This window comes from Pelobates fuscus, chromosome 6 (genome assembly GCF_036172605.1).
Source record: "Pelobates fuscus isolate aPelFus1 chromosome 6, aPelFus1.pri, whole genome shotgun sequence".
NCBI classification, from domain to species: domain Eukaryota; kingdom Metazoa; phylum Chordata; class Amphibia; order Anura; family Pelobatidae; genus Pelobates; species Pelobates fuscus.
Genome location: NC_086322.1, coordinates 187,154,014 through 187,395,234, shown reverse-complemented (window position 1 = coordinate 187,395,234; position 241,221 = coordinate 187,154,014). Strand labels below are relative to the sequence as shown.

The 241,221-nt window shown below is 41.1% G+C and overlaps 2 protein-coding genes and 1 long non-coding RNA gene across 9 annotated transcripts; 1 reads left to right on the top strand and 2 right to left on the bottom strand.

Moving 5' to 3' along the window:
* Positions 1-16,479: 16,479 nt before the first annotated feature.
* Positions 16,480-175,007, bottom strand: TRMT10A (tRNA methyltransferase 10A). 7 transcript variants are annotated; one of them, XM_063458593.1, is made up of 8 exons: positions 174,992-175,007; positions 32,010-32,281; positions 23,252-23,414; positions 23,072-23,143; positions 21,993-22,067; positions 21,249-21,398; positions 19,100-19,205; positions 16,480-17,149 (listed from the first exon to the last, which is right to left on the bottom strand). In XM_063458593.1, the coding sequence occupies exons 2-8, from the start codon at positions 32,201-32,203 to the stop codon at positions 16,923-16,925; spliced, it is 987 nt and encodes a 328-aa protein (XP_063314663.1). In that variant the 5' UTR covers positions 32,204-32,281; positions 174,992-175,007; the 3' UTR covers positions 16,480-16,922. The 7 variants fall into 7 exon arrangements, with proteins under 7 accessions (XP_063314663.1, XP_063314665.1, XP_063314668.1 ...); XM_063458595.1 differs by lacking the exon at positions 174,992-175,007 and adding an exon at positions 34,136-34,155; XM_063458598.1 differs by lacking the exon at positions 174,992-175,007 and adding an exon at positions 34,136-34,152 and having other exon boundaries at positions 32,010-32,252.
* MTTP (microsomal triglyceride transfer protein) lies at positions 74,070-188,020 on the top strand. The gene is made up of 18 exons (XM_063458586.1): positions 74,070-74,187; positions 102,828-103,012; positions 108,296-108,439; positions 146,716-146,823; positions 151,049-151,165; positions 152,399-152,538; positions 154,747-154,897; positions 158,214-158,371; positions 161,092-161,260; positions 164,042-164,149; positions 164,553-164,765; positions 166,620-166,831; positions 167,184-167,281; positions 172,053-172,174; positions 173,903-174,130; positions 182,862-182,986; positions 184,750-184,920; positions 187,508-188,020. Exons 1-18 carry the CDS (start codon positions 74,127-74,129, stop codon positions 187,674-187,676), a joined length of 2,679 nt encoding a protein of 892 aa, XP_063314656.1. The 5' UTR covers positions 74,070-74,126; the 3' UTR covers positions 187,677-188,020.
* Positions 188,021-238,086: 50,066 nt separating this feature from the next.
* Positions 238,087-239,202, bottom strand: LOC134614603 (uncharacterized). Its single transcript, XR_010091259.1, has 2 exons — positions 238,668-239,202; positions 238,087-238,528 (listed from the first exon to the last, which is right to left on the bottom strand). It is a non-coding gene; the product is annotated as an uncharacterized LOC134614603 (long non-coding RNA).
* Between the last annotated feature and the right edge of the window lie 2,019 nt (positions 239,203-241,221).

Sequence of the window (241,221 nt, the reverse complement as noted above, 5' to 3'; positions counted from 1 at the left end):
TCCTGAACACGCTCAGCTATTTGACTGTCTATACTGCCGCGGGGTTAGGGAGCCCTCTAGGGTAAATGGCAGTGAAACACGTCCTGTGAAACACGTCCTGGGACTCCCCCTGACGAGCCGCTAAACACGGCGAAACGCGCGTCGGGTTCATACCGACACTAACTATAGACGGCTACCCACTTGCCGTCACCTCCTAAGCAAAAGACCTTGTTTCCTCAGACATCTGACGATTGACTCACAGGACGTGTTTCACTGCCATTTACCCTAGAGGGCTCCCTAACCCCGCGGCAGTATAGACAGTCAAATAGCTGAGCGTGTTCAGGAAAAACATGGTATATATGCAACCTTAGGATTTCTCACTCCGTTATAATCAAATCGGAAAACTAGTTCTATACCGATCTGGGTACTCTAGTTTTAGGATACCGATCTGGGTATTCATTTAAACTAACCATTTCACAGTGTACATAATTATCTCAACTCACCAACCACTATGCCGTCTTTCTGGCACTCTCTTTACTATTACTAGTGCCCACGAAGGTACTATTCCTTTTCTGTGCTTCTCTAAGTATTGACCATTTGGTATTTGTGCCAGACCCGTTAAAGTAACCACTGTTAGGTTCCCGACAATCCGTGAGCGGTATCAAAGGCTACACAGGACTAACAGTGGACTTAATTTGTCTGTGGTACAATTGGGTACATTTTGAGCCAGACCGGCTACTCCAACCACAGCAAGGTTCCTGATAACTCGTGAGCGCAATCAGACGCTACACAGGATCAACGCTGTACCCAAGCATCTAATACCCAGAAGGGTACAGCTATAACCAAATACGGAATCACTCTGTGTTTCCGGAACACTGGTGTCCGACCCTCAAACCAAAATATCTCTCCAAGAAACGTTCATATTATGTATTGACTTAATTTTCTATATTGGGTGTCATAACAGTATCAGGCTTAGGTACTGAGACAGACTTGACACACTGTACCCCAGTCTGTCCGATACCAGGCCATACCGTGAATTGTGTACACACCCACACTGGATACAATTGTATCAATGAAGTTAACTTACAGGATTTAGAGCACTGACTTCATTGTATCGATGTCGGGTATTAAGACACGATTAGACTTAGGATCCTAGCGACAGACTTGGTAGACTCCAATCCAGTCTGTTGGATACCAGGTCATATCTCTATTAGTCTAGATACCCACATCAGATACTATCTTAGTAATGAAGTAAGCTCACAAATTCAAAAGCCAACTCTCGAGCGACCCCTAGCGGTCCACTATTATAGAACGTCATTAGTACACTTAGAGAAAACCATGAGTTCATATCGCATGTACTTCATTCTCTATGTTGGCTGTTAAGACAGTATTAGGCTCTAAACTATAGTGGCAGACGTGCCATTATCCACTCTAGTCCATTGAAACTACTTAAAGCCTCCACTTGTATATACACCCAAGTTGACACTATTGTGTGAATGAAGCAATCTCATAAGTAACTCTCAAGCGACCTCTAGTGGCCACTACCATAATACGCCAACTAGTACACTGGAAAACTGAAATGAGTTTTTATCTCTTCTAGGCACGGCATACTCTGCTTACCTAGTCTCGTTTACCCATTTCCTCTCCCCTCCCCCCCTCCCTTTACCCGCCCTTCCCTTCCTATTGCCATTGTCCACAAACTTGGACTGGCCCAGGAACATAGGACAGGGTGGGTTTACGTGTTATTTTCGATTTTGTTTTGTATTGTCAATTTTGCAATTGTTTGGTACTATGTGATTTTAATTATATTAACATAGTGCCACCCCCTTACCTACACGCCCTATTCTGTTGTAAGCAATTAAATCTGGTTGCCAACCACAAGCCAACCAGCACTCATCGCTACTCAGAACCGGCGTATATTTACCCTATTAAAGATTGATATATACATATAAACCTATATATATATCACCATACACTCGTTATCTATCTCTACAGGACACTATACCTACCAAATATTTCTCTTTTTGGATACTAACATCCTTATATTAGGTTTTTTCTTTAAGGACAGTTTTTCTCTCCTTTTAGCAAATTAAAGTTGTTTTTGTTTTTTATTTAAACACTGGTCATATACAACTTACAATTTTTGGATAGTCTCATATTTTCTTTTAACTTTTTTTTTTTTTTTTTAAGTAAAAAAGTTTAAACTTATAGGGCATCCACAATTGAGGATTATGCTAGCCTTGGTGAAGAAAAAAAAATAATTGTATTGGCAAACAAGGTAAATGTTTTTTTTTACCTTCTTTACGAATACCTACTGCAGCAAAGAAACAGTTAACATAGTCAGTAAAAAACAAACAAAAAAAAAACAACCAAACAGAATGAGGTTGAACGTATATATCCATTGTACAGCACTATGGAATGTGATGGCGCTATATAAATAATAAATAAATAAATAATAATAGCCCCTAACTAGACCCGAGGTCAAACAGGAATGTAAAACAACGGGAGAACAGCAACAAAAGGAACAAAACACAGCAAAGAGGAAACATCAGAAACAGGTGAACCACTCCATACTAAAAAGGATACAGAAAAAACTTGTGAAAGTAAAACAGTAATAGACAAGTTGTCCCTACAACATAAAAACAGCTCATTATTTCAAACATGCAAAATTAAAGCAAAGGAGGGGCGTGTCCGGCAGCCGACCAAGATGGACGTGTGAGCCCGGAGCTCCTCGTGGCGCCCGCCTGCATATCGCTGCTAATCTGCTCTTCCCGCTCACCGCACTCACCTAATGGGTCGCACAAGGAAGCCCACTGACACGGGAGGCACCCCGAGGCCCGCGGGTCCGGGGGGGGGGGGACAACACGATCCGGTCCTAACTGCACTCCGCGGCCCGCGCACGATCGCCGCGACCGGAAATGGAGGCCGCAAGTCAAGCACCGGACTCCACTCCATCCACCCCGGCCAGGCACTCACCAGCCCCCTCCTTTGCATCAGAGCCTCAGATGCCGCTGGAGGATGGATGGATGGAGGGAGATACTACCTAACCTCCTCACAAAGGCAGACTTCAAGGCCCTCTCTGACCGCCTGGGCCGCGTGGCAACTCCGTGCAGACATGGCAAATATGGAGGCACGCATGTCTGTGACGGAGGCAGAGTCCAAAGCCCTCCGGACCGACCTGGAGCACACCAACACAGCGGTCACCAGCCAAGAAGCAAATATGGCATACCTCACCACGTGGGTAGATGACCTGGACAACCGCGGCCGCAGGCTGAACCTACGCGTCCGCGGGGTGAGAGAGGGAGGCCCGTCTGAGAACATCCCCGACACGTTAAGGAAAATATTTACACAGGTACTGGGGGGTCAGCAAATACCCAGAATAGGCCTAGTTAGGGCGCACAGAGCTCTGAGACCCCTGCCAGCCCCAGAAGACCAACCCAGGAACATCATATGCTGCCTAGATAATTACCAGCTAAAGGAGGAGATATTGCGCACGGCCCGCCGCATGGGCACCATACGCCTAGAGGGGCAAAGTATATCCATCTATCAAGACTTGTCCCGCTATACACTACAAGCAAGAAGAGCCTTACGCCCGGTGACCTCTGCCCTACAACAAGCAGGGATCCCATACCGCTGGGGCTACCCATTCTCCCTGACGGCAAGACAGGGCCTGGATCAGCTAACATTGAGGAAACCGGAAGAAGTCCCAAGCTTTCTGTGCACCCTAGGCCTCCCGCCAATACAAGTACCCGACTGGCTCACAAGATCGTTCCTCCAGCAACCAGCAGGACCGCAGCAACCATGCAGACTGGACCAAAACCCTCAAGGGCCCCAGCACCAACGCCGACGTGACTGGAACCAAGGCCAAGCAAGGCGTGAGCGGTAAACAGCCCATCAAACAGCCTGGGGGGACCCAAGGGCTACAGCGAGAACGCACCGAACTGTGAGTAAACAATAATGGGGACACACATAGAAAAAAGCAAGAAGGTTTGGGGTGGGAGAGGGGCTAACGGGGGGTCCGAGGGGACTAACGCACTACTCCACACGCAACCAAGTACCAGAAGGGGGGAACTGGACGCTTGGGGTGGGGGACGAGTGAACGGGCCAGACCACGGGGCCAGAACGGTTGACGGCAAACTCGCACATGGTACCCAAGCTCTACGACACCACACGGCACTGTCTGGTTACAAGAATTCACACACGAGCTAAGCCACACTACAGGAGGGGGAGGAAGGGGACGGGAGCAGGGTGGGAAGGGCATGAGCTGAGCAAGCACTAAGTGAGAAAACTGACAGCAGAACACACACTGAATTTAAAATTTAAAGTATAGATATAGATTGGGACGACAGGGACGTAGGCGACAAAGGGGAGGGAAAGAGTGGAGGGGGAAGGAGGGGGGAGAGAGGGGAACGCAACAATTTAAATGTCCATCCCAGGACACCCATGAACAAGCTTGAACAGGATGGGCGAGGAGGGGATGGAGAACCTCAGGCAGCACTTGCAGCTGAAGGGAAGCGAGTACTAACAAAATGTAATGCCGACTGGAAGATGTAACTTGAACCTGTTGTATACACTATGTCAAAAGTATAGGATGCTGAACACGCACTACACCAGACACGTGCACAATGTGCCGCAACACACCCAGCCACGGCACCAGCTCAATCCATAGACTAGCACGCACACCCGCTCGATACACAAACCTACCATACGATATGACAACGGAGGTACAAACTGCCCCGCCACGACCCTGGATCTCAAACCACCAGCATTAGAGACGCTAACCAGAAAATGCAATGGTACCCCAGATACGGCCCCCTGTGACTAACCACCCCGAGTCCCCATCGAACCAAAGAGACCTACCAAACCACCGAGGCACACGACCGACTCCCCCAAACTATCACAAGGCCCATAAAATCTAGGTCCCCCCAGTAGAGCCGCGCACACAATGAGACAGACGGAACGACCAACACGCCAGAGTGCCATGGGGCATTTAAACAAAAACACCACCACGCACGGAACACGCCAAACGACCCACCCACACACTGCAGAGAGAGAACGAGCGGATGCACCGACCACACAGCCACCGATGAGACGGGAAACCACACACCAAACCCAACACCGAAACTCTAACACCTATACGGACCCAGCTGGGCGAACTCCGACACGTAGCCCGACACCCCCATAGGATTAGGACACACGGCCCTCCCTAGTGGAAGGAGACGCACAAACCCCAGAGTCGACTCGGTCCCTCCAATAGGCCTGACACACAGTCGAACCGACGGGATAATTGGCCATTACCCTATACAGACACTGACCCCCATAGGCAGTGCATACACACACAGGCTAGGTACATAACACACACACGAACACAACTAAACAACGCACCCCACACGAACGCGTGCAAGCCCAACACTCCCCATCACCTCCCTCCCTCCCCAACCCCCTGCCATACCCAATAGTCCCCCGTGGCCGCCCACGGGATGCTGGGACCGGGCGGATTCGCGCGGGAGGACCTGAACATCGTCTCGTACAACGTACACGGACTGAACATCAGGGAGAAACGGACGAGACTACTACGAGACTTGAAACACTACAAGGCGTCGGTAGCCTTCCTGCAGGAGACCCACTTTCAAGAGGGCAGAGCACCGGCCCTGAAAGGCCGCAACTTCCAAGTGGGATACTTCAGCAACAACCCCGACAAGCGCACGCAGGGAGTAGGCATTCTCTTCTCCAGACTTGTCCCCTACACAGAGAAAGCCACCATCAGCTGCAACCAAGGTAGATACATATTCACCAAAGGCACACCCAGACCAAGACTCCTCATCCCCACAAAGCGTAACCCCACACAACAGGTACGCGAACACACTGCGCCTCCTCCACCACCACCAATTAGCGGACTGCTGGCGGCTATGCACCCAACAACCCGCGATTACACCTACTCAAGGACCCACACAACATACACCAGGCTCGACTACTTCCTCACGCCACACCGAAACTTGACCTTACTCACCAGCGCAGAGATCCTACCGATGACATGGTCAGACCATTGCCCGATCCGCATACGGCCTAAGTCACCGCTGTTCAGACCCAGACAAATGTCGTGGCGGCTGAATGAATCGCTTCTATCCGACAAGACGGTGGTAGATAAAATCGGTGACTCCATACGGACATACTTTGAGGTAAACGAGACAGACGACGTGACGCCGCTGACATGTTGGGAGGCACACATAACAGTGATACGCGGCCAGATCATCGCACTCAGTGCATCCCGCAAGAAGGCAGCGATCCAAGAGATCCTCGACCTCAGCCAAGACATAGCAACCCTAGAGGCTAGACACAAACGCACTCTGGACGCGACAACGTATAGGGACCTGGTGGCCAAACGAGACCAACTCACCACACACCTCAACCGCTCGATACAACTCTCATACCAACACTACAAACACATGATACACGAACACGGAGACAAGTGCGGGAGGCTACTAGCGAACCTCCTCAAACACCGCAAAACCCAACTCTACATTCCGAAAATCAAGGACGCAAGACAGCAACTCAGACACCGATCAGACCACATATCCACAGCGTTCCGAGCATACTACCAGAACCTGTATAACCTCCGCCAAACTGCCCCAGGAACTTCGCGGGCAAACATAACTGAACACAGAGATTACTTGAACTCCGCAAACGTGCCTGACATAGGCGACACAGCACGAGAAGCACTGGAAGCACCCATAACACCAGAGGATATAGCGTATGCCATCAAGAGATCGAAAACCGGCAGAGCACCAGGACCAAAATGGCCTCCCCTCCAGTATTACAAAACATTTACACAAGAAACGACACCGAAGCTCTTGAAGGCACTAAATTCCATCCAAGATGGGGCCTCACCGACGGCCCAATTCACTTCGGCCAACATTACCCTGCTCCCGGAGGGGAAAGACCCAACACTGTGCCCCAGCTATCGCCCGATATCAGTGCTTAACACGGACCTTAAGCTTCTCGCAAGTATCCTCGCAACCCGGCTGGCGCCACTGCTCCCCGAATCAATCCACCCAGACCCAACGGGTTTCATCCCAGGTAGGGAAGTACGGGACAACACCATCAGAGCCCTGAACATCATAGCTCACGTTAAAACACAACAGATGCCAGTGCTACTCCTGTCAACCGACGCGGAAAAAGCGTTCGACAGGGTAGACTGGGACATGATGTTCGCAACCCTACGACAATTCGGCATAGGGGCAAGATACCTCACCTGGGTGACGGCGCTCTACACACACCCGACAGCAAGGATCAGGATCAATGGCGCACTATCGGACCCGTTCCACATCCTCAACGGGACCAGGCAAGGCTGCCCACTCTCGCCCTTATTGTTTGCAATGACACTAGAGCCCTTCCTCAATAAGATCCGACAGAACGCAGATATACAAGGAATGGAGATTGGACACTCGCACCATAAAATCCTGGCCTACGCGGACGACCTCCTGTTCATGGTCACGAACCCGGAAACCTCCCTCCGGGCCATACAGGCGGAATTCTAACTATCGAACCTCCAAATCAATCACTCAAAGTCGGAGATCCTGAACCTAAACGTCAACCACACACTGAGTACTACAATCCGGAGACAGCACGCATATCGCTGGTGCGACCACCGAATAAGATACCTGGGGGTCTGGCTCACGCCCAACCCAGCAGACCTATACACGCACAATTACCTCCCAATGCTAAAAAAAAGGCAACGGAGGAACTGCACAAATGGAACTCTTACTACATATCATGGCTAGGAAGGGTAAACGCGGTCAAAATGACGCTGCTTCCCAAACTACTATTCATATTTCAAACAGTCCCGATAACAGCCCCACCAACCTTCTTCAAGGCACTGAAAACGGAAGTCCGTAAATTTATATGGAAGGGCAAATCTCCCCGGTTAGCGCACGCCCAACTAATCCTTCCCAAACTCCGCGGGGGACTGGCACTGCCGGACTTTGAAAAATACTATCACGAGGCACACCTCACGAGAATCATCAGTTGGACGGTGGCCAGTGGCACGAAACCATGGACCCAACTAGAGTCGGACACGACCAACTGCGACCTCAGAACACTGCCTTGGATCCCGAAAGCAACATACAAACAAACACAACAACCCATTCGTGGCGGCCACCATGCGAGTCTGGCATGGACAAGGCATGAGGCAATACCTAACGACGGACCCAGGCCCACTCCTCCCCTTGAAAGGCAACCCAGATTTCCCGGCAGGAGACATGGGCCCAACCCCACACCCAACAGGGCACAAGCCTATCATCCGCATGAAAGATATCCTTCGGAACCCCTTCGACATCCGACCGCTGAACGAACTATTCCCGGATAGACCGCTTACATTTGCACACACACTCCAGAGGGCACAAATGACACGATACGCCCGATCCATCCCTCAAAAACCATCTCTCCTGAGAGACCTAACTACGTTTGAACACATCTGTACGCAAGACAAAGAGCCGCCGCGCGCCATATCACAAATCTACATGCTCCTAATGATGAGCAGATACCTACTAGCACCCCCATGTATCAGACAGTGGGAGGAGGACCTAGAAGAACCCATGACAGAGGCGGAATGGGACACCCTCATCACCTTAATACAGAAAACGCCGGGCTCAGCACGCCTACAGGAGAACTCCTACAAACTCTTCACCAGGTGGTACTTGACACCATCAACGCTCCATGCAAGAAACCCGGAGATACCAGACACCTGCTGGAGGTGCGAGGAGGCAGTGGGGACGTTCGCACACATCTGGTGGACATGCCACAAGATCCGCCCATACTGGGAGACGGTCAGGAAAACTATACATGAAGTAACGGATGAATTACTGCCTGAGACCTTCCTTCTACACAAAACCACCATGCGACACAAGCATACATCAGATCCATTATTCCCAGAGTACTCAATGCAGCCAAGGCGACCATCCCCATCTACTGGAAGCAAACTACTACACCCCCACTGAGACGCTGGATAGAAGAGGTGGAAGCAACGCGAAAATTTGAGGACCTGAAAGCCAACACCACGCGACAAAGAGATCGCTACACTGAACGCTGGTTTTACTGGCTATGCCACACCGCGTCGGACCCCTTCCAAAGCCGCCTCGCAGCAAACAACCCCGAGGGGAACGAGCGAGAGAGAGATGGGCTTGAGCGGGAAGCCGAGGGGCCCGGGGGCTGAACGGAACGGGGCGGCGATGGGGGACTAGAAAACAGGCCACCCACCCATTCATGACACATCCACACACACTAACACACTCAAAAATCGACTTCGGACACAAGAGAAAGCTACACTACCAAACGAAGAGAAGGAGACGCACACCGCGATCACAACCAACCACAGGCCAAAACGATACACACATGACAAACCTAACCCACACAACACAAACACCGGAGAACATTCTGAGAGCATACGACGAACAAGCACGGACTGAACAAGACATGACAAAGTAATCTGAACGCTCCCACACCACAGACTCGAACACAGGAGACACGGGCCGCAACAACGACCCCCCTCCCACACAACAAACAACAAACTAAAACCTGACCCGCACATTGGCTGAACAACCAGATATGTAAAAACGACAGCATGACCAAAGAATGAGACACACCCAGACCCGAGGAACTACATAGCGACAACCCAAGGGCATGAACCCACCCGGAACACTGGATACAGTACTACCCATAGGACCGCAACAAACCCCGCTCACACCACGCACCCATTCAATACACAACCACACACTGCCTTAAAAACGCTCCAACCGCACATAAGGCGGGCGGTCACCTCTGTAGATACGACACAAAGCGCTGCAACACGCGACAAAACCCAAAACAAACACAGGAACACGCCCACACTCATCGAACAACACACACACACGAACCAAACTATAGGCAACACACGCACTATGACAGATGATAACGATGCAAAAACAGCCTCCGAGCGGGCAACCAAACGCTACATCTGACGTAATGAGAACCATGCCTCAGTGCAGGTAACAAAGCGTTATGAAAAATGCAAAGAAAACAAAGCCTCTGCGCAGGCAACTAAAAGTTGTGTTTGATGTAATGAGTAAAAAGCCTCTGCGCAGGCAACTAAAAGTTGTGTTTGATGTAATGAGTAAAAAGCCTCTGCGCAGGCAACTGAATATTCAGATCGACGCAAAGAGAAACACACCTATGCGCAGGCAACCGAGCGTACTGATTGAGTGCAATTGTAACCCACGCCTATGACATGATACCAATAAAAATATTTAAAACAAAATTAAAGCAAAGAATTAAACCATAAATAAAAATCCCCTAGGAAAAAGAAACAAATAAAAAATGGGTGGTTAAAAAAAACAAAACAAAGGGGGTGGGGGATTTTGATCATTTCTTCAGTAAGGCTGGCTGGAATAATTACATGATTTTGCTATAACATGATGAAAAGTCATGATTTTATTAAAGACACAGAGATGAGTATTGCTTATCCCTTTCTTTACTATCCACCAATAGCAGCAAAGAATACAAACAATAAGAAAAAATGGTATACATAATGATAAGCCACTCCCATACCAAGTCCCAGTATAATAGTCAGCACCTCCCCTCATATTTCCTCTTTCTTTGGCGATACAATAACAAAAATCAATTAGGAACCGATGAATAAGTCCAACCACATAAGAACAACTGTCTTGAAATCTAGTCTGAATCCAACCAGGAACAATTCAACGAACTGGGACCAATCCATCACAGAATCTGAAATCGCCAACGTAGAGGATCCCACTATACAACAATCCGTAGGAATCCAACAAACGAGTTGAGTTTACGTTGTGAAAACACGAATAAACAGGAGCCACATGGTTATTTCGGTCCTTGAAACTTAGTGTGCATGAAAGGTATAGACAGACCCTTATTAGACATTCATGAACACAAAAACAGTTCATCATTCCAAATGTATAAATCATAACATAGTGCAATAAAACCTCACCATAATACCAACCTTATCCAATAAGTATACCAAGGTGGAAAGATATAACCCAATTCAGCAGTGTATGCAGGGTGGGACAATACTCGCCTCTGTGTCTTTAATAAAATCATGACTTTTCGTCATGTAATAGCAAAATCATGTAATTTTATAACAAGATACGGAAGCTCATATTGCAAGTTTAAAGCTGACTGATAACCGTAGAAAAAACATGAGTCACCGGCTGAAAATAAAATTCACGGAAGGTAGATTCACAAGAGTAGTCCAAGGTCCTCCAACTGTGCCCCCAAGGTCATCATCGACGAGGCGGCAGCACCCTGTAACGAATGGGCTCTGAACACCGAAGTGTCCACATCCGCCTGTTGCAATACGCATTTCACCCAAAGTGCCATGGTAGTACTCGTCACCAGGGTAAAAGGAGGACAAAACGATAGAAACAGATGAGGAGTAGATGGTGACCTATGAGGTTCCGTGCGAACCTCATATACTCGTAGACAGGTACTGGGCACAACGCTGGAGCCAAAGGGAGAGCCGGGTAAGAAACTGACCTAATCGAAGTCTGGATATATTAAAAGTCACTCCGTCGCGGGTGAAGGAGCAAGCTTTGAAATCCAAGGCACGAACATCCGAAACCCTCTTACAGGATACCAGGCAAAACAGTGTGACCAATTTTGCCAACAACTGGCGTAAGGAAAGGTCCGCATTAGATGGTCATGAGTCAAACAACTATAGCACTATGCAGATGTCCCACGTAGAAGAATAATGTGGGTGAGAAAGGCGCGAGCCCTGTAGAAGTCGGCATACCTGCAGGAGAACTCTTGAAACCCTGATGGGCTGAAGCGATGGCAGACCTATACACATTTATCGTCCTGTAGGCTTGGCCAGCTTCAAACAGAGACGTGAGGAATTGCAGAATAGCCATTACAGGGGCTGAAACGGGATCCACATCTCTAGCAAGGCACCAGCTAGCCCAAGATCTCCAGGCTGACCCATATGATCTTTGAGTTCCGGGAGTCCATGCGTCTGTGTGATGATGATAATATCGAGTAAATGGGCTTTTCCCCTGCTGATAACCTGAATGGCATTCGTAAATGTGTGAGGTTTTGCTTACTGAGTGATCAAGGGATGGAATGTGATTAATTCAAGCCTCATGTTCAATCTATCGCCAAATCCTGTCATTTCCATCTCAAAAACATTGCGCACATCCGCCCCTACTACGCCAGATGCAACTAAGGTGTTGGTCCATTCCACTGTCCTTTCTCGCCTTGACTGCTGTAATCCGCTTCTTACGTGCTCCCAACTTGCGCCGTTACAGTCCATAATGAATGCGGCAGCGAAGCTCATCTTCCTGTCCGCCCGCAACTCCCATGCCTCACCCTTCTGTCAGTCCCTACATTGGCTTCCTATAAAATATAGAGCTCAATTTAAAATTCTGGTTCTTGCTTTCAAATCGCTACATAATGCTGCTCCCACCTATCTATCCTCCCTTATACACAAGTATGTCCTGTCTAGGCCCTTACGATCAGCTGAAGACTTACGTCTATCTTCTGTCCGTACTCCCACCTCTGTTGCTCGCCTTCAAGATTTCTCGAGGGCTGCACTGTTCCTGTGGAACTCTCTTCCCTCCTCCGTTAGATGCTCACCCAGTCTCCACTCCTTCAAAAAAATCATTAAAAACGCACTTCTTCATAAAAGCGTATCAATGAAACAGTTAATAGCTCCCGACTAATTCCTCTTCTGCAACTGCCACTAGTCTAATACTATCCTTACCTTTTTGTGTAATTTTACCCCACTCCCTCTAGCATGTAAGCTCATTGAGCAGGGCCCTCAACCCCTCTGTTCCTGTGTGTCCAACTTGTCTGGTTACAACTACATGTCTGTTCGTCCACCCATTGTAAAGCGCTGCGGAATTTGATGGCGCTACATAAATGACATAATAATTAATATTCCATATTAATTAAGAATGATTTATCACTATTGAGCAAATTAAACTATTATAGATAGTTAAGATGGCACCGGTACACAGCACTGAAAATGGTAACCACAAAACAAGCACCAGAATGACTCATGCATAGCTTCACAAGATAGTTATGAGAACGTAGCTAGCTTTTAGATAAGAGATAATTAACCACACAGATCTGGCATGGTATTATTGGTGCGGGTCCCATCCAACGCTTTTGCAAGGATTTTGCTGGGCTGCACTGAAAAGGATATTTGATGGAAAAGTACAGACTATTAATCCCATTGATTATTAAGAATGTTATAAAAGATGAGAAAACTTGGCACTCGCTTGGAGTACTACCCACCTATAATACGGACGCGTATTGCTGGTTCTCCTGATTCCCAGTAAAAGAGGGTCCTCTTCAAGCCTGACTGCCAAAAGGTCTGTCAGTCGAGTGCAGCAAGCTTCTCTTATGGTGATGTATACTTAAGCTGTTATTACTTATTGATTAAGTCTCTGTTAATCAATAAAGTTTGTATTGATTATTTACAAGTACTTGGTGTCAGTGTCTTTCCCTTTCTCAAATACTCAATTGACTCATCCCGAATAGGGATTGCTGCCCACCAATTTCTTTCAAAAACTTAAGGTAATTGATTATTGCTTTTTGATATTGGCTCTTCATGAATTTAATGATTAGGCACAACAGTCTGCCAAGAGGTGTCGAGTTGTGTCCGAAACGCCCGAGATTTGCCAGGGTCCCATGAAATCCTCTAAGCTATAAGTAGCAGGGAGCCTTCCCTGAGGAGCGGGTGATGATTGCCGGATCCCGAAGTAAGTCAGGGCGGTCTGGTAACCTGGGAATGTCTACTGCCAGTTACAGAAGTTGAGGAAACCACGACAGAGACCCACAGAATCGGGTGATGAGGACAAGTTCTGCAACTTAGCGGCGAACCTGCAGTAATACCCAGGGGAGCATGGCAAATGGAGGGAAGGCGTAGAGAAGAGCCATGCCAGTCCTGTTGGAAAGTGTCTATTGCCTCCGTGGCTGGGTCTGGTCGCCAGCTGAAGAAAAGGGGGAGCTGGGTGTTGTCACGATGCGAACAGGTCGATGGCACAGGACACCACAGGGATGAGACAGTGTAGAATACCTCCATGTCTAATCTCCAATCGCTGCTGTCCGAAAGATAGCGTGAACTCCAGTCCGCCTGAATATTGTGCAGGCCCAGTAGGTATTCCGCATGGACCACCAAGTTCCATGTCAGACAAAACTCCCAGAATTCATCGCCAAATGCACCAGTACTGCCGATTGGGTGCCACCCATGTGGTTGACATATCGAACCGCCGATATGTTGTCCATCCGGAGGCGTATGCAGGCGTTGGCAGTCCCTTTTGCAAAACTCTGAATCGCAAAGGATCCCACTAAGAGTTCCAAGGCATTGATGTGCATCCTGGATTTGCTCTCCAACCAGCGTCCCCCTGTCAACACACCCTCACAGTGGGTGCCCCAACCATGGAGACTCGCATCCGAGTCTACAGTGAATTCCGGTTGAGATCCAAATATGGCCTTGCCGTTCCAGGCACAAAGCTTGTGAATTTACCAACGTAACTCGTCTTTGGTTTTCTTGTCCAAGGCCACCAGATCTGCATATGAGGTTCCCTCGCGAACGTGTACAATCTTCAATCGTTGGAGGGCATGGTAGTGAAGAGGAACCAGGAACACCACCCATATGGACGACGCCAACAGCCCTATGATTCTCACCAAGTGTCGTAGCGTGAGTAGCGGCCGGGTTAAAGCCCATTGGAGTTCTTTGCGGATTGTGTGGATTTTGGATGTCGGTAGACTCAAGGAGTCCTCTTCCAAGTTCACAAGGAAACCCAAGAATTCCATGCAGTTGGCTGGGGTCAGACAGAATTTTTCCCAGTTGATTAGGAAACCCAGGCGGATGCGGACTGTCCTCCAAGGCACCGCGGGTGCCCTGGTACAGGGGAGTACCATAGGCGAATGTGACAGGGAGGAACCTGCATCCAGCAAGCATAGGGAGGCCTGAGTCAGAGAGGTAGATCTTGCGGCATTAGCCAGCGCTTTAGGAAGGCTTTGGCCAAAGCCACTCATTCAACGCAGCGGGAACAGTGAAGCTTGCTTCATTAACCATTATGTAGCACAAAGTAAAAGCAAAACAAATAGGATTAGTGCTAGAAGAAACAAAGCAAGGGGTCACCCGGAGTGCACAGGTGGGTGTCACCCACAATGCAGTGACGCATTTGACGAAGGTCAAAGATCCCAATCAGTTTGGGGGTCACTTAGCACTTAGGTTGGCAAACACCAACCTGAAATATATAGTGCCATGCTTTTTAAAGGCTGGCCACAGAAGGCCACAAGTCAAGTGTGTATGTGTGGATGTAACCCAGGTAACAAGCAGGGGTGACTCATGCCAGGAAACTACCTCCAGGCACAATTTTTATTTTTACTCCAAATGTAGGGTTGAGGAAGTGGAGGGGGAAGATAACTATTCATGCACTTGAACACTAGAGCATTAAGAATACAGATTTGTATTCCTAACACTCTAGGGTTCCTTCAATGGTTATAAAAAACAATTACTGGGTAGACACTTTTTATATATATATATATATATATAAAAATATTTAATTATAAATTGTCCAATATATTGCACAAACATATCTTGGTCTATAATCTTAATCCTAAACCCTAACCTTTAACACTACAAAGCCGAGGTTATTCTGACTTTTTGCAAATTAAATCAGAATGGAAACTGGTGCAAAAATTGTCAAGTTACGACTGACTAATTTGGAAAAATTTGGATTTCAAGATCAGTTATATGTGGATTTTACTGAATCAAGCTGTAAATCTAACCACCTAATCTTAGTATTAAATGCTATAACCCTAAGCATTGATACGTTTGTCATTGATTCTAAAAACTAATCTTATTCCTTAGATACTCTCTAAACAACTAGTTACTTTAGCCATAAAACTCAATCTTAAATCCAATTAACCACCCAGATCATAACTATACCATAACCATGCCTCCTAAATGCACAAACCGCCTATATTACTAAACATAATTTTATATATTATATGCTTTAGACTTTGGACATTTCTCTCTGTGTTATGACGGCATCAAACTATTGAATGGACATGTCCAAGTGTGAAAATCCTGTAACAGGAAGATTGCAATTTCCAAAGATCTAACGTAATGATAGCTCCACCCTAGCCTGAATTAGGGTCTGATTTCTACTTGAAATAAGATCTTCTACAAACAATTATTTTTACCGCTGTGTGTAGTCAAGGGATTGGTTACATAACCACTGGGGGCATATTTTAGGCCAAATGTATTATCCCATTGTTTGAGAAAAGGGATAGCTTTAGCGCATTAAAGATATTGTACTTCTAGTGGCAACTTTTGTCCTCTCCTCTTCTGCAATATCTTGTTATAATGTATATAATAATTATAAAGTTGAACTTTTTGTAAACTTTCATTCAAGTATAAACACAAATATTTAAAATTCCTTGACAAACTACCCAAATTATATTGAGACAAATGCCCAAGGATTGTTTTCATTGATATAACTTATATTTTATTTTTTTACATGAAACAAGTTTCTTTTTGCTGAATGGATAAAATAAAAAACACGAATGCAAAATATTGCTTCATGATTTATATCTTCTGGTTTCTTTCATCACTTGTGATATGTAATGTTTCCCTATAGTGATCCCAGATATATCCATAAAAATAAAACGTATAAAATGGGTTAGGTATATATATATAAAAAAAAATAATCCAAGGAAATCAACCAATGACTGTTCAACTTTAAAGTCTTTGAGCAGATAGACATTTGACTTACAAGTGAATAGCAGTTCTTCCATTAATATCTACAGGGAATTGGAAATGTGTTCACTACTGATACACTCATCACTGGTTATAGAACACAGCTCTTAGAATTATACACTAAAATTGCTCTTCCCATTAAAAAAAATCCTATAGTTTAAAGATGTCAGCTAATCTCATTTTCATCATCTTGTTTGGATTCTCTCTGTGCTTCCGTTTCATCCAAACTTGTGTCGCTATCGGATTCCTCTCCATCTTCTTCACAAGGTAATGTGTCAGCAGGACCATCACAACTGCCATTTAGTGGCACTGCTCCCTTCCTTTGAGGTAGAACAGAGAAAAAGGCTTCTTTCCAATCTTTCTTCTCCAGAAAGGCAAGCACAATTTCAAAAACTGCAACACAAAATAGAATCATTTTTATTGAAAATTTAACTTGACAAGATTTTGTTTTAGATTTATTCTAATCCGACATCACTGTGAAAGATGAAAAAAAAACCGAAAAAAAAACGAAAAAAAATTTCCATACCACTTATGGAGAAGAAAATAAATAAAAAATCTCCAATAAATAGAACACTGGATGAAGCCAGTGAAAATTAACTGAATCGACTGATATCCATTTATACTTGATAAGCAATATTAGACTAGTAATACAATCCACAAAACTATAGAGAACCTAAAGCCTTCAAAACTACTACGTGTAAAATAGAGCAGAATAAAGTCTGGACAAAATGTACGAAATTAGGTGATCACAGACTCCAATCAACATATATTTTAGAAAGATGAATTATGTTTGTTTCAAAAAAATTTGTGCTGCAAAATTCTAAAATCTATGCTTGATAAGAATTTTCAGCAACCAATGTAGTTTAATTCACATGCTTCATATTACAAGCAAGAGTGATATAGGAATCCTGAATCGGTTGATGAATAACGGGTGGCTAGTGACTGACACTTACACATTTGTGCAAAATGCCTAGTTAAGGTACACCTAATAAAAATAAATACATTACTTATTATAATTGTCTACATATTTATGCTGCGATCTAACAAGCCGTCAAATTTTTTTTGTTTAGGAATAAGAATTATAACAAATTCTAAGCAATATGCCCATATAGACAAAATTAACTTCAAAGAGTATCAATTTAGTATCTGTTTCAGTATTCGTTTTTACAATATAATTTTTTTTTATGCACGATCTATAAAATGGGTTTAAAAAATGTCTGTCTAGCACAATGATGGTAAAACCTATGACATGCATGCCACAACGGACACAGAGGCTTATTGCTGGCAAAGGTCCACCATATTGCAGGTATTGTAGTGTACCTACTCACTGCTGCTGAAGTATCTGCAGTTGTACTCCTTGTGCAACCTTTCTCATCATGTCCTTTAAAGATGAAAGCTGACCTTGTGTCCTGCTTCATCTCTTGGGTAAGGACAAACAAGCCAATGCAGTGCCCATGTGGTGTTACATATTTGGGCCATATCAGATTTAGTTCTTGGGTACTTTTTCTTCTTGTACAAAGCCTCATTTAGAAAGTCTTTACAGTTTAAAGCATGCGTATTGGCAAATATACCTTCAGGTTTCCTGAATAATACGATCATGTTTATTGACAAACCAAATTATGTTTTCAATAACATATTTTAAGAGATTTGCAAAAGACATGGATTGACAAGGGGCCCATCACAATTTCTTTTACATCATAACACTACACACCTCTGGAAACTTGTGTCTTTGATTTTTCCTATTTTTTATTATACATATATTCACACACACTACTTATTTTAGTAAAATACTTTATCTGGACTTACAATTCTATACGTTCAGAATGTGGTCCATAAGAAAGAAAAAAAAAAGTTTATTTGTTCAAACAAAGACACCAACAAAATGTGTTAATCGTCATAAGTACCATAACTCATTAGTATTAGCAGCATTAAAGGAATAATAGTCCTTCCTATATTAAAGAGGCACGGTCATCCCACCTAAAAAAAACAGCTGCAGGGATTGACTCTGTAGCTAAGCCTAAGCATTCATATTGACGGTGTTGAAATTTCACTGAAATTCCAACCCAAATCAGGAGACTACTTTGACGTTTGACACCAGACTTCACTACTGAGTCAATCCCTGCAACTGTGCCCAGTTTTTATGTTCTTTGTTTTGTATCTGTCTGATTAATAACACTGATATTTTAATATGGTCATTACAATAAGCAATTTGTTTGTGTTTATGGTCCACCGTTTGAAATCATTTTGTCAAGAACCCCTAATGCACAGTTTAGTAATGAAGTAGGAGTAGATATCACTTGTGTGACTTAAAAAGTTTAAACTATTTTTACTTTGATTCCTCACCATGATTCACTGCCAATACTTTCCGACTATTCATTTTAACAAAGTTTGATAGCGGCAGCTGTGCATGACTTATTCCAAGATCCAAGGCTTGCATGTATGTAATCCCCTGCAAAAAAATAAGCTTTTCATTAGTTATGAATAAAATTATTAAAGGTATAGCATGCTCAGAAAAAAAACATACATCCTGGTAATAGTCCAGGAATACTATAGGCATTTATTATTTGGTTCCAATAAATACAAACCTTGTTGGAGTACAGGCAGACATAATTTGAACTAGATTTTGTATTTCTGGAGTTCCTTATCTGTATAGCATACTACTACTATATCATTCACACAAAAAACAAGCAGTTTGTAAGTTACGGTTAATATTTAGAGACATTAAAGTGGCCCTGTCCATTTTTTTTAACTTTTGGTACACTTTTCAATATGCTTCCTGTATCCAAATGATTATGGTTCGTCCCTTGCAACTTTCCTTTCTTGTGCTGGATCTCAGTACTTTGGCACATCCATTTTGTTCGCCTATGACCATGATGCCAGTTGTTTGTTAAATAAAACATTTGAGCTCTGTCCATTGTCAACTTAACTGCTATGCATATGTATTCCCTAATTTTACTTAAAGGACCACTATAGGCACCCAGACCACTTCAGCTTAATGAAGTGGTCTGGGTGCCAGGTCCATCTAGGTTTAACCCTTTTTGCTGTAAACATAGCAGTTTCAGAGAAACTGCTATGTTTACCTATGGGTTAATCCAGCCTCTAGTTGCTGTCTCATTGACAGCCGCTAGAGGCGCTTTCGCGCTTCTCACTGTGATTTTGAAAATGCTTGCGCATTCAGCCGATGATGGAAGAAGATGGAGCAGAGTCCCGGCGCTGGAAAAGAGGTAAGGGATTAACCCCTTCCTCCCCCTTCAGCGCCACGGGAGTGGGACCCTGAGGGTGGGGGCACCCTCAGGCACTATATTGCCAGGGGGTGCCATATTCCTGGCACTATAGTGGTCCTTTAAGTGTTTTATGACAACTGTATGTTCTCAGGAAAGAAATACAAAGATTAAAGCACAGGGAGATAAAGTTTATTTTTTGTTGCAGAGTTGCTTTAAAAAAAAATATATATATATATATATATAGATATCTTCTTTATTCATTATTACAAAATAAAATAAAATATGGAATGTAGTAAAGTGTAGTGCCACTATTACTAACCATGGGGGAAGGGGAAGGAGGGGGGACAGGACTTAATATATTTCCGTCTTGGTTGAATGTTTTTGACGTCTGGACAATGCTTTCTCAACAGCCCTTGAATCAAAAACATAACCCAGGAATTAAAAGATGAAGATTAAAAAGGTCACACACATAAATAGTCAAACCGTTTGCTAACAATTTGACTTCTTACCTTGGGTCCACTGAGTGCCGGACTTCCTGTATGATGCTACAGTTAGCTCTCCTGAGCTAAACTCTGCAGCGCATTAGATGAGAGCATCAGCTGATCAATCTCAGACAATTAATTAAACTATCGCTTAGCTCCATGCAGAGAGCTTCTGGTTCTCATATAAGAGATGACCAAAACCCAGCGGAACCCAGGTCCCTGACTGAACTATTAGAAAAATGAATGCAAGTGTTCCTTCAAGTATATGCAAATTATTTTATTTTATTTAAATGAATTACAATTTATTTTGTCCTGGTTTTCCTACTTGAACAACCTACAGAATATTGTACATACAGCTTAATTAGGCAATAGTTAAATTATTGAAAACACATCTTCACCATGACGCTGCTTAATTTGCTTCTGCTATTTAATTTCCCATTAAATTATTTTCCTTAAGATGAGCAAGGTTTAAGGATTTCTATGTTTTCACATCATGTAAGCGTCTGTGGAACAGTCCATGGAGTGATTACACACTTGACATTCATAATGCTGAAGCCGGTTTTATATAAAAGTACTGTTATTGATGGCTTCTGGAGACATCAAACATCACATTAACCAATGCTGAGTGATGAATCGAGACCACCAATAGGCTATTGTTTTTCCCTAATATTTTTCACCATTAATTAACTTTTAGATCACTTTTTTAATATTATTTACTAGAGCTTTGTTTGTCAGCAGCTGAAGTGACAGAAAATAGCACCTGAGCTGGTATGTCTTGATATATACCTTGTGATGATTGTGATCAACCAAACCACCAATAACATATGCTTTGGTCTCGTCAAGCTCATTAAGGACTTCTGGGGAATCAGATGTAAGGTAAACTAAGTCTTGGGGCTTCATAAGGTCTTTGAAATGTTCAGATTTTATGTGGATATCCTGAAAAAGAAATGCAACATTGAATATAATGCCAAGATATAGTACTGGGGAGTCCAAGTAGCCGTCACCTAAAATATTCATTACCTAAAATAGTTCAAAATATTCTCACCAGATCATCACTATTTCCACCTAAGCAAGGTATAGCAAGTTCAAATGGGGCCATCTTGAAATAGTATTCATATATAGTCAATTAAATATTAATAATTAGAAAAAAGGCTCTTGAAATGATATGATGTTATCTGCATCAGAGCCTAGGATTTGCTAATTAGAGCAGAAAGAAAATATCCTTGTCTTAACTAACAAAGCTAAATGCTCTAATTTAACCACTGCAACTTTGTACAGATTAGCTCTATCTATATATATCTATATATAAATATAAACAAATTCATTCCAATTTAACAGTAAAAAGGGAAAAAACTGCCTCACAGGCTTCACTATAATACATGTAGTTTTCTATACAGAATATCATATCATAAATACAATAAATAAGATGGCTCACAGAAAATGTGTGATGACAGTATAATAGAATAAAATGAAGGTTATATATGCTTTATTGGGAACATTGGTTTTACGTTCTTGTACATTCAGTTTTACCTTCCAATTAATCCATCCCTTGTCAAACTCGTCCATGTTGCCTTTCAACTGTCCACCATGACTGGTTAAATAAAACTTGGAAAGAATGAAAAGTTAGGTAAATATAAAAAAAAATCACTTAACAGAATTTTAAAACAACAACATGTATCCACTTTTCTAAATTTACTGACCTAAAACCAAAAATTATTTAAAAAAAAAAAAAAAAAAACACACACTGAAAACCTATAACTGGTTCACGGTTTAATTAAGGGATCAGGTAGTTTAAACTCACACTTTTCAATTTAACCAAATCCTAACAATCCACCAGTGGTGTTATACATATGTTTGTATTCTGCCTTAATTTTCCATTCTTTTTAGCATAAATTCTAATAGAGTCCAGCCCTAAAATATTTTTAATGACCATACAATGTAAAAAAAAAAAAAAAAAAAGTTGGAAATATAAAAAGTTGGAAAAAAACAAAGCAGGAGAGTAATTGATGAAAATTGCTAATTATGGACTAGACTAGGATATTATTTTTTAAATGGACACTACAGTCACCAGAACAACTACAGCTTAATGTAGTTGGCCTGGTGTCTACTGCCTATTCCTGCAGGCTTTTTAATGTAAACATTGTCTTTTCGGAGATGGGGTGGTGTGCAGACCTAAGTGGATCTACACTGGTGTGTAGAGCTAGAGTGACCAGTGAAAATAGTGACTGTTAAAAGACTATTAAAAAACATCAGGGAATAAAAAGAATGTGCCAGAATGTGGTTACTTCTAATAGTTTGAAGAATTAATATTTGATCAACACACAATAGATTATGGAGCATTTCCAGCTGAGAAGAAATCAAACTCACGAAGGCTTTTAAGGTATGACACCATGGTATAGCACATTTTGCTAGCTTCTCCATAGCACTATTAAGAACTGTGCACTTAGCTTCTTCTTGAACTCCATTCAGCACATGTCTCCCCAATCATCAACTTCATATTGCCAACCCTTATAGTGGTCATAGTTAATATATTTGGCTTTATATGCACTTCCACCAAGGCAAATGTAGAACTAATGCAGCATTTGAGTGGCCAATTGCGCTCCAATTACCTGAACCGGATGCAGTGCCCGACGATTCTCTGCATAGCACCTCCGAATTTGTTTGTTCAGCTTTTTCACATCCTAGAAAGCCAAAAGAAAAAAAAGAACATGTTTATGGTAACAGAAGAATATATTTCAAGCATCATATGCAGGAATATAGGAGTTAAAAGAGAATAAAAATAGTCTCACTCTTAAGGCCATCAAATTATCGAAGCTGCAGTCTATAATAAGGCGAAGTGAACTGGGATTACTCTCTCTGCGGATTCGCTTCTTAATATTCTCATCCAGGTTTTGTTCCAGCTTGGCCTGTCGTTCCTGTTTCCTCTTCAATCTTTTTTCTTTTCGTTTTTGCCTAGAAGTTGAGTGCATGTAAATATTAAAATCTATAACAAAAAGAAGAAAACGTTCCATCATCCCAGTAAATGCTATTTCAAATGTTTATTGGTGTGAACAAGGCAGCAGAACTAAGAAAATAAATTAGGGATTATTCTAGCTTTAGTGAACGAATAATCTAAATGTTATTAATGACAGGAGGCAAATATTTGCTTAATCTTTCTTTACTGAAGCTCCCAGCAGCAAAGAAACAGTTAACAATGATGTAAAAAAATTTAACCAGAGTGTACAACAATATCATATATTGTCATCAAGCTCCTCCCAACTCCTCTTTCTTGCTGTAGCCGAAACTAGCAGAGATCAACCATGTAAACAATATAACTTCATGAACAATGGACGGAACTGAAGGTCCTGTGCTTGGTCAACCTTGTAAACTGAGAACTGATGAGCAGCAGGCTCTACGTTATAACGACCGTTGAAAGGTCTTCACACCAAAAGGAAACTGAGAATTTTGTATAGGTTCTCTTACCAGAGAAAATTAAGTCTATTAAACACATATAGTGAACAGCAATCATTGGCATACTTCATAGTAAGCAGTGGTGAGAGAATGAGATATATATATATATATATATATATATAATGTAATACTGGGGTGTGTTACCTTTGGCAGATGGTGCATAAGTTTAACAATGACATGGATATGTACCCAACTATCTAATAACTTACCTTAAAGGGTGGGAATAAGATATAAAAAGGGGAAAAATATTCGCCTCCTGTCGTTAATAAAATTTAGATTATTCGTTCACTAAAGCTAGCATAATCCCTAATTTTATGGCAAGACAGGAGGCTTCATATTTGCTGTTTTAACGCTCCTGTATGATAGAAGATGCAGCATGTGGCATAGCTTTGAAATAGAAAGTAGGAAACGTAGGCTTTCTGGACCAATCTGCAGAGGATAAGATGTCTGAGAGGGAACTGCCTGCTCGAAAGGCAGAGGATGAGGCTGCTCCTCTGATTGATTGTGCCCCAAAGGATGGGTCAATCCCAGCCTGGGTAAGAAGCCATCTGATCCACCGTGCAATCGTGGAAGAGGAGACTGGCTTGTGCAGTCTGACATAAGAGCAGAAGAGGCCCCACAGCGTGGCATCTATATATCGAACACAGCTCTCCACACAGAGGGATGGTCTGTTCAAAAAATAAGAATAAAAGACTGAAGAATTAGTCGTCTTGTTCATAAAAATGTAAGTTTTATTCATGTACTATGTAAAATGAGAAAGTTATTAAAATGCATAAAAAGTATGATTTTTCAGATTGGAGATAATTGAGTAGATACAGTAAGAAACTAAATTATCTCCCAAGCAGAGGGGAGGGAATTTGTGGGATGTAACCGATATCTGATTGGTTAATGCCTTATTGCCTGTGGGCGTCTCCCTTGCAGGGGAGCACTGCATAAAAGCAGAGTCCCTGTCATTAAACATCAGAGTTCTTCTTGACCCTCAATACGTAGCCTTGTCTCGTTATTGGAGGGAACTGCTATATCACACTGGGGATTGCTTTGCTCTGCATACTCCCTTGAGCTTTAATCACTTAGCTCTTTTGAGAGCTTGAGCTTGATCCGGTTACGCTCTCCTTGGAGGAGAGGTCTTTCCCACACGGTCCTGAATGCTGGAGGTTCATACAGGGTGGAAGGGAGACGGCGCGGCTCCAGTTAAGCTACAGGGGTTGTGGAGTCTGCGGTGCTTGTGGTCCTCGGCGCAAGCTAGGAAGCGTCAATTAACGGAAGGTGTCCGTTACATACAGCATGGTAGTTAAACGAAGTATACTAAACATAGAAGTAATGCCAACTTGGCAGAAAGTTGGCGTAACGACAAAGCGTCGTTGGAAGGCCAAGATTCCAAAAAGGAAAAAACCTTAGGAGGTCTGGTCAAGCGAATGCCCGTAAAAGTCTACAAACAGAGGGGTGTTTCCCTATCGAGGAATTATCAGCAGGGTTGTGAGCTGCAGAAATAGACCGAAACACATTAAATCGATCTATAGGATTTGCCCTGGTCAAAGAGGGTAGATAGAAAATTTAGAATGGCTGTAAGAGGTGCTGAAAAGGTATCGATATCCCTTTCCAGACACCAGCTGACCCATGTCTTCCATGCAGAGAGGCAAGTGAGTCTAGTGCCTGGGGTCCAGGATTTCCATAGGAGAGCTGTTTCTGGAAGTCCTGAGACATTCCAAGATCCCCTGAAACGGTACAAGCTACAAGCTGGAGCCGTTCTTGAAGAGCAAGCGGATGAAAGTCCCCTGCTGGGTTCCTGAGGATGTCGGGAAATCGGGGTAATAGAAATGGGTAATTCCCAGATCGTTCCAGAAGAGTAGGGAACCAAGTCTGGGCCCTCTACCCCTCTACAATGGAGTTACAATGACTATCGTAACTACTAGAGCTTTGACCCGATAAAGGGTGCTTTGTATTATGGAAAAAGACAGGAACGCATAAGCTCCTGTCTCTAGCCAAGGGTGTAGAAATGCATCGACTGCCCAGGATTGGGGGTCTGGGAGCCAGCTGTAAAAGGCCTCCGGTGGACCTCTCTGAGAATGTTGCGCCCCACCCCAGGAGGCTGGCATCTGATTCCGGAACAAAGTCCAGCTGCGATTTGAATATGGCTTTGCCATTCCATGTTGTGAAGCCACCAGTGAGCTCTATAAGTACTTTGTCCGTTATGCAAATCAATTGGTCGTAGGAGGTGGACCAGTTTAGATATGTTTTGAGCCGCGGCATAGCTCTGTAGTGTAAAGGTCCCAGGTATATAGCCTGGATAGAGGCAGAGAGGAGACCTAGAATATCTGCTAAATCGCGCAGACGAATCCGTGGCGCTGACAGCAATTTCAGAATGTCTCTATTTGATCTTTGCGGAAGGCATTTGTAAAATTGCCTGTATCTAATCTATTAGAAATCAGAGGAACTGAACCGTCTGAGGGGGTTCCAGATCCGATTTCTGAAAATGTATGACAAAACCCAGGTTTCGTAACAAGGCAGTTGTCATGTTCGTATGTCGATGGAGAAGCCATTCTGAGCCATGATCAGGATGTGGTCCAAATATACAATGGAACAAATCTCCTGCGACCGGAGTAATGCCATGACTGGTTTCTCAATTTTGTGAAACACCACGGTGCTGAGCAAAGACTAAAAGGAAGGCATGTGAACTGCCAAATTTCTCCTTGCCATAGAAACTCAAGGAAAGCCCGATGGTTGCGGGCAACAGGAACTGTTAGGTATGCGTCCTTGAGATCGAATCTGGAGAATTAGTCTCCCACACAAAAAAGGTCCCTGAGAAGATGGATGCCCTCCATCTTGAAATGGCGATATCTGACATGCAGATTCAGATCTTTCAGACTGATAATTGGGCAAAGATCTCCTGTCTTTTTGCAGACCACGAATATGTTGCCGAGAAAAGTATGTGGGAAAGGCGATCTTTCGATCACTCCTTTTTCCAGAAGTTTGTTCAACTCCATCTGTAATGCAAGATTGTCTGTTATAGACATCCATAACGGTGTGGGTGGTGTGTCCTGGAAGAGAGTGGAAAGGGAATCTATTCTGAAACCCTTGACTGTGTAGGATCCACTGATCCTGTGAAAGCAATGCCCACTGTTGGAAAAAATGGGTTAGTCAACCTGCTCTAGGTACATTGAACAAAGGAAGGTTTATTACCCGGAGCAGTGTGCCTGCGTAGGGAAGCAGATCCACGTCCCTGGATGGAACCTCTGTTGGTGAACAACTGTCGGTGGTATGGTCGGGGCCTGTAGCCTGTGAAGGCAGCTCTGCTTGTCTCTCGGCCCCTATAGCGACCAGCTCTCACAGGAAAATGCTGTAATTGGGAGCAAAACCCTGCGTAAGGAGGATTGGACTTTGTTTAAGGTAGTAAATGCTGATACATGTTTAGAGAGATCTCAAAATTATCTCCAAATAATAAGCCATTGGCTTCCGGTCTGGTCAAATCCGCTAATTTAGCATCAATTTTGTATAGTGCCGCCTTACGTCTCTCAGTACAAATAGCCACATGGCCATTGCCTAAGAAGCATAAAGCCCTCTGGGCCCATTCCCGCACTGTATGCGGATCGAATTCTCCACTAGTAATATCTTCATCAGCTAAATTAAAATATCTGTATGATAGGACCAGCAATATCTAAGAGCTTTTCTTGAGCTGCCTTGAGACCCTGCTCAATACCCTTGCGAGGATCTTTACCAGATTTAGTGAGGAACGTCACCAACATTAGGTCAAACTGGCGTTAGCGCCACCTTATTCGGGATAGTTGGCTGAGGGCATTCGGCTCTAAGTTTAGCCCTTATTTCCTTTTCTAGAGGCTTGCGCAGGTACATCTTGCAAAAGTTAGTAATGTGGTCAGGCGGGCCCATTCGGCTGAGCGTGGCTGTTTAATGACCCTAGGGTTGAAAAAAAAGGGATGCCAAAGCATCCTGAAGGATGACTGAATTGGGCTCCTTGGTCTTAGTACTAACAGAATCTGGGTCTCTCTTGGTAATAAATGTGTCTTTGACAAATTCTGACGAGGAGTCTCGTAGCACATTCGCCGGGAGCTCCTCGTCGGAACAGTTGAGGTAGTAATCATCCATCATATTTCCCGTATTATATGTAGAACCCTCTAGAGGGTCTAAAGTATTGTGGATAGGGCGAGTTAAAGACAACGTAAGGGACTTGGCCGGGAGCCTTGCCTTTGCCTGCAGATACACTATCCCCTTTCCAAGGGCGTTTGCGCAGGACTTCCTCCTGATCCAAAGGTTGAGAAGCCTGAGTCAGAGAGCAAGTGCACAGTGGGGTTAACTTCAGTAGAAGTTTGATCATGAAAGGCTGTTAGTGCCTTGGGGATAGATTCAGCAATAGTAGAAACGAGCCATGCTCAAAGTTCTTGTGAAATGGTAGGCTCAGTGTTATCAGACATATTTAGTCTTATATGTAAAACTGACAGTAGTAAGATAGAGGAAACTGTGCAATGAATGGGGGTCACCCAAATTAAATAAACGATAATTGTAAGGGCGGCAACACAAATAGTCAGTGGGATTAGCCACTAAAATTACAGTAAGAGGGGTAATCCACTATAATAAAAGCAAGTGGGGTCAACCACATGCAATAAAACAAAATTGATATGTCTGCAATTTTAAATATAAAGAGTTGGGTTACCACTGTTAAATCTGAAGGTGGAATTCACCTGTAATTATTATTATTAAGGAGTTAAGTGGGGGTCACTCACTGTAATATGGTTGTTGGTACACCTAAGCGGAGTAAAGTTAAAGAACAGGTGGGGGTCAACCACAATAAAATTCAGGTTAAATACAAAATAAGTGGGGGTCACCCACAAAAGCCCTCCTTTATTATACAAATAATTTTACAGCAGGTCTGTGTAATATCGAAATCTGTTGATATAAAAACAAAGGGAAAATAAATACCTATAGTAAAATACTAGCACAGTAAATAGTGCTAAAATAAAATAGAAATCGGATCTTACCAAAGCCGATGAGCGAAAGTGCAGCTGAGTACAATTCCGGCCGTTACGCTGAGTACGTGTCCGAAAAGAGCGGGAAAAACCATATCGAGAAAATAGCCACTGTCAATTGAAGAGGTGGGAAAGGAAGCGCGTCGGAAAAACAGACACGAATGGGCGGGAAAGCAGAAAGGGAATGAGTCCACGGTAAAAAAAAAGGGAGTTGAATGAATAAGGTGGGCCGCAGTCTCTTACTCTGAAGAGAGAGTCCACGGTTTAAAATATAAAAAAAAAATAAAAAAAAAAATAAAAAAAAAAAATCGCAGGAATCCCACGCGAAAAACCTGCTGGTTGTCTACAGACGTTCCGGTGGAGATTTTAAAGAGACATTGTGGAAAAAAAAAATAAAAAAATATGCACAAATAAAGGTGAAAGGCAGAAAAAAAAAATTTGACAGAAAGATTGCAGAAGAGCAAAGAAGGGCTGAATTAAACAATGATAGAGACAGACTGACACAAATCTAACTGGAAATGTAATATAGAATGGGTCTAAATAAATATACCAAAATAATCAAATGGTTACATAGTTACATAGTTACATAGCTGAAAAGAGACTTGCGTCCATCAAGTTCAGCCTTCCTCACATATGCTTTTGCTGTTGATCCAAAAGAAGGCAAAAAACCCAGTCTGAAGCGCTTCCAATTTTGCAACAAACTAGGAAAAAATTCCTTCTTGACCCCAAAATAGCAGTCAGATGTCTCCATGGATCAAGCAGCTATTAGCCCACTAATTAGAAATTGTATCCCTGTATGTTATGTTTTTGCAAGTATTTATCCAATTGCAATTTAAACATCTGTATAGACTGACAAAACCACCTCTTCCGGCAACGAATTCCATATCCTTATTGCTCTTACTGTAAAAAAACCTTTTCTTTGCCTTAGAGGAAATCTCCTTTCTTCAAGCCTAAATGTGTGACCTCGTGTCCTATGTATAGCCTTGTTTATGAATAGATTTCCAGATAATGGTTTGTACTGGCCCCGGATATATTTGTATAATGTTATCATATCCCCTCTAAGGCGCCTTTTTTCCCAAACTGAAGAGATTTAATTTTTTTAACCTTTCTTCATAACTAAAATGCTCCATTCCTTTTATCAATTTTGTAGCTCGTCTCTGCACTTTTTTTATTGCCATGATATCCTTCTTTAGAACAGGTGCCCAAAACTGCACAGCATATTCAAGGTGTGGTCTTACCAGCGATTTATAAAGAGGCAAAATTATATTTTCATCTCGAGAATTTATGCCCCTATTTATACATGACAAAACCTTACTGGCCTTAGCAACGGCAGATTGACATTGCATATTGCTACCTAATTTGTTGTCTATAACAATTCCCAAATCCTTCTCGTGTGTGGTTATCCCTAGTTCACTACCATTTAGGGTGTAAATTGCTTGTGCATTCTTAACCCAGAAGTGCATAACTTTGCATTTTTCTACGTTAAATTTAATCTGCTATTTTAGTGCCCAGTCCCCCAATCTATCCAAATCCCTCTGCAGCAAGGCAATATCCTGCTCACATTTTATTACTTTACAAAATGGTGATAGGTAAACTGTTATAATATATGGCAACAAGTATTACTGTATAGCAATATAATTGGAATAGACTCACCTGGGAGGCAAGCAGCAAAAATAGAGGAGTTGGGAGGAGCTTGATGACACTATATGATATTGTTGTACACTCTGATTGGTGAATAATTTTTTACATCATTGTTAACTGATTCTTTGCTGCTGGGAGGTTCAGTAAAGAAAGCAAATATGAAGCCTGTTTCGCCATAAGATTACCTAACTCTGCTGCACTTGAGAGTTGCAGTATCACCACCTTTAAGATGACTGCATGCTAAGAATTGTGTCTAGCAGAGCTGCACATGCGAGCATTAACTAGTTTACATACTTTTAGTTAAAAAAAAAAAGGGAAGGTACTAGCGCTTATATTAAACTTAAAATTATAGATCGTATCTCTGAATATATATAACAGTAGCAGCTAAACACGAAAAAATGCAACTTTTCCAAAAAACACCAATAGATAAAAGATAGGTGTAGCGCTATATAATTTTAAAAAGTTTTTTGAGAATTACCTTAAAACAATAACCATGGTGCTTTTTAATATTACTTCCAAAACCTAAAAAGACAAATAGTACCACATAGTGCAACTCAAATTATTATTATTATTTTTTTTTTTAAATAGTATAGGGTAGTACAGTAAGGAGCAAAGTTCAAAGAGACTAATGCCAACTCAATACTTACAAACACAGAGCCCCTGTGGCTCAATAGTAGCGTATTGTGTAGATTTAAGGCTACACTCCCCCTTTAAATAGATGTCTCATAGAAGCCGGGAACCAAAATAAGTTTGCATACATTTATTGAAGCATATAGTAAAACACACAAATAAAACAAAGAGCAATGTCCATAAAAATACCGGTACGCGTTTCACCACTTGATGTGGCTTCCTAAGCCAGATAAATTTTGTGTAGATCCTTAGTTCCCCGCCTAACTGGACCCAGAGGCCATCCACACCGGCACTAGGTTTTATAGCTCCCTGTTTGTGAGCGTTTCATTTATAAACCTTGCTTCTATACTATTTGTATTTTTAGGTTCTGGAAGTAATATTTAAAAGCACCAAGGTTATTGTTTTAAGGGAATTCTCAAAAAAATTAAAAATAAAAATTAATTATAGCGCTACACCTCTGTATCTTTTATTAGTTTACATACGTTGCCCAGCCTTGAATGGCAAACTATGTAAGTTAGAATAAAAAAAGCTGTGTCTACATAACATATGAATTCAAAGCAACTCTAAAAAGAAACGTATTATAGTCATACTCCCCACATGGTGAAGCTTAATTTACCAGCACACCTTTGTCAATCCAGCAGCTTGAAGTACAATTGTCTGTATATTACCCGACAAGGGGTGCATAAATAAGATGTCATGGAGGAGAATGTTAAGAAACAACACACATTATAAGGAAAAATGGATGTTAGTTTGTACAAGTAGTAAAGAACATGTTGCTAAATGTAAAGCTTTCAAAATCTTCAGAATGCTTATGAAATAGCCATGTTTTTTTCTTAATTCTACTTACTTTCTCAGATCTCTTTGGTCTTCCCATTGTTTCTGTTTTAACAGTTTCTTCATTTGACGCTTTGACATGTTGTCTTGTCTCTTACATGTTTCGCTTTCTTGTACCTCTGCATGACCAGTATCACTTTTTTCTGATTCTTTTTCATTTATGAATTCTACAGTGTTTGGTTGATCAACTGTAACATTGGATGCCATAATGCCCAGTTTGACTCAACTGTGACTTCCATGCAACAGTAGGTAAGAACTAAAATCCAGAAAGAAAAATCAGTATATCTAAGAGAGATAAAGAGAACAAGCATTATTTATTTTAGAAGATAATATGTTATGTCGGACAAGTCCATTATTTCCAACTATGTGAGAATCTACACAGCACCCATTGTCTAAATTTGTATCACAACTATTTGCTCTGTCAAAAGCACTTTCAAATTTGCTGAAACACCATCAAATACAAACGCTGAGAATATGAGAACTCTTAGAATGGGTAAAAGCTTAGAGAAACTCTGCAAACTTGCCCTTCAGTTAGTCCCTGCTCAGGTGTCCAAAATGTTTTTGCTCACGTATGCCATAACATATACCATTTGCACATGAGACTGAACTGCTCATAAAGGCAGTCCAGATCCGAAATGCCAGCAAGCTTACCCTGCAAAAGAGATTAAGTAACCCCGGACGATTGTTTTGGCCTAAATTGGGCCTTGTCAGGGAAGTGTAGCGGATACCCTCCTAGGCACAGTGAGCATTGAGGCAATGTCTGGATTACCCCTTTTCTACAAATAGTGCCAAAGTAAATGCAATGCAAAAACAGACAAAAGCTTAGAGAAATATAATACTACACAAAAAAACACATGTATAACAGGTATCAGAATAGATATTAAAGAATTGGAAATGTTAAAACATCTCTATCCAATATGCAAACTATAATTGCAGATAAAGTCAAAATAGGAAAAAAAAAAAAAAAAAAAAAAAAAAGCAGTATTGATCAAAAAATGATATAACCACTAATTCAGAGCAACAGATACCTGTATATACTGATAAAAAGATACATACCAAGAACAACAGGAAATATGAGACGAGGGTACAGACATCAAATACAAAAAATAGCCCCAACGTTTCGGCAAATCCGCCTTTATCAAGGGAGATGCATGGAGAAGTTGAATGTAGGTGCTGTACACAGAGCAGCACTGGACTAGGATTTACCTCTAGCAGCAGTCTGAGTGACTGTCACTAGAGGAGATAGTAGTGTTATGTAGGGATTAATGGGAAAACTTCAGCAATTCAACATGAAATGTATAATGACAGGCCAATTCACTTTTGAATCTGGGCAGATCTCAGATATGTGTATTGAGAGAATAAATATTTCAATATTTACAATTAAAAATATTGCAAACAGTTTTACAAGCTCAAGTTGTATGCATTTACTCAATGTAATATTTGGCTTGATGTTCATATGAATTATACTGCCATGAAGTGCACTCTTGTTCAATCTGGTTTGATTCCATCTATATTGTCCCAATATTCCAATCAATAAACGTGCCATTGTTTTAAAATGTATTTATAACGGGCACTTTACAAGTCAAAGGCTTGCAACACAAGAATACTGCAGTCAATCATTTCACAACATTAACTCCTATCAGTATACTGCAGTGGCTACACATATTTACATAGCTTAAAATCTAAATAAACTTATTTTTATGTTCTTGCGGACAAGCCAATCAAGCATCATCACCTTGTCATATAATCCATGTTAGTATGGCTTATAGTCATACTGTTATCTGAATATTTAGGAAAATTGAATTAACATTCGCTAATGTGTACACGTGCTGGCCCAAATTTCTTTATATTAATATCTATAGAAACTGTCAGAGTAAAAAAAAAAATAAAGCTCATTTATATAGACCACAGAAGTCTGTAATTGTTAGAATGTCACATTATTAAGAGAACGCACTTAACAAGATTAAACCAGATCTGCAAGTAACAAAGTCACACACAAAATACATCAGGAAGTCAGAAAATATTATTCAAACTCATCGAAACATTGAAATAGCATTTACACAAACTTCTTAAAATGTTGCTGTTTTCATGCATCATGTACAAAGCACGGACATATTAGCTTGCTTACTTCCTACCTACATGGACTTCAGCCCACGTGTTTCAGGGACTCACGGCTCGTCCGGCGCAATGAATGACGTATTTCTGATAGCATGACTCCGGCCGCCATCATTGAGACGGGCAAAGTGCTATATGAATTATATGAGTCGATGTTGTTCAGTGCTTGTCAAAGTTGTGTAAAGGAGTTTCACAATAAAGTATCAACATACATCGTCTCTAGTTCAATGGGACTCACATAAAAATCACAATTGTAGTTTAAACTAGCTATAAGGAGCATTTAAACGGAGAGTATACAGCTCTGTCTTATATGGAAACACTAACTCCGTGCCCAGTCTGTAGCATGCCAACAGCCGCTTGTTAAACTGAACAGAGACTTTATAACAGAAAACTTGTGAGTCAAAACTTGTACATAGTTTCCACTTTACACTCATATTGGCACTGATATATATTTGTATTTATATATTCAAACACATGCACCTCAGGGATTCCATCACTAATCTCACTAATTTCCAAAGTGAAGCAAATTTAAATTTTAAAAGGACCAATCTAAGCATTTCCCCCATTGTAAATTATCCTCTTATTATTTAAGACTGATTACCTGGGGTCCGCCAGCCAACGGGTGTAGCTCTACGCCTCCACTACTTCTTACAGAAGCTTCCGTTATCTCTCCTGTGCTAAGGTGTGGCAGGGAGCTGTGAACAGTAGACCCCAGGTAAATACCTCTTCATAGTCCCAAGTTTGGTGGGATCATCCTGAGTTTAAGGTCCTGTACCGCCGTTCCAGGTTGACACACATCTGTCCCGCCAAATATTATTTTATCTAAACAAAAAAAACCATAAAACAAATTTTTTGGTTTTCTACTTTCTTGAATACATCTTTCCCCTAGCTCCACCACTTGAACCCACAGTTCACAAAGCCAGCCATATCAAATTACGAACTATATTTTATTATACATAATAAAACCTTTATAATTTATTTAATGAAATTAAATTACTCTTAAATCGGTGCAGTCTGTGCAGTGCACACTGGACCTTAAAAGAGCCCCTACCCCCCCCCTTTTTTTTTCTTACTTCTCCCATTCTATCTCTCTTTCTTGCAGCCCTCTCTTGCCTATTGTCTTCTTAGTGGAATGGTTACAACTAGAACCAATTTCACTCTATGCTTTATCAATGCTAGGGTCTCAAATCCCAGATAAAAGAGCGAGAGCTCTGGTCGTTGGGGGTATCCATAGCTTTTTTCCAGGAATCCAACTTTATTTCAGACAGACCTTCTCGGTTCTCTAACAAATACTTCCCTACAAGTTTTTTTGCGCATAACCCGGTAGCCAAAATGAAGGTGGTTGCGATAGTGTTCGTAGTGGACATCCCATTCTAGAGGTGCCAGAGATGGTGGACACAGATGGCAGGTACCTTTTTCTGAAGAGGACAATCAATGACATTCAATATACCTTTGCCAACCTATACCTCCTGAATAAGGGCAAGAAGCTGTTCCTGGCTGACGCTTAGGACTCGTGGGGGGAGATTTCAATGTCCCTCTGAACCCGTTGGACCTTGCACCTCCCCGCACATGTCATTCGTAATATACGCTCTTTGCTACACGAATACAAGCTCCCTGACTGCTGGCGCACACTTAATCATGCAAGAAAAGATTACACATTCTACTAGTCACCTTATAAGGCGTACTCGCGCATAGACTACTTCTTACAACACATCTGGATGACTTACAAGCTGCATTGATCGCGCCGAAGCAGACCTTCGGAATCACCTCACTCAATTCTACTCTGTGAACTACACCCCTGAAAGCACCCAGGATAAGGTGTGGTTGTAGCGCACAAATGCGCAATCAGAGGGGTACTTATCAAACATGGCACCCAAAGGAAAAAACTGTATGCACAGGAGATCAAGGACCTCCTAGCTCAGCTGAATGCTAAAACATCTGCACAACTCAAGGAGACAATTTCCTTGGAAGAACTTTCCCTGGCTCTGAACTGATCTAAAACAGGTAAAAGCCACAGATGGTCTGTCAAATACTACAAAACCTTTTTCAACATCTTGTCTCCTGTCATGGGTTTGGGGTGAATGGGCTCAGTATGCAGAGATTTGGACAGATATAGTCTTAAAATCTAAGGTCTTTATTGTAAAGCTAATAAGTATAATGAAAAAGTCCCAATGTAAAATAGAAGCGGAAAATAAGACAATATCTTCATAGGAAATAAAAGGAAATAACCTCAGTTCGCACTAACCCAGAGATGACTGGTGTCATGCAGATGATCTACTATTTTCCATCTCAAAATCTAAAATCTCGCTGAGGGTTATCATTCAGGAATTCGAACAATACAAAGCAATATCCAATCTAAAGATCTACTTCACCAAATCTGAGATTCTCAATGTAGGGTGTCAGTCCATAGTTACAAAGCTAAAGAACACATTCCCTGTCCAGTGGTGCTGAGATCCCTCTGACCTCACACGAAAAATCCTTCATACAAACATCCGACCATTTCGGCTACGATGTCGGGTTTAGAGAAAAACGGCAAACATATGGAGTATCTCACTCGCTGTCTCTCGGATGTACCCTATATTGAACAACCAGTCCTTCCCACAAATAATGTCCTCCTTGGGTTTTCCATTCCCATGTTGATTGAAAGACATTTAAAAGAACGGAACCATTCTACCCTTGTTAGAAGTGACACCACCGCAGCCTCCTAATCTGCTACACCAACTTTTACACCATCAGATAGTTCACTTTGTTACTCACATTCCAAACCTGGTTACTGCAAATAGGCAACTGACGTCAATTGAAGCGCTATACACGCCATCGTCCCCTCCACCACACTCTCAATCTTACACAGGATGCAAATAGCACCACAGGAAGACCATTCCCTCCCATACTTCACCAGATGCTGGGAAAGAGATCTGTGACATACCATGACTAAAGAACAATGGACGGAGACATTCTCACACACAAGTCCTCCAACACCAAATAGCAGGAATCAGGATATAAGCGGATATCCCACTGGTACAAAACAGCAGGGAGACTTACTACCCCCTTGTCCCAGAGTGTTTTTGGAGATGCTTGAAGGAACTGGGTTCATTATTTCACATTTGGTGGTCGTGTCCACTCATATGGCCTTTTGGAGAGATGTACACCAAATCACTGACACTCCACTAAACTGTTCGCTGGCCTATATCTAGTTCATCTTATTCCCCCCCCCCAAAAAAAAAAGGATTTTGTAATCCTAACCCTGATAAATGCTGTCCGCAGTCTGATTCCATGCTTCTGGAGGCAAAGGCAGTACAACAATTAGAGATTGGATTGAGATCAGAGTAATAGAGGAGATGATACACTTGGGAATGGATAGGGCACCGAAGTGCACACAGATCTGGTTTTGTTGGAACCAATGGGTATTCAGTGGGATGGGTTATCATTAAAACCTCCTGGGTACCATAGTGAATGGATCCTCGGGAGGGTCTTGCCATAACCGTTTCTGCCATCTGGGAGCACTTAGCGTGAAATGGCCTGAACATGGTAGACCACCTCCTTCCCCCTTCTGAAACCTCAGGGGGAGGGGAGGAGAGGCGGGGTGCAGTTCCCGGTCCCTCACTTTCTAACTGCCCAATACCCCCATTTAGTTTTTTCCTTACCCCTTTTCCCTCCTATCCCCAGCAACTTGCAGCATGGTTGCAAAGCACAGCATTAACACAGGGATTGTCAGGGTTAGGCATATCCAAAGCCCCTTACACCTACCCTTCTGTTACCTGAGACTCAGTTCTGCCACCAAGTCCTACATAAGGTTTCAATTGTTTTCTTGGTTCTTGAATGTATACACTTGCTTGGAATTCATGTCTCATGCTCGATTTCTACTTGCCTAAAGTTTATTGTTGCATGTCCATACTCCGTTTGCGATTATATGAGTTGTATTATCACTAATTCAAAAGTCCCTATTCAGTCATTGATTTGAGGGAAATTTCTTTGAGCGAATTATACTTTGTAGCATTTCAGTATTTTAGTTAGCTTCTATTTACAGCAACGGGGCATATGGCATTTATTACGATGTAACCCTGCATTTAGATACCACTTGGTTTATATATATATATTTTTGCGTGGTTGTATTTTGGCATGATCAGGTTCTACACTATATATATTCTGGAGTGCATTCATACATTGCATCTATTCAGCACTGCAGTTAATTTATATTCAGAGTAAGATATCTGGTATTTATCTGGTCATCATTATAGATTCGTTAGTGGAGGGATCGGGAGCCGTGAACCCACAGTCCCATTTAAGTGGCATTGTTCACACAGATATAATCATCTTGATAAAATTGGGGAAATAAAACACGTAGATAGTAACTGACAGATTTGATGTTTAAAATAATGAAGGCACTTTTTTCTGAATTATGGTCGCCCTTTTCCTCTGTTTACTGGAATTTTAATAGACTTGAGGAATATATAAACAACATGCATTTTAACATTTTAGATATCCCTGTCCAATGTCAACCTCTCATTGGAACTTAAATGAACCTAAATGAAAGCCTCTTAATCTTTAAAGACTCTGGTTCATGTTCACGCTACATCCTCTAACCCTTTGTTTATTTTAAAGGAACACTATAGTCACTAGAACAACTTTAGCTTAATTAAGTAGTTTTAATGTATATAGATCATGCCTCTCGGGTTTCACCAGGGCCGTCTTTAATATTGATTGGACCCTGGGCAAAGCATTTGCTTGGGCCCCCTGGTACCCTCTCGCCAGGTGTGCAATCCCGTCCTCCACCCCAACGCAGTGGCAGTCCTAATGTAGAGAGGTGCAAGAATTTTTTTGAGCCTCCCTATCGCACGGGTGATTAAAAGGTAGTTCCCCATCTGTCGTGCAACTCCAGCAATGCATTGACAGCTGGGGCTCTACCATTTACCCATGTTTGAAGGTTTGTATTTAGCACTAAGCGGTTTTTATGTGTTTGAATGTAAACAGGTTTTTGTATGGAATGTATGTGGTGTTGGCGTACTTGCATGCATGTATTTATGTGTAGTGTTGGTTTTTGAATGCAGGGGTGTGTTTACATATAATTTTGGTGTGTGTTTGTACGTAGTGTTGGAGTTTGAATGCCGGGGTGCATTTGTATGTAGTGTTTGTATATGTGCATACATCTCCGCATTCACACACTCACACACATAGATATTTATACACACACACACACACACTGAAAAACATGCAGACACACCGATATACACACTGGCACACATGTAGATATACAGACACATATACACACATGCAGATACACAGACACACACACAGATACACCGAAACACACAAAGACAGCATACAGATACACACTGATACACATACAGACACACAGATATACAGACACATATAGACAGACAAACTGACACATACATACTGACATATGGATACCGACACATACACTGACAGACATGCTGACACACACACAGACACATACTGAGACATACTGACATACATTCACAGACACACACACAGACAGACATAGTGGCACACACACACAGACATACTAATACCCAGGCAGACATACTGGCACACTGACACACACACACAGACAGACCTACTGACAGACACACACACACAGACCTACTGACAGGCACACAGACAAACTGACACACATACACATACCTACTGACACACACACAGACCTATTGACAGACACAAACACATACCTAGTGACAGACACACACACATACCTAGTGACAGACAGAAACACAGACCTAGTGACAGACAGAAACACAGACCTAGTGACAGACAAGACACACACACACACACACACCTATTGACAGACACAAACACAGACCTAGTGACAGACAGACTGACACACACAGTCCTACTGACAGACATAAACACACACATACTGATGGGCAAACTGTAAATACACATGGGCAAACTGTAAAGCCCCCCTCCAGTTTCCTACCTTCCCTGGGGTTCAGTGTGCTGCCTTGGGTGGTTGGGAGTTGGGGACTGGCTCTCTTTGCTCAGTCCCCCTCCTCGCTGCCTCCTGGCTCAGCCTCCCTCCCGCGCGGGTCATCATCTCTGAGGGAGGAAGTGACTCCCGGACGTCACTTCCTCCCAGGCTGCCGTAAAGCAGGAGGCCCGGTCGTGCTGTTAAACGGCCACAGCATCCGACCGGGCCCGTGCTGAAAAGTGCTCACCGGGTGGCCCTAAGTGTATTGGCCACCCGGTGAGCACCCTTAGAGTATGGGCCCCGGTGCAGCCGCAATACAAGCACCGCGGGCCCATGGGTAGGGAGGGAATTTTTCTTATGCAGGCTATGGGCGGCGGGGCCACGGGGCAGCTGCTTTGGGCCCCCCAGGACTAACTGGGCCCGGGGCAGCTGCCCCGTTTGCCCCGCGTTAAAGACGGCCCTGGGTTTCACTGCTCAATTCACTGCCATTTAGGAGTTAAATCACTTTGTTTCTGTTTATGCAGCCCTTGTCACACCTCCCCTGGCTCTAATTGACAGCCTGCATGAAAAAAAAATAGTTTCCCTTTCATTCAGATGTAATTTACCTTAAACAATTGTATCTCTTTCTCTATAAATGGAACTGTAATCACATACACGAGACACTTGCAGGGTCTAGCAAGCTATTAATATAGCAGGGGATAAGAAAATCTAAATTAAACAGAACTTGCAATAAAGGAAGGATAAACTTTAGATGACCCTTTACAGGACGTGGTTAGGAAGGCTGTGCAATTCACATGCAGGGAGGTGTGACTAGGGTTCTTTAACAGAGTGATTTAACTCCTAAATGGCAGATAATTGAGCATTGAGACTGCAGGGACATTATCTTTACACCAAAACTGCTTAATTAAGCTAAAGTTGTTTTGGTGAGTTTTATATTTACTCCAGTTTGCATAATTTGTATGAAGAGTTTTATATTAAAAAGTCTCTACATAACTGGGAAGTGCATTGCTATACATATTAAGAATGACTGCACAACCTAATAATATTCACTAGGGCCAGGGATAGGAAACCTTCAGCACTCCAGATGTTGTGGACTACATCCCCCATAATGCTCTTACATTCTTAATGCTGGCAAAGCATTATGGGAGGTGTAGTTCAAAATATCTGGAGTGCCAAAGGTTGCCTATGACTGCACTAGGCAATAACAACTGAAAACATAGCATTTCTTTCTTTCTGTCCAAGACCTGAATGCAGAAACTACAGATACAGTCATTCCTGAACGCAGCCAGTAGATGGACACACAATGCAAAGAATGTTGTATAAGTGGTCAAAATCGAATTTATTGTAGGCAAAAAAACAAGTTCGACAACAATAGGAAGGGAATATAATCTCGTAGATATGCTCTTCTTTTAGCCCATAGAGTATCCTAAACTCTTTGAATAACTAGGTTACAGTGTTATTATTTTATTTATTTATTTTTACTAAAGTGAGAATTCAAAGTGAATTTCGAATTTAGGCTTCAGTAGCTCAACTGATTAGTTTTCCCAGTTCATCTATTTCGACCTTAACCCTGTAAGGACAGAGTCAATTGTCCAACTTCTGAAGCAATGTGTGCTATATGTTTGTTCCACTGTAACTTACGGGTTTCTTTTTATGTGTATCCACACAAATTGTATATTGTTTTTTAAAGCACCAGAAAGGGTTTTCTTTTAATATCCTGTATGTATACCTAACAAAACATTATGTATAAATAACTTGTTAAAAATAGGGAAAATTTGCTTATAATACTTTTTAGGCATCAAGTGCAGCTGAAGAAAAATAACTCAAAATAGCTTCACATATAATATTAATCGTTAAATATCTCATATGTCTAGGATTTAAATAATTGATTGTCGTTAACGCTAAGCCTATACCAAACCCCCAATCTAACCTTGTAACAACCTTACCCATAACACTATGTGTACACCAACTCTAACCGTATACCTTCTCTAAACTGACACCTAACCTGAACTCTACACTGTCGTTACCGCTAACCCATTAACAGCATTAACCCTAACCCATATAATTTCCTTGCTAAAACAGTAGAGAGGGGTCTCTGGACCACATCTACTTGATGATTGTAGCAGAAGATAGGGATCTTCTTCTCATGGTACAGCTCCGGCATGTTGTACCTGCTGATTACACTGTAATTGGTGATGGGTAACTAGTAAAAGACAGGACCAGTCAAAGTTGGCACAGAGCAGGCAGGGATATCATGGGTGTCTCCTTCATACGTGGGGAAAGGATCCCATCACCGTGGCTGAATTCCTCATTCATGAAAACTTAAGTACTATTTAAATGGCTGTATGCAGCACTCACTATAAGTCCTGCGTATTGCTTATCTGCCAGTCTGGGGCCACTAAGTGGGCAGCAGAGCCACAGTTATTAACCCCTTAACGCCGTTACGGCGTTCTATGCCGTCCCGCAGTAAAAGGGCTTTAAAGCCGTTGCGGCGGCATAGAACGCCGTAACGGCTTTCTATCCCTAGAGGTAAGATTTACTTACCTCCGCCGCGATCCTCTTCTGGAGGGCTGCCTGACAGCCCAGGCAGCCCTCCCCTGGCAAATGAGGCCCCCGGGGCCATGTGATCATTCTCAAAGAGAGCCCCCTATAGCTGGTTGTGGATCTGCCAGCAGGGGGACTGTCTGAAATGTCAGACAGTCCCCCTGCTGGTGGGAAGTATAAAAAAAAATCATTAGACATGTTTTAAAATAAAATAGAAATGTATTTATATAAATATATATATATATATATATATACATATTATATATATATACATAACGTCATACAAAGTGTATTTTAATATTAATATAAGTACATATATTAGTATTAAAATACACTTAGAATGACGTTACATATATATAATATGTGTATATATTATATATATATATATATATAATAGATATATACACATATTATATATATATATATATATATATATATATATATATACATATAATTACAATAATAAATAAAATAAAATAAATAAATAAAATATTGAAACAAAATTTTATATAAATTATATATTCATATGTAATTTCATTCTAACTGTATTTTGTTATTTATATATATATATAAAGCGAATTGAAGGAATTACAGGTGGACTTTATCCTAGATGGAATTAGACTTATCCTCTGTAACAATTATTTTTGGTTTGATCACAAGTTTTTTTTGCAGCTTAAGGGGACGGCGATGGGGACCAGGTTCGCGCCCAGCTACGCCAATTTATTTATGGCGCATTGGGAGAACCCGTTCCTAACGGAGGAAGGTAGCTGGGCGCGTAACCTGGTCCTTTATCGTCGTTTTATAGATGACATCTTTTTTATTTGGCGCGGTGATGCAGAATCACTGCAGCCATTCCTAGAATTCTTAAACCTTCAACATCCAGACATTAAATTGACAAGTGAGTACAGTACATCCAATATCAACTTCCTGGACTTAAATATCTATGTGGACAATGAAGCCATTAAAACCAAGACTTTCTTTAAGAAGGTCGACGTAAATGGGTACATAGAAATGTCCAGCTGTCACTATGAATCCTGGCTACGAAGTATCCCTAAGGGCCAGTTTCTTAGGCTGTTCAGGAATTGTAGTGACACTGAAGTGTTTGAGGAACAGGCAGTCTGCCTGAGAGACAGGTTTGTAGAGAAGAAATATGACGCCAAGGAATTGGATAGTTGTATTAATTCTATTAAAAAGATGGACCGAAATGAGACTCTGAAGAAAAAGATGTCTAGGGAGGGGAGGAAGGGTACAGACCAAGTACCAATTATTTTAAATTATAGTGAAGATGCCAAGCAAATTAAGCATATTATCAACAAACATTGGCGGATCCTAAAATCAGATCCGAATCTGAAGGAAATTGTTGGTGACAAGCCACGTATTATCTATAGAGGGGCTAAAAACCTAAAGCAACATCTAACTACAAGCTTCATTAGGGACAAAGGGGAAGGAAAAAACCTCTTTGGACTGGAAAAAGGTTTCTATCCATGCAAGTCCTGCTCAGCTTGTAAGAAAACAATATTTAGCAAACAAAAACAGACAGAATTTACTTCCCACTCTACTAATCGAATATTCAAAATCCATCAGGTTTTAACATGCAACTCCACTAATGTCATATACCTCCTCTGGTGCCCATGTGGTCTGCAATACATTGGGATGACCACCAGAGCATTTAAAACCAGGGTTGCGGAACATGTGGGCAATATCCAGAGGGGGTATATGAAACATAGTGTATCAGCACACTTCACTGAGAAACATGGCGGTGATTCTTCATTACTGTCATATACTGTCATCTTCAAGAAATTTAAAAATTGGAGGGGTGATAACAATGTCAAAGAGCTAGCAAAGATAGAGGGCAAGTGGATTTTTGATGTTAATACCCTATCCCCAAAGGGGTTAAATTTAGATTTTGAGTTTATACATTTTTTATAAAATTCATACATACATATTTTTTATATATATTTTTTTAGAATTTATTTAATCTTTTTTATTTGAATTATTAGGTTTAGAAGGCTATACTGGCTTTCTGTTTAATTGCTATCTAAATGTAAAGTCTCTGAGGTCATACATAGCATTGTTCAATATATGTAATTAAATAGCTCTTCTAAGAATACATTGCTCTACTGTTAAAACACAAAGAGATTGATGTCAGCTAATATAATATCTGCAATGTGAAAGCCATTTATAGATCATCGTTTTAATTTTTATTTTTCTCATTTTGTTATGATATCCTGCAAATATGGAGGTCAAGGTTGCTATGGGGACTCAAGTATAACAATTACGAGCAACCAATATCTTGAACGCCGCGTTTCAGCGTGCGTTCCAGCCGGCCGAAAAACCGGAAGTGACGTCACCCGCGAAACCGGAAGTGACGCGACGCCGGTACGAAATTGAATCCAGGTGAATGGGACAGATAGGACTTATAAAAGAAGACCCAACAGAACATGAAGACAAGCACTGGAGGAAGGCTGTTAGCCGAAACGCGTCTGCTTCAATCTACTGCATATTTACATTTGTTATTTTATGTGTATTTTTGACACTCTGGGCTGCTAAAAGATAGGGGTAAGTGGAACTCCAATTTTGTTATATATACTATTGTCTGTTTTGGGTTCCACCCCCATAGTGCCCATTAGTGCCTATACCTTTTTAAAAAATTTTATACAATAAATATATTTTGCATCCAAATTCTGGAGTCGCATCTATCTGGATCACCTGGATCGTTAGCCAGTACTGGCACCCCTGAGCCTGTTTTACAGAGCCTGGTACGGCTCTGGAGAATGTGAGTGAGAGTCACACACTTACCTACTACACATTTTTTATTATACAGTTTACACTATGTTGTTGTTTTTTATTGTTTTTCTATTTTAGTTTATACCCAAGTCCAGCTCCACGCTGTTTGCAATACAGTCCAGTCCCATATTGGTCCTATATTGGTAATATTACAAATTTTTGCTGTGATCACATTGGGGAGGTGTATATACTGGTAAATGTTTCTTTTTGTATTTTGTTATTATTATATATATATTGGTAACAAAATACATTTAGAATGACATTCTATATATATATATATCTATATATAAAATGCAAATAACCGCATATATACATATATATATATATATATATATATAAATACATATAATTACCGTACATAAAAGATTACATTAGTATACACGTAGAATTTAAATACCTATAAATGCATATATATTAAAATTCTACGTGTATATTTAAGTAATCTTTTAACATAATTATGTGATTTGATTAATTAAAATTTGATTGACATGCCTGACAACACAGGGAGAAAGTGCAGAGAATTTAATTCGCAAGCACTATATTTGACCCTGTAACTCTCCAAGACACCATAAAACCTGTACATAGGGGGTACTGTTTTACTCGGGAGACTTCGCTGTTTCAAACTGGTAAATTGTATTACAACGATGATATTTTAAGTAAAAGTGACGTTTTTTGCATTTTTTACAAAACGAACGGCACTTTTATGGACGATATTATTGTTGTAATATGTTTTACTGTTTTAAACCACTAATATTTGTGTTTAGTGAAGTCTCCTGAGAATAACAGTACCCCCCATGTGCAGGTTTTATGGTGTTTTGGAAAGTTAGAGAGTCACATATAAGGCTTGCATTTCAATTTTTGACATTGAAATTTGTCAGATTGGTTATGTTGCCTTTGAGAGCGTATGGAAGCCCAAGAATGAGAATTACCCCCATGATGGCATACCATTTGCAAAAGTAGACAACCCAAGGTCTTGCAAGTGGGGTATGTCCAGTCTTTTTTAGTAGCCACTTAGTCACAAACACTGGCCAAATATGAACGCTAACTTTGGCCAGTGTTTGTGACTAAGTGGCTACTAAAAAAGACTAAACATACCCCACTTTCAATACCTTGGGTTGTCTACTTTTTCAAATGGTATGCCATCATAGGGGTAATTCTCATTCCTGGGCTACCACACCGTCTCAAAGGTAACATTACTAATCTGGCAAATTTCAATTTGAAAATGGAACGTTCTATATTTGACCCTGTAACTTTCCAAAACACCATAAATGGGGGCTACTATTGTACTCGCTGATTACAAATATGTACATTATTTTGTAGTAAAACCTAACAGTATTATGACATTCACAGCTAAAATGTCAGACAGAAATACAATTTTTTTTAAAAAAATCTTATTTTCTCACATTTTTTTAAATTTCATTCATAATAAATTATGTTCCATATATGAAGAGTTAACCCCTTAAGACCGCAGGACGTACCATGCCGTCCTCATTTGGGCGGCTCTAAACGCCGCAGGACGGCATGGTACGTCCTGGGCGGTCTTACCCCCCACGTGGCCGGCGGAACATGGCCGCTGCAGATCGCGGTCGGGGGGCATGCCTGGCCCCCCAGGCAGCCCCCCTGTGCCTGGGGACCGCGGTCTGCAGCTTCCGATCGCAGTGACAGGCTGTCACTGCGATCGGTATTTACCATGTGTCAGCCGATTTTAAATCGGCTGACACATGGAGCCGGCCGCATTTTCACTCTGCAGATCGCGGTCGGGGGACATGCCTGGCCCCCCAGGCAGTCCCCCTGCGGTCAGTGACCGCGATCTGCAGAGTATGATCGCAGGGAGAGGCTGTCTCTGCGATCTGAATGCAGAGACAGCCTCTCCCTGCGATCTGATCGCAGTGACAGCCTGTCACTGCGATCAGAGTTACTATGTGTCAGCCTATTGGCTGACCCATAGTAACTGCAGGCAGGATCCCCCTGCAGATCGTGGTGGGGGGCATGCCTGGCCACCCAGGCACTCCCCCTGTGGCCAATTACCGCGATCTGCAGGAGGTGATCACAGTGACAGCCAGTCACTGTGATCACTGATCCTGTGTGTCAGCCAGTGATGTAAAATCACTGGCTGACACTGTCTCTGCCCCTCTCCTCCCCTCTTAACCCCTTAAAGTAAAAAAAAAAAAAAAAATAAAAGTTAAAAATAAAATATACTTACATCATTTATATATATATTATATATATGATCTATATATATATATATATATATATATATACGCACACATTTACACATACACTAAGTGTATTTTAATATTTATATATATAATTATATATATATATTAATATCAAAATACACGTAGAAGGATATTGATTAAATATATACATAATTATAATTATATATATATATATATATATATATATTATAATAAAAAATATGTAAATACGTAAAAAAAAAATAAAAAAAAAAAAATTAAAAATATATATATGTGTGTAATTTCGTTCTAACTGTATTTTGATATTAATATATATATATATATATATATATATATATCAAAATACACGTAGAACGAAATAATATATATATGTATATACCCAAGTACCGTATTTATCGGCGTATAACACGCACTTTTTTCCCCTGAAAATAGGGGAAAAATCGTGGGTGCGTGTTATACGCCGATATCCCATAATTACTTACCTGTCCTGAAGCGTGGGCCGGCTTTACAGCGCGCACCGCGGTACAGGAACTTTAATTTAAGGTTCCGGTTTCCGGCGGGACTGAAAGGAAGTGTGCACAATAGTGTGCACACTTCCTTTCAGTCCCGCCGGAAACCGGAACCTTAAATTAAAGTTCCTGTACCGCGGTGCGCGCTGTAAAGCCGGCCCACGCTTCAGGACAGGTAAGTAATTATGGGAGGGGGAGGAAAGTACACTATGGGAGGGGAGGGGAGGGGGAGGAAAGTACACTATGGGAGGGGAGGGGAGGGGGAGGAAAGTACACTATGGGAGGGGAGGGGGAGGAAAGTACACTATGGGAGGGGAGGGGGAGGAAAGTACACTATGGGAGGGGAGGGGGAGGAAAGTACACTATGGGAGGGGAGGGGGAGGAAAGTACACTATGGGAGGGGAGGGGGAGGAAAGTACACTATGGGAGGGGAGGGGGGGGAGTACACTATGGGAGGGGAGGGGGGGGAAAGTACACTATGGGAGGGGAGGGAGGGGGAGAATACTATGGGAGGGGAGGGGGGGAGAATACTATGGGAGGGGAGGGGGGGAGAATACTATGGGAGGGGAGGGGGGGAGAATACTATGGGAGGGGAGGGGGGGAGAATACTATGGGAGGGGAGGGGGGAGAATACTATGGAAGGGGAGGGGGGAGAATACTATGGGAGGGGAGGGGGGGAGAATACTATGGGAGGAGAGGGGGGAGAATACTATGGGAGGGGAGGGGGGAGAATACTATGGGAGGGGAGGGGGGGAGAATACTATGGGAGGAGGGGGGGAATACTATGGGGGGAGGGGGGGAGAATACTATGGGAGGGGGGGGAGAATACTATGGAAAGGGGGGGGACACTATGGGATGAGGGGGGAATACTATGGGATGAGGGGGGGAATACTATGGCATGAGGGGGGAAATTTCCTGGAATTTCTTTCTAAAAATGAGGTGCGTGTTATACGCCTGTGCGTGTTATACGCCGATAAATAAGGTATATACGTATACATCACTATATGTATAACTATATATAAATAAAAAATAATAGTAAAAAAATTATATACATATATATACATATATATATACACACACACGTGTATATATAATAATTTTACATATATATTTATGTAATAATTTTACATAATTAGGTCCTTTTATTAATTACAATTTGCAGGACCTGCCTAACAACCCAGGCCGAAAGTATAGGGAATTTAATTTGCTAGCACTATATTTAACCCTATAACTTTCCAAGACACTATAAAACCTGTACATGGGTGTACTGTTTTACTCGGGAGACATCGCTGAATACAAATATTTGTGTTTCAAAACCGTAAAATTTATTACAACAATGATATCGTCAGGGAAAGTGAAATTTATTGCATTTTTCGCACACAAACGGCACTTACACTGACGATAATTTTGCTGTCATACTTTTTACTGTTTTGAAACACAAATATTTGTGTTCAGCAAAGTCTCCTGAGTATAACAGTACCCCTCATGTACAGGTTTTATGGTGTTTTCAAAAGTTACAGAGTCAAATATAAGGCTTGCGTTTCAGTTTTTTCACAATGAAATTCGCCAGATTGGTTACGTTGGCTTTGAGACCGTATAGTAGCCCAGAAATAAGAATTACCTCCATAATGGCATACCATTTGCAAAAGTAGACAACCCAAGGTATTGCAAATGGGGTATGTTCAGTCTTTTTTAGTAGCCACTTAGTCACAAACACTGGCCAAAATTGGCTTTCAAATTAGTTTTTTGCATTTTTCACACACAAACAAATATTAACGTTAACTTTGGCTAGTGTTTGTGACCAAGTGGCTACTAAAAAAGACTGGACATACCCCATTTGCAATACCTTGGGTTGTCTACTTTTGCAAATGGTATGCCATCATGGGGGTAATTTTCATTCCTGGGCTACCATACAGTCTCAAAGGCAACGTAACCAAACTGGCAAATTTCAATGTGAAAAAACTGAAAAGTGTAACATGCTATATTTGACCCTGTAACTTCCCAAAACACCATAAAACCTGTACATAGGGGGTACTGTTTTACACGTGAGACATCGCTGAATACAAATATGTGTATTTTATTGCAGTAAAAGCAAACAGTATTATGACATTCACAGTTAGAATGTCACATAGAACTAAGAAAATTAAAAAAAATCATATTTTCTCTCATTTTTTTTATATTTTATTCATATTACGTTATGTTCCATACCTAAATATTTGATGTTAAATGAAAGCCCGGTTTCCCCTGAACAAAATGATATATAATAAGTGTGGGTGCATTTAATATGAAAGAGGTAAATTATTGTTGAACAGACATATAGTCAAAATCTGTGGTTTGTTTACATTTTTTTTGGTTCACAACTTGTACATTTGGCTGCGGTCTTAAGGGGTTAATGATAAATTAAAGCCCTGTTTCTCCTGAACAAAATTATATATAATAAGCGTGGGTGCACTTAATGTGACAGCGGTGAATTATGGTTGAACAGACATATAGCTCAAATTCCAGTTTTTGTTTAACCCCTTAACGACCGCTGACGGTTCAGGACCGTCAGCGGTAAAACGTGCGTTTGGACCGCTGACGGTCCTGAACCGTCATAACGGTTTTGGGCTACTTACCTGATCGCCGTCGGTCCCACGGCGGCGATCAGTGCTCCACCCGGTCCAGGGGGGTTGCCTGTCTGCCCAGGCAGTCCCCCTTCGGCAGATCAGGACCCCACGGCCATGTGATCACTCGATCACATGACCGCAATAGGTGTCCATGTGTCTGCCTGCAGGGGGACTGTCTGTGCTGACAGGCAGTCTCCCTGCAAGTGAAAAATCCAAAATAAAGTGTAAAAAAAAAATCTGTGTAAAAAAAAATAAAATAATATGTGTATATATATGCTATATATACATGTATTATATCTATATATACCTATATATAATATATGTATATATATCATATATATAATGTCACACTAAGTGTATTTTTATATTTATATATACGTATATAATTATAAAAATACACTTATATTTAAATTACACACGAATATATACAATATATATAATAACTATATATATGGTATATATATATTATTATAAAATACAAATAATATGTTAATAAAAATAAATAACAAAAAATAAAAATAATTTTTAATAATTAAAAAAAAATTATATATATATATTCAGTTTTATTCTAACAGTATTTTGATATTGATATATATATATTTATATCAAAATATACTTAGAATGTAATGATATATATATCTATGTATAAATAAATAAATAAAAATAATACGAAATATACATATGTCCACATACATAATTACATAAATAATTTCATAAATATACACGTAGACGTCAAATATATAAATATGTATATATATATTAAAATTCTACGTGCATATTTATGTAATATTTTTACCTAATTAAGTAATTTTAATGATTGCAATTTGAGGGACCTGCCTGCCAACCCAGGCCAAAAGTCCAGATAATTTAATTTGCTAGCACTGTGTTTAACCCTGTAACTTTCTATGACACCCTAAATCCTGTACATGGGGGTACTGTTTTACTCGGGAGACTTCGCTGAACACAAATATTAGTGTTTCAAAACAGTAAAACATATCACAGCGATGATATTGTCAGTGAAAGTGAAGTTTTTTGCATTTTTCACACACAAACAGCTCTTTCACTGAGGATATTATTGCTGTGATATATTTTACTGTTCTGATACACTAATATTTGTGTTCAGCGAAGTCTCCTGAGTATAACAGTACCCCACATGTAGAGGTTTTATAGTGTTTGTGAAAGTTACAGGGTCAAATATAAGGCTTGATTTTACTTTTTTTTTTTTTATTGAAATTTGTCAGATTGGTTAGGTTGCCTTTGAGAGCGTATGGTAGCCAAGGAATGAGAATTAGCCCCATGATGGCATACCATTTGCGAAAGAAGACAACCCAAGGTATTGCAAATGGGGTATGTTCAGCTTTTTTTAGTAGCCACTTAGTCACAAACACCGGCCAAAGTTAGCGTTTTTTGCATTTTTAACACACAAACAAATATAAATGCTAACTTTGGCCAGTGTTTGTGACTAGGTGGCTACTAAAAAAAACTGGACATACCCCATTTTGAATACCCTGGGTTGTCTACTTTAAAAAATATGTACATGTTAGGTGTGTTTCGGGGATTTATGACAGATAACGGTGTAACAATGTCACTATTGATACATTTAAAATATATATATATTGAAACAGCAATTTCCTACTTGTATTTATATGCCTATAACTTGCAAAAAAAAGCAATAAAGCATGTAAACACTGGGTGTTTTTAAACTCGGGACAAAATTTTGAATCTATTTAGCAGTTTTTTTCATTAGCTTTTGTAGATAAGTAAAAGATTTTTCAAGTAAAAGTCCAAAAACATGTTTTTTTTTTTATTTTTCACCATATTTTATTATTTTTTTTAAATACAATATATGACATAATATATATACTGGTATGTAAAGAAAGCCCTTCTTGTCGTGAAAAAAACAGTATATAACTTGTATGGGAACCGTAAATGAGAGAGCGGAAAATTACAGCTAAACACAAACACCACAAAAGTGTTAAAACTGCTCTGGTCCTTAACGTACAAACATCGCAAAAACAGGCCGGTCCTGAAGGGGTTAAGTTTTGTTTTGATCAGAACGTGCACTATTGACTCTGTCCTGAAGGGGTTAACAGGGATTTAACCGCTTAAGGACAGAGCTTCAGAAGCCTTTCTTTCACTTAATGACAACAGCATTTTTTTGCATTTTTTTGCTGTTTGCGTTCAACTGCAATTTGCATTTTACTAATTTATTGCACCGACGCATACTATATACCGTTTTTTAAAGGACAGAAAGGGCTTTAATTTGATGTAACACATATATATATATATATATATATATATATATATATATATATATATAAATGCTTATTTATTATAAAAAAAATACAGAAAAATGCAAAAAAAAAAAAAAGAAACTGTTTTTTTTACAGTTTTTGCAATAATAATGTGTGCACAATTAGTGCAGGTTAAGGAAAGTAATTAAAAATAAATTAATTTAGTTGTTCTGATTTACAGAATATATACTGTGTCTGGGATTTTAAGTTTTTTTTGGTAGTTACAGGTCACAAAGCACAAGGAGTAAAATAAACTTTTAATGTGGAGCGATTTTAGAATTTGGTATGTTTGTCTTGTAAGCTTAAAGGAACACTATAGTCACCTAAATTACTTTAGCTAAATAAAGCAGTTTTAGTGTATAGATCATTCCCCTGCAATTTCACTGCTCAATTCACTGTAATTTAGTAGTTAAATCACTTTGTTTCTGTTTATGCAGCCCTAGCCACACCTCCCCTGGCTATGATTGACAGAGCCTGCATGAAAAAAAAAAACTGGTTGCACTTTCAAACAGATGTAATTTACCTTAAATAATTGTATCTTAATCTCTAAATTGAACTTTATCCACATACAGGAGGCTCTTGCAGGGTCTAGCAAGCTATTAACATAGCAGGGGATAAGAAAATCTTAATTAAACAGAACTTGCAATAAAGAAAACCTAAATAGGGCTCTCTTTACAGGAAGTGTTTATGGAAGGCTGTGCAAGTCACATGCAGGGAGGTGTGACTAGGGTTCATAAACAAAGGGATTTAACTCCTAAATGGCAGAGGATTGAGCAGTGAGGCTGCATGGGCATGTTCTATACACCAAAACTGCTTCATTAAGCTAAAGTTGTTCAGGTGACTGTAGTGTCCCTTTAATAGCCATAAATTAAAACAAAATTGCCACACAAAAGTATATATTTATATAAAGTAGAGACCACAGGCTATTTACCTAAGGTTGTTTTTACACTTTCTACGTAGCCATTTCACCGCCAATCTCTGCTAAATATTGGAGTAAAATTGTGTTTTGGGGGGGTTTTGGCACACAAACTTATAACAAAGAACTTCACATGTGTATTTTGTAAAGTTGGTGTGTGCTATTCCTGTACAAAGTTTTATTTTGTGTTCAGTTACATCTGCCGAGTAAAATGTCATCCCCATTGTATGTCTTTGGCACTATTTTGTGAAGCTACAGTGCCATACAGGAGACCTGTCCTTTTCAGTATTCACAGTAGAATTTTGAGAGACGGATTTAATGAGCCTATGCTTCCATTTGGGGTATTATAACAGTTTGACTGTTCAAAAAAACCCCACAAAGGCCTACCATTTGTAAAAGTAGACACTCCAATGTATCTCATAAGGTGCATATTTATATGCCAAATGATGTGGTAAAAAATCATTTTGGGCATTTTTGTTACATATGGATTGCATTTTTGCTGGGCATTATGTGTATTTCATATGTGCAACTAAGTTCAAAACCCCCAAATTATGCTCAGCTAAGTCTTCTGAGTAAAAAGACATCCCCAATGAATGTCTTTGGCACTATTTCGTGAAGCTACAGTGCCATATAGGAGACCAAGCCATATCAGTTTTTACCGAACTTTGAATTTTGACGCTGGGCCTATGTGCAATTTCCAAGCATCTTCGCAGGTTTTAAATTCAAACTACCCCACAAAGGCATACCATTTCTTAAAGGAGACATCTCAGGGTATTTCAAAAGGCATATTTTGAACCTTAGCATGGGATCATTTCTCCGCTAGCTTGTACCAGGAGTAGTGGTAATAAGCGTTGTTTCTGCCTTTTTGACACACAAAGTGAGTTTGCACAGTATATTTTGCAAACCTTATGTGTACTACCACTCTATAATACTTCATATGTTGCTCAGCTATGTCGGCTGAGTACAAAAATACCCCCGTATGTACCTTTGCCAGGTATATGTGGACATCGGAGGGGCACATTTTGGACACAGCCATTCAAGTTTTTTTCAAACTTTAAATTTTTACGCTGTGCCCATGTCCCATTTTAGAGTATTTTACCAGGCTATATGATCCAAATACCCCATAAAGCCATACCATTTTTTTAAAGAAGACATCCCAGGGTATTTCAAAAGGCATATTTAGAACCTTAGTGTGGGATCATTTTTCCGCTAGCTTGTACCAGGTGTAGTGGTACTAAGCGTTTTTTCTGCCTTTTTGACACACAGAGTGAGTTTGCACAGTATATTTTGCAAATCTTATGTGTGCTACGACTGTATAATACTTCATATGTTGCTCAGCTATGTGGTCTGAGTACAGCAATACCCCCGTATGTACCTTTGCCAGGTATATGTGGATGTTGAAGGGGCACATTTGAGATGCAGCCATTCAGTTTTTTTCTAACTTTGAAGTTTTACGCTGTGTCCATGTTCCAATTTGGAGTAGTTTAGGTGGTTGGTTATTCAAACTTCCCCACAAACACATACTATTTATTAAAGAATACACCCTGGGGTAATTCAAAAGGCATATTTTGAACCTTAGCGTGGGAACATTTTTTCTCTAGTTTGTTCTAGGTGTAGTGGTAATGAGCGTTTTTAAATTATTTTTTTTACTTGTTTTTTTACTTTTTTTACTTTTTAAAACTATTTTTTAAACTTTTGTTTTGCTTATTAATTTTTTTAAACTTTCCTAAACTTTCTTAAAACTTTTTTTTACAGATATAACATTTTTCTAAGCTTTTTTTTTTTTTACCGTTAACCCCTAACTAGCAGTAAGCAGCACTAACATTAAATTCCCCATTTTCCCATAACTCCCACCCACCCCAGCTAGAAAAAAAATATTTAATTATACAATATTTAAATTAGTTAATTAAATAAATGGAACACCTGAGGGTTAAAAAATAAATAAAAGTTAATCGTCAGGGGTTAAAAAAAAATGAGATCACAGTATAATACTGTAATCTGTATTTTGATCACTGTAGGCAGTGATCGACTGGCAGGGAAGGGGTTAATTTTTATTTGGACTGGGTAAAGGGGTTTTTTTTTTGTTTTTGTTTTTTACTTAAACGTTTTTAAAACTTTTTTAAACTTAATTTTTTACTTTTTAAAGCTTATTTTAAAACTTTTTTTAATGTTAACCCCTAGTTAGCCTAACACCAAATCCCCCAAATCCCCACTAACTTCCACCCTCCCCAGCTAGCTAAATATATAATTTTAAAATACTTAAATTAATGAATAAAATAAATTTAACCCCTGGGGGTTAAAAAAAAAAGAATTAACCCTCAGGGGTTAAAAAAAAAATCAGATCATAGTAAAATGCAATCCCTGCCAATTGATCACTGTGGTCAGTGATCAATTGGCAGGGAAGGGGTTAATTTTTTATTAAAATGGTAAAGGGGGGTGGGATTTTAAATAAACTTAATTTTTTTCCCACAGGGAAGCAGATTAGCACTGATCCGTCTCCCTGCACTTCACAGAGAACCCAGAAGTGCAGGGAGGCGGAAGGTGAGTATGCACAGCACATGTGCTAGCTCTAACATGCTGTCAGAGTGGGCACATGTGCTGGGACAGCCGGATCCGGTGCTCCCGGTCTGCCTCTAATACAGAGGCAGACCAGAGCACCATTAACCCTGCGATTGCGATTATTTTGCCCCTATCCCCTTCTGTGCACTCTGTAGCCCCCTCCTCTCTTGTGCCCTTTGGTAGCCCTTCTTCCCTCCTGTGCCCTCTTTAGCACTTTACCCTCCTGTGCTCTCTTTAGCCCCACTCCAATCCTGTGTAGCCCACCCCCTTCCCTCCTGTACCCTCTTTTACCCCCTCCCCTCCTGTGCCCGTATTAGTCCCCCTCCTGTGCACTTCTTTTTCCCTTTCCCTCCTGTGTCTCCTTTTGTCCTTTTTCCTTGCCCTTATTTTGACCCTACCCCCTGTGTACTTTTGTCCCCTAAACTTCTGTGCCATTCTTTTGCCCACTTCTCCCACCCCAGCTCAGCTTCACCTTCCAGCCCAGCCAGCCTTCCAGTAACTCTGAGCACTTCTCCAGCCTGGGACTTGAAAAAGGGAGGGGCAGAGCTTAAAGGGACACTCCAGGCACCCTGACCACTTCCTCCCACTACTTCCTCCCACTACTCCTAACCCTCCTAACCCTGCAAGTGTAATTATTGCAGTTTTATATAAACTGCAATAATTACCTTGCAGGGTTAACTCCACCTCTAGTGGCTGTCTATTAGACAGCCACTAGAGGGAACTTCCTGCTCTATAGCACAGGAAACCTGTGCTAGAGCGTCGCTGGACGTCCTCACGCTGTGTGAGGACCTCCAGCGTCGCTCAAATCCCCATAGGAAAGCATTGAAATTCGTTTTCAATGCTTTCCTATGGGGAAACGTAATGCGCATGCGCGGCATTGCCGCGCATTCGCGCTTGGTCTCATCGGCCGGTGGGCGGGATCAGTCTCGCCCACCGGCCGACGGAAGAACAGGGAGGAGCGTCGCGGAGGAGGAGACAGCGGCGAGGGACATCGCCGCTGCCTCAGGTAAGTGACTGAAGGGGTTTTCACCCCTTCAGTAACCGGGGATTGGTGGGTGGGAGGGAGAGGGACCCTCCAGTGCCAGGAAAACGGATCGTTTTCCTGGCACTGGAGTTTCCCTTTAAAACAAAGGGGAGGGGTTTAGCAAGAGGGGGTAAAGTATAGCGCTCCGATGCGCCTCTCTCTCTATAGAGCACCTGGGTGCTGTGCACCCCGTGCACCCGCCCAGGATTGGCTCTGATCACACTCACTGTGTCCCAAACATATCACTCACACAACCATACATACCTCTCACAGCTACCTACACACAGCCAAACACATCACTCACAGCTATACATACAGTACAAACAGCCATCCTCCTATATCACACACACACACACGTAGCCACAACAGACAACTGTGGCTGCTTGTGTGTGAGATATGATACAACACTTACAACCATCCTAAACCAAGACACACGACCACACCACACATTCACTTAACATTTTAATAAATATTCACGTTACAGAACATTAAAAAGTAACATTGGTGGAAGAATTTATTTCCTAATAAAATGGGTTATGCACTCCTATAGTCAATGCTTGCCCTATCCAACATCACTTTTAACACTATAAAGCCCAAATGCTATTTTGTGCCATGTTCAGGAAGACTGAACTTGATGGACACTTGTCTCTTTTCAGCCTATGTAACTATGTAATATCTAAATATCTGTCTAGTAGGCCTGAAAATGTTCTACCATCTAGTAGACCTGAAACAAAAAATCAGTTTGGCGGAACCACTTTGTCTGAAGCAAAAAAAAATTATAATTATTCATGTAGTCCAATACTTTTATTCTAAGAACTCTTCCGATGAGCCAAAAAATGCAGAAAAAAAAGCACCTATCAGTTTGCTGCACTTTTCTTCCATTTTTTGAAAAAATTGCTTATAATCATCAGTCTCCCACTAGGAGAAATTAATCAGTTAAACATACTGTCTATCTCCCACTCAAAGTTGGTATAAGTAGCCGTGGCTATTCACTGGACACAAAAGTTGTATCTAACCAGTCTCACGGTAGAATCAATGACCCAGGCAATCTATCTCCCACTCAAAGTTGGTGTAAGGGGCACTGGCAATAGCTAGGCATGCACAGCATTACTAGAAACCTAACCAGTGTCACACTAGAATCAATGACAAGCTACATCCCACTCCCACATAGGCATAGCAAGAGTAAAAACAGGCAATCCCTTTCTTCTGGTCTTTCTCCATCAATAGCAAAAGTCAAAATGTCTACAAGAATCCTACTAGTAAATATATGTGATTTTCCCATCTCTTGAATGGATTGTTGCAGGTTACGTACACCTCTTCATGCCAATGGTGTTCCCTCATGGCAGTGGCCTCTTTCAGCAAGATAATGCTCCCTGCCACACTGCAAAAATTGTTCAGGAATGGTTTGAGGAACATGAAAAAGTGTACAAGGTGTTGCTTTTTGACCTCCAACTTCCCCACATCTCAATCCAACTGTGCATCTGTGGAATGTGCTGGAACAACAAATCTGATCCATGGAGGCCACACTTCACAACTTGCAGGACTTAAATGATCTGCTGCTAATGGTTCCAGATACCACATGATATGTTCATAGTTCTTGTGGAGTCCATATCTCAAAACATCAAAACTGTTTTGGTAGCACGAGGGGGGCTTACACAATGTTAGGCAAATGCTTTTAATGTTGTGGCTGATCAGCAACAATTTGGACAAATTGCATGGCATTTGAGAACAAAGTCCCAAGTCTACAATATAGCCCCAGTGAATCCATGCAATTAGGCCATCTGCTGTTTATTTATCCTTGGTAGCTCCATACATCACTGCTGTCATCTATACAGTGGCATTGTCCTTTTTGGAATAGCATCCATGTAGAACCAATTGTTAAAATGATATAGGTTGTGTTCGGGACCAAGAGCAACATTAAAATAATTTTGGAAACATGCATTAAATCTATTTGTCTCTGCTTAATAAAAAAATTAAAAAATTGTAATTCACTTCACGAAAACATACACAAAGTCCCGATCAACGTTTCAACCACTGTGGGTCTTCTTTCTCAAGATCAAATTTACAGTGTGCAAAAAAATAATATGTAGAGGTGAGTGCCAAGCTTTCTGCAGATTATATATATATATATATATATATATATATATATATATATATATATATATCTGTATCTGAAAGTGTTATTTTCATGAAGTATTTCTGAAGTGTTATTTGTCATGAAGTATTTAAATCAGTTTTACACATCATATTGCTGTACCCCCAAGATATCCATCTGCCCACAATGCAATATTTATTATTATTATTATTATTATGATATTTATAGAGCGCCGTCAAATACTGCAGCGCTTTACAATGGGTGGATGAACAAACATGTAGTTGTAACCAGACAAGTTGGACACACAGAAACAGAGGGGTTGAGGGCCCTGCTCAATGAGCTTACATGCTAGAGGGAGTGGGGTAAAATGACACAAAAGGTAAGGATAGTATTAGACTAGTGACAGTTGCAGAAGAGGAACCAGTTGGGTGCTATTAACAGTTTAATTAATACGCTTTTATGAAAAAGTGGGGTTTTAACGATTTTTTTAAGGAGTGGAGACTGGGTGAGCATCTAACGGAGGAGGGAAGAGTTCCACAGGAATGGTGCAGCCCTCGAGAAATCTTGAAGGCGAGCATCAGAGGTGGGAGTACGGGCAGAAGATAGACGTAAGTCTTCAGCAGATCGTAAGGGCCTAGACGGGACATACTTGTGTATAAGGGAGGATAGATAGGTGGGAGCAGCATTATGTAGAGAACCAGAATTTTAAATTGAGCTCTATATTTTATAGGAAGCCAATGGAGGGACTGACAGAAGGGTGAGGCATGGGAGGAACGGGCGGACAGGAAGATGAGCCTCTCCGCCGCATTCATTATGGACTGTAACAACGCAAGTTGGGAGCACGTAAGACCACTGAGAAACGGATTACAGTAGTCAAGGCGAGAAAGGACAGTGGAATGGACCAACACCTTAGTCACATCTGGCGTTAAGTAGGGGCGGATGCGCGCAATGTTTTTGAGATGGAAATGACAGGATTTGGCGATAGATTGAACATGAGGTTTGAAGGAGAGGTCGGGGTCAAAGAGAACACCTAGGCAGCGAGCCTGCGTGGTGGAGCTGATGGTAGCACCGTTGACTTGGAGGGAGACAGACACAGGAGTAACAACACTTGAGGGAGGAAAGACCAGAATTTCAGTTTTGGTCAAGTTTAGTTTAAGGAAGTGGGCAGCCATCCAGTTAGAAACAGCAGAGAGGCAGTCAGAGACACTAGTCAAGAGAGACGGGGAGAGGACAGGTAGATTTGCGTGTCATCTGCATAGAAATGATTTACTGGGATGGGATATTATTATTTGTTGTTTATCCATTTCTGCCCAATTTTGAGAGATCACATTTGTAAGGGAGTGGGGATTATACATACATAGACTGGATGCACATACAAAGCCTAATACGTGCATGAAAGTAATTCTTACCATAATGACATTATAGGCAAAATATCCCTTTTTTCATGCTATAAAATTTTTAAAGAGGCTTTTAAAGCTGGAGTTGACTACTAGTAAACTCTGAAGGAGTAAAAAGTATTTTAATGTAGGTGGGGACTCATAGCATGCAGGGAATCTGCAGGGGAGCTACACATGCAGCCAGCACCTCCCAGACTGCAGAGACAGCCTACAGATCAGAGAAGTGAGGCATGGGGGGGAGGTGGGGGCAGCCTATAGATCAGGGAAGTGAGGCATGGGGAGGGCAGCCTATAGATTAGGGAAGTGAGGCATGGGGAGGGCAGCCTATAGATCAGGGAAGTGAAGCATGGGGGGCAGCCTATAGATCAGGTAAGTGAGGGATGGGGGGGAGAGTCAGCCTATAGATCAGATAAGTGAGGGATGGGGGAGACAGCCTACAGGAAGGGTCAGCAAGGTGCAGGAAGGTAAAGTAAGAGAAATATCAGACATGAGCAGGAAGGGACACCAAGGAGCACAAAAGGGTAAAGTAGGAGAAGGAGCACAAAGGAACAGAAATGAACACAAACGTAAAGTAGGAGAAGGAGCAGAAAAGGGTAGCAAGGAGCAGAAAGGGACATCAAGGAGCACAAAGGTAAAGTAGTAGAAGGAGCAGAGAGGGCCTGCAAGGAGCATAAAGGGATCAGAAAGAAAGGAGTAGAAGGGCGCAAAATGAGCAGAAAGGTAAAGGAGCAGAAGGAGCCAAGGAGGACAGAAGACAGTGTCAGAAGGAAAATAAGACTGTGGAGCAGGAAGGACAAGTAAACCCTCCACTTTATTCTGGACACCACATCATAAGGCTTTTGTACCTGGGCCTGGCAGGGAAACTTTGGACCTTCTCATCTCGCCAGGTTAAAAAATATATATATATATATATATATCAGTGTTAATGTGTTTACTTTTATTTACTGAGTGTCAGGAAGCACAGAGTGCTGCTGGGTAGGGGTGTTGCTGATTGGCTAGAGCGGTCAGCGGGCACTCTAAGCCAATCAGTAGCTCCCCATTCATAAAAAAGTAAAACATTTTTATGAACCGGGAACTAGCGATTGGCTTAGAGCGTCAACTGACCACTCTAGCCAATCTGCAGCACCCATGCCTGACATCAATCTGCACTTCGTTTCAGAAGCCGAATACCACTGAGCGACCCCGAAAAATTCCTGCGGATGCCAATGAGAAATATATATATATATATATATATACAAGGATATTCTTGGCACTCACCCCTCAGTGGAAGTTGATGGGCATCCTACTATTGTAGGATCGATTTTAATTTCAGCAGGCACTTAATTCACACTCTTTTGATCCCCCCAGAGCTGTCTTTAAGCTCACGGCAATACATATATCCACGGAGGATTTGTTTACTCGTTGCTTAGCAACGACGCACAGTACACGCGTCATCGCGCCCAATCACGTGGTTGCACGGGCGCACTTCCGGGTTTCGGATGGTCGGGCGGGAGTTTGTTGCTACACACCTGTTAGGTAAGTTTATCCTATTTACCTTCCTATATATGCATGTTTATTTTACTGTTAGTTTGATCTTGAAAAATACCCTTTAGGGGTCGAAACGTTGATTGAGGATTTGACCACAAATGTAAGACACAACCAAGAATAAAAATACCTTTTGGATGAAGTCCTGTGAGTGCACCTTTCTTCTATTTTATATTCATATTGACGCTGAGGTTGCACCCAGGCAGGATTACAACAGATATTTTCCACTGAGGGGTGAGTGCCAAGAATATCCTTGTATTTATCTATGGTATTGCGTTATACCATCTTGAGCACCCCCACCATATACATTTCAAAATTTGGGATACATCTACTAAACGGTGTGTTTAGTTTACCATATTGTTTCAAGAATTTCACATTATGGAGGACTTTTTATCCAGAGCAGGAGCTCTGGCAGACATTGCTGAAACATTATCCATCACAGACATACAAGCACAAGCAGTATTATGGCCTGGGTCGGCTAGTGAATTAACTCACACCAACACTGCTAAAGATTTATACAATGATCTTATGAAATTAAAAAGATGAGAGATTGATCTCGATTTGAATGGGATCTTCATCTCCGATTACTATCGATCCAAAAGGATACCGAGAGGCTTTAGGATCAGAAATGCACCAACAATAGGGAGACAGAATCCAGATTTCTGTAAAAAATGGATGAACATTGCTAATAAATGCTCCCTCGACTGGATGGTCATAGTAGTCGAGGAAGTAGGAAAATAATTGATTCTGGTGAAGCATTCCATCCAAGAGTTCGAGATTTCCAATGTACTATCTCTGCAATCTTCAGCAGTAACCACCCAAATGTTAAAGTTACAAGATGATATTAACAAATACAAAAATGAACTTATCAGGTTCAAAAAGCAAAAACTAGCCAAAGTTAACCATGACTACCAATACCATCAGGTGTACAGATGGCTTAGTGGCACATCATCGGCTAATAGAGAACAACCACCAAGATACAGACATCGAATCAGAAAACCCACATTTCAAACAGTGGACATGAGTTCAGGGGAGTCAGCGTCGGATGCTGATAATAGAGATGACAGACCACAAGGCGGATCAGAACATTTTTTAGAAAGAGACCCAGCACCTCAAGAGTCCCCAGGTACCTCTCGAATGGACACCAGAGTCATAAGAAGAATAGAGTCCCACGTAGAGGACAGAAGGGAACACAAAAACATAAATTCCAAGGGCAAACCACCTTTGCGGAAGAGGTAACGAGTGTCTTTAACCTTTCACATAAAATACTGACAACCGACCATTACTCTGTACTCACTAAAGGACTTACATTCGTGCCTGTGTCTAAACCAGATCCTTTCAAGGTGGAAGTAGACTTGTACCAATTGCAACGCACGCTAATCAATAATGAACATCGGAAAGAAGTTCCACCACTTACACCTAAGACTCCTTTTAAAGTGAAGTACACATCCGAGATAAAGACATCAAGTAACTCCATTAAGACCTTCATGCAAGTTCTAAAGAAAGACAGCGACTGTATTACTAAGAAACCACGGGACCATAGACAAAACTTAACAAAAAGTGAATGAGCAGCACTTAAAGATCTCAAACAAGATCCAGAGATCATTATCCGGGCTGCTGACAAAGGGGGAGCCATTGTTATAATGACATACCGTCAATATCAAACAGAAATCATGAGGCAATTGTCCGACACCACCACGTACCGAAGACTAACTTTCAATCCTACTACTAAATTCCAAAAGAGAATTAACCCCTTAAGACCGCAGCCAAATGTACAAGTTGTGAACCAAAAAAAATGTAAACAAACCACAGATTTTGACTATATGTCTGTTCAACAATAATTTACCTCTTTCATATTAAATGCACCCACACTTATTATATATCATTTTGTTCAGGGGAAACAGGGCTTTCATTTAACATCAAATATTTAGGTATGGAACATAACGTAATATGAATAAAATATAAAAAAATGAGAGAAAATATGATTTTTTTTTAATTTTCTTAGTTCTATGTGACATTCTAACTGTGAATGTCATAATACTGTTTGCTTTTACTGCAATAAAATACACATATTTGTATTCAGCGATGTCTCACGTGTAAAACAGTACCCCCTATGTACAGGTTTTATGGTGTTTTGGGAAGTTACAGGGTCAAATATAGCATGTTACACTTTTCAGTTTTTTCACATTGAAATTTGCCAGTTTGGTTATGTTGCCTTTGAGACTGTATGGTAGCCCAGGAATGAAAATTACCCCCATGATGGCATACCATTTGCAAAAGTAGACAACCCAAGGTATTGCAAATGGGGTATGTCCAGCCTTTTTTAGTAGCCACTTGGTCACAAACACTAGCCAAAGTTAACGTTAATATTTGTTTGTGTGTGAAAAATGCAAAAAACTAATTTGAAAGCCAATTTTGGCCAGTGTTTGTGACTAAGTGGCTACTAAAAAAGACTGAACATACCCCATTTGCAATACCTTGGGTTGTCTACTTTTGCAAATGGTATGCCATTATGGAGGTAATTCTTATTTCTGGGCTACTATACGGTCTCAAAGCCAACGTAACCAATCTGGCGAATTTCATTGTGAAAAAACTGAAACGCAAGCCTTATATTTGACTCTGTAACTTTTGAAAACACCATAAAACCTGTACATGAGGGGTACTGTTATACTCAGGAGACTTTGCTGAACACAAATATTTGTGTTTCAAAACAGTAAAAAGTATGACAGCAAAAATATCGTCAGTGTAAGTGCCGTTTGTGTGCAAAAAAGGCAATAAATTTCACTTTCCCTGACGATATCATTGTTGTAATAAATTTTACGGTTTTGAAACACAAATATTTGTATTCAGCGATGTCTCCCGAGTAAAACAGTACACCCATGTACAGGTTTTATAGTGTCTTGGAAAGTTATAGGGTTAAATATAGTGCTAGCAAATTAAATTCCCTATACTTTCGGCCTGGGTTGTTAGGCAGGTCCCGCTAATTGTAATTAATTAGGATACCTAATTATGTAAAATTATTACATAAATATATATGTAAAATTATTATATATACACGTGTGTGTATATATATATATATGTATATATATGTATATAATTTTTTTACTATTATTTTTATTTATATATAGGTATACATATAGTGATGTATACGTATATACTTGGGTATATACATATATATATTATTTCGTTCTACGTGTATTTTGATATCTATATATATATATATATATATATTATCAAAATACAGTTAGAATGAAATCACACACATATATATTTTTAATTATTTATTTTTTTATTTTAATTTTTTTTACGTATTTACATATTTTTTTATTATATATATATATATATATATATAATTATAATTATGTATATATTTAATCAATATCCTTCTACGTGTATTTTGATATTAATATATATATATAATTATATATATAAATATTAAAATACACTTAGTGTATGTGTAAATGTGTGCGTATATATATATATATATATTATATATAGATCATATATATAATATATATATAAATGATGTAAGTGTATTTTATTTTTAACTTTAATTTTTTTTTTTTTTTTTTACATTAAGGGGTTAATAGGGGAGGAGAGGGGCAGAGACAGTGTCAGCCAGTGATTTTACATCACTGGCTGACACACAGGATCAGTGATCACAGTGACAGGCTGTCACTGTGATCACCTCCTGCAGATCGCGGTAATTGGCCACAGGGGGAGTGCCTGGGTGGCCAGGCATGCCCCCCACCGCGATCTGCAGGGGGATCCTGCCTGCAGTTACTATGGGTCAGCCAGTAGGCTGACACATAGTAACTCTGATCGCAGTGACAGGCTGTCACTGCGATCAGATCGCAGGGAGAGGCTGTCTCTGCATTCAGATCGCAGAGACAGCCTCTCCCTGCGATCATACTCTGCAGATCGCGGTCACTGACCGCAGGGGGACTGCCTGGGGGGCCAGGCATGTCCCCCGACCGCGATCTGCTGCAGAGAATTCCGCCGGCTCCATGTGTCAGCCGATTTTAAAATCGGCTGACACATGGTAAATACCGATCGCAGTGACAGCCTGTCACTGCGATCGGAAGCTGCAGACCGCGGTCCCCAGGCACAGGGGGGCTGCCTGGGGGGCCAGGCATGCCCCCCAGACCGCGATCTGCAGCGGCCATGTTCCGCTGGCCACGTGGGGGGTAAGACCGCCCAGGACGTACCATGCCGTCCTGCGGCGTTTAGAGCCGCCCAAATAAGGACGGCATGGTACGTCCTGCGGTCTTAAGGGGTTAAAGAACATATCACAATAGGATTACAAATGGGATATGTGGATATGCCCACATCTAAATATCTTTTCGTTGAACATCCGATATACCCAGTATTGTACACCATCCCGAAAATTCACTAAGATACCAAGAATCCCCTTGGCAGACCTATTGTGTCGGCCAGAGGAAGTTTGCTAGAACCCATAGCAAAATATGTGGATTTCTACATCAAGGACAGTGTCCAGCAATTGCCCACATGCATTCGCGATACTAAAGATCTACTGAATAGATTACAAGACATCTCCTTTGAAGAACAAGACAGTATAATACTAGCCACTTTAGACGTACAAAGCCTGTACACCATCATACCCCATTCGGGGGGCATAGAAGCCCTCAGAGAAATACTCACGACATCGGACAAATATCAAGGACCACCGATAGAATATCTTCTTGAATTTCTAAACATCGCATTAACTTGTAATTATTTTAAATTCGAAGAATTATTCTATTTACAACTGGAGGGGACAGCGATGGGTGCGGCTATGGCACCTTCATATGCCAATGCCTATATGTCCCAATTTGAACACCGGTATATTTTGAATTCAACACAGGATAAGATCTTGGCTTACTATCGTTTTGTGGATGACGTGCTCATGATATGGAAAGGTTCATCTAAAGAACTGGAAGACATGATAGTCCACATTAACAATCTGAAATCACCAGTTAAATTCACCCTGGCTCACAGTGAGAAAGAAATACCTTTCTTGGATGTTACCAAATATAAAGATGGGAATAAATTTGGACATACACTTCATCGCAAGAGCACGGACAGAAACACTCTCCTTTCAAGCACCAGTTATCATCCACAACACTTTAAGGATGCGTTGCCTATATCCCAATTTATGCGGGTACTTCGTTACAATAGTGGTGAGAAAAAACGTGATGTACAACTACAAGAAATGACCCTCAGGTTTCAAGAGAGACGGTACCGGATCCAAACACTTGAGAAAGCAAAAACTCGGGCAATTGAAAAATGGACACAGGAAACAATGAAGACACAAGTCAAATCTAACATAGATCCACCTAAAATCTATGTACCACTCACCTATCATACAGGGACCACACAAATCCGAAATTCAATTGAAAAACATTGGGACATACTTCATTCTGATAAACAATTACCTTCGATTTTTAACAGAAAACCTACTATCAGTTATAGAAGAAACCGTAATCTAAGGGACATCCTTATCCACAATGATCCCACACAAAGTTACCTGAAAAAAGCAACATATAAGAAACCTGGATGTTACAAATGTAGTGGCTGCGTTACTTGCAGCCACATGATCCCGGGGAATTCGTTTTCCCATCCCCACAGTGGGAAAAGAATTAAAATTGCACATCATATCACATGTACCACGGATCACGTTATCTATCTCATCACTTGCCCATGTGGGTTATCCTATGTAGGGAAAACGGACCTTACCCTTCGTGATCGCATCCGAGGACATAGGTCTGGCATCATGACAGCCTTCAGAGATTCTAAAACGGATAAACCAGTAGCCAAACACTATCTTGCGGCCTCACACAGACTTCCCACATTGAAATTTATGGCCATTGATCATGTCCCCCCGTTACCCCGTGGGGGTGACAGATCTAGAACATTGCTTCAAAGGGAAGCTTATTGGATTTTTACCCTGGACACAGTCACTCCTAGAGGTTTAAATGAATATAATACCTATTCGATGTTTTTGTGACACGGCCATGTACAAAGTTTATTATTATTTTCTATGCCCCATGGTTGTAAAGTAGATAGAGTGATGTATCTTAACATATTCTAACCATAGAATTTCGTAGATCAGTAGACATTTTCTTTCTTGTTTAAATTTGGTGAATAATACTTACAGAATATAACTTAAATTTTGGCAATAGATTTGTCTTTTTTGGATGCTCAGTCGGCAGCATTATAGATTCACAGCCAATTCTCAACTCTTAAATATAATATCTCATTTTTTTAGCGATGTAGATGCACACTATTACTCTACAACCATGTAACAGCGATTGAGGTCATGTTCTGCGATCTGGTAAATAATAGTATAATGTTTAAGGCAATGTATGTAGCATACCCAAAAAAATTTTTTTTTATAGATTCTGCACAATAATCTAATCAATATATATGTATGGATTTATACATTTTTCAGACCAGTTAATATTGTATTATAGATTTGGTCTGTGAGTCTTAGGCAGTGGTGGAGTTACTAGGGTTATGGGACTGGTTCTTTGTTTTCACCATCACTATGTGTATAGTAATGTCACTTGGTTCCACAGTGTGTTTATTCTCTAGCTGCCCTAGTCTCACAGATAGGATTAAGATCCTCAGACTGTATACATTTACATAATCCTCCTTTTGTTATGTTTTTAAAGTTGATGGGCATCCTACTATTGTAGAATCGATTTTAATTTCAGCAGGCACTTAATTCACACTCTTTTGATCCCCCCCAGAGCTGTCTTTAAGCTCGCGGCAATACATATATCCACGGAGGATTTGTTTACTCGTTGCTTAGCAACGACGCACAGTACACGCGTCATCACGCCCAATCACGTGGTTGCACGGGCGCACTTCCGGGTTTCGGATGGTCGGGCGGGAGTTTGTTGCTACACACCTGTTAGGTAAGTTTATCCTATTTACCTTCCTATATATGCATGTTTATTTTACTGTTAGTTTGATCTTGAAAAAGACTCTTTAGGGGTCGAAACGTTGATTGAGGATTTGACCACAAATGTAAGAATAAAAATACCTTTTGGATGAAGTCCTGTGAGTGCACCTTTCTTCTATTATATATATATATATATATATATATATAAAAAAATAACAAAACATGACTGTCTATACGACCCCATTTCAAATAATAAACTGCAGGGGTGTACCGAGATACCCCTACACCACCGGGTTCGTAGCCACCAAAGAGCTCAAATCTACCAGCTAGGTAAACTCCTCCCTAAATCACCTTAAACCTATCCATGCCCCTCTTCCTACTCGAGGTAGCTCTCGAATTACCTTGTCATTCCCCATCAGGACCTAACCCCCTAATGCTCCTGAGTGCCCCTACCACACAAGAACAGGGCCCTGGCAATACCCTCCTGGAAGCCCAGGCTAAGAAGGTTCATACCTCACATCTGAGAGATTGACCCCATCCCACCCAAAGTACCCAGGAAGCATACCTTTACAAATCCCAATGCCTTACCTCTATACCCCCTATCCACCTGACAAATTGCCATTGTCTTGTTTACTTTCTCCCAACACCACCTTACTGCTGCAGGGTTCCTAGCATACCTCCAGTGAAAACGTGGAACCATTTTGGACCACACTATCACCATAGCTGGAACCAGCTCCTGTAGCCGGTCCAAATCCCTCTTCATCCCTTGTACCAAAACTCTGAGGGACCAGCCCTAGTAAATTACCCCCAGCATGTATTAATATATCTGGGGCCAGTCCCCTCATTACCCTTTGAAAGATTTTACCACTGGCACCTTGCCAACCGAAGGCCTGAAAACCAAACCACATTAGTAAAACTTGCTACAGAGGAAATCCCAGCTGCATTCCACACGTCCGAACTGCCGCTCTCTTTTGAGCCCAGTAAACGCAAGAATGGCCCACCAACCAGGCCACCTAACCTAAAACGAAAACAAAATTAACATAACAGATTCCCCTACTCCAACACCATACCCCATCTTAACCCAGCCAATTAGGCTGCGCACATGATTTAAACCGAATGGATTCCCACCTACCAATTTGTTTGACCAAACCATCCCCAAGCCCTAAACGAGAGGCCTCCGTGGCTTCCCTGATCCTGAATGAGTGGGTCCCAAACCTAACTTTTGTAGCCCCGGCCGAAAAACCTTAAAAAACTGAAAACGGAACAGGGCAGACCCATCCTCGTGTAAGAGGAAACAACTATCAACCTTTGAGTGAAAGTCCATATATGTACTAGTAGATGACATCAGGCATGTACCTGAGCCCGGCAGGGAATAGAGAGTCACTAAGCAGCCTTTCCCGAACACATCGGTCTTGGAGCGCCGAAGCGACACCATGTCTTACCCCACAATGGGCGTCTGCAGGAATTTTTCCAGGGGGGGCAGAATTGTAATGACATCCATGCTTGGCTACTTTTTTACAGTGTCATGAAGGGGAGGAGCATAGTCATTATCACATAAGGCCAGGGTGAATAGCGTTTTCACAACTATGGTGTCAGGAATACATGTTTGTTTTCCTGACACTATAGTGTTCCTTTAATCAATTAAAGGAACATTCTGGTCACAACAACTTTATCTAAATAAAAAATGCTACAATCCAAGGAGGCCCCTGGGCGCTCTCTTTCCTCTAAGGGGTGAAACCGCTCTCAAATGGTTTCTCCACGTCGCTCAGTGGTATTCGGCTTCTGAAATGGAGTGTCAGGAAGTGCAGATTGACGATAGGCATGGGTGCCACTGATTCGCTAGAGTGGTCAGCTGATGCTCTAAGCCAATCGCTAGTTCCCGATTCATAAAAATGTTTTAAGTTTTTATGAATGGGGAGCTACTGATTGGCTTAGAGTGCCAACTAGACCCCACAAGTAGCTCGGGACGAGAATCTACTGAAGGCCCTCACCATTGGAATCACCCTACAGGAAAAATTAAGACTGCCCATCAGTGACTGCAGTACCCACAGCGTCAACTTCCGAGTGCCCCCAACCGATGCTAGGAGCGAGCAGTGTGCTGTCAGCTTGCCCTCGGTCAAGCAGCATTCCCCCAACACTGAATCAATCACCAAACTAAGGCAAGTCGAGGGCCCCACCGTCTTGTCTGCCGCCAACGGTTTTCCGAAGGACTTAGCGACCCATTCTGAGGACCTCAACATCCGCCTACAACGATCAGACCCATTAGACGATCAAAATAAAATAATAATAATAAGTTAGATGAGATAGTGTACCACGAGAGCCCCCCATCTCTTCCTTCACTACCCACTCTAAAAAGGTACTGAACTTCTCAAAGTAAGCACATGAGATCGAGTAGCCCATGGGCCGACAAAGATCTACAAAATAAGCCCAGTCAAAGAAACACCCCAATAGATGGTGACAATTGGGATGGATAGTAAATAAATGGAAAGCCACTTCCATCTTAGCCATCAGCGCCCCGTGCCTCGCTCTCCTAACCAACTCAACCGCTTGGTCGAATGATGCATAGGAAATGGATCACAGGGTGGCATCGTTATCATCAGTCACTGAAGATCTCTTTGGATACAATAAATGGAGTATCAAACAAAATGTATCCACTTCCTTTTTGGGGACAACCCCTAGCGGCGAGACCTGCAGCTCCTACAGCGGGGGTTCAGCAAACGGCCCAGCCATCCTCCCCAATTGTACTTCTTCACCCAATTGAGGACCACCTCAGGCGGCTCCGCAACAGACTTTAAATTCCAACACAGGCGCCCAGCCACCTTAACCCGATGCAGAATAAAGAACCCTTTGAACAACCACTCAGCGTCATCCCGGTTAACATAATGGCTTAGCCAAGGTAACATCGTGCCGACCTTCACTGGGGTTATTCCCAGTGGCAGCGAGCGTAACTGCTAGTTGAAGACTTACCCCGCTTAAAGCATCTGGCGAGCCCATGAGCTTCCCCGCAACAGGAGCATTCATGCTTGAATCTGCATGAGCCCCCTCTCCCCTCCCATCCTTTTGTAATCATATGACAGTGTGGCATGTCCTTTTTCTGCAACACTCACCACATCCACCTCTTTCTCAATCCTAGGATCAACATTCTGCCTGCTGGTAAGAAGGGAAGGAGTGGACAAATTAGTCACCATCTCCACCAGGTACAAAACATTGGGGAGAGGTGGGGCTGTTAGAGCACATTCTTTCATAAAGATTATATAATTAGGCCCATTATAATCAGCAGCACCAGGCCCAAGGCTCTTTATCCAACCTACTGTGGGGTCACCTCAGGATAACATATTGGCATATAATGCACCGTATCCCAAGCTTTTTGGACAGCTGTTTTTCTTCATCATTGTCTCTTATGTTACTATATTTTATCCATGACTCCCAACTGTCCGACTTTTGTTGGGACATTCCTGATTTTTAAGTGCTGTCTTGCTGTCCCACATCTGGGGACACCAGCATACTGTCCCCATGCAACACAGCATGAGTGCATCATTAACGCCACCGCGATATGCAACTGGCACTAGAACCATTCAGGTTCAGCATCACTCCCTGTATGGTCTTGGTAGCTGGAGGCTAACTAGACTGCTTGTGAGGTGGCAGGCCCTCCTATTTTTTTGATTGACCCACCTCCTTTTGGATGAGACTTACTCTTTATTGGTGGCCCCACCCGTTGTTTGGTGTCACTAGCAAAGTGGTTCACTTCACTATCAATGTCCTAGGACTATGCCCAACGTTCCCGATTTGAAGGGGAGCAATGTTGGAAGGTATGCTAATCAGGGATGCAACCTGAGCACTAAACCACTTAATCATTAGAACAAGATAATAATAAGATCATTCTAAACAGTCCCTGGCAGCTTGGTGCATATGTTTTCAAAAACTAGTCAGACGTACATTTGTAATTCAGTGGACAGTACACCAGGGCTCACTGTTTAGCCAATAACTTTCCTGGCTCTTTAGGACCTTAAAGGACCACTTTACCCATCCGCACGAGGTAAATATTGGTGTTTTGCATCTCAATGAAATAGCCTGGGAGCAGTGGTCCTGTAAATTGAACCATTCAAGGTAAGACATTATGCAGAAAACACCAATGTTTACCTTGTGAGGTTAAACACACCTCCAGTGGCTATTACACTGACAGTCACTGGTGACGTGTCCAGTGAACGAGTAAAACTTGGTCAAGTGACACAGAAGCCCCCATTGGAAATGCTTAGATGCGTGCATGCGTGCCACTCTGCATCTGGTCCCCAAGGCCATGTGTCCTCCAAGATATGGAAAAAATGAAGGTAAAAACATTTATTTTATGGGAAACATTGAGACAACCTATATAACCAGGGGCAAGGACACTAAGGCATTAGAAATACAACTATGTCTTCTTAACACTTCAGTATTCCTTTCAAATGAATCTAAATGTAGTGAAACCAAACATGATCTAGTGAAACAATAGTCGAAATAGCAACCGTTTCAATAATTAGAGAATATCTCAAATGTACACTTGGTTAATCATTACCTAATAGACCTTTAGTCAATGTAAGTTATGCATGGAGTTTGGAGTCTGACCTTTACTACATCTAGATAAACATTATCTTGTGAAGTGAAGCTCTCTTCACATTGTTCTTCGGTGGGGTAGGCTGCTTATGCCTCTGCAGTTGACCAGCTTGCTGCCTTGTTAGATGTTTAGAAAATGATATCTTTAACATTATTTTTCCTTTTTGTTTTTTCCACCTTCTCTGCCTCAATTAAAGGTAAGCGTGCATGTTTATATGTGGAAATGTATCATATTCCTGTTCAGGAGTTATTCAGTACACAGTGAATTGAGTTAGAGTCAGAACTTGATGTAAAAATTTTCGACCAAAACAGGCAAACTTTGAAAAACTGTTGAATTGGAGAAATTAATGATTAAATCAATAGTACACAGAGTGGTAGAAGTAAATATATATTAAATCAAATATCAATGGATTGTGAATAATCAAGGAACTCTGGTCTCGTAATATATAGTATAACAAATGATTATGGGTTTTACCGAACAACCTGCACCTTGGTGTGACGTTATGCAACATTCCATTGCTGGCCGGCTTCACATATCACTTTTGTTTTCACAAAGTAGCACATGACTATATTAAAGCTCTAATATAGAATGTTAGAAATTCTTATAAAAAGGTGTCCTGTGCAGTACAGCAGTAATTATTTTGAAATTCTGTATTTTTGGTTCAAATCACATATTTAGCACAACGGTGCAAGTAAGACATGAAGAGTTGGTAGCCACTGAATTAAACATGCACATGACAAGGCACAATAATGACGTTGCATGACAAACAGTGAATTGAAATGTATATGTGAAAGCCAGGTTACAGCAATGATTATGATGCAGTGATGCAGAATACATTTTCCGTAAGCATCTTTACTATAATGTGAGATTTGGTCATTAATTATTCAATTAAAGCCCAGTGCTGTATTTTGTCATAACAAACGAGCTCCTGGACATCATACTATGGCATGGAAAGTTCAACTAATCATGTATTAACGTTAGCAGAACGCTATGGATTTGGCATCTGGTCACACTAACATTACTATGATGATGTTGCTGAAGAAGTTAAGGATATAGTGGAAATATTTTAAGGGGGGAAAAAATACATTTATTATGACAATAGAACAAGTTATTAATAGTGTTTTATATGTTACTAAATTGTAATTTTTTTTGAGTGTTTTTTGTTATATAACCATTTATAATAATGTTGTTTAGGGACTATATCACCCTAGCTATATTGCAGGGTAAATAACTTCTAAACTGCAGGGTTTAATCACTGAATTTGGAATTGCAGCAAGTTAAAGGGACACTCCATGGCCCAAAAACAACATAAATATCACTGCTTAGTAGATATGCCCCCAATAAAAACTTGCATGTATTTAATTATGTAAAGGGGGTGGGGGGTGGGAGGGGGTAGTATATCCACAAATAGCTTGAAAAACTGCACCTCTCATGTCTGCTGCCTTTGCAAAAATTGAGTAATGCTTTCCTATGGGCGGTTTGAATGCGCGCGTGGCTCTTGCCACGCATGTGCATTCGGAGCTGAGAGGCGGATGGGGACGGAGAGATCCCCAGCGTTAAGGGAGTCCGGCGCTGGAGAAAGGTAAGTGCTTAAGACACACACACACTCTCATGAACAGACGCACACATTTACTGACAGACACACACTCAGTGACAGACGCACACAAACATACTCAGTAACAGACACACACACTAACACACACACTCTAACACACACACTAACACACACACACACTCTAACACTAACACACACACTCACTAACACTAACACACTCACTAACACACACACTCTAACACTAACACACTCACTAACACACTCACTAACACACACACTCTAACACTAACACACACTCACTAACACACTAACACTAACACACTCACTAACAAACACACTCACTAACACACACACTCACTAACACACACACTCACTAACACTAACACACACACTCACTAACACACTCACTAACACTAACACTAACACACTCACTAACACACACACTCACTAACACTAAAACACACACTCACTAACACACACACTCACTAACACTAACACATACACTCACTAACACTAACACACTCACTAACACACACACTCTAACACTAACACACACACTCACTAACACTAACACACTCACTAACACTAACACACACTCACTAACACTAACACACACTAACACACTCACTAACACACACACTCACTAACACTAACACACTCACTAACACTCACTAACACTAACACACTCGCTAACACACTCACTAACACTAAAACACACACTCACTAACACACACACTCACTAACACTAACACACACACTCACTAACACACACACACTCACTAACACACTCACTAACACACACACTCACTAACACTAACACACTCACTAACACTAACACACTCACTAACACACACACTCACTAACACTAAAACACACACTCACTAACACACACACTCACTAACACTAACACACGCACTCACTAACACTAACACACACACTCTAACACTAACACACACACTCACTAACACTAACACACACACTCACTAACACTAACACACTCACTAACACACACACTCACTTACACTAACACACTCAAACTTTTTTTTTTTTTTTTTTTTAATCCCCCCAGCCTCCTTACCTGTGGGAGAGCTGGGGGATTCCCTGGGGTCCAGTGGTGTTGCTGGCCAGGCTGTCACCCGGCTGGCTGGCGGGAGCGCGAGGGAGCACTGTCCCCTGGGTGCTCCCTCTTCAGCTCCCTCGCGCGCCGCGTACTGATGCCGGAGCCGGAAGATGACGTCATCTTCCGGCTCCGGTTTCAGTGCGGTGCGCGAGGGAGCTGAAGAGGGAGCACCCAGGGGTCAGTGCTCCCTCTCGAGCCCGCCAGCCGGGTGACAGCAGGGCCAGCCTCGGGGGGCCCGGAGGTGGCCGGCTCCTGGGCCCCCCAGCAGAAGAGGCTGGCCTTGTGGGTACATACCTGGGTCGCAGGGCGGCCGGGCCCCCTGGTGGGCCGGGCCCGGTCGCAGCCGCGACCCCTGCGACCCTGGTATGTACGCCACTGCACACAATGCTTTTCAAGTGCTGAGTGTAGCTTTAAAGTATTAATAGCACAATTCAGGCTAAAATAGCCAAGCTGTGACCATAGATGACATGGTGCATTTTTCTAGATCTGCTGATTTTGCCTAAATTTGCTATTAAGATTTTAGCTCAGCATTGTTCAAATACATGTGAATAAAATCCTCACTGTTTTAAAGCCTTGTAAATATTTGTTAAGATTCTAGCAACTCTGCATAATCTACAAGGCCAGAGAAAAAGCCATAAGCAAATATATTAGAACAATGGTATGAGAAATGCATTGCATTTACTTAATCCGAGTCAGGGGTCAGTTATGTCTATAGCAGAGATTGCCCAGAGTGCTGTTCATTGCACTGCATACGTTTTGACAGCCATTGTCTGTTCTTTATTAACCTTGCTCCTCTGAGTTCTCAAAAAATCTAAACAAATCTATAAAATCACATAAAAACTTAACTTTTAGTTAGGAGCTGGAATGTGTCTTCCTCTCTGAAGAGACAGTACCCCTTTAAGTGGTACAATCCACTGCAGGATATACCTATTGAGCATGGAAGGGACAAATCAAACTTTCATATGGTATTTTAGATGGCCTTGCGACACCTTTGGCACTTTTCCTCTGCTCTGTCTCAATCTGTATCATAAACTGCTGAATGCAACATTCCATATTGAGTACTACACAGATGAGAATTAGTAAGCACGATGTGTCAAAGGTTGATATTTTCTACTTTGGGTCAACGTGGCGATTGTAATTCAGTAAAGATAACTTAGGTTTTATGTACGTGGCTTCATTATCAATAATTTTGCAGTGTGGTGTTATCACTATCATTTATTGATTTGATAAATGTATTTTCAAGGTCATATTTCCTGCTGTTATAATGAGTTGTACTATGGTTCCATCCATGGTTGGAAATGTTGCAAAAGAAAATGGTCTTCTATCCATTTTCAGATAATTATATGATACCGGTTTTTAATTGGAGGTACATTGCCAGCTCCAGTAGGCACAGAATTCTCAAGTATCTCCCAATCACCCCACCTTCTAAAACAATAACCAAACAAATATTTGATTTAAAAAAAAAAAAAAAAAGGATATATAGAGATCCTGTATTGCAAATAGCACGGTCTTTTGGAATTAACATAAATCCAGGCACTTTGTTGTTTAAATTCACCACGGAGACAGCAGCAAATGAAAGAAACAATAATGTAACAGAAATCCCTGTAAACAAAATCCTAGCTAGTCTGAGAGCTTACTAACATTAACCCCATTAAGGACTGAGCCAAATGTACACGTTGTGAACAAAACAAAACGTAAACAAAACCTGGCATTTGCGCTATATGTCTGTCCAACCGTAATTCACCTCTTTCATATTAACCCCTTAAGGACACAGCTTCAGAAGCTTGTCTTACGCTTAAAGGACCACTATAGGCACCCAGACCACTTCAGCTTAATTAAGTGGTCTGGGTGCCAGGTCCAGCTAGGGTTAACCCATTTTTTTTATAAACATAGCAGTTTCAGAGAAACTGCTATGTTTATAAATGGGTTAATCCAGCCCTCAAATCCTCTAGTGGCTGTCTCACTGAAAATCACAGTGAGAGCACGCAAGCGTCCATAGGAAAGCATTGATAATGCTTTCCTATGAGACCGGATGAATGCGCGCGCAGCTCTTGCCGCGCGTGCGCATTCAGCCGAATGGGAGGAGAGGAGGAGGAGAGGAGGAGAAGAGCTCCCCGCCCGGCACTGGAGAAAGGTAAGTTTTAACCCCTTTCCTCTCCCCAGAGCCCGGCGGGAGGGGGTCCCTGAGGGTGGGGGCACCCTCAGGGCACTATAGTGCCAGGAAAACTAGTATGTTTTCCTGGCACTATAGTGGTCCTTTAATGACACAAGCAATTTTTGCATTTTCTTGCTGTTTGCGTTCAACTGCAATTTGCATCTCTCTCGTTTATTGCACCGACACATATTATATACTGTTTTTTAAAGGACAGAAAGGGCTTTAATTTGATGTAACATATATATATAAATGCTTATTTATTATAAAAAAAATACAGAAAAATTTTGTTTTGTTTTTTTACAGTTTTTGCAATAATAATGTGTGCATAATTAGTGCAGGTTAAAGAAAGCAATTAAAAATAAATTCATTTAGTTGTTCTGATTTACAGAATATATAATGTGTCTGTGATTTTAAGTTTTTTTTTGGAAGTTACAGGTCACAAAGCACAAGGAGTAAAATAAACTTTTAATGTGGAGCTATTTTAGAATTTGGTATGTTTGTCTTGTAAGCTTAATAGCCATAAAAGAAAACAAAATTGCCACAAAAAAGTATATATTTATATAAAGTAGACATCACAGGCTATTTACCTGAGGTTGTTTTGACACTTTCTACGTAGTCATTTCACTGCCAAACTCTGCTAAATATTGGAGAAAAATTTTGTATTTTTTGTTTTTTGGCACACAAACTTATAACAAATAACTTCTCATGTGTATTTTGTAAAGTTGGTGTGTGCTATTCCTGTGCAAAGTTTTATTTTGTGTTCAGCTACACCTGCTGAGTAAAATGACACCCCCTTTGTATGTCTTTGGCACTATTTCGTGAAGTTACAGTGCCATACAGGAGACCTGTCCTTTTCAGTATTCACCGTAGAATTTAGAGAGACGGATTTCATGAGCCAATACTTCCATTTGGGTTATTATAACAGTTTGACTGTTCAAAAAAACCCACAAAGGCCTACCATTTGTAAAAGTAGACACTCCAGGGTATCTCATATGGTGCATATTGTGCCTTAACATGCCCCCATTTTTTCACCAATATATGCCAAAGTATGTGGTAAAAAATTATTTTGTGCATTTTTTACATACGGATTACATTTATGCTGGGCATTTTGTATATTTCATATGTGCCACTAAGTTCACCCCCCCCCCCCCAAATTATGCTCAGCTAAGTCTTCTGAGTAAAATGACACCCCCATTGTATGTCTTTGGCAATATTTTGTGAAGTTACAGTGCTGTAAAAGAGACGAGACAAGTTTACGTTTTTAAGTGTGAATTTTCATGGAGGGTTTTGATGTGTCCGTGTTCCACTTTGGAGCACTTGAACAGGCTACATATTACAACTACACCATAAAGGCATACCATTTCTTAAAGAACACATCCCAGGGTATTTTAAAAGGCACATTTTGAACCTTAGTGTGGGATCATTTTTCTGCTAGCTTGTACCAAGTGTAGTGGTAATAAGCATTTTTTCTGCCTTTTTGACAAACAATGTGAGTTTGCACAGTATATTTTGCAAACCTTATGTGTGCTAAGACTGTATAATACTTCATATGTTGCTCAGCTATGTCGGCTGAGTACAGCAATACCCCCGTATATACCTTTGCCAGGTATATGTGGACATTGGAGGGGCATATTTGGGACATAGCCATTTCATTTTTTTTCAAACTTTAAATTTTTACGCTGTGCCCATGTCCCATTTTAGAGTATTTTACCAGGCTATATAATCCAAATACACCATAAAGCCATACCATTTCTTAAAGAAGACATCCCAGAGTATTTCAAAAGGCATATTTTGAACCTTAGCATGGGATCATTTTTCCGCTAGCTTGTACCAAGTGTAGTGATAATAAGCATTTTTTCTGCCTCTTTGACACACAAAGTGAGTTTGCACAGTATATTTTGCAATCCTTATGTGTGATACGACTGTAAAATACTTTGTATGTTGCTTAGCTATGTCTGCTGAGTACAGCAATACCCCCGTATGTACCTTTGCCAGGTATATGTGGATGTTGAAGGGGCACATTTGAGATGCAGCCATTCAGTTTTTTTCTAACTTTGAAGTTTTACGCTGTGTCCATGTTCCATTTTGGAGTAGTTTAGATGGTTGGTTATTGAAACTTCCCCCCAAACACATACTATTTATTAAAGAATACACCCTGGGGTAATTCAAAAGGCATATTTTGAACCTTAGCGTGGGATCATTTTTTCTCTAGTTTGTTCCAGGTGTAGTGGTAACGAGTATTTTTTTATGTATTTTTTTACTTTTTTAAACTTTAACTTTTTAAAACTAGTTTTTAAACTTTTGTTTTGCTTATTATTTTTTTAAACTTTCCTAAACTTTCTTAAAACTTTTTTTTACCGATTTAACATTTTTCTAAGCTTTTTTTTACCGTTAACCCCTAACTAGCAGTAAGCAGCACTAACCGTAAATTCCCAATTTTCCCATAACTCCCACCCACCCCAGCTAGCAAAATATATAATTATAAAATATTTAAATTCATTAATTATATAAATTAAACCCCTAAGAGTTAATAAATAAATAAAAGTTAATCCTCAGGGGTTAAAACAAATTAGATCACAGTATAATACTGTGATCTGTATTTTGATCACTGTAGGCAGTGATTGACTGGCAGGTAAGGGGTTAATTTTTATTTGGACTGGGTAAATGGGGGTGTCTTTTTATTTTTAACTTTTTAAAACTTTTTTTAAGGTTAACCGCTAGTTAGCCTAACTCCAAATCCCCAAATTCCCCACTAACTTCCACCCTCCCCAGTTAGCTAAATATATAATTTTATGATATTTAAATTAATTAATAAAATAAATTTAACCCCTGAGGGTTAAAAAAAAAAGAATTAACCCTCAGGGGTTAAAAAAAATAAAATCAGATGACTGTAAAATGTAATCCCTGCCAATTGATCACTGTTGTCAGTGATCAATTGACAGGGAAGGGGTTATTTTTTATTAAAATGGGTAAAGGGGGGTGGGATTTTATTAAAGCTTTATTTTTTTTTACACAGGGGGCAGGATCACTGATGATCCGTCTCCCTGCACTTCACAGTGAACCCGGAAGTGCAGGGAGGCGGAAGGTGAGTATACACAGCACATGTGCTCGCTCTGACATGCTGTCAGAGCGAGCACATGTGCTGGGACAGCCCGATCCGGTGCTCCCGGTCTGCCTCTAATACAGAGGCAGACCGGAACACCATTAACCCCGCGATCGCCGCGATCGCCGCGATCTGGGATTAATTTTACCGCGTGACGGGCGACCTCGTCTGTCACCTGTCCTGAAGGGGTTAAATGCACCCCCCTTATTATATATCATTTTATTCAGGGGAAACAGGGCTTTCATTTAATATCAAATATTTAGCTATGAAACATAATTTAATATTAATTTTTTTTTTATTTTTTTAGTTCTACATGACATTTTAACTGTCAATGTCATAATACTGTTTGCTTTTACTGCAATAAAATACACATATTTGTATTCAGCAAAGTCTCACGTGTAAAACAGTACCCCTTATGTACAGGTTTTATGGTGTTTTGGGAAGTTACAGGGTCAAATATAGCACGTTACATTTGAAATTGTAATTTGCCAGATTGGTTACGTTGCCTTTGGGCTGTATAGTAGTCCAGGAATAAAATTTACACCCATAATGGCATACCATTTGCAATAGTAGACAACCCAAGGTATTGCAAATGGGATATGTCCAGTCTTTTTGGTCACAAACACTAGCCAAAGTTAGCGTTAGTATTTGTTTGTGTGTGAAAAATGCAAAAAACGCCAATTTTGGCCAGTGTTTGTGACTAAGTGGCTACTAAAAAAGACTGGATATACCCCATTTGCAATACCTTGGGTTGTCTACTATTGCAAATGGTATGCCATCATAGGGGTAATTTTCATTCTTGGGCTACCATAGGGTTTCAAAGGCAACGTAACCAATCTGGCAAATTTTAATGTGAAAAAAATGAAACACAAGCCTTATATTTGATGCTGTAACTTTTGAAAACACCATGAAAACTTTGCTGAACACAAATATTTGTTTTTCAAAACAGTAAAAAGTATCGCAGCAATAATATCGTCCGTGTAAGTGCTGTTTGTGAGTGAAAAATGCAAAAAACATCACTTTTACTGGCGATATCATCGTTGTAATATATTTTACCGTTTTAAAACACTAATATTTGTGTTCAGCGAAGTCTCCCGAGTAGAACAGTACCCCCCATGTACAGGTTTTATGGTGTCTTGGAAAGTTAGGGTTAAATATAGTGCTAGCAAATTAAATTCCCTTTACTTTCGGCATGGGTTGTCAGGCAGGTCCCGCTAATTGTAATTAATTAAGATACCTAATTATGTAAAAATATTACATAAATATATGTGTAGAATTAATATATATACATATATATATATATATATATATATATATAAATGTTTTAAATATTTTTATTTATATATAGTTATACATATAGTGATATATACATATATTTATGTACATAGATATATATATTATTTAGTTCTACGTGTATTTTGATATATATATATATATATATATTAATATCACAATACAGTTAGAACGAAAAAACACACACATATATATATTTTTAAATTATTTATTTTTAATTATTTTTTTTATTTTATTTTTTTACGTATTTACATATTTTTTTATATTATATATAAATATATATATAACAATAATTATATATATATATTTAATCAGTATCAGTCTACGTGTAATTTGATATTAATATATATATATAATTATATATATATTAATAGTAAAATACACCTAGACAGTGTATGTGTGTGTATGTATATGTGTATATATATATATACTTAGATCATATATATATAATATATATATATATATATATGATTTAAGTATATTATTATTATTTTTTTTACACTGATTAATTTAATTTTATTTGATTTCCAGACAGCAGGGGGACTAACTGTCATTACAGGCAGTCCCCCCGCTGGCAATGCCTGAGCCAGCTAATCCGGCCATGTGATTGTGAGGTCCTCGCAAGGACCTCTCTCTCACATGGCCGGGGGGGCCCCAAGAGGACGGACGTGCCGCAGGGGGCTCCCTGGGAGTTCCCCCAACCGCAATCGCCGGCGTGGGATCGCCGGCGTGGGATCGCCCGCGACCGGGTAAGTTAAAAAAAAACGGAGGGCGTACTATTACGACCTGTGGCGTTTAGAGCCGCTTAAAATAGGGCGTAATAGTACGCCCTCCGGTCTTAAAGGATTAAATTCCCTATCTCTCAAGGGTTACACTATAACAATACAGGTTTTTACAAACCTAGTGTCTTGTCAACTATCTGTGCTCAGTCAGCCTGCTGCTTCCAGCCCTCAACGGAGAAATAAAAAAGTCTCCTCTACCTGTCTAAAAATGGAGGATTTTATTTCCCCTTCTGCAGCTAAGCAATGTGTTGTAGACAATCCAAAACCCTGGGCTGGACCTTATTTCTCCCAGTTACTTGTAAAGTGAGTGGAACACCGTCCCACCCTACTCTCCGAATGCTCCACCCCAGGGGCCCGCATCTAAACACTCATTTATGTTATATATGACACATACTCCCCCTAGGGTTAACACACACACTCCCCCTGGGGTTAACACACACCCATCAGTAAATAGTAGTAGTGTGGACTGTGTGTGGGCAGTACAAGGAGTGGCAGTATGTGTGTGGACAGTGTAATATGTGTAGTAGTGTGTATGTGTAGAAATATTTTCCATAAGTGTGTATTTGTGTGTCGGTACCTGTCAGTTATGAGTTGCCCATTCTGGCCACGGTTCACTTACCCAATGAGTTGGAGGACCATGCTCCCTTAGACCAAATACAGTGATCTCAGAGTCGTGGAGTATCTGTTTCAGAGAGTAAACAGCAGACACCAGGCAGAAGGTAGAGAGGGGGCCTTTGACAGTAGGCTCCCCTGTCAGGTATTCACCTGTAGGCAGGTGCCTACTTTGCCTAATGCATACATCCTAAGATGCAAAAAAAAAAGGTGACTTCACCAACTACTGCGTCCCTCCATGTTCGCCGACCACGTGTGCTCCTCCCCAACACACATACACAGCAGCCACCAAACATGTATGTACAAGGACATGGCATTGTAGTAGAATGGGCTTCTCCACAGTACCTTCCTTTTGCTCAGGGCTGTCCACTCACCTTGTTTTGTTACTTTAGTTCGTATATTGTCCCTGTTAGTTACTTGTGGAAACAAGTAACAAAATAATATTGGCCATCGTTCGTCTGGTTGTTCGGTAAGAACCCTGTTCAGCTATTTTTCACCATATGGTTCAACAAACGAACCAACTACCGAACAACCAAGCCACCCAGGAGGGGAGCATTGCATCAATTGACCTCCCTAACTTGGTTCACACTCTCTCAATTGCCAAACGCACAAACTAACTGGGTGTTCCCCTGGGTGGCCGCCGAACACGTGGCGGCAGCCATCTTTGCATACGAATTGCACAAGCGGTGTTTGGTCATCGAGTGTCTGGAACCCAAATCAGACACTCGACGGCACGAACACTGCAGAGACTTCCATCTTCGTACTAGTTCATGTGAACTCCAGGGAACAGAGCGGCATTCGGTAAAAAGAATCACACGAATGAGAGGAATTGAACGAACGAAGACACAAACCATATTTTTATGCACTCAAAGAATGACCGTACAGCCTAAACCCATGGAACTATTCTCGGCTTACATCTCGTGAGCGGTCGGTAAAACTAAGACCTCCATAAAACTGTCGACCCCTTGAACCGATCTGGGTGATTTTTCAGTATGCTGCTCCCCCAGATCGGGGCTATCAGCGCATGTTGGACTTATGAGTGTATGATATGTTTTTGGCATGTTTCTAGAAAAGTATAAACATTTTGATTTTTCTGTTTGGAGATAATTGAGTTGATACAGTAATTAACTCAATTATCTCCTGAGCAGAGGGGAGGGATTGTGTGTACTGTATGGGAGTGATTTATTACCTGACTGTGTTTATTGGTTGCTGTATATTTTTACCGGAAAAACCTGCATAAAAGGCCAGCCTGGCCATTAAAGATTCAGTTCTGCTCCTAATACTGAGTGTCGTCCAGTTATTGGGAAGGGTGATGGGATATTCGTGGATTATCTTGTACTTATGCCTGGTGTTTTGAAGTTTCCTGTTTGTTCCTGAGTATCTGTTGGAGTAACCAGCGGAGAAGAAGCCCTGCTACCACTGCTCTCCGCTACAGGCATATTATTATGGCTACTAAAAAGACTGGACATACCCCATTTGCAATACCTTGGATTGTCAACTATTGCAAATGGTATGCCATCATGGGAGTAATTCTCATTTATGGGCTACCATACGGTCTCAAAGGCAACGTAACCAATATGGCGAATTTCAATGGGGAAAAAAATTGAAAAATGTAACATGCTATATTTGACCCTGTAACTTCCCAAAACACCATGAAACCTGTACATAGGGGGAACTATTTTACACGTGAGACATTGCTGAATACAAATATGTGTATTTTATTGCAGTAAAAGCAAACAGTATTATGACAATCACAGTTAAAATGTCATGTAGAACTAAAAAAATAACAACATTTCTTATTTCCTCCCATTGTTTTATATTTTATTCATATTAAATAATGTTTCATAGCTAAATATTTGATGTTAAATGAAGGCCCTATTTCCCCTGAATAAAATGACATATGATAAGTGTGGGTGCACTTAATATGAAAGAGGTGAATTACGCCTGAACAGACATATAGTTTATGTTTTGTTTTGATCACAATGTGTTCATTTGGCTCAGTCCTTAAGGGGTTAAACACCTTCACCTGAAAAAAAACAGAATATATACAACTTGTATAAAACTGTGTACATGTGTGGGATATAGTAACTCTTCCAGATAGATCTTAGAATTGGAAGTCACTGAAAATGATCAAAAAAACTGTACATAATAGTGTTACTGTATAATACTATATAATAGGATTGTTTTAATATGCACTCACAAAGGAAAAAACATTTTCAAGGTTGTCTCCCCTCAGGGATTTATCTGCTAAACTGCTTTCTTCATAAATCAATATGCCTGTTTATATAGGAATATACAGGGAGTGCAGAATTATTAGGCAAATTAGTATTTTGACCACATCATCCTCTTTATGCATGTTGTCTTACTCCAAGCTGTATAGGCTCGAAAGCCTACTACCAATTAAGCATATTAGGTGATGTGCATCTCTGTAACGAGAAGGGGTGTGGTCTAATGACATCAACACCCTATATCAGGTGTGCATAATTATTAGGCAACTTCCTTTCCTTTGGCAAAATGGGTCAAAAGAAGGACTTGACAGGCTCAGAAAAGTCAAAAATAGTGAGATATCTTGTAGAGGGATGCAGCACTCTTAAAATTGCAAAGCTTCTGAAGCGTGATCATCGAACAATCGAGCGTTTCATTCAAAATAGTCAACAGGGTCGCAAGAAGCGTGTGGAGAAAACAAGGCACAAAATAACTGCCCATGAACTGAGAAAAGTCAAGCGTGCAGCTGCCAAGATGCCACTTGCCACCAGTTTGGCCATATTTCAGAGCTGCAACATCACTGGAGTGCCCAAAAGCACAAGGTGTGCAATACTCAGAGACATGGCCAAGGTAAGAAAGGCTGAAAGACGACCACCACTGAACAAGACACACAAGCTGAAACGTCAAGACTGGGCCAAGAAATATCTCAAGACTGATTTTTCTAAGGTTTTATGGACTGATGAAATGAGAGTGAGTCTTGATGGGCCAGATGGATGGGCCCGTGGCTGGATTGGTAAAGGGCAGAGAGCTCCAGTCCGACTCAGACGCCAGCAAGGTGGAGGTGGAGTACTGGTTTGGGCTGGTATCATCAAAGATGAGCTTGTGGGGCCTTTTCGGGTTGAGGATGGAGTCAAGCTCAACTCCCAGTCCTACTGCCACCTTCTTCAAGCAGTGGTACAGGAAGAAGTCTGCATCCTTCAAGAAAAACATGATTTTCATGCAGGACAATGCTCCATCACACGCGTCCAAGTACTCCACAGCGTGGCTGGCAAGAAAGGGTATAAAAGAAGAAAATCTAATGACATGGCCTCCTTGTTCACCTGATCTGAACCCCATTGAGAACCTGTGGTCCATCATCAAATGTGAGATTTACAAGGAGGGAAAACAGTACACCTCTCTGAACAGTGTCTGGGAGGCTGTGGTTGCTGCTGCACGCAATGTTGATGGTGAACAGATCAAAACACTGACAGAATCCATGGATGGCAGGCTTTTGAGTGTCCTTGCAAATAAAGGTGGCTATATTGGTCACTGATTTGTTTTTGTTATGTTTTTGAATGTCAGAAATATATATTTGTGAATGTTGAGATGTTATATTGGTTTCACTGGTAAAAATAAATAATTGAAATGGGTGTATATTTGTTTTTTGTTAAGTTGCCTAATAATTATGCACAGTAATAGTCACCTGCACACACAGATATCCCCCTAAAATAGCTATAACTAAAAACTACTTCCAAAAATATTCAGCTTTGATATTAATGAGTTTTTTGGGTTCATTGAGAACATGGTTGTTGTTCAATAATAAAATTAATCCTCAAAAATACAACTTGCCTAATAATTCTGCACTCCCTGTATATCACAGCAAAATACTGCGTTATTGTATAAAACGTACCAAATTGTACTACTCAGATGCACTTACAAAATGAAATCAAGCACATAGTTACATAGCTGAAAAGAGACTTGCATCCATCAAGTTCAGCCTTCCTCACCACTTCCAGTGGTTCACATAAAGAATATATATTAATGCTTTTATACGTTATTTAACAAAACAGATGTAAAGCAGTACTGCCAGTAGGAACAATCTTACACTGTGAAAGATAGATGTATGCATAATGAAACAAGAAATAAAACTATAAAAAGAAAAGATCTAAAGAAATAACATGGGGTACAAAGAAAGAGTTATTTGGACGGATATCTCATGTAGCGCTCCTATTTATGCCATAATGCATGGCGAATTACATGGTGTGTCATGTGCACCTAGTATATTGTGGAAACAGCATTAGAAGCATACAAAGAGGTATATGAGTCAATTTAACCCCTATAACTGATGAACTTATATGAAGAAAGTAGTTTCTGACAAGACCACCAGATATAATACACTGACCTAAGATCACCTCTAACAAATTGGGGATATAGTTCCTTTTTTTTTTTTGTCAATCTTTCTTTTATTGAGGCATATATTTATATGGGAACAGAAGAGAGAGAGGGAGACATTACAGGTACATTTCAAAAGGGTTATAACAATGCTGTAGGCAGGGCTGGATTAAGAGCCCAGTGGGCCTGGTGCTGATAATTATGATGGGCCTAATTACAAAATCTCTTTGACCAAAAACACTAAAACAGTCCTACCTCCTAAGTGTCATGTATCTGATGGAGATGATGCTGTAGGGAAACTCATAGGATGCAACTATGAGAAAACACATACCCTTTGCTAATCTCATGCTTTCATCTTTCAAGTAAACCCATACCCCCTAACAGCAGTGTCCAGTAAAGCAGGAAGTCTATGGATGCGGTAGAAGGGTGGGCTACTGACACAAATCACATAACCAGAACGGCCGAAAGGGCGAACATACACAAGAAGGGGGAATGTCTGTGTCCCTATGTCTCCCAGTCCCTAAGTGTTTGTGTCCTCATGTTTCCCAGTGTCCCCATGTCCCTAGGGGACATTGAGAGACATTGGGACACTGGGAGACATGGGGACACAGATACTAGGGAACACTAGGAGACCTGGGAAATCTGAGACTCTTGGGGACACTGGGTGACAGACACGAGGGGACACGGGGAGACATGGGGCACTGAGACACTGTGATATATAGGGGACACTGGAGGGTTAATAAAAACCTGGGTACAGGTCAAAATGTTGCGGTATCCAATAAACCTGCTTAAAGCTATCACAGTGAGTGCCTGAGATTTTTTTCTTTTATACTAGGGGACACTGAGACACTACGGGCACAGACACACTACGGGCACAGAGACACTATGGGCACTGAGAGACATGGGGCACTGAGAGACATGGGGCACTGAAACACTGATACATAGGGGACACTGATACATAGGGGACACTGATACATAGGGGACATTGGAGACTTGATAAAGACCTGGGTACAGGTTGAAACGTTGCGGTGTCCAATAAACCTGCCTAAATCTATCACAGTGAGTGCCTGAGATTTTTTCTTTTATACTAGGGGACACTGAGACACTAGGAGACATGGGGACACAGAGACATTGGGAGACTAGGGGACTTTGGGAGTCTAGGGAACACTGAGACACTAGGGACACTGGCACACTACAGACACTGAGAGACACCAGGGACACATGGGGATACTGAGATACTAGGGACACTGGCTGGGAGACATGGGGACACTGCCATGTCTCCTATGTCTCAAAGTCGCCCAGTCTCCCCATGTCTTCCTGTGTCTCCATGCCTCTCAGTGTCCCCATGTCGCCCAGTGTCCCCTAGTGTTTGTATCCCCATGTCTCCCAGTGTCCCTTAGAGTCTGTGTCCTCATGTCTCCCAGTGTCCTGATGTCACTAGGACACTAGGGGATACTTAGAGACATGGGGACACTGGGAGACATGGGGCCACTGAGACACTAGGGACAGTGGCTGGGAGACATGGGGACACAGACTAGGGGCCACTGGGAGACATGGGACCACTGTGTCCCTAGTGTCTCAGGGTCATGGGCGTCCAAATGGGGGGGTAAAGGGGGGTACTTGGCCTCCCCCCTCCCCCCGGATATTTCAGCTTGTGCTGCTATTTTTCATTTTAGTGTGAGAATACAGTGCGATACCAGCGCTGGCCAGTAGGTGGCGCTGTGAATGGAGAAAGGCAGGAAGCTACAGCTTATCCCTGCCTCTCTCTCATGACTGAAACCACAGGGGAGCAGCACAGAGGCAGCCTACAGAGCAGGTAAGTGAGGGATGGGGGGTGGGGGAGACCGCATAGAGGAAGGTAAAGTAGGAGCAGAAAGGTTCTGCAAGGGGCAGGAGGGGTCAGCAAGGAATAGAAAGGGACAGCAAGAAGCAGGAAGGGGTCGAAAGGTTTTCAAGGAGCAGGAGGGTAAAGTAGAAGGAGCAGCAAGGAGCAGGAGGGGTCAGCAAGGAGCAGGAGGGGTCAGCAAGGAGTAGAAAGGGTCTGCAAGAGGCAGGAGGGGTCAGCAAGGGGCAGCATGGAGTAGGAAGGGGCAGCATGGAGTAGGAAGAGGCAGCAAGGAGCAGGAGGGGTCAGCAAGGAGTAGAAAGGGTCTGCAAGGGGCAGGAGGGGTCTGCTAGGAGTAGTAAGGGTCTGCTAGGAGTAGGAAGGGGCAGCAAGGAGAAAGAAGGGGCAGAAAGGAGTAGGAAGGGTCTGCAAAAAGCAGGAAGGGTCTGCAAAAAGCAGGAAGGGTCTGCAAGGAGCAGGAAGGGGCAGCAAGGAGCAGGAAGGGGCAGCAAGGAGCAGGAAGGGGCAGCAAGGAGCAGGAAGGGACAGGAAGAATCAGAAGGAACAGAAAGGATCAGCAAGGGGCTGCAAGAAGCTGGAAGGGGCAGAAAGAAGCAGGAAGGGCAGTAAGAAGCAGGAAGGGTCTGCAAGAAGCAGGAAGGGCCATCAAGGAGCAGGAAGAGCCATCAAGGAGCAGAAAGGGATCAGAAAGAGAAAGGAGCAGAAGGGCGCAAAATAAGCAGAAAGTAGCAGAAAGGTAAAGGAGCAGAAGGAGTCTCAGAAGACAAAGAAGACTGTGTCAAATAAAGGAGAAGAAAATTAGATTGGAGCACTTCATTCTGGACACCACATCATAAGGCGTTGGTACCTGGGCCTGGCAGGGAAACTTTGGACCTTCTCATCTCCCCAGGTAAAAACAAAGAATATCAGTGTTAATGTGTTCACTTTTATTTACTGAGTGTCAGGAAACACAGAGGGCCGCTGGGTAGGGGTGCCGCTGATTGGCTAGATGGGTCAGCTAGCACTCTAAGCCAATCAGTAGCTCCCCATTCATAAAAACGTAAAACATTTTTATGAATTGGGAACTAGCGATTGGCTTAGAGTGTCAGCTGACCACTCTAGCCAATCAGAGGCACCCCTACCCAGCGGCCCTCTGTGTTTCCTGACACTCAGTAAATAATAAACACTCAGCACGTCAATCTGCACTTTCTGACACTCTGTTTCAGAAGTCGAATACCACTGAGGGACCTGGAGATCTGCAGCTAAAGGAAGCCTTTGGGGGTAAACCATTTGAGAGCGGTTTCACCCCTTCAAAAGAAAGAGCACCCAGGGGCCTCCTTGCATCACAGCATTTTCATTTAGATAAAGTTGTTATGGTGACCAGAATGTTCCTGTAATTTGATGAAAGGAACACTATAGTGTCAGGAATACAAACATATATTCCTGACACCATAGTTGTGAAAACGCTATTCATCCTTGCTTTATGTGAAAATGACTATGCTCCTTCCCTTTCATGACACTGTCAAAAAGGGGCCAAGCATGGATGTCATTACAATTATGCCCCCCCGGAAAAATTCCTGCGGACGTCCATGCTCAGGGTCCCCATGTTGCCCAGTGTCCCAATGTCTCAGCGTCCCCATGTCTCGGAGCTGCTGTCTGGACTCTCTGTGCAGAGCTGCTCCCCCGTGGATCAGTGAGTAGACAGGCAGGGAGGGAGATGCCGTAACTTCTTATCACTGCCTCTCTCCACACAAACAGCGACCCCTACTGGCCGGCGCTGGTATTGCAGAATAATCTATGTTTATATTGAGACAGACATTTGTATTGCCGGTATTACTGCAATACCGGCACCGGCTAGGCAGCCTCAAATACCTGAGAAATACTTCTAAGAAATACCTGGCAACCCTAAGAAATACATGAGAAATACCTGGCAACCCTAAGAGTAGTGTGTAAAAAAAAAAAAAAAAATGTCAAAAAAAAAAATTTTTTTTTTTTTTTTTTTTTTAAACCAATGGGCCTATTCCATGGGCCTGGGCCTGGAGCTGCAGCTCCATCAGCCCCTATGTTAATCCGGCCCTGGCTGTAGGTAACATCTCCAAGAAGCGACTGCCTCATTTTTTTTTATATAACAAGTAGTTTTCTGATATATCCATAACTGCATGGGACAATCATTACTGCAACATTTGGGCTGCGCAAGTAACAGTGTAGGCGGTGGGGGCATAACATGTTAGGAGCTGATACAGGCTAGAATGGTTGCATAAGCTCGTAGTAGTGGGCCTATGGTGTATGTAGACTGCTTAACCAAAATGTGCCGTAGTCTCATGTTAGAACCAATGGTTGTATACTTAAAACTTTTCGTGAGAATATACAGGTTATTGGTAGCAGCCCGACAATTGTTAAACAACTAGGCATTTGGTAAGACATGGGTAGACAGTAGGCTGTTCTCAGGTTAAGAAAACACTTTGCTCTGTGAATAAAATGAATAGGATAATAGCTAGCAGCGCAGGTCAGTCAGTTTCCTGACTGGATATCTGTAATGAGAGTTGCGTCTAGGTGTTGTATGTGAGGTGAAAACAAGTTAGCAATGAACGCAAGCCAGTGTGAGTAGACCTATCAATACGTCTGGTATGTGAAGACCTGTGAGGCTACTGTGTCTTAGCTGTCTGAAGACTTATGGAACATAGGCAGGGCAAAAGTGAACGGGCACAAACATAAACAAGTAAGGCTCAGTGAGGGTAATTTAGCTGCGTTAGTACAGTTAAGTCCATACAGTAGGTTGCTTGCTCAGCAGAACGGTTTGATCTCTGCTGGTCTAACCGTGTAGTGCCTTTGGGCCGAGAGTCCATGATCAGCCGATGCCCTTGCTAGGTAAGGTGACACTCTCCTCCAGATGGGTCCACGGGGTGGCAGCGGGGTGCAGGTGTTTGATGGCCATCCGCCAGCCCCAGGTCGTTGTGAAGGCCCGCACCAGCTTTCCACTGACTCGGTGTCTCAATGAGGCCGGTTCTTCCCTTCTTTGGGCGCCGACTGGAACTTGGATGTTCTGCCGCCGCCTGCAGCGGCCAAGCCTGTGGCGTTGTGGTCGGTGTCTCGGAGTTTTGCTCCGTGTGGTCTTCGGCCTAGGAAGGCGTATGGGACAGCCATTGGTTGTGGCCTCCGGGGAGTCCGTGAGGCTCTTGGCGGTCAGTCGGTTTGTGTAAGGCCCGCTCCACCGCTTCTGCCGGGGGTGTCTGGGACTTTGTGCTCTCACGGTGCTCTCAGACGCTGATTGGCGTGCCTCCAGCGCGGCCCAGAAGCGGCTAAAAATTTCATCCAGCCTCCTGTGCGTGATCTGTGTTGGGCTCAGTGGTTCAGGCTCGGGATGCTTGGAGTGGTTATCTTGCAGGGTATGCCGGGCCGCCATCTTATGTGTGGCTGCTGGGGCAGTATCTCGATTAGGTAAGGCTGTGAGATGGCCTTCACGGGGTGCCCGTTACAAGCTGGGGTGGACCGGGATCTCCCCCACCGGTCCAGAGGGGGGGGGGACAGGGCTGTGTAACTCACTTGGGAGGGCACTAGGTCGCGCGGGTCGGGGGATCGGCCGCCTCACCCGCCCGGCGATACTGCTAGGCCTCACTCCCGATGGTCATTTCTTGCACCCACGGGCAACAGGCTCGGGGCACTTCTGCTGGCTTCTGGGGTTTGTCTGCTTTGAGTTCCGGCGTTTGTTGTAGGTTTATGGCTGGCTAGGATAAGTTTTGCTGGCTCGGAAAGTGTGTTGAGCACGGAGCTCACACGAGGCACATCCAGCCGCCATGAAGCTCAGGCCCCGCCCCCATATATAGTTCCTTTTTATACAAAAAAAAAAGTAGAAAAGACCTAAGGGGCAAGACAAGCTTGACCCTAAAGTCAAAAGTAGGACTGAGTGGGTAAAAACGGATGTGAACCCAGATAAATCAAAAGGAGAAAAAGGATATTTCAGGGGGCTAAAGAGAGGACGGAGACAACAAAGGCCGGCAGCACACGAATATCCGTTCCCTAGAAGTCCATCAAGGATTTACCTACATCAAGAGTGGCAACTCAAAGGGCTAGAGAAAATATAAGCATTACAATCTATTTATTCAGAACTATATTGTACTGCACAAAACATGTGAACTCAACAAACAATAACATAAAAAGTGAACATAAAAGTGAAATGTGGAAAAAACAAAAAAACAAAACACAAGCATGCTGGTGACTTAAAAAGGAAGGAATCTATGTAGCCTGTATGTTATGTTTACAAATGGCTGTTAATATACTGTTCAAATACAGAGTAGTCCATATAGCCATTTAAATAAATCTAATAAAGTATCTTTAGAAACTGAGATTGGAGAGTAGATACTAATAAGCATATGTAGCAACAAAGTAACAGGTGGTTGTAACCACACAATTTTAAATCTCCAGTATAGCAGTTGAAGCAGGTGTGGTGGTGGAATTACATGGGGATAGATCGGTGGGGTATTTAAAGTAAATTTATTTAAAGTAAATTGAGATGTATAATAACTTAAAGATAGAGGAAATACAGTTGCAAGAAAAAGTATGTGAACCCTTTGGAATGATATGGATTTCTGCACAAATTGGTCATAAAAAGTGAACTGATCATCATCTAAGTCACAACAATAGACAATCACAGTCTGCTTAAACTAATAAAACACAAAGAATGAAATGTTGCCATGTTTTTATTGAACACACCATGTAAACATTCACAGTACAGGTGGAAAAAGTATGTTAAGTTCACATGTTTTGTGCAGTACAATATTGTACTGAATAAAGAGATTTTTATGCTTATATTTTATTTAGCCCTTTGAGTTGCCACTCTTGATGTGGGTAAATCCTTGAGGGACTTCTACGGAACGGATATTTCGGTGCTGTCGGCACTCGTTGTCTCCATCCTCTCTTTAGCCCCCCAAGGTATCCTTTTTCTCCTTTTCCTTTTATACTAGTTAATTTAGTTGGGACCATATACCATTTGTATGTTATTTTCCTATACAGTTCTACGTGGGAAGCACAGTGAGATATCTTTGTGAACCAGAAAAACTATTTTTTTATTGATCAATAGAATCATTGTTCTAACGGTTGTTCCACATGAGTATTGTATAGCATGAAGACAAGTGGCATTTAAGGGGTGTTTGCCCATACAAATCTTTTCAATATTAGTGAGTTTAGGATTGGCCATGGGAAAACATTGGACATAAAAAGTGGGAGATTTATAAAAAGTTATACTGTAAGATACAGAGTAGATTAAGGGAAACACTATAGGCACCCAGACTACTTCATCTCGTTAAAGTAGTCTGGGTGCAGTGTCAGTGTCCCACTGAGTCCTGCAATGTAAATCATGCAGGACTAAGACTGTCTCAAGTGGCTGTTAAATCATGCAGGACTGAGACTGTCTCAAGTGTCTGTCTATCGGACAGCCACTAGAGGCAATTTCAGGATTCTAGAGGACTCTAAATCTTTTAAACGATGCTGGATGTCATCATGCTCTGCCGTGAAAACGCGTTAGGAAAGCATTGAGACCTAATCAGCTTGCAGCGCTCACTGCACATTCACATTAAGTTATCCTGTCAGATGACGCCACAGGAGGCTGAGTGCTGACCCAGCCCTGAGGAACATTGGCACTGGATTCGGGTAAGTGATTAAAGGTTTTTTTTTATCCCTTTATGTGCCGCAAAGGGGTGTTACGAGGGTGGAGGGACAAGAGGGCACTATACTCTTAGGAATACAGATTTGTGTTCCTAATACTATAGAACCCCTTTGTTTTTGTTTTTTTATATATATTTATATATATTAATTTTATATTGTGAAAAGTTGCAATTATTAAATTACATCACCAGGTATGTCACATTAAACAACATGAAGTGTACAAAAGGTTATTAGGAATCGGATAATTTTTTGTCATTTTGTCACATATTTGTTTAAGTGGGGCTACATTGAAATTTTGGATAAATAATGGAAGTATTGTTAGTGGAATTGTCTTTGGAAAGAAGATTTGTAAAACGAAACATCCGTCAGTTAAGTTTGATTGTTCGGCATTTTAGCAGATAACCTAAATTTGTATTTTGTAACTTTGTGAGTGCTACCTTCATTCATTCCCCAAAGGAAATAATGGGCTTCCAAAATTAAAATTTTAGGGCGAATTTAGGAATGTCTAAATTGACATTTTCAGAATTTTGGATGAACTGCATTTCAAAAGGGAGCTAATTAAATGTAATTATTCCACTGTGACTGATTAAATCCATGAACTCCAAACAGAAAAAGGCAAACAATGTGGAACGTGAGTTTCAGCTAGCAAAGATCCTCTTTATTGAAGCATTCCACCATAACTTATCTGACGTATTATCTTTTCAAACATACATGATTATCTCATAGACTGATTAAACCCATAGATACATTTGAGGCTACAATATGGAGATTTTTTTCCCCTGCAAATTTGTATTTTTAACCTTCACTTTACTAATTTACTGCAATTTGAAATGTACACAATAAACCTCTTAGGGGTATGGTCACTGAAAACCAAACTGAAAGTAAATTGCAAACCAAACATCAAAATGAATACAAAAATAGGTGATATGGATACATTTTCTAAATCCACTATAAGCAATCTTGACTTTTAATTTTTAATGCAATTTAAATCATTGTTTAGTCAATACGTAATGAATGAATGAATGAATGAACTACTAGACAATAGAAGCAGTTCAACTTCTCATTTAACTTATATTTATTTGTTAGTTGCTTAGGTATTAGGAGCACAAGTAATACAAGTTTGAAATAATCTAACCTGTGTTTTAAGTTATAATGTTCATATAATCTATGAATAACGTGTTTTTTTCATCAAACTGTTTTTTAATTCTAACAGCCTATTGTGGCTCTACATGGAATGTTGGGGAGTGTGTGTGTCATTAGGTGTTTGTCCAACAATGTGATACAATGAGGAATACTTGTCAGAGGAACAGGACTTACAGCTTTCACCATATTTTAGCCAAACTTTATATACAAATATTAGGTCATAGAGTTTGTTAGTAAAAAAAAAAAAAAAAAAAAAAATTAGATCTCTTCTGTTGGTAACTGAAGGTAGAAGGCCTTTGAAAGAAATAAAACATGCAGATATGTTGCTCGAGTCAGCATTTAGCTACTTGTTCTGTTGAAAGTAAAAATGTAAACCCATAAAAGCAATTACGCTAACTCATAGTTATCTCAGCGTAGTCCTCCTTTTGGGAAATCTGTAAATCAAGACAACACTCCTACTGTTAATGGACCAGTAGGACCAATACGTTTTATTTTGACATTTCTTAGTGAAATTTTTGAAAAAATATGTTTTGGTTTTTTTAATCTGCTGCTTCTTTTACACTCTTTTTTTTTTTTAATGTAGACCATTTTCTTGTCAACTTAACGGTTTTATCAATCTTTTTGTTAATTTTTCTGATGCCAGAGTGTTCTGTTTTGCTTCTCATTTTTCCACCATATTAAATTGAGAAGTATTTTCTGAAAGGGACTTTTCAGCCACACCTTAATATGTATTTGAATAGGAATATACAGAATATGCAATATTCTACACTGAAACAAAATGCCATACTTTAGGCTGAGAAAAGTAGACCCTTTTAATACCATTAGACCAGAGAGAGAAACAAACATACAAAGAGAGGGAGTTAGGGAAAGAGATATGAAGAGAATGGGGAGATAGATAGTAAATACACTTAAGCATGCAACATATTTAAACTTTTTTTTCCCCCAAAGTAATTATTTTCCTGTTCTCACACCCTGCATCCACAGCTGTTTCAATCTTCTGACATTATCTAATGTACTGACAGGCAGTTTCCACAGGCAAGTGTTATGTTATGTTTCTAAGGGCTACAGAATTTCTATATGTCGACTCTCAAAAACCTTGTTTTAATGACATCTAATGTCAAAGGTATCCTATAAGACAAGTTAATGCTGGTATAATTCACACTGATTTAACAGCTGTAGGCTTTCTTACAGGAACAATCCAAGCACCATAACTACTACAGTGTTCTGCAGTGCTTTTAAAACCAGAAGTGCCCTGACACTCCTTTATCATAAGTCATCAAACTGTTTTAGAATGCTTTGACTTCTTACCTGGGGTCCACCATACATTGATTACCTCCTCCACTACCACAGTCGCAGAGTCGAAAACCTTCAACCTGAGTTAAACCCTGAAGTGCAAGATTTAGCTTATTGTCTGAGAGTGATCAGTTTGGCCTTTCAACCAATGAGCCAGTGCTGCACAGTGGGGCTTAGTTCAGGAGAGCTATTGGAAGCAGGAGCTTCCAGGTCTCTGGCTGAGGTAGTGGAGGTGGGGAGTGGCACCTGTTAAAAAGTCAAACCATTTTTAAACAATATGACTAAGTAAAAGGATACTATAGACTCCAAAACAACTTCAGCAAAATAAAACAGTGTTGATGTATATATCATGCCCCTGTAGTCTCACTGCTCAATTCCCTACCATTTCGAACTTAAATCACTTTTATACAGCCCCAGTCATACCTCCATATATGTGCCTTGCACGGCTTTCCTAAACACTTCCTGAAAAGGAACCCAGATATTCTAGATGTTTTTTGCGCATTCAATTTAATCTAAAAGTTGTCTTCTGCCCGGTTAATAGCCTTCTGGACTCTACATGAGCCACCTGTGTGGGATTTTAATATCAATTTACAAAGCAGGAGATAACTTCTAAAGCAAGTTAACATATGATGGAAAATGAAACCATTTTTTTTATCAAGCAGGCTGCATCAGTCACAGCCAGGGAAGGTGTGCATAAACAAAACCAAACATGATTTAAATCCTAAATGGCAGGGAATTGAGCAGTGGGCATGATTTATCCTTTATAGTAGATAAAGGATAAAGATGAGATACAGAGAGATGAGAAAGAGATTTACTAATAAGGAATTGGGTCCCTCTGTATTTTATCTGGGGTATAAGAATGCCCAGACATTTTTGACTATTACATGACACTATTTCTATATGTATGGTACAGCCTTGCAGAAATGATGTAGACTGAAATAAACAAATGCACAATGAACATATTTTAAATCTTCTGCCTCCAACATTTGTTTTCGACTGCCAGATCCCTCTATTAAGGCAACTAATCAATGAATGACTAGAAGATACATATTCATATTCAAAATAAATTACACAGATCTCAGGTTCACGAGGCATAGTAAATCAATTTCAACTTAACACAAATATAAACAATATAAATAATGTATTAGTTCAACTCTACTGTCAACAAGCTATGTATGGAATTGTTCATAGATGTAATCAATGTTGAGTTTGGCAGGTGACAGAAATGCAATGCTTTGCATTGCTTATGTGTGCATTGCAATGATCTTTAGGATACAGTAACATGATCTAATTATAGACTGTGCATGTGCATACATTGGCGAGTGGAGGCCAGTAAACATTACTCGGAAGCTGTTTAGCAGATGTTCTAAATATACAAGTCTACTTAGAAGAAAAAGGGGAAGGACAAATCTGTTGATTATGTTACCCCACCCTAAAGACAACATTATTATTATTTTTGTTTTAATTCTTTATTTTTATCGTGCAAGTGTGTACTGTCAAGCTTTATATGCCACAACAGCTCTCTCAAGCATTGCAAGACAAACATAGGATATCAGTAGCATGGCATTAGTAGGAATTGCACATTTTTTGTAGTATAATAACAAACAAATAACAATAGTAGAGTGATAATTGTCAGTAGTTAAGAGAATCTCTATGGCTTAGTACTTAGGCTATCTTAACTGACGTATGTGCCCTGGGCACTGAGTGAGTGAACAAGCATAAGTGTTCAAGTTGAAATGTATTCATAGGTTATGGGAATGCCTCAAGTATAACATTCTATGCATCTTTACATTAGGGTTAATTATGGTAACGCTTTTCATTAGTTGAAGTGGGTGTCTGAGCCCTAAGGTTTGCTAGTGTGGCATTCTAGATTGTGTTCCTCGCTTAGTACAATGTGTAAATCATGCTGTATGAGCTGTAGGTACTGTAGGTAGTGTGTCTGGCTGAGCATAGTTGGAGTCAACGCTAGGGCTAATAATCACTAGCTTAAGTCAATGTCCATGGATGCAGGCTTAGTTACATGAGTCCGCCAGGTTGAGCAGAATTTGAGCAGTTCTCCTGTGGTTCTCGCAGCCCTGTGTTTGCTTGGTACGTGCCGCTTGTGCCCTGGTGGTGCTGTGGAGTCATCCTGCGCTGTTCGTTGGCATATGGCAGTAGTTGTGGTATAATAGGTCTGGGCTGGTAGGGTGGGCCAATTCTAGCTGGATGCAGGGTGGATGGCTTGGTGTTCGGTCCCTCTGGCTTCGCTTGTCGGGGCTGGCAGCTCTAGGGTCTGGTGGCCCCAGTGGGTCTGCTTTATAGGGGTGGTTCAGTGGGGTCCCGTTTTGTGTATACCCCATTTCTCCCTGGTATTTGCCCGCAGCCTGTACCTTGTTCTGCCCAGCATAGTCCGCCAACTTAAACCTGGGGCAGGCTGTCATGGTGGTCTGATGGTCCTCTTCAGTCAGCTCGATCGCACTGGTAGATTGCGCCCATGGTTGGCGTACGGCGGCCATCTTGTGGATTGTCGCCCGATGGATGTTCCTTGCCAGGGCGGTTGTTTATGCCCAGGTTGGTGCGCTGTTAGGTGCCCTTGCAGACCGTGATGACCCCCCCGGTCCAGGGGGGGGGGGGGCGAGACGCCGGCCGGACACCCAGGAGAGCGGCCGTCTCGTCCCGGCTCAAGCTCCAACGAGCTCCGGGCCCCAGTTGGGTTACTGTCAGTGCCAGACCGGGTCCTAGGCGGTATCCCCACTCACCCCAGCGTCTGGGGGTCAGTATGGTCACCGGTGTGGCTTGCTAGTCGCGGTTGACCTCCAATTTGCGCCGGCTTTTGGGCCCTGAAGCGGGAGCTCAGACAGAGCACGTCTGATACTGTCGGCGGTCAGGCCTCACCCCCCCAAGACAACATTATTAATCAAGGCAAAACATGTGATTGCATTTGAATAATTTACTAAATTATTATTGAGTGATGCTCACTAACTTGGTAACTTCAGATTGGAAACTTCAACTTGGCTAATTCTGAATTTGCTGACTTTTAAAAGGAGAAACAATACCAGATTTTGGTACGCAAAAAGCTTGTTGCTTCGTCATGTTAGGATGCTTATAGCATATGGAAATTCTGGCATCTGCAAACTTCAGTTGCCGCATTACTTCTAACATTTGAAGTCATGAAATCAGTGACATAGTTTAGTGACACTCTCAGGCAGAGGTAGGCAACATTTGGCAATCCAGATGTTGTGGACTTTCTCCCCTGATGCTTGGCATTATGTCTATTAGAGCATTATGGTATATGTAGTTCACAAAATCTTGGGTGACTAAGGTTGCCTAACCCCTGCTCAAAGATATACAGCGCAGCCACAGCTCACAAATGCTTACTGTACAGGAACCCTGGGATTTTATACAGTTGTATTCAAAATTATTCAGCCCCCATTGAAAATCAGGTTTATTGTTAACATTTATAGACTTTCAGCAGTTTTCAATGAGCAAAGCAAATAAAAGCAATTGAAATAGCTTAACATAACAAATGCTTCAAGTAGTTTCAAGTGAAAATGCAACTTAAATGGACTTCTTCAGTCTCAAAATTATTTTCTTATTCCCTTATCCCTTACAACAATACACATATGCAAAATAGATGTTGTCTCAAGATACCTGATGAAGGGCTTCATTAGATGCACCAGGTGTGCTTGAGCTGGAAATATCTGAACTGGCTAGGGGTTTGTTGAGTGTCACATTTGAATGCATGTTAAAAATATGGCTAAGTCAAAAGAATGGTCCACAAAGTTAAGAGAAGAGATCATCACGCATCACAAATAGAGAACAGAATACAAAATGATGGAGGTTGAAAATTTTTATTACAATTGTATATTTATTCTCTCTCATTTTATTTTTTTACATGATACAAAACTATTTATGTGCATGTGTTTAAATATATTAACCTCCTTTCTTTTTTAACACAGTACAAACAGGGCCAAGGCTTAACAATGACAAAGTATACAAATACACCTATACAACTGAAGTGTTGATCAATAAACCAAGAGGACTAATTGAAGATAGTGTGGGCTATAAGATTTCCTCAGATGTAGAGGTTAACTTAGTATGGAGGAATCCAAATAATAAAGATGATCAGCTCATCAGAATTGTGGTAAGGTTATAATTCATTATAAATAATATAGAAATGGAATAGATTTTTAATAAGATTCTGCTCTTTATCGACAAACTCTGCTCTACAGAGAAATTCCAAGGGAGGAATTTGCAAAGCCTTGAGCCTAGATTCCTTCAGAGTAAGTTCTAAAGGGTTGAAGTGCACCAGGGCCAGTATCATAGTAAGGGTAAGGGCAGTATGCACTTTGTGTCAGCCAGCAATTGGTGCAACAACACAGTCGGTGAATTGTGGTCTGGGTAATAGACTCCACGTGTCCATCTGCCTGGTCTGTCATTGAAGTTCCCAGCAACATGATTATGTGTGGGGGTATCACATCCTGCTTCTCTGTCTGCTCAATCTGCATAGTGATCAGAGCTCCCTAACAGACTAGGCAGAAAAGCTTGCAAATCATGTGCCATGGTTTCTCTTTGACCATGCTGTATTATTAGTAGGTGGCGGTTATAAGAAATACACACGAAGTAAGGGTGTGTTAGACGATACATTAGGGATTTAGGGGTTAGGGAATGCAAACAGGAGGGTAAGCGATTATGAGAATCCCAAAAGGGGATAACAGGGATGGAAAGCAAGGTCAGAATATACATATGTATGTGAGTGGAGTGACGAGATGCACAAAGGTTGATTGAGTGTCACACAACAAATATTTTTATTTTCTAGAGTACAATAGACAACTGCCCCAGGTATCAAATAATGTAGGTACACCACTGCCCAGTGCTAAGAACTAGCGTTTAAGTGAATAAGCAATGGCTACCATAAGTGTGTTTTTTCTGGTAAAGAAATATTAGTGGCTGGGCTCCGGACAGATTTGCCCTGGGGCAATGACTTGAAAACTGACTTTTTTTATTTTTAATCTGTTTATATTCATGAGTTGGCAGCCTATTATGCTTGTTTATACATTAAATGCAGAACATGTTGCTTTTGAGTAAGCTCTTAATAAGTCACTGTGTTTGCTTTACTTTTCCACTTATCATGCGATCATTGCAGCAAGTCAGTGCCCCAGTAGAAGGTTGCACTGTAAGCCACGCCACCAGAGGGGATCAGAGTAGGATGTACTAAATGCAATGGTACAGAGACCGATTGTAGGCTTTACGTTTGTTCTAATGAAATGTGAGCATGTAAATAGGCATATAAAGAATGTGAACATGTTCAAAGTGATATAAAACAGGTTTGTAAATAAGGTGGAATAATGGATATACAGTGAATTAGAGGGACAAGGATGAAGATGGGTTGAGAGGAGATCAGTAACTGTGCAGTAGATTGCTGATAACAGATATCAAAGAAAAAGAGACTGACACACATACATAATGTCATGCCTTAACTATAATATCCCCTTACTTCCTGGTTCCACGGAGCTTAGCCACACCCCTTCATGACCCGGTCTCCCTATTTAATCTGACCGCACCAGCTGATCGAGGCTGGATTAATGAACTACGTTCTGTACTCACGAACCGGCTGCAACTTAGTTGTGAAAACCTGCTGTTACCGGACCGGAATAGAAGACTTCAAGTTCCCTTCGCCTCTCCTCATCCACGGCTAAAGCTGAACTCTATCCATGCAGGATAATCTGCCTCTGAGGAATCTCGGGAACCAGTGTTCTATAAGCCGGAAGCTAAGTAAAACTTCTCTGATAAACGTTGCATCTAAAGCTGTTATTTCCTGTCTCCAAAGTCCTTCGTTAAAGCCAACCGTTACAGCTAACTTCAACACATACTTGTCTCAGTTAGCTGCATCTATCTTTCTTCAGTTAAAGTCTATGGAACAGCTATTGTAACTTCTTATCATCTAATTAATTAATACTACTAAAGGACTCTTGCTGCTTCAGTTCCGTTTACTCCTTAAAGCTACAGTGCATATAACTGTGGACTTCATTTATCGTTTAATACTTAATGCTACAGTACCTGTATATTGGAATTAAAGTCAATACCAATTACTCCTAATAAATATTCGAACTATAAGAAATCTGCAGTTGTGTTCCTTCATATGAAATGTTTAAACGTGACAGATTTCATACCAGCAGTAAAATGACTCCATTTCTATCCAATTATGGATTTCATCCTTCCTCATTTCCTGCTCAGACAAGTTCTTCATCTAATCTCTCCGATTCGAATCAAATCTCTCATATGTCCTCTTTATTCAAAAAATTGCATGACAATCTTGAATTGGCCTCCTCCACTCAAAAGAAGTTTTTTGATACAAAACGACAACCTTCACCTTCTTATCAAATCGGTGATCTTGTCTGGCTTTCCTCAAAGAACATTTCTACAAACCGTCCATCAAAGAAGTTAAGTTCTCTTTTCCTTGGTCCTTTTCCAATACTATCGATTATCAACCGTAATGTTGTTAAATTGAAACTTCCACCTACTTTAAAGCTACATCCTGTTTTTCATGTGTCATTGCTGAAGCCTCATCATCCTGACCCTTTCCAAAGGAATGTCACTACTTCTCCTGACCCTATACTGGTCCAGGGTGAAGAAGAATACGAGATTCAAAGTATACTGGATTCAAGGTTCCATCGTGGCTCCTTACAATATCTCATCAGATGGAAAGGATATGGAGTTGATGAAGATACATGGGAAAACTCCTCTGACGTTCATGCTGACAAATTAGTTTCCCAGTTTCACAAACGCTACCCTTCTAAACCAAGTCAATAGCACCCAGAGGTTGCTCATTAAGGAGGGGATACTGTCATGCCTTAACTATAATATCCCCTTACTTCCTGGTTCCACGGAGCTTAGCCACACCCCTTCATGACCCGGTCTCCCTATTTAATCTGACCGCACCAGCTGATCGAGGCTGGATTAATGAACTACGTTCTGTACTCACGAACCGGCTGCAACTTAGTTGTGAAAACCTGCTGTTACCGGACCGGAATAGAAGACTTCAAGTTCCCTTCGCCTCTCCTCATCCACGGCTAAAGCTGAACTCTATCCATGCAGGATAATCTGCCTCTGAGGAATCTCGGGAACCAGTGTTCTATAAGCCGGAAGCTAAGTAAAACTTCTCTGATAAACGTTGCATCTAAAGCTGTTATTTCCTGTCTCCAAAGTCCTTCGTTAAAGCCAACCGTTACAGCTAACTTCAACACATACTTGTCTCAGTTAGCTGCATCTATCTTTCTTCAGTTAAAGTCTATGGAACAGCTATTGTAACTTCTTATCATCTAATTAATTAATACTACTAAAGGACTCTTGCTGCTTCAGTTCCGTTTACTCCTTAAAGCTACAGTGCATATAACTGTGGACTTCATTTATCGTTTAATACTTAATGCTACAGTACCTGTATATTGGAATTAAAGTCAATACCAATTACTCCTAATAAATATTCGAACTATAAGAAATCTGCAGTTGTGTTCCTTCATATGAAATGTTTAAACGTGACAGATTTCATACCAGCAGTAAAATGACTCCATTTCTATCCAATTATGGATTTCATCCTTCCTCATTTCCTGCTCAGACAAGTTCTTCATCTAATCTCTCCGATTCGAATCAAATCTCTCATATGTCCTCTTTATTCAAAAAATTGCATGACAATCTTGAATTGGCCTCCTCCACTCAAAAGAAGTTTTTTGATACAAAACGACAACCTTCACCTTCTTATCAAATCGGTGATCTTGTCTGGCTTTCCTCAAAGAACATTTCTACAAACCGTCCATCAAAGAAGTTAAGTTCTCTTTTCCTTGGTCCTTTTCCAATACTATCGATTATCAACCGTAATGTTGTTAAATTGAAACTTCCACCTACTTTAAAGCTACATCCTGTTTTTCATGTGTCATTGCTGAAGCCTCATCATCCTGACCCTTTCCAAAGGAATGTCACTACTTCTCCTGACCCTATACTGGTCCAGGGTGAAGAAGAATACGAGATTCAAAGTATACTGGATTCAAGGTTCCATCGTGGCTCCTTACAATATCTCATCAGATGGAAAGGATATGGAGTTGATGAAGATACATGGGAAAACTCCTCTGACGTTCATGCTGACAAATTAGTTTCCCAGTTTCACAAACGCTACCCTTCTAAACCAAGTCAATAGCACCCAGAGGTTGCTCATTAAGGAGGGGATACTGTCATGCCTTAACTATAATATCCCCTTACTTCCTGGTTCCACGGAGCTTAGCCACACCCCTTCATGACCCGGTCTCCCTATTTAATCTGACCGCACCAGCTGATCGAGGCTGGATTAATGAACTACGTTCTGTACTCACGAACCGGCTGCAACTTAGTTGTGAAAACCTGCTGTTACCGGACCGGAATAGAAGACTTCAAGTTCCCTTCGCCTCTCCTCATCCACGGCTAAAGCTGAACTCTATCCATGCAGGATAATCTGCCTCTGAGGAATCTCGGGAACCAGTGTTCTATAAGCCGGAAGCTAAGTAAAACTTCTCTGATAAACGTTGCATCTAAAGCTGTTATTTCCTGTCTCCAAAGTCCTTCGTTAAAGCCAACCGTTACAGCTAACTTCAACACATACTTGTCTCAGTTAGCTGCATCTATCTTTCTTCAGTTAAAGTCTATGGAACAGCTATTGTAACTTCTTATCATCTAATTAATTAATACTACTAAAGGACTCTTGCTGCTTCAGTTCCGTTTACTCCTTAAAGCTACAGTGCATATAACTGTGGACTTCATTTATCGTTTAATACTTAATGCTACAGTACCTGTATATTGGAATTAAAGTCAATACCAATTACTCCTAATAAATATTCGAACTATAAGAAATCTGCAGTTGTGTTCCTTCATATGAAATGTTTAAACGTGACACATAAAAAACAGGCATGCAAATGCATTGCACAAATACAGTCCCAAACTGTAACTTACATTAAAGGGTTAAAACTACAGGTCCATTGCATCCAGACCCAATAAGAGACATTCAATACACTACATTTTTTAGTATCATTAACCCATCTGACTAGTAATTGAAATCTCCCCCTCCGCTTCATAGTTTGTTTTGTGGACCACCTATATTTGTATAAAAAAACACATACTTGAAAAGAAATCCAAATTAAGGAGAAAAACTAATTTCTGACAGGGCTCTATTATAACCATTTGAATCTCTTGAAATTATCTGAAATTACCCCACATCACCATCAACACACACACACACACAATCAAATTTTGAACAAAACTTATTTGTTGCATTCTGACACTCCAATAAACTCTCCCTTATGTGCTGTGCTTTCTTAAATTGTCTTCACTTCATTAGTATTGAAAATAATCATATTTGTGAAACCACTTTTCCAGCATGATTACATTTATCCTTTGTTTTCAGATGAAAAATATTAAAGTTGATGGTGTAAGTGACCGACCTCAAGACAAAAATATATTCACTGGAACCACTGCAGCTAAAATATTTGGGGAAAACTATATGACCGCCCTGCAAAGGCCACTCCTCCTGCAATGGAGTCTTGGCAAGGTAAAAAGAAATGCTATTAGTAAAATCATAATATTTACATACATAAATTGAAAAAAGACTTGCATTCATCAAGTTCAGCCTTTTTCACATCTGGTTTTTTAGTTGACCCAAAAGAAGGCAAAACACCCAATTTGAAGCGCTCTACAATTTTGCAACATCCCAGATCTCTCCTTGGATCCTGAAACTATTACACTATTACACAATATATATATTCCTCAATAGTTTGTTTTTGCAATAATTCATCCAAAAACATGTACAGACTCTGATAATACCACCGCTTCAGGCAGTAATTCCACATTGTTATTGTTTTCACTGTAAAGAACCCTTTCCTTAGACTAAATCTGCTGTTGTCTAGTCTAAAGGGTGACCTTGTTTACGATGTATAGTCCTGTTTATGAATAGATTTCCACACAGTGGTTTGTATTGGCCCCCAATATATTTGAATAATGTAATAATATCCCCACTGAGGCACAATTTTTCTTAAATAAACAGTGTCAAATGGTTGGATAATGTGAAACTCAAATAAGCATTAAATCCCTGAGGTAAAATGGAAGCAGAGAGGGTCCAAGGTAAACAAATTCAAAAATGAAAGGCAAGTAGCAAGGTCAGACAGTCAAAGCGTCAACTATTCAAATATCCAGGCTGCTAGGTTCTGCAATGTAGAGACAGGGGGTCAGATACCAAGATACCAGGAAATCAGGAACAGTATTGTAGTTAAGTGTCCACAGCAAATAGCACAGAACAACTGAGCAATTAAAGCTCAGCTGTTCTAGGTTTAATTTGGTTGCCTTAACACAGCCAACACACTCTCTGCTTAGCCCATGTACTACCCTCTGTTCCTTTATCATATTAAAAGTTTGGAGTTGCTATGGGAACTTGGTAAACTTAGCTGGATCACTGGGCAGTCCTACGGCTCACTCTGAGCACACACATCTCCCTGGTGTCTTGGTTGCCCAGGAGACATGATGTGGCTGGCATCAACAGCTGCAGCCCACCATGGGAAGTCCCATGGAGACTTGTCTGGGCAGCCTCAGGCATTAGACATGAGACATGTTAGTGACGAATGAGCAGAGGTGCAACCCACAGTTGATCACCTCCCCTCCTTCATTCTTGTTGACATCTCCATTGCCCCACTAAAATCTTCCATTCCACTTATTACTTTTGTAGCCCACCTCTGTGCTTTTTCTAATGTATCTAATAATATCCTTCTTTAGAACAGGTGCCTAAAATTGCATTATATATTCAAGGTATGGACTTACCATTGATTTATAAAAAGGCATATTTATATTTTTACGCTGAGAATGAATCCCCATTTTTATCCATGGCAATACCTCACTGGCCTTAGCAACTTCTAATTAACTTTGGAGGTGGTTGCCTAGTTTTTGTCTATAACTATTCCCATATCCTTCTCATGTATTGTATTCCCTCATCACTAACATTTAAAGGACCACTCTAGTGCCAGGAAAACATACTCGTTTTCCTGGCACTAGAGTGCCCTGAGGGTGCCCCCACCCTCAGGGACCCCCTCCCGCCCGGCTCTGGAAAGGGGAAAGGGGTAAAAACTTACCTTTTTCCAGCGGTGGGCGGAGAGCTCTCCTCCTCCGATCCTCCTCTTCTCCTCCCCGTCGGCTGAATGCGCACTCGCGGCAAGAGCTGCGCGCGCATTCAGCCGGTCACATAGGAAAGCATTCATAATGCTTTCCTATGGACGCTTGCGTGCTCTCACTGTGATTTTCACAGTGAGAATCACGCAAGCGCCTCTAGCGGCTGTCAATGAGACAGCCACGAGAGGAAATAGGGGAAGGCTTAACCCATTCACAAACATAGCAGTTTCTCTGAAACTGCTATGTTTATGAAAAAATGGGTTAACCCTAGAAGGACCTGGCACCCAGACCACTTCATTAAACTGAAGTGGTCTGGGTGCCTAGAGTGGTCCTTTAACGTTACATTTCATATGCCATATGCATGCCTAGTCCCCTAATCTATCAAGTCCCTCTGCAGGGAAGTGATAAACTGTTCACATTGTATTACCTTACCTACCTTACACTTCCATTTTTATTTATTTATAATTAAAATTCCAATTTTAAAGCAGGTCTATAACCTGACTAAACTAAAGTATTCCTTCCCCTCTACAATCTTGTGTACAGACAGGTAGCATAAGCTTTTACCTCTGTGTTTACATGAGGTTCATTTAGTTTAGAACTTTACAATTAATTATCCAGGATCCTGTGTCCATACTGCTTACAACATGACATGACATGGCTATAATGCCACAAACAAGAAATGGAGTTGCCCGTGAAAAGAATGCAGATTTTTAATAAATGTCTGCTATAAATTCAATATTAGCTTTGTTATATAGTTACAACAAACTAGGAAAAAATCCTTCGTGACCCTAAGCATGGCAGTCAGATCTCTACTTGGATAAAGAAGCAATTACCCAACAAACTCAAAATGGTATCCATTAATATTACATTTTTTTGCAAGTATTCATCCAGTTTCTGTTTAAACATCTGTACAAACTCTGATACAACCACCTCTTCCAGCAGAGGATTCTACATTCTTATTGTTCTTCCTTTAACCCCTTAAGGACACAGGACATGTGTGACATGTCATGATTCCCTTTTATTCCAGAAGTTTGGTCCTTAAGGGGTTAAAAGAACCTTTCCTTTGCCGTAGACAAAGTCTAAATGCGTGACCTAAATGCGTGATTTAGTATAGTCCTGTTTATGAATAGATTTTCAGACAATGGTTTGTTTTTGCACCGAATATATTTGTATAATGCCTGGTGTTTTTCTAAAGTAAACAGATTTACATTTGTTAACCTTTCTTTATAAATGATATGTTTTATTCCTTTTTTTAGTTTTGTAGACTGTCTCTGCACTTTTTCTAGTGCCAAAATATCCTTCTTTAGAACATGTGCCCAAAATTGCATGGCATATACACCAGGCATTATACATTGATTTATAATGGGACAACATTATATTCTCCCGAGAATGAATGTCCCTTTTTACACAGGACAATACCGTACTGGACTTAGCAACTGCTGATTGACATTTCACATTGTCATTATTATTATTGCCTAGTTTGTTGGCTATAACAATTCCCAAATCCTTGTGTATTGTTTTTACAAATTCAGCACTATTTTGGGTGCAAGTTTCTCCTTAAGTACTTATGGATGAATACCATCAGACCTCTGACATTTGTTTAGTTGCTGCAACACTTAGTCTTGAGTCATCCACTGTGCAGTTCTGACCCAGGAATTGCCTGTAGTAGCCATCTGAGGAGTGGCCACTGGAGGTGTCCCTACGCCATAATGTAAACACTGCTTTTTCTCTGAAAAGACTGTGTTTACTGCAAAAAGCCTGCAGGAACTGACTATATGCATCAGAACAATTACATTAAGCAGTAGTTGTGCTGGTGACTATAGTTTCCCTTAAATATTTGCTAAAAAAAAAAAAAAAAAATATCAGGTTATAAACCAGAAATATTGATCTGAAAGGAAAAGCATCCATTTAACTTTCTAGACTATGTCTAAAGTATTTTATCTGCTGTCATGGGATTGATGTACTTAAAGGACTTTGTATTTACCTGTCATGTCTAAACAACTTCATCCATATCTAAACTGTACTTTGTAACACTGACACAAAGCCAATGATAAATGACCATATACACAAAATGTGTCATGGAAGCTGATATTTATCATAGGTCAATATTAATTTTCTTCATCATTGTGTTTTTAAAAAATAAAAACCAAATCTGTTAATTTTAGGTAAAAGAGCATTGATTTCCACTGCTACACTAAAAGGTGATATAATCCCTGGGAGATAAGCAAAATACATACATCTGGGATACACAGGGTAAAGAAAAATTATCTGCATCTAGTTTATTGTTTTATAATCTTGATGTACAAATCACACAGCAAGGTTCTGTAAGACACTTACTAATAGAAGTACTGTGTGATGCTGCAAGCCTGATCATTTAAATTAAACATAAAATAATAATAAACAAGTGGGTTATTGTATTGTTTTCGTGGAATGCAGGAAATATATTATTGACCCTAAGATAAATTTTCCTGGCCCTACACTACATCCCTTCCAGGTCTCAGCTAGATATAAAGGACATAAAATGACCAGAGGCTACCAGTGCACACTAAATATCCTTAGACAAAAGGATTTAATATCTCTCTAATTGCAGTAGGAGATTTTGAAAGACATTTAACAACACATAGCACACAAGGACGCTATGCAATGTTGGAGTATGTAAATAGTGATTTGTAGCAAGGGTCTGTGTTGACATATTTTGTTTGCCCTGATCCAGTCATCACCCTGTCAATAAAATGTTCTCTGTCACGTATGTGTCTGCAATACTTTGAACAGTTTCATGAAAATATATGTGAGCAGATAAATTCCATGAGTGAGAGAAAGGGCTGGATTTCACATTAGCATATCTACCAACTCTGGGAGATATGCAATCAGATTGGTTGGCACGACTTCAAGGGCATCAGATAGCAGGACTTAGGGGGCATTACCACTGACACAACTGGTGTGATTAGTGATGTCCATAATAAGGGGACCCAGCCTGGGATGTGAACATGCCCATCCACTGAAGGGGCATATCAGCCCACCGTCAAACGCGTCAGGTTAAATGACTGCCTCTCTGGCCAGCCCCCAATATACAGGGCCATACACAAAGTGCTGCTGAAACACTCTCTGCATAGTCCTACTGCCCGCTGCACAACACAAGCATGTGTAATGATAAGCTGGCGCTGTGCTGTCTGGAGACAGTGCTCTGGTGTCTGGATTTGTTCTACCAAAAGCGGGGCAGCAAAGAGTCCTGCACTAGGCAGAGAAGGTACCTGTTTACAAGGTGCCTATTTACATCATTTATAATGTGTCTTTTTAGGGCCTTGGCCAGTGTGCTCAGTAGTTCATGCTTAAAAGCAGAGCTGCATAATAGTTATTCAGGGTGTAAAACGCATTGTTGTCCCCAGCTCATCCAGTGTCTTTGTGTGCGGTTGGACAGGAAGTGGAAGGGATCACTTCTAATATACCCACTAATAACCTCTCATACAGGAAAGGTCTTGAATGAGGAGTAGTGACAGCATTGAATAATGCAGAGTTGATATCAAAGGTCAGCAATGAGTGATGCACAATGTTTAACAGCTAGTGTAGCTCGTCAATCAATCAAAGGAAACAGCAGACAGGACGATGAGTACATCGCAAATAACCTTTCAAATCCAAGACTCCTTGTCCCTAACTAAATTTAACCCCTCCAAAAACATAAACAAAACCTTTCCCCTGTCCCAAACACAAGCACTCAAAGCCTAAATCTTATAAATGTTCTTTTACCTTAATCCCTAGGCTTAAATCCTCTCAAAAACCAAACACCCTGTGCACCCCAAAACTAATTGTAACCCAATATAACTGTAAACGTAATACACCCAAACACCCCCTGTACCCAAATACTTAATTTTAACCCCACTCTTCTCTAAATACCCCTTATACCATAACTATAACCCCTCTCAATTTTATTAATGTAATCTAACCCTGACTTTCACCCTTCTCTGATCTTAAAACCTTCTTTACCCTAAGTATGTCTCACATTATCTTTAACCCTGCATGCATTTACACAGTTGAATATACGTAATCACTATACTCACAGATTCAAACACAATATATTTCAAGAAAAAATATGTGCATACTTACACATATAGGTGTAAAATGTAAGTACTGTATATGGTTTTCAGATATTTAATGCCTGCACTGCCTTGTCATTAAACTCACACAAATCTGGCCTGATGAGAGAATCATAAAAATGTTTACTGTACACTTCTGTATCATTGTCACGTCTCACTAGACAGAAACAGACAATGATGATTGGCTTGTTTCCCACCCAGCTAAGGTGCCTTTTGCTACTGTTAGCAAGTAGCAACTATTTATCGACTCCGGCATGTCACTAGCAGTGACAGGTAGTTAGCGGAAGTTGCTCTTTATAACCAGGCACTAAGTACCAGATAAAGGCTCCCGTTATTCTCCACGGTAGCTGCTAAACTCTACTTAGAGACACGCATAGCCTGTAAGGACTATTTACCACTTAGAGGCAAATAGTTAGATCAGAATTAAGCAGAGATGGAAATTTGCAGATTATGACTTCACCGATTGTACTTGTTTCACTGCTTTGTGCGTTTTTTTAGTACAATTTCTCTGGTCGAGAAATTCCCCTTTGCTTTAGCTAACATATATCATGTATTATAATCATAAAGATAATCAAGATGATGTGTATTTAGCAAGTTTCAAAGTACTTGTCACACTCAGGATTGCAAGAACATTGAGATTTGTCAGTGAGTAAAATAGCTTAATCTATGTCAGTAGAAAGTATGTTGAAACATGTTTTCCAATATTTACATTCCCACTAGACAATGAGAATAAAGTTTTTAACTAGCAATACCGAGACACACATTGTGTCTTTGCATATCCATTATCTATATCCATTATCTGTCTTTCTATCTCTCTATTTATCTAACCTCTCTAATTTTGGGTTAATTTCTAACCATTTTATGGTACCTCCGTCAGCTTTATTTTGCCCACAGAGGAGATCTACAGGCAACATTACATTTCCCAACCATTGTTATAGTGGCATTCTACGTTTCTTATACAGCAGTGTTAACGAACATGCAATCAAGTCTCATTAACCTGCAGGGCATTCATATTTTGGGGCTCATGCACTCATATTTTGGGGCTCGTTGGTTTTAATTGGTTATTGGATTTAATTAAAATCATCAAAAACTACAATAACAAAATCTCCTAACGCTAGATTGGTCTTGGCATGCATTTCAACCAGGTCTAACAGGCTGCCTGACATATCTCATGTTTGTAACAGTGTGTAATATTTAATATTCAAGAATTTTCTATCAGTTATGCCTTCCTCTTGCTTCTTGTAACTTTTCTAATGGAGAAGACTGTCCCACTGAATCAATGCTTTCCTTTGGGGAAGGCCTAATGCGTTAGGTTCCATCCTAAAAAAAGGTGGAGAGCAATCCAGCACCGAGGAACCTTGGTGCTGGAATCATTTAAGTGAAACATTTTTATATTTTTTTTACAGTTTATTTATCCCATGCATTCCTAATGATACCGGAGAAACTGACGGAAGCCAAGCACAGAGAGATGGACACAGGTTTCTTCAGGAAGGAAGAGATTCTTTATTGGATCACCGATCGGGACTCAGAGGGACTAATGTCACCAAAATACAGCAAGTTCTGAGCCCCGGACAATAGTGCAGGCTCCTTATATAGGCACATAACTCCTCCCATATTAAGCTCCACCCGCACATTCTCTTGACCAATCAATACAAATAAGAATTAACTTCCTGCTTGACCGCATGGCCTGTCCAGCACAATGGAGGAGGGGAATACTACATCCTGTATTCTTGCACATGCTCCGTACACTACTGATCGTATCTTGCCTCGTGCAACCAACTGATCGATACGTCAGCATATGCACGTACACATGCCACGTGGTAATCTCGGCCTACTAAATTTATTTTTACCGAGATTCCACCACATTCCCCCCCTTTGATGCCTCTTGATATTTCACAATTACTTGAGGCATCACTTAACCTTAGTTTGCATACACCGCAAGTTACCTTGAACCAGACCAGACTTATCTTATGATGTGAATCTTCAACACTCATCTTCCTGCATTGGTTCTCCCTGATCTAGAGCCTTATATTTATAAATTGCCATTATCTGTGCAGCAGCCTTCCTCTCTGCTATATTTTCTATCAGGCTTTGCACAGACCTAACTACTAAGGGTATAAGACACGGCAGGAGTAGACACAACATTAAAATCAGTAGGACTCCACCTACCACTGCCTTAAGCCCTCCAAACCACTCATACCAGCTACCAAACCAACTACTTGGATTATACCCTTTCCATACCTGAGTAGGCACGTGCGCTAGTTTAACCATATGGCTAGTAAGCTCAGCTATTGCTTGCCCTTCGTCATCTATTTGAAGACAGCAATTGCTCAGGTTAAACTTCCCACATACACCTCCCTCTACTGCCAAAAGGTAATCCAAGGCTAATCTATTTTGGTATACTGCTGTCCTCATCCTGGTATTATGCTTCGCTAGAAGATTGAGCGCTTGTGATGTCTCGTTGGTAATGATCTCAACCACCGCCTGTAATCGTATAATACGGTTGAGCATATAAATTGGGGTTCTATAACCAAAGGTACCATCTTCTGCCCACGTGGCTGGCCCATAGTAATCTATAATACGCTGGGGAGGCCATTCATTATCTTCCCAGGCGCGTATCTCTATGGGTCCAATTTTCTTCCTATGATTCACATCATACACTTTAACACCTAAAGTCTCACCTGTTTCAATAGGTAACAAGAAGAAGGATGGTTTGAGCATACCCAACACACATGCCCCTTCCCAGTCCTGTGGCAACTCCGAATAGGCTTTCTTACCACAGATCCAGTACAAATTTGCTGGGGCTCTCCAGTTAGATGTGATGGATAGGTCAAACCACACATCCTTTAAATTGGCGTATCTAGCAAACGGGTTAGATGGTTCTGAGACATTTGAAGCCGACCACCAAGTTGTATTCTTTGTATCATCATCATAAGCTTTTTGCCCTAGACAAGTTAATTCTCCTACAGAAGTATTATACATCATTCCTTTCCTTGCTATGCAAACATAACCTATGATGGAGGTCTTTAATCTCCACTCAGATTTACCTCTAACACTCATATGATAATCGGCTTGTGTAGATATTAATTGGTCAACTGCCTCAGAACCGGACATTACCTCCTTTGCTTCCCAAGGCCATTGGTCTCCCATGTTAGTACCTCCACACACATAGCAGTTGGTAACATTAAGACTACCGGCAATACTTTCAGCTAAATCAATAAACAGGTTTTTAGCATTATGGGGGATCTTAATATCTATGCTCATCTCTTCATAAAAGGAATGGTATACTTGATGAGTCTGGGAGGATACCGTATCAGTCTCTATCCCTATAAACAATACTGTCCCAGGATCTAAACCCGTCCCATATATTTGAAACCCAAATAAATTACCATATTTATCTAAGAACTTGTCGGGGTTATTTATAAGTATATGGACTGGATTGCATTCCATAGACTTACAATATGGGCTGGTAGGCAACTTAGTCACAATCATGTCCTTGTCTACTGTCTGTCCCCAAGTTGCCCACCCCACACAAGACCAATATGGGCAAAAGTTATAATCTCTATTTGGGCATCTAGGACTCACATATTTATTTTTACTACTGGGACAAATATATTTATCGTTAGACCCATACGTCCTCTCCCATCTAAGATCCCCACATACATTCCACGGCTTTCTACCACTTGATATCGCCTTACACGCATCAAATAGCAGAACACCCGAAGAATGTACGGATTCTAACACCGTCTTATTAATTAGGGTCCCCTGAGGATCTCCATTCCTGAGAGTCAACCAAATTGTACGAGGTTGATACTCCGGACTGAAGCACTTAGGTTCTCCTACTCCTAAATGGCACACACTATATTCTATATTTAGGTATCTACATCTTGATACATCTCCTTTACACTCGTATTGTGAATGCCAAATTAGGGTTTGGGAAATATGGTTACCTGTTCTTGTAGTCTTAATGCATACCTCACAGCTAGGAGTGTCGGTACCTCTACCTTCCTGAATATAAAAATGCACATAAATAAACATTATCATAAACACATCTTTCGTCGTCATCCTCAGTCTTCGTCCGTGCGAAGGCACCTCAGCTTCCAGGATGTAAGGGCTGCAGGGAATGGAGTTCTGCTCGTCTTCACAGGAGTCCCTTCGAGACTTTTCCTGGCTTATATACTATACGTCGGTGAGCGGACAGGCTTTATTATGGCCCTCTCACTCACTTACCAAATCTCTGAAACAATAAAATTTTGTAATCCACAAAGTTCCTCGTCACTCCGACTGAGTCGTGCGCTTCAACCGGATCTTGCAAGGATTCTCTGGATCTGCTGTAACTTGCCAAGAATCGACTGCTGCTGGTTTAACCCTGGAGTGATGTATCCACGGAGTCACTTCGGCTACTTTTATCGCTGTAGGGGTAGACAAAAGAACAACATAAGGACCTCTCCACTTGGGCCCTAACGGTACATTATTCCACTCTTTAATCCACACTTGGTCTCCTGGGTGGTAACTATGAACTGGGGGATAAATATTCACAGGTAATCTATCTTGTACCCATTTCTGTACCTCCTCCATAGTCTTACCCAACTCTACAACCTGCTGCCGGGTAATTCCTTCTCCCAACTGACTCAAATCCCCCCTTAAGTTACCAAGTACGGGAGGTGGTCGCCCATACATGATTTCAAAAGGAGAGAGGCCCATCCTTCTGGTAGGTGTACTGCGGATTCGCAATAGAGCTATGGGTAAGAGAACGTTCCACTTAAGTTGGGTTTCCTGACACATTTTAGCCAACTGATTCTTAATAGTTCTATTCATTCTCTCTACCTTACCAGAACTCTGGGGTCTATATGCCGTATGAAGCCTCCACTTTATACCAAGCATATGAGTCAGTTGTTGTAGGCACTGATGAACAAAAGCTGGACCATTGTCCGATCCTATAGAGCAGGGTAGTCCATATCGGGGTATTATTTCTCGTAACAGGAATCTCACAACTTCTCCTGCTTTCTCTGTACGAGTAGGACATGCTTCTACCCAGCCTGAATAGGTGCACACAATTACCAGCAGGTAGCGATGTCCACCCGATTTAGGCATTACTGTATAGTCAATTTGTAAATCGGACATGGGGAGTCCCCCCATAAACTGGACTCCTGGTGGCTTTACTGGTCCTTGCCTTGCATTATTTTTAGCACACGTTACACATCTTCGTACAATGGCCTGAGTCAAGTTGGACAATCTTGGTATGTAGAAATGTTTTCTGAGAGATTCTTCTGTGCTGTCTCTCCCAGAATGTGTCCCGTTGTGATAGTTTTGGACAATTTCTACCGCTAGTGATGCTGGAATGACTATTCTTCCATCTTCTAACTGATACCATTTGTTCTCCAAATACTTTCCAGGTTCAGTCTTTAACCACTCCTCTTCTTGAGCTGTATAAACTGGAGTCCATTGAGACAGTGGAGTTGGTATAAGAGCAGCTATATGCCCCACATACTCCTGTCTTCCCGATTCAGCGGCACGCTTAGCTGCACTATCTGCCATCCGATTTCCTTTGGTTACATCACCATCTCCTCTCAGATGCGCTCGACAATGTATGATACCGACTTCTTTCGGCTCCCACACTGCTTCCAATAGTTGTAGGATTTCAGCTGCGTACTTGATTTCTTTGCCTTCTGAATTCAATAGTCCTCTTTCTTTATACAAAGCTCCGTGGGCATGAGTGGTTAAAAACGCATACTTGGAGTCCGTGTAGATGTTCACTCTTAAACCTTCAGCCAATTGTAACGCTCGTGTCAGTGCTATCAATTCTGCCTTTTATGCTGATGTTCCTTTCGCCAGTGGCCGAGCTTCTATCACCTTGTCTATTGTTGTTACTGCATATCCTGCATAGCGGATCCCTTCTTTCACATAACTACTGCCGTCGGTGTAATATTGAACATCGGGGTTCTGGATGGGAAAATCACGAAGATCGGGTCTACTTGAAAATACTTCATCCATTACTTCCAAACAATCATGTTGACTTTCAGTAGGTTGTGGCAAAAGGGTAGCTGGATTTAAGGTGTTTACAGTCTCTAAATGCACTCTTTCACACAACATTGCTTGATACTTGGTCATACGGCTATTACTAAACCAATGATTTCCTTTGTAATCCAACAACGTCTGTACTGCATGTGGGACTCGTACATAAAGTTCTTGACCCAGAGTGAGTTTATCAGCTTCAGCTACTAGCAGGGCGGCTGCAGCTACGGCTCTTAGACAAGGTGGAAGTCCGCTGGCCACTGCATCCAGTTGCTTAGACATATAGGTAACAGGTCTTTGCCATGATCCCAAGTACTGTGTCAATACTCCCACAGCCATTCTTCTTTGCTCATGTACATACAGGTAGAATGGTCGTGTGTGATCAGGTAGACCTAATGCTGGGGCACTCATCAAAGCCTTTTTCACATCTTCAAATGCCGTTTGCTGTTCTTGAGTCCATAAGAAGGGGTCGTGCTCTGTACCTTTGATAGCTGCATACAGAGGTTTTGCCAGTATCGCGTAGCTGGGAATCCATATCCTACAGAAGCCTGCTGCCCCCAAGAATTCTCGCACTTGTCTTCTATTCTTGGATATCGGTATTTGGCACACAGCTTCTTTTCTCTCTGGCCCCATAATTCTTTGACCTTCAGAGATATGGAATCCCAGATATTTGACAGTTGGCAAACACAACTGAGCCTTCTTTCTAGACACCTTGTATCCTGCCTTCCAGAGAATGTGTAGTAGATCGTGCGTTGCTTGCTGACATATTTCCTTTGTAACTGCTGCTATCAACAAGTCATCTACATATTGTAACAATACACACTCTCCTGGGATGGACTCGAAATCCAATAAATCCTGACTTAGAGCTGAACCAAATAGGGTAGGTGAATTTTTAAACCCTTGGGGCAGTCTTGTCCAGGTCATTTGGCGTTTTGAGCCCGTCACAGCGTTTTCCCATTGGAAAGCGAAGATACATTGACTTTCTACGGCAATTCGGAGGCAAAAGAAGGCATCTTTGAGGTCTAAGACTGTAAAATAAGTAGCCCCGCCCGGAATTAAAGCAAGCAGGTTATATGGATTGGGTACAACTGGATGTATACTAACAACCGCATCATTGACTGCTCTCAAGTCCTGCACAGGTCGATACTCATCTGTACCGGGCTTTTGAACAGGCAGCAATGGGGTGTTCCAGGGGGAAGTACAGAATTTTAGGATACCATACCGTATGAACTTATCCAGATAAGATTGGATGTTCTTCTTAGCCTTCTGCGGGATGTGATATTGTCTTAGGCTCACTGGATAAACCCCAAGTTTTAGTTCGATTTTAATAGGTGGAATATTGCGGGCCAGTCCTGGTGGGTTGTTCTCTGCCCAAACTCCTGGTATGTTGAATAAGGATTCATCACTCCTAGGGTTTTGGCTAGTCAACGCTGTATAAAGTCGCCACTCTTCTTCCTTTGGTACGGATAATGTCATAATACCTGAAGGTCCATTAAACTTTAAGGATGTTGTTCCATTTGGTAGGAACGTAATCTGCGCTTGTAACTTAGATAGCATATCACGTCCCAGCAATTGGACTGGACATTCAGGCATATAAAGGAATTGATGTTTTACTACGTGGCCTCCCAATGTACAGAGTCGACTTTTAAGAACCGGTTTTGCAGCACTTCTTCCAGTTGCTCCTATTACAGTAATAGTTCTTCCAGATGGAGGAGCAACTAGGTCAGTCACCACCGAATGTTCAGCACCAGTGTCGATCATGAACGCACTCCTTTTTCCCCCTATTGATACATCGACCATAGGCTCCGCTCGACCAAGGGGGATGGAGCCCGGTCGGTATCAATAGTCCTCCATGACCGTGTCAGCCAATCCTACAAAGTCCCTACCTTCTCTATCGCGGGACCTTTGCGCTGCTGGAAAATACCTATCTTCCCTAACACTTCCTCTGTTCCCATTGCTCACTCTATTACCATTACTCCCTCCGGGGCCTCCTCTACCTCTCGCTCTGCCTCTAAAGTTTCCGTAACCTGTCCTGGGTTGGTCTCTCTCGTACTGCTCTCTTTGCGGACACTCGTTCCTCCAATGCCCTTCTTCCTTGCAGTACGCGCACTGATTCCTACTCAAAAGCTCCCTATTCCATCTACTATCGCCTCTATCTGGGCCCCGTCTATCTACGCCTGCGATCGCTACCGCTAGCATATCAGCCTTTTTACGCATCTTGCGCTCTTCCTCTTTCTTACTTTCTGTTTCCCTATTCATATACACTTTATTCGCTACCTCCATTAGTTGGGTGATAGACATACCTGCAAACCCTTCTAACTTCTGTAGCTTGCGCTTAATATCTCCGTAAGCTTGGCTGACAAAGGCGGAGTTCACCATTCGGGAATTATCTGCGTCTTCCGGATTAAAGGGGGTATACAAGCGGTGTGCCTCAAATAATCGGTCATAAAAGACACTGGGCGCTTCATCACTTTTCTGAATCACCTCAACTGTCTTCGACATGTTAATAGCTTTCTTTCCTCCGGCTTTCATGCCAGCAATTATAGCGTCTCTATAGGCTCTGAGTTGAACCATATCTGCACCATTTACATTCCAGTCGGGGTCGGTGTTAGGATAATGTGTTGCGGCCCATGCTGCTGGATTGGCTTGATTCAAAGCACGGGCTCTATCCTCTAGCGCTTTAATGGCCGCTTGATTAATCCTTGTCCTTTCCTCATTATTGAACAAAGTCATTAATAACTGCTGGCAATCAGCCCATGTCGGGTTATGTGTCTGAACTATCGAGGTGAACAGATCGGTCATAGCTTGTGGTTTCTCAGTGTACGAGTAATTGTGGGTCTTCCAATTCAAGAGATCGGTAGTCGTGAACGGGACATATACGAAGACTGGGTCAGCATGTGCCATTTGACCTGCGGCATCGATATAGGCTGACCCGGGATTCAGACGAAGAGGCATCTGATAATGTTTTAATTGTTGGGTACCGGTCAGTTGTTGGGTTAGTATGGGGCTACGTGGAGGGGCGTCAGTTAGAGGTTCCGGTCGGGGGGTAATAAAGCATGAGGATGTGGGAGCTTGGTTTTGGGAAAAGTTAGTAAATAGAACACTTCGAGCCGAGCTAGAAGAAGCTTGACCGGAAGTCTGAAGTGGCGCCAAATCAGGATATTCAGATCTAATGGGGGTTGGTTCTGGTTCCGGAAGGGGAGGTTTAATACGAGGAGGGGTGGATTCTGTACTGGAGGAGGAAGCGGAAGTGGATGGGGGCAATGGGGGAAGGGGTGCAGGACTTCCTGCATTCGCGTCACTTCCTCTTAAAGGAAAGTAAGGGGGCGGCAAAGGGATCTCGGACTCAGGGGGCGTGTCCAAAATAGGCCTAACACCAGTCCTAGTGGACAAACAAGTCCTAGCCACCATGAGGCGACATTGCTCCTCGTGGCATGTCTGAATCCATTTTGGCGAGTCATTTACGGCCTGTCTCCAACAATCAATATAAGGAAACTGCCCGTAAAGTTCAGGCCTACCCGATACAGCCACGTGTACGCGCTGTACCAGAGTTGGATCCAAACTGCCACGTGGCGGCCATGCCGCAACCAAAGTAGGCCACTCCCTAGTACACAAAGTGACCAAACGTACAGGAGACATTTTAACCCCAAAATCACATGTTTTGAATCAGTTTTTAAAATTCTTTACCATACAACCTAAGGGATCCGGAATCGTTGACTCCGACGCGCCCATACTTATCAATGGAACGTCGTTGACAACGAATACTATGCACACGTACTTTTCAACAGTCACACCCGTTTCCTCTGGCAACAGCACCACGTGGTACGGTTACCAAGTGAAACGTACACAATAACACAATAAACACTCAGGGAATTCCCGTACACACACAGCTGTTACACCAGTCACTAAATAATCAATATTATGCCCTTTGGCGAAACTATACAGTCACCCACGCTATAATTCTCTATATATGAATTACCCGTCTATAACACACCCCAGTAACATCGTCTTTTACAAATAGCGGTTACAGTACGGTTAGCATAGGTCAAAGCACAATTTAAGGTCACAATACAATTATTAGTGGTTATGGTGTTAAACATGCAATAGACGACAATGATTAGTACTTATATACAGTGTCAGTAAATATACAGGGTTATGGTACCGTGCACTATGATACAGCAACACACTATTAACACTCTCGCTAGACGGCTGAGCTCGCGCTATCTAACAAGATATACACTTTACTAAACAATCTTTAACACATTTACAATTCCCAACTAAACTATTGGCCAGTACCTTGAATGGACTACCTAAAACTATGTACACCCGTTTTGGTTAGCCACACTGCCCAAGCACCACATATAGCGAGCTAGAGGACCGAATTTACACAGGCGCCTCTTAGTCGATTACTATCAAAAATCTAGTGGGTTCCAAATTTACACGCCTTCCCACTTAGCCAAGATAGGTTGAGAGCTAGCGAACCGAATTTACACAGGCGCCGCTTAGTCTCCCGGTCCCTCCGACCTAGCGAACGTAATATACACCCTAGAACGCTAGTCTAGACAAGACACCGGTGTCCGGCTAGGGCTATTTACACCAGAACCCCGCCTGACTAACCAAATCAAACGGTCTGACTAAAGAGCGTTCGATTGAGCGGTGCGCCTTCGCTCCTTCCCTCCGACAGAGGGGGCAGATTCCATACACAATTCAAACCCCTTATGGGCCTACCGCACAATCGGTATACCCCTAGTGGGTCTGCCGTCTAAAACAGCAGTTGTCTTACCTCCTCGTTCCTGAACCTGAGTTCACACTCATCGACGGGGACACCCCAGCACTTCTTACGTAGAGGCCGATGATCTCCTGGACAACAGACCAGTGGCGCCGAGACGAAGGGAGGTCCACGCAGAAGTTCAGGGGTGCAGCCGTAGAGAACGTGGGCAAAGATAGACCGTCTCACGCCTCTGCCTCTCAGCTACCGTTGAACGATGAGCTTCCCGGCCAATGCACCAAATGATACCGGAGAAACTGACGGAAGCCAAGCACAGAGAGATGGACACAGGTTTCTTCAGGAAGGAAGAGATTCTTTATTGGAGCACCGATCGGGACTCAGAGGGACTAATGTCACCAAAATACAGCAAGTTCTGAGCCCCGGACAATAGTGCAGGCTCCTTATATAGGCACATAACTCCTCCCATATTAAGCTCCACCCGCACATTCTCTTGACCAATCAATACAAATAAGAATTAACTTCCTGCTTGACCGCATGGCCTGTCCAGCACAATGGAGGAGGGGAATACTACATCCTGTATTCTTGCACATGCTCCGTACACTACTGATCGTATCTTGCCTCGTGCAACCAACTGATCGATACGTCAGCATATGCACGTACACATGCCACGTGGTAATCTCGGCCTACTAAATTTATTTTTACCGAGATTCCACCACACTAACACTATAATGGTCCTTTAACATGGGATGAGGATATCTGGCTTCCAGTGGTCTCACCTTCAACCTTCATGTTTCCATCTACTGATTCATGCCTGCAATAGCACTTTGATAGGCTGAATTTGTTCAGCTTTCTTATTACCTCAAGCAGCACAAAGGGGATTGGATGCCAGGTACTCTTCTTTAGCATTAAAGCATTAAAAACAGTGTAATGCTGAATGCAGGGCAGCACCAGGATATTCCAGACACTATAAGCACTTCACTGAAATGTTGCATTTATGGTGCATACAGAATCCCTTTAATTGCAATTGCTGTCATGTTCAATGATACATCTCTGATTTTTAGAACTTTGATTCTGCAATCTTCCCATAGATCTCACTTTCTGTTTCTACTGCCACGTAGCCAAACTGTCTTCACTGTGTTACCAAGAATAGAAGAAGGCATGCTTACATTGGTAAATTATTGATGACTTAGTAGGACATGCTTTGACAAGCTCTTGCAAGGAATTACCTAATCTACTATCACAAAGTAACCTTGCAGAATGACTCACAAATGACAACTAATAAACTTTGACTTCTGTAAGCAGAAGTCTATTGCATAGAGCAAATCATAGGCATATAGGCAAAAAGGTACATGATATCATATATAAATACCCTAATTATCCAGAAATAAAAAAATAATTTGGCCTCCTAAGTAGCCAGCACACACAGTGTTATTTTTTGTTCTTTTAAATTAAATATTTTGTATTTATTAACATTAACAAAAATCCAATTATTCTCTTTAGCTTTCAGCTATTAGTTGGTAATATAAGTGCATGCCTCCCCAGTGCCCCTGTTTTTGAGGGACAGTCCCTATTTTGTGCTCACATCCTTCTATCTGTATTTTCTGTCCAATTGTCTCTTTCTTCTCGGAACTCCATACTGTATGTGTGTCTGAGTCTATTACAGAGCTCTATAGCAATAATTATCATAATAATGTACCAGTATCGTTAAACATAATTATCACAATAATGTACCAGTATCGTTAAACAAAACAAAAAACTTTATTTTTTTTAATCAGTCTGTTAATAAGAATTTAAACTATTTTGAGACCTTAGCAGTGAATTTACAGAAGGTCAAGCTTTCGAGTTTCTCTAAGTTTTTGTCCATTTTCCGAGTTCTCATATTTATTCATTTTATTATTTATTATCGCCATTTATATAGCGCCAAAAGATTCCGTAGCGCTTTACAATATTATGGGAGGGGGGATTTAACTATAAATATGACAATTACAAGAAAACTTACAGGAACAATAGCTTGAAGAGGACCCTGCTCAAACGAGCTTACAGTCTATAGGAGGTGGGGTATAAAACACATTAGCAGGGCCGTCTTTAACGCGGGGCAAACGGGGCAGCTGCCCCGGGCCCAGTTGCTCCTGGGGGGCCCAGAGCAGCTGCCCCGTGGGCCCCGCAATTTGTGCAGCCCCCCTTGGACCCGGCGGTGCGGCTGCACAGAGCCGCACCGGCCCGCACGCTGAGGAGCCTCCCCGGGTGGCTCATGAACTAAGGGCCACCCGGAGAGCATGTGTGAGCAGGGGCCCGGTCTGGCGCTGTGACGCTTAAACAGCGCGACCAGGCCCCTTCCTGTACCGGCTGGAGGAAGTGACGTCACTTCCTCCCGACGGAGAGCACAGCCGCGCGGGAGGAGAATGGCACGGAGGGGAGTTCCAGAGGAGAACTCCCATCTGCCTCAGCCTGCCACTGGACCCCAGGGAAACCACCCTCCAGGAAAAGGTAAGAACCTGGAGGGTGGCTAAATGTATGCTTGTGTGTAAGTATGTCTGTGTGTGTCAGTATGTCTGTCTGTGTATGTATGTATGTGTGTGTGTATGTCAGTAGGCCTGTGTGTGTCAGTATGTCTGTCTATGTATATGTCAGTATGCCTGTGTGTGTGTGTCAATACTTCTGTCAGTGTATGTGTCTGTGTGTGTGTCAGTATATCTGTCAGTGTATGTGTCTGTGTGTGTGTATGTCTGTCTGTATGTGTCTGTGTGTCAGTATATCTGTCAGTGTATGTGTCTGTGTGTGTATGTCTGTCTGTCTGTGTGTGTGTCAATACATCTGTCAGTGTGTATGTATGTCTGTGTGTGTGTATGTATGTCTGTGTGTGTGTGTGTGTGTCAGTATATCTGTCAGTGTATGTGCCTGTGTGTGTATGTATGTATGTCTGTGTGTGTGTCAGTATGTCTGCCAGTATATATTTGTGTGCCAGTGTATGTGTGTGTCAGTATGTATCTGTGAATGTTTTAATGTCTGTCTGTGTGTATGTGCAAGTACATCTGTCTATGTGTATGTCAGTATGCCTGTGTGTGTGTCAGTATGCCTGTGTGTGTGTCAGTATGCCTGTGTGTGTGCCAATACGTCTGTCAGTGTATGTGTCTGTGTGTGTCAGTATATGTGTCAGTATGTCTGCCAGTGTATGTGTCTGTGTGTGTATGTATGTCTGTGTGTGTGTGTGTCAGTATATATTTGTGTGTCAGTGTGTATCTGTGAATGTTTTAATGTCTGTCTGTGTCTGTATGTGCCAGTACGTCTGTCAGTGTGATTGCGCATTGGGCATAATTGGGGGGGAGGGATAGGAGGGGCAGGGCCCAGGGGGCCCAAGAAAATGCATTGCCCAGGGTCCTAATCATATTATAGACGGCCCTGCACATTAGGACAGAAAAAAGCAATCAAATAAGGTGAGAGTGAAGCAGAGCTGGAGGAGAGAGTAGAGTGCTGCCCTTTAGGAGAGAGCAAGAGATAGGTATGTAAGGTAGAGGTTACTCTGGGAGGCCATAAGCTTTCCTAAAGAGATGGGTTTTAAGGCACTTCTTAAGTGATTGGAAACTAGGGGAGAGTCTGATGGCAGTAGGCAGGCTTTTCCATAGGAAGGGAGCTGCCCGCGAGAAGTCCTACAAGCATGAGTTGGCTGTAAGGGTGCGAGCAGAGAACAGGAGAAGATCACGGGCAGAGCAGAGAGACTGATAAGGGGCATACCTATGGATCTGTGATGAGATATAAGAGGGGCTAGAATTGTTCAATGCTCTAGAGGTATGGGTTATTACTTTGAATTGACTCCTGTAGGATACAGAAAGCCAATGTAAAGACTTACAGAAGGGTGAGGTGTGAGAGGGCCGACTAGAGAGGAAAATCAGTCTGGCGGCAGCATTCATTAAGGACTGTAGCGGGGCAATACGGCTTCTGGGAAGACCAAATAGGAGAGGGCTGTAATAATCCATGTGGGAAGTTACTAGAGCATGGACAAGCTCCTTAGTAGCATCTTTTGTAAGAAAGGGGCGGATGCAGGCTTTGTTTTTAAGTTGGAATTTACAAGATTTGGCAACATACTGGATGTAAGGCTCAAAGGTAAGGCCAGAATCAAGTATGACGCCAAGAAAGCGCACTTGCAAGGATGGACTGACAAGGAGCTCAGTTTTAGAGAGATTGAGTTTCAGAAAGCGGGAGGACATCCAGTCAGAGATGGAAGAAAGGCAATCAGTGACACGTTGCAGGACGGCAGGAGAGAGGTCCAGGGAGGAGAGATATATCTGGGTGTCATCAGCGTACAGGTGGTAGTGGAATCCAAATGAGGTAATACGTTTTCCAAGAGAGGAATTATAAATATAAAATATAAGGGGGCCAAGAACAGACCCTTGGGGGACTCCAGCCGAGAAAGGACGAGGGGAGGAGGTATAATTAGAAAAGGAGACACTGAATGAGCATTGGGAGAGATAAGAGGAAAACCACAAGAGGACAGAGTCACAGAGACCGAGTGATTGAAGAGTTTGAAGAAGGAGAGTATGATCAACGGGTATCAGAGGCAGCAGAGAGGTCAAGGAGAATTAGCATGGAGTAGTGGCCTTTGGATTTAGCTGCAATTAGGTTGTTAGTAACTTTGATAAGAGCAGTCTCTGTTTTTGTGTAAATAAGATACATGTGTTTTGTTGTAAATTACATTTCAGCTTACAAAAATTGTTATTAAATGTTGGGAGGTATGTAAATGTGTTGACATATTTCAAATGTATACCTTTTTTTCAAGACTTTTTTATGTTTTTTTTTACAATCTCTGTTTTTTATAATTTAAGGAAGCCTGTTTCAAAAGATAAGATAATGTGGGTAAAGTTTATATTGTAGTGAAACATTGAGGTATGTAGCTACTTCAGTGACTTGAAACCTGAACTTGGGGAGAGGTAGAGATTTAAAAAGGTACTTTGAGTAACAGTTCACTGGGTGTTGTTCTCCGGGTTTTATACCAAATCATTTAGTAGTGATTTGATAAAAAAAAAAAAAGGAGACTTTTCCTGGGAAGCTGGGAGGAAGTGACTTGTACTTACTTCCTTACAGCACCACGGCATCACAGAGAGAAAGGGCCCGGTAACGCTAAAGGACCGTGGCGTTTGTTTACTGGGTCCCTGATCAAAGATGGCCATCGGGTGGCCCTAAGTGCCTGGGCTACTTGATGGGCCCTCTGAGCCAGTGGGCTCCGGTGCTGCTGCACCAGCCGCACCAACTGTAGCGCCACCACTGGTTGTGCATATGTGTAGCAGTGTGTATATGTTTGAGTGCATGCAATTTATGTATGTATGTTAGTGTGTATTTGTGTTCAGTCTAAGAAGCTAAAGCCATGCCCAGACCATGCTCCCTCAGACTGAATATAGTGACCCCATATTTCAGGAGCACCCATTCCAGAAAGCAAGCTGCAGACACCAGGCAGAAGGTAGGGAGGGGAATTTTAACAGGTAGGGGATGAAACCCAAACAGGCAGGTGCCTACTATTCCTGATGGGAGATCTGTCCCTGGGATTGGGAATCCAGCAGCATGTTGGCTTAACACTGTCAGTGTAAGGATTATTGGCACCCTATGACACTCTGATTTGTGGCTGGGACTGTCAACACAATGAGTGTTGTGCAAAACTGTTCACTCCTGTATGTAGAGGGCTAAGTCAGTGGATTATATCTTATGAGGAAAAATCAACGGGCACATGTAAGTCCCCTGCCCACTTACATTACATTGCATTGGTTCCTGCTTGTTATTGTGGGCTGTTATTGTGGGTCTGCAGGCCTAAAATTACTTACCGCTTTTATTATTAATAAAAAAAAAGTATAATTAATAAGAAATATAAAAAGCAGACTATCAAACATCTCCCAACCCTAATAGGTTTACTAAATGTCAACTTGACATGCACATCTCACACAGAATGTTTAAAGCATCTTATCCATGATGGCTTATTGTAGTGAGTGTGGGGGCTAGAGAGCTAGAGCTGCATTGAAGTTATTTTTTTTTAAAGTCTATAGCAAAATCGCTGTAAGAGAAATCTGCCCTACATGTCAAAGCTAATACTTACATCTGAAAAGAGACATATGTCCATCAAGTTCAGCCTTTCTCACATCTGTTTTTTTTTTTCAATGTATTTTATTTGTCAGCTTTTATACATAAAAAACACATAACATCCGCGATGGCGGAGGGGGTACAGAAAAGAAAAGGGGAAGGGAGGGGGGGACAACGGTATATATCATATCGATTTTTGTATAGAGGTAGATTCAAACATCTCACACAATTAAATTTTTTGTTACATTTGTCCTTTTAACATATATGAATCAAAACATATAACATTTTATTTGTTAACGTCCACATAACTTTACATGCATTAACTGTGACGCATTCAGTCCTAACTAGGTGTTAGGGGGGGAGGAGGCAGAGGGGGTGAGGATGGGGGTAGCAGCATCTTTCACGCTTGTAACCTCTGTGACATCTATGGGGTCGTTAATATCCTTGGTAGCCTTAGCGGTCCTAGGTCTTATTAATGTTGTTAAATGTTGATGGATATTGTATGAGGGTGTTAAATATTATTGTACTTTTGTTTATTTGTTTCATTTTTTTTTTTTTTCCCTCAGTTTTTTCTCAGTTTTGTGTTTCTCCATGTCTGTATTCCACCCATCTTTGCCAGTGTGTTGCATGTTTGGTTTGTTTATCTGTTAGTCGGCTTGCCATGCATTCATATGCGTAAGTTGATTCTAGTCTACTCAGAATCTCTGGTAAAGTGGGCGCCTGTGTGGACTTCCATTTATGGGCTATTGCTGTTTTGGCTGCTATCAGGCAATGGATTGCTAGAAATAGTTCATCTTCAGGGGGGGTGTCTGTGAAGATGTGGAGCAAAAAGCACTCAGGGCTCGTTTGTATCTTGATCCCTAGATTATTGTTTAGAAGCGACGCTATGTCGCTCCACATTGTGGTGATTTGTGGGCATGTCCAGAAAATGTGGTAGAGGGTGCCTTCCTGAGTTTGACATCTCCAACATACATTGTTTGTCCCAGGGTAGATATGGGCTAGCTTGGTGGGAACCAAGTACCAACGCATAATTAATTTGCAGTAAGATTCCCAGTGTGTAAGGCTATGGGTAGCCTGCTTTGTTTTCTTTTGGGCACGGTTCCATATTTCTATCGAAAAACATTTACCCATATCTAGTTCCCATTTAGTCATATAAGGTGGCTTGAATTGCGCGTCCTGGAAAAGCAGTGTGTTGTAACATAGAGACAGAGCTCTAGTTTTTGGCAATTTTCCCATGCATTTTTGGATGAACGGCGACAGCTGTGCGGGCTCCTCAAGCCGCAGTCCGCACTCCTGCGCTATATTCCTAACTCGCAGGTAGGGGAACAGTTCTCGTGGCGGTAGGTGATATTCCTTAGCTAATTCAGGGAATGGTTTAATACCTTGGGGGGACAATAGTGAGCGCACAGATTTAATTCCCTGTCGTAGCCACGATTCCAATTGGAGGTTAGTCGTTCGTGCCGATAAAGCCCGCAGCGGTGCCGCCAGGAGCAAGTCATTTTGTTGTAGGAATAGTGGGGTAGTCTGTTTCCAAGTGCGGAGCAGCGTCTCTGTGGTTGGTAGAGGGGGCTTCGGCCTGGGGAGCCGGGCTCCCGTCCAAAGAGTGAGCGGGACCGTGCTATTAGGCATGCACGCATTTTCCAGCGCCAGCCACACCGGAGGAGACGCTCGCTCAAGAACTGCAATGCCCTGCGCCAGTATGGATGCTTTATAATATAATTTTACGTTGGGAATGCCCAATCCGCCCTTTGTGTATGGACGCCACATCGACTTTTGTGCTATCCTCGGCGGTTTTCGTTTCCAGATGTGTGCGTTTATTATGGCTTGGAATTTCTGTAAGATAGGGTTGGGGATTGTGATAGGAAGGGTGCGAAAGAGGTATAGTATGTGTGGTAATATCATCATTTTTATGGTGTGAATGCGCCCCAACCATGAGATCTCTTTATCCTCCCACTGTTTAAGCTGTTGCTCTAATCTATTGACAAGCGGTAGGTGGTTTTCTCTGATTATCGCTGAGTGCGAGGCTGGCAGTTTAATGCCCAGGTATGAAATGGAGGTTGTTCGCCAATCGAAATGATAGATCGATTTCAATTGATTGAGGGTGGAGGATGGAATCCCCATTGCTAGCGCCTGTGTCTTTTTAGCGTTGTTCTTATAATAAGACAACTTTCCGTATCTGTTTAGTAATGTCAGCAAGGTTGGTAACGTGGTTTCCGGGTGTGTTAAAAATAGGAGGACATCGTCCGCAAAAAGGGCTATCTTTTGGACCCCTATCGGCGTGTCTAGTCCTCTGACTGCAAATTTATTTTTTATGTGTCTAATCAGGGGTTCCATACACAAAATAAAAATTAAGGGGGATAGAGGGCATCCTTGTCTGACGCCATTGGTAATATGGAAGGAGCGAGACAGGAAGCCAGAATTAAATATTTTAGCTGCAGGAGTGGAGTATAGAACCATAATACAGTTCAGGAATTCCTTGGGAATGCCCATGTGCAGCAGTACCGCCTGCATATATTTCCAATTTAAGCGATCGAACGCTTTTTCTGCATCCAACGCTAAAAGTATGCCCTTTTGATTGGTGGATTGGGCCCAGGAAATTAAATTTAAGAAGTGGCGTGTGTTGTCCCCTGGTTGCCTGTTCGGGACAAACCCTGCTTGTTCAGGGGAGACTAAATCTGGTAAGATGGGTTGCAGGCGCATAGCCAACAGTTTGGCGTATAATTTTAAGTCCGCATTGAGGAGCGAGATTGGTCTTAGGTTGGCACATTCGGTAGGGGGTTTTCCAGGTTTAGGGAGCGTAACTATATGAGCTAGCAGCATCTCCTCCGGTATGGACCCTGACCCCCGAAAAAAATTGAAAAGATTTGTAAGGTACGGTGTCAGAAGGGGTTCGAATGTTGTGTAAAAACAATTGGGGAAGCCGTCCGGGCCAGGGGCTTTGTGTTTGGGAAGCTTGCGAATCGCGGTTCGCACCTCATCTTCAGTGAAAGTGGCCGTCAATTTGGATCTGTGGTATGCAGTCAGTTGTGGGAGGTTGGCCTCTTGTAAGTAGGTCTCTATTTCTAACTCTTGTGGCTGGTGGAGGTTGTCGTCCAATGTGAGATTGTACAATTTATTATAGAAGGATGCTAGTTCATCTACTATGTTTTGTGGGTTAAATAATTTTGCACCAGTAGCTGATGTTATATACGGGAGTTTGGATTGGATATATTGGGATTTTAGACGTCTTGCAAGCATTTTGCCTGCTTTGTTTCCTTGCATATAGTGGGAGAGTTTCAGTTTTCGTAAGTGTCGTTCTACGGTCAGTATCGACAGCGCGTGTAACTCGCCTCTTGTCTTTTCAATTTGTCGAGAGAGTAGTTTTGTTGGCCTGAGTTTGTTGTCTTTGTCTAGTGTTTTGAGACGTGTGAGTAGTGTTTCACGGTCGGTGAATATCTTTCGCTTTTTTATCGAACCCGCTTGGATTAGGAGACCACGTACTACAGCTTTGAGGGCCAGCCATTTAGTATCGATACGCGAGGGGTCATTCACGTGGTTTTCGTGAAACATTTTGATGCATGTACGAAGATTTGCGGCGGTATCGCCATCGGCTATGAGAGATTCGTTCAGGCGCCATGTACCCCGCCCTCGTGCCGGGTACATGGCCCTAAACGTGACAGTTATTGGCGCGTGATCGGACCAAGTTCTCTCCCCTATGTGTACTGTCGCAAGATTCGCGAGGGATCTCTTGTCTACCCAACACATATCTATACGGGAGTATGTATAGTGTACCTGTGAGAAATAGGTGTAGTTTTTCTCCTCTGGGTATAGGGTGCGCCAAGTGTCGTATATGTCATTCTCGTGTAATAGCGTGCTAAGGTTGTAGCTCATAGTAACAGCCTGTTGAAGTGGGCGTTTATCTCCTAGCCTTTTGATGTCTAGGTCTGGATCTAGTGTGCAGTTGAAGTCCCCACAGATGATAGTGTGGCCCACCCGCAATTTGTTTATCTTGTTTAGTGATTTCTTTATAAAAGAGGTTGGGGAGTTGTTAGGTGCGTAGATGGAAGCAATCGTGAGTTGCATACCGTTCAGTGTGCCTGCCACGATGAGGAGCCTTCCTTGTGCATCTGCGTGGATGGTATTTAGTTGGAAAACCCAGTCAGTGTGGAACAGTATGGCTACGCCTTTGGTTTTGTTAGGCGAAAGAGCATGGTATACTTGGGGATATTTGGGGGGTAGGAAGGTAGGAGGCTTTTTTATGCACATATGTGTTTCTTGGAGGCAAACTATCGCCGCCTTGGATTGATGTAAATCTTTGATTACTGCATTTCTTTTGTATGGACTGTTGAGGCCGTTTACATTCAGAGATAAGCATTTAAACTGGCATGCCATTAGTGGCGTGTTTTTGGGTTGGGATGCTTATTAGAGGTAGATCTGTCGCCCCACATGAATGCGGACTTCCGGAGGTTTAACCAGACATTGGACAGTTGAAGGTGGTGTGGTGCCCGGCAGGGCCCTTTAGGTGTACAGGAGGACGCTGCTATCGGGATAGGGGTTGGGAGTGGGGGACGAACAAGGGGAGAACAGAAAAGAATGAAAATAGGTATATACAATTTCTCTCGAGCCCGAGAGAGTAGCAAGGGATACAATGGGGAGACTTCCCACTCCTCGTCCATTGAAGATCCCGTCTGGGGGTCGTGCGGAGCGGATCCGCACCTGGGCCATATGGTTATTGATTGTCCGCGTATCGATAGTTTCTAACTGGGGGGAGCGAACTTGCGGACAGCAGCCTTCTAACACTCCGCATTTTTCACATTGTGGGCCGTGGACTGGTTATCGAAAAAGTGTCACACAAGGGACCCTGGAAGTTTTGGTAGTATATCGTATGTAGTTTGTTACTTAGGTGTTATTAAATAGTAGTTTCTATGTTCTTATATTAATTTTGTTATCATTTATATATTTTTTTTTTTTTTTTTTTAGTTAATATTAATTAGTTTTTCCTTTTTTTTTTTTATTTATTTATTTATTTTTTTTTTTTTTCTTTTATTTTTTTTATTCTTATTCTTCCTCCCGCACTCTATCCATTCGGGGGGGGATATGTGATATTTACAACTATGTGTAGCAACCTGAGCTGGAGTGGTAGTTGAATGAACATGACGAACATAAGTAGAAGTTTACAGACATCTAGAGCAGATGATGTTAGGCTGTACCGTATCGTCGTTGGCATTGTGAGCGAGGGATAGGACATTGGTGCAGCGTAGTCTAGGTAGGTAAGTGGATTTAAGTTTAAACAGATAGGTAGATTTAAACACTGCAATGACACTTATTATTACTTTGTATGCTTTGTGAACATTCCACTCGCGGTATTGCTTAACGCTTAGGGTAATACGGTCATGAGGTAAATATGAACATTGGAGTGTTACGAGTACAAAATCTTAACTCTAAACCTAATAAATGTGAGTTTATTTTTCTTTTTTTTTTTTTTTTTTTTTTCGTAAATAGTTTTGGTCTACCTGCGTTCTGCTGTGTCAGGAGGGGGTCATGAGATGTTTAGGAGCATAATGTATTAACTTAAGCTAAAATATGCTAGTTTGATGAACTATGGCAAGCATAATTGATTGGTCTCCAGCATCTTAGTGATGCCACAGTTATCGACCGTTAGCAAACAGCAGTGTGCATTAGAGACACATCTCCCTTTCAGCGGAATCTAAACATTTAGGTAGGGGCACATAGGTTTAAGGCCCTTAATGTAGTTTCGCAATGACAGTTTAACCACAACATCATTTAACAGAAAGAGTATGACAGTCATATGGTAGTTGCGAACAGTGGGCCCAAACACATATAACTTTAAAAAATAAAAGGTGCGTTTTTTTTTTTGTTTTTTTTTCTGATTGTTTGTCTTTATTTTTATTTTTTTTCTATGTTTGATGCTTAATCTACTATATTAATACTTTTATATAAATACCACTCCAGTCGTATGTAGTTGTCTGTTGTTTCCACCTCAGCAGAGCAGGAATGGAGAGGGAGCATAGAACCACAGGAACAGTTCGTGTGAGTCCGTATGATGATCCGGTTGTATACAGTCTGTTAAGTAGGTAACTTGCAGAGTTGTGAGATTGCTGGTGGCAACGAAATCAGAAGGCCGCTGTCTTCATGTCTCCTCTAGCGGGGTGTAGGACCCACCATCTGCCAGTCCGGGCGGATCGTCGACGGTGAGGGTGTTGTAGCCGCAGGGGTGGAGGCATGACCCTGTGCATTCCAGAGGCCCCATTTCGTGAGCGTGGCCAGACCTCCTATTGGGTCTTCTATGATATGGAGCTTGTTGTTTCTCCACACCATGAGTTTGGTGGGGAAGCCCCATCTGTAAGCCTGGTCGTGGTTGCGTAAAGTTTTAGTAATAGTGGAGAATTCCTTTCTCCGCGCCATCGTTAGTGCCGATAAGTCGGCGAATATCGAGATGTGGGTGAACGGTTCCGGTAACGCCGGTTTTGATCGGGCCGCTTTTAGTAGTGCCTCTTTAGCTCGAAAGTAGTGGAAGCGAGCTATAATATCTCGTGGCACTTCTGCAGCAAATCTGGGCGGTTTCGGGATGCGGTGGGCTCTATCAAGTTCCCAAGTAGTGCCTTGTAAGTCTTGCACTAGAGTGGAGCATAGATTTTTAATGTAGGCAGGGATCTGCTCTGGTGTAATGGACTCTGGAACCCCTCGGAATCGTACATTGTTCCGGCGGGAACGATCTTCCATGTCTGCCATCTTCTGCCATAGCTTAGTGTTGTCCTCTTCTAGCTTCTGCATTTTGCCCGCTAGTGTGTTGTGAGCTGAGCATAGATCGTCAGTTTTTCTTTCGACCTGGTCTGTGCGGTCTCCTAGTTCCTCTAATTCCTGGTGGATGCCAGATATGGCGGTTGTGAAGTCGTCCTTAATGGTAGCCCTCAGGTCCATAAGCATGAGTCTCAGGTAATCCTTGGTTATGGGATCATCATCAACTGCTTTCTGCAGTGGCGCCTCGAGGTTGTTGTCAGTCTCAGGAGACTGGGCTCTGCTTGCGGCGCCATCTTGGGCCTGCTTCTGGCGGTCTTTTTTGTGCGTCCGGACCGAGTCCGTTAGTTTTGTTTGCTTGGAGGGTGACATGATATTCCTCCTATTGTTCCCACTTGATTTTGGGTTTGAGGGGGTTGGTGAAGTATCGGTTAGTTGCTTTTTTGGCCCAGGCTGATACGGAGCTCCTACTCCATGCGACCGTCCGTGCCGGAAGTTGGACACGCCCCCTATCTTCTCACATCTGTTTTTGATGTTACTCCAAATAAAGAAAGATAACCCAGTTTTATCCAGTCGCTTTTTAAACATCTGTAGAGACTCTGATAAAACCACTTCTTCAATCAGGGAATTCCACATCCTTTTTGTCCTTACTGTAAAACACAATTTCCTTTGCCTTGGACTAAATCTCCTTTCTTCCTGTCTAAATCTGTGACCTCATGTTCTCTGCATAGTTCTGTTCATGAATTGGTTTGTATGGGCCCTGCATATATTTGTATAATGCCCTCTGAGGCACTGTTTTTCTAAACTAAACAGAGATAAATGTGTTAACCTTTCTTCGTAACTAAAATGCTCCATTCCTTTTATTAATTTTGTGGCCCACCTCTGAGCTTTTCCTAGTGCCATAATATCCTTCTTTAAAACAGATGCCCAAAATTGCACAGAATATTCAATATGTGGTATTTATTACAATTGATTTATAAAGAGACAACATTAGATTTTCACTCAGAGAATGAAATCCCCCTTTATTTATGACAATATTTTACTGGCCGTGGCAAATGCTGATTGACATTGCACATTGTTGCCTAGTTTGTTGTCTATAAAAATACGCAAATCCTTCTTGTGTGTTATCTCAAATTCACTACTGTTTAGGGTGTAAGTTGCATGTAAACTCTTAACCTCGAAGTTAATAATTTAGCATCTTATCTACATTAAATTTAATTTGCCATTTGAGTGCTCAGTCGCCCAAACTATCTAAATCATTCTGCAGAGAAGTAGTATCCTGCTCACATTACTTTACAGAGTTTTGTATAATTTGCAAACATTAAAACATGACTTTCAATGCCTATTTTGAGATTATTTATAAATATGTTAAATAAAAGTGATCCCTGAAGGACACCACTTGCCACTTTTGTCTAGCATGAAAATTTACCACTCACTCATGACAACTCTCTGTACTCTAACCAATGTAACCAATTTTCTACCCAAGAACAGAAATTTTCTTCTAGGTCTTTTTCTTTTAGTTTGAACATTAACCTCTTGTGTCGAACAGTATTGAACGCTTTGGCAAAATCAAAGTAGATCACATCTACTGCACCACCCTGATCTATACTTCTACTTACTGCTTCACAGAATGCAATTAAGTTAGTTTGACATGACCTGTGTTTCATAAAACCATGCTCATTTTTGCTAATAGCAATTTATTTCCTAGTGAGCTCCTAAATATTATCCCTTACCAACCCTTTAAATACTTTCCCAGACACAGAAGTTAAGCTCATAGATCTATAATTTCAAGGTGAAAATGTTGAACTCTTTTTGAATATAGGAACCACATTTGTATTCCTCTAATCCTCTGGTACAATTCCTGAAAGTTTAAAAATTGAGGTACACTTATTTACACACTTAGCTCCTAAAGTACTCATGGGTGAGTAGTGTCAGACACCAGAGTTTTGTTTATATTAACTTTCTTTAGTTGCTGTAACACCTTGCCTTGAGTCATCCAATCACAATTTTTCTGCAACTTATCATTTGCATATCTCTTACCATAGAGTCCCCCATAATACATACTGAGGAAAAATAGTTATTTAAAATTACTGTCTTTTCCTGGTTTACATTAATCTCTATTTTCTGTTTACCTACACTTTTATTTTTTGTTTTCTCATTTTCTAGTTTAGCCAATCTAAACACCACTTCATTTTTCATGCATTATTGTCTCCATTATATCTTATATAATATATATAGGATGCCTCTGATTTATCGGACTTAATTGCTATAAATTCTCTTTTCTTATTTTTAATTTCTTGGTTTACCTTCCCACTAAGCCACATTGGTGTCAATTTGTTTCTTTTACATTTATTAGCCAATGGTACATACTGAGAAGTGTGCCTTTCTAATATTAATTTAAAGATATTCCTATTTATCCCCAGTGATTTTTCACTAACGAGATGATGCCAGTAAATATGTTGTAAAACTGTTTTTAACTTATTGATATTGGTCTTTTACAATGTTGTATATATATATATATATATATATATATATATATATATATATATATATATATATATATATATATATATATATATATATATATATATATATACAAAATACCCCTGCACTCCAACTAAAAAAAGAAAAATAGTACCTTGTGCTCTGGTGGCTTAATCATAAACAAAGTGAAAATACCGGCACTCAAGGTTTTCCAGAAGATAACTTCTCCATTTATTGCGGAAGAAAAATTTGACGTTTCAGCTCCACTGGTGTCCTGATGAAAGCTCCACAGTGGAGCTGAAACGTCGAATTTTTCTTCCGCAATAAATGGAGAAGTTATCTTTTGGAAAACCTTGAGTGCCGGTATTTTCACTTTGTTTATATATATATGTGCAGAGACGAGCTACAAAATTGATCAAAGGAATGGAGCATTTTAGTTATGAAGAAAGGTTAAAACAATTAAATCTCTTTAGTTTGGAAAAACGGCGCTTCAGAGGGGATATGATAACAGGAGATTTAGTCTAAGGCAAAGAAAAGGTCTTTTACAGTAACAACTAGAAGGATGTGGAATTATCTTCCCGAAGAGGTGGTTTTATCAGAGTCCATACAGATGTTTAAACAAAAATTGGATAAATACTTGCAAAAACATAACATACGGGGATATAATTTCTAATAAGTGAGGCAATAGTTGTTTGACCCAAGGAGACATCTGACTGCTATTTTGGGGTCAAGAAGGAATTTTTTCCTAGTTTGTTGCAAAATATGAAGCGCTTCAGACTAGGTGTTTTACCTTCTTTTGGATCAACAGCAAAAACATATGTGAGGAAGGCTGAACTTAATGGACGCAAGTCTCTTTTCAGCTATGAAAATATGTAACGTGTGCATTTGTTTTTCAAGTTTATTTCAAAAGACACCATATTGTGATTACTACTTCCCAAGCTCCTTTACATAGGAAGCATGAACTTTGTTGAGAGGCTTCCTGTGGTGACTGTGCAGTGCCAAATTAGGTGGCAGTGATTCCTAGCACCATAACCACTACACAACACTGCAAGGATATGATCTTGGTGTGTCTTAAAAATTGACTCACAAGGCACATTTATAGAATGACCAATTCTTCCTAGTTTAGTTTGACCTACTAATATCTCATTGTAGATGTGTTTGTGGTTTCTACAAGTCTTGGAAGCTTATATTTTATCAATGTGCTTATAAGACTTTTTGTAGATATGAGTTTCAATATGTGTCTTCCTCTTATTGGCTGTGTGTGACCTTTATACACATTTCATTAGTTTATTAGTCTAGTGATAGCAAGTCACTGGGGTTTTGTTGAACATTGATCTATGAAAATCTAATTAAACATCAGCTGTTTAACTTTTGCTCTAGAAATGTGCTAACATTACAAGTGGATAAAGGATATCTAGACTCTGAGTACCAGAGCAGCATGTTGAACACTTAATTCCTAGTGATTTGTTTTTAACCTGATATTTTCAGAAAATAGAGTGTCATAATACTAACAGTATTTTAACATGAAATTTTATAATGGGGTTCATCATTAGAACATGGGCATCAACAGATGGTCAGGTGCAACTGACTGTAGTTCTCCTTAGAACTTATTAAAAAAAAAAAAAATTATCTAAGCAAATAATTAAATTTTCTTCTTTATATAGCGCCAACAAATTCCACAGCGCTGTACAATAGGTGGACTAACAAGCACGTAATTTTAACCGGACGAGTTGGACACACAGGAACAGAGGGGTTGAGGGCCCTGCTTAATGAGCTTATGTGCTAGAAGAGCAGTTCAAACTAGGGAAATGTACAGTCTTAATAGTGGTGATATAATGACAACTGCATCACATGTTTTGTAATGTTTCTAGAGGTTGCATTCCCCATTGGAAATATTCATATATGGATGTTACTACTCTGTTATACAGAAAACAGTTTTGTAGAATTCCTTGACACACGGTAGCTATTTTGCTGAGTTAAAGCAAACACTTGATTTGTAAAAGCAATCAATTCAGTCAAAACTGCACTTTTCAATTATATGGCAAAAACCTTTTTCTTAAAGTGACACTATAGTTACCAAAACAACTTTAGCTTAATGATGCAGTTTTGATGTATTGATCTTGGCTCTGCAGCCTCACTACTCAATTCTCTCCCATTTAGGAGTTAAATCACTATTGTTTCTGTTTGTGCTGGCCTAGCCACACCTTCTCGGTCTGTGACTTACATAGCCTGTATGAAAAAAAATGGTTTCATTTTCAATTAGATGTAAGCTTACGCCATAAGTTTTTATCTCCTACTCTGTAAATTGAACATAGAGGAGGCTCCTGCAGGGTCTTGAAGGCTGTTAACAGAGCAGGAGATAAGACATTTAAGTTGAATGTGCAATACAGGAAGTGTAAGCATTAGATGACTCTTTACAGAAAGTGTTTAGGAAGGCTGTGCAAGTCACATGCTGGGAGGTGTGACTAGGTCTGCATAAACAAAGTGATCTAATTCATAAATGGCAGAGAATTGAGCAGTGAGACTGCAGGGGCATGATCTACACTCCAAAACTGCTTCATTAAAGGGAAACTCCAGTGCCAGGAAAACGATCCGTTTTCCTGGCACTGGAGGGTCCCTCTCCCCCCCACCCCCCAATCCCCAGTTGCTGAAGGGGTGAAAACCCCTTCAGTGACTTACCAGAGGCAGCGACAGGTCCCACGACGCTGCTTCCTCCTCCCCCGCCGCTCCTCCTTCTGCTTACGTCGGGCGGTGGGCGAGACTGATCTCGCCCGCCGGCCGAGGAGACCTAATGCGCATGCGCGGCAATGCCGCACATGCGCATTAGCGCACCCCATAGGAAAGCATTGAAAATGAATTTCAATGCTTCCCTATGGGGAATAGAGCGACGCTGGAGGTCCTCACACAGCGTGAGGATGTCCAGTGATGCTCTAGCACAGAAAACCTGTGCTATAGAGCAGGAAGTGTCCTCTAGTGGCTGTCTAACAGGAGGACTTAACCCTGCAAGGTAATTATTGCAGTTTAAAAAAAAACTGCAATAATTACACTTGCAGGGTTAAGGGTAGTGGGAGTTGGCACCCAGACCACTCCAATGAGCAGAAGTGGTCTGGGTGCCTGGAGTGTCCCTTTAACCCCTTAAGGACACATGACGTGTGTGACACGTCATTATTCCATTTTATTCCAGAAGTTTGGTCCTTAAGGGGTTAAGCTAAAGTTGTTTTGTGCTGATAATGTGTCTCATTAAGCCCTAAGTGACTACAGACCAATTATACTTTTGCTTCTCAATGTTCAAACTAGCATTGACAAACATTATTTAGCTACCGTATATTCTTCATAAAAAAATAAAATAAATAATAATACATTATTTTTGCATATTGAGCATTTCTGAAAAAATTGAATATATATTGTAGTATATATTATATGTAGAGATGTCCCGAATAGTTCGCCAATAGTTCGCCAGCGAATAGTTCCCGGCGAACATAGCTTGCGATGTTCGGTCCGCCCCCTATTCGTCATCATTGAGTAAACTTTGACCCTGTACCTCACAGTCAGCAGACACATTCCAGCCAATCAGCAGCAGACCCTCCCTCCCAGACCCTCCCACCTCCTGGACAGCATCCATTTTAGATTCATTCGGAAGCTGCATTCTTTTTTTACTTTTTTTTTTACAGAACGTGCGTATATCATGGCTAGTTGCACTGAGGGTATGAGTATATAGCAGTACATTGTTGTGAAAGATGGCTGTCATGTTTAGGGTGTAGCTTGCACGTTATACACTGTGTATTTATATCAGCAGCTCCACCACTAGTTATAAATCAAGTGTTAGTCGCCCCATGAGATGAGACTAGTGACATAATACATGAACAGTTAAGGTAAAGGCATGTAAGGAACTACGACAATAAACTCTTTAGGAGGTGAAATAATGACATGTTTAAACGCTTGCTACTTTACGATTAGTTAATGTGCATAGAGCAGTTCATGTAATCAAAGGCATGGTGTGGAGGATCGGCTATAGTGGGACATGCTTGGCAGGCTGCTGTTTACTGCTTGTGCTCATCCGATCCCTTCTGGGCACCAGGTGCAGACCCTGAGAGTCCCTGATACCTGAAACAACAAAGGCAAGTCTCTGGCTGAGTGCCAGGTTCGTGGCTTGAGGTGGTGGAAGCTTGTTTTGTCGGGTGGTTGGATCTGTCCATGTGGTGCTTCACGTCCGGTGCGGGATTGTGGTGGCTTAAGGTGGAGGCGAGTGCTTGACGTGGGGCAGGCTCTGCATTTCTCTTTGTGCCTCCGGTCCCGTCTTCGATGCCTTTTGCGTTGGTGGATTTTAATGGGGACTGCTTCGCTTAGCTGTGGTGGAGCTTGTTGGGGCTTCCTGCTTGTTATTTGCTTCCAAAATTGATTAAAGTGTCTGTCCAGCTTAGACTCAATATCCTGCCATGCTTTGCTGGTACCAGGAGGACACGTGTCTGCCGCCATATTGGGAGAGTCGCAGATGAGTATGTCAGCCTGGGTGGCTGTGCTCTGTGCGTCCATTAGCTCCAGACAGCCTCTCAGGGGTGGACTGGGATATCCCCCACCGGTCCGAGGGGGGGGGGGGGGGTAACGGAGCTCCTGCCGGGAAGTAGCTGGGCATCCCAGGATCGGGAGATCGCCCGCCTCTCCCGCCCGGTGAGCACCAGGCCACACTTGCCACGCGGAGGTAAGTAAGACTCTGTCGAGTTGCTGACCGCTATTAAGCATGTCGGGTTGGTCAGGTAGGAGCAACATTGCTGGGTCATCCCCTTCTGGGGTGAAATTCGCTTGTTGATAGCTGCTTAAAGTGAGATATTGAGGGACCTCACATGAAGTGCGTCTTTCCTCCATGACAGCTAGGCCCCGCCCCCGAAGCTGCATTCTTAGTGAGAGGAGAGACAGTGTAGCTGCTGATGATTTAATAGGGAAATCAATAGCTAGGCTAGTGTATTCAGTGTCCACTACATTCCTGAAGGACTCATCTGATCTCTGCTGTAAGGACAGCACCCCAAAAAGCCCTAGAACATCAGTCTGCTTTTTTTTTTCCCTGTGCAATCTAATTGCAGTTGCCTGCCTGCCAGTGTGTGTGTCAGGCTCACAGTGTATACTGTTCCCACTTGCCCAGTGCCACCACTCATATCTGATGTCACAATAGCTTGCATTTAAAAAAAACAAAAAAAACTTTTTGGACTGTAATATAATAGCAGTCAGTTTCCTTCACACGTGTGCGTTTCAGGGCCTGCCAGGGCACAGTGTCACACCAGTGCAACTCATATCTGGTGTAACAGTAGTGTACATTTAAAAAAAATAAAAAAATTTTTTGACTGTAATAGATTGAATAGCAGTTAGTTGTCTGCAAGCGTGTGTGTCAGGCCTACAGCGTCTACTCTGCCAACAACTGCCAGTGCACAGTGCCACTCATATCTGTTGTCACAGTAGCTTGCACGCATAGTACCACTAAACGAAAAAAAAAATGACAGGCAGAGGCAGGCCACCCCACAGTCATGGTCGTGGTGCTGTGATTCCCTTTGGCCCTAGAATAATGCCCAGTGTTCAGAGGCCACGTACCCTGAACTCGAAAAGTTCTGAGGACATAGTTGACTGGCTAACACAGGACACCCAATCTTCTACAGCTTCTGCTCGGAACCTTGACGCACCATCCTCCTCCAGCTTAGCTTCGGGCACCTCTCAAGTTACCACTTGCCCGCCTGCCGCCACCACCAACACTAGCACCACAGCCGCTTCACTGATCTGTCAGAGGAGTTATTTACACATCAGTTGGAAGAAATGAGTGATGCGCAACCATTATTGCCAGAGGATGTAGATAACAGGGATATGTCTCAGTCAGACAGCATTACACACATGGTCGTACGGTGTGATGATGATGATGTTGTCATCAGTGATGACAAGGAACGGGACATGGCTAGCTTGGTATCCAACCTTGTGCAAATGGGGAGTTTGCAGTTGTGCAAATGGACTGTTTGCTTTTGTTTGCGGTGCGTTAAACGGGGAGTTTGGTCTGTCACTGTGAAGCTGGCATAGCCCTTACACTACCTGATCGATACAACATCATACCTGATGTTTTAAAGCACGTTATTCCAAACAATTTAGGAATGTTAGGTGATTTATGCCCTTTATGGATTAAAACCAGACTCTGCATCAACTATGTAATTTTCCATGGGAGTTTTGCCATGGATCCCCCTCCGGCATGCCACAGTCCAGGTGTTAGTCCCCTTGAAACAACTTTTCCATCACTATTGTGGCCAGAAAAAGTCCCTGTGGGTTTTAAAATTCGCCTGACAATTGAAGTCTATGGCAGTTCGCCCGGTTCGCCTGTACGCGAACATTTGCGGAAGTTCGCCATTTGCGAACGGAAAATTTTATGTTCGCAACATCTCTAATTATATGTAATGCAGATTATTACCTTAAATTGTATTGTATTTAATTTAATGATCAGTGGCTAATGAAGAAATCCAGGGGATGTAAATGTGATGTAAATGTTGTATTATGTTTTGGTTATATTTGTTTCTGTTTTCTTAGGTTAAAAGTTTTTACTCCTACCAGAATGAACCCACTCTCCTTCTAAATATCAAGAGAGGTCTAGCGAGCCTGTTCCAGATACAGTTTAACTCCGGCGCTGTCAATGAGGTAATACTGTTTGTAACATGACATGTGGGCAGTTAGATCAAGTATTAGCTTGTTTCTCAGCATGGAACTGATTGAGTCATCAAAGTTCTTTATGTAGAAGATCAGTAGAAATCATCTGAGACATGTGGGTGTCTGATAATCACAAAATGGGATGATGAGAATCATTGACTTGTTGTGGTGGGATGGAAATCAATTTTGAGTCTTGAGAGTTTATACAAGTAGCATACCACCTGTTTCATGGTGCATGACTCATGGTGAAATACACATTATGATGGCATATTAATAATGGCGTGCTTGAAAAAATCACCCATAACGTCTTTTAGTATAGTAGTATGTAATAAATAAATATATATATATATATATATATATATATATATATATATATATTTTGACATTGATCCAAATTACGTACATGGAATTAGTACACACTTCAATTATAAAATGAAGTCAATCACTTGCGCATTAAGTGTTATATAATTAATATAATGTCAGATGGATCCTTATTGCACTGGAGAAGCCAATGTTATTACAGTGAACACTTTATCATGGGCATTTGGATTGGGCAGAAATAACCATTAACCTCTTAGGACACAACAAAATGCATTGGGCACTCAATTTTGGTTCCTACCCAAAGAGGTGTGAGCAGTGGTGAACTAATGTAGAAAGGGCCCTGGTGAAAAAATAAAAAAAAATGTTGCCCTCCGTATAGCAAGGGTGGCAAAAAAGTATATCACCATCTATTGTACAACTTCCTCAATGCGTTGCCAGCTGGGGATCTAACTTTTGTCCATCCTTGCAGGGTTTGATTTAGCGCTGAGCGGTGTTTGAATGTAAGCATGTTTTTATATTGAGTATATGTGAGCAAATGTAGGGGTGTGCTTGTATGTAGTGTTGGTGTTTGAGTGCAGGCATGCATTTGTGTGAAGTGGCATTTGTGTGAAGTGTTGTTTTTTGAATGCAGGGGTGTATTTATATATAATGTTGGTGTTTTAATACAGAGGCGTGTTTGTATGAAGCATTGACGTTTGAATGCTGGGCTGTTTTTTCTGTGTAGTTGAAGCTTGAATGCTGAGATGTATGCACTCTATAAATACACACATAGACTGATACAGATATACACACTGACACACATGCAGATACACAGATGCAATCACTGACACACATGCAGATACACAGACACAGTGGCATACACAATGACACATGCAGACACACATACAGACACACATGCACCAAATTTTAGCCACCCTCCTGTTTCTTACCTTTTGGGTGCAGAAAATTAGCTTCTGCTGGCTGAGGGAATGTACAGTCTGGTTCTGCTGTTCTCACCCCCTTCTTTTCAGACTGTGCCTTCATTTCTTCCTCCGACACAGCTCGGTGTCTGCAGTTAGGAGGATGTGACAGGCTCTTACATCCTCCCAGCACTGGCTGCAGATATGAAGGTACTTAGTCGTGCTGTTAAAGGGCCGCAGCATACGACCCATACACATGACACATGTCCACTCGCTGGAACTAAGTGCATTGGCCACTCATTTAGCCCCCTCAGTGTGCGGGCCCCAGTTCTGCAGCACAGACCACACCCGCAATATTTCTGCTGCTGTCTGTGAGGTGTGAAAAATTAAGATCCATAACTCTTCCTGCAATACGGCACCTGCATCTTAGCTCCCTGTCAATCATTGTTATAGACTCATTCCTTCACACCTGATAGTCAGCATATAGAAAGCATGTAGAGAGTGGAGAAATGAAACAATATTTCTGTTCCTCCTCTTAATTTGCAATTTTCATCTTGTCTTAGCCTTGCTTGAACTAGATTATGATGTAATTTGCTAAAAAAAAAAAAAAAATGTGTTATTCGTTTCACATTCGACATTACTGGCGTTATTAGTTTTGTGCTTTTGTTATTTTGTTTGACTCTTTTGTCTTCCTTATAGAGAGTAGGCCTGAACTGGCCATCGGGCAAACCGGGCAAATACCCATGGGTATCCCCGGCCGGTCCATGCAGGGCCGACACTGTCCGAGCACTGGCCCTGCTGTGTGCCTTCATGGGCCATTGGGAAGATCAAAGATCTCCCTCACTGGCCAACTAGCACTAACAAGCGATCACCGGCTGGGGAGGGAGAGGAGGATCTGGGGGAGCTCTAGCCAGCAGCTCCGCCGGGTTCCTCTTGTGAAGTCGGAGCATTGCCGCGGTTACTATGGCAACGTTCCAATCTCGCGACAGTCTACTCACCACTACGACCACCAGGGATTCAAGGGATTCACCTTTATGTCTCCCCTCCCAGGCAAAGGTAAGAAGGAAGGGAGGATATAAAATATAGATTTTTATTTTTTAACATATTTATGTATTACTTTCATCTTCCCCCTACTGCACACCATACACACAAACACTAACCACACCCTTCACACACTTCACTCCTGAAACACTTCACACAGTCACAAAGACACACACATACACAGCATCTTTCATACACACTGTGCACCCTTCACACAGACACACACAGACACACAGCACCTTTCATACACACTGTACCCTCCACACAGACACAGACACACACATACACACAGCACCTTTCATACACACTACACCTTTCACACACACACACACACTGCACCCCTCTCACACACACATTGACCTCTCACACACAGCCTCACACTGCACCCCACACACACACACAGCACTCATTCCCTCCCCGCACACCAAAAACACACACACACACAAACTGCACTTACACACTGAACTCTTCACACAGACACATACACACACTGCACCTTTCACACACACACACACACACACACACACACACAAACAAACACACAATGCACCCCTTACACACACACACTGCAGCCTTCACACACTGCACCCCTCACACACACACACACTGCACCCCTCTCACACACACATTGACCTCTCACACACAGCCTCACACTGCACCCCACACACACACACAGCACTCATTCCCTCCCCGCACACCAAAAACACACACACACACAAACTGCACTTACACACTGAACTCTTCACACATACACACACTGCACCTTTCACACACACACACACACACACACACACACACACACACACACACACACACACACAACAAACAAACACACAATGCACCCCTTACACACACACACACTGCAGCCTTCACACAATGCACCCCTCACACACACACACACACTGCACCCCTCTCACACACACATTGACCTCTCACACACAGCCTCACACTGCACCCCCCACACACACACAGCACTCTTTCCCTCCCCGCACACCAAAAACACACACACACACAAACTGCACTTACACACTGAACTCTTCACACAGACACACACACACATACACACACAAACACACAATGCACCCCTTACACACACACACACACTGCAGCCTTCACACACTGCACCCCTCACACACACACACACTGCACTCCTCTTCCCCCCACTGCCCACCAAACACACACACACACACACACACTGCACCTTTCACACAGACACACACTGCACCTTTGATACACACACACATGAACTACACCCTTCACACACTGCACTCCTCACACACTACACCCTTCATACACACACACACACACACAATGCACCCCTTACACACACACACACACACACACACACTGCAGCCTTCACACACTGCACCCCTCACACACACACACACACACTGCACTCCTCTTCCCCCCACTGCCCACCAAACAGACACACACACACACACACACTGCACCTTTCACACAGACACACAATGCACCTTTGATACACACACTGTACCGTTCATACACACTGCGCCTTTCATATACACTGCACCTTTCACACACACACTGCACCCCTCACACACACACACACACACTGCAGCCTTCACACACAGTGCACCACTCACACACACAAACTGCAACCCTCACACACACACTGCACTCCTCACACAAAAACACATACACACACATATTGCACCCTTCAAGAGCATTGAACCAACATGCTCACTTTGAAAGGGGGCGTGCATGTCATTGGTGATGACAAAACACCCCCTATCTGGCCCCGCCCCCTTCTCAGCGGGCCGCTTTGACTCAAAAATGCCCGGGCCGAATTTCTTTCCCAGTCCAGCCCTGATGGAGAGATACAGTTGATTAAGAGTCTTGTTATTATTCCCTCATAGGGCAGATATAAGTCTTTTAACGTATTGGCTCAACCTATGTGTAGTTCATATATATTTCTATTCTGGTTTATTTTCCAGGCTGATGTCTCTGGTACCTGCAAAGTTACATATCAAACACGTGAGAACCAGATAATCAAAATCAAAGATCTTGAAAGCTGCAAGATATCAAAATCTGGATTTACAAACTCCAATAAGGTAGAATAAGCCAAATGTATAAAAAAAAAAGACACAGTATATATCTTTCAGGCAACAATAGCATCAGAGTGATATAAGAGATGTTGCCTGATTTCAGTAGTTTTTTCTGTATTTTGTTTGTCGCGCTCTTATATTTAAAGTGAATGCATTATTGTACAGTGAAGAGATTTTTGTTTATGTAACATAATAATACTAAACACTCAGATAAGTTTTTTGTAATGATAGCTTCTCTGCCATATTTTTATTTACCACATCATTTTTTATTTATTTTTTAATCAAAATCTACACTTTTTCTTTATATATATATATATTTTTTTTTTCTCAAAATATTCAATATTGCCCTTTTTTTCTAAAGATTCTCAAAGCCACATAAAAATGTAAGTTATCATTTTGGTCCTTAAGCCCTCGCGTTTGTTTTTACTAAATATTGACTGGCCGTATGCCTTTCTCAGTCAATAGAATATGAAGCAACAGAAGTAAAAAACAGATTCTGTTATCAGGAGTTTAAGGTTTCATTTTAATATTTTTTAGCTGTAATACTTTTGGATACATTTTAAAATTATTTAATATTTTAAAATATAGTTTACTTTTTTAACAATTTTTTATGTATTGATATATTTTTTTTTATATATGGTATATATTTTTTTATATGTTAAACAAATCATTTTAAAACAAAAAGATAGAGAAATAGCGCACTAAGCATACCAAGAGATCAACTAACAATTCTGGAGTGAGGAGCAATTTCTCTATCTTTTTGATTTACTTTTTAGCCTTTATGGGGGGCTTATTTTACTAGTTGAGAGCTTCAATCAGTCTATTTTACCTACAGGTCGTATACATATATTTAGCCTTACCATTTTCTCCACTCACTAGGGTTATAGCTTTCTACCCACGTCCAATACAAATCAATTTAAAAGTTTATCCAAAAATATTAAATTGTTTGACATGCTTACCAAAAAATATAAAATCAAGGCCTAAGTCAATAATTTCATTACATCAGTAGTTAAAACCCATGCAAAAAAGTTTGAATACTTTCTAACCCTTTCTGGTTGTGTGTACTATAACTGTAAAATCTGTAATATTAATTTGTCTTCCATCTTACGTCACGTGAACTCCACAAGACAAATATTTAAATGACTGCCGCAAAGCCTTTCTCTTTCAAAGAAGATTAATCTGCAATCTCTAATTTACATGGGAAATAGTACATGTGTAAATGTCTCCCTTATTTTACAGGTCCTGGGAGTGACTACTAAACAAACATCAAGTACAAGCTATGTTATTGAGGATGACATTATTAAATCTGTGTTGGCAGAAGAAAATCATGTCTTGACTCTCAATTCATATCAGGTCATTGCAGCTAAAATTGTATGCAAGTAAGTAGGCTACTGTGATCTTGACTATTTTTCCTGTTTTTTAACCATATCAATAATTATTTGTACGTGCATGAAAGAACAAAATAGCAGATTTGTTTATGTATTGTTTTCCATGGATATCTAAAACATTTCAATTCTAGACTATTGCATTTCTTTTTTATTTGTAGATTCTTGTAGAAATATAGAGTTGCATATAATATTACAGATTATGTAGTAGGGGTCTGCAATCTATGGTACACATGGCATGAATATCACATGAGGTGTCCTTGCGTGGCACACAGGCTGGCATGGGAGATCAGCTGATCTCCTCCATAGCCGGCCCAACAAGGTTCTAGTGAGACCAGGAACCATGCAGTACTTGGAAGGAATAGCATTTTGACCCCCCACCCGTTTCCAGGTTTCCTGATTCTGCTTCAAATTTCTGCTAATGGTGATTCAACATGCAGTGCTGCTTAGTGCTGGTAGGAGCACTTCTTCCTAGTGGTCATAAAGGGACGCTATAGGCATGCAAGCCACTACATCTTATTGAAGTGGTCTAGGTGCAGTTTCCCTGTCCCTTTAAAGTGGCACAGTCAATCCCTCCTCCTCCCCAAAAATGAAAAATTAGTGTGTCATAAAAAAACACATTATGAAATATTAATTTTGACCTTATTGGGATTTTACTGGAATTCCAACACAGTCAAGAGATATATATAGAGAAAGAAGGGACTACATTGCCTCTGTGTCTTCTCTGCCTGACTTTCTTAGACTCAGGGCAGAGCTACAGTGTCAATCCTGACAGCCATCACCAGTAAAAGCTGCAAAAGATTGGCTATTTCTATGGAGGATCATACGGTCTTGCTGGATTCTCCATAGATCTCGATGCTGTGCTTACAGGCATTCAGGAAATTACAACTGTGATGTCGGAGGAAACCGAACAAGATGACCGTGCCTGAGAGTCATGTTCAGATAAGTAAATTTCACCATTACCTGCCATCTGCAAAGTCCCCAGACAGTCACAGTGCTGCTTGAACTCTGCAATATAAAACATTGCAGTTTCAGAGAATGTTTATATTGCAGGGGCAACACTGTAGGCGTTTCCTGCATTTACATGCGAAACAACGCTGGACATTCTTATGCTGTGCATGAGGATGTCCATTGTCCTAAAATCTCTCATAGAAAAGCACTGAGTCAGTGCTTTTCTATGGAAAAGACCTAACACTGTAGTGTTTTTTTGTTTTTTTTAAAGAAGAATCCACAAGGGACAAGAGAAGCCTGCATCAACTGTGCTTTGTCCCCACTTGAGCCCAGGGGAGAACCCTTCTGCCATTGGTGGTGAGTGGGAGCCCTAAATAATAATGTGAGGGACCTATTATCATCCCTATCCCCACCCACTAGTGGAGGGTGGGGGCATTAAATGATTATGGGAAGTGGACCTATTGTCCCATCCCAACCCCCACCCATTGGCGGTGGGTGGGTGCCCTATATAATAAAATGTGGATATATTGTCCTCCTCAGCCCCACCCGATCGCATGGTGGAACCCCAAGCCCCTAGTCACCTCCCAATAAAAAAAATACCCTACCTACCACCCTCACCCTAATAAAGGAAGGAGGGCAATAAACTAAATAACTATAAAATAAAAAAGTAATACTTTTTAGTAATGTATTTATTTTTTCTTCCATCTTCATCTTCATTTTTTTTTTATCCCCAAAACAAGCCAAATATAAATCCATAAAATCACATAAATCCACAGAAAATCCAGACAAAAAAAATAATCCATCTTCACCCGGCAAGGGCTCCACGCAGGGTGGGGAAAGGCTTATAAAGCTTTCCCACATTGTGCAATCTAAATCAGAAAGCTGTGAGTTAAATTGCATCTCCCCAAATTATTCTTAAACACGCCGCCATGGAGGGGGACACTAATCTAATCTAATCTAATAGACCCACTCACGGGACACTATGTCCCCACCAATGTTTTTATTGAAATAGGTGCCCCACCATGGGGGCATGGGCGACTTGTGCCAGGTTTTTATTGGATTAGTGACTGAAAAAGAGAAAAGACTGAATATTGAGATTTTTGTTTACCAGAACTGAAATTGTGGGAATGTTTATCATTAGTCAATAAATTTAAAATAACACTATTGCCGCATAGGGATCTTTTTGTAAAGCTAATATGTTAATGTTACATACAGATACTTTATCAATAAAATGTGATTTTCTATATACAGGCAAAAACTGGGGCTGGCATCCATTTCAAACGGACCCAAAGAAACTGGAGGAAAGCAGATTTCATCAGTGGTTAAGGGAATTGATGCAAAGTACATGTCTCTACCCTTAGTGGCAGATGAGCTAAAATCAGAGTGCAAAACCTGCCCATCAGTGAGTGTTCTGCTATCTAGTTTTATTTATGATGAGTAGATAATTTCAAGGATTTTTATTTGATTATGAATTACCGTATATACTCGAGTATAAGTTGAGTTTTTCAGCACATTTTTTGTGCTGAAAAACCCCCACTCGACTTATACTCGAGTCACTGTCTGTATTATGGCAACTTACATTGCCATAATACAGTCAAGGACCGCCGGGCTCATTACAAGCCCGGCAGTCCTGTTGCGGGCTGGCAGAAAGCGTTTACTTACCTTTCCTGCAGCTCCTGTCAGCTCCCTTCTCTCTCCTCCGGTCCGGTATGCTCCCTTCTCCTCCACTGTAAGTCTCGCAAGAGCCGCGGGGTCACAGCGTTACCACAGGTTACCATGGCAACGCTCCGCGCGGCCGCGAGACTTACAGTGGGAGCTGACAGGGGAGCTGACCGGACTGGACCAGAGGAGAGAGAAGGGAGCTGATAGGAGCTGCAGGAAAGGTAAGTTACAGCTTCTTGCCAGCCCCCTCCTACACAGCCCATCCACTGGACCACCAGGGAATGAGAGCCCCCCTCCCTGGTCATGTATCAAGCAGGGAGGGGGGACGAATAAAAATATATATTTTTTAAAATAATAATAAAATAAAATATGAATAATATTAAAAAAATTATAAAATAAAAAAAATATGTTAATAATATAACAAAAAAAATTATATTAAAATAATAATAATTACAATAATAATAATAAAAATGCCCACCCCCACCAAGGCTCTGCATCACATACACAAACACACTCTGCATCACACACACACACTGCATTCATACACACACACACACTGCATTCTTACACACACTGCCCTCATACACACACTGCACTCATACACACACTGCACTCATACACACACTGCATTTATACACACACTGCATTCATACACACACACACTGCACTCATACACACACTGCATTCATACACACACACTGCACTCATACACACACTGCAGTCATACACACACACTGCACTCATACACACACTGCATTCATACACACACTGCATTCATACACACACACACTGCACTCATACACACACTGCATTCATACACACACACGCACTGCACTCATACACACACTGCACTCATACACACACTGCACTCATACACACACTGCATTTATACACACACTGCATTCATACACACACACACTGCACTCATACACACACTGCATTCATACACACACACTGCACTCATACACACACTGCAGTCATACACACACACTGCACTCATACACACACTGCACTCATACACACACTGCATTCATACACACACACACACTGCATTCATACACACACACACACACACTGCATTCATACACACACACACACTGCATTCATACACACACTGCATTCATTATCGACACACACTGTAAATAAATATTCAATTAATATATTTTTGGGGGATATAATTTTATTTAGAAATTTACCAGTAGCTGCTGCATTTCCCACCCTAGTCTTATACTCGAGTCAATAAGTTTTCCCATTTTTTGTGGTAAAATTAGGGGTCTCGACTTATATTCGGGTCGACTTATACTCGAGTATATATGGTAGTTGTTTTTTATTTTAGATTTTTCCAAGTGTGAATTTGCATTCAGAATTAGCTGAAAATAATAAATTGGTTAAGATATAAATAACTGGATATAACAAAGCATTTGTAGGCACTGGGAGACATCTTATGGATGATGCAAGGACTGTCAAACATGTCTTTTAGAATAAAAATGGACAGATCTCACATGTATTTAGGTTCAGAGATCATAGTTTTGCATGCATGTATCATATGCTACATCTTACTCTGTTTGGGGGCAGACCAAATTAACATATTTGTTATGAATAGGAGGTTTGACTTTGAGGGTTGTAAAGTCTTTTTTTTTTTAACGAGAACTAGTACGAAAGAAATGTAAACATCAAGCTAACATTTGTTTTGAAGGTCACCACCCTTCATAACCAGGATATTGCATACTCATCTGCTAACTTTAGGAAAAAACTGACTATCATTTTTACCCCTTAATAGTTCTGAGTGGCACTCCAGCCACTTGTGATTGGTTTTCAGTTAGTTCAGTTGCCATATTGTTCTTTTTTTTTTTTTTTTTTTTTTATGTTTCTGCACTATATATATTTTGTGATTCATTTTTTGGCTTACCTTGGCAATAAGGATGGAAGTCTATGTAAATGTATACTATAGAAATGTATATTTTGCACACCCTTTGTTTGTTGTCTTTTTTTGTGTCTCAGGAATCTAATTGTTGCTGAGAAGAATTGCACTTAATTGGCTTTTTTTTTTTGCATATGTAGTTAATAAGTTGTTGTAGTACTTTTGCACTTTGTATTATTGGTTGTTTGCAATTTTGCACAGTATTCTTGGTGTTATAATCTTTTTAAAAAAAGACTGCAATTTGTTTTTGTTTATATAGGACAAGGGGTAGGCAACCTTCGGCACTCAAGATGTTGTGGACTACATCTCCCTTGATGCTTTGCCAGCACTATGGGTGCACCAGCATTGTGGGAGATAGAGTCCAAAACATCTGGAGTGCCGAAGGTTGCCTACCACTGAATAGAGTATACTATAAAGCATAAATGTCTAAGTCTAGTGGAGAAATTCAATATGCCTATTTAAAAGATGTATGATGGAGTGATATACAAGAGGAAACTTTAAAAGTAGAGCTGTGAGTGAGTTGAATTGGAAGGGCATACCATTTGTGTAAGTTGACCCAGAAGCCCTAAAAGTGTGCCAGAGAATGTGTAAGTTTAACAGACCCTTTATATGAGCGGACTCTGCTGGTGTATAGTAGGAGGTTTCAGGGCTAGAGAAAAATGCTTGGGTGAAAAGTCAGCTCTTTTTGATAGCAAAGGCATTGCATAAACACCCTTTCTCTTGTTCCATCACCTGCAACCTAAATGCTCCTACATCAGTTCACCCCTCATTCTAGGTCTGTCACTTAATCTTTCCCCATGATTACATATCCATCACCCACATTTTCTTCTATTTTATTCTCCTATAATGGCATCTCCTCCCTTATTGTACCCCTGCTGTTCGATATTCCACATTCCATGTCCACCTCTTTAATGGATGACCTTCTCTAAACTTCTATCTATTACTTGCATCTTAAGATCCCTTGTTTCACCATTCTCATCTCTCCTCGACTTACAATTCTCATTCACTATCCCAAGACATTATGTGCATCTTAAGATCTAGTGCTGTGAGCAGCTTGATTTGGTCCATTATTGGACACAAATTCATATTCAAGCATGTGTTATTTACTACATTTCTGTGTGTGGTTTTATTTCAGCTTTTACAGGAATGGAAGGCCAATCGTAACAACTTCATACCCAAAAATCTATCAAAAACTGGTGCAGGCCGTAGCTTTCTAGCATTAATTCAGAGCCTTCGAAGAGCTAAGAAATCAGACATTCTGAAGATACTAAAATCTGAAAAGGATGATGTGCTGTGAGTATGCTTTAGTAGCTCCTGTTACGTTTCTAAGCTTTTAAATAGTTTGATAAAGAAGCACACAAGGTCTATATGGATCAAGCTCATACTACTCCACTCTTTGTGTAGTAATAGAAGACTAAATCCTGTCAATCCCCTCAAGTTGCCAGAACCGATGAAGGGGTTGATTACAGTCTATTGACTGATAATCATTAACATGTTTATAGCTGATAATGCGAATACTCTTCGACAACTGTTTTACTATTATCAGTCTCTCATAAAAGTGGCAACGAAATATAACATTGTATGCTTATTGAATTCAACCAAACAACTGAAAACACTCAACTAATAAACCAACACCCATAAAATATGCAAAGTGCGTATGTATGAGCGTTACAAATACTACAAATTAGGCAAATATTTTGTTAGTTCATAAACGAACCAAATCATCCAAATTAAAATACTTTTTTATATCTACATTGAATGTTCCTTCATTTTCCAGATTCATTGATAAATTCAAATGTTGGATTAAAAAATATTTTTATTAAAATTATTTGGTTTGTTTATGAAACCACATCTACTACATAATACAAAAATACATAATACAAAAATAACTCCAAAGGGATATATACATAAATATTTTTATTAAACCACAATAGGCATAACAAACATAAAGCACAAAGTAAAGTGACAACAAATAAGACAATCAAATATGCAATGATATTTACCACAAATTCCACAAGCCTAATCTGGCAGAAACACGAGTCCATAATAACCCCAATGTTTCGGCACCTCCTGGCTGCCTTTCTCAAGGGTGTTGAGGTATTTCTATTGTGGCATCTCCTCACTATCAATAGAATCCTCCAAACCCAACCTCTACTCTTAACCCGCATCAATTTTGCTCCATGTACCAGAACTTCTTGTTCCTGTTTATCTCCATTCTCCTATAATAGAAATGTCCATTCAGGCATAGAAACCAATCAGTCCTTATTCGACCTCTCAGTTAAAGGATAAAATGTCAGGTCTTAAAAATATTTTTAATGTAGTCACTAGTTTTGAAGCAGGAATTTCAGCTGACCTGCTGAACACCAACTTGTGAGTATTAAGTATCACTGAGTAAGAGTAGTACAAGTAGTAGTCAGCTTTTGGCCATGCGATGCTGAAAACCTTCCCATTCACGGAGAGACTCTGAGATCTTCTTAAAAGAACCCAGGGAATTTCTAAGCATAAATATGCAGATCAAATCTTTGAGTAACATTATCCAATAAAAAAAAAATGTTTTCAAATGAAAATTAACCTATTAACCAAAAACATGTATTTTATTTTCATTAATGTTTAAAGTTTGGCCAGTAAAAGGCAAAATAACAAAACATAGATACAGAAGACAATTTCTATCCCGTCTCTGGACACAGGCACTAATTTAAAACAAAATTCTTCTTAATCGGTAATGGACTGTTTTTATCATAATGTCTATCCAGCCTTAATGGATATTAAGTTAACCACCAACTTGTACACATTTTAGAAACCAGTGGTAAGTTTTCCAAACATTGTAGAATATGGTCATGTTTCTAAAAGTAAAATACTTTTTTCCCATGAATACATTTTTGTAGAAATTTTCAAGAGCAAACAATACATTGCTTATACTATGAAAGTAGAATGTTCATCACAAATACGACACAAATATGACAATGTCATCAATCTTGAGATACTGTCATAAAATGTAAGCAGGAGCTGATTACGCTGAACATGCATGGTTAATGAATTTAAAAATGTAATGCAGCTATGGACCCTGTGTTCATTGTGCCTAGAAGGTAATCAGCTACACCTCGCAGACATGACCCAAATAAGGTAAAAACAAATTGTCCGGGGTTGCAGAGGGTATTTGGGATCTGGACTGCCCCCATGAGCGAGATCAGTCTGATATGCAAATGGTATAGGTTCTCTCTGTAATGGCACAAGTGAGCAAAAATATTTTTGAGACATGAACTGGGACTATCTGAAGGGCAAGGTACTGAGTTACTGATCTTTTGCCTTTTCTCGGAGCTCTCATATTCTTTGTTTTTGATTTTTAGTATATGTTAACATATAACTTTACTTAGAAGGCCATGCGGCTAAGAAAAGAAAAGGGAGAAGGTGAAATAAGATAGGTGGTAGGGCAACACAGAAAAGAGATAAGGAAAGAGTGCCAGTGTAGTACAGAAAGATAGGTGAACCTACAGACAGGAGACCTTCAGATCTCCTAGGGGAGAGGTGGCTATAATTTTTTTTTCAATTTCTTTTGATATTTGGAGAGAGCGCCCAAAGGTCTCCCTACGTGGATTTGTGTTGGATCCAACAGGTCTAAAACCATTTGTCTAGTGGATGGATTAAGAGATTTCCATATCATAGCCATAGACAATTTTGCAGAAATCAATGTGTAGTATTAGGATCTTTTAAATTTCTTTATGTACGCAAAATATACAAGAGAAATACCTCAGGTTGAAATGGGAGAGAAATGCCTCTGAAATAATTAATTAGCTCATTTATAGTTAAAAAATGGTCCTAACAATTGGCAAGTCCAAAATATATGTAAAACTTTGTTTTAGTTTTAAAAAAAAATTATGACCCTTTCTAGCTTTTATCTTTTATTGTGTTAATTAAAAATTGTATATTTGTTAATTTAAATTTATTGAAAAAGTAATATTTGACCTTAACAGCAGCATAATAAAAAAAATATTTTTTGTCATTCCTTCTGGAAGTCCTCAACTCATTGATGCTGTGACTTTTGCTCAGACATCTGACTCATTGGAAGCGGTACTGGAATTTCTGGATTTCAATAATAGCCGTAGCTCTTTGTTGCAAGAGAGATTCTTATATGCCTGTGGCCTGGCCTCCCATCCTAATGAGCTTATGTTGAGAGCTCTAGTAGTAAGTTTACATGATGTATATCCATATATTATTTTCTTGTTTTATTGATACTGAAGCCACCTCTTTGGAACTCATAAATCGCAGAGTGCCAGAACCTTATTCTCCCAACTTTAGAGGTCTACCTTTTGTCCTTTATTCTTCTTTAGTTCTGTATGCATCACACTGTTTAATATATATATATATTTTGTCAATCTTTGTTTATTAGAATACTTTTCAAAGTATTAAGTGGTACAGAAATTATAAATAGAATAGCATATAAACAACACTGTTTAATATTTATGAAAATTAATATCAATGTGCATTATACTTACTGAATACAATTAGTGTGTACAGTTGTTTTGGAATACCTTTAAATGGTCCCTTTTTCCCCTGGAGGCCAAATGGAGAATCACAAAGTAAAAATGTATTTGTAAGTACTTTACCCATGTCTTGTATTGAAACAAATGCTGTCTGTCCCACGTGGTGGATATTCCATAGAGTAATGTTCATTTTGTTAAAATGTTTGTAATTTCCTTGCCTTTTATAGCTACACATTCTGTTACAATGAGAACAAGCAACTAAATGGGATTTTAACATTGGAAATACAGAATTAAATGGACACTCTAAGCACCCCGAACACTTAATAAAGTGATTTTGGTATATAGATCATGCCCCTACAGTCTCAATGCTCAGTTCTCTGCCATTTTTGAGTTAAATCACTTTGTTTGTGCAGCTCAAGCCACACCTCCATTGCTGTGACTTACACAATACACACTGAAAAAGAGTCTACATTTTTTATCTTCCTTTATGTGTTTGATTTAGAATTTCTTATCTCCTGCTTGGTTGATAGATTCTTCAACAGTCTCCTGTGTTTGATTAAACTTCAATTACCAAGCAGGAGATAAGAACTTCTAAAGAAAGCACACAGTGATGTTAGATCTAAATGAAACAAATTTTTATGGAGGCTTTGAGAATCACAACCTGAAAAGGGGTAGTCAGGTCTACATAAATGCAGATAAAGTGATTTAGCGCCTAAATAGCTCCTAAGTAGTAAGACTGCAAGGTTATGATCACACTAAAACCGCTCAATTAAGCTAAATGTTGTTTTAGTGCTTAGAGTATCTTTTTAAGTCATATACAGCCCGACACTGGATTATGATTCTGAAGTTAAAGGAACTATGGGGTCAAGAACATTTAAGTGTCTTACCCCCCCCCCCCCCTTGTCCAAAAAAATTCAACTTATTCTAGTGCCGCGCGGGTCTGCCAAAGCTGGCCCCGCCCCGATCCGCCTTCTTGGTGACATTAGAATTGCTGAATTTTAGCCAAGCCAATGCTTCTTCGTAGGCTGAAATCGACAAGGGGGCGGGCCAAACACCATTTTAGCCTATCAGCTAAATGAGAAAAATTCAGCGTCCCCATGCAGAGTGTGGAGATGCTAAACAGCAGTGCTGCCTACTATTCAGCACTGCCCAGGAAGCACCTCCAGTGGCCATCTGAGGTGTGGCCACTTGGAGGTATCCCTAGGGGGCACCTTCAAGTGGCCACTCCTCAGATGGCAGTGTGTGCCTTAAAATGCCTGAAAAGGCAGTGTTTACCTTAAAATGCCTGAAGGCAATGATTATACTCACCAGAAGAACTACATTAAGCTGTAGTTGTTATGGTGACTACAGTGTCCCTTTAGCTATTATAATGCTGGATGTTCAGCAGTAGTTACCAAGACAGTCATACATTTCTCCAGACACTGCAATAGGTTATCTCCAGCACTATTTAACAGGCATAAGCACCAACAATAAAGAAATGATGCCAAATGTGCTACATACAATTTATTTAAAGGACCAAAAATAAACAAACGTTTTGCATGCCAAAATTGTCCTTACACAAAGAAAGCACACTCATCCATAAAAATAGAGAAACAGAAACACAACAAAATGACCCTCCCCATTGAAGAGCCAGATGCCTTCACCATCATTTGCCGAGTGATCTGCAAGTCTATGGCATCTAGGTGCGCTGCCGTTAGTTCTTTATTGTTAGTACTTATATTTGACCCTTCCTCGAGCAACAGGATACAAGGTTAGCAGCACAATGTTAACAGGATATTTAATTTAGATTTTTTTTTAAAATGTATTGTGTACTGCAGTAACCCTTTCTCTATCTCCTTGTGGCCACACTGTTTAACAGTCATCTTTTTAGTTTGTGGTCATGGTAATTGCAGAGTACACAAATATTCCCGGCACACTTAATACTGAAATATTCTGGCCAGGCCCAGTCAGTTATCCATGGGATATCCTAAATGTAGTGGGAAAAATGAACCACTACCTGAGAAGTATTGTCTATGCTCTAAGTCTATAGTATCTCAATTGCTACAGTTTATTTCAGACACCTAGTGGTCACATTTGTAAATTGCAGGATGAAACAAAAAAAAAAAGTGGCTCCTGATAAACTCGACTCTTTAATTCAGAGCTGTACATGGGTTATACTCATCTGCCCTGATGCCAATTTGATATAACCCTAGAAGTTACTATTTAAGTGCACTTATTGCCGTCATCTTAAATCTTGTCCTAAAAGACTGTACACAAAAGGCAGTTCTTCAGGCCTTGTTAAAGCTAAATTAGTCTAATAAAACAGGTATTAATGGACTGGATTCTTGAGTGAGCCTTAACCCCTTAAGGACCAAACTTCTGGAATAAAAGGGAATCATGACATGTCACACATGTCATGTGTCCTTAAGGGGTTAAAGGGCTAAATTTGAAAAATCTATGTTTTCAAACTTATTTCCACTTGTATTTAATTTTAAATCTCCAGGATAAAAATAAAGGAATCATTGCAAACGAAGAAATTAGAGAAACAGTGGTCATAATTATGGGGGCCCTTATCAACCAGCTGTGTAAAGAAGGAGGATGTAAACTACCGGTAACTATTATATTTATACTCAGACGTTTAATAAGGTTATTGAATTGTGGCCACACTTTATGTGTATAAGTGTATTTCATGAGTATTCTATATTCACTACATTTGATTTATCATGTGTAATGGATATCTATAAAATGTGTTTAGTTAAAATCTGTTTAGATTTTTTTTTCTTGCTTTCTTCTTTATACATTTCATGTTTTTTTTTTCTTTCTTCATTTGACAATGACAAGCAATTAGTGTTTTTCTGTTCACAACTCACTGTTTAGTAAATGAACCTCAATATTTACAATTTTTTTTAAAAAACGAGTTATAGTTGGGATTTCACTGGGGGAAAGGGTGGTTAATATAACAAAAAAAAAATATTTATAAATATTTAATCAAATTATTTTTGGTTAATTTACAGGCAGTTCTGGAGGCCAAGAAGGTTGTCCTGGAAGGATTACAGAATCCCAAAAAACCTTCTGATATTAAGACTCATCTATTAGCCCTGAAAAATGCCAATCTTCCAGAAGGAATTCCATTGCTGTTACAATATTCTGAGTCTGGGGAGGGACCCATCAGCAGCATTGCCATCAATGCACTCAAGAAATATGATACAGCATTCATCACTGAGGAGGTAACAGAGTGAATAAGTCAGTAGACATACTGAACATAGAAGAGACGAAACAACTGTGAATATTGTTAATTTTTTATTAGACTAACAGAAACCAAGATGGATGGATTGGTGGATGCATGGAGAAATAGGAATAGTTCAACTTTACAATAGCAATATCACAACTAAGAGTATTCACATATAATATGTAAATTCACATATGCCATGATTTTTAATCTTAACAAATTGCTAGTAAATTTAAGTTATTTCCCTACAGCATATAACATACAACAACATGCATTTAGTAAAATTTGCACAAATATTTTCTTAGCCTTTAAAATCGTACATATTTCAGCAAGCATTGCCCACTTTTTGCCCAGCACTTACTTCCTTGTTAGAGCATTGTCCAATCAACTGATTCTTTTAAAGAAGCATTTAGGACAAATCTCCAATTCAAAATTTTTAATAGAAATGGATAGTTTTATTGAGATTTATCAGTCTTAATTTTTATATGTCGATTACAATATTTACTTCCTATATAAAGCTATTGAGTAGTAAAATTCGTACAAGGCTCAGAATGATGCTGATTGGAATGATATCACACATAAGCCATTTTACAAGTGATTGCCTCATTATCCCATTACAACAGATGTCTACTTAACTCCCATCAGCCTTAGTCATAATTTTACTGGGCCTTGCAGTAGTTGTAGTAGATCAAAGACAAGCAACTTCTTACATTCAAGCTGAAGAGACATAAATTGCTAGCAGAACTGCTTGTAGTATTTTTTCTGACCTCTGCACCTTGGAAGGGTATACAGGTCACAAACTATATTATTTGTGCTTTAGACAGTTACAGAGTTAAGTTAACTGAGAACCGTGCAGCAGGAGCTTTCACACTGGAGGCTGTATTGTCTTAGGAGAGTAAGGACTTATTTTGTTTACTAAATAGCAATTCCTCTATCGAATCTATGCGAAGATGTACAATCAGTAAGCCAAAAGTCAAGGTGTTTTGGGGTTAGTGTATTGTACATTCTGTGTTTGCATAATATGTGTTGCACACAACTGACATTGCCAGCGAGGAAGAGAATATTCCAGCTAGCTGATTGACAGCCCATGGAGGCAGCCCTACACACAGAAAAATGTATTTATCTTAAAGATTATAAAAAATAATGGTCGCATGGACAAGATATTTGCACCATAACAATTTCAGTAAGATGATCCTTTTAAAAAAACTAAGTTATGATGAAAAATGCTATTCATTTAATTTAAAATTTTGTATAGCTTATCTCAGTTTTTGAAAACCTGTTAACAACCTGTTAAATGTTAATGTAAATTAAACTTAATTAAATTAAACTTTCCCCTAACACTAATTGTAACTCTTACTGTAACTTTAACTAATCATCCTAACCCTAACATCTACAGCATATAACAACTACATCATCACCATTGCAACTACAGAATATTAAAAAAAAAAAAAAAATTCAGATGTATTTTGAAAAAAAATATTTTTCAAAATACATTGCTTGAATATAGTGACAGATTGATGTCCATTGGAAATCTTTCAAACCATTTAAAATACTTTGATACTTACCTTGCTGTGTCAGGTGCCTGTGATCATTCCAGACTGAGTTGGTCGATAAAGTACAAATTCATGCTTTTATATAATCACACCAACTCATATCAGGTGTGGACATTATTTATTGGCTGAGAGCCATCAGTTGACATTCTCAAGCAATGAAACTTAAACTTTAAAATGGATTAAAACATTGTAGCAAGATTGATAAACCAATACTTAAAGTCAGGTCTTTTTTTGTGCAGACTAGATACATTGGTAAAAAAAAAAAAGCATGTTTGTAAACATATACCTTGCCAAACTAGGTAAAGAAAACTATGAACAGAATTTATCACCAAAATTATAAAATCCACGAGAAGACAGTGAGAACAGCTGCCGCATCTATTATATTGAGCAATAAACCCTCCTACATGGATGTTAAGAATCTGCTTCTTTCTATCGGGGAGCTCCCGAAGGAAATGAATAAGTATATGCTCTCTATATTCCAAGATATTCTCCAGTTCCAGATGCCAGCCAGGTACAGTGCATTACTTTGGTTCCATGATAAATGCGTTCCAGCAGTTCTGTTCAATTCTTTAGTTGTACATTAGACATGCAAATTTGACTTCACTGTTAACCATCTTGTTTTATGTTTTCAGTCTTTATTTTTTGTCTCCCTCCTTTGAGCCTATGCATGTCTATTAAGCACTTATCTATGACTACTTGGTCTACTTTTGTCTGATTGTTTGGTCTCATGCTCTTTACGCTTTGCATAGGTTTTAGAATTTCTTGCAAAAACAATGTAAAACAACATAAAACATTACCAGTAAATGTTACATGTAAATATTTGTTAAACATATCCCTTGACACAAGTGTCTTATTATCTGCAGTAAATTAGTTCGACAGAATCTGAAGGACATGTGGATCCATAATTATAATCGTTTTTCAAAGTCTGGATCTTCATCTGCTTACTCTGGATATATTACACGTATGTATCTTTATTATTATTGGTGAGTTTTGATTATGTCTGGACAGTTTACACATTTATGATCAAAGGATAAATCTGACTGCCATTCTGGGGTCAAGAGGGAATTTTTTTCCTAGTTTGTTGCAAAATTGGAAGTGCTTCAAACTGGGGTTTTTTGCCTTCTTTTGGGTCAACAACAAAAAACAAATGTGAGGAAGGCTGAACTTGATGGACACATGTCTCTTTTCATCCTATGTAACTACGACTCTGAGTTTACTTTTTAATAAGCATCGTTTGACATGGCCTAAAGTATATTGTTGTAAAATCTTTTTATTGAAAGATATAAGAAATAGTGAACTTTCAAACGATAAAGTATGCTACACTATATATGTATATATATAATCTCACACCATAATGGTATGATACATAATGTGAAACAAAGGTTTTCATACCAATTAGGCATTTTTGGTATTAGGAGATTATTTTTTTTAAAATTAGTTAACATTTATTGTAAGCAGTAAGAGACCCAAGTTCAATACATGTAAGGGAAGAAGAAAATGGGAGGAAGAGGGAACAAATCCAAATGTGGAGCAAATTGCGTGGTCACATTAATACTTAGATCTCTTCATATCAGTGTATTAAAACTTATAAAAGTAGGACACATAACTACTAATCCTTCTTCAGATCATCATGTTAAAACTTATAAAAGTAGCAAATTATGGATGAAGTACTGAGTCCGTGGACATTCCAACTCACCCCAGGGTTTGTAAACAGTAGTATTGCAGTGACTTAACCTTTGCAAGATCTAAAGTAGCAAGAGTCCACCAATCTGACCAAACCCGGTGGTGGGTGGCATACAACCATCTAGGACACGTGTGATGCTCTAGATATAAGTAATTATACAAATTTGGGAATGAAAGACTATGCAATTTCCTACAAGTAATTTAACTCCACTTCAAAATTGCAACAATAAGAGTTCGAAATTAAATTGTCTGGACTCAAAACATCGCTAACTTGGGTGAGGGAAGGGAACAAACCCAAGTATTGAGCAAATTACGTGGTCACATTGCCACTGAATCCAAGTACATTCTGACTCACTCTAGGGTTAGTAATAACTTAATGGCCTCTATTTGCAGCTAATAAAGATTCAATTAAATTAATTTCTCTCATCCCATACATCCATTCAAAAAACAAGGGAGGGATATATAACTTACAATGTCTAGGTGTCAGAGAGGAAGCAACATTAAGTGAGTGATGAATATTTTTTAAATTTGTTTCTGTATTTTGGAGTAAGGCGTTTTAGTATAATGTAGCAGAACTGCAAAGAGAGAGTAAACCAGAGAGGTCTTCTCTGCATGTATCTGTAACAGCAAAAAGGATGTCCTTCTAAAAATCCTTAACATGAGGGCAGTGTAGACAAATGTGGAGGTTGAAGTGCATAGGCGTGCGCAGCCTATTGCATAAGGGTGTGCATCCTAAAGTACAAACACACACACATATATATATTTATACACACACGCGCACACACACACTGCTGTGTGTAAGGGCGCAGTGTGTAAGGGTGCTGTTAGTGTGTGCTGTGTCTGTGTATGTGTGAGGGTGCTGTGTGTGAGGGTGCTGTGTGTGTAAGGGTGCTGTGTGTGTAAGGGTGCTGTTAGTGTGTGCTGTGTGTGTGTATGGTAAGGGTGCTGTGTGTGTAAGGGTGCTGTGTGTGTGTGAGGGTGCTGTGTGTGTAAGGGTGCTGTGTGTAAGGGTGCTGTGTATGTGTGAGGGTGCTGTTAGTGTCTGCTGTGTGTGTGTATGTGTAAGGGTGCTGTGTGTGAGGGTGCTGTGTGTGTAAGGGTGCTGTTTGCGTGTGCAGTGTGTGTATGTGTAAGGGTGGTTTGTGTGTGAGGGAGCTGTGTGTGTGTGTGTGTGTGTGTGAGAGAGTGCTGTTAGTGTGTGCTGTGTCTGTGTATGTGTAAGGGTGCTGTGTGTGAGGGTGCTGTTAGTGTGATACAGTGATTGTAATTTCTGCCTCCAATTGTCTGATAAAACATGTTAGTTTGATGGGTGTGTTGATAATGATGGTTAGATAAGTCTTTGACAAAATGTAATGTATTGCTAAAGGAGCATATGCCAATTCTCTAAAGAAAAGGTTAGGTGTCAGAAAATAGCTGGTTTTGGTTGGAGGGAGTTAACAAAATGGCTCAGATCTGAGTTTTGATACTGAACCAGTAGGATGACTGTTATTAGTTAGTTTTTAAATATGATTGAAGCATAACAGTTCTGCAGGTGTGTCTTGAAAGCAAAATCCTGAGATTCCAGTAAAACCAAAAGGGATAGTGGTATAATAGGGGAGGATATGGTAGGGTTGACTCTTAATAATTTTTATACCTTTATATTTGGGGTAATAGAAGAATGGACCGGAATGGGCATATGGGCGCGAGAGGTTCAGAGTTGGGCAGAAATAGATATCCCCTACATCTTTTTCTATTGAACCCATCTTTTTATAGATCCCCAAAGACCATTCTGCTATCATGGTTAACATATATGCTTTCTACTAACATGGATGCTTTATAGTAAGGTGAATAGGGGACATCCCTGGTTAGTGTCATTTAGATGGGTGAACCGAGGGTAGAACTATCTGTTGAACTTCACATAGGCTGAAAGGCAATTGTTAAGAGATCTAATCCCTGTGCCTAATCCCATCTCTGCAAGTATATGGAACATAAAGCCACAGCTCACATTGTCAAAGGCTTTTACCATGTCCATAGATAAGATTGTGGATGTGTTTTGAGCTGGACATAATAAAACAGGTTGATGGCTCTAGTGATATTGCTGCTGCCTGGCCAGGGTCAAAGCTCACTTGGTCCAGATAAATCAAATGTGGGAGATAATGTTTAACTGTATTAGCTAAGATTATTTTCAAATAATTTAATGTGAATGTTCAGTAACGTTAAGGGACGATAAGTTTGACATATTTCAGGAACTATTAGAGTGTGTGTGGGTGAAGAAAGTGACTGTGTCAAAGGGCTAGTCTACCAGTCCACTGTTAGAATGGGAAGAAGGTGAGCGCAATGAGCAAATAGATGTTAAATCGTTATCTTCTAATGTAGATGGATGTTTAAGCCCTTGACAACTTAAAGGAGTAGCACATTGTTATCAGATATTGAATGCTACTCTTTTTCTGAGGTTTAGACTCTGGTTTATGAGATGTAGTGGCAGAAGCATGCACTGTAGTTTTTGTCGATTTTCCAATTTTTTTATTTTATTTTAAATAGGGCCACATAAGTTGTGACAAAGAAAGGTGATCCCTCAGGGATTTTGAGAGGGTTAATGCATAGTACAGGATACAGATCAGTAAGAAGCTAAAGTTCTGCTGTGAATGTGGTTTAGAGAAGAGTAATACTAATTGTTCCAAATAATTTTATCCCAATCTTAAATTTTTTTCTTTTTGATTTTTCTATTTTTTCTATAATTTTCTTCTTTTTTTTTGCATCTCTCTCTTTTATACTTTTTCCTTTATTTTCCTTTTTCTTTTTTCCCTTTTCCTCATTAGACTTGTTCTTTTTCCTTGCAAGATTTATTTTTCTCTTTCCCCTCTTCTTTGCTCCTCCATTTCCATTATTTTTCTGCCTTTATTTAATCTTTTCCTTTACCCTCTGTTCTCTTCCCTTCTTTTTCCTTTCAGACCAGGGGTTTTGTGGAAGGCTATGGTGATTGATCAAGATATCTGAATATTTGTAATATCAAACATAATTGATGGGGCACAGAAAATGTAAGAAAGTGCATGGCAGTTGGGGAGGTTTTAAACGTATTGACTTGTATCTTATTGACCCTCATGTAGTTTTTATTTACTTTTTTTTATGTGGTGGCTGGCTATCAAGCGCTGGACAGTTACCACATCATTAACTCTCGCACTGCCAGACCCTGATTTGAAGCCTCCGAGTCCTGATTTCAGCCATCCAGTGATGTTCGGTCTAGCTGAAACCTGCACCAAATGCAGACCTTGTTTGGAGCCTGAATTGCAAAATTTGGACTTTGCTGAGTATTATGAACAATATCCAGATTTTTCAGTCTGAATTGTTTTGCTCCATTTAGTATGAGGCCTTTTGGACTTTAGTGAATAACCATATAGGTGTTACCAATACATTTTGCCAGACTGTTGATCTCACATTTTTTTTTCCAGAGAATGCTGTAGGTTGGCATTACATGCCAATGCCATCATAAGGTTCAATGCTAGTGACTTTAATTCATTGAAATTCTATCAAAATACTTATTTGGTTGTTTTACATATTAATAGAAGGTATTTATTTAAACACCGATGTCGGCTTATAATGATCTAGAGTGCAGAGTTTTTGGGATATTCTTTGTTTTCCATAAATGCTTTATTGATAATGCACAAGAAACAAACCAAGATAGATTAGCTTATATACCACTTCTGATATCAGTGAAAATGTTACATATCCTCAGCATTTTACATGTACACCTTTTAGCACCTGTTCTGCTCAAAGGGCACATTCTACAGCAATAAAGCCAGTTAAATAACCATGTCAAGTTATGGAGTTACTTTAAAATAAATGCTATTGAAATATTTAGATGGGAAAATCTGATCCATGTAATTACTGGGATTCATAATGTAACTGTGTATGAGGCATATTTGGTATGTGATTCTGAGAAATTACTTGTGATTTGCTAAACAAACCATGCCCACAAAGAATGACCTGAAACATTAAAGAGTGACAAATTAATATATTGTACATACAGTATATTAACATTTGAAGGTTTGTCATACTTGTGTTAATTGCAGGTGGAACAGATTCTTCTGCAACCTATAGTCTAGATATTCTATACTCTGGATCTGGCATCCTAAGAAGAAGTAACATGGACACCTTTCTCTATTCAAAAAACACTGAACTACACGCTATACAGGTATTTCTAATAGATCATCTCTTGCCTAAGTAACCATTATTTTTCATAAGGATACTCAGCTGACAGGTGCCCTAAGTTACTCCAGACGTTTTTAGCTAATCCCTTAGATCCTCTTCAGAACAATTGTTATACATACACTTCTAATGTATTTTTCTCAGTGATATGCCAATGATGGACTGTGTGCTGGTTGACGTTCTCAGTCTAAGGTTTCCATATTGAAACTGGGGCTGAAGAAGGGAGGCAGAGTGACCTGGAGAATGGGCGCTGTCTTGAGCACTTTGAGGTTAAACCATTTGTAAAAGTTTTGGCTCTCAGGACCGACCAACATCATAAAGACTTAATTGAGAGACAATTGTTATGGTTCCTAGAGTGTCATGTGATAATTCACATTAAATTAGCACCTCAACAGTTGTTTCCTTTTGATATCGACCCACCACCCAGTATAATCTGGTTTAACAGATGCTTTGTAGAAAGCTACGTTCACCAAATTATTGTTCTAGTTAAAATTTCAAATGAAAAGGTCAGTTATGTTTCATTTTGTGTTTTGTATAATCATTACATAGTCACTACTATCCCCTAACTTGCTAGTCACTACATCTTCACATGCATTCACCTTAAAGTAATAGTATTAGCAAACCGGGCCAGATTTGCATCATGAGTGCCCCAAATCCCTGCCCCGCCACACAAATAAAAGCAAAATTTGATGTTTAAATATGATAGCAATTGTTGTATATACACATGCATACGCATTATGTGTGTTATGTATGTGCTTGTGTAACAGTATCTTTAAATTTCTGAGCTGAGTGCATGTCTGTGTATGTGTGTGTAGTGTGTGCCTGTCCCTACACTCCAACCCTCCAATCAATCATATTTACCATTTCCTCCCCACCACTCTCAGACACCTACCATTAAAATTATAGACTGCTCATTTCTTTGTCAGTGGACACATGTTCAAAATCAGCAGGGGATCAAATACTTTTTCCCCTCACTGTATCACCTCTCTTGGCATGTAAATAATGGGAGAGGGGCACAATTAATGACTGCTGTATATGTTGCACTAGAGTTTTACACATATATTTATTGGTATAAACCAAGAAAGATATGGTGGGGGAACGTTAAAAATCTACAGGGGATCAAATATTTATTTTCCCTCACTTTAAGAAGAGAATCACAACAGGGATTATGCGATTCCAAGAGAAATGTATTGCAACAAGTTTATGTAGAAAAAGATTACTGCCCAAAGTACATTGTTGTGCAACATCTGCAGCAAAATGGAAGTGAACTTATTATTTACTTATTTTGTTGCACGTTATCTAAAAAGCAGTGACAAAAGTGCACCATTTCTACATTGCTTGATTGAATTAAAGTTCTCATAAAACCTGTATATGCCTTGATACATCTCCCCTATTATGAACATTGTATAATGTAACAGTGTGACTCCATACCACCTTCCATTAATTGGAAAGTAAATATGTAAACTATTTCTTTACAATTTTTTTGAATGACTCCATGATGAAATTCTGTGTAAGTTTAACAGGATTTGTATTCTTTTGTGTAGGACTTGTCCACCATCATGCAGTAAATTAACTTATAGATGAAAACATATATATATATATATATATATATATATATATATATATATATATAATATATATATTGGAAACTCCATTGTTAATATATTAAGGTTTTATTAGTTATAATAAAAGTAAGCACCATGTATTTTTTCAGGTTGTGATTGAAGCTCAGGGTCTTGAATCCTTAATAGCCGCCACTGCAGATGAAGGTGAGGAAGACCTTGAGACCTCTGCTGGCATGTCGGCCATTTTGCTTGATGTACAGCTTCGGCCTGTTACATTTTTCCAAGGGTACAGTGATTTAATGTCAAAAATACTATCTACAACTAGTGATCCAATGAGTGTGGTGAAAGGACTGGTGCTTTTGACAGATCATTCTGAGGTAACAGTATAAAAAAATGTGTTTATTTTCAAATCATGATAAGCTATACATGTTGGCAAGTGCCATGATTGTGGTTTATTGATATAAACGTGAACGTTTGTGAATTAGCATGAGAATAGCAAATCTTGGGCCACAATATCCGAGATGGACACAATTTTAAGATTTCCAAATGATGTAAATGATGTAACTTTGTCAGTCCACTGTTTAGTAAAAAATGCATCTTGATAGCTACTTATTGTGCAAAGTGCAACAAGAGAAGGTATCAAACATGTAATCTAATATTATCACATTTGGTGTGTTTCATGCAAAGCAGTATTTTTTTAATGCAGTTTCTTGTTTATCTGTTGTAAAACAGCAGCTTAATATACATATGTATGTATATGTGTATGTGTAGAGATTGTAGCTGTATTTGTCCAGTGATGTAGATGTAAAAAACAGGAAAAAATTGTATCTTGTAATACCTTTTTTATTGGACTAACATAGTTTTTTAGTGACACACTTTGGAGAGAACCTCCCTTTCTAAAATGTGAAGCATTTCTGAGCAAGACACATAGAATTCAAAGTTGAGTTGATAGAACATAGACACCATTCTTGCAGTGGCTGTAAATATCTTATGCGAAGATCACAGAGTGAGGGGGAGAGAGAGAACAAAAACAAGCGAACAATGCAGAAAATGGTGCTAGAAGGGGGGAGTATTAATCTAAAGAATGCATGAATTTGCATCCAAGAGTTACAGGATATGTATGAAGGCCTATATCCAGCATACACAGACACACGAAACATGCACAAAACTTGATGAGATTGGGCTCGCAGAAGGATGCGACTTAAGAAATACTTTCATGACAAAGAGAGCACTGAAACCACAATGGATTTCAACAACAGGAAAAAGAACACTAATTTCACTCCAGTACCAGGACGAAATGCCAAACTGGACAGTTACATTGAAAGTTTCCATCTAAGAACAGTATCCTTGACAACCAAGCAAAACCAAAAGAAAATGTTTCATAATCTCTCAGTACAGGAATAAACGGTTATAAACTACATGAAAAATAATCATGCTTTCACCATCAAACCAACAGACAAGGGAGGCGCAGTAATGATAAAGAACACCCAGGACTACATAAAAGAGGGGGACAGGCAATTGTCACATGACAAATACTATAGAAAACTAAATGAAGACCCCCACCAAGGAATATACATTACAACTTAGGGAGCTCATTTAATGCTTCCCTGAGAATTTGCATCTACACTTGCAATCACTCATACCCACATGGGCACTTTCTATATGCTTCCCAAAATCCACAAAGCAGGTAATCCTGGAAGACCCATAAATACAGGAATGGTAACTCTCACAGAACAGATCTCAGGACTGGTAGAACATACCTTAAAACCTCTAGTCACCAACACCAACAGCTTCATAAAAGACACAACCGACTTCCTCAACAAACTCAGCCAAATTACGAATCTCCCCGCTAACACCATCCTTGTAACCATGTATGTGGAATCTCTGTACAGCAACATTCCACGTACAGATGGCATCAATGCCAAAAATACAGCCCCCCAAATTATCACAGAACTGGCACACCAATCACACCAATTACGACACACCAAACCATACATATCAATGATATCATCATAATTTGGACTGAAAGCTAAGAAAAACTGATACAGTTCCATGACTCTTTTAACACATTCATTCCACCAATCTAACTAAAAATTGAATATTCCACTAGATCTGTGAATTTTCTGGACACCACTGCGACATGTAACAATGGAAAAATCCACACCTCAATTTACAGGAAACCCACAGACATGTGCAACCTTCACAGCTCCAGCTTCCACCCCTTCCATACTAAACAGGGCATCAACTACAGCCAAGTCACTAGGTACCATCGCATATGCTCTGATCTTAATGACCATAATTCCCATCTAAATGTACTCTCCCAATCTATGAGACAGGCTAAAAACCAAAGACTATTACCAAACAAATCAACTCTGATGTAAAAACTCCACGCACGTGCCTGCTACAGTACAGAGAGAAATAAATATCATTGACGACGACGTGACGATCCCGTCTATGATTGGCCACCTGTTATTTAAATTCCGGGAGGGTTTGGGCGGCAATTTCTACCCCTGACGAAGGATTTTTACACTCCGAAACGCGCGTCGGGTTACACGGGGGGATTCCCAGTCACTGCACCTCGGCACATCACAGTGCACTACTCACTATGCACTAAGGGAACCCCTCCTCTCACCATTTTGGTTATGATTATTTTTTGTTAATCACTAATTCTCTCATTATTTTTCTTGGAGTCCAACTCTATTTGATAGGAAAACAGCATCTAGTTTAGCTATCCAGCTTAGAACACCCACGAAGGTGTTTATTAGCAGAAGTAAGGGAATAGCAATAGAACAGCGACAGGTTTTCGTCCCATTAGATTTTATCTTATAATTTCACATCCTGATCTTGCTGTTCTTCTTGTCATCAGACATCTTTCCCTCTATACTATTTCTCTATATTAGTACTGGCTAAACATCCCCCTAGACTCTATACTGTGTTTATACTGGGTTGTTATATCGCCTAATCGATTGATTTCACAGAGAGACTTGAAGGGATTGTGCTGTTTAGGGGATTATCACCTAAAAGCTTCATTGGTAACAGCATTCAGAACAAAGGATTTATTTATGCACCAAGGTATAGATATTACAGGCAATTATAGGAATCAGAGTTATTCTGTTGATACACAGGTGCTATTGTATCTTTTTTTCTTATAATAAGTAAATAAAGTTTCAGTGTATCTCTGTTGATATAGGGATACTTTTCACGCACTGTATACAAGAATATTTAGCATTGCTCTGTATATCTTTTTTCTCCCCTAGTTTTTCCTGTCTACTGGACTCCAGATTCTAAGATTTATTAGGCTCAATATTAATGTGTACTTATAACTTTACTGGCTTGCTTGGTAGTTTTTCTTTTAAAGGGGAACAACCTTAGCATTGTGTGTGTTTTTTCGAGAAATTAATATCTACTCGAGTGCCACTTGTGGTCACCTACAACCCAGCTCTTGAGGAAATACGGAACATCATTAAAGACCTACAACCAATGTTAACAGAAGATGATACTCTAAGAAATGTATTTTCTCTGAAACACTCATTTTGGCCTCCAAACAACTACCAAACCTCCAACAAAAATTAATTAACAGGAAGCTACCCACTAATGGGAAAAATAAAGAAAACGGGACCAGTCAATGCAAAAAACCTTGCTGAAAACTATACCAGCACATATGCACAGACAACACAGCCACACACAACAATAAAACCTACAGCATTAAAGGTTCATACTCCTGCACATCCAGCAATGTGGTATACATGATTCAATGCACCAAATGCCACCTAGGATGCTACATTGAGGAAACCACCCAGCAATTAAATGGCAGAATGAATATGCACAGACACTCTATTAAACACCACAAAGAAGAATCCTGCACTCCTGTGGGACACAATTTTACCCAGCCTGGCCACTCACTGAAGGACCTAAAAATCAAAGTACTGAAAGGGGTTTCAAAAATACCCAAGAAAGAAAATCTTTTAAAGACAGAATGATCAAATTGTTGTTGTTTAGAATAGAGGACTAAATATCGATTTGGGTTTCCTGTCCCACACTCCCCCAACATTATCTTACTGTTCTGTCATATGTATCAACACTTTAAAACGCATTCCAATATGTTTATTCTATCAATATATAAAGTACTATGTGTAGACCTGTGCTTTCCCATACTCTTATACATGTATGCTTAGCTTATATATGTGACTGTGAATTTATATTTGTATATATGAGTTAATTTGCATGCATGTACGTGTGTTTGTGTGCATGTATATGTGTTCATGTATTTATGTGTATGCGTATACATGTATGTGTGTGTATGTATAAAGTGTATACATACATGCATACATGTATGTATATATGAATAGGTGTATGTGTACATATACATATATATGGGTCTATGTATGTGTAGGCACATTGGTATATGTGCAGGGCCGGATTTAGATGAAAAGAGGCCCTAGGCTATTCCACTTATGAGGCCCTTTCACCTCCCATTTTTAAGTTTGTAAATTACATGAGAGACAATAAAATACATCATTACTGTGATATATATCAATATGTTAAATGAAACAGTTTAGATGAGGGGGGGGGGTGATTGTGAGAGGGAGGGGGTGATTGTGAGTGGGGGGGTAATTGTAAGAGGGAGGGGGTGATGAGGAGAGGGGGGTGATAATTGTGAGAGGGAGGGGGGTGATTGTGAGAGGGAGGGGGGTGATGAGGAGAGGGGGTGATTGTGAGAGGGAGGTAATTGTAAGAGGGTGGGGGGGTGATGAGGAGAGGGGGGTGATTGTGAAAGGGAGGGGGTGATTGTGAGAGGGGGGGTGATTGTAAGAGGGAGGGGGTGATGAGGAGTGGGGGGGTGATGAGGAGTGGGGGGGTGATTGTGAGAGGGAGGGGGGTGATGAGGAGAGGGGGGTGATTGTGAGAGGGGGTGATTGTGAGAGGAGGGGGTGATTGTGAGAGGGAGGGTGTGATGAGGAGAGGGGGGTGATTGTGAGGGGGTGATTGTAAGAGGGAGGGGGTTGATGAGGAGGGGGGGGCGATTGTGAGAGGGAGGGGGGTGATAAGGAGAGGGAGGGGGGTGATGAGGAGAGGGGGGGTGATTGAGGGAGAGGGGTGATGAGGAGAGGGGGGTGATTGTGAGAGGGAGGGGGGTGATGAGGAGAGGGGTGTGATTGTGAGAGGGAGGGGGTGATAAGGAGAGTGGGGGTGACTCAAAAAATTACCTTAAATCCCTGGTGGTCCAGTGGGGGCTGCCTGGTGGTCCGGTGGCCCTCATTTCCGGTCTGCAGCGCTGCACATTGTGGAGCTGCAGACCGCCGGTCTCGACGATCGCGGCAGGAGGGGCAACCGGGGCGGACCGCTCCCCCCACCCCCCTCCCCCCCTTAGTATGCCACTGGTCATATCATATGCGTAGAATTTCTCCTTATTTTCGGTTCAGTGTTTTGGTGTTCACCGTTTTTAGCATAGTGTAATTTTAATTTTGCTAACAATTTGAATGTAGGCCCCTCTTGATCTTGAGGCCCTAGGCTGAAGCCTAGTTAGCCTATAGGAAAATCTGGCCCTGTATATGTGTAACATGTATTGGTGCTTGTGTGTGGATGTATGTGTAGGTGTGCATGTACATATATTTGGGCATTTGGTTATATTTATATGTATATTGTATGTACTTGTGTATAGTGTGTATGTTCTTGTGTATACTTGTACATATGCACTACATGTGAATATGTATATGTACACGAGTGTGAGTGTGTACGTGTGTCTGTGTATGCTGGGCATAGACCTTCATGCATATCCTGTAACTCTTGGATGGGAATTCAGGCATTCTTTATATTAATACTCCCCCCTTCTAGCATCATTTTCTGCGCTGTTCGCTTGTTTTTGTTTCTATTTCTCCTCCCTCACTCTGTGATTTTCACATAAGATATTTACTGCCCTCTGTAAGAATGGTGTCTATGTTCTATCAAACCGGTCTTATCTGCACTCATGTCGCTTTAACCCCTGTATCACAAAAAAATTTGAATTCTATGTGTCGTCTTGCTCAGAAATGCTTCAGACTTGAGAAAGGGAGGTTCTCCCGAAAGCTTGTCACTAAAAAATGTTGTTAGTCCAATAAAAAAGGTATTACAAGACACACATTTTAGCAGTTTTTTACATACAATATATATATATTGTATGTAAAAAACTGCTAAAATGTGTGTATATATATATATATATATATATATATATATATATATATATATATATATATATATAGTTAATACATTGCTAAATACAAATACAGACACCAGTCAAGCCATAAGACTTGCTTTTCCCACAGAAATCTCACTTTAACAGTGCTCTAACTACTGCAAGGGATTCTGGGTAGGCGTATGCAAATGAGCTCAACAAAGAACCACATTTTTGGCTCATAATTCCACTTTATACATGGATTCCTTGGATTATGTGTCTGGTGTATACAACAGCTTTGAAACACAACTTAGGAAGAGGAACAAAGCCAGTGAACCACTCATGGAAGCTGTTATATACACATTTGTTAACGTGTCCTCTAAACTCTTTTTATGTTGCCTCTGCATTCATTCCTCCCACTCATTGCCTCTTTTTCAAAGTGAACATGTTTTCACATCATCTCTGAAGCACGTCAATGTATTAAGTATCACGTATTGTTAGCCAATATTATTGAGACATTGACACATCTCAAGTTGTATATTGAAAGTAATCTGAATATTTATTTAATTCTACTAAATCATTTTTGACTAGCAATATGGTAACCTTTCTTTCAAAAATCTATGCCAAAACATCTGGTTATATTTAGGGTTTTGATTTGTGTTTTTAAAAAAAACTTAATAAATGTAATGTTGAATTTCAATAGAGTGTAAGGTACCTCCATAAAGATCCAATATTTGTATTTTACTGCATGCTCAGAGTACAGAACCCCCCATGTATATATCTTAGTCGGGTATAGTGGGCCTATGCTGTATAGAGAACTGAATAACAGACCCCAAATGCATCATGTCATACTATTTGCAAAAAGGCCACTTGGTCTGTGTAGCACAGAGAATTTGGAGTCTTTTCACATGGATGTTTCTTTCTGAAATTCTGCTGAGTGTATTGCTAATATTTTTCCAATGTTTTTCACATCCATTGTAGTGTTATAGTAAGATGGACTATATCTTATAAAATCGGATGGCCTTTCTATTAATCCGCATTTAACTGAATTAAGACAATGTATGCAGTGCAGCTTTCCCCTGTGTTCTCATTAGAAAATTGATTTTTGATCTAATACCTTAATGTAAAATTCTGCATTATTTTATAACATGACCACAAGAATCACTGCCTTGCAATGTAGACATTGACATTTTCAAGATAGCTGGTTCCATGCATAGAAGGCTGTGTATGAACAAAAGATTAATTTAAAAAACCCTAATTAGACTTAAAAATTAATATGTAGATATCAAGTAGATTGTCAGTAAAGTTCACTTGCTGAATCACAGTGGTTGAGTATGTTCATTTTGATTTGCGATTCAGAATTTTACCCATGGTGCCAAAAAAAGGGATGATTGATGGGAAAACAAAAGTGATCGATGGCTAGGGGGACAATCTATATATATTGATAATTTACAGATCAAGTGAGAAGTGGCCTATAGAGGGAAAAAGGTGGATCAGTAATAAAAGCTAGTTTTCTATATTATATAATGAATTAAAATATAATATATAAATATATACATATAGATTATTTTTTTCTTGCTCCTCCTCTTTTTTCCTCTATCAGTTACTTTTTTCTCTTTTGATCTGTTAACCAAATGGTGGGAAAATGCACCTATTAGTGTACTGCAAAATATATACCTAATATTTATACCATGTATATGCACTGATCAGCCTTAATATTAAAACCACCTGCCTAATAGTGTGTAGCCAAAACAGCTCTAATGGTTTGAGGCATTGACTCCACAAGACCTCTGAAGGTGTCCTGTGGTATCTGTCACCAAGTCATTAGCAGCAGATCCCTTAAGTGCTGCAAGTTGGGAGGTGTGGACCTGTTGTTCCAGCACATCACACAAATGCTCAATTAGATTGAGATCTAGAGATTTTGGATGCCAATTAACTCTTTTTCATGTGCCTCAAACTATTGCTGAACAGTTTTAGCCATTTGGCATGGTGCATTAACCTCCTGAAAGAGGCCACGGTCATTAGGGAGCACCATTGCCATGAATGGGTGTATGTGGTCTGCAACAGTCTCTAACTAAGTGGTATGTGTCAAAGTAATATCCACAGGACCCAAGGTTTCCCAGCAAAACCTTGCCCAGAGCATAACACTGCCTCTGCCAGCCTGGCTTCTCCCCATGATGCCATCCACCTGATCTTAAAGAAAACATAATTGATCAGACCAGGCAACCTCCTTCCATTGCTCCGCTCATTCCTGACTGAAAATGCTTACGGCAATGGACCGGGGATGCACTGTGTTCTCTGACATCTTTCAATCATGGCCAGCATTAAGATTGTAAATCTGTGTGATCAGACCAGGCAGGATAGTCTTCACTTCCAACATGTATCAGTGAGCCCTGGGCACCATAATCCTGATGCGGGTTTTCCAGTTGTCCTTTGTTGCACCACTTTTGATAGCTACTAACTGCTGCAAATGGGAACACCCCACTAGACTTGTCATTTTGGAGATGCTCTGACCCAGTCATCTAGATATCACTATTTGGCCCTTGTCAAAGTCATGCAGATCTTTTCGCTTCCCTTTTTACCTGCTACAAACACATGAAATTCAAGAAATGACTGTTCGGTTGCTGCCTAATAGATCCCACCACTTATAATGATATATTCAATGTCCACTTCACCTGTCAGTGGTTTTAATGTTGTGGCTGATTGGTGTAGTTTGGAGTACATTTATTGGTCCATTTTTCACGCGTTTTGGCTTGTCTCATTCACTTTCTAAATTCATATGGCCAAAATTCACCACCCCAAAACTTGTTTTATTGTCAGATGAATTGGATCGGTTGAAGCAAATTTTATCTCGCCATGCAAAAGTCTATATGCCAATATCTGGTAATAATAGCTTTAACACAGGTTTCAGATCTCCCCCTTGAGGATTGATAATGACACGTCTGTTGCACTTCCAGACTATCCAACTTCAATCCGGGCTGAGAGCCAATGCAGAGTTCCAGGGCGGTTTGGCAATTGATATATCAGGTGGAATGGAGTTCAGTCTATGGTACAGAGAGTCTAAAACCAGTGTTAATAATAGGTAAGCTATCCAGCTCAAATTTCTATGCACATCAAGTTGTTATCTGCTAGAATTCCAAATACTGATGTTTTGTGAATTAACATTTGTCAAAATGTTAAAAGAACACTGAACGCACTATAACAACTCAAATTGAAGTTCCTATAGTGTCTACAATAATTTCCTCTATGTCCTAGTCTCTAAATTGAAATATTTTAATAATTAGAAGTCTTCGAAGCATGGCTCTTACCCATGCATAATGTGACATTATGTGTTCATACGCAAGGCCATTACAGTTTGTCATAGAGAATCAGTACATTTAATGATTCTCTATGACAAGAGAATCTTGGTGGATCACTTCAAGAGTATCATATGTGCCAACTATCCTTAATGCTCCTCTACGAGGACCTGAAGGACCCAAGAGGACACCGCGAGAGGAGGAGCGGGCAGCAGCGCCAATGGAGACACAACACTGGAGAAAAGGTAAGTCAAATTATTTTTTATTTTTTTAAGTGCACACAGGGGTGGGGGCTAAAACAGATGCCCATTCCTAATGATATACTGTCCCTTTAAAGAATAATCTGACAAATAATTAAAGTTTGCAAGATGTACGTTTTTGAATTTATGATGATTGAGAACACTGGCTTCAATGTATATGTGTGGAGCATATCCAGAACTGCAAAATATGTCTTGCAGTGTTTTATTTATGAATTTGTTTGTTATAATTAAAGTTACCAAAACATTTTTAGCTTAATGAAGCAGCTTTTGTGTATAGATCATGCCTCTGAAGTCTTACTGCTCAATTTACTGCCATTTAAAAGTTATTTCTCCTTTGTTTCTGTTTATACAGCCCTAGAAACACATCCTCTGCCTGTGACTGACACAGCCTGCGTGAAAAATTTGGTTTAATTTTTAATAAGATGTAACTTACTTTAAAAGTGTTAATTGATGAGGTTTGCACCCATTCTTTCTCTGCTTTTTAATCCTACGCAAAGTAAATTTGGTTTCAAACTGTATTTTGCATTTCCTGCTATGTAAATTGAACTTTATTACATACAGGAGGCTCCTGCAGGGTCTAGCTAGCTATTAACAGAGCAGGAGATAAAAAATTCTAAATTAAACAAAATTTGCTATAAAGTAAGGGTAAAGCTAAAGATGTATTGGTGACTATAGTGTCCCCTTAAATGGTTTATGTTTATTACATGGTTTATAAAGGTTTCCAATGTTTTGAAATGCAGAATAACATGAAACTCGTGTAATTAGGGGGGGTCGAGCCTTGACCCTCAAGTTGCAGTTAATCTACCATTCCCATTATTAAATGAATATGGTTATGGTGCCCTGGTGTTATCTTAGTGTAATTTGTCTATCCATTTTAGAACAGTTTGACAACTTACCCACTGAGCCTGATGTCACGCTGCCAATGCAAGAGCAGTAAGCTGATGTTTTTAGCCAATGAGCGCAGCTCTGCGTGACCCTGCTGCGTAGCCCTAACTATATACCCCTATAGTGCAGGCCAAGGTAAGTTGTGAAAACAAGGGTTGAACAAATTACATTGGGACAGTGCCAGGGCATTCCTGGCACCATAAGCACTAGAAGTGGTTTGGAGAGTTAATTTAATGGAATTGCAATCCAACAACTGGAGGACAAGATTGACAAGAATATCAATGCCAAAGTACATATATTATAACAAAAGTGCGTCTTAGTGTACACTTCTTGGTAAAATAAATAAACTTACTAGAATTTAAAATGCTTGTAACATTTCTAATAGTTTTAATTCATCTCTACAGAGGGGCCATGGTGATTTTGGGGAACGTAACGGTTGATTCAGGATTCATAGATGCTGGTATGGGAAGTCGCTTTGAAACAGAGTCATCCTTTGATTTCATTTCAACCGTGAAGTTTTCGTCATATCCATTTTTAGTGTGCATGCAAATGGATAAAGGAACATTTCCTTTTAGGTAAAAACGCATCACCTTTTAATCACAGTTCCAAATTGATGAAAGTGATATTATTATTTCTCATGCAATTTCAGAATATTAAGTATTGATTATTATTGTGTATGTGTACTAAAAATATATTTCTTTTTTTTGTTGTTTGTTAAAATTATTTAGGATTTTGTGACAGCTGATTTGTAAAATAAACCAAATATCAGGCAAAAGCATCCAATTGGTTGATAAAATTACAAGCTGGGTCATTGCCTCTACTTCAGTTTAATTCTACAGGATTTTGGCATCTGCCCATATGCTAAAATAAAAGCATAGTGGCCTCAGCATAGAAAGGAAACATTTAATGATGTACTCACACTGTGCTTCCAGGTGACAATTCCCTGGGTTCCCAGAATGTGTGACACTATGGAACACTAGAGTATCTGGAACATTTTCCAAACAATTCAGGGGACATGACCCTAAAATTGGGTCTGCGCTTCTTAAATAGGGATAATTGGGAAGCCTGGCATTGTACTCGTCAGAATGCTTGTATGTGTGTAGATTAAATTATATTTCCATTACTCTGGTTCCCATTACAAAGATATTATAAAGTGGTGACCCACGATCATTTGACGGTCATGCAACCAAATCCTTCATCATGTGTTCAGTTGTAGAATCAGAGATTGATAAATCGTGCTGACTTCATAACAACTCTACATGCACTGTTTACTATCAAAGATTGACATGGAATGAAAGACAAAAAGAGGTTTAAAAAAACAAAAAAAACTTTAAGCACTAAATTGTAAAACAAATTTTGATTTACACAAAAAATAAAAGATAATTTGGAAAAAAAATCTTTAACTTTAGCTATAGTAACTGCTTGGCTAAAAGTGTCCTTAATTTTTTGCAATTCAGTTTCAGTTCACTAAAATTCTGTGTTTTTATTGAATAAACTTCTGCGGTGCAGGCCAAGTAAGATGTCAAAATAAGAATGAGTGGCATGGCGAGGCTGAAATTTGTAAAGGAGGCAGCCGATTGATATAGAGGAAGATAATAATTGAAGACAGGGCAGGATATGGGGGAAGTTGAAAGACACAACTATGGGTTTTATAGTGAACTTATCATTGCATTACATCCCCTCCTCCACCCCCTCCCCATCGCCCCCACCTGCCCCCCCCCCCCCAAGACATCATATTACAGATATATATATATATATATATATATATATACATAGACTAACCTCAACTCTGATATAGAGCTGCCATATCCTCTCCTTTGTTACAATTTGGTAACGACCACCTCCGGTCTGCCTGCACATTGTTATATACACATTGTTATAAGTCTTATAATATATTTATCAAAGTGATCTAAAAAGTTACAATTAAAGTTTTTCATTATTTTGATAGTTTTCAAGTTATCTAGAAAGTGATGCTTTTCTTTATATTCTGCCAATTTTTGCGGAAATTGTAATTTCTGAAGACTGGCAGATATACAGTGGTGGAAAAATTAATAAATCCATTGTGTTTATTCAAAAAAGACTGTTGGGGCACAATAAGATACAGATGAAAATAGCTGACAGATCTATTTTGCACCAAATAATTCACCAAAAATTAGAATTGGTGACATTTTGTGAAATCATCCCCCAGTATTTCTATTTTACCTCCTCTGTCTGGACTAACTAGGACTGAGGGTTAGGCAATCTTTGACACTCCAGATTTTGTGGACTACATATCCCTTGATGCTTTGCCAGCATTATTGCTGTAAGAGCATTATGAGAGTGCCAAAGATTGCCTATAGTTTTGATGACATTTGATGATTTTTTATTATGCATTTAAAAGAACATTAAACATCATATGAAAAATAGGTTAACATGAGTGATTTTCAAGGCTTCATTCAATTATTCAATTTCCAGAATAATTGTGCTTCCCTTCAAATAAACATGGATAGATTGAAAGGCGTATGGGATGCCTGAGAGATGTAGTGAGACAGGTAACAGAGAAATAATTATAAGTCAGAACAAGGTGCTAGTCTCTGGCACACTAAAATGAGCATTGCTGGTTTCCCATATAAGAAGGCCTGATTAACTCTATTAATTCTTTATTTTGGTTGTGCACGGAATGAACAAACAGCCGGCGTGTGCCACAACAGCGACAACCGGTAGAGTAGGTAAACACTGGTATGACATGTTATGGCATTTGAGATACAGGCACATTTTTATAATATTTGAAAACAGTAGATCAGGATCACGTTTGATTTTAAATATGGTAGCTTATTGCACATGTCATGGAGAAACAGGTACAGAAGAAACATATGCGAAAAGCATGACTTGTGCATGAGAGTATACATAGAGTGGTAAGTAATAGGAAGAGAAAATTAACAGGATAACGGTACTCCTTACTAGCGTATATGTGTTAGTGATTGGGGTAGCTGAATATTGGATCGCTAGAGTCAGGCATGATTAACTCTAATGTATAGCTGTGTCAATGTGACTAAATCCTTATGCACCAAAGGCCAGGGCAACGCATTACTCATCATCTTAATTTATCCTGAGTATGTAGTCTGATAAAGCTATGAATTGCACGGCTAACCCAACATTTCTGAAATGTGCTTGTATTTGCAGACAATACATTACCAAATATGAGAGATTGGCTTCTGGCAAAGCCTATGTGTCCCGGAAAGGAAAAGTGCAAACTGTGGAAGGTTCCGAGCTTCCTCTCCATAAAGAAAACTCCAACATGTGCAGGGAAGTCTTTGGAGAACAATCCAGCTCATCGGACAGCTGGTTTTGAACATTCCATACTACTGAGTCAATGGTTCCCTTGCGGATAGTTGTGTGTGTACTTTGTGTTTAGTACTCACATAATGTTTACATATTTACATGTATTTAAGTCATTTTTAAAGTGTTCTAAAACTAAAGCGTTAACATTTCGTTCATGCACTAATATTGTAACAAATTAAAGGGTTATTTTTTTTGTAACTTTTTGAAACAGGAAACACACGCAGTATTTGCCTGATTAATAATAATGAAAATTCACTAGACACAAAAAGAAACAGCTGTAAGTCATGTATTCGGTTACAAGTGTTAGTGTCGTTTTTTTGTTTTGTTTTTTTAATACATCCCACTTTTTTTTTTTTATAAGAAACATAACACCTTGCAAAAATCTACCAAATCAAAAAGAGATAGGAATAAAAATCACATAAAGAGTTACCAGCCAGCACTGGTAACAAAATACATCTAGTCTCCTTAAATTAATATGTTGCAATTAAATCCATATAATGTAATAGAGAACCCAAATGTAAGTGAACAAACTAATATCCTGTCTCGGTAGTTTGGGGATATAAACAGCAAAAGCATCAGGAATCCCTTAAATATAAAGTAAATAAAAAATAATAAATCACAAATCAAAATTAGCTCAAGGATAATGTCCCTCAAATACTCACCCCACTGATAACGGACAAAACAAAAAATACAATGAGGACAAGGCTTTACTATAGGGATCGCTATATTGCCCAGCAATCTCAAATCCTAATCAACAAAAGATAATAAACCCAACTATATATTAAATCTGAAGTAGCTGTGTATATATAATTTTCTTTTTTTTTTCATTTCTATATGTTTCATTTCATGATCAGATGCATCTTACTGACTGAGATATACAATGTAATTGTCACTCTAATGTTGTATATTACATTTGATTCTGTGGTTAGAGAGGCCAGCCATCTTGTCTTTTACCATCATGTTTATTTAAAGTGATACAATCTTCTTTGCGTTATAACTACCTTCTGCTATCAAACAGAAAACATATATTTAGATTGATAGATATTTTCCATAGAAATTACAACAAAAGATATTTCATTCACAAGTGAATTATATAATGTATTTAGGGTTATTCATTAAATTGCTAGAGATTAAGTAGGAATTTGCACATTTTTGGCCAAAATAGCTGAATTAGAATTTGGAGAAAGAAAATCTCACACCTAGCGATTGTTTTGGCCTAAAACGTATATTCCCTTGGTGAAACCTCCATTGTTCCCAGTTTAGTGAATAGGCAGTACATTTAAACAGAGGTTACTTTTAAATTAAAAATTTAATTTGGAAAGTGTAAGACTAAATGGAAGAATTGCAGAAACAATCTCACCTGCTTAGCTATATTCTCATTTGGCTATGTTGTACTATATTTTTTTGCAAAGGTGTCGATTTCATATATTATACATATATAGTCAGTCTCCAGTCCACAAAAACATTAAGTGCTCATTTCGAGCTGAATTTGAGAAAGGTGTACGTTTAAACAGAAAACCCAACAATAAAAATAAATTAGAGAACATGAAATACGTGTCCATGTGTTAATTGATGAGGTTTGCGCTCATTCTTTCTCTGCTTTTTAATCCTACACAAAGTAAATTTGGTTCCAAACATCCTTTTTAATGAGCGATGTAAGCAACTAACCTAATTAGTGACTTTAATTAGCCTTAGAATAGTTTTTCCTATATTAAGTAGAGCTACATTTAACTTTAGTGGTAGCCTCTCCAGGTCTCCAAAGTTATTTTAAAGGGTGATTATATTGTTTTGTTGTTGGATATCCAAGTCCCAGGCTGTTTAGTATTAATAAAGTTTTTTTGTTTTTTTTTAATTTTTGATTTTATTTAAGAGAATTACCTAAATTTAGGGAATTACTTGAATTGCTGTATTTTGAGTGTTTTGGGTAACCCCTGTTATATAAGTCCTATTCACATGACCCCCAAGGGGAACCGGATAGTTGTAAATAAGATTGCACACTTTCATGTTTTATACAATACATTGGCACCTAAGGTATGTGTGAACTATATTTTCCTTGATTCTCAACCTGGTTTAAAAACACAATATACAAGATATGAAAGAGAGCGCATGTACTAAATAGATAACAGACTAACGTAATAACCAATGTATAGTCTAAATAAAGCAGATAGAAATAGTATTCTAACTATTTCTGAAAATGTTAGCAGCTAAAACAAAATAAATTTCCCAATTCCTATGTAGATGTGTAAATATAGATTTCAGCGCTTAGTTGATAATCCCCTTATTAGTAATAAGGGTGTCAATATGTAAAAAATAATGAAACATATGTAAATAAGGTTAAAAATAAGATGAAAGAATAAAAATGAAAATAACTAAAGTTCGAAATAATTGTGGAAAAATACCAATACAAAAGAAAGTCCAAAGTCTGCAAAATCTGAATGTAAGTATACTGCAGTATACCCTTCTCCATAAGCTCCTGAAAGAAGCCGCATTCACCGCGAGTGTTTCTCCGCCAGTGCCATCACAGACAGCCCTCCTAAATGCACCAGGCAGCTGCTGTCCTCCTTGGGGAACCGGAGCTTCAGTTTGAACTTACAACGAGCGAGCACGGGTTTTTTTCTTCTGCTTCACAATGAGTATTATATTTTTATTCGTGTAAGAGTTTTTATGTTGGGGGGGACCTTTTATACCTGGAGCAATAAATTTGTTATCGAGTTACTCTATATACTTTTTTTGTCTCTTTCTATCCAAGGTATTTCCGCATACATTTGGACCCCCACCTTCCACTACATTATTGGACTCTTTTTTGCAGGACTTACACTCAGATTTTGCAGACTTTGGACTTTCTTTTGTATTGGTATTTTTCCACAATTATTTTGAACTTTAGTTGTTTTCATTTTTATTCTTTCATCTTATTTTTAACCTTTTTTACATATGTTTCATAATTTTTTACATATTGACACCCTTATTACTAATAAGGGGATTATCAACTAAGCGCTGAAACCTATATTTACACCTGGTTTAAAAACAAGTAACACTAAAAAGAAATCAGGAGCAAAAGGGCCAATCAAAAATTGAGACTACCTTGTGATGCCTTATGGTTCTTTGAAAACAAGTGAAAAATATTCTGAATATATTGAGAATCAAAATGTTGAGATGTGTGAACTGGTAAGACTGCAGAGAAGATAGTAATGGAGAATTGAAAACCTAAAAAAATAACAATAACTAATGCCCGGCTTGGCATGGGGGTGATACATGCTGGCAAGTACAGCTAACGGGCAGCCAACCTAGCCTGAAAAAAATGTTTGGCACGCACTCATACCATTTTTAACAGTTTCGAGGCAGACCCATGTCTCGTTTTGTTTTTTATATTTGTAACTAGAAATGCACCTTCATGGTGTCATTTTGCATCAAAACAAGTAGTGTATGTGGGCACAGTGGGTGGAAGTTAGGACAAGAAGTAATTCAAGAACTGCTTGATGTGGGTGGCATGACCTCACCAGATCCAGTCAATGTGTATCTCTCTATTTTCCCTCACAAATCCAGAAGTTACTTGGATGCATTGTGAGATTGTCAAAATGGCAAATCCATAGATTTTTTTTTTTAAAAACTTGTTTTAATTTTTTCACAGTTGATCCTTAAAACCCACAGTGTTGTTGAATCTTCAGCACTGACTTAAAGCAAACAGTCACCTGTAGGGTCTAAACATGGTTACAATGACCCCCTAATCTGATTTTTATGCTTGTATGATGGCATAATGCATGAGAGTGGTAAGGGTATTTCCTTACAATTCTCTCTACTCTTTGCTACTAATTTGTGATTCAGCTTGTGCTGTCTTCATCTACCAAGTCTTTGGTATACTGGTTTATTATAAAATAAGCTCTCTGACAAATCACTCAAGAAGCTAATGGCTTGCGTGAACCAATTTTACATGTGCGGCTTATAACAACCAATTTTACATGTGAGCAAAATGTTATTTGCATGCATAAAAAATACGTTTTATCTTACTTTTTTGTACGTCATTTTTTTCTCGAAAAGAGACAAGAATAAACATGATATAAAGCAACATAGTCAAATCCAATAGTCAGGGGGAAGGGTATACCAAGCACTTTGAGCATAAAAGAATATAAGCGTTCCATGGTCATAATCACCATATGTCCAGGTTACCACAGTAGAATGTCATTGTCATTAGAATTTGGGCCCAAATTGTGTTGTATGCTTGCATGTGACCTAAGGAAATATAGGTAAGTTCTTTTATAGCAGTGAATCCCTCCATTCTGGTGAACCAAAGTTGCAGAGAGAGTTTTCGGTACGGCACTTTATTTTTTTGGCCAATAGACTCATCTACTTTCCTTGCTTATACTGGAGATGATTAACAGAAGCAAATAAAACTGAGTCTACATACCTCCCTATATATTGTAAGTCTTATATATTTTCCTAGGTCACCCCTCATTATGACATCCAAAAATACTGCATCATGAGATTGTTCTATTCTTATTCATAGGTTTTAAGAAATTGTTAATACATGGGTAAATTATTAAATGCATATTAATCCTTATTTATGTTTTGTCTTTTAAAAAGCCTCTATGAGTTTCTCATTTCATTTCAAAAGATTCTGTTTTTATAAAAAATTCACTGATGACACGGCCCCTTTAAGAACTGTATTTCGAAAAATCGAGTCTTGAAGAAACACTGTGGTTCACATAGAAATCATATAGAAAATGAAGAGACAAAGAATCCACAGTTCTTTTGCTTTTATTATAGGCATTACATAAGACAGTTAATTCCTGAGAAGGGTGCCTCATGATGATTTTACAGTTGCTAACATACAATAACCATGAGGTCAGTTATCACTAGAATGGGATTGTTAATAGCAACGCTTAGCAGCTGAACATAATGAGAGATACCGCAGCTTTATTAACAGCTGTCAGCTTGGATGCAATGACTTATAGCACAGCAGCACCATGGTTACAGAAAAAAACAAAACTGTTAATCTTCCAGAAATAAGGCATTATTTAAGCATGTGTGTGGATTGACCTATGCTCTCACATTTGGATTATCACTCTGATTTTGATTTGTGTTATGAATAAAGTTGAAAGACATCACCATGTAGCATCTACTGACTTCTCAAGTTCTCAAAGAAAACATATCACTTCCATAAATAAACCTGAAAAACAGAGCAATTGGAAAAATAAAACAATGCATCATTCTGATGGGCATATCAGGTTTGCCTGCTCTTATAAACAGTGAATACTTTAGAGTTGGACGGTTAAAGGGACACTGTAAGCAGCCAGATCACTTCAGCTCATTGATGTCAGCTCATTGGGTTAGGGTTAAGGGGCATCAGCTCATTAATGCAATGTCCCATGCCCCTTAACCCTACAGTGGTAATTATTGCAGTTTCTGAGAAACTGAAATAATTACCTCCGAGGGTTAATGCCTCCTCTACAGCCACTAGAACGACTTCCGGAATCGAAACAGACCTTTGGTCTGTTATCTGACCAGTGGCGTACATACCGGGGTCGCAGGGGTCGCGGCTGCGACCGGGCCCGGCCCACCAGGGGCCCGGCCGCCCTGCGACCCCGGTATGTATGTCACTGGGCCAGCCTCTTCTCCTGGGGGGCCCAAGAGCCGGCCACCTCAGGGCCCCCCGAGGCTGGCCCTGCTGTCACCCGGCTGGCCGGTCCTGAGCGCGCGCGAGGGAGCACTGTTTCCTAGGTGCTTCCTCTTCAGCTCCCTCGCGCACCGCACTGATACCGGAGCCGGAAGATGACGTCATCTTCCGGCTCCGGTATCAGTGCGGCGCGCGAGGGAGCTGAAGAGGAAGCACACAGGAGACAGTGCTCCCTCGCGCGCCCGCAGGACCGGCCAGCCTGACTGCTCGCCGGGTGACCGGCCCCCCAGGAGCCCAGCAGCACCACTGGACCCCAGGGAATCCCCTCAGCTCTCCCACAGGTAAGGAGGCTGGGGGGATTTAAAAAAAAATGTGTTTGTGAGTGTATGTTAGTGTGTGTGAGTGTGTGTGAGTGTATGTTAGTGTGTGTGAGTGTATGTTAGTGTGTGTGAGTGTGTGTTAGTGTGTGTATGAGTGTATGTTAGTGTGTGTTTGTGAGTGTGAGTGTATGTTTGTGAGTGTATGTTAGTGTGTGTTTGTATGTTAGTGTGTGTGTTTGTATGTTAGTGTGTTAGAGTGTGTTATAGTGTGAGTGTGTTATAGTGTGAGTGTGTTATAGTGTGAGTGTGTTAGTGTGTGAGTGTATGTTAGTGTGTGTTTGTGAGTGTGAGTGTGTGTTAGTGTTAGATTGTGTGTGTTAGTCTTAGAGTGTGTGTGTGAGTGTATGTTAATGTGTGTGTTAGTGTGTGTGTCTGTTACTGAGTATGTTTGTGTGCATCTGTTAGTGAGTGTGTATGTATGTCTGTCACTGAGTGTGTGTCTGTCAGTAAATGTGTGCGTCTGTTCATGAGAGTGTGTGTGTCTTAAGCACTTACCTTTCTCCAGCGCCGGACTCCCTTGGCGCTGGGAATCTCTCCGCCTCTCAGCTCCGAATGCGCATGCGTGGCAAGAGTCATGCGCGCATTCAAACCGCCCATAGGAAAGCATTATTCAATGCTTTCCTATGGACGTTCAGCGTCTTCTCACTGTGATTTTCACAGTGAGAATCGCAGAAAATCCTCTAGCGGCTGTCAATGAGACAGCCGCTAGAGGCTGGATTAACCCTCAGTGAAACATAGCCGTTTCTCTGAAACGGCTATGTTTTCAGCTGCAGGGTTAAAACTAGAGACCTGGCACCCAGACCACTTCATTGAGCTGATGTGATCTGGGTGTCTCTAGTGGTCCTTTAAGTGGATGTGTTTATGCATGCACTGGCGTACATACCGCGGTCACACAGGTCGCAGCCCTGCGACCCGGTGCCCGCCGCCATGTGTTGCGGCCCCAGCCCGCACAGAGTAAGCGCGCGGGGGGGGCCACGGATCAGTTTTCGCACCGGGGCCCCATGGGTTGTGTGTACGCCACTGTATCTGACGCTGGATGTATGAGGACCTCCAGCGTCAGATTTTTCCCCTTAGGAAAGTATTGAATAATGTTTTCCTGTGGGGAAACCATAATGCGTGCATGCACATTAGGTCTCCCCCCAAGGGACATCGCCGCTGGATTCAGGTAAGTGACTGAAGGGGTTTAACCCCTTCAGCACCACAGGAGGGGGGTACTGCAGTAAGTGTTATTTAAAGGGACACTCTAACATTGTATATAGAGTGTTTCTTTGGATGTCTATGTCATTGGGCCCACACTTTTAAATAAAAAAACAGTTAAACTTACTTTTAATTCAGAGCTGTCATTACTTCAGCACTGCTGATCCACCCAGATTGAGTAAGATTGAGAGAATAATAGTGCCACAGTTACCATGCACATTAACATACTGGAATAGCACTTATGAGATACAGGGTCTTCCACTTGGCCCAAGTTCGGACAAAATGCAATTTGTACCAAAACAAATCTCCAAGTCTATTGTTATTTACATAGGAGAGATTTGGTGTGAAGGGTGGGCATGGGATGGGGCTTGAATTTACAAATCTAAAGTTTTAAAAAAATTCTATTAAAAAAAATAATAACAATATATATATATATATATATATATATATATATATATATATATACAAACTGCAAATATCCCGCACTCAATGTACCGGTCTTGTGCTTGCCTCGGTGCTGCCTCAGCCTTCAATATATACAGATGAAAAGAGTGCACTCGAAAGGTCTTCTTAAAGATATAAACAATTTATTGTGCCAAACTTCAAAGACATACAAGTCGACGTTTCAGTCCTCGTAGGACTTTTTTCAAGACCTTGTCTTGAAAAAAGTCCTACGAGGACTGAAACGTCGACTTGTATGTCTTTGAAGTTTGGCACAATAAATTGTTTATATCTTTAAGAAGACCTTTCGAGTGCACTCTTTTCATCTGTATATATATATATATATATATATATATATATATATATATATATAGAGTTTATTGCCCCTTCCTTTTGTTACTTTGGGACAGGGTGAGAGGAATTCATGCTGAGTCCTGGAAGTGCAGTGTGGAGATCCACTCTCTCTCTCTGCACTCAATCCGTGCCCAATAAAGACCTCCTGTATTGGGCCTTGCAGGTAGTAGTAGTAGTAAAAAGAAAGTTGTTCGGTACTTCTCGGAGCTCTTCTTTCCCATAGAGCAGGTTTACATTCAACAGGGCTCCCTCTTTCAGCCTACACAATGGGCTGGTGAGGAAGAACATTGATCTTCCCAATGAACCATAAAGGCACCCTGCATAAAAACATCTGGGGCTACATTTGGGGAGGTACATTTTGGGGCACAAGTACCTCCCCATTACCAACTTCCCTGTAAGAAACTGCTAGTACCAACCTTAACTATATGTCCAAGGGTGCAAGAATATCAAGTAGCATCCAAAAGTCTGGTAATTAAGAAGCAAACAAAAGTATAAAAACCAAGCACGTTTTTTATAAGTAATAAAGTAAACCATTCATTTTTTCTCTCACGGACAGTGGAAGTTGGCACAACACTAGCCTGTACACTAGCACTAGGTTGATAAATGCTAATGGAAATGTTGATGGTGCTGGTACTGGTGCTGTTTATGATTGTAGTACTAGTGGTGTTCGTAGTGGTGGTGCTGGTAACATTGACAGTGGGTGAGCTACTTGTGCCAGTGGTAGCAGGTGCAGCTAATGTCATGATTGTTTCCACTGGTTGAGACAGTTCTACAGAAGATACTACGGGTCCGGTTATGGACCTGTTTTCTCTCTTTTTTTTTTTAAACAGGTAGATTGTGGCTTCATAAAGGAAAAGAAATGCACACTAAATTAGCAGGGGAGCGCATTCCCCCCCTTTCACTCTGTGTAGGAGCACCGGGTGTCACGTAGTCCAAAACTGCAGGCAGCAGGCTTGGCATCGAGAGCCCTCCTCCCCTGCCATGACAGGTGTAACAGCAGGGAGGGTGACAACAATCTGTGTGTGAGCAGAGCCAGCGCTACCATTGAGTAGGGTGCTGGCCCTGTGAGGGTGGCAGCTGACTGTTGCTTGGGAATGAGGGAGGGAAAACATCAAAAAATGGGGAGAGACACGTGGAAGAAGGAGGAGAAAATTGAAGGAAGAGGGTAGAAAGACATGGATGGATATGGGAGAAAGACATGGAAGTAAGTGGGAAGCAAGGCATAGAAGGAAGTGGAGAGAAACATAGAAGTAAGGGGAAGTGAGACATGGATGGAAGAGAAGAGAGACATGAAAGGAAGGGGGAAGAGAAGCATTGAAGAAAGGGGGGAGATAGACATGGAAGAAAGTGGGGAGAGATATGGAAGGAAGGAGGGAGTTATACATGGAAGAAGAAGAGAGACATGGAAGAAAGGGGAAGAAAGACATGCAAGTGGGAGGGGGGAAATATGAAAGGATCAAATGATAATTCAAGGAATTGAGAACAAGTAAACAAATAGTAGATCAACGGCTTCAACAAGAGACGTGGCTGGAAGGTGGACAGAGACATAAAAGGAAGGGGTAGCGACATGGATGGAAGGGGGTAGATGCATGGAGATAAGTGGGGACAAGACATGGAAGGTTGAAAAGAGATATGGATGGAAGGGGGAGAGAGACATGGAAGGAATGGGAAGAGAGACATGGTTGGAAGGGGAAGAGAGACATGGTTGGAAGGGGAAGAGAGATATGGTTGGAAGGGGGAGAGAGACATGGAATGAAAAGGGAGAGAGATATAGAAGGAAGGAGGGAGTTATACATGGAAGAAGAAGAGAGACATGGAAGGAAGGAGGGGAGAGACATGAATGGAAAGGGGAGAGGGACATGGAAGAAAAGGGGGGTGAAAGCAATATTTAGTACTGTTGGAAATGCTGTGGATACAATCAAGTGCTGGGGTCAGTAAGAATGAAAAGGTCCAGAGAACATGGTGTAAACAGGAGCAATGAGCTGGAGAGAAGCAAGGTAATGGAAAGCAGGTGGAAATGTATGTGTACATGGGTGGCAAAAAGTCTTGCTCTGTACTTCAGTGTGTTTGTGTGTGTCTGTTAGTGAGTGTGTTTACCAGTGTATGAATGTGTCTGTGAGTGATTGTGTCTATGTGTGTTTGCGTCATATTGGTTGCGTGTGCATGCATGACTGTTGAGGGGGGAGCAGAATTTAAGTTTTGGAGCCAGGCAGCATAATGGCTTGAGAAAAAAATATGTAGATTTATAAAATGTAAAATTTGATTATTTTTTTTCAGCAATCCCTATAACTAATTCTATTCTATACACAAATACAACGAATAAGTTATTTTTTCATTCTTAATTCTTATGTTATTGTGTTAGATTGTCAACCCAGGTATAACAAAAATATAAATTTTTCTTGTAATATTAATAATAAGTATTGTAAATTCATTACCTAAATGGCATTACGCGATAAAGTACTCCTCATGCTTTACTTTTCTGTAAAATGCATACATTTAATAAGCACATACTCAGTAAAAAAATTAATGAACCATCAGTATAATTAAACATACACATTAAACATTGGTTACTTTAAAGTTGAGACGTATAAGTTTATTTTCTAAAATTTAATTGTAAGAACATTTTGTTGAGTGATGGCACGTTCTAATGCAAAGTTATATATTGTCTACAGTAATTCCTGCATTCAATGCAGGCTGAGATATTCTATCTCATCGGAACTAATCTTCCAGCTGCACATGGGTCAGTAAATCTTGTACCCAGTAGTTTTCAGTTTCACATGGTTATGCCAAATAGGGGTATCACAGTCCAAAAATAAATAAGTGTGCTCTTTAAGCAATGTGACCCCACATTTGTGTAAACAAAAGTAAAAGCTGTGGGATTTTAGATAAAAATAACTTTTGTTCTTTTACTTATAAATAAAGATACAAAAAAGTAGGCTGACCAAAATTGAAGCTATGTACTAATAAAATATTAGACAGAAATAATATTACCCATTTTTTCTTGCTAATGTACTATTTAGCAATAAACCTGCAAGTACATTTTTTTTAATTGGCATATTTAGAATTAATTTAATAGAGATTTTACAGTCATTGCTACAGTTTTGCATACATTTAAATATTTTGTTTGCTTGCCACTGCATGGTATTCTGGGGACATTATAGAAGCACAATTCCCAGATTGTACTATTAATATGACGTAAAGTCATGATTTTATTAATGACACGGAGGCGAGTATTAGGCTACACTCTTCTTTATTTTCACTAAGCAGCAAAGAAATTAATTACACAGTGTAAAAAACATAAAAATAATCACATGTCCTAGTAACAAGGTCAGATAATCAACAACTCTTCTGTGGTATAATGAGTGGAGCCAAACCAACTACTTCCTCTTTCTTGCGAACCCGAAAAAAATAGGATCAAATGATAATTCAAGGAATTGAAAGAAGTAAACAAATAGTAGATCAACAGCTTCAACAGGCTGTTGTCATACTCAAAAAAACACTTCAAGAGCGAAGTCAAGCTAGACTAGATAGAGAAAAGAAATATGATAATATCAAGAGTGTAATAAGTCATCATACTTAAAGGGACACTATAGTCACCTGAACAACTTTAGCTTAATGAAGCAGTTTTGGTGTATAGAACATGCCCCTGCAGCCTCACTGCTCAATCCTCTGCCATTTAGGAGTTAAATCCCTTTGTTTATGAACCCTAGTCACACCTCCCTGCATGTGACTTGCACAGCCTTCCATAAACACTTCCTGTAAAGAGAGTCTTATTTAGGCTTTCTTTATTGCAAGTTCTGTTTATGTTAATAGCTTGCTAGACCCTGCAAGAGCCTCCTGTATGTGATTCAAGTTCAATTTAGAGATTGAGATACAATTATTTAAGGTAAATTACATCTGTTTGAAAGTGAAACCAGTTTTTTTTTTTATGCAGGCTCTGTCAATCATAGCCAGGGGAGGTGTGGCTAGGGCTGCATAAACAGAAACAAAGTGATTTAACTCCTAAATTACAGTGAATTGAGCAGTGAAATTGCAGGGGAATGATCTATACACTAAAACTGCTTTATTTAGCTACAGTAATTTAGGTGACTATAGTGTTCCTTTAACTTCTAAGCATCAGACTATTAGCGTATCCAGACTAAGCATAACGACATTCAATGCATGGTAAATATGAAGCATAACCGATATAGCAGGCTTAACACACATTTCAATAAATTACTTACCGTAGACCTTATATTAAATTACTTACCTAGAAGCCTAATAAAGTCCGCCAGGGTGCGAGGGGTGGATAATACTCACTTCCGTGTCATTAATAAAATCATGACTTTACGTCAAGTTTAACAATAAAATCTAGGAATTTTATTAAAGACACAGAGGCTCATATTATGCTAGTTTGGTGGGAAATTACATTTTCCGCAAAATGTTCAATCGGTCTAAAATAAACGTTCAGAAACGTGGATTCTGAAGACCAATCAGCCATTTTGAAAATATCCACCAGGCGACTACCCACTGAGGAGGCCTTCGCCACTCAAATCAAATGGGGTGAAAACATGGAGGTATCAATACTCGCCAAAGACATTATCTTCCTGACCCAGAGGGCAAGAGTAGGTGTAGACACCGGCAGGTGCAGTTTGCGGAAAGAAATACAAAGTTGAGGTTGAGAGGGGTCACACTGTCACAGACACATAGGATCCAACAAGCAAAGACAAGCCCAGCAAATACCAAAGAACAGAAAATGTAATACCCAACCTTATAATGGCCAGATTAAACGCCACTAGACTATACAAGAAAACCGAGATTAGGGATACATAAGACAGAATACATGTTAGGAAAAGCCACAGGTCAAGAACAAATACAGAGGAGAATAGTCAAGGAATAGCCAAGGTCAAAATACCAGAAATACGGGGGGGCGGGGCCTGACCGCCAAGCTGTAAAGACGTGCCTTGCATGAGCTCCTCATAGCATTTGGCAAAAAAGCGATTTTTAGCCTAAATAAATCGGAGACAAACCCTGCTACAACCTTCCCTGCCTCTGAACCGATCAGCAAGGAACCACCAAGGGCAGAAGCTTGACCGAAACCGACGAGTGGCACACTCCGAGCCATGCGGCCCTCTGACCACCGGGCGGGAGGGACGGCCGGCCTCCCAGCTCTGAGAGGCACAGGGGCATACATAGTGGAGCAGGCAACCCGTTACCCCCCCTTTGGACCGGTGGGGGTGATCCCGGTCCAGCCCTAGGATAACTCTCCGACCCACAGCACAGGTGGGACAGAGGGGCTACATTTATGGGCACATCTACTGACTCGGCCAACATGGCGGATGCCACGAGGCAACCTGACAATGCAGCAGTAATGGCAGACATCGAGATTAGACTGGACAGAGCCTTCGCAACATTCTGACGCAACCTGGAGGAGAAAATGCAGCTCTCTGCCTAACAGCAAGTAAACGAATGCTCTCCCCCACCACCGCCGCTAACCAAACGACGGATGCATGCAGTCCCAACACGGATGAAGGGCCCAAAATGGCGGGATGTCCCCATCGCACTGGCGGAGTACAGCCACTTAACGCAGCCTGGGAACTCTGTAACACTGGGAGCCACCGCGATGACCCACTGCACCGGTGCAGGGACGAAACAGATACTCACCCCTCCAGGTACTACCGCTCCAATGCCCACGGCTATGCCAGCTTCCCGCCACCCTCCTGGAACGCACACCAGGTAGCTGTCCATACACCCTAGGGGGCACCGGAGTAACAGGACCCCTGGGGGCAAGAGGTCTAGCCACGGGCAGTAGGTGGGCAATTGTACACAGGGCGCTGGCCCCCTTTCAAGCCCGGAGCCATGTTCGGGGGAGACAGCGGCTGGAAGGCCTACTACACCTACACAGCATGTAAAATGGTGGGCCGGAGGGGATGCAAGACAATCCAGAGATGGACCACTATGCACATGCCTGGACTGTCAGGGGCATAGGGTGAGCTGATCAGCAGACACCCAGAACGGCACCGCGACAAGCTCCTAACCCTAGTGTTGAGAGAAGAGTCCCACCTGTGTGCCATGTGTTTCCCTTATGTTTCCATTGTGTTTCTCCTTGCCTCTCGTTCTTATTATATGTCTGCGAGAACATGACAAGTGTAACCTGTTAAATAAGTATACTGTATACCTTTCTCGAAACTGCAATATCACATACCTTCTCATAACTTTAAGCGTTACTAATAATCTCATAAGTCTACCTAGCCTAGCATTTATATAGAAAAGTTAATCTGTTTAGCGGGCAATTTGTTTAGTGTGAAATTTAAGTAAATAATGCACAATGTACCAATACCACAGATGAAAAGAAAAAGCCTAAATACTATATGTTCTGACAAAACCAGGCAAAGTAAAATTTTAATGTTGATACTGCTTTAATATTAAGCTTTATGTGCTCAAGCTACCCACGTCTGAGTGCTAGCATGATGTGAAACCATTCACCCACCGCTTAGGCAGACAAGTGAGATGTATCACCACTCGTTCATCAGCCTAGCGAGAGCTAACTAGTATAATCTTGAACGTAGATTGTATGCTCAAACCTTGTTCTCCTCCTTTGTCTCTCTTCTACCAACTTTTCCATGACATGTACATTTTAATAAGCATAACCTTCAACAATTCGCACACTGTTAATGTTGATTGCATGTACTAGTACGCATACCTACTCACAAAAAAAATGTGCAGATTGTAACGGACCGTTTCACTTACAAGAGGATAAAACCCAGTTTAGGCGATATCCCCCTTTCCAGATGCACAGGCAGCTACTGCAAACACCACTCTCCCGACTGGAACCACACGAACACTGGAACAGCTGAACAAGAAAAGCAGACATCAGCTTACACTCCTGGCAGTCAGCATACAATCCAATTCCCCCAAAGAACGAGACGACACATCGCTTTGAGGGTTAAGCAGGAACTCTGGACTGGCACATCCAGCCTGGCTTTTATTACAAGAGTTGAGAATACAGGACCGCCCACAGGGAGGGACAAAACAACCAATAGCATAATGGTTACAACCCCCAGGTTTCCTCCCCTCAGATAACCATATAACATAATTATAGCATACAGTAAAAATACAGTTTTCACACATACACTGTAACTTTAAAACTATACATTCAATCTCCATAAAAATTACATATTTGGAATCAGCACACTTTAAACATAAACACTCTCAAGAATCAGCCAAATCCCTCCAGCGGATCAAAAGTTAGCTGGAGGTCCCTTTATGACCGACTGCAAGCACAATTTCCTGCCCAAAACAGTTCCATAGATTTGGGCTGTGCGGCCGGTCAATTTCATGCGGAAAAACGACTAAGTCCCATTTCGAACGGGCTGAAAAACGAAGTGTAGGAGAAGGTAAGGGTCAGCGGTATTCGGTAAAATGTGTAGACGATTTCAGTTCCATGAATTTGGCTACACATACCGCTGACCTTGTTCGAATGAACAAAGATGGCCGCCGCCACGTGTTCGTTTGTCGAATGGCGGCCACTTCGACTACTTTGGCACTTTGGCTGCATCCGAAGTGCCCATTTAAAGCTGCAGCACTGTTCCAAATTATTTAAAGGGACAGTCTTATAAAATCCAATCTGCTAAAAGAGTCTTTAACAGGTAATACCTTCCAGGGGCCATAGTCTTAAAGGGTATTGTTACCCAAAGTCTCAATCTGGCCCCAGACAGTTCTTAAAGGGCCAGCAGCAGCCCAATAGAGATCCATTAGCCCAAATAACGAAGGGGCCATAGTCAGCAGGTAGGAGGCGGGCAAACAGGCTTCTCCAGTTCATAGTGGCGAGGTTGGTTTCGCCACACAGATTAAACCTGTCATGACAATGTTTACGTTGATATACCTGTGACTGCTGTCGTGGCATAACAGGCTTGCTTGTAACCCATAATGCACAACAAAAATAAAGAATTAAAAAAAAAATAAAAGAAATACCAGAAATACAAGAAATACGAACGCGCCCTCGGATATACCAAACAAATGGAAACCACGACAGGGCATCAAACAAAAAAGAGTTTAAATAGTCTAGGAAAGGCTCTCATTGTTTATTGGGACCTGATGACGCCTGATGACGTTGCGTGCATGTCGATGATGTGATGACACACACTTCTGAGTCACCAGCGTCCAAAATGGGCAATGTGCTTTTAAATTGCAGGAAGCAGGCAGGTGTTTTTGGGGACACCAGTGCGACTCCCGGCTGTGTAGCATGGAGAGCGGAGGGAGAGAAGTATATTACGAAACTTCAGTGTGTCCGTGTTGATCGGGCGTGGGCACACTGTCGTGCCGATCGGGGCCCGGGCATGTGAACTCCCCGGGTCAGGGGCATGTCAGTACCCTCCCTTGAAGGCCGGTCACCGGGTGGACAGGACCTGGCTTAGAAGGAAACCTGGCATGAAAAGACCAGGTCAGACAAGAGGCATGAACATCGGTGACAGGAACCCAGGACCTCTCTTCGGCACTGTACCCCTTCCTGCAAATATTGCAAGGAACCTCGGGATAACCTCATATTCCTCATGACCCTCCACATGAACAGGGGAAGGAGGAACAACAGCCTTAGTATAACGATTACTTACCAATGGTTTAAGCAAGGAAACATGAAAAATATTGGGTATGCGCAAAGTATGAGGCAGTTCCAAGGCATAGAAAACATGATTAACCTTCCATAAAACGTGGAAGGGACTCACAAACCTAGGGGCAAATTTCAATGACGGAACCTTTAGTCTCAGGTTACGTGTAGAGAGCCAGACCTTGTTACCCACTATTAGTGATGTACCGAACTGTCCGCCGGCGAACAGTTCCCGGCGAACTTAGCGTGTTCTCGTTCGCCGCGGCGGGCGGACACATGCGCAGTTCGATCCGCCCCCTATTCGTCATCATTGGGCAAACTTTGACCCTGTGCCTCTCGGTCAGCAGACACATTCCAGCCAATCAGCAGCACTCCCTCCCTTCCACACCCTCCAACCTCCCTCCCAGCATCCATTTTCGATTCATTCTGAAGCTGCATGCTTAGTGAGAGGAGGGAAAGTTTAGCTGCTGCTGATTAGATAGGGAAATTGATAGCTAGGCTAGGGTATTCAGTGTCCACTACAATCCTGAAGGACTCATCTGATCTCTGCTGTAAGGACAGCACCCCAAAAAGCCCTTTTTAGGGCTATAACATCAGGCTGCTTTTTTTTTTCCTGTGTAATGTAATTGCAGGTGCCTGCCTGCCAGCTTCTGTGTGAGGTTCACATTGGATACTGTGCCTACTTGCCCAGTGCCACCACTCATATCTGTTTTAACAATAGGTTAAGCTTTACATTTAAAATAAATATTTTTTTTTCACTGTAATAGAAGAGCAGTTGCCTGCCTGCCAGCTTCTGTGTCAGGTTGGATGCCTTGCCCATTTGCACAGTCAGTGCCACCACTCATATCTGTTTTAACAATAGGTTAAGCTTTACATTTAAAATAAATATTTTTTTTTCACTGTAATAGAAGAGCAGTTGCCTGCCTGCCAGCTTCTGTGTCAGGTTGGATGCCTTGCCCATTTGCACAGTCAGTGCCACCACTCATATCTGTTTTAACAATAGGTTAAGCTTTACATTTAAAAAAAATATTTTTTTTTCACTGTAATAGAAGAGCAGTTGCCTGCCTGCCAGCTTCTGTGTCAGGTTGGATGCCTTGCCCATTTGCACAGTCAGTGCCACCACTCATATCTGTTTTAACAATAGGTTAAGCTTTACATTTAAAATAAATATTTTTTTTTCACTGTAATAGAAGAGCAGTTGCCTGCCTGCCAGCTTCTGTGTCAGGTTGGATGCCTTGCCCATTTGCACAGTCAGTGCCACCACTCATATCTGTTTTAACAATAGGTTAAGCTTTACATTTAAAAGAAATAATTTGTTTTCACTGTAATAGAAGAGCAGTTGCCTGCCTGCCAGCTTCTGTGTCAGGTTGGATGCCTTGCCCATTTGCACAGTCAGTGCCACCACTCATATCTGTTTTAACAATAGGTTAAGCTTTACATTTAAAAGAAATAATTTTTTTTCACTGTAATAGAAGAGCAGTTAGTTGTCTGCAAGCGTCTGGGTGTCAGGCCTACTTCAGCGTGTGCTCTGCAGACCTGTGCCAGCGTGCTTTGACAGTTGCCAATCATATCTGGTGTCTCTTTAGCGTGCTTTTACAAAGAAAAAAGGTTTCTAGTGTAAGCTAATAGCAGCCAGTCAGTGTCCTTCAAGCGGCTCTGTCAGTCCTTCCTTCAGCGTGTGCTCTGCAGAACTGTTCCAGTGCACATTGCCAATCATATCTGGTGTCTCTATAGCGTGCTTTTAAAACCAAAATTTATTTTTCACTGTTATAGATTGAATAGCAGTTACTTGTCTTCAAGCGGGTGTGTCAAGCCTACAGTGTGTGCTCTGCAGAACTGTTCAAGTGCACATTGCCAATCATATCTGGTGTCTCTATAGCGTGCTTTTACAAAGAAAAAAGGTTTCTAGTGTAAGCTAATAGCAGCCAGTCAGTGTCCTTCAAGCGGCTCTGTCAGTCCTTCCTTCAGCGTGTGCTCTGCAGACCTGTGCCAGCGTGCTTTGACAGTTGCCAATCATATCTGGTGTCTCTATAGCGTGCTTATACAAAGAAAAAAGGTTTCTAGTGTAAGCTAATAGCAGCCAGTCAGTGTCCTTCAAGCGGCTCTGTCAGTCCTTCCTTCAGCGTGTGCTCTGCAGACCTGTGCCAGCGTGCTTTGACAGTTGCCAATCATATCTGGTGTCTCTATAGCGCGCTTTTACAAATAAAAAAGGTTTTTAGTGTAAGCTAATAGCAGCCAGTCAGTGTCCTTCAAGCGGCTCTGTCAGTCCTTCCTTCAGCGTGTGCTCTCCAGAACTGTTCCAGTGCACATTGCCAATCATATCTGGTGTCTCTATAGCGTGCTTTTATAAACAAAATTTTTTTTTCACTGTTATAGATTGAATAGCAGTTACTTGTCTTCAAGCGGGTGTGTCAGGCCTACAGTGTGTGCTCTGCAGACCTGTTCAAGTGCACATTGCCAATCATATCTGGTGTCTCTATAGCGTGCTTTTACAAAGAAAAAAGGTTTCTAGTGTAAGCTAATAGCAGCCAGTCAGTGTCCTTCAAGCGGCTCTGTCAGTCCTTCCTTCAGCGTGTGCTCTGCAGAACTGTTCCAGTGCACATTGCCAATCATATCTGGTTTCTCTATAGCGTGCTTTTAAAACCAAAATTAATTTTTCACTGTTATAGATTGAATAGCAGTTACTTGTCTTCAAGCGGGTGTGTCAGGCCTACAGTGTGTGCTCTGCAGAACTGTTCAAGTGCACATTGCCAATCATATCTGGTGTCTCTATAGCGTGCTTTTACAAAGAAAAAAGGTTTCTAGTGTAAGCTAATAGCAGCCAGTCAGTGTCCTTCAAGCGGATCTGTCAGTCCTTCCTTCAGCGTGTGCTCTCCAGAACTGTTTCAGTGCACATTGCCAATCATATCTGGTGTCTCTATAGCGTGCTTTTATAAACAATTTTTTTTTTCACTGTTATAGATTGAATAGCAGTTACTTGTCTTCAAGCGGGTGTGTCAGGCCTACAGTGTGTGCTCTGCAGAACTGTTCAAGTGCACATTGCCAATCATATCTGGTGTCTCTATAGCGTGCTTTTAAAACCAAAATTTATTTTTCACTGTTATAGATTGAATAGCAGTTACTTGTCTTCAAGCGGGTGTGTCAGGCCTACAGTGTGTGCTCTGCAGAACTGTTCAAGTGCACATTGCCAATCATATCTGGTGTCTCTATAGCGTGCTTTTACAAAGAAAAAAGGTTTCTAGTGTAAGCTAATAGCAGCCAGTCAGTGTCCTTCAAGCGGCTCTGTCAGTCCTTCCTTCAGCGTGTGCTCTGCAGAACTGTTCCAGTGCACATTGCCAATCATATCTGGTGTCTCTATAGCGTGCTTTTAAAACCAAAATTTATTTTTCACTGTTATAGATTGAATAGCAGTTACTTGTCTTCAAGCGGGTGTGTCAGGCCTACAGTGTGTGCTCTGCAGAAGTGTTCAAGTGCACATTGCCAATCATATCTGGTCTCACAGTAGCTTGCACGCATAGTACCACTAATCCAAAAAAAAATGACAGGCAGAGGCAGGCCACCCCGCAGGGGCCGTCGTGGTCGTGGTGCTGTGATTCCCTTTTGCCCTAGAATAATGCCCAGTTTTCAGAAGCCACGTACCCTGAACTTGAAAAGTTCTGAGGACATAGTTGACTGGCTAACACAGGACACCCAATCTTGTACAGCCTCCGCTCGGAACCTTGACGCACCATCCTCCTCCAGCTTAGCTTCAGGCACCTCTCAAGATACCACTCACCCGCCTGCCGCCACCACCAAAACTAGAACCACAGCCGCTTTACTTGGTATGTCAGAGGAGTTATTCACACACCCGTTTGAAGAAATGAGTGATGCGCAACCATTATTGCTAGAGGATGTAGATAACAGGGATATGTCTCAGGCAGGCAGCATTAAACACATGGAGGTACGGTGTGATGATGATGATGATGATGTTGTACCCGCTGCTGCTTCCTTTTCTGAATTGTCAGATACAAGCGAAGCGGTTGATGATGACGATGCGTCCATGGATGTCACGTGGGTGCCCGCTCGGCAAGAAGAAGAACAGGGCGAAAGTTCAGATGGGGAGACAGAGAGGAGGAGGAGACGAGTTGGAAACAGGGGGGGGGTCGTCGCAAGGAGCTAGTGGCACAGTCAGACAGCATGCATTGGCACCCGGGTCAGCCCGGCAGCACGCCAATCAACGCATGCTGTGTCCACCACCAGAATGCCGTCATTGCAGAGCTCAGCAGTGTGGCATTTTTTTTGTGTGTCTGCCTCGGACAACAGTGATGCCATTTGCAACCTGTGCCAAAGGAAACTGAGTCGTGGGAGGTCCAACACCCACCTAGGTACAACTGCTTTGCGTAGGCACATGATCTCACATCACAAACGCCTATGGGATCAACACATGAGTACAAGCAGCACGCCTACTCTAAGTCGCCATCCTCCTCCTGGTCTAGCATCTTCAGCCACGTCAACCACTGCTGTCCTTTTTGCCCCCTCTCAACCATCCGCCACTCCGTCTCCCACCTTGAGCAGTTCCCGCTCATCTGCCCACAGTCATGTGTCTGTCAAGGACATGTTTGAGCGTAAGAAGCCAATGTCACCAAGTCACCCCCTTGCCCAGTGTCTGACAGCTGGCTTGTCCGAACTATTAGCCCGCCAGCTTTTACCATACAATCTGGTTGAGTCTGAGGCGTTCAAAAAATTTGTAGCTATTGGGACACCGCAGTGGAAGGTACCCGGCCGGAATTTCTTTTCACAAAAGGCAATCCCCAACTTGTACTCGATTGTGCAAAAGGAAGTCATGGCATGTCTGGCACACAGTGTTGGGGCAAGGGTCCATCTGACCACTGATACCTGGTCTGCAAAGCATGGTCAGGGCAGGTATATCACCTACACTGCGCATTGGGTAAACCTGCTGACGGCTGACAAGCAAGGAATGCGTGGCATTGCAGGAGTTGGTGACACCGCCATGAATTGCAGGCAGTCCTGCTGCCACCTCCTCTACTCCTCCTACTCCATCCTCTTCCATAACCTCCTCGGCTGAGTCCTCTTGTGCTGCTGCGTCTTGCTCCACATCAACGGCACCCCCCCAGCTCCCCAGGTACTATTCCACATCCCGGATACGGCAGTGTCACGCCGTCTTGGGTTTGACTTGCTTGAAAGCAGGGAGTCACACCGGACAAGCACTCCTGTCCGCCCTGAACGCACAGGTGGAAAAGTGGCTGACTCCGCAGCAACTGGATATCGGCAAAGTGGTGTGTGACAACGGAAAAAATTTGATAGCGGCATTGAAGTTGGGCAAGTTGACACATGTGCCGTGCATGGCACATGTGTGTAATCTGATCGTACAACGCTTTGTGCATAAGTACACAGGCTTACAGGACGTCCTGAAGCAGGCCAGGAAGGTGTGTGGCCCTTTCAGGCGTTCCTACACGGCCATGGCTCACTTTGCCGATATCCAGCGGCGAAACAACATGCCAGTGAGGCGCTTGATTTGCGACAGCCCTACACGTTGGAATTCAATGTTCGACCGCCTGCTCCAACAAGAAAAAGCTGTTAATGAATATTTGTATGACCGGGGTGCTAGGACAGCCTCTGGGGAGCTGGGAATTTTTTTGCCACGTTACTGGACGCTCATGCGCAATGCCTGTAGGCTCATGCGTCCTTTTGAGGAGGTGACAAACCTAGTCAGTCGCAACGAAGGCACCATCAGACATCATACCATTTGTTTTCTTCCTGGAGCGTGCCCTGCGAAGAGTGCTGGATCAGGCTGTAGATGAGCGTGAAGAGGAAGAGGAAGAGTTGTGGTCACCATCACCACCAGAAACAGCCTTATCAGCATCGCTTGCTGGACCTGCGGCAACGCTGGAAGAGGATTGTGAGGAAGAGGAGTTAGAGGAGGATTGTAGCTTTGAGGAGGAGGAGGAGGAGCAAGACCAAACACAACAGGCATCCCAGGGTGCTCGTTGTCACCTATCTGGTACCCGTGGTGTTGTACGTGGCTGGGGGGAAGAACATACCTTCAATGACATCAGTGAGGAGGAGGAACGGGAAATGAGTAGCTCGGCATCCAACCTTGTGCAAATGGGGTCTTTCATGCTGTCCTGCCTGTTGAGGGACCCTCGTATAAAAAGGCTGAAGGAGAACGACCTGTACTGGGTGTCCACGCTACTAGACCCCCGGTATAAGCAGAAAGTGGCGGAAATGTTACCGAATTACAACAAGTCGGAAAGGATGCAGCATTTGCTAAATAAATTAAAAAGTATGCTTTACACAGCGTATAAGGGTGATGTCACAGCACAACGGGAATCTAACAGGGGGAGAGGTGGAAGTCATCCTCCTCCTCCTCCTCCCACGACCACGCCGGCAAGGACAGGACGCTTTAAAGACGTGTTGTTGATGGAGGACATGCGGACCTTTTTAAGTCCTATGCATCGCCACAGCCCTTCGGGATCTACCCTCAGTGAGCGACTTGACTGACAGGTAGCAGACTACCTCGCCTTAACTGCAGATATCGACACTCTGAGGAGCGATGAACCCCTTGACTACTGGGTGTGCAGGCTTGACCTGTGGCCTGAGCTATCCCAATTTGCGATAGAACTTCTGGCCTGCCCCGCTTCAAGTGTCCTGTCAGAAAGGACCTTCAGTGCAGCAGGAGGTATTGTCACTGAGAAGAGAAGTCGCCTAGGTCAAAAAAGTCTAGATTACCTCACCTTTATTAAGATGAATGAGGGATGGATCCCGAAGGGACTGACACTGGGCGATACATTCGATTAAAAAAGGCCTGATGAGATTTAGCCTTGGGCTAAAAATGGTCCACACGCTGCTGTATTTTAGCTCTGAATGACGTTTGACTTGCGTGACTTATCCGCCACCAACTAGGGTTCAAGCCGCCATGTTTTAGGGCACTTTCTGCCTGTGAAACAAACATCAATTTTTCTGGCCGCTGCTACAGCAGCGGCTGCAACAATACCAAATTTTTCAGGCATGTGTACATGCCTAATTTTTAGGCCCACTGGTGCAGCACTGTGGCTTCAAAAACCAAACCAAAAAAAAATCCTCCAAGATGGCACCAATATACCAGTGGTCTAAGTATCTTCCCACCTTGGCCTAAAAAAGGGAGGTGATTCAACAATTAAAAATCTCTGCCATTTACACGTCCACTGATAGGAGACGCGGAAGGTATTAAACTGATATGAACAATACTAAACTCACCACTCCTATCTGGTGGCACATTAGCTTGCCCGCGCAGTGCCCCAAATTTCAAGTAAGAGGACCGACCAAGTATCTTCTTCCATCTCCCTGTTACATAAATCAATGCCATATCCATAGAAATTGTAGAGAATATCCAGGATAGTTTTACAGGGCCAAATCATGTCGCCTGTTGAAAGAGGTGACCTTGCTCGGGTCCCAGGTGTGCGGTTCCTAAAATGGCTGCCATATACATGTCCTCTGATAGGAGACGCGGAAGGTATTAAACTGATATGAACAATACTAAACTCACCACTCCTATCTGGTGGCACATTAGCTTGCCTGCGCAGTGCCCCAAATTTAAAGTAAGAGGACCGACCAAGCATCTTCTTCCATCTCCCTGTTACATAAATCAATGCCATATCCATAGAAATTGTAGAGAATATCCAGGATAGTTTTACAGGGCCAAATCATGTCGCCTGTTGAAAGAGGTGACCTTGCTCGGGTCCCAGGTGTGCGGTTCCTAAAATGGCTGCCATATACACGTCCACTGATAGGAGATGCGGAAGGTATTAAACTGATATGAACATTTACTAAACTCACCACTCCGAGTGCTGTTATTTATTTAATTTTTTTGTGGTGAGGCTTTACAGGACAGAGTGCTTCTCCACGGGACATGTTAACTCACGGGCAGCTGGCTCATCAAGGAACCAGAGCAGCTTGAACGAGGTGACCTTGCTCGGGTCCCAGGTGTGCGGTTCCTAAAATGGCTGCCATATACACGTCCACTGATAGGAGACGCGGAAGGTATTAAACTGATATGAACAATACTCCACTCCTATCAGTAGGTCCGTCCCATTGTGATTTATGCCCCCCACCCACCGCGCAGGGATGGGGGCCGGGGGGGAGGAAAGTAGGCCCCCCCATTGTGATTTATGGCCCCCACCCACCGCGCAGGGGTGGAGGCCGAGGGGGGGAGGACAGTAGGTCCCCCCATTGTGATTTATGGCCCCCACCCATCGCGCAGGGGTTGGGGAGGACAGTAGCTCCCCCCCAGTGTGTATCATGGACTTTGAGGACAGGTGTCAATCCATACCTGCCAAGTGACCCTATGTAGGGGTAACAGTCCCTATTCTGCTCTGTGTCAGTGTGTATCATGGTCTCTGTGGACGGGGAACAGTCTCTATTCTGCTCTGTGTCAGTGTGTATCATGGTCTCTGTGGACGGGGAACAGTCTCTATTCTGCTCTGTGTCAGTGTGTATCATGGACTCTGTGGACGGGGAACAGTCTCTATTCTGCTCTGTGTCAGTGTGTATCATGGTCTCTGTGGACGGGGAACAGTCTCTATTCTGCTCTGTGTCAGTGTGTATCATGGTCTCTGTGGACGGGGAACAGTCTCTATTCTGCTCTGTGTCAGTGTGTATCATGGACTCTGTGGACGGGGAACAGTCTCTATTCTGCTCTGTGTCAGTGTGTATCATGGTCTCTGTGGACGAGGAACAGTCTCTATTCTGCTCTTTGTCAGTGTGTATCATGGTCTCTGTGGACGGGGAACAGTCTCTATTCTGCTCTGTGTCAGTGTGTATCAGGGGTTTTGAGGACAGGTGTCAATCCATATCTGCCAAGTGACCCTATGTAGGGGGAACAGTCCCTATTCTGCTCTGTGTCAGTGTGTATCAGGGGTTTTGAGGACAGGTGTCAATCCATATCTGCCAAGTGACCCTATGTAGGGGGAACAGTCCCTATTCTGCTCTGTGTCAGTGTGTATCAGGGGTTTTGAGGACAGGTGTCAATCCATATCTGCCAAGTGACCCTATGTAGGAGGAACAGTCCCTATTCTGCTCTGTGTCAGTGTGTATCAGGGGTTTTGAGGACAGGTGTCAATCCATATCTGCCAAGTGACCCTATGTAGGGGGAACAGTCCCTATTCTGCTCTGTGTCAGTGTGTATCATGGTCTCTGTGTGTCAGGGTACCTGAGGTCTCTACCTCCGAGAGAGGTATAGACTTAGTCGTTCATCCATCCGGACGGCCTGTTTTTCCCTCTTCCTCGCGGTCCATCCGGTCATGCAAAGACTCCCTTTTATAGCATGACGCCCGGAAGTCGACGTCAGGACGTCAAACCGGAACGACCTGTCACTCAATTGGTTCAGGACCAATCAGGACTCGTTGGAGGTGTGTCTACTTATCTGAACAGGGCATTTAACAGTGCTTCTTTCGTTAGCTCATTGCCCTGTCGTGGTTCTAGCTTGTTCTAGTCACTCAGTGCTCGTGTTTTCTAGTTATCCCTTTTGGTTTTGACCCGGCTTGTTTGCTCTACTCTGCTTATCTCTGTTACCCTTGATTCGGCTTGTCTCTCGCTTACCTGTCTTCTGTTACCCTCGACCTCGGCTTGCCTTTGACCATTCTCTACTGTACTACTTAAGTTAGTCCGGCCATTCTAAGGTCCGGTATACGTATCTGGCTACTGTTTGTACTCTGCGTGTTGGATCCCTGTCCCGATCCTGACATTACGACAGGGCCAATGGATCCTGCAAGTACAAACAGTCAGCTTGGTTCTCCTGATCCTAGGTTTGAAGCCATGGATCACAGAATGGATCAGATGGCGCTAGCGCTACAGGCGTTAATATCTCGTGCCAATAATCCACCAGAGGAGTTACGTACTACCCCTCTCTCTCCTGTAAGTTCAGGCCTAGAGGTAGCCACTGTAGGTGCTTCTTCTCGCATTACCCCACCAGTACGTTATGGTGGTGCCCCTGAGAAGTGTCGTGGTTTTTTAAACCAAATTAGTATCCACTTTGAATTGCAACCTCGCTCCTATCCTACGGATAGGGCAAAGGTGGGATTTATTATCACCTTACTCGTTGAGAAGGCTCTGAGATGGGCCAACCCACGCTGGGAGAACGATAACCCGTTAGTATACAATTATAACGCATTTGTAGCTGCTTTTAGAAGAACTTTTGACCCTCCAGGTAGAAAGGTTAATGCAGCCAGATTACTGTTACGCCTGAGACAGGAGAACCGAACACTTGTGGATTATGCACTAGAGTTCAGGTCTCTGGCGTCAGAAGTCAAGTGGAATGAGCAGGCGTATATGGATGTATTTTTGAATGGGCTATCAGATGTAATCCTTGATGAGGTTGCTACTAGAGAACTTCCTGAAAATTTAGAGGATTTAATTTCGTTCATTTCTCGTATAGATGAACGTTTAAGAGAGAGACAGAACACTCGAGAGAGGAACCGGAGACCTTCCTTTAAGTTAGCTCCCGCATTTCTAAGTCCTGACTCCACGGTCTCATTGCTTCCTGAACCTATGCAGATAGGCTATACCCGTCTCTCTGAGGAGGAGAGACAGTACAGGAGAAGGGAGGGGTTATGTATGTATTGTGGAGCCAGAGGTCATTTACTCTCGAACTGCCCTAACCGCCCGGGAAACGCTCGCACCTAAGTTTCTCTAGAGGACAGGCCTTGGGTGTTTCTATTTTGTCCTCTACTCCTAATTATAAAGATCACAGGCTTCTGCTACCAGTTTCCTTAACTTGGGAGAAGGAAGTAATAGAGGCTATGGCTTTGATAGATTCCGGAGCTGCTGAGAATTTTATCGACCAAGCCTTTGCCACTAAACACAATATCCCATCCCAGTTAAGGGAGACACCCTTGGCCGTTGAGGCCATAGATGGTAGACCAATACTGGACCCCGTTATCTTTCGTGAGACCATACCCATTAACTTAAATGTTGGGATCCTACACGTGGAAAATGTATCTCTTATGCTCATTTCATCCCCTTCTGTTCCCATAGTTCTGGGGTATCCATGGTTGAAGAGACATAACCCTATTATCGATTGGGAATTAGGGGAGATACTCTCGTGGGGCCAGAGCTGCCAGGAGAGGTGTTTACGCAAGGTTTCTCCATTGGCTAATATTAACATACCAGGTAGTTCTACCCAGTCCACAGAGAAACAGATACCGTCCCTGTACCAAGACTTAAAGGCAGTATTCGACAAGAAGAATGCCGATTCATTACCTCCACACAGGTCATTTGATTGTAAAATTAAGCTTCTACCTGGTACTATGCCCCCGAGGGGTAATATATATCCTTTATCTGTTCAGGAGAACTCTGTTCTAGAGGAATATATTCGTGAGAATTTAGAAAAAGGATTCATTAGGAGGTCTTCTTCTCCTGCCGGGGCTGGTTTTTTTTTCGTTAAAAAGAAGGATGGCACGCTGAGGCCTTGTATTGATTACCGAGGTTTGAATAAAATAACTATCAGAAATGCCTATCCTATTCCGTTGATTACCGAGTTGTTTGACCGTCTTAAGGGCTCCAAAATCTTCACCAAATTAGATCTCAGAGGGGCATATCATTTGGTGAGAATCCAGCATGGACACGAGTGGATGACGGCGTTCAATACTCGGTATGGCCACTATGAATACACAGTTATGCCATTTGGACTTTGCAATGCTCCTGCAGTATTTCAGGATTTGATTAATGAGGTACTTAGGGAGTTTCAACATGATTGTGTTATTGTCTACCTGGACGACATACTGATACACTCTAGGGAGATTGAGACTCACCATAGACAAGTCAGAAAGGTACTACTCAAACTTCTGCAACACGGTCTATACTGTAAATTGGAGAAATGCAGCTTTGACCAGTCTCAGATAGACTTTCTTGGTTACGTGATTTCTGGGGAAGGCTTTAAGATGGATCCTGACAAACTCCAATCTATTTTAGATTGGCCGTTGCCTAAAGGACTCAAGGCTATTCAGAGGTTTATTGGGTTTTCCAACTATTATAGGCGCTTCATTAAGGGATACTCTTCTATCATTTCGCCTATTACCAATATGACCAAACAAGGGGCTGATACTAAGACCTGGTCTACGGAGGCTCTTGTTGCTTTCAAGACTCTCAAAGAACTTTTTGCTTCTGCTCCCATTCTAGTCCATCCTGATACGACTCTGCCGTTCTTACTCGAGGTCGATGCCTCTGAGACGGGAGTTGGCGCTGTTCTGTCTCAAAGGTTAGGGGTGGACAAACCGTTACACCCTTGTGGGTTCTTCTCTAAGAAATTATCTGGTCCTAAAAGCAGATATGACATCGGTGATAGGGAACTGTTAGCGGTCATTAAGGCTTTAAAGGAGTGGAGACATTTACTAGAAGGGACATTACACCCTGTTACTATTTTAACGGATCATAAGAACTTGTCTTACATTGGGGAGGCTAAGCGCCTGTCCGCCAGGCAAGCTCGTTGGTCCTTGTTCCTCACTCACTTTAATTATGTACTTACTTATAGACCTGGTTCTAAGAACTCTAAAGCTGATGCTTTGTCTCGTCAATATGAACCGTTCACTATAACTGAGCCAGTCCTTTCCTCGATAGTTCCTAAGGGTAACATCATCGCTAACACGAGTCTCAGGATTCACTCTCCGTTGCTTGCTGAGATCATGAAATTACAGCATCTTGCGCCCAAACAGACTCCTGGGGATCGACACTTCGTTCCCGGCACTCTCCAACTAGAAGTGTTACGCTGTTTCCACAACAGCAAGGTGGCTGGGCATCCTGGCATTCGCAAGACGTATGCTTTGATCTCTAAAGATTTCTGGTGGCCTGATCTACGGAAAGATATTAAAGAATTCATCGGGGCGTGTGAGGTTTGTACCAAGACTAAGCAACCTCATTCGCTTCCATGCGGATTTCTGCACCCTTTAGAGGTTCCTGAAAAGCCATGGTCATGTTTAGCTATGGACTTCATTGTTGATTTGCCTATCTCTAAAAAGCAGACTGTTATCCTCACTGTGGTGGACAGATTTACTAAGATGGCTCACTTCATTCCCTTACCTAAACTCCCATCTTCGCCCGAATTAGCAGAGATATTCGCTAGGGAGATCTTCCGTTTACATGGGATACCTTCCCAAATTGTATCTGACACAGGTTCCCAATTTGTTTCCCGTTTTTGGAAATCCTTCTGCTCTCAACTAGGCATCAAATTGAATTTCTCTTCTGCCTACCATCCTCAGTCCAATGGAGCTGCTGAACGCACCAACCAAAAGGTTGAACAATATTTACGTTGTTTCGTTTCTGAACACCAGGACGATTGGGTCGGTCTGATTCCTTGGGCAGAGTTTGCACACAACAATCTCGTTTGTGATTCTACGCATTCTAGCCCCTTCTTCATGAATTATGGCTTTCATCCTTCCATTCTGCCTTCGGAGGCTTCTTCCCAAGGGGTACCGTCGGTTGATGTTCATGTTGCCAATTTAAGGAAGTTGTGGGACCAGACTCGACAAATTCTTCTGCACAATTCTATGCTGGTTAAAAAACACGCTGACAAATGTAGAAGGGCAGCACCGGTGTTTGTTCCAGGCGATAGAGTATGGTTAAGTACTAGAAACATTCGGTTAAAAGTGCCTTCCATGAAGTTCGCTCCTCGGTATATTGGACCTTACAGGGTGTTGACTCAAATTAACCCAGTTGCGTATCGTCTAGCTTTGCCTACTACCTTACGCATTCCTAACTCGTTTCATGTTTCGTTGCTGAAACCACTAGTATGTAACAGATTCTCCTCCACGATCGCCCCTCCTCGCTCTGTTCAGGTGGAGGGTCAGGAGGAGTATGAGGTCAATTCCATCGTCGATTCTCGAATCTCCCGGGGGAAAGTACAATATCTGGTCGATTGGAGAGGATATGGTCCTGAGGAGAGAAGTTGGGTACCTCAGGAGAATGTTCATGCTCCCCGTCTCCGCAGGGCATTTCACTCTCGCTTCCCTTCTCGTCCTGGTTCCTTCCGCCCGGTGGGCGTATCTGAGAGGGGGGGTACTGTCAGGGTACCTGAGGTCTCTACCTCCGAGAGAGGTAGAGACTTAGTCGTTCATCCATCCGGACGGCCTGTTTTTCCCTCTTCCTCGCGGTCCATCCGGTCATGCAAAGCCGGCCGCGAGGGAGTGACTCCCTTTTATAGCATGACGCACGGAAGTCGACGTCAGGACGTCAAACCGGAACGACCTGTCACTCAATTGGTTCAGGACCAATCAGGACTCGTTGGAGGTGTGTCTACTTATCTGAACAGGGCATTTAACAGTGCTTCTTTCGTTAGCTCATTGCCCTGTCGTGGTTCTAGCTTGTTCTAGTCACTCAGTGCTCGTGTTTTCTAGTTATCCCTTTTGGTTTTGACCCGGCTTGTTTGCTCTACTCTGCTTATCTCTGTTACCCTTGATTCGGCTTGTCTCTCGCTTACCTGTCTTCTGTTACCCTCGACCTCGGCTTGCCTTTGACCATTCTCTACTGTACTACTTACGTTAGTCCGGCCATTCTAAGGTCCGGTATACGTATCTGGCTACTGTTTGTACTCTGCGTGTTGGATCCCTGTCCCGATCCTGACACTGTGGACGGTGAACAGTCTCTATTCTGCTCTGTGTCAGTGTGTATCATGGTCTCTGTGGACAGGGAACAGTCTCTATTCTGCTCTGTGTCAGTGTGTATCAGGGGTTTTGAGGACAGGTGTCAATCCATATCTGCCAAGTGACCCTATGTAGGGGGAACAGTCCCTATTCTGCTCTGTGTCAGTGTGTATCAGGGGTTTTGAGGACAGGTGTCAATCCATATCTGCCAAGTGACCCTATGTAGGGGGAACAGTCCCTATTCTGCTCTGTGTCAGTGTGTATCAGGGGTTTTGAGGACAGGTGTCAATCCATATCTGCCAAGTGACCCTATGTAGGAGGAACAGTCCCTATTCTGCTCTGTGTCAGTGTGTATCAGGGGTTTTGAGGACAGGTGTCAGTCCATATCTGCCAAGTGACCCTATGTAGGGGGAACAGTCCCTATTCTGCTCTGTGTCAGTGTGTATCAGGGGTTTTGAGGACAGGTGTCAATCCATATCTGCCAAGTGACCCTATGTAGGGGGAACAGTCTCTATTCTGCTCTGTGTCAGTGTGTATCAGGGATCATTAGGATAGGTGTCAATCCATATCTGCCAAGTGACCCTATGTAGGGGGAACAGTCCCTATTCTGCTCTGTGTCAGTGTGTATCAGGGATTTGACTATCTTTATTCAGCTTCAAAAATTACAATTCCAGGAAAAATTTAACAAACATTTACAAAAACATGTTATGCACATCATAGAAACAACGTGAACCTCTTTAAAGCCACAAACTTAAGACAAAAAATACGTACACACAATGTGTAAGGGTTTGAAAGAATATTCTGAATCCTTACATGTTTACTTTATCGTTTGTTTGATTTTTGTGAACCATATATAAACTACAAGCAGCGTGACAACTATAAAAACTCAAGTGGCCATGCTGATCAAATTAAATAGTATGCTTTACACAGCGTATAAGGGTGATGTCACAGCACAACGGGAATGTAACAGGGGAAGAGGTGAAAGTCATCCTCCCCCTCCCACGACCACGCCATATCTGCCAAGTGACCCTATGTAGGGGTAACAGTCTCTATTCTGCTCTGTGTCAGTGTGTATCATGGTCTCTGAGGACGGGGAACAGTCTCTATTCTGCTCTGTGTCAGTGTGTATCAGGGCAGGGCTTTGAGGACAGGTGTCAATGTTAGGTGATTTCTGCCCTTTATGGATTAAAAGCAGACTCTGCATCAACTGTGCAATTTTCCATGGGAGTTTTGCCATGGATCCCCCTCCGGCATGCCACAGTCCAGGTGTTAGTCCCCTTGAAACAACTTTTCCATCACTTTTGTGGCCAGAAAGAGTCCCTGTTGGTTTTAAAATTCGCCTGCCCATTGAAGTCAAAAATTTCGGGTTCGCGACAACACTACCCACTATGTAGTTAGGACCAACACTCCAGCATCTGTCTGCAAAATGCTTATAATGCACAGCTGCATGGGACAGAAAGGCTTTAACCTGAACCCAGGTATTCTGGAGAGAATCCAGATGCTGACCCAACACAGGCATACCACTTTTAGAGAAGGAGTCAGGAAAAACAATGGGATGACGGCCATAATTAATGTAGAAAGGGCTAAATCGAGAGGATTCTTGCATAGAGTTATTGTGTGTGAACTCAGCCTAGGGAAGGAGATCAGGCCAGTTGTCTTGGTTATGGGAAATAAAACATCTCAAATAATTTCAGAGAGACTGGTTAGCCCTTTCAGCTGCACTGTTAGACTGTTGGTGGTTAGCAGAAGAATAAGACATCTTGATGCCCAACTCACTGCAGAGATTCTTCCAAAATTTAGAAATGAACTGACTCCCTCTATCCGACACAGTCTCCTGAGGAAGCCCATGCAAACGAAACACTTCTGTGTCAAAAATCACAGTTAATTCAGAAGAGGATGGTAATTTGGCTAAAGGGATTAGGTGTACCATTTTAGAGAATCAACTGTCAAAATAGTAGTATGGCCCTTAGAGTTAGGTAAGTCTACTATAAAATCCATAGCTAAATGTGACCAAGGTATATCCGGAATCTCTAAAGGTTGCAATAATCCACAAAGTAGACTTCTATTCGTTTTGAACAGAGAGAAGTACCAGTGAAGCGCTTATGTGCAAAGAAAAAAGATATGGAAATCAAATAAAAAGGAATATACCTTAAATGTCAATGCTCTCTTTTTGTGTTATTAACCCTTCTGTATGTACCATTAAACAAAACATAAAGAGATACACAACATAGTGCAAACTGTATAATACAAGGGAAAAGATTTAGGGTAAATGCCAAATGACAACTCACACTTTTCTGAGCTAATAAATTTAGCTAAGATTCTTGCGCCTTGGGGTCCGTTAAGGCGACCCTCTCCCTTCTTTGTTATCCAATGGTCCAATCCTAAATAGGCATAGAAGGGGGTATGTAGTGTAATATTGTCTTTGCTATAAGAGTAATATAGAATTTGTACTCACAAACCCAGAGCCGGTATTTAGGCTACCTTCACTTCGTATATGTGGTTAAGGACCACACTCCTTCTTTAGGTAAGCAGGAAAAAGTGCCGTAAGTGTATATAAAGAATTATTTTATTATTAACGCTACTAAAATTTATTATATAACATTAAAAAAAATCTTAAAATACAACACTTATTCGGCTAAAGTCCAAAATACAAAGTCTCTGTGCTCACTTAATTCCTCCAAAACGTGTTTCGCCAAAGGGCTTCTTCAGCTGAATTTTTTTTTTTTAAATAAAACAAAATGAAAAAAATTCTGTGTCCTCTGTTCTTAGCATTTTCATTTAAAATATAGTACGTGATATAGCAGCTACTCACACTTGGTGTATATAGAGTTTAAAAAGTACGTATTAGGGGGGCGTGGCCGACTGTGCAGCAGAGAAGACGTGTTTACACAGAGCTCTGTCCCAGAAATCAGAAAAGACGATCTAAACACGGATTCCAAATCCCAAAACAAGCTAAGCGACAACTGCCCTCGCACAGAAGGCTTCATGGGGCGAAAGCACAAAAAAAATTACCGTCCAGAGGCTCCAAAAATGCAGGATATCAGATTATCCTTCGAGAGGCCTACACCACAGGCCCGAGCCAAAATGGCGCCCGACCCGCCTAGCGAAGATGAGGCCCTGGAGACTTATCACGAGGAAGAGGAAACCCCGGCCTCACAGTCGGAAGGGACCCCCTCTAATGAGTCAGAGTCAGATGAGGATTCCTCCCCAGCGACGAAGAGAGATATTAAAAATCTCCTGCTGGATATGCGACGTGTGTGGAAGGCTGACCTCCTAGACACACGCACGGAAATAGGGACCCTCAAACAACGAGTCACGGAGATCGAGACAAAAGAATCTGCCAGAGACCATAGTGTACAAGACACCCACAATAAGCTGCAAGCATTAACAGAACAAGTGAGCAAACTTACCAAATCGCAGCTAGTGATGGAGTCCAGACACAGACGGAAGAACATCCGCCTCCGCGGAATTCCGGAACACATTGATGGGGACGCAGTACTGCCTTTCCTCAGACGCTTCATAGCCTCACTGGGTATAGGGGGCCACTCAAATCCAGAGACACTAACGGCAGTGTTCCGGGTCCGCAAATCAGCGGCCGCCCCAGCTGAAGCCCCAAGAGATGTAATAGCCACGACAAAAGACATCACAACCTGGTCAGGGATCATGGCCAAATCGAGGGAGATGGGCACCATGCGCTTCGAAGGATGTGATATTGCCATATACGGAGACCTCCCATTTGCCGTCCTCGCAGTCAAGAGACAGCTAACACCAGTGGCCCGGCAGCTAAGAGAGGCGCGGATCAGATATCGGTGGGGGATAGATGGCTCCCTCCTGGTAACGCACGGCAACGATGTACTCACCCTCTCCTTCCCAGAGAATAAAGAGGCTTTCCTCCAGAAGTTGACTCCGAGCAAAAATATCCCAGAAACAATCCAAAAGCCGGGAACAGACACACAGGGTCCCACCAGAGTTCGCCCTTTAAACCCACAGACTAGACTCCTAGTCAAACCACGCCACCTGTAGAGAGAACACACACACAGCGGCCCTTAGTAATTTCCAGCAGCCAACGACGAGGCACACAATAGTGGCCCAGCATTGTCCTTCGATAAACCCTCTGGCGCCTAGTAAGCAGTGGATAGCAACCATCAGCTATATACTCTCTGGTATCAACATGTAACGTAGACCACCAGAATTTTCTGGAGAAAGAGGTTCTAGTCTTATGGAAACCAGGTTGTCCTGCAGTAATGTGATCATGAAATAAGGAGAGAACACTAAGTCTTTCTGACTCGGGTACATATAATACGTCAGGAGGCTTTTCGGGGGGAGCTATATCCTGCCCTGTCTGTATCTTTTCTATCAAGCAAGATGACAGGACAGTGGTGGCTACAATCCGTTCAGAGGTAATGATAGGAGATATAACCTCTCGCGTCAGCCTTAGTATTTCTTGTACCTGGCCTGTATGTTATTATATAGTTGAACCTGGATAACAACAGAGGCTTGTCTGGATGATAACCATTTGGCTTCACTAATGTATGCCAAGTTCTTATGGTCGGTTTTTATCATAACAGGTATTGTGGACTCCTCTAAGAGATGTCTCCATTCTTTTAGTGCTAGAACGATGGCTAGTAATTCACGATTACCTATATCATAGTTTAGTTCAGCAGGAGACAATTTCTTAGAGAAGAAACCACAGGGGTGCAATGGCTTATAGGGCATTTCTCTTTTGGACAGTATAACCCCAACTCCTGTTTCTGATGCATAGGACAAATGGTTTGGAAGTGTCAGGATGTCGAAGAACAGGAGCAACGGTAAACAAGGATTTTAACAAGGCCTTCGTAGGCCAGGACTGTGTATTTGCCCCCTTTTTTGTTAGATTAGTTATAGGAGCTGTTACGGATGAGAACCCCTGGATAAATCTACAAGAGTAGCAAAACCCACAAACCTCTGGACGACCTTCAGACCTTTAAGTAAGGGTCAATTTAGCATGGCTTATACTTTCTTAGAATCTATAGAAAAAACAGAAGAAGAAATAATGTATCCTAAGAAATTAACCAGTCTGATCAAATAGACATTACTCCAATTTACAATAAAGACCATTCTTAAGTAATGTCTGTAGCACTGTCCTCACATGTATGTGATGTGAGTGGAGATCAGGAGAGAAAATTAGTATATTGTCAAGATATACTTGGACATATGAGTGTATGTAATCTCTTAAGACATCACTGATTAAGTCCTGAAAGACAGCGGGAGCGTTGAACAGACCAAAGGGCATGACCAGATACTTATAGTACCCACTCCTAGTGTTAAATGCAGTCTTTCCTTCTTGCCCCTCCTTTATCCTTACTAGATTATAAGCACTACGGAGTCTACTAATTGAGTCTATCGAACTATTCCGATATTAAGGGTATGGGATAAGCATTCTTCACGATTATTTTGTTTAGGATTCTGTAGTCTATACAGGGTCTCAAGTTCCCGTCCTCATTAGACACAAAGAAAATACCTGCACCAGGAGAAGAGGAGCGGCGTATGAAATCCTTATTATCATGCTTTCTTGAGGGGACAATGGACAACACATGACATATTGGAGGCACAGTACCAGGCAACAAATCAATGACACAGTCTTATGGTCTATGTGGTGGCAAGGATTCAGCATAGCTTTTGTTTAACACCCTTTTTTACTGACATATATTGAGAAGGGATTTCTGTAGATAAAGACGCAGCAGTAGGTACATTAATAGTATTGATGGATTTGACAGTGTGGCGAAAGTAACCTCGCCACTGGTTCTTGGAGAAGCCTGTTTGCTAGCCTCCTGCCTCAGGACTATGGACCATTCAAAAAGGCTCATAAATTACCTAGTTTGTGCTTTTTTTTGCTATTCTGTTCGGTAGATTGCATTCCCCTCCTATTTTAACACATTGTCCCGTTCGACTACCGAAAAACTGCACGAACCGGGAACCACCCGGGAGCTTATTAACATCTATTAACAACTTGGAACAGTTCTCACCGCAGTGTTCTAATTGTGGCCGCAACTCCTATGGACAACCAGAAGGTGGCGGTCATCTTCTTCGCATGCCGAACGCAGGCAGTGGTGTTTGGGAATGAATCTCATGGAACTAAAATCGGACACAGAAACTCCCGAACACTGCTGGACTTCCATCATCACCTGCGTTTGGTTCTATACAAGGGCACGGTTCAGTGGAATCGTTAATTTGGATGAGGGGAACAAGCTCCAGGGTAAGAACATTGACTCTGTTCGGTATTTTATTTGTTTTTAAACTACCAAACTAGACCGACCACAAACCCTGATTCTCTGGAACTTTTTTGGGCATGGGACCATGCGTGTGGTTAGTCAAATAAATAACTTCCAGGAAATTCATGAACCTCTGAACTGATCTGGGTGATTTTTGGATATGTTGGTCACCCAGATCAGGGCTATCAAGGGATGTAACCCATTTGTGTGGGTTTTGTATGTTTTAAAGGTATTTTGGGGGTTTTGTAAAAATGTGTATTTTGTGTTTAGAGATAATTGAGTTTAGTATAAGTGCTTGACTCAATTATCTCCCAAGTACAGAGGAGGGATTAACCTATTATGTATGGGAGTGTCATGTTCATAGAACAACTTTGTCATTGGTCTGTAACTTTGTACTGTAGTCTTCCATCAGGTTCAGGTGGGAGTACCCCTTGCATGGGTACTTGCATATGAGGCCAGTTGTGGCTACCATTAAATGTGTTCCTGCTTATCCTCAACATAGAGCCTCGTCTCATGTGTGAAGGAAACGGCTGTATCTTCCCTGGGGATTGCTATATTACTTTACTCCTCTGGGTTATAGTCACTTGCTCTTGTAAGAGCAGCCTGCTACACTCTCTGGAGTAGGAGAGGTCTGCCCATTTGAAGCTGGATCCTGGTCCTGGTCCTGGATCAAGCTGTAATGCTGGAAGTGGGGACTACGGTGCTGATGGAGTGCTTGGAAGTACTCTGCGGTACTAAGAAGCAGTGAGTGGGAGACCCAGGAACAGGTACGTTTTTTTTTAACTTGTCATGCCGATTGGGCGTGAGATTGTGAACTCCCCAGGTCAGCGGCTTGACACACACAAAGAAGCGGTACATGTTTCATAGTCACCGAAGCATGCAACAGGACACAGTTGAGATCTCTCAGGGAAAGCAGGATTTAATACTGACTTGGATGAAGTCTTAGTGTGTCTGGACATGTAAAAAAATACACCGTCAGGAAGACTATGCAATAAGGGAAGGTGAAATCCTCTCTCATGTTTACCCCTCTGATGGGGCTTCAGACACTGAAGCGAGTTGCCCTTTGTCATCTGAGGCAGAGAACATTCTTGATCCACAGGGTCAACCCCTTTTTGACACTGATGACTTACGTCATCCAAGATCGGCCGAATGGTTGCCTTCTGAGCATGTGGCATGCTGCATTGCTGCCCGGGTGCGCAAACCTCTTGAAAGAGGCACCTGTAATAAGTTGAGGGGTGAATCCCATGCATTACAGTACCTGATGAAGTGTGCAAAACACCTCAGGTTGATCCAAAGATTGCTCAGTTTTTAGGCAGGTCTGGTTGGAAACCCAGTAAGGGTCTAGACTACTCACTCTGTAATTGCCAAGACAAAATCCTGGATATTATAGGTCCAGCTGCCAACTTTTTTGAGGCAGTGGAAGGGGCTTTGGCAGTTGATCAACCCCTAGACACACTGATCATCCGTGGATGGATTCAGTGCTTGATTTTCCTGGTTGGCAATGCCAATACGGCACTAGCCACTGAACGGTGCAAGTCTATTCTCTTAAAAAGTGAACCAAAATTGGCGAACCTAGCGCTTAATGCACTGGGCACTCAGGCCAAGGGTTTCTAGTTCTGGGATTCCTTCGTTAAAGACTTAGGATCCTATGTTCAAACCTTCACTGCCTTCGATAAGGCTCAAACCAATATGAAGATGGTTTTCCACCCTAAGGTTTTTGTCAGGGCTGGAAGAACCAGGAGCCGTCTGTCCAGCCGTTATCCAAGAGGTTCATTTAGACTGAACTGAGGTTCCTACACAGGACGAAACAACTTTCCTGACCAAAGATCCACGCCAACGTTCTTTCCACAGCGTGGCCGGCCGTGGGTTGCTCGAGGCACACGAGGTACTCCTTTGGGATGACGCCCCTATGGTAGGTGTTTTCAATCACCTTTCTTCACTTATAGCTGTGGGGAGAAGACTTACCCATTTTTCACATATGTGGGCTCTTATTACATCGGATTCTTGGGTTATCAAGACTGTTCACGGTTATTACATAGATTTAATCTCTCTGCCTTTACATTGTTCACCCCCCAGGAAGTTTGTTTTTTCCCAACTAGACACAGACCTCATCTGCAAGGAGATACTAGATTTGATGCACAAACATACCATTTTGCAGATTCCGCTCAATACTCCAGGTTATGTAAGCAATTAGTTTCCTCCCAAAATGGGAGGAGGTGTTCGGCCAGTGATCAACTTAATACAACTCAACCGTCATGTAACGTACAGTCACTTCAAGAAGTAAGGTGTACATTGCTTACGAGATTTGCTACAGCCGGCGGGCTGGATGGCCAAATTGAACTTAAAAGATGCTTACCTCACGGTACCCATCAGAAGTTGGCTTTGAGACATCCTACAGTTCATGTGGCAAGGACGCAAATGGAGGTTCAAGTGCCTACCGTTCGAATTGTCCTCCGCCCCATGGTGCTTCACAAATCTCATGAAGCTTGTAGTCTCCTTAATGCAAAGCCAAGGGATACGCCTCATCATATACCTATATGACATCCTAATTTTAGTTCAGACCGTTACCCTTCTAGAAACTCATCTCTTGTGGACCATCACCTTGTTACAGAATCTAGGTTTCCTGGTAAATTGGGAAAATTCCATTCTAACCCATTGCAAGGCATCGAGTTTTTAGGGCTCATAGTAGATTCCACCCATCAAACCCTTCACCTGCCAACAACAAAACTATCGACCATCAGGAAGGAGAGTTGTCGCACGCTTGCGGCTACCCAGCTCTCCATCAAACACCTGGCACATATGATTGATCTCCTGGCAGCCTCTATACAGGTAATATTCCCAGGTCCCCTTCACTATTGGGCTCTCCAAAGATTACAAGCCTCCTACATCAGAGGAGGCGCTTCATACAAGGATTAGGTGGAGCTCAACAGAGAAGCGAGAGATGAGTTCCAATGGTGGCTTCTTCATATGGAGGCATGGATGGATGTGCTTATTTGGTAGAGCTCCGGACCTAATCATAGTCAGACGCGAGCTTATATGGTTGGGGTGCTCATTGTGGAGACAATACAACAGGATGCAGATGGTCGGATGTAGAATCGACATTCCAAATATACTGCTTGGAACTTCTGGCAGCCTGTCCCCTACTCAAACCACCTGCACCATATTGTTCAAAATGGACAATGTATCGGCTGTCCAATACACCAACCACCTGGGTGGTACGAAATCCAAGATCCTGGCAAACATGGCTCTCAACGTTTGGCATTTTTTGCCTGACACGCGGCATATCGATTACAGCAGAATACATCCCCGGCCTCTCAAACTCTACAGCGGATTGGTATTCCCAACACCTCAGGGATTCCAGCGACTGGCATTTGAATCCCAAAGTTTTCAGAAAGATCTGGGATCTCTGTGGTCCTTAGCAGTGGACCTCTTCGCTTCCCATCTGAATATTCAGCTACCCCTGTTTTTCAGCTGGAGGCCAGACCCCAGGGCAGTAACGACACATGCCTTTTCTCAAGATTGGGCTCTCACATAGAACTACGCATTCACTCCATTTGTTCTCATACCTCGTTGCCTTCTTCATCTACAATGCCAAGGTGGTTGTGACTTCTCTGTGGCCATCCCAGCCGTGGTTCCCACCTCTACTGGAGATGGTAATGGATTGCCCATGTCTCCTTCCATTCCTCGATTATCTTCTCCAAGATCCAGATGGTTGGAGTCATCCTCTGATACTCCAAGGTATGTTACGTCTCATGGTATGGCTAGCTTTAAGGGACCCTGGTCAATCAGCAGAGTTCCGCAATCAACTTCTCAAGGGTGCATGGGCACCCTGGATGAGACAAGCTTATAGATCTGCTTGGGACACATGGACTAGTTGGTGCATGGAAGGAAATTTGGATTTCATATCGGCTTCTCTGACGACTGTTCCACACTTCCTCACGTCCCTCTTTGACGAAGATAAAGCCTACCATACTGTAAACCTGTTCAGATAAGCTATCTCCGCTGTACATCGAGGTCCATGATGTTGCCTCAGTAGGACGCCATCCATTTGTATGCTGACTTATTCATGGGATCCGTTTTGCTCACCCTCCATTATCACGTAATTAGGTCCTTTGTTTTGTTTTTTCTGATCCTAACCTTTTTCGAGTCTTGGCCAGAAAATACTTTGTTGTCCCTTAAACAACGTTCAGCCAAGCTAGTCATGTTATTCTGTTTAATCACTTGTAAGAGAGTCTCAGACATTAAAGCATTAGATTTCAATGTTCCATGTTCAATGTTTTAATTTCACCAGCACGTTTGTGTGTTCCACTATTATTATTTTTTCACTTTTATATTATATATATGATTTTGTGTTTAGAGATGTCCAATGACATTTTAAAACAAGACCTAATAAAGATTGTTTGACTTTATGTAACAACTTATATTGTGTGCCCCTTGAGTCACCTTTATTGATGTGGGTATTCCTGGGTGGATTTTTAGAGGAACAGCAGTCTGCCCTTTACTCTTTTAATCCACTGAGGCTTTCTCTTCTTTATATTTCAATGTTCGCACCTTTACTCCTGACCAGGGCCGGATTAACATAGGGGCTGATGGAGCTGCAGCTCCATGCCCAGGTCCATAGAATAGGCCCATTTAAAAACAAAACAAACAAAAAAAACCACTACTCTTAGGTTTGCCACTTGATTGGTATTTTACTGGCACAGCCGGTATTTGAGGCTGCCTGGCCATGCCAGTATTGCAGTAATACCGGCAATACAAATGCAGGTATTTTTCTCAGTATAAACTTTGCAATACCAACACCGGCCAGTAGGGGTCACTGTTTGTGGAGAGAGTCAGGGATAGGACGTTACAGCATATCCCTCCCTGCCTCTCTCTGATCCGTGGGGAGTAGCTACACAGCACAGAGAGTCCAGACAGCAGCTCTACAGCTCAGGTAAGTGAGGGATGGGGGGAAAGGCAGCAGGGAGACATGGGGACACTGAGATACTAGGGGACACATGGGGACACAGACACTAGGGAATACCACGAGACACTGAGACACTTGTGGACACTGGAAAACATGGGGACACTGAGACACTAGGGGACACTGTGAGACATGGGGACACTGAGACACATGGGGACACTGTGAGACATAGGGACATTGGGTGACACTGAGACATTAGGACACTGAGAAACTAGGGACACAGTGCCCCCATGTCTCCCAGTGTCCCCATGTCCCCCAACCTGTGTCCCTAGTGTCTCAGTGTCCCCATGGCTCCCAGTTTCCCTTAGTCTCCCAGTGTCTGTGTCCCCATGTCTCGGTGTCCCTAGTGACTCAGTGTCCCCATGTCTCCCAGTGTCCCCAAGTGTCTCAGTGCCCCATGTCTCCCAGTATCCCCAAGTGTCTCAGTGTCCCCGCTGCTCTCAATGTATCCATGTCTCACTGTGTCCCCTAGTATCCTAGTGACATGGGGACACACTTAGACATGGGGACACTGTGATACATAGGGACACTGAGAGACAGGGTGACTTGCAAGACTGAGACACTGGGAGACAGAAAGACACTGGGAGCAATCCATCTATACAGCAGAATCAAACTGTAAGTAGTTTATTGGTGATTTTACAGAATTTTCTCTTATGTCACTCCTTGTGATTTACATCATGTGATGTCACGCATAACTAATTAATTATACAAATGATTAAGGCTGGTATTTTTTTCCAAGAAAGGTGGCAACCCTAACTACTCTTCACATACTCTTACTTAAAGGAACACTATAGGGTCATGAACACAATCATGTATTGTTATGTTAAAACCACCATCAAGCCCCCCTGTCCCCCTCTTGCCTCCCTAAATATAGTACAATCTTACTTGTATTCAAGTCTGCAGCTGAAGGCTCTGCCTCTGAACTGACTCTGTCTGCTGACATCATCAGAAGTGGTGGTCTGAGCAAATGACAATGCTTCCCCATAGGATTGGCTGAGACTGTCAACTAGGCAGATCAGGGGCAGAGCCAGCACAAGTCAAACATAGCCCTGGCCAATCAGCATCTCCTCATAAAGATAAATTGATTCAATGTATCTTTATGAAGAAAGTTCAGTGTCTGCATGCAGAGGGTGGAGACACTGAATGGCAGTGCTGCACACTAGGCAGTACTGCCCCAGGAAGCACCTCTAGCAGCCATCTAAGGAGTGGCCATCTGAGTTATGTTCTCTAAAAAGACAGTGTTTACTGCAAAAAGCCTGAAGGGAATGATTCTACTTACCAGAACAAATACAAAAAGCTGTAGTTGTTCTGGTGACTATAGTGTCCCTTTAAGTTTGGAAGCTTAAGAGGGATGCATGGGAAAAAAACTTGTGTGGACTTGTTGACAATACAATTAGTTTAGATAATGCAGACTTTTGTCTCTCTAACACTGTGGCATGTCCCCTTTCTTCTACACTCACTACATACACCTTTCCTCTGTCCCAGACTATATACCAGGAACTTCTGCCTGCTAGTAAGAAGATAAGGAGGCAAGTGGACATATCAGTGCTAGGGGACAGTCCTTAGAAAGAGTGGAGTAGGCGCATCATTTGATGCATTTATATCAAGCTCAGGGAGCTGCCCTTAGTTGGACAGCCTGCATGATTGGCAGACAGCCTGACATGCATTCATGCCAGGCTGGCCTTCCAATTCTTTGGACAAACATGCCCCCTTTTTGGGTATGTTCGCCCCTTTTGGCAGTTCTGGTCATGTGATTCACGTGCCAGTGGCACACCCTTTTTCCCTGTCCATTGAGTCATGCTTCACTAGACACTGCTATTAGGGGATATGGATTTACTTGAAAGATGAAAGCATAAATTAGAGAGAGATTAGCATAGAATATGTGTTTTCGTATAGCTGCATCCTTTGAGTTTCCCGCCAACACCATCTCCATCAGATACATGATGCTTGGGAGGTATGATTGTTTTAGTGTTTTTGGTCGATAAGATTCTGTAAATAGGCCCATCATAATTGTCAGCACCAGGCCCACTGGGCTCTTAATCTGGCCCTGAGTCTGACTGAGGGTCAGATAGGTCATTAGACAAGTCCAAAGCGAACTCTTCATCATACACCTCCTCATCACTGAGTTCTGAATCAGGTTGTGCTTTAGCCTATTTCCAGAACCTGGACGCTTTTGCCCAGCCAGTGGCTCTTTTGCGTCTTGGATTCACATGTGCGCCATCTGTGACAGGTGTTATACTGTCCATCTTAGTAGTTTTGGAGGCATGTTTTGTTTTTGCCATTGCTATATGGCCTGGCTGAGAAGTCAGAGACATGGGGTATCGCGATCATCTGAGAGGTCAGAGGGACCGACATTTGAGCTTGTAATAAGGCCTGGGTAAATGTCTTGGATAAAGACGTAGACATAACGTTCATGGCAGAGGCTAATGCTTTGGACATTGATTTGAACACTGTAGTGTCCAGAATAGATTGCATTTTAAATGTCAGTCCATAGGAAGAATTGTTTTAGAGGGGATGATGGTTCCAAATGGTTTTCAAGATATTAATTATTTTGGAGATTAATATTAGCAATGGAGCTAACTGGATTTAAATTTGAAGGGGAGGTTATTTTATTTTTTTACTATTAAACTAAATTTGTCCCCTCAAGATTTTCTCCTGATTGCAGTTTACACCAGTATACAAATTTGTATGTAAATGGCGATGGTTATTTGACAAATGTCACAGTATGTTGTTATTAGCAGGGGTAATCTGGTCCTGTGGTTAATAATATCTTAATTGCACTTTTGGAAGGAGTTACATGTATTTTTATACCTTATAATACGTCAAATTGAGAGATATTTTCAATAAGTATATATAATGCAGCTTGCCATTTTTTCTTTTCCACTTATTTTCTATGAAATTATATTATTTTTTTCATGTTAAACGATGTACTGCAGTTTTCTGATTTGTTCCCTTATGAAAGGGTTAACTTTTAGATTTACCTAGGTTTCACTCTTTTGTTCATACATATATATATAAATGGTTAAATTGTAGCAGTCCTAAATTTAGACAAGAGACTATTATTTACAAAGAGATGTGTTGATGTTAATTATTATCTTTGTGGTCTTAGTAGTTGACAAAATGAAGACTAAGTGATGTCTGGTATAGTTTTATACAAGACTTGTGAACATGTCCTAACTAATTCATCTGCATGCTCATCATTGCGTAAGTAATGCTACTGAGTAAAGAGGATTTAAAGATGGCTGTGTCACGGAGCAGAGTAGCTAAGAGATGCACTGAAATATGATATTGACTTATTTGTGTGTACTATTTTTTATTTTTTTTAAATGAGACAATTTTCCTATCTTTGATCCCACACAGATAGGTGTTGTTATATGAACAGTGTACTTACTAAATTTTCAGTCTCCATAGGAGAACGTTATCAAGATGTATATGACTGGCATGTTTCCCTCATTTGCAGACACCTTTCTAAAATTAGGAGTTGAAACCCAACACATCTCTAAGTAAAAACAATCTCCTAGGGCAGACCTAAAAATATATTTTCTTCCCACATGTTCAGTATTCCTCCCAATGCAGTTATGACTATGTTTGTTTTTATAATATGTTGCAGGTATTTTGTTGCAGACAGATTCCAAAAGGAAAGTTTTGTTTCGTGTTTGAATAAGGCATGTGTGAAAAGTCATAGTAACTTCTTGTCGCATTGCAACAAACTACAAGCCATTATTCATTATAATTGAAAATGTATTTGAGTATTACAATGCGATGTGCAATTCTTCATTGCGTGAGAACAATCAGTATAGGCACTTACTGGAGACAATATTAATGTTATATCTAAAAAAAAAATTAGAACTCGTTTGTGTTTGTATGAGTTAGCTAACATATTGCCACATATCTGTGGCAGGACTAAAACGCCCATAATTCTTCGCAAATTGACAGCACACTTTTATTTAACCCCTTAAGGTCACAGCTTCAGAAATAAAAGGGATCCATGACAGAATATTTCCGGTGTATGTCCTTAAAGGATCCTATAGTGCCAGGAAAACAAAGTCATTTTCCTGGCACTATAGGGTTAATAGGTCCCCCCCCTCCAGCGGGGCTGAAGAGGATAAAACCCTTTAAGTCACTTACCTGAATCCAGCGCCCATGTCCAGCGCTGGGTCAGGCTCCACCCACATTCCTCCCCCGCCAACGTCAGCCGGTGGGGAGACCTAATGCGCATGCGTGGCAATGGCAGCATGCGAATTAGACCTCCCCATAGGAAAGCATTATTCAATTTCCTATGGGGCAAATCTGATGCTGGATGCTGGAGGTCCGTCAGATAACGGACCAAAAGTCCGTTTGGATTCCGGAAGCACCCCCAGTGGCTGTAGACAGCCACTGGAGGTAGACTTAGAGCTGCAATGTAAACATTGCAGTTTCTCTGGAACTGCAATGTTTTACATTGTAGCACTAAGTGCAAAAGGGTCACAGCAACCAGACCACTTCAATTAGCTGAAGTGGTCTGGGTGCCTACAGTGTCCCTTTAAGGGGATAAGTACAATTCATTACTGCCCATCTGTTTAGTGAACAAGTTTTTTCATAGCATAATCTAAGAGGGGAAAATCTAGCAGGTTTATTAAACTCCTTCTCTTACAAATATCTTTATACAAATCATTTTAAACTAAAATCACCTACATACATTTGGCTTCAAGTGACACTTCCTCATTGTGGAGATAGCCATATTTCATAATTCTTGTTTTCACTGAGTTAAGGGCCACTCCAGGCAACATAACAACTTACTGTAATAAAGTTGTGATGGTATCAGGAGGTCTTAAGTGCCAGCATATCTTCAGGGTTTCATTGGTTAATGAAGGTTTTAACCTCAAAGTCTTTAGTCAAGTGAGAGTCAGCTTTGTCCCCAACTTCTATTTAATTCCAAGGCATCAAGGAAGCTTCGCACAGGGACACTGTTAATACGTTGTCAGCGGACCATCTCAGCTTATTAATAGCTCCCCATTCTCAAGATACTGCTGCATTTTACTAGAATTGACCATAGAAATTGTATTGACACATCTCCAAGTCTCACACTTACCATAATGTGTTCATAGATAGGCAAATAATTACACAAGACTGTATATGTTTTTAAATGTTTTATTAAAAACACATTTTCACTTACACCAATTTTATACAATGTAAAAATCTTTCTTAGAATAAAAACATTCTTTTTTTCATCATTGTGTATCACTGCTAACAGCCAAATAGTTTATTTTCATGATTAATGTAGTGCCATTCTTGCCTTACTGTTTGCGAATAGACAATTTCAACCTACTTCCAGAGCATGATAGCAGATTGCATTGCATGAATCTGGATTTAACAGGCTATTACTTCCATAGTCCATACCTACCTGACAAACATACATGTGTTTCAAAACAACCAAAACACTACAATGTATTACCAGTACATCAATGGATTTTTATTTTTTTTTGTATTTTTTATTAATCACAAGAATAGGAAAGACCAACTATGAAATGCTGATGTTTTTTACAACTTGACTATTTTAGCCTAAAGTTAGCAGATTATTATACAGAAAAACTGGGCACAAAGACAGGGTAGAAGTGCGATTGTATTCAAAAGTCACATTGTCTCTTGTGTGCTCAGACCTTACCGTACAGTAATTGTGAGGAATTTGGCCTTTCTGGGTCGGTGTCACCAAAAAAGTGTTCTTTTGATTCTAAATTCACCACAACTCGGTGCTTAGAGAATTAACTCATTAGCATGACAAAAGTGCTATGTGATAAATTGCTTACTGTACTTATGATCCTAGTCACATATATGTAGTTAACAACATATAATGTTGGCCTTAATAACACTCTTGCCTATCATTTTCATATTATTTAACACATAATACTTTCATGAAAAACAAAAAGATCTAAGCTTTATGGAATTTTTTTTATAGGAATCCATTATTAAATAAAAATTTGGCAATCTTTGTATGGATTAAAATATTAAGGCTGCAAAACCTTAAAGAAAAACAAATGAATAAAAAGAAAATCCAAACAAACAAGTTGACAATACAAGCACCATTGGATTGCACGATACGTGTGTCAGATAAAGATAATAAGACTTAAACTTATTGAGTTTATTTTGTTACATTATATATATAATAAACATTGCCTAAGGTCTCATGTTACAGCACACCAAATAAGAGCCAATTGAGAGGGTGCTAAAAAAAAAAAAAAATTTTACTAAAGTGAAAATGTAAAAGTTAATTTCAAATTTAAGTTTAAAATAACCAAATTGGATTTTGAATTAAAAAGAAAAAGAAAAAATAACCAATCTGGAAATGTTCTCTATATTTTATATACTATCTTACTTTAGTAGATGATTTTATTTACTGTTGTGTTATTGGACATTTATAATACCCAATTATTTAGTAGCATTCAATAACCTACAAAAACACACCAAAGCTTAAATTAGGTAACACGATGTGACTTATTTTCATGAGGAAATAATCTTCCTCTGTACTTGCACTTAAAATGTCTATATGATACCTTAATAACAGCTCCCTGCTCATGTAAATTCAAAGGACATGGGGTAAAAGTAAAGATATACCTGGTAGAACTAAGGAGAAGCCCCCAGCCTCAGCAACACAGCTTTAAGTGGTTACTACAACCACCATGACCACTTCTGCCTTTTGAAGTTGAAACAGTACGTATCCAGAGATATTCATAATAGTGTGATGGGAGCAAGTTGCTCCTAGAACTCTGTTTTTGGCTACCTAATGTAATTTTTTTTGCATAATTGACATCTGTCAGCATTCACTGCACACTGGATACAGACATAACTGCTTTTCCCTCCCACCCTAAATGAGGTCCTCCCTCCTCCCAATTATTTGATTTTAATTACCATATCATCTTTTCTTCCCTCTGCCCCTCTTCCTCTCCCCTAAATTATCTTTGAACAGTTTTACCTCAAATCCCAGGTTTTGTTATGTTTTCGAACTTGTACAGTTGCCCCCGTCCTTAAAGGGATAAAGCAAATAAGCATTCAATATGGAGGAATGGTTAAAGGCACTAAACACAAATGCATTCCAGCTGATACAAAAGGATCAAATTCCTTTTAATCTATGCTGAAACAAATCAATCCATCCAGGATTTATCTGTGGAGTCTTACTCAATAAATCAAATTCCACAGGTAAATCCAGATGGATCCAGTCATTCTGGTGTAGATTAAAATACATTTTTATTTGTTCGTACAAACTGGAAAGCGTTTTTGCATAAATCTAAAAGGCATTGACGGGTGAAGTACTACCAAGTAGGAAAAAAAAAAAAAACTTCCTTCAGTCTGTGTTCTTTCTGTCAACTATAACATACTAAATCAGGGGTGACATTTTATTTGCAGATCCTCTTTACGCTCATTGGAAGTTTTTATCCTTCTACTAGAGTACTCAAAATGATTAAATAAAATAAAATAGGAAACTGGTAAAGGATTTCGGATTAAACCATACTAAAAGGATTTTTAGACTTTTTTTTCCCCTACACAAAATTTAGCGCAATATTAATAATTCCATTTTCATTTAGCAGACTGTTTTGCTTATGTTCTGGGATGCAAAGAATTACACCAGGATGAAGCTTCTGTCCTGTGAGCACCGTACTGTGCTGGAAATTTCCCAATTAATTTACTCCTGGCCAAGGCTGACCGGAGCTTCCCAGCCTAAAGTGTTGCGTATTAATCGGTGATGTATTCTTCCCTACCCTTTATAAACATTCTTTAATAATACTATCAATATATTCTTTAACAATACTATTGATCGGCGTAATAAAACCTACTTTATTTTTCTTTGTGTGATTCTTTGCATCTCAGAACATAGCAAAACACAGACGTACATACTTACCTTTTAAATTTACCGTTAAAGGAACCCATCAAGCTGCGTAACCCCTATAGCCCGCTGTAGTGGTTATTGTGCCAGGAGTGCCCTGGTGCAATACCAGTGAATGGTAGGCAAACAGTTCAAGAATGGTTTGACCACTTGCCTGACTGTGAAGTCCATATTCTTTTTTACTCATTAACAAAACATTATTTAAAAGCCATACAAACATGAACATTATCAGGCTGTTGCATTTAACCTATTATTACAGGAAGGGCACAGGGTACACAAAAAGCTGTACATGATATAAATTTCTAGCAAACCGAGTTATAATGTAGAACAAGAAAAGGAGATAGTTGTAGCCTTGCGTAAACCCCATGTGTCTAATGTACTATGTCTACAGATTATAAACTACTGTTGAGGAGTCTATATAAATGAGATAAGTAAGAAAAAAATATGAGCAATAGCCATAGATACCAAAGGAATGTTCCTGATGATTGCTTCACAAGCAATTTAGGATAATATTTATTATGGAAAAAACAAGTGTTATTCTAGTGCAATTTCTCATAAAGGAGCACTATTCAAAAGGACATCTCTCAACATTCTGCGCTTTGCCTCAGAATACCCTGTGTTATCTTGGTGAATAAAATCTTACATCAGAATTTCTCATAAATAGGCATATTTGCCCATTGCTATGCCCTCGTGATTTTTTAAAATTATTATTTATTGCTGACATACACATTAATTACCATTCCACAAAATGACTACTTTTGGCCACATGATATAAACAAAATGCAGCATTAGACAGCTTTAACTAAGTTATGTAGCTATATCAAGTGTAGCTGTATCACTTTCCCCAAAAGTAACATCTTGTGAGCCACAAAGAATGGCCACAAAACTCATGTGCTACATCTTAAAAACAAAGTAAATTCCAAGAAAGTGTCTTAAACCCTGAGCGATATCTATACTTTGCAAATTACAATCCCTTAGCACCGGTTACATAAAAGTAGATGGCTCCGATATTCACAGATATTATTAATCATATTGCAAAAAAATACAAAGTGTCAAAATGACTTGCTGTACTGCCCAGCAGCTAAAAATGTAGATACAAAATGCTATGGCTGTATTGGAAATATTGATGAAGTGTATGTCATATTTCTGCTTCCCAAGTGGAGAATGGTTGAATGATTAAATGGTTGAAAGTATTCAGACTTCATTTTGTTTTTTTTATGTTGCAGCCCCATGCTTCATTTGTTTAAATTATTTTTTCACAAACTCGATACCCAAATAATGACAAAGTAAAAAAACAGATTTGTGAAAACTACAAATGTTATAAACAGAAAGGACTAAAAAATTTTAGCAGCATGGAAGATTCCCATAATTCAGAAATGTTTGGAATAACCAGGACTCTTGCTAGAGATGGCAACCCAGCCAAACTGAGCAATCGCAAAAGAATGGCCTTGGTAGGATAGGTGACCAATCTTGTCTCTAAGCTCTGGGTTAGTTCCAGAGATCATATGTGGAGCTGGGAGAAACCATCACTGTAAGGACAACCATCACTGCAACACTAAGTCGATCTGGCTTCATGACAGACTAGCCATTTCCTCACTGCAAGACACATGAAATTCTGCTTGGTATATGCAAGAAATCCCCCTAATGGACTCTGACTGTGAGGGGAAAAAAAGATTATTTGGTGAAATAAAGATTGAAATTGTTTCCTCAATTCAAAGTGTCATGTCTGGAGGAAACAAGATATTGCTCTTCACCACTCTTAAGGAAAGCTGAATGCATCAAAATACAGAGATATCCCTAATGAAAACCTGATTTAGAGTGCTCAGGTCCTAAGACTGGGCTAAAAGTTAACTCTGTGAATGTGTGGCACAGGAAGAGCTGGACTTAAACCCAAATGATTGTCTCTGGAGAGACATGAGAATGGCTGTGCACACACGGCCTCCATCCAATCTGACAGAACTTGAGAGGATCTGCATAGATGAATGGGAGAAACTACCCAAATGCTGGTGTACAAAGCTTGTTGCATCTTACTTAAAATATTTAGGCCAAGTACTGAGTTAAGGGTCTAAATACTTATAAATATGATTTTATTGTTTTTACAAATTAAGATATTTGCAATAGTGTCAAAAAATCCTTTTGTCATTATTGGGTATTAAGTGTAGACTGGTGTAAAAAAAAAAAAACAATTAAACAATTGCAGCATAAGACTGCAAGGTTAAAACATTTTAAAAATGAAGGAGTCTGAATACTTTTTAATACACTTTATATGATGACAAGTGGTTGTTGAAGACACAATGTATTTATTTCTCGTAACTTGTTTTGAACCGATGGACATTTGCCACAGGTTACAAAACCCTAATTAAATTATTGCTGCTTAAAAGTAATTGACACTAAAGTGCACAGACACTTACATACCCACTTGGAAACTCTCGAGGATTTACCATAAGGCTCAGGGTCTTACAGCATGCTCAGGAGTTGTAAGTGGGCTAGTTGTCAGGGCTGCCACATCATGCTCTACGTTGTTTAGTTGATACCCCCTTGTCAAATGGTAGCCTTTAAGTAGCCTTCATTGTTTCCTTCCTCAAGTTCTTGTTTTTTGCATTAGAAAAAAAGTGACATGAAAATTATTTGATACCTAGGATAAATGGCAAAGATATAAGCATAATAAAGTATATGCAAGTAGAGATTTTGCTGTTCAGGGATACCTAAAAACTACATTACAGATAATATATATATATATATATATATATATATATATATATATATATATATATATATTATATGTATTTCTTTGCAGAAACAATTCACAAGCAATGTCTGTATGTGTACATGATTGTGTGTCAGTGTGAGCCAATCAGTTTTTACTAGTTAGTGTTCAGACATAATTTTATCTCCATGGGCCCAAGCAAAGGTGATTTATATTTACTCTGTTTGTCCACTCATAGATTGCGATTGTACTCCAATGTAGTACTTGTACAGTATAGCACCATCCCTAGAAAGATTAGAGGATGAGTAATTATCCAGCATTAAATTATAGTAGTATAGAAGGAATGCCAGTGCCATATTTTTCCAAGTTCTGTGAGGTAAACTTGTGAACTTTTGTAAATAATGTGTATGGCTACTGGAACTCTTTGGGCCAAGAAAAGGCCACCAGCTATTGAAAACAAGCAGTAACTTAAGCTACACTGCTCCGGCAAACCTAGAGAGCTCCAACGTACATTAGCAGTATTCAGCACCAACAGTGTTCTCAGATGCTATTTCTACCTCACAGTAGCACCGTTCAATTAATTACAAGTTAATTACATTG

Coding starts and splice junctions, on each gene's coding strand:
- TRMT10A (XM_063458593.1), bottom strand. CDS start 32,203: ATGGCATCCAATGTTACAGTTGATCAACCAAACACTGTAGAATTCATA. Junction 23,415..32,009: donor GACCAAAGAGATCTGAGAAA/GTAAGTAGAATT, acceptor CTCAACTTCTAG/GCAAAAACGAAAAGAAAAAA. Junction 17,150..19,099: donor AGTATTGGCAGTGAATCATG/GTGAGGAATCAA, acceptor TTTGTGTTGCAG/TTTTTGAAATTGTGCTTGCC.
- MTTP (XM_063458586.1), top strand. CDS start 74,127: ATGATATCTTTAACATTATTTTTCCTTTTTGTTTTTTCCACCTTCTCT. Junction 164,150..164,552: donor AAGGAGGATGTAAACTACCG/GTAACTATTATA, acceptor GTTAATTTACAG/GCAGTTCTGGAGGCCAAGAA. Junction 167,282..172,052: donor TTACTCTGGATATATTACAC/GTATGTATCTTT, acceptor TGTTAATTGCAG/GTGGAACAGATTCTTCTGCA.